This window comes from Psittacula echo (genome assembly GCF_963264785.1).
Source record: "Psittacula echo genome assembly, chromosome: 1".
NCBI classification, from domain to species: domain Eukaryota; kingdom Metazoa; phylum Chordata; class Aves; order Psittaciformes; family Psittacidae; genus Psittacula; species Psittacula echo.
This window is the reverse complement of record NC_137735.1, coordinates 39226144-39514501: the sequence shown is the minus strand read 5'-3', so window position 1 is coordinate 39514501 and position 288358 is coordinate 39226144. Positions and strand designations below refer to the sequence as shown.

General features: G+C 37.9%; 1 protein-coding gene across 1 annotated transcript; it reads right to left on the bottom strand.

Annotated features, from left to right (window-relative positions):
- Positions 1 to 124334: 124334 nt before the first annotated feature.
- GPM6A (glycoprotein M6A) lies at positions 124335 to 243621 on the bottom strand (the record flags this gene model as incomplete). Its single annotated transcript, XM_080624653.1, has 7 exons — positions 124335 to 124487; positions 128268 to 128333; positions 129615 to 129691; positions 131601 to 131754; positions 147012 to 147168; positions 161206 to 161398; positions 243585 to 243621. The coding sequence occupies 7 exons, from the start codon at positions 243619 to 243621 to the stop codon at positions 124335 to 124337; spliced, it is 837 nt and encodes a 278-aa protein (XP_080480779.1).
- Between the last annotated feature and the right edge of the window lie 44737 nt (positions 243622 to 288358).

Sequence of the window (288358 nt, the reverse complement as noted above, 5' to 3'; positions counted from 1 at the left end):
GGGTAAAAAAGCCAAATAAGTCAAAAGGTTATACTAAACAGCTAATATAACAGCCAAAAAAATCCCAAACCAGAATGATTGCTATAGCTGAAGCTTTTGTGACTTTCACTTATATATATTAATATTTTTCAGAGTGGTGGCATTTTAACAGTATGCTTTATGAGACACGATGGTTTAGAGAAAATTAAGGAGAGATGATCAAAGATTTCATTTGGTTACTATGCACAAAAGAACAGAGGTTAAAAGAAACCCTAAACAATTTCTGATGAGTGCCTAACTCATACCTTTACCACTAGATAATGTTACATCTTACTCAGAGCCTTCTAAAGGCATAAGAAGAGATATTGCTTACTATTTCTTTTATTATGTACATTATTTATTTAATAAAGATCAATAATAAGTTGAAATGTCCACGGGCCTATTTAGAAGTTCATGATCCTTTGTATTTTAAGTGTTTTCAAAATGTTGATTCTATGGCATAATTTTATAGGCTGAATTACATATTGGCTTTCCATATGACTTAGTCCACCTCAGTGGTCGTACTTTATTTATTTAGCTTTGTTGTACCAACTGCACTGCACACTTCAACTCATTCTATTCAAGATCAGTGCTCACTTGGCTCTCTCATCTAGTAAGATCTCCCATTTTCAGGTTCCAAGGAAAATTCACTGCCCCTGAAAAAGAATCACAAGGTCCTTGCTGTAGGAGAGTTTTCTTCCTTGATCATCTAAACCAGGCAGTTTTGTTTAAGTCTCAAATTCCCTATTTGTTTAGAACATATAAGACACAGTCCAAAGCAAGAAAGTAACTCAACACCATAAATTGCAAAGGACTTCTTCTAGCCTTTAGCGCTGTTTGAACTAGAAAAGCAGTATACTATTTATTAACTTGTCATTTTCAGTGTTTACTGCAACTGTAAAAACAGATAATTTGCACAACTAAAAAGAAAGATAAGAACATAACGTTGGTAAGCACAAAAATATATCACTGAAGATATTCAAACAGTACAGAGAAAAATGAAGAATGATGTAGCATAGCTACAGAAATAAAAGTTCACCTTTGTATTTTGCAAGTTTAAATGAGACCCTGGTTTAATAAATACAGGGTGCTTAAAGAAAGGAAGATAGCAACACAAATGAAGTAATCACTGGGATATCCACAACATTTCAATCAATTTTCTGCTAAGGTCAAAATTCAAGTAATAAGTGGTGTCACTTTCTGATGTGAAAGACATTTTCCCACTTTATTACAAATTTTGTTATTGAGAACTGTTAACACTACTGACTCCATAGAATTGTGTGCATGGAGTCTGAAAGAGATGACTGGTAATAGCAATTAGTTATTATGAATAGAATGAACTGCCTCTGACTCTAAACTCATCAATGCTACTCACCAGCAGTCAGTTACTGGTTATCAAAGAAATGCAGCTCTGGGAGATGAATAAAAACAATGTTGGGGTTAACAGAACAAAGAACAGTATGTAACACATATCACAGATAGCAAACGTAGATGTAACATGTAGGTTTGAACCAAGGAAGAAAGAGTAAGGTGTAATGTGTATTAGCAACGTGTAGAAATACTACCAAGTAAGTTCTCACATGTGGATGAAAAAACCATCAACATCATACTTCTGACAAAGAGAGATGCTTCTGACTTGCTACACCATTGCCCACTGCCAGCCCAAAGCCCAAATCTGAGGACTTGGGAGAGCAGTGGAAGGAAAATACTGTGTATAAATCAAAAAAACCCCAAACCAACAATTTAGAGAGATATTAAATATAGAGTGAGAGAAATTGAAAATATGTATATATGAGGAGTATAGACTAAATTTGCATTTTGTGAATCCTTATTTCTCATTGCCTTTGTTTCTGAGCTTTAACAAGGCTAGTAAGTATTAAAATGGCAACCCTAGAAACAGAGATCTCAGCCAGTGAATTATTTTCATTGTTATAACATGCTGATAGAATCACTGTACCGCAGAATGTATTTTTGAGTAAGATTTCTATTTAATATGGTTGTATAAACATTCCTGTTCCAGCATAAAGAGGAATCTCTGGAAGTTTTGCCAACCCACATCTGAACACCATGTAAAGGTTGTCCTCCTGTAGATGTAACTAGTGGCAGTAGTTAAGGGAGATATAACAGCTCCTTCAGAGATGACTTAGCCCAAATTTTTTAACAAAAGAAAAGAGCCAGAACACATTGTGCTTTTGCTTTGATTTTAAACTCAGGGACTTGGACAAGCAAGCAGTTGTAGCCTCTTCACTAGGACGTAAAGCCTGTACATATTTCAGTATAGTGAGTAGAAATGCTATCAGGCTACAAGATTACTTTATGCACAGAAGTTTCACTTTGTTTTCTGGCAAACACAGCAACAAGATGTACGGCTGTGTAAGTAAACGAATGAGCTTATAAAACTTTAACAATTAACTCGTGGACACCAGAGAAAATGCAGTAGACATAAGCTTATGTCAGCTAAGACTTAGTTGATATCCTATTTTAAACTTATAGACTAGGCATTTTTTTCTGATGTTCTTATTGCTGAAAGTTAGATTAGACCTTTAGAACAACTTTGAAACACTTCAGTAAAATAAACCAAGAAGACACCACTTGAGTGGCTCTAAGTGGACAAAGTAATCCAAGATGAAGGAAAAACTGACTAAATTTCTTGTTGACAGAGCCTTTGGGCTGCCAGCTGCAACATTACAGTAATTTAACCTGGATTTATATCAGAAAGTCAATTCTCATTTTCAAATAAGGAAGCCTAGGATTTTTTTAAATGTTGATAATTAGTAAATAGCAATATATTTTTACTTTCATTTCCATTTTGTTTCTGATTAATATCCTCTCCAGTCAGCTGTTTTCACAGCCCTTGCATGCACATTTGGAGAGAGTGACTCAGAAAAATAACAAAACCAACTGAAAAGCCAAGGAGCTCATTTATTTTAAGACAGCATTTTCCCTGAAGTAGTCACTTCAAATGTAGAGTTGTCTTTAATTTGGGTGGTCCTACAATAAATATTTACGATTCCCTAACTAACAGATTCCATTTCAAAAAAAGCATGTTTTTGCTTTCATCTGCATTTCATAGTCAAAGGCTTTATGGACAGTCAGCTTCAGGGGGTGAAAGTTATAGCCAATCCAAGGAAATTAAAATATGTTAATTCTAAAGCAGCTACTATTAACACCATTATTTGAATTTCTTTTTCCATTCAGTTTCATTTCCATTTAGGCTGCACTCAGATTGCTGAGTGCAACCACAATCAATCAGCTGTTTTGCACTCAGATATTACACCTGTAAGAAGAAAATGTTATATCATTCATTTCTTCTCATAAAGAAATTTATGATAATATTATGATATTATGTTAGTTTTCTTAAAACTATAATTTTTTATCTATGGTCTTTACCTTCTGTACTTTTTTTTAAGCTGAAGTAAAATAAAAAACACCCACTTCAAAATGTTGTCGATTTTGGTCACCAAATTTCTTATAATGCATCTACAAAACATCTGAGCTATCATGTCCACACTTTAGTATTAGATAGTTTGCTTATTCTGCCTACATCATATATAAATATAATATGTCGTATATTTTTAAATGTATGGCACAGAAAAGTCACAGTTGTTAGGAGGAATGGAACAGTCTGCAGAAAGTCCTAACTATAACTTATTGCATGACTTCAAGATTTAAACAAACTAATCTTCGTTTGGCTGGTAAACTGTTCAAAATTTTCTACAGGCCCTCTTCCAAAAATAAGCTGTCTCCTCTCTTTCAGAATTACCATTTAAAAACTATGCAGATGGCAAATGTTAATTCCATATATGCATTTGCCATATAAGATTTGCCAGTGTCTGGAAAATAGACATGGCAGCAATCCTGCTGATGTACAGTAGATGCAATGCCAGATCTAGCAATGCATGCACTCTGAAAAAGAGGAACATCTGTCTGCATCACTTTTGGTTCAGCATCTCTCCATTGGAACTGGGCTGTTGTAGCAGCCTGGTTGAAATTCTAGTCTCAGGTTACACAACAGTCTCTTCTAGGAATTATCGTGAGATGTGGTTATGACTGAGATTCCCTTACAAATAAGGGATACTTATTTATATTTAGGAAATCTAACTGTTTTAAAGAAGCTGTTAAATGTGCTGAAAGAATGAGGTAAGGTGAGTTTTGCTTATTTTGTTACAAGAAAGAGAGAACATCTATTGCCAAGAAAAGTGTTGCAGGTTGAAGATTGACAGACGCAGCATCTTCCTGGAGACATAAAGAAAACTACTTAGGAAAAAGACTAAGATCTGCTCTGTTTGCATATCAGGCACTCCCAGTAACTGGTGGTTTTATTTTAGACATCGCCTATGAGGGATTGAGAATAAGCAGGGTTTTTTAAATTCCTAACTGTTTGTAACCTCTGCATCTTTGTTTCTGCACTGAGTCCCAGAAATCCCAATTATTTTGTCTTTTAGACTCAGCTAGCTATGAGAATCTGAGTTTAAAAACGCAATTTCAGGGCACATAGTCTGACCCTGAAAAAAATCAAATTAAAATAAAGATAAGGATCAGAAATATATTCAATGACTAGCGGTTTATAGTTTTCCAAAGGCAGCTTCTTCTAAGAACAACTAAGAAATATATACTCCCCAGGTAATAAACCAAATCCTTAGTTGCATTAAAAGCAGCATTGAACATAGTTGCAGATTCATAGTCAAGTTTATGAGTTTTTCACAGTTTGCTTTTTAAATAAATCCATAGTTAGACTACCATTTCTCTTATATGCAAAACCAGCAATTACTCTTTTAATTACACCACTGTTACTGAAATACTTTCAAGCTTGAATTACATACATATACACAATCACACGTACAGGTTAAACATTTTGGGTACAATCCTGGTAACTTCATATATGGCAACATTGTTCCCCTTTCTGAGACTGAAGCAGAAATAAACCAAGAGAAATTATGTGGAGAACATAAAAAAGAATGAGCTGCTACTTGTTTTGCTTCTTCTGTTTCTCTGTTTCCTAGATTAAGGAAGCCACTGCTAATCCATCAATTTATAGTCACCAGATGAGGGTAACCATGAAGTATTCGTCACAATTTCCTGCTCGTTTGAACAATCTGTGACACTTGGTATCATTGCTGGTACCATTACACAGCAGAAAACTATCCTTGCAAACAAACAAGAGCGGTGGAGGAGAACAAGGATGGCAGCTTTATGTTGTATTAGCAATTTGAATCTACTGGAGGAGAGTTATGACAAACTCCAGAGCCAGTCAAAGGTAGTTGGTGAAAGTGTGCAACCTGGATGTTGTGACTTAACCCCACTAGCCAGTCAAATCCCACACAGCTGTTTGCTCACTCCCCTCTGTGAGATGAGGAGAGAATTGAAGGGATAAAAGTGTGAAAAAATAATGAGGTGCAATAAAGACAATTTTACAGGTACAGCAAAAACTGCACACAAAGAAAATCAGAAATTCAGTCACTACTTCCCACCAGCAGGCAGATATTTAGCCATCTGCAGGAAAGCAGAGGCCTGTTACACGTAACTGATACTTGGATAGACAGATGCCATAACTGGAAAATGATAAAGAGAAATCCAAAACATAATTTAAAGAAAATATTTCTAGATATTTGTATGTTTAGCAGTCTCAAAGATACAGACAGTTCATAGGAATGTGGTATTATTGCAAAATATAAGATCAGAAAGGAGAGTTGTCATTGGTACTTGCACAACAAAAGGAGAGCACGTGTATTTTTAATATCCAGATGTGAGCATTTCCATTGGTAGATCAAATTCCCTCTGCTTCAATATAACTATGAAACAACCTCTTTCATTGCATGTGATGGACACCACCATATAGAGACACCATTGACTGTAGATACTAGACTCAGTAATTTAATAAAAATGCAATGATTCTCTAACTAGATGGAAAATTTGCATGCTGATTCCATGCTACTGATTTGAAAAGAGGAGCAATAATTTATGTATGCGTATATATATAGTTTGTGTGTATATATTTACAATCAAATTCTTATCTCTTCTGGTTTGCTTAATTTTAGCAGAAAATTATTCTGGTATATGTAATCAAACCCACAAAACAGTGTGTACATATATTACATTATATATAGTGTAATATTTCAGGTAAGCCCTCTGTGTTTCCAGTAACAATAAGCAAGGCTATTTAAGATGAGAATACTGTTTGAAGTCTGTACTGAAGACAGGAGAATGGAGTTTGAAGTGTCAAAAAGGAATCATTTTTCCTGCTTGCTGAAAGATGCATCTGATGCTAAGGTTCATTTAAAAGTCTAACACTGGAAACAAGGAAATGTATGACATCGGATAACATAAATCAAAGTGTCTGTATATGATGCAGCCTATTTAGAGATAAGAAAGAAAAAACAATATGTCAGGCAACAGACTGTGCATGAGATAGTTTCATGGTTTTTACAAGCACGTATATAACAGTCACACTGTGTGAAAATTCACTCAGAGATTCTAACCAGACTCAAATATTATTTGCTCCAGCTAAGCACACTTTTCAAGGAAATATTACTGAGCAATCATTGTAAACAAGATGCCTTTGGAGACGTTGAGAGGGTGCTAAAGTGAATTTCCTGTTAGATCAGATACTGTTGAGAAATACATGCAGTTAGTAGAATGAGACTGCATTCAAAGCACGAATTTGTTGTCCTAATATAGAAATATAATGACAGTAGGAAAATGCATCAGCCTTCATTTCAGTTTGTAGCAACAAATATAACAGAATTCATTGCACAGTATCAAGAGTAAGAAAACTTGCAACATCTTACACTTGCTTTTCAAGCTCTTCTCTTTTTTCTTGCATTATGCTTCAGGTTGTTTCTTATCTGTCTTTGTCTTTCCAACCACATGAAACCCATCCCAACATTATATCGACAAACTATCATTCTGGGCATCAATTTTCTCAATCTCATGACTAGTTTATCTAGTCTTTTGAATTCATAGGTCTATCTACTTTCTAATTTTAAAAGTATTAATGTCAGAGCCATGAATTTATATTCATATAACTTAGTTGAAGACAATATTAAAAAAAAAAAAAACCCTCAGAAATTCAATTTTTATCTTCTTGTCCTCTGAGGAAGCACATTATTTTTTTCCTGCTTTATGGTCTATTTTACAGATGGATCCATGTATTAGACTTGAGGGTATATCTATCAGTAAGTAATTCCTGACTGAAAACTGAAATAAAGGCATTTTTCCAAAATATGTGTACAGATTTTGTCTGGCTTATTTGGGCTTTGTTGTAATTGAATGGCATCCAAGTAAACTAGTTGAATGGAATCCAGCAGATTCCGATGACATCCTTCAAGATTTTTGCTTGAACTTTTTGAAATGTGGAGCAAAATCACAGTTTCAGGGAGACCTTCTAAGCTTAATGATATTGGTTATTCCTTTAGCACAAATGACAAAAAAGTTACAGTATACCCTAACAATTACTCATCGGTAGTCAGCCTCTACCATTCATTCATTTAGTGCTGTGCTTTCAAGCAAGAAGGCACTGGAGCAGATCTAAACAACTCCCATATAAGACCTTGTACACAAGTGTTTGTCTCTGCAGGATCAGAATTTTTCTCCCATAAATTGACTATTGATATTTTCTGAAATTCAATTGTCATGATTTCTGTTGTGAGGGTTAGTTATTCCGCATTATAGACTGTAGAACTTATACTTCATTAATGGAAAATATGTAACCATTGGCACTTTTCAGCAAGATACATGAGTTATAATGCATTCTTTCCTTTTATATTTGTGTTTCTATGGGCTGTACAAGCAGAATCACAGTTCAAGAGTGACCATTCGTTTCATCTGTTTATCCGTAGTTATACTTTTTGAACATAATCAAATAATTATAGTAATAAAACCCCAATAAAATAAAAACATTATAAAATAAATTTTAAAAAGGATATGATTACATCTGGCTTATTAGGTAAACAAACAAAACAGCAAACAAAAAAAAATGCTTATTGAAAGTTAGAAACAATTACTCCATATCTCAATTAGCAAATTCCCAAGCTTATAAATCCTTCCTCAAATACTTCTCCTTTCATCACTTTGAGGGCTGTAAAGAATCCATATCTGATGCAACTTGTCGCTATGAATAAAAGATCAAACACTGTGGGTGGTGTTTTGCTGCTTTCATAGGCAGCTCACTAAATAATTTCTGTTTGTGTTTTCAAATACACAACAGTTACCAGATGTTATCTACTGGCACAATGAAGCTGATAATATTTTTCAAAAAAATATATATTTTAAGCTGACATGTTGTAACATACTCTTTCCATTCCTTTTAATATCACAACTGCATTCTAGAGTCATCTAAAAATAGTACCCTCTTACTAAAATCTTCATATCTTTGTTGATATTGTGAGTCATATATGATTGGCTAAAATAAGACTTTAAAATGTTTTAGTACTTTTCAAAGTACCAAAAAGCCACCTAAGGGTTGAAAAGTCCCCAGACACCTTACAATCAGATGCTAGGTAGTGCAGCAGATTTTTAATTTTGATCCTGAGTTAAAATCTGATTTAAGAGCCTGCTTTAAAATCTTTACACGCATGCATTTTGTTCACTGCTTGTAGATTAAGGCCAAAGGTAAATTTAAGATTTCCTAGCAAGTTTTATAGCAGCATGGAGCAGCCTATATATTCCTAAATAAGGATGTAAAGGAAATGGGTGTTCAGCACAGAACTGGGTGTTTTGTTTTTTGGTTTGTTTTTTTTTTTTCAATTTATGTATAAAAATTTTAATTATGGATATCAAAATATTCCATTGCACCCTATGAATGTAAGTAGATCAGAAAAAACTGTCAAGATTTAAATCTCCTGTTAGAAAATTCTCATTCTTTTTTGTAAAGTAAAACTGAATAAACTAAGCTGACAGATGAGGAGACAAAAATTGCCTCCTTACTTCGTTTTTTCAGGTCCTAGTTTGAAAGTTGGCAATGAGAAGCAACAAATACTAAAATTGACAGATTTGTCTCTTCAGAGGCAGAGGTGAAAAAAAAAGACTTCCTAGGGTATATTTCTAATTCTTATAGCTCTGTATTTTAAAAACCTCTAAGGCACCTAACATCTTATAACTCTATCAAGAAATATGAAACTGAGGAATTAAGATGATTAATAAAAAAGAAACCAAACAAAACAATTGCTTTTGCATGCTGTTAATGTGAGGTGGACAAAAGAAAACGAAAGAGGTAGTAAAATGTGCAGCACTAGGAAGGACAGGAAAGCAAGGCAAGAAATCAAGGAAGAGGCTCAAACTCCAAACCTGGATTGGCCCTGTACGTATTCCTTAAGAGTCGCTCATCAACTTGCATATTTTTTTTTTACACTAGACATAAATAATGTATCTCATCCATCAGACCTTTTTGTAAACACAACTGACATCTTTTAATTCAGTACCAAAATTATTTCAGAATTTCCTTAATTTTACAACCTGTTACAAATTGACTTTGAGCAGAGCATTGGACTAGAAGACTCCGTAACAGCCCCTCAAACCTAAATTCTCTTAGGTTTCTAAATTTTCTAATACACACTTCTGTGCTTTCTCTCTTACTGCTTCAACTAACCAATTGTTCTCCCTTTAATTCTGCTTACAGGTTTGTATACCTACAGAAACTCAGCATGTTTAGTCTGCATTGTACTGACACAATTATTTACATAGCTAACCAACACTGACTGCTCCCATGTCCTCTAGAGTATCTGATTTTCACATATCACCACTTAACAAACACTTAAGATTGCAAATTCCCTGAAGCTCTGTTTCCATACCGTTAGGCATAAAAGGCTCCAGCCAATAGCAAGAACTCCTGAACACTGTCAGGAGTTAATATGACAACATAAATAATAAAGAAAAAATTATTCACAGATTAAGTATGATCATTATCTTGAAACAAGCTTTATTTTCTCTTGACTATTTTTTCAATTCTACTAGTGTTTTTATTCTATTATAAACTTATGTTTTTATATTAATGGTTCTTTTTTAAATATAAGCAAACAACACTCCATCAACAATCTACTGTGCATTCACCACTGTACCAGGTCATGTGTTACCATATTAGTCTACCACAGATGAATTTTCATAGCTAACCCTCTGTGCACAGAGTTTCTTTCTATCACTGCAACATTGCAAATAATTTTTATACTTTATTATTTGTGTCCAAACATAGTTTCCAAGGTTTTCTTATTATAACCACATTGCAGAAATGAGATTTGTTGTGGGACCTGTCACACTATGTGAGGCATGTCTGAAAAGATCAGGTTTCATGACTGGGTGCAGTCTGCAATATCATAGTAGACCTTGGAGGAGTCCACAACCTATTAAAATTCTGGTACATACATCCCTTTAAAAACATCCCAAATGTCTCCAGTGACTGAGTTTGTAAGCCACCATTCTACAAGATGTTTTAAGACTCAATGTTCTGTCAAGATCCTTTTATTCTCCCTAGAATGAGTTATCTATGTAAATATAAAAATATTTCATCACAGTTTTCTTCAAAGGTAAGATCACAGTTCTTTTTTGCCATATGCTTTAAACCAAGTAATAGCATTTGTCATTTTGTTTCACATAGGGCACACTGTAGTTGCCAGCACCTATAAAGTTTGTCTTGCCAGAGAAGACAAATTATTAGCTTTGTATCTTCTACTAGGATCAAAAACTTTGAAAAATCTTCTTCACTGTAGGAGTTTAATATTCTTCATGTAAAAGTTAGACAGGAGTTTACTCTTCATTTTTCATTTCATAGGTAATAGGATTGTGAGATTTTTATCATCATAATCAATCTGAAATATCTCTATGTCATTGGGTATAGATTTATTATGAAAAATTCTTACATTAATAAGTGATTTCCATTGGTCCATTTCTTCCTAAGTTAGCATAGAATTTATTCTGAACAAATAGAATGCACTTCTTCATATGTAGTCCCATCACAAACAGTTTCCTGAATGAGTTCTGAAAGTCATAAATAAATAAAAATCTTTCACATTATTGGAAGACACCAGCCAACCAATTCAGCCTGCTTTTCACTGAAAAGTGGAATTCTGCTATGGTCAGTGAAAGCCTTGATGTGCTCTGTCTTATCTACAACAGTAATATTTGGACTCCTGCCTAAATATGTTCTGCAACCAATAGGAAGCATTTTCTAAAGCATCACTGGAATTTACAACAAGCTCTAACCAACCCAGGACTATTTGCACTCGTAAATTGCTTATGCACTTTTCTACTTCAAGCAATGAGCAAAATTATGTAAAATGACTTTTTATTAAAAAAATATATTTTCTTTGTCTTAAACAAAGTTTCTTTTTTTTTCATACAATGCTTTTCAGTGCTTTAACTAATTTTCTCTAAAGGAAAAGCATTTTTCATTTTAAATTATTGGAGTGGAAAATTGCATGTTTAAAAATTTATGAAAAAAATATGTAAGGGCCTGTGGTCTTATAAAATATGTATCATGTAGCACCATATTTATTCTACTTACTTGTTAAGTTTGCTTAAAGTGCCCACTGTGATTTGTTTGGCAGAATGTACCTTTTTTTCCTATAAAAGGCTGTTTTGTACCTTACATAATGTTATCTATTGTTTGAATTGTGCCAAGGAAAAAGAAAGCATAACACTTCTGACTATTTTTTCCTGTCCTTATTAACAGAGGTTAGCTTGTAGGGGTAGTTTAAGAGAGCACTTTCAAAACATTTAGGACAATTTAAAGATCACCTATTAAATATTATATCAATAAACACTATAGGTTTTGTAGTCAAATGATAGTTTGCATCAAGATATAGAAAGCTGGAAGGAAAATATGAGTTCTGTTTAGTAATAAGGTTATTTCTGATTATGTCTATTCAGTTACAAGGCTAAATATCAGATACTTGACTTGTAAAACAAAGTAAAAACCTTGTCAGTGAAATATCAATATAAAGTCATTCAATAGGGTGTAAGGGAAAAAAGTTACCCTTCCCTCCTGAACACATCAGGGTTTTTCTTTTCATGCCACTTTAATAATTTGTACACCACATATGCTAATTAGTTCAGTATTTATCACATTGATAATATTAATATTAATATTCATTGCTAAGAGCATAAGAATAGTCAAAGAAAGCAAAATAAACTTTTTAAAAATATCTTTCATTAAAAGAAATCACATCTACTTTCTAAATGTTGAAGCAATTACTGAGTTTAGTTTACAATAAACATGTCCATTTCTATTTATTATACAATACAATAAAATAAATACATTGAATGAGGCTTTGAAATACAAAGCATTGTTCTGTAAAGTGATAGAGTTAATTTCCTGAGCATTACAGAGAAACCACAGGAGAAGAGTCAAAATCTGATATTCTATTAAAAGGATCTTTGTTTCTGAAAGAAGCAGATGATTAATGTTTTTTTTTTCATTCAAGAAGCCGTAATGCAATAAATGCATTGCACCTCAAACATTTACTTCCCTCTAGGAAAATAGTACACTAATTTTTGTCTTGATTAGTATTTTGTATATTTAGTCATTCATCTGTGTTTTAGAGATTTACTTATAAATTGGCTTGGCAGCACTGTTGCAAGGTTGCTGCAACACTAACAGTTTAAACTGAGATTTAACAAATGGTGCAACTGTTCAGATGGGGAGATCTGCTGACAGATGAGGAGACCCTTTGCCACAAATCCACTTAAGAGAATCCAGGCCCTTGAAAATTCCTGAGAAAGAACCTTTGGCCTCTCTTCAAGATTCTCTTTTAATTTAAAACAGTTACAAGTGGTGGAGATTATTTTTTTTTTTCTTTGTGTAGCTTTGGTTTGCTTTGACCTGTGTATTGGTGATAATTACATGTAAAATTTCTTCAAGAAGAAAGGGGACTGTTCCCTCAAAATTCAACCCATTAGTGATTTGGAGAGAATATACCTTGTTTTCCTAATATTCTAATATGCTAAGCAGCAATTCAAGATATAGATATGAAATCCTATTATAAACCCTGCTATCAAAGGTTGCAATCAGTTGTATTTCAGAATATGTAAAATGATATTTAAAAAGATCTCCAGTCTACTTGTTTGCTGATAATCTGTATGATTAGCGATGGAAAATTTTGCAATGAATACTAACAGCCTAGGTTCAAGACAAAATCACTTTAGCAGTATTTTCTTCAAGAAAAATCAAATATATTTATCTCTGAACAAGCTTGTAACAACAGAAGAAAGTAAGCAACAAGTAAAATAAATCTATTATTTGAGGATGAAAGAGTCCATATATTTCTTCAAACTACTTCTGAAGTCCTAAAAGATGTGCACATAATTCTGTCTCATAGGTTTTCCTGTAATCTTTCCCGCCTTTAAAATTCCAGTGAATGTGCAAACATCAAGTTTCTTTTTAATTTCAAAATGTCACTGTATCACATGATCTTGGAGCATTTTCACCCTTTGATAAAAAGAAACTGAGTTTTTTTGTTTTTTGTTTATTTTGCAAAAAAGTCTTCAACAGAGAGTCTTGTCATATTGGCTTTCATTATTTTTATGTATTTATATTAAGAGAAACATACAGTGTACATATGCTTAGGTAGTCATTAGCCTGAAGCATAACACTTTTGATTTAACATTCAGTACATTAAGCACATGGTCAACTTACTAAATAAAAACTATTACAGAGTAGCTAGTTGTAATTTGCACAGCACGAATACTTAGTGATCTGAATAGGAATGCATCAGTCAAAAATATCAGCAATTTTTAAGTGTGTTCACACTGCACCCTTTGGATAAAGACTATAAATATTTCACAAATTGGATAGGGAATTTTTCTGGCTTTCATGAAAATAAATAATTCTAAAGTTAATAAAATCTTTGTGTAGCTCTTCAACCAGAGGCATGTTAGCTGAAATCTGTTGCTTTTTAATTGCTGACTACAGAAATACAGTCCATTCACTATGCCCATATCTCCCAGAACAAATGGATTTACCTGGCTGATTCCATCCATGCACTGGGATTTTCTCCCCAGACTGCATCTAGAAGGCTCTAAGTTACCCCACTCCTCCAGGTCTTTTACCTGTATAAAAATCCTTGCTGATTTCTGCCCATTAACTTTATTGCTAGAGATTGTTTGCCTCCCTGCAGTGTTTTCTACTAGGAATCCCCCAAAGCTTTCCCAAATCTTCCTCAAATCTTTTTAGGTCCAAAGGATAGTTTATGGGTCCCTGAGGCTACAAAGTCCTTCCACAAGAAGGCCTTTTAAAATAAGCTTCAAACATTTTTGTTTTAATCCCTCAGCACCGGGGGCTGCAGGATGCCATGCTTGATTGTCTTATACTCCAAAATAAATGTCTCCATCTCTGCATCCAGTGTGATAGTATTATCTAGAGCATTCAGCAAAAACCACTTTCAGGCAAATTACTGTAAATCAAGTGCTGGGGATAAAAAAAAAAAAAAAAAAGAGAAAATAAAAAAAAAGTGTCAGCTTTTTTTAAATACTAAAAATATGTTCATTTTTTTAATGATTAAATTGCTCCATTTGATGAGACATATTACTTTATGTTGACTTCACCTATAGAGATACTAAAATGATAGAAAAATAAAGTTAATGTTAGACTTTTAGAATTAGCTGATAATTTCACTTGTAGGTTTTGCTCACTCTATCATAGATGTTATTATGTTATCTAATCCTTTAAACAGATATATTAAAGATTAGATATGATTTTTTTTTTCACTTTCTTGCAACAATAATATCTAGCTTTCTTTTCCTTCTTATATTAAATTTTGTTTTGCACCAATTAAGAACAATTTTCACACTGTTTGGAACAGGTTCAATAAACAAAAATAGAGCATCATGCTGATATTAGATACTGTACTGTGAAATAAAAAATATCTTGACTCATTGCAAAACGTAATGCTTGTGCCACATATACTTAAGCTATCTATACTCATCCAGTGCCACTCTGAGGCACTTACACCTATATGCTCCCACTTATGAATATGAATACATTTGACTGCTTTGGGGTGACCATGGAAAGGATATATTGCTTTTCAAGGCATCCTTTAGAAATTATCCTTTTATATTGCTAGGACAAGCATTCTAGTTATTTCTAAATTCAGAAAAGAGTGCAACCTTCTGTTCTTGTTTCTAGATTATCAGACTGAGGAATTTACTGACGCACACCACTATCCCACTGCTCTCTATTCGTGCAGCTATTGCACCAGGACACAATAGCTGTGGTATAGATCCCATCCCAACACACAATCAGATGTGGTCAGAATTCATTCCAAGTTCCTCCAGTTTAGCCATATTCACAAAAGAAAAGATTATTTTGGTGGGAAATTTCCCTATTCACAAAGATCTTGATTTAACATTTAGCTTAGACATCTAACCTTTACTTTTCTTATGACAATCCTGCCTTCCTACCCTTGTGAGACTCATTTCAGTACGTTATTCCGACTTGTGCTATACATCAAAGCATGCATAATGAGGTGAACAATGCTTAGGTCTTAACAGTAATGTTTCTTGTTCAATTACATCAGATGTTTTTATCAAGACATGAGGTTAAATTAAAAGATAATGCAAAAAGATATGTCTCATATAGCAAAGCTAAGAAAATAATGCTGGTGATCAATATGAACACACAAACAAGATCATAGTGGTTTAATTACTTCTTTATTTGTCTTTAACCCTTTAAAATAGAGAAAGAGGATATAGGAAGGGGTGGCACTGAAACAATAAATAAGATCTCTACATTCATCAGAGCTAAGGAATTATTGAGCATTCTGAGACTGATGCACACAAAAGAAATATAAGTACCATTATCTTTTGTGTCAAAACTGAAACAAAGCAAATTATAGCTACTTTTAAATGTCAGTTACTCTTTCAGTGTAGTTAGGCTGCAGTAGATTTGCAGGAAGAAATCACAATTAATTAATCATAATGAAGACCCTTCCAATTAGGTGAAGTGGAATTTTATGCTGAAAATACAAATCTTTAATGTCCAAGAATGTCAAAATTCTCGAAGCAACTCTAAGCAACAATTTTAATTCAAAGGGTCATGTTAGTGAAACTGGGTAAGTAGAGTTCCAAAGAAAAGATACACCTTTTTAACATGTTGTTCTGGGAAAAAGTAAAACAAAACAAAACAAAACAAAACAAAACAAAAAAAACAAAAAAAACCAAAAAAACCAAAAAAAACCCCACAAACAAACAAAAAAAAACAACAAACAAAAAAAACCCCAAAACCAAAACAACCAAAAAGCCAAACTGTTTTATCCCAGTTTTATTTTATTTGGAATTATATAGGTGGCATCCTTAGGCTGCTCTTCATTCTTGATCACATTAAAAATGAATAAGAAAAAATATAGGAGATTACATGCAAAACTGAGTCCCTCTAAAAAACCAGATCGGCCAACTGATTATTGCTACCCGGAAGGTGTATTCTCCTCTCCTTAGAGATGCATTTCCTTATTTTTCCCCTCTTCTACCTAAAAAGAAATAAATAATATTTTTAATCATATAACCTTGAAAAGTTCTTCAGAACATCTTCTAGTTCAAGTACAGAACATGCTTGTATGTCCTTAAGCATGATGATTGAGCTCAAAACAAATGCACATCAGTTGAACAATAGGAGAAAAAAAAAAAAAAAGGATGGCCAGCAGGTTTTAAAATGTTTCTCAGTATGCACATATTTCCTCTGCTCCTTCTCAGTGATTTCTGTATCAATGTTTCTATCATTCCACTGTAGAAACAATTAACTTACAGCTGAATGGCCTTTACATCACTGACTTTCATAACTAACTCTCAAGGTACATTAGATACAGTACAGTTGATCATTTCAACTAGAAATGATTTTCCTCTGGTGAAGAGCCAGGAAGTTGCATATGTTAGTAGCAGCTAACTGCTATACCTAAAATGTAACACTTTCATAATCTTACTGCAAAACTCAGAGATATCAAACATCCTAATCATATTCTCTTTCCTGGCTCAAGATTTTACACTGTATTAATTGAGGAATAGTGAAGCTGTAAAGATTTAAAACAACACATCTTTTGAAAATATTAGAAGCACATTACGCTGTAAACAGATTATATTTTTGTTACAGCTTACTCCTGTTTGTAGATGATAACCCACTTTAAAAACCCAGTATGTAATAGAAATATTTTTATTCTCTTTGACTAAAGACATAAACAATTATTCCCATAGTAATTGTACCTTATTCTCTTTTATTATTAGAGTGTTTGTCATTGAAAAATATTTTTTCAGAAAAAAATATACTTCCACACTATTATGTCCTTCCATGAGTGACTTAACATGACTTAGAAAACTGTAAAGTGTCATGAGTTAAGGTCAATCTGCCAGCACGGCATTAGCAAAATTAGTAAACCAGGGAAAATCCATTTTTTGACAATGAACAGAGAAACTCAAAAAATATTCAGTAGTTTTTTCTAGTAAAAAAGGTAAATTAGAAGTCTGAAAAAATTTTCATATATATAAGCTGAAGGCAAAGTGAGGAGCTAACAGTTAAATTTATCAGTGTGAGTATCTGACCTCAAATTTGGTATATCTGTCCTTTCAAATTTATTTTTTTGTGAACTTGACTTCATGGAGGTTCCACATCCTGGAAGAACATATTCTTTAACCTCCTTCGCTTCTTTAAGAAATCAAAGCATATTATCCTCTGATATAATACTGCTAAACTTAATCTCATAAAAAGTTTTTAAAAGTCTCATAGAAAAACTTTCCAACTGGAAATTTATACATGAGCAGTTATGAACAGTAAGTGCTCCAGGTTTGTTTAACTTTATCTGTAGAATGTAAGATCAATCAAAACAAAAGATCCAGAAGGACCTAGAATACAAAATACTCACTGAAAGAAATACCACTGTTAGATATGCTTTTAAGCAGACAAGAGTAAACTTAGAGGCATTTGCACTATTGGCATAATCAGAAATGTTGAATTTCATATTTTTATGGCTCTTAAGTCAACTCTGATACTAGAGTCTCAAAGCATAATATCACATTCCAGCCTCTGAACTCTTTGGGATGTCAGTGTCTAAATAAGCTGCTCCTGAAGCAAACAACATGCTTTCCACATGAAGAACTATGGGAACTAATCTGTGTGGCATCAACTTTCATGAGAAGTATGCAGTAAGATGAGTCTTCATCTCACCTTAAAGTAGGAAAAATATTAGCATTTGACCACGCAAAATCTGTTTCACTTTACATTAATGCTAAAAACAAAAAAAGGGCTCTGACCAGAACTGTGATAAGGTTATAAACCACTGAAATATCTTGTGTGAATATTTTGATAAAATATATTCAAAGGAGGAAGGGCAGACAGAAAATAAGACCAAACTGATTACTAACGTGGTGAGAAGTATATTTTGTGTTAGATCACGTGTTCCAAACAAAGCTAAAAGCTTTGTAATGCATAAAGCTGCAATAAAGAAGTGTTACAAAAAACTCTATTTTCATTTACTTTACTCACTGTGAACCTAATCTAAACCTCTAAAAAGTGGCTGACAGTATTATGACCAGGCCCTCAAGATGCATGATTCTTTATAACCTTTACAAAGACATCATAAAGGAAGAGCTTTATTTCAATAAATAGGAGTTTAAGAAACAGCAAAGACCCCATGGTATCAAAAAGTGCAGGGAGGAATGGAGGAAAGAATAGAATTAGGAGGCACACAGTATTACAGATAGATAGAAAAAGAAACCTCACAACTGAATTATTATTCTCTTATTTTCTTGTAATCTAAAATGCTTCTGTAGTGGGAGGAAATTGATTTCTAATAAAATGTTATATAATATAGATTTTTTTAAAAAAATAAGTAGAAAGGTACTTAAAATGTAATTTTTTATTAAAAAACCCAGCATTTTTCTAAAAAAAAAAATAAAAAACCCACAAACAAAACAACCTCCAAAATTCTACCTTTCTATCTCTACTACATAGATTTCAAAAGTTGTATGACATTTTTAATTTGGATGATTTCATTTATTTAAATGTAAATTCAGAAGCTTTATAAATTTGAAGCAATCCGCTCAGAGTTCACACTACTAGGAGTTTAATTAAATTCCATTACCAGTAGTTTCTTTAAATATATTATATATTGTTTTCTACTATTACATTGATAATAATGCATGCTAAAATTTAAAGCTTTTTCCTATTTAACTAAAGTTGCAGCATAGGACTACTGAATAAAAACACAAACTATGCCCTGAAGTACTTTCTTCTGCCTTCTCCTGACAACTCGTGTCAGAAGACAAATAACTCTACATCTCTATTGCTTATATCCAATTCTCTCCACATTTTTAGTATTTAAAATTACTATTAAAGATTGTGTTATATAATGTATAAAAAATTTTCATCCCAGTAAGATTGCAACTGAAAATAAAAGAAAAAATTAATATACTTTATAAAAACATTAAATAGATGGATCTTGATTTTTCATTCCCATGAGCTTTATGCTCCATCTGTTGCTACAGCTTCACAGTACCTTGCATTTAGTATCAATATTTCCAGACAGGACACCAAAAGTAAACTCTACCTATCAATATTTGTTTAAAAAAAAAAGCATAGTAAAACATGATATTAAGTGGAACAGGGTGGTAGTAAAAAGTCCTTAGCGTACTGAAGAAGATAAGATTTTAGAGCAGGTGTGAAAGTCTTCACTTGTAAGATGCTTATATCATAGATTAATCTGCAGATGCTACACCATATGTTTGGTCACAAAAAGAAATTACCTTTAAAATTGATACACAGTCGCTTATGTGTATGAAAATGCAGCAACCAGAACTATGATCGCTATGCCTATGGAAGTAGAATATAACTTTTATTTTACTTATTTTGGAAGGAATTGCAGCAAAATTTCAAAAGTACAGATCACCAATCTCTGTGCAAAGAATTCCCCTAGGCATCAGTCAGTAACAGAATTTTGTTTTGTTAATCTAAATTAGGCAGATTGCAGCTGCTCTGGGCCTCAGTGCCTCCTATTTGTAATAAAGAGGTTGCTGTAAAATGGATTCAGTGAGACTCCTTTCCCTTTCTTATCACAGAAATATTATTCCTTATTCCTAGGAACAGGAAAAGTGAAAATAATATACGACAAATGGTATATATAAGAAAGTAGAAGAAAAATGTTTCAATAAGAAGGAAGAAACCTAAACAATTTGTACAAAAGACATTTAGTGATGATAAACACTGAATGTTTGAAGAACTGCTAGAGACAAATGGAAGAGCAGAGCCACTGTGTATTATTTTGATTTTATTTTTCAGCTGTATTAGGAGCTGCTAGCAATGAAAAGGCAAGGTTCACACATTGCCTAAGGTCCTTTATAACACAGACACAGACTAACTCTGCTTCTAGGGGAAGCATGCACCTCAGAGAAGTTCACTGGCTTTTCCAATTGCAAGAGCAGTGGTAACAGTGGAGCTAAAGCATGTGCTTCTAGAAAGCTTGAATCAAGACTAATGACCAAAAGGGAGTGGCACAGATAAAAAAATGGAAATAGTTTGTTTTCATGTAGCTTAAATAAAAAGTACTTTAATGTGTCTAATCATTCCAATCAATTACATTTCTGAAATCTAACAATTTAAATAAAGCTAAAATACATAACACATATTCAGAAAGCTATCTTTATTCAGAATCACCTAGCTTCTGAAAGAATATATGTGACCCTTCAGTGTTATTTTAATACTTTGTAATGTGCTTCTCAAAAAAAAGGGACAATGACGCAGCGAATTGGTAAATTTAAAAAAAGTTTTCTCTGCTGGAAAATAATTTCTGATACAGTGGTTAAAAAAAATGGAAGAAAATCCCCCCACATAATGAATGCTCTTAAATGTATTTTTTCAAGAATGTTTTTAGTGTGGAAGATTCACATCCACATTCATTCTGGAGCAGCCCCTGCATCAGATAGCAATTTCTAACATGACCATTTGAAAGCAATCCCCTTATACTTATTGAAAATTGGTAATTCTGAGGGATTTAGTTGAAACTGCTGTACTACAGTAATATGTCTAAGTCAACTAACAGTTTCAATGTCTAATCTTCATATGGCAGATAATAAAATTGATAAATTGTTTGACTTTCAACCATGGATTTCTATCAATCGTTAAAATGAAAACTCTCTCTTCTCAGTGTAAAATTCCTGTGCAATTTTGGAGATGACTTCCATTTACCTGCAGAAAATTTTAGTTTCATATTCTCTTAGTGGAGGGCAAAGAGCTATTTATTTCCTTTATTCACATTCTCTGACGCAACAAGTCCAGGCCCGTATGTGAGTGATACACTAGCACCAAGCAGGAAAACAAACATTTCGGAGTGATAAGATGAAAGTTTATGGAAACATTGTGAAGCTCAGTCTTAAGTCAATAAAATATTTTCCCAGATTTCTTTTAACAAAAGAAGTAGATAACATACATCTGTTATTAAAGTATTGTGTTATCTGCGTGAGAAAAAGAGCAGAACCAATTTAATATTCTGTGAAAACTTAAAGAATTATATCATTCTTGATTCTGACCTGTAAGTAGGTCTTTTGTCTATAAAAATAATGGAAAATATGTAACATTTACAGTTACTATAATCTCATTCTTTCAAACCGTAACACACAATCATGAAGACAACTGCTTAGATTGAGAGATATGAAGTAATTTATTCTTATTGCCACCATTTTACACATTGTTAGCAAATGTTAATGTAATTACATACATTTGTATCCAAATCTCTGAAATTGCATGTCTTCTCTGGATTTGAGTATATACTTTCTCTGACAATTTAATTCTCTACCCTGAAAGGCTTATTCATCTTGTCTCAACTTTTATCTTTGCTTCCATATCCTTTTATTAAAAAAAAAAAGAAACCAACAAAACAGAAAAAACCCCACATTCTGAGCAAGAATGAGGTTGTAAAAATAGCACAATATCAAAATCCTATCTGATGGCCCAGAAGTTAACTTTTTCACCCATATGAATTTATCTCAGCTTATATGCTAGAAACAAGATATTATCCTACATATGCAAAATATGTATATGTCTTAAGTACATTCACTGGCTTAAAGTCTTTTTATACACAAAATTCAGATCAAACCTGGGAACCTGTCACTATCTGTAACTTAAATTTACACTCCAGCATCATCCAGCATCTTCCATATATTTGTAAATATGTACCCATATATGTTTATATACTTGTGTTTATATATTTGTGATCATGTGTGTGTACCTACTCATACATATGCTCTCAAACATATCCTGCTCTATTTCAAATATTGAAAGTAGCTTAGGATTGACAAGGATAGCAAGAGGTGGGCTGGGTATCAGTCAGCAGGTAGTGAACAATTTTGTTGTGCATCATTTGTGGTTTTTTTTTTTCGTTTTCCCTTTCAGTTTTATATTCTCTCCCCTTGTTAATTCCGTTTTCATTATTATTATTACTACTAGTAGTATATTGTACTTCTGTTGTTAAGCTGTTCTTATCTCAGCCCAAGATTTTACTTTCCTTTGATTCTCCTCTCCATCCTGCCTGAAGTGAGGAAGGGTGTAGTGAGAGAGAGGCTACATGGTGCTGAGTTACTGGCTGGGTTTAAACAACGACATAGAGCATGAGTCACCCATATAAGATTCTGGATACATATCTGAAAGCATTAGGAGGTCAGAATTTTCTGATTAAATACAGATATATGGAAAAACACACAAATACTGACTGGTTTTCACAAATATTACTTTTGGTGAATCTTCATTTAGCTACTCTTTTAGTTACAGTCGGTGTACTTGATGGACTAATTACAGTTCTCATATTTATCCTTCTAAATGAAGCCTATATACAGATTGCCAGGCAGTCTTGGAAGTCCAGTCTCTAGTCAGGGCTTGGTCTTCATCTCTGCAGCAAGAAAACTGAAAATTTTTATTCTCTCAGACTCAGATGGATGTCTTGTGGCCTGTATAAACTAAATAATTATTCATGCTACCAACTAAGAGCCTTAAATTCTCTTTTCAGAAGAGAGAGTTGAAAATCCTGAAAAATCACATCTTAAGCAGAGGGAACACTCAGATATCTCTAATTCCCTGTGAAAGGGGTCAGAAAAAATATAACATTTCAAAATATCTCACGGAATGGAAACATCCAGACTCTACCAGCTCAGTTTGTATTTTCAAGTGGATTTTTTTGGGGGTCTGATGGATAGGAACAGTCCCTTAGGAAATGAATGTTACAGTTCTAAATATTCTCTTAGTTTAGGGAGTTAGGATTTCACCGCAAGATATGATCAAATTGAAATATTGATATTTATTTAATTAATAACAAACCTGTACATTTCAAGAATGCAGCAGTTATGATAATGGACAGCATTAAGAATTGAGCATAATGTAAAATAAGAATAGAATTTTTTTTAACATTAAAAAAAAGAAAAATACCAATAAAATTTAATCACATTTATTTCATTTAATGTATTAAAATGTCAAGTCTTTACTTAATGAAGATTTTTAATTTTTTTTTAACTTCAAAATGTCCCCATATATTGAAACAGTATTTTTGCAATGAAAAATAATTCTGACTGAAAAGTAAAGATAAGTTCTAGTATTTCTTAGAGTAAGAGAAATACTTCTTAATATAACAAAAGTAGTTCTGCTGTAGCACAATGAAAGATGATTATGAAAGAGGAAATACATGCAAGCCATAACCAAAAACTTCCTGATACTTACATACATTATTCATAACACTGATAGAAGCATTCAATCTAGCCTTGCTTTTGGTATGACTCAGGGTATCAGCTTTCCACCAGTTATATCATTATTGATCCAAATAACTCTTCTTTGGCTGAAATGAATCTTTGAAAAGTCAGAGAGTCATCTACCCTTGATAACAAAAAAGAGGGAAAATCTTCATTTAATTTTGTTGTTTCTCCAGAGACTAATTTCCCTCACTGTTAAAATTTATGTCTAATTTATACCTCAGATTTTGGACACTGCCTCTATAGTATAGGTATAGAGCATTTTGCCCAAATAAAAAGTATTAATTATCAAGTGATCTTTTAGGTTTATTTTAATAAAACAATCAGATATAGGTCTTCAAGAGTAAAGTTTTATCACTTGTTAAGAAATACTAACAAAGATATTCGAAAACCAAAAAAAAAACCCAACACGTAGCCGTGAGAAAATATTTTCTAAGGTCAAAACCAGTGACTGAGCTCCTTTGAAATGCAATAGATAGAGTTACGGGTGATCAAAAAGTTTTACAGGAAAAATTCATGTTTCCAGAGAAGATCACTAATCCCCTACCAGTTCACAATGAACTTTAAAAATTAAGTCTCTTCAGAGTGCTTTGGGTTAAGTATCTTGTAAATCCCCTGGATGGAAGCATTTCTTTTCCCTTCCACTGTTTGTATACACATTTCTGCCTGAAGAAATAGCCTCATACCACTTTATTCTCTTTTTTGCTGCCCACAAGAATCCAGCTTTTTGGTATAAGAAACCTACTGAATTGCTTTCTCCACCTCCTACAGCTTACTGTGTATCTAGAGTGGCAAGGAGGAGGATACAAAGAAGTAGGAAAGAATCCAAAAGGAAGCTTCAAAAGAGAATAGCTACATGCATTGCACTGACTTTTATTCCATCACACTGAGTTTTATTCCATGCATTATTTCACTGACTTTTATTTTATAAAAGAGCTGCAGATGCCATCTGTCTGTACTTCTGTAAGGCCTTTGGCATGGTCCTTCACAACATCCTGCTCTCTAAACTGGAGACATATGGATTTGTTGGGTGAACAATACAGAAGATGAGGAAGTGTTCAAGGCCAGACTGGATGGGCCTTTGAGCAACCTGGTCTAGTGGAAGGTGTCCTTGCCCAAGGCAGGGGGGTTTGAACTAGATTTTAAGGTCCCTTACCATCCAAACCATTCGATGATTTTCTTTTTTCCCAACAGCAAAGCTAATCTAAGACATTAACAAACTCTCACGTCTAAAATGCTTGTTTCTGCTTCTTAGCAAGAAACACTGTTGTAAACAGATTATTAAAAGAAAAAAAGATTAAAGTAGATTTTTTCTAAAGTTAATTATTTCAGTTTTTTTCCAATATTCATTTTTGTTTTCAGCAGCTATTGTAGTTATTAGCTGCAAAGAATACACCGGAACAATAAACGTAATCCTGATATGCATGTCATTTTAAATAATCCCTTTGTTATTTTATGGCTACTTCTATGTTTTGTAAAACACCAGTAACACTGACAACAGGGCATATCTTCACAGGTGGCATTCAGCTAAGATACCACTTCTGTGACAGATTCAGTTCTAGCCAGGGTGTGATTCACCACATCCTTCATAATCAAGCCAATGTTTTATATAATAAAAAACAGTATTTGGAGAGGCAGTATAGGGGACGTTTCATATGTTTTTTGTTTATCTCCTAGGACTTAAAACATTGATTAAAACATGAATCTAGGGACAAATATGTACACCAAACATATTTTTAATTATTCCAGATAATACATTTGCTTCTTTAATCTTGCTTAAAAATATACTGCATGACAAATCCACACTTAATACACTTCTGTTAAAGGCTTTATATGATACTGAAGATTAACTTAGTTACCAAATAAGTTAATAATAATAACCAAATAGTTAACAAATAAGAGTTACCACTTTATTTGTGAGTTACATGTAAATAATTATGAATATAAATGTGTCGTGGTTTAAGCCCAGGCCGTAAATCAGAACCACGCAGTCTACTTACACCCCCACCTTTCTTCCGTCCACTCCTGGAGGGACGGGGAGGAGAATTGAAAGAATGCAACTCCCACGGGTTGAGATAAGAACAGTTTGATAACTAAGGTATAACACAAATCACTACTGCTACCACTAATAGTAATAATGATAAAGGAAATAACAAGGGAAGAGAATGCAGCCGCTCACCGACCGGTACCTCGCCCCCACCCCGCAGTGATCCAGCCCTTCCGGGAACTCTCAGTTCTACATCCTGGGCATGACGTGCTGTGGTATGGAATACCTCTTTGGCTAGTTTGGGTCAGGTGTCCTGTCCCTGCTTCCTCCCACCTTCTCCTCCTCCCTGGCAGGGCATGAGACTCACAAAGTCCTTGGTCAGGGCAAACATTCTGACCAGCAACTGAAAACATCGGCTTTATCAGTATTATCCCCAGGCTGAAAGTCAAAACACAGCACTGCACCAGCTACTAAGAAGTACAAAAAAATAACTGCTACTGTTAAACCAGGACAAAATGGAAGATTGAGAAACGGGCAGCAAAGACCAATGATTTTAGCAGACTCCTTCAAAATTCCATTTACTGCAACGAAAAAAAAAAAAAAAAAGAACCCTGAGAAAGACAAAACTTTCCAAAACTGCAAATCAAAAGTTTGAGTGCTAAAATAACAAGTGGCCCTGTAGCCAAGAGGATCAATAATCTAATGAAAGTTTCTGATTGAATTAGCTTTCGGTTTTTATTTAAATTAATTCATAAGCAAACTAAAACTTTTACACATTCTGTGCAACTACTGCTATACTCTATGCAGAAGACACAACAATTTTAGGTTTAAGGTTGCTTAAGTACATTTTACCTCAAGATAATCACACACACACACACACATACACACAAACCCAACAAAAAACAAAACCCAAGAAAACAGTGATTTACATCACTCCTATTCCTGGTCCTTCCCTGCCACAGCATTCAAAATATTCAACCATAGCTGTTCCATAATTCTTTTTCAGTTCTTGGATATAATCCTAGTACTCATTGCTTACAGTCATTATCAAATATAGTACTTCATATCTGATCTAGACTAAAATTAATTTTCTGCTAATTCATTAATTCTACATAACACACTATGAAGCCAAATTACTCATTTGAAGACAGTCCTTGGAGAACTTGGCGCACCACCAGTAGGTGCTTTGCCAGTGGAACAGGGAAATTAATGAGCGAATTTTTCATGGTATTTGATGTAACAAGACACATGCATATGAGATTGGCAAGATGTTATTTTCCTGTTAACCAGAATTTTTCTATATTGACATTTATTACACTAACAGATATTACACCTGAGCTATTTTCATAACAAGTCAATTATATAGGAATTGTATGGGAGAGAGTTTGGCTTTGGTTTGTTTTTTTTTTTTTTTTTTTCTCTCCTCTAACAAGTTACTCTCCTCTGTCTGTGTTTTCTTTCCTGTGTTTCTGTGTTTCCTGTGAATCCTCAAAATGAGATGCTTGTTTTCCATCTTTTATTCCCCATTTCACTGTTGAAATTGGACTGCTTATTTTGAATCTAAATATTAGTTTAGTGATCTTGGTCTTGTCTTTGTCCACTGTTCTTAGCCACCATATAGTCAAAAGCAGAACCAGAGGATTCTCAATTTTGCAGTTATCTGTTTGCATCAGGCAGTACTATATATTCTATCCAAATCGTCAGCACAGGAACAATTTCACAACTGACTTAACATCTCAGCTGACTTGTGCTCCTCTTCCTGAACTGTGTTCAGGCAGAAACTAATTTACAAAAATTAGATTCTAGGAGGCTCTTTATGTATTATATTATCATAACATTGTTATTTAAATCCTTCCTTCTGACTATGGTTTAGCAAATTGGTTGGGTTTTAGTCACATTAGTTGCTAACACAGATTAAAGGCCTTATGGAAATAAGCTATCCCTGTCCTCAAGGATAGCAGCATGTTTTAGAACGCATGAATATGTGATGCCTCAACCACAGAGCATTTCTATAGTCTGCTTAGTTAAGGACAGCATTTCTACATTCTATGTGAGAGAGCATGAAAGACATATTTTGGGGATCTAATTCCACTTGGAGTTAATGCTGACTCAGCTGAAAGATTTACAGTCTAGAACCTTTAATGAAACTTTCAGGTTTTTATGCGTCTGACAACCATAAAATGCAATACTTGTTTCCACACCCTGTTGGAGCTCAAATGCAAAGTCAGAGTTAACAAATTAAGTTGTAAATGTAAAGTGGTAGAACAGAGCAATTTTCTTCACAATGTGTATTACTCAGCTCCCCGTTGCCAAGAACTGTGTCAGGGGGTGATATAAGCAGCTGCTGAAATTCAGGATTTCTACTGTGAGCAGTACAGTCACATTTTCCAAAGTGCAGGCAGCTTGCTTATTATCACACATGCTCGTGACAACTTACTTTTTCTGTCATTTTCTTAATAAATATGGAATAGCCGAAAAGATGGAAGTGATTAGTGGCAACTTAGGCAAAGAAAAATACTGGTCAAGAACTGAGATTCCTCTGCAACACAACCCCTAATGCTCTATTACAGCTCATTAAAGCACACAAGTTACCCAGGTTCTAGAGGATTTTTGATTCTTTTTCAAGTTTTGGGAGAGTTTTTTTAGATGCCCATGTGAACAGTTTTTTTCAGCACTGTCCATTTTTCATAATGTGTAGGCTTTTAAAATAGTCCAGTGAATCAGAGCAATACTTAGATAGACTGATACTGCAATAAAAGACACATTTATTATGCATTTCAGAAATAAGAATGATGAGAATTCATTCTGAATATTCAGTGGTGTTGTGAATGTTTAGTGAATGCTTAGCCAGTGTTGGTCGTTTTGACAAACATGAAAAATTTAGCTAAGCTTAATTTTTAATGAACATAATAGCAAATAGCAGAGAAAATATACCTGGTAATACCACCAGCTGATAAGGTTTTTGGGTGAGTAGTCTGTGTACTGTACCATACCAGAGACTTTGAAGGTAAGTTAAATGAATGTTTCAATAGTATTTCAACTTCAGCTGGCATTTTTCTGCAGCCAGAACATCATCGCACAAGCAGTATGGTTGTTGAGGACAATTAAGACTTTTCCTGAAAAGCATTACCAAATGTATATGCATTTTCTATATGATGACACTATGTTTATTCTTCCACAATATTTGTGTAAAAAGAAAGAAATTAAGGCAAAGCAATATCCTTTTCATAAACTAAATTTTATATTAAAATCCAAGTTTTGGTACGTTTAGAAGCAGCTATGATTAAACTGCAATAGCCCGTATCAGGCAGATACAAGCCAGCTCCAGTCCAAAAGCTGTACAGCTACAAGCAATAAATCACAAACCATGAAGAAAAATGAGGGATATTAACCCAAGAAAAATCAGTATGCAAGTATACATTTCAAGTATCCAAAGAGATAATATCTGTCCAAAGTAATTCCAAATTTTATTGCATGTCTGAGGAGGATGTCCAGGATGAATGGGGCTCTCTTGAAACTTAAATACTTTATGGAGCACAGAAAGAACTATATGTGATAAGTAGCGTAATGTACCATGTAACACATTTTTTTCCCATTAACTTTTTTCCAACTCTTAAGTACTCAGTTAACATATCCTGATATTGCCATCAAGCATTTACATGTTTCTTCTTTCTGACTAGTATTGATCTTAACATGGTGAAAAAAAATTGAGTCACGTGATCATAATTAGTTTGTAATGGAACTGAGCTCTGTAACATCTGGGCAACTGTAAAGAAGAACACAAATGATTTTTTTTCAAAATTGTCATAACATATTCATAGCCACATAAAAATATTTTGAAATTTTAGTCCCTTTACACTTTAAAGCTTTATTCTAAAGCTCACTTCTACAGAACAAGGTATGTGATTGTGCTTCTCCAGAGTGTGTTTTATCTGCACACAATGCTGCCGCTTATATTTTAGAATTAATTACATAAATAGGTAATCCAGGAGGTTCCTCGATTGTGTGGAAGACAACTTCCTTCTGCAAGTAATAGAGGAGCCGACAGGGAGAGGTGCCATGCTTGACCTCGTGCTCACCAACAGGGAAGAGCTGGTTGGAAATGTGACGCTCCAGGGCAGCCTTGGTTGCAGCGATCACGAGATGGTCGAATTCGAGATCCTCAGGACAGTGAGAAGAGCGTGCAGCAAGCTCACTGCCCTGGGCTTCAAGAGAGCAGACTTTGGCCTCTTCAGGAGCCTCCTTAGTAAGGTTCCATGGGACACAGCCCTAGAGGGCAGGGGGGCCAAAGACTGTTGGTTGTTATTCAAGGATCACCTGCTCCAAGCTCAGAAGTGTTGCATCCCAACTAGAAGGAAGTGCAGCAAGGAGGGCCAGGAGACCTCCTTGGATGGCCAAGGAGCTGCTCAGGAAAATTCAAAGGAAAAAAGAGGCTTATAGAAGGTGGAAGCAAGGACAGGCGGCCTGGGAAGAATACAGGGATGCTGTCTGAGAAGCTAGGGACAAGGTGAGGAAAGATAAGGCCCAGTTAGAACTGAACTTGGCTAGGGATGTTAAGGATAATAGGAAGGGATTCTATAGGTACGTAGCGAGTAAAAGACGGACTAGGGACAACGTAGGCCCCCTCTGGAAGATATTGGGAGAACTGGCTACCCAGGATTTGGAGAAGGCTGAGGTTCTTAATGACTTCTTTGCCTCGGTCTTCACTGGCAAAGGCTCTGACCGCACCACCCAAGTCTTGGAAGGCGAACGCAAGGACTGTGAGAATGAGGACCCAAGGCCCACTGTAGGAGAGGATCTGGCTCGAGATCATCTTAAAAACCTAAACGTACACAAGTCCATGGGACCTGACGAAATCCATCCGCAGGTCCTGAAGGAGCTGGCGAATGAAGTTGCTAAGCCACTGGCCATCATATTTGAAAAATCATGGCAGTCAGGTGAAGTTCCCAATGACTGGAAAAAGGAAAATATAACCCCCATTTTCAAGCAGGGGAAAATGGATGACCCAGGGAATTACAGACCAGTCAGTCTCACCTCTGTGCCTGGCAAACTCTTGGAGCAGATTCTCCTGGAAGGCATGCTAAGGCACATGGAAAAACAGCAAGATGGTTGGTGACAGCCAGCATGGCTTCACTAAGGGGAAATCCTGCCTGACCAATTTGGTGGCCTTCTATGATGGGGCTACGGAACTGATGGACAGGGGCAGAGCAGTTGATGTCATCTACCTGGACTTGTGCAAAGCGTTCGGCACTGTCCCACATGACATCCTTGTCTCTAAATTGGAGAGATATCAGTTTGATAGGTGGACCACTCGATGGATAAAGAACTGGCTGGATGGCCACACAAAGAGTTGTGGTCAATGGCTCAGTGTCCGGCTGGAGACCGGTAATGAGTGGTGTCCCTCAGGGATGGGTGTTGGGACCTGTCTTGTTCAACATCTTTGTCGGTGACATGGACAGTGGGATTGAGTGTGCCCTCAGCAAGTTTGCCGATGACACCAAGCTGTGTGGTTCATTGATACGCCGGAGGGAAGGGATGCCATCCAGAGGGACCTCGACACGCTTGTGAGGTGGGCTGATGCCAACCTTATGAAGTTTAACCATGCCAAGTGCAAGGTCCTACACCTGGGTCAGAGCAATCCCAGGCACAGCTACAAGTTGGGCAGAGAAGAGATTCAGAGCAGACCTGCAGAGAAGGACTTGGGGGTGTTGGTTGATGAGAAAATGAACATGAGCCGGCTTCAGTGTGCGCTCACAGCCCAGAAAGCCAACTGTATCCTGGGCTGTATCAAGAGAAGCGCGACCAGCAGGTCGAAGGAGGTGATCCTGCCCCTCTACTCTGCTCTTGTGAGACCTCACTTGCAGTATTGTGTACAGTTCTGGTGTCCTCAACATAAAAAGGACATGGAACTGTTGGAACAAGTCCAGAGGAGGGCCATGAGGATGATCAGGGGACAGGAACACCTCCCGTATGAAAACAGGCTGAGAGAGTTGGGGCTGTTCAGCCTGGAGAAGAGAAGGCTGCGTGGAGACCTCATAGCAGCCTTCCAGTATCTGAAGGGGGCCTACAAGGATGCTGGGGATGGACTATTCATCAGGGACTGTAGTGACAGGACAAGGGGTAACGGGTTCAAACTTAAACAGGGGAAGTTTAGATTGGATATAAGGAAGAAATTCTTTCCTGTGAGGGTGGTGAGGCACTGGAATGGGTTGCCCAGGGAGGGTTGTGAATGCTCCATCCTTGGCGGTGTTCAAGGCCAGGTTGGATGAGGCCTTGGGTGGCATGGTTTAGTGCGAAGTGTCCCTGCCCATGGCAGGGGGGTTGGAACTAGATGACCTTAAGGTCCTTTCCAACCCTAACTATTCTATGATTCTATGATTCTATGTAGAAAGCATGGTGCATTGGGTTTTTTCTTATTTTTTGGGGAAGTTGTGTGTTTCTTTCTACATTTTTATCTGTTTCTCTATGAAAAAGAAGAATTTCATGAAATCAGAAGCCAACCTTCCACATGCACATACACACGTACATACACATATACCAGTTAGTATATTCCTTCCCCACCTCTCACCCTTAAATGAAAGTTGAAGATTGCTGCAGTTCACTGTTTTCAGACATGCAGACCCATTGCTTATGCCTTACACATGCACTTGCAAGAAAAGAAGCTGTGCATGAAACACTGTAGGTGACTTTATGAAGTTATAAGTGATCAGGGGCACTTGAAATTATCTAGAGATATAAATCTCTTTCTACATTGTTTACCAACATATGGTTACTTTAGAATCTATGACAGATATTCAATACACAGACATTCACACTTTTAAATACCAAGCCCAAACATCAATATCAGGCCACACCAAGAGCACAAAACGAAAAGGTCAAATTAGAAACTCAGCATAACATATCTTTAATCTTGTGTCCATCTGTGTCTGCTACCAGACGTTTCAGAAGCACACACACAAAATCTAGAATTGGATTTAACTGTCACATCATATTAAAAGCCAGATATTAATTCCCAAATATAACTTCTTTTAGCCCTGAGAGACACAGGTTTCCGTCTCTTCTAGAGTGCTATTAATAGATGACACTTATAATTCTGGACACCTCCTGTTTGCTGGACAGAAATTCAACATCTTAAGAAATATTCTTGAATTCTTTTATACTAAGGTTAGGCAGATTTCAGGCATGTAAGGTAGAGATGAATATAGACTCTGATTCCCAAGTACAGTTAGGGAACGTATAAAAATATATTTTAATTATTTGTATACTTAGAAACAAAAAAAGAAATTCTTGTACAGTTAGAGTATTCAGGTAGTTAGGGTGCTGCATCAGGAAGTGCTAGTCTTAATTTCTAGAGCAAGTTAAAATCTCTCTTTTCTACTTTCTATCACATCAGTTAACCCTAACCTCACATTCTTGACAGTGCTAGTCTCCAGTTCTTCTGATGAAGCTGAACTAATATTTTAATAAAAAGTACTTGTTCATATGAGCAGAAAAATCTACAAAGAATAAAAATTTTTTAGGCATCAGAGAAAATAGGATTGTCTTGAGAAGAATGACTCTTAAATTCTGAACCAAGAAATACACTTGTTCAGTGTGTTTTTGTACTAAAGAATACCTGGGTAGGGTAGAGAAAAACCAGGTAAGTACTCTCACACTGTGATGATGGGCAAAGTCGCTAAACTTCCTTATTAGGTAGATCCTATACTGAACAACACAGCTGAAAACAGAGTTTAAGCCATTGAAGAGCTTAAACTGGAAGCCTGAACACATGGTGCAAATATGGCCTGCACAGTTTGATACAGTAGATAAAAATTCCTTTAGGTTATATGACAATTATACATTGTTTGTGCTGTCAGTCCTTTGTAAGTAACACTGATTTGCACTTATTTTTAGAAAATATACTGTCTTTTACATTCAGAGGAAAAGGGATGTTAATTTTTTACAGCTTCATCTAAATATAGATGTGTGCCTAGCTGCATCAAATTTAATACCCATCAAAGAAGAATGAGTCAATTTTGGAAATGACATGAACCACTGTGCCAGTATATAGTATGAAGTAAGAGGACACATTACTTGTAATGAAGAGATATGCATCAGAATGCACATAAAACTCAGAAAATTTGTGTTTCTCACGTATGAGACTTCTTAGTTTGCATTTTTAACATATAATGTCCCTGTTGAAGACTGGATATTTTTATTCTGTTTTGCACACTATTCTACAAGTGTTGTTTTCAAGAGCTGCTGTACTGGAGACAGTTCAAAACAGAAATTTATTATCATTAACTGCATCCTTTGGATGACAGGGAACTTGCATGAATCCCTAATTGTATTTAATAACTATAAAACTTTTCTAAAGAACAGCAACGAACTCATGGAAGCAGAGAAATGACAGCTTTCAGCAAAGTATCAGTAGACTTCATTTGTTTCTGGCCCACAGAGACATTTAGCTTAAGGCACTGCCTCAGGATTTTGGGTTTCTTAAATCTATCTCCTTGAGATTATTTACATTGCTTTTTACTTCCCGCTAAACAAACCTATCTTAATATTTCATCACCCTAGTGCAGTTCTGTGTTCTAAATTCAGGAAATACCTTTCTAGAAAGAAAAAATATAGAAAAAATAACTAGTATCCCACCTTTAAAACATAATGAGAGAGAATAAAAAATAAGGTAAGTTGTCAGTTATGTTTCATAACTGATAACATAGATAACACAACATAACATAGATACAGTAAATCTCAAGCTGTCCATTGACCTCAACATCAGGAAGAGGAATACAGAAAGTAGAAACTAGGTCAGCATCACAAAGATGAGCCTCCTTGTACTGAGCGTGCTGGAATTAAATCAAAAAGGCCAAAGCATAACAAAAAACTGATCTGGAGCAATGGAAAAATCCCTTCTTACATGCTCTGACCATCATAATGTGACCAAGGAGGAACTTCAATCTGCTGCTTAGTGCAGAGGGTAGGTTACTGACAAGTGACACCTACAAAGGAGAAAGTACCTAGAAACAGAAGATGCTTTCAGCTTGTCTGGATCTCATGGACTTTTCTGAGATACTTAAAAATAACCACTAGGTGATGTCTTGGAGAACTTGAGATGTTTTCAGATTAAGGGGAGGAGTCATGCTTATTTTAAAAACTGGATTGGGATTAAATGATTGATCCTGGAACCTATAGGCCAGGAAAATGAACTTTATTTCCTTATGGAATGACTGCTGAGACCAACTTCCTGCAAGCACCTGGGAAGTAACAGGAAAGAGGGGTTTGTCAAAACCAGGTTTTCTCAACCCAGTCTGATTGCCTCTTGTAACCTGCTGAGACCCTGTGAGTAAAGGAGAGGCGGATTTCATATTACTTCTTTTTACAAAGTCTTTGGATCATGTCTCCCATGGCATTATTTGAGAGATCAGAGTGCATTGGGATACATGTGGGAAGTGCTGGAGAGCATTCCAAGGGAGCTGCTTTTTAATGGTCCACATCAGAGCGAAAGAACATACCTACAGGTTTCCAATTTCTGAGGTCCTGTTCAGCATCTTCATTGGTAGATCATCTGATAAAGGAGACCATATCCTTATCATATCCTTATCAAATTCACAGGCTGTTCCAAGCAGCAAAGTAATCCAAGGACATGGGGGAATGGGGCAATTATTCAAAGTGCTCAAGACAAATTAGATAAATATTTGGAGGGAAATGAAACACCTTGAAATTCATATGCATAGCAGGAGAGCCCTGATGACATATCTAGTACTTATTCCCCTTCATCTTGCATTATCCACAGAGTTAACAAAGATCTGAGCAGTGGAATGGATCAGATAGAGACAGAGGTACCATGGAATCAGACCAGCCTGGGCAGCCATTAGAGGGCAGAGCACAAGACCCGTATTGTAGATATCAGCACTGATCTGAAAGTTACGGTGCCTAAAGCTATTGGTGTCTGGTGGTGATGTGATGCTGACTATGACAGTGGTGAATCCTATAGGCCACCATGGTGCAGTATTCAATGGCATCATGAAATGGCATTTTGGCATGAGCTTCCTCAAAGATTCAAATGCCATTCCCAACATCAACACCATTAGGCCCCCAGCTAGATTGGCAAGACCAGGTTTTGGCATCTTATGTAATAAAATGAGTCATCCAGAAGGAATCCAGGAGTGAGAGATCTCTGCTCTGAAGAACACAACTCTTGATGAACAACTGGATAAATGCATTACTTCTTAAAAGGAGACTGGAGACCTGGGCAGAGCCTTCACGTACACATGTGGATTCTGCTCTCTCTGCCCAGGCTGGATGAAACAACCATGTATTGAACTAAACAAGACTCAGTGCAGTTTGGGTTACACATTAGGAAGGTTTCTCTATCTTTCCAGGATATTGGAACAGTCCCTCTGGGCAGAGAGTGGTGTCTCCATTATGGGACATCATTTAGGTAAACCTAAGCATAATTTCTCTTTAGTTTGGTTGGGAAATGCATGGGATAACCTTTGAAGTCAGGCACATGTCTCTATCTCTAATCTTATGACTGAGTTTGCTGTTGATTTACTGTGTGCCTGAGATCAAATGACCCAGTGGTTTGGAAATGTTTTCCTCACACCACTAAGTCATGAAACTGAAACTTGCACAGTTACCCTGAAAATTATTAACTAGTGGAAATGTGCCCTGAAGCGAAAGACTCCACAATTGCCTGGTTAAACACCATCTGATAAGCTTCTTACCAACATCCTTGCTAAATGTTAAAAAGAGCACGATTAATCCCTGCTAGTTTCTTTCAGTTTAATGCCTTTGTAACTGCCACTGTAGGTTTGGTCTTTAGATGGTGGGACACTGGCACAGGGTGCCCAGAGAAGCTGTGGCTGCCCCATCCCTGGCAGTGTTCCAGGCCAGATTGGACACAGGGGCTTGGAGCAACCTGCTTTAGTGGAAGGTGTCCCCGCTTGTGGCAGGGGGTTGGAACTGGAGGAGCTGTAAGCTCCCTTTCAACATAAACCAGTCTGTGACTCTAAGCATGCCCCATCCCATTCATCAAAGATGTTTTATGGAGCTTAAGGGGCTTTGGATCCTGGTCCTTATGACCCACCACCTATCACACGGCAGTGCTCAACATCACTTCCTGTGCCCAGGGTACCTCAGTATTTGGAGCCCACTTTTCCTTGCCTGTAGCTCCTTGTCCTTCCATCACTTGGGGGCAGGCACCAGATGTGGAGGGAGCATCTCAAGATGCTTCCACATCCCCATGGCAACCCTGCAGCACCTCTGCTCGGTAGAGACACTCATTAATCATTACTCCTGGTGCCCACCCACCCCCACCCCAGCTTGCTCACCAGTGATCTATCTGCCTGTTCAGCCTGAGCCCCTGCCTTTTGTTCACCATTCCTGTATATTTATTCATCAGGAGACAACTTCCCTTTGCCACATAATCGATTGTTTCTGCCTCTACTGCATATTCTGCTTCATCCCTGCCATGTTTCAGAAACAGGGGCTTTCCAAGGAGGTTATTCATTGCCCTGTGGGTTTTTCTGCATGCTCAGTCCATCAGCTGCCCTGTCCCCTGCCCTTTGTGGCTGCTTCCCCACATGTACCCATTCCTCAGAGAGAACTGATTCACCATTGAGGTTTCATACTGGCTTCCAGCTGTTGCAGCTGCCTTGATCTGGTGTGTTCGCCTTTGCTCCACCTGTGTCTCCCTCCTCCTCATTTCCTCCTGCTGTTACTCCTGATCATATTCCTTCATCCTTTTCCCTTCCTTCTCCATGCAATGCTCAGCTGTTTTTAATGTGCCTCATCAATGATGAGCCCAAGACAAAGAGCAGCAGCAATAGGGGGAGGTTTTGCAAAGCAAAGGAAATATGGGGTGAGCAGGGCTTCAGGGCCATGTGCCACCAGCCTCTGGCTGTCAGGTTCAAGTTTAAGGGTTGCCATTAGGGTTCCAGGGTGAGCACGCAGGGCAGTGGGTTATAGCCCATCTTTAAGTGCTCACTCCTGGGTTACCACTCTATAATCTCCCTTCCCATTTTGATTCTCTCCCTTTGTCTCCTCTGTATTTGTAAAGCAGAGAAGTCAGTAGCTGTGATTTAACCAACCTGTCACTGCATCCACAAGGCCTCCTCGGTGCCAGTATAACTTTGACCATTGGGCTCAGATCCCCATTATACCCAAAGGAACTGCTGCCCGTGAGCTGATGAACCCAGTGCAGCCACAGAATCATGCACAGGGGGATATAGGCAGCTTGATGCCAACTGCATCACCTGAAGCTAAACTGTGGCTCTGTAAATCCCCAGCTCAGCTGCTGTTTAATCCCAGAAGCATCTCAGTGCTGCAGATGCCCTCGGGTGATGTTGCCCAGGCAGGAGGACATGTCCCAGGCAGTGCTGGAGAGATCCTCTCATCCCAATTGTCAGACCTTCCTGGATGTCCAAATTCATGCAGGGTCTCAGTAGAGGTGTTGTCACGCACGGAGGGAACACAGCACAATCAATATGATTGATAAGAGTGATCCGTTTATTGTGCTCAAATAATGGATATATATAGTGTCAAACTGCCACATACACACAGCTTCCCGTAGTGATTGGTTGGCATATACAGCATTGGGTACATTCCAGGTACATTTCTGTGGTTTCTTTTGTTTACATGTGCATCCTCTTTTCAAGGTCCTTGTTCCTGATTTAGAGACAATTTGTTATACTACAAGGCCAGCTTACCCTCTATCTCTGTTAGTTAATTTCCAGGGTTTTTCCACCGCTGGTGACTGTACACAGCTGGTGTTTTGCTCACTTTCACAGAATCTGTGCTTGATTAAGCTCAGACATGGGAACGTGACCTTTATTTGCTAACCATGCTTCCACAGTAGAGGGCTTAGTCATTTGGTTCTCTCCAGGTCACAGAAACCAAGGCCAGGACTGGGCTCCCTTGGCCATGGTACATGGTGTTGGGCAGAGGTTGACCCTCCTCACATTGAGCTCAGATTTACCCCTCTGGGAGACATTTCTCCAGCTTTTGGTTCATTCCTGGGTCTCTCTTTTGAAATCCTTCTTGTTTTCCAGCTTCTTTTTTGCAGTATGGACCCCATGCTCAGCATAGCATCCCTGGGCTTCTCTCAACACTCTCTCCCTGCCCTGTTTGACATTCACTCACACAAGCCCTCAGCTTGGGTCATGCTCGTGTGTTCCATTTGGATGACTACTGACCTAAGCCCGATGTGTTCTGGGGACTTCCCATTCCTCAGGTCCAGGTGCCAGCCCCACACCATGACACCCCATTAGTTATACAGCTCTGCAAAGCTCAGCTTCTCACATCAGGCAATTCACCTCACCCACACCCGTAATTTTCTCCTCCCATTTCACCCAGCAAACAGGATTCCAGTTCCCTCTGTGGCAGTAGGGAACAGCTGGGAGCACAGATCTGATCCCAAGGGCAGCCCCATTTGCAGTCACATTGGTGCTGTGCTGGGTCTAATGTGCCCGATGAGGATGTTTTCAGCCCCTTCATGAACATATCAGGGAGGGCTAAGCCAAACACCTTCTAAACCCTGAACATATCACAGCCCATGCCCCCACATGTGGAACCCTGTACGTATCAGCTGCACTACCACGGTTTGCTGTGGTCCAGCATCCCGTGCTACAAGACACAAATGCATCACCTCCTGCTCTCCCGAGTCAGCGCTGCCATGAACCTGCGCTGCTGGGTTCCGTCCACTAGGTTGCAGCATTAACATTCCTATTCCTATTCTGTCAAAGCCAGAAACTGGAGCCTCTTTGAACAGGCAGCTCGGCCTTGTCAGCTCTGTGCATCCTTACCGAAATCTGTGGGGTTCCTATGGGGTGACTTGGTGTGGGGTGGTTGGGGCTTCCCTTAGACTTGGTTCCTATTTGCATCCAGAAGTCCATCTTCATTATGATAATAGTTTAATAGAATAAGTCCAGTCAGCTGAATGGGACAGAAAAGGGAAATATTGTAATAATAATCATCATCATCATCATCAGCAGCAGCAGCAACAATGATTACGTTGTAAGCATGCAGCATGAAGGAAGGGGTCAGTGAGCTTCCTGCTACCTCTCCTTCCAGACACCTTCACTTGCTGATCTTAAAGGTCTTTTCCAACCTAGTTGATTCTGATTCTTCCATCTATAAGCTCTTTCCTTCCAATGTCAACGGTGAAATTGCTGCTGTTTTACAGCTTCATCCTCATTTCCCATCCTGATGCTTCACAAATCTTACTGAGGCTGCACCAAAGCGGGTCCAAACCAGGCAGGCCACAGCGACAGTGGGGATTTTGTGCTATGTGTGATGTGTTGGGGTTTAATCCAGCAGGCAGGGAAACACCTCAGGGGCACTTGCTCCCTCCCTGCAGAGGAATTGGGAAGAGAATTGAGGAAAGAAGGAAAACTTGTGGGAGGAGTGAAACAAAGTTTAGTAGGAGAGATAATAATAATAACAATAATAATAATAACAGTAACAATAGTAATAATAATAACGAACAAAAAAAGAGATGCCCAGTGTAATTGTTCACCACCCACCAAACAATGCCCAGCCAGTCCCTAGCCAGCGGCCCTCAGCAGCTTTCCCCCAGCTTTATAGGCTGAGTGTGACCCCATATGGTGTGGGATAACCCTTGGGACATTAGGGATCAGCTGTCCTGGCTGTGTCCCCCCACCAACCTCCTTGTGCATCCCTGGTCTGCTCCCTGGTGGGGTGAGGAGCAGAACAGGCCTTGACTCTGTGCAAGCTGCTCAGCAGTGACTAAAACATCCCTGTGCTATCACCAGTGTTCACATGAGGTGCTGGCACAGGGTGCCCAGAGAAGTTGTGGCTGCCCCATCCCTGGCAGTGTTCAAGGCCAGGTTGGACACAGGGGCTTGAAGCAACCTGCTCTAGTGGAAGATGTTCCTGCTCGTAGCAGGAGGCTGGAACTGGATGAGCTTTAAGGTCACTTCCAACACAAACCAGGCTGGGATCCCAAATCCGAACCACAGCACCACACCAGCCGCCAGGAAGAACATTGATTCTATCCCAGGTATAACCAGGACAGGTATCACTAGTGGAACATCAGAGGGGAGTCACTTGTGGTCCATCGCTGCTTGGCTACAACCACGCCAGTGGGTTGAACTGGAGACTGCCTGGATCTGATGTACCCCAGCAAACCTGTGTGTGAATGAACTGCAATGTAGGATGGTTGCTATAGAAGAGGAACAACATAAGTGGTGTTTCCAGCTCCTTCCCATGCCACAGCCCTATTGCCATCACCCCAAGCCCAACTCTAAGGGCAGGATATGATGCCTGGATGCTCTCTCCTGGGTCTACCAGGGTACCTGGGCTACAGTTGTTCCTTCCAGAGCTTTATCTCCCCATAATTCACCATTTCGGGGGTGTCTGCTCTGCAGAGTGGAGAAAGCTGCCATTTGGCCTCCTCCACATACACATAAAGCCACTAGCATGGGAAATGAGGCTGAGTCCATGGATGCTTGTGGTGGAGCGACTCATCTCCTGCAGCTGTGTGCATGGATGCTCATGGTTTTGGGAGGGCAGAGCAGGGTCTGAAAGGCAGTTCCTGTGCTTTTGCTATGAGCAAGTGATGTAATAGGGGGAAGAAAGCCCTACAAGGAGGCCGAGCTTAGAACTTTAATGTCCCATGGGTCAGCTTAGAACTTTAAGGCCCCTTTCAGCCCCAGTCTCCACATACACAAAAGGTGGTTGCAGAGACACAGCCAAACTCCTCCCCGTTGTGCCAAACTAACAAAAGGCATCAGCTGCAAACTGGGAAGCTGAGGTTGGATGCAGGAAAGGCTCTCACTGCGGGCTGCTGCTGCCCTGGGACAGTGTTGTGGTTTAAGCCAGTCGGCAAGTCAGCCACGCAGTTTCTACTCCCCCCACCTCCCCCCCCCCCCCCGGAGGGATGGGGAGGAGAATCGAAAGAATGTAACTCCCACGGGTTGAGATAAAAACAGTCCAGTAACTCAGGTATAACACAAATCACTACTGCTACCACCAACAATAATAATGATAAGAGAAATAACAAGGGAAGAGAATACAATACCACCCGCCGGAAATGAGCCCGACAGAGAAGGGAACGTGCTCTTCCAGGAAAATCCCAGTTACATCCCCGACATAACATGCTGTGTTATGGAATACCTCTTTGGTTAGTTTGGGTCAGGTGTCCTGTCCCTGCTTCCTCCCGGCTTCCCCTCCTCCCTGGCAGAGCATGAGACTCACAAAGTCCTTGGTCAGAGTAAACGTTCTGACCAGCAACTGAAAACATCGGCTTTATCAGTATTATTCCCAGGCCAAAAGTCAAACCACAGCACTGCACCAGCTACTAAGAAGGAGAAAAAGTGACTGCTGCTGCTGAACCCTGGACAGACAGACACTCCCGAGCTGATGCAACCTCCATCTTTAAGGGGTTTAGGACTTGGCCAAACCAAGGCATGAGTAACAGCCTGGCACAGTCCTGCTCTGGGTGGAAGGCTGGATCCCAGAGGTCCAATATTTCCATGTGAGTTTGATCTAAAATTACCATTTTCCTGGTTCCAAGTGCCCTCAAGCTGCTTTTGCATCATCTCCGCAGCCCCAAGTGCTCCTGTGTGCCTGCTTATGAAATAATGATGTTTCCAACAGCAATAGTGATGATGCAGAGCTGCAGAGGTGAAGGAGACAGCAAGGAGGAGCGGAGGAACCCTCTGCAGCAGCAGGAAAAGCTGGGACACGTGCGCAAGGCTCCATTCAGAGCCATGCAGGCATTGCTCCATCATTCCACAAGCTCTTCTCAGCTCCCTCTTATTCAACCCCACATCCCAGGAGGATTCTGAGGTCCCAGCTCACCCATTTCCTGTTCTCCACTTGAGATATATCCCTCGTGTGTTCACAAGGCAGACAAACAAATCCTCCCTGGTGCCAGGCTGGGACATCCTCATGCCATTGCATTCTTCAGCCCAAGCCGAATGCCAGCTCCTGAGGCTAGAGAGTGTTTTCAAATGTGGGACACAGGTTGTGGTCACCCAAAAGCTGCCTGGGAAGAGGACTCTGTGGGCAGAAATAAAAGGTGGATGTGCTGTCACGGGCAGCTCCTGTTTGGAGGAAGCCCAGGACATGTTGTGTCCTTGTGCGAAGGGATATGGATGTGCCTGGGCAGCTGAGAGCACACAGCGCTCAGCACTGCTTGTCCCCAAAGGCCCCAGGGGCTTGGTAACATCTCCTAAGTTGCACTGTGGCCTTGCCCTCAGGGTGTTCCTGGAATCCACCCAAATCCCACAGGTACCAGCTATTCCCAATGCAACAAATACACATGGTACGGCCGGTTTTCCTTTGCATTCCCATCTCTCCCGTGGCTCTGCTTCCACCTCCTCTACACACAGCTGAGCACCATGTGGAGGTTAAAAGCAGGTTTGCTATTAGAGATGCAGACTCTTTGTGCTGTCCTCGCTGCCTGATGGGTCCCATGGAAGTCACAGGGGGTAGGAGAGTTGAAGAGATCTCCACATCGCTCACGTCTATTCTGGCTTTAATGATGTCCTGTACTTTCCTCCCAGCCCTATGGCTTTTTAACTGTAGCGACCTTCCCTGACTCCTTGTTTACCTTGTAGCGAGAGGGAACAGAGTGCAGCTCAGCTGCAGCTTTTCAGCCATTGGAGCAAAACACTTGAAACCTCAAGAGAGCATCTGAATATACAAACCACAACGAGAGCACCCAAGGGGTGGGCTGGGAAAGGGCACGAAATGAAGCAGGGTGGGTGGAAGGAAACAAAGGCAGGCACAAGAGGAATCTGTGCTTGCGACATTGAGTCCCGAGTACCTTGCGCTCCCTACTTCAACCTGGGCACCTGACATTAATGGATTCTTTGACCTCCAACTCTCAGTGCTCTGGTTCCTGGTTTGTGAAGCAGGAATGGCAGCAGAGCTGCTCAAAAAGGAAACAAAATCAATGTCACGGCAGCAATTGCTTCAGCCAAAGCTCTTGGATGCTGCAGAGATGAGCACGAAGAAGGGAAGTAAAACCTGCTCCAACTGAGTACCAGCACCACGTGCATGGAGCAGGGCAGCATCCCATGGGAATAACTAACTTCCCATCATGTAATAAGGCCAGCATGACAGCACAGGCACCCACAGAGCTGCCCAAAGATGGGGGTCTCCTAACTTCTAAATGCTTCTTCAATATGCAATTTAGGCAGTGCTGCTCTGCTGTATTAACAGTGACTCTATATTGCAAACCACCCCCTCCCAGCAGAGTATTCCCCAACAAATTCCTGACATGTATTCCCCAACAAAGCAGTGAAGCTGTGAGCTCTGGTGTGTTGGGAATCATCACTGATCACATCATCATGGTACGTGGACCTCACTGACAATGTATTATTGAATTTGTTACAGAACCATGTAATTAACTGGGTTAGAAAAGACTTTGAAGTTCATAAAGTGAAACCTTTACCCCAGCACTGCCAAGGCCACCACTAACCCATGGCAGAGAGAGCCTCGTCTCAATGGTGTGAACACTTGCAGGGATGGTGACTCCAGCACTGCCCTGGGCAGCCTGTTCCAATGCCTAAGCACCCTTTGAGGAAGGAATTCTTCCTCATCTCCATCTAAACCTCCTCTGGTGCAGCTTGAGTCCATTTCCTCTTGTCCCATCCCTTGTTTCTTGGGAGAAGAGCCCAGCCCCCTCCTGGCTCCATCTTCTTGTCAGGCAGTTGTAGGTAGCGATAAGGTGCCCCCCTGAGCCTCCTCTTCTCCAGACTGAACCCCCCAGGTCCCTCAGCCATTCCCTATCACACTGTGCTCCAGGCCCTGCACCAGCTCCGTTGCTCTTCTCTGGCCCTGCTGCAGCACCTCAATGTCTCTCTTGTAGTGAGGGGCCAAGAGCTGAACACAGGATTCAGGGGCAACCGTGCTGCTGTGCTCGGATGTGAAGGAACGTTAAAATCCCTATGAGAGCATCATGCCTGGTTTGTGGAACTTTGCTACTTTAAACATATGTGGGAGGGAGGGAGGGCTGGTGAATCCTTGGACATTTTCCCTCTTGCCTCTGCTGGACTGGGCTGGAGCTTAGTCTGTTTTTTCGTCCCTTGTCATAGCTGCTGTTATAATGATTCATCCATCTGGTTTTCTGGGAAAAGAAACTGAGCTGGGAGACGTTTCTTCTTTTTTTCCCTCAGTTTTTGGCTGTTTCCTCAGTTACAACTCAGCATTTGCGGAGGGGATGGAGCTTTGCACATTGTGGCTGGAGCAGAGGAGTGACGAGATGCCCATTCCTCAAACCCAGACCATCGCAGTGATGTCCTTACCCATGATTCCAGGAGCAAAAAAGGATCTAGCAAAAGGATTCAGGCCACCTTCAGCGGGTGCACTGGACAAACCCCCATTCTGGTGCACTCCAGGGGACCATAATGGTCCCCTGCATCCAAAGGGATCCCCTCCATCCAAAAGGGTTCCCTGAGTTTCCTCTTTCACCTGGCTCTCTGCCTGCCTGAGCTCTCCAGCAATGCTGTGGGATGAACCACAGCTTGGGAAGAAATCCATGTGGAAAACTTTGGCACTAGAGGGTTTCTCATTGGGTTTAAACAGCTGCTCTCATAACTGGTGTATTTATCATGTATTAGGTAATAATAGAGGGGTGGGAAATACCCTCAGAGTTCACACTGGATGATATTTAATCCCACAGCACAAGAAGCAGCCACACTGGTTTTTTCTTGCTCATTTGTACTGGGCAAGGACCAATATTGCTTAGTTGGAGGCGATACACCCATCCAGATGGTAGCAGTGAGATAACCCACCTCTGGGGTAAGGGAAGTGCCAATGCAGCCTCTCTTTGCCTGCAGCCCTTAGAAACACTGATTCAAACAAGCCAGAGGAGATCTTTTTCTCCCTCCTTATTCCAGGAACGCATCTTCCTTGGTCCAAGTTTGGTCAGAGCATTGTCCACTGGCATCTTCTGTGTCCTTGAATGCAGACTTGCCATGGATTCACAGAGCAAATACCACCTCTAGGGTGCTCCAGGGCCTTAAATACCCCACATAACAGTTGTGAAAATGCCCCCGTGGTTTCCATGGAGATGTCTATGCCCTCACCAGTTCCAAACAGTCCCAGCTGGTCATGGGCAACTCCACAGCAACCACTGAAGCTTTGTGACAGCGGCAGCATTGTGCCCATGGATTTACAAACAAAAATAAAGTGTGTTCTTGGTTGAACAAGAGTATGAGTCTACTCTACAAAACTCTGCTCACAGGGATAACAGCACAGGCTTTTGTCAGTGTAACAATCATCAGTGATGTGTTTTTGACAAATCCTGTGAATAGAATTGGTTTTTGCTTACTTATTTTATGCAATTTAAGAGGTAAAATATGCAAGTAGAAAGAATTCCTTCAGCAAGTACAGTGGCTTCACACAGGGGCCCTGCCAGTGCAGTTAGAGTAGCCGAGGTCTGCAGTGTCATACACAGGGATCTGCAGATGATACAGAAATCCTTATCTTTTTTTAACCTGATTTGCACAGAATTTCCCATCATAAACTGTGAAATTCACTGAAAAAAAAAGAAAAAAAAAAACCAAAAAACCCCCAACTTGGTTAAACTTATTTGTAACACAATGCAAAGCTCATTCACCCACAATAGGTTGAGTCCTTTGTTACTTACACCACTTCAAAACTCTGAATGTGTTTCCAGTCCTTAAGCTAAATTTTCAACACTAGTAAATATTGAAGAATAAAATTTTGCTTTAAGGGAGTAAATGCCACTAAATCATAGAATCATAGAATTGCTAGGGTTGGAAAGGACCTTAAGGTCATCTAGCTCCAACCCCCCTGCCATGGGCAGGGATGCCTCACACTAGACCATGTTGCCCAAGGCTCTGTTTGACCTCGCCTTAAACACAGCCCAGGATGGAGCATTTACCACTGCTTTGGACAACCTATTCTACTGCCTCACCACCCTAACAGTAAAGAATTTCTTCCTTATATCTAACCCGAACTTCCTCTGTTTAAACCCATTCCCCCTTGCCCTATTTCTGCAGTCCCTGCTGAAGAGGACTATATAAAGCTTCCTTCTCTAATTTCAGAAAAATGTTCTTGCCCCAAGAGTTTTAAATATTCATTCAGCCCAGAGGTTTTTGGGGTTTTTTTTCTAATTTTTCTGGTAGCTTAAAACTTAACACTATTGTAATTAATCAAGATTTTAAATAAACAGAATGCAATACAATCAGCAATTGGGAAACTAATGAGGAATGTTTACTCAGCTATTATGACATTACAGAAGGCAAAATTTCTCATTCACATGTGCTGTGCTACTCACAAAGCATAGAAAAACTACTGCCTATAAATCCCTGTAAGACCTGCACAGGTATCTAAGACAGTATTTGTCTACTGAACTTCTTTTAATCATAGAGAACATTTAGAAGCTTCCTGGATATGCCCCAGGAAGACAAACTTGTGAAAAGCAAACCTGAAATCCATCTAAGTGTTTAAAAGCCTTTGACTCCTGCCTGGAGCTGACTCCCTTCACCAACATGCATCCGTGATCAGCATAATAAAAGACAACACTAAAAGACCTGGAAAACAAGCATCACCATTCTCAGAAATGCCAGGACATGCACAGGACCAGTCCTCCATTACATACTTTTTTCATCCTATAACAGGAGCTCTAGATTGTACAATCACGTAATAAAAGTCTAGACCGCCTACGCTGCCAGAATCAGAACCTGTGTCACCCTTTCGATGATAAACAGATCTAGCAGATAAATTCGAACACCTAGTGCAGCTGTTTTTTCTCTCAGCTCATTGTCACTGAAAGACAACATGCCCCCTCTCCTGGATTCTGTTCCTGATCATGCATTGCTTTGAAAAGCATCCCATTGATGAGCAATAATAAAGTACAATTACTTTTTTGGCACGCCTTCAACATTTAAAATAATTCAAATACTGTACAGAAGTGCTCTGTAAAGGGATTCAGAAGTGCTGAGTCCATGCGGACAAGTACTTACTTTACAGATAAGTATTCTGGTTAATATAGGCAGCACCTGGGAGACTGATGGGGAAGAATGCTAACCCTTAGATCCAGCTCTGCTTCATTTTCCTGAATACAGCAGGTGATGGTGAAAATCAGGCCTTTTCCATCATATGGTGGGAAATGGAAGGGAGAATAAGGAGGAAGAGGAAGACACAGGGAGGAACTGGAATCAGTGGAACAACATGAGAACACAAAAACTGCGAGCTAGGACACATGCCCACAGATGTTCTGCAATGTGCGTGTACCCAAAAAGAAATAGCCCTGTAATGCCTACATAAATAACAAAAAATTCTCAGCGCAGTCCCCATAAGTATCATTGATATCTGACTTTCTTCTGTTTAAAGAATATAATTTTACACAAAGTTAATGTTGTAATCAAAACAAATTATTTTGCCTCATTGCTATATATTTCATGAATTCAGTTAGAGTTTAATCCAAATAAAAAACCTCAAAAAACCAAAAGAAAACAAGTAAAACTCTCCTACATTTTATAGACATATACAGAAAATGTAGGCTGATTCACAGGGAGATTCTAATTTAGATTGTATAAATTATAAATTTTAAATTAATTGATATGGTATTAATCTCATAATTCTTTCTCCACAAATCCATTGTTTTACTGTTAAGGTGATCTTACTCTCATGGGAAATCTGTTCTTCCTGACAGATGCCTCCCACACAATCCCCTCTCGCACCACCTTCCCCCAGAAAACATCTGTAACAGAGCTGCTTTATTATTCTGGAAAATTTGTTTTCTTCCTGCAGCCTCCAGACTCACTACTCATTAAAAATGTTTAATTTTATTAGAGATAACACCTGCCTTAGAAGGGCTCCAAGGGCTCCTTGGGCAACATGTATGCCAATCTATTAAAGTTTTTGAATTTGTAACAATGATCACACAACTGATCTGCAAAAGCCACATAAATAGGCAGTTTAATCTGAATTTGCTCACTTGTATATTGTGTGAAAAAAAATGAAATGAAGGGGGTTCTTTTAAATAAATACATTGCTTGCATCCTTGCATTAGGATAAGCTACACTCCCCTACACTTTTGCTCATCATAGAGAAATCAGGAAACAAGTATAAGGTCCCCTGCGAGCTAAGCAAGAAGAGAGAAATGGAAATAAAAGTTCAGCTATTGAGGACCCACATTTCACTGGGCCCAAAAATTCATGGCAATCAGAAATATGAAATGAATATTTCCTCCTCCTCTAATCTCCCACCCCATGTCCTTGCTTCCCTGAACAAGGCTATAGCAAGCACAATTCTCATGGACCCGTCTCCTGGATGTCATGTTCTCAGGCCACAGAGCAGATTTTACGCAGTTGTTTCGTGTTGTATCCTTGTTCACATGATGTGAGTCTCAAAGGTTGAAGTGTGTGATGAATAGCAAAAGCCAGGCTCAGATGGGTCAACTTTGAACATTTAGAGTAAGTCTTTAATAATATACTGTATCCAAACCAGTTATTAGTACTGTTGCCTTCAAAACTACCAGCGATATCAGCTTTTTGTTTGAAAATCCATTTCTATGTGTTTTATTAATTTGCAAATCCTGGTAATTTTCACACTAGTATTATGTAACCTCATTTGCATAGTTTCTCAAGCTAATAGTGTCTCGTCTCACTTTATAGTTTCCAAACTTTGGTTTATTACTGTTCAAAGCCTTCTAAATCCATTTGTAATTTATATAGAAAATAAAAAATAAAAATCTGACTTGATATGATGCCGCAGTATCACCTCAACCAAGCTTCCAGTAGAAACAGAAAAAAAAGAAAACATTGTTTTCTTAGAAAATTCTTCAAAGGAAGAAGGGAAAAGAAATTTTAAAAGTAAATTAGAATGACATAATTTGACTTTGCAAAAAAGGCATTGCCTGTATTAAAAAGAAAAAAAATTACGAGCTACTACTGATATTATATGAAGTAGAAACAATGGGTCTCTAAGCTTCTGATAAGCTAATTTTTTTACTCACATGTCAGGGTAAATGATTGTTTTAAGAACCAAACCTAGCATCAAAGTAATAAGTTGTCCAACTGATTAGAATCTTTCTTCTCTACCTTCTCCAGTAAAATTCTCAAAACACCCTTAAGCAACAGGCAGATCCATAACCCTTTGGAACTATTTAAAGGTCAATTCAGCTACACACTATATCATCAAATTACTGCACTATCCAAGGGATACAACTCATTTTAATCCAAAAGTGAAGTAGATGTAATGAGACATGACCATGGGGCCTGAACGCTATATAAACAAATAGTTTACATGCATTCAGTCAGAAATTGATGTATTAGTGTATTCAAGAAAAAAAACAACCAAACAAATGAAAATACACCACTGATTCCAAAGTAAAATGGTTGGGGGCTCATGATTGCATGTTATTTTTTATTACACATATTACAGTGTTCTAAATACTTTATTTAACCAGAATATTTATGTTTTGCTGAAGACCTAAATCTTTATCAAGCATGCCATTCTGAGGAGCAAGAAGGCTGACAAAATGATAAGTGGGCAAATCTGTGCTACATACATGAAAATAAAGATGTGTAAAATATGAGAAATGTATGAGAAATTAGACACTGAAATTTAAACAAGTAAATTGAGATTTTATTTGTTAAATTTAAATTAGTTAGACATTAGAACTATGAAATAAAGCTTTTTTTGCTTTTGACACATTAAGCAAACAGTAACTATTTTAGTTAAAAATGAGAAATTGTTTAGTCCAAGTCTTCCTTACTACATGATACTTGACAATTTAAACAGTGACTAGAACAGTCACAACAGGCTACTGAAAGCAACCTTGTCAAATGCAAAGACTCATAGTAGTCTTCAAATTCCATAGTTGGTAAAATAGATACTTTAGTAAAAGGGATTACTTCCTTTACACTTGAAAGAAAGCAACATCTTTCAAAAAGGAGTAAAATAGTAATAAATAATATATAATCTTATAATAAAAATTGAATTCATAACTGTGCAATTATTCTAAGATTAAAAAGCATACCAATTCTTAATTAAAATATTTTTCTATTGGATACTTGGATTCCATACAAAATAGGAGTTGTTCAACTCTTGCTGTTTAATAATTTTTACCTTTCCTCATTTTTTTTAAGATCTAAGCTCAGGTTATATTTCAGAGAATAAAACAATGCCTTGCAATGATATCCAAGCTAGTTCTTATTTCATAAGCAGAAAGCATTTTAGAACTTAGACTCCCCATAGACTAATTATCAGCCCTGTTGTAGCAATTACATAGTATTTCAGTTAGGCTAGTTAACCTCGCTTCTGGGCATTAATGAGTATTACATTAATGTAACCATATAGGTGCTGTGTCAGCTTGTCTGTCCAGACATTGCAACACTCAGAGCTGCAAGTTTGAGAGCAACAAGAGTTTAAAACAGATTTAATTTGATGAGAGAAAAAGGCCAGGTTGGATAGAGCCTTGGGCAACATGGTCTAGGGTGAGGCATGGAAGGACAGGGAAGCTGGAACTAGGTGATTTTAAGGTCCTTTCCAACCCTAACCATTCTGTGATTCTCTAGGATGAGGAGGATTTGTCTTTGTTTCGTTACATGAAGGAAAATATGTTCAGCAACGACTGAGAGACTTAAAACTCCATGAATCCAGCAAGACAGCACAACAGCTTGAATAAACTGCATTTAAATAATCCTCAGACAAAGTAAAGAAACAAACCAGAATCTTTTGCAATCTGGTGCAATAACCACTGAACAATCATATGATTTATGATCAAAATTTCATAAAATCATCAAAAAAATCAAATCATAATCAAAGATTATGATCAAAGATTTATATGGGCATCCTTTCTTCCTTCAGCTCTCTTCAGCTCATATTTCTGTGATTCAGGGCTGACAAACACAATACCCAGATCTACAAAAGAGTGGCCCTTAAAGCCCCTGTCTTTTCAGAAGTTCCTGAACAGTTCTGCAGGTGTTGTGTGGGCAATAAAAATGCTTGATAAAGAATAGCAGTGACCAGAAGGTATGCAAAGAGTTAGCACTGCTGTTTAACTAGCTCATTTTCTTTTCAAGAGAATGTTTCTCTCAAAAAAAATTTGTCCCGCTATAATGAAAACTAACATTGATACAATTTCTTCCAAAACCAGCTGGAATGCACTCTGACTTATCATCTTCAGTGGGAAGGTTCTCATTGTTTCTTGCTCTGCAGAGCCTGTATGACAGCTTGGCCTGAAAGAGGTTTCAGGAATTTATTAATGACTGGATCACGTATGGGACATACTTTTATAATTTCTCTACAAATTTACTAATATAAAAGTACCTTGGGAGTAAAATATACAGAATCAGATTATGTTACAAAAATTGACATTTACAAAATACTACACGGCTGAAATCAGAGCTTATTCCATACCCTTCAGAAAAGTAGCAACGAGAAGTACACATAGTCCATTAAAAGAAAGTTGAATTACTACCAATTAATAAACACCTTAACTCTAAAAATAATAATCCACTTTATTAAAATTAAATTGCTCATATTGTGCCTAAGCATAAGCTTTACTAAAATATTCTTACTTAAAATACTTCTGCCACAAGTAACGATCATGATTTAAAACCTTGGATTAGTCTGGTCTAATACATGCGACTCTTTCCCCAAGCTACTGTTGGGTAATTCAGAATCTAGAATTGCATGTGAGCTATGGTTTCTAAAGGTTTACAATTTAAATGGCGACCTCCAAAAAAACTTCGAAAAATCTTTTGAGAATTTGCTGTTAGGATATACCCAAGGCAATTTGTGGTTTTAACTGGGTTTTCCTCACATAAATAATTTGCAAGATATATTCAGCCTCGTTGCCATTACTGTAATAGGGAACTGATACAAATCCCACTGAAATTTTAAGTAGGTGCATAAAGACCTTAAGGAAGATGAATGCAATGGGATGTTTAGATATAGGTCAAAGACAATAAATGTGATTTACACTGTTTTCACTGAGCTTGCATCAGCCTTGTGATAATTTGTATCAGCTACAATAACATTAATCACCTTAACAGCTTGTTTACCCTCTCTGTTTTATGAAAAAATGTCAAGTTATTGGTGCTTGTTAGTGAAACGGTATATTTACCTATATGCTATACTTTGTTTTATCAGTGGATAAATCAACACACTGTAGTTTTAGAGAAATACAGCTTTACAGGTTGCTTTCTGTCAAAATTCTACAAGATAGTTAAAAAGCAACATTCTGTGAAGTCTTTGACCATCATGAATATCAATAGCTCAACATTCAAATATTCTGTGAAATCTTCTCTACACCAGAAACTAATTTTGCATTAATAAGCACCTATTTCTCTCATTTTACTACAAAGAGCAGGAAGAAACAGGATAAATAAAAAGGAGAAAAAAAGCAATTTCATTTTAAAAGACAGTATTTATACACAGTTACATTATACACAAGAGAAATATTAATTGCATAAGCACAGATGAAAGCGAAAATTAAATTTAATTAAAGTAGCTAAAAATAAAGATCATTATTCATGAAATTTAAGAAAATTAAACAAACTTGTTGATTTGCCCATATCACCATCTGCATAGCCAAAAAAGGAAGAATGTTACTGTTAACAGTATGCTTTACCATTTTCTCCAGTAGCATGGTAGCTTCCAAGGGAGACATACTAAACATGAATAACTACCACCCTTAGGCACAAGTGAAAATCCTCACAGAAATATTCAAAGAATAGTCACGTCTAATAATGGCACAAGAATGAGGGTTAAGAGGTAGGTCATTGGCAGTAGCATTAGCTTTTTATGGGGAAAAAGTAAATCAGGTCGCTTTCGGCTTCTTTCTCTCTCCCATTACTCCAAAATAAATGCAAGAGATGAAATAGGCTATGAAGGCAAGATCTTTTGGAGCATTTCTCTTGGTCTAAAAATGGCAGTGTTAGAGTTTTGAATGAGCCTGGTTCTGGAAATTTAGCAAAAGTTTTAGAAGGTCTAAATTTACTCTCTTACAACAACCAGGCAGAGAAGGTGTAGAGTTTGACCCTCTCTGTACATATTCCTATTTTTGACAAGAACAGAAACATCAAGTGACTTACTTAATTTACCAGTGAATAGAGACTTGCAAATTGTAATCCTAAGAAGTTTACATAATTGATCTACGGTGCAAGAATTATTTGCTGGAGAAATCAATGAATTTTTATTAGTGAAGGAATTTAAGGTTATTGTATTTCAGGCAATTTCCAGATGGTGAAGGGGGAATATATTTATTGAACAAACTTTTCATCACTGCCTAGCTACAGAGCTTAATGTCAGACCTTGGAGATGATACTTGGCATCTTAACACTAAGAAAAGCTGCTGAAGTATTCTGATAAGAGGTCAGTGTATTTTTTTGTTCCCTGAAAAAAATCCACAATCTTGTTATTATTCAGTCTGTAGGCATCTTTATTTTTTCGCTAGAGGAGCATTAGGAAGCAACTTGAGAGACGTCCTGTTCTCTCTCACTACTTGGTCTCCAGGTGAAAGACAATTTTTTTTTCCTTTTAAAGCAGCTTTCTGAATCATTTTGGATACAATTGGAAAGAAGTAAGCTTTTTTCTTCTTGTGACATCCAGAGTTTGAAAACTGCTCACACACACACATGTATATGACAATTAATGCAGAAACAAGTGTGTGTTTATGCATATTTATATAGTCTAGTTGTTCCAAAGCTAAATTGTGCCTCACACTTCTATCTCCCAACTCAAACATTTAATACTTGCTTCTTTCCCTTTTTTTTAAATATTACTCTCTTAAGTCTTTCCATAATTTTATACAAAATGTCTGTACTGCTGTGAAGTTAAGCTGTTATTAATTAGTTAGACTCATGCTGCAGTGTAGTGTTAGTATCATCTCTGCTAAAACTTTCCATCACAAAGGAATTAACCAAACACTGGTCTACATTCATGACTGGTCTATATGTGCTGCAAATTATCCATGTCTCTGTTAGCACTGGGGAAATCATGAGCATAGCATCAGGTTTTTTGTCAGGTGTCTGTTTCATGAACAAAATAAGAAAAGCAATCAGTTCAAATACTGTTCCTAAGTAACTTATTTGTAAACATATACCTTTAGTTTTCTTAGCAGTGCTATGCCAACCAGCAGATAGCATTCACTGATGAATTAATGATCAGAAAATGCATTTTCCTTTGACACTGGAAAGGAATATTATATTAAGAAGAGAAGAGGACTCTTTAATCTTCACCTATCCTCTGACAGATAATCAGTCCCTAAACTGAATTTTCAATTTGAATCTCAGTCTAGAAATACTGAGATTCATAAATACTGGAAACTATTACAGGGGAATATGTCAAATGAGATTATATTCTCTCCTATAGATTAGAAGGGAAATACATGGATGTACACCAGAATGGGAGAGGGACAGAAAAAAGGACAGACCAGGATGGTGTAGGCATCATCTCCCTGGCACAAACATCTGAAGGGTGAATGGCTTTGGAAGCAGACAGAACACTTCTGTTGTAGTGTGGGGGTGGAGTATTAGGAAGAACTGAAAATATTTTCAAAGATGAGATGCGGGGACCAAACTAATTTTCCTTTCTCCCAAGTGAAGATTTTATTTCATGACAATTTCATTTGACCTCAAAAGTATAAAAGTCAAAATGTTCTGTGCATCATTTGAAGCAATAGAATGCTTATTGTCATTTCAGTGACAAAAACAGTTTCAGTTCCTGGAAATTCAATGTTCTGAAGAGAGTCTTGTATACTGCTGGCATTATTGTTGAGGCTGGGAGATAAAACAGATGCAGTATTCTTAAATATAGGCAATGCATCTCAGATAGTGAGTAGAGGTTAAAACCCCTCAGTTTTCAGAATATTCTCAGATTACATATCCCTTCCCCAGGTCTGTTGAGATATCACTTCTCCTTACAAACTTGCTTTGGTGAATGCTTAAAACCTAGATGCTTTTAATAGATGCCTGTTCTCTAGAGCATAATTGAAAGTAGACAGGGAGGTCACTGTACTGATTTTGTACCAGTGAAGGGTCCTCTCATATCACAGAATTTTCCTGAAGCAGAAAATGTTACTTTGTATGTAAAAATAGACCAATTTTCAAATTAAAAGAAAGTTGCGAAGTTCAAAGCCTACTTTTTTCTGTTAATGTCTATCTTTCTCATGTTTTCCTGCAGCTGAGTTCTGATGTATGTTTTCTACAGTTAAAATTCTGTTTTCTGCTTAAACTGCCTCTTTCACATTCCTCCCAAGTGTTTTGTTTTTAAATGTGTTTATGTAATAAAAATCAAATTTTCAGCTACAATTGTTATGAATTATTTTCAAAGAATAGCAGCCATCACTAACATGCAAAGTGACTAGTTTTGTGGTTACAGAACTTTGCATGACTGGACTCAGCAACCTTAAAGCACTTTAAAATTGTATGCTTTCAAGGGTAACAAAGACAGATGTGGATATAATTTACAACTCCTCAGCTGCAATAAGTATTTTAAAATTCAGCATCAGTTAGTAAAATATTCAGTCATAGAATAAAAATACCTAAGATGGTTTTAAATAAAGGTGTATATGCAGATAGTAAAAGAATCAAAAAAGTTCTGCAATTCCTGAGGTAAAATTACCACTCCAATGGAATCATTAAGAGACACTTTCAAATGGAAAGAAGTTGTGGGTGTTATGGTTGAGTTTTGTTGGACTTCTTCCAACCTCTAAGGAGATTAAAGATATCATAGGGATATTTTTATTAATTTTCACAACTATCACATGGTATGATAAGAAGAAGTTCTTTACCATGAGGGTAGTGAGGCACTGGAACAGGTTGCCCAAAGAAGTGCAAATGCTCCATCCCTGGCAGTGTTCAAAGCTAGGCTGGACTAAGCCTTGGGAGACATGATTCTGTATCAAAGAAGCTGTGTGATTTTCTCATTTTCCAGTGTTCATTCTGAACAAGTTGGTGATCATATTTTCTAGAAATGTCATGTATGTCCTTATGTCATGACATGACATAAATATTTATAGAAATACATATTTATAGCATACAATATAGAAATTCAGCAGGTATTGGGGCATCAATCTAACCACTCCTTTCAAAAGCATTTCATCATTACCTTCCTATTTCTCAAAATATTTTAAAAACACCGGAGGTTGGGAAGACAATAAATGAATAAATGATGAAATAATATTATAGTTTTATTTACTTTTACATCAGTAGCAGTTTCAATTAACATCTGGTGAACTCTGAAACAAATTGATTTAATCACTGTTTCAGAAGCTCAATTATTCACAGTGCCATTTTCAATTCTACTGGCAAAGCGCAGAATCAGTAGATTTTTCCAACAGAGCTGTCCCCTATAAGGCTGATGGTTTTATTTAATATCTATTTTACATAATTTGTGTTTAGAACTGAATTCCAGATTGCTTCTTCCATTTTTACCTCAAAAATTTGATAGGCATTGCTTATATGCTTACAGGGCCTTGTTCAACACTATCCAGCACCTTCAAAAGGAAAAAAATGTCCCTGGATCTGAGAGCAAAGCAACAGACAGTGCAGCTACTCCAGCTCCGAGCACAGCAGCTACACCACCCCAGCGACAAGTACAGCCGCTACTCAAACTTCGACTGCAACAGACAGTGCAGCTACCCCAGCGACAAGTACAGCGGCTGCACCACCCCCAGCGACAAGTACAGTTGCTACTCAAACCACAGTGATAATGACTGCAGCTAAATCAGAGGACCAATTTGTACCAATATTGATTGCCCCTGTACGCAAGAGAAAAAGCAAAAAAGAGGCAAGAAGGGTGAAGCAAGATGAAGAAACAATGTATTCACCACCCGGGCCACCATCTGATCAGGAGTCATCATCACATGACAAAGAAGAAGAAGAAGTAACTTCTCGACATTGGACCTCAACCGAGCTGTGGAATAAGCAAAAAGATTTTACCCATCAACCAGGGGAGCACATCATCACCTGGTTGCTACGATGCTGGGACAATAGGGCTAACAGTCATGAACTAGAAGGTAGGGAAGCCAAGAAGATGGGATCACTTGCTAGGGAAGGGGGAACTGAAAAAGTGATTGCAAAAGAGAAATGGTCCCTCAGCCTTTGGAGGAGGCTCTTGGCAGCTGTGGAAGAAAGGTCCCCATACAAGGATGATGTTATGAGTCACTCAGCCAAGTGGACTACTTTAGACAAAGGCATCCAGTCTCTGAGGGAATCAGCCATCGTAGAGATGATCTATCACATCAAGCCAAATAACAGGAATATACACATAGATCCAGGTGAAGTCAAACATACACGACCCATGTGGTGGAAATTTACATGGAATGCACTGTCATCATATGCCCATTCATTTGCAACAGTAACCTAGAATGACATAGTACCACTAACAGTGGATGAAATTATTCATAAACTCCGAGAGTTCGAAGACAATCTCACACCTTCCATCATCTCAGCTGTGGAAAAACTGTCCCAGGATGTCAAACAATTGAGAGATGATCTATCTGATTTATCCAGCTCCTCACATGTACCAACACAGGTCTCAGCTATTAACAAAAGGCATCCTACTGTTCGAGAGAGAAGATACAGAAGGTATACGCCACAGGCCACCCTGTCGTCTTATCTGGGGGATCTCGGAGAAGACATGACGAAGTGGGATGGAAAACCTACTTCAGCTTTGGAGGAACAGGTGCATGAATTGAAAATAGGAACAAGGGTCAAGACTAATCATCCCATGAGAGCTGCGGCTTCAGTCTCTGGTGAGCAGGTTCCCAGATGGAGTGGAAGAGCTGATTTTACTCCAGGTCCTGCGATAAAGAATAATGCCTGTCAACAAGACGGAAGTGACCAATGTGATGACTATTAGAGGGGCCCTGCCTCCAGCCAGGTGGAGGTAGGGGACAATTGGATTTACTGGACTGTGTGGATCAGATGGCCTGGCACATCAGTTCCACAAAAATATAGGGCTCTAGTAGATACCGGTGCACAGTGTACCCTGATGCCATCAAGCTGTCAAGGGGTGGAACCCATCTATATCTCTGGAGTGACAGGAGGATCCCAAGAGTTGACTGTACTGGAGGCTGAGATCAGCCTGACTGGAAGGAAATGGCAAAAGCACCCCATTGTGACTGGTCCAGAGGCTCCATGCATCCTCGGCATAGACTACCTCAGGAGAGGGTACTTCAAAGACCTAAAAGGGTACTGATGGGCTTTTGGTATTGCTGCTTTGGAGACAGAGGAAATTGAGCAGCTGTCCACCTTGCCTGGTCTTTCAGAGGATCCTTCTGTTGTGGGGTTGCTGAAGGTCGAAGAACAACAAGTGCCAATCGGGACCACAACAGTGCACCGGTGGCAATATTGCACCAACCGAGACTCCCTGATTCCCATCCATAAGATAATCTGTAGACTGGAGAGTCAAGGAGTGATCAGTAGGACCCACTCACCCTTTAATAGCCCCATATGGCCTGTGCAAAAGTCCAGTGGAGAGTAGAGACTAACCGTAGGCTATCGTGGCCTGAATGAAGTCACACCACCATTGAGTGCTGCTGTACCAGACATGCTAGAACTTCAGTATGAACTGAAGTCAAAGGCAGCCAAGTGGTATGCCGCAACTGATATTGCCAATGCATTTTCCTCAATTCCTTTGGCAGCAGAGTGGAGGCCACAGTTTGCTTTTACTTGGAGGGGGGGCGTCCAGTACACTTGGAACTGACTGCCCCAGGGGTGGAAACACAGCCCTACCATCTGCCATGGACTGATCCAGAATGCACTGGAACAGGGGCAAGCTCCAGAACACCTGCAATACATTGATGACATTATTGTGTGGAGTGATACAGCGGAAGAAGTCTTTGAGAAAGGGAGGGAAATAATCCAAACCCTGCTGAAAGCTGGTTTTGCCATAAAACGGAGTAAGGTCAAGGGACCTGCACAGGAGATTCAATTTTTGGGAATAAAATGGCAAGATGGACGTCGCCAGATCCCTACAGATGTGATCAACAAAATAACAGCAATGTCTCCATCAACTAATAAGAAAGAAACACAAGCTTTCTTGGGTGCTGTGGGGTTCTGGAGAATGCACATCCCAAATTACAGTGCAATTGTAAGCCCTCTCTATCATGTGACCCAGAAGAAGAATGATTTTAGATGGGGCCCTGAGCAACAACAAGCCTTTGAGCAAATTAAACGTGAGATAGTTCATGCAGTGGCCCTTGGACCAGTCCGGACTGGGCCAGATGTAAAAAATGTACTGTACAGAGCAGCTGGGGAGAATGGTCCTACCTGGAGTCTCTGGCAGAAAGCTCCAGGGGAGACTCGAGGTTGACCCCTCGGCTTTTGGAGTCGGGGATACAAAGGATCTGAGGCCAGCTAAACCCTAACTGAGAAAGAGATACTGGCAGCCTATGAAGGGATCCAGGCTGCTTCGGAAGTGATTGGCACTGAAGCACAGCTCCTCCTGGCACCCCGATTGCCTGTGCTGGGCTGGATGTTCAAAGGCAGGATCTCCTCTACACATCATGCAACCGATGCGACATGGAGTAAATGGGCTGCACTAATCACACAATGAGCTCGAATAGGAAATCCCAGTCATCCAGGCATCCTAGAATTCATCATGGACTGGCCAGAGGGCAAAGATTTTGGAATGTCACCAGAGGAGGAGGTGATGCGTGCTGAAGAGGCCCCACCATATAATAAACTGTCAGAAAGTGAAAAGCAGTATGCCTTGTTTACTGATGGGTCCTGCTGTATTGTGGGAAAGCATCGGAGATGGAAGGCAGCTGAATGGAGTCCTCAACGACAAGTTGCAGAAACTGCTGAAGGAGAGGGTGAATCGAGTCAGTTTGCCGAGGTGAAAGCCATCCAGCTGGCCCTGGACATTGCTGAACAAGAAAAGTGGCCAGTACTTTATCTCTATACTGACTCATGGATGGTGGCAAATTCCCTGTGGGGGTGGTTGCAGCAATGGGACCAGAGCAACTGGCTGGTGGGCCCATGACACTTCAGACCATCAGGGTAGAGATGAAACATACAGATGGGCTCATGATTGAGGGGTGGACTTAACAATGGACACTATTGCCCAGGTTATTCATGAGTGTGAAACATGTGCTGCAATTAAACAAGCCAAACGGTTAAAGCCTCTTTGGTATGGAGGACGATGGCTGAAGTATAAATATGGGGAGGCCTGGCAGATTGATTATATCACACTCCCACCAACCCGCCAAGGCAAGCGCCATGTGCTTACCATGGTGGAAGCAACCACCGGATGGCTGGAAACATTTGCTGTGCCCCACGCCACTGCCCGGAACATTATCCTGGGCCTTGAGAAACAGATTTTGTGGTGACATGGCACCCCAGAGAGAATTGAGTCAGACAATGGGACTCATTTCCAGAATAACCTTATAGACATTTGGGCCAAAGAGCATGGCATTGAGTGGGTATATTGCAGATAATTTTCTGGCAAAGAATGGCCACATACCCAGATCAGCAAGTGCCTACGTGGAGTTCGACATGAACCGAGGGGCAACTAAAGGTGAAGGAGGATGGGAGTGAGGCACTGGGAGTGAGAATCCCAGCAAGATAAGGAGCTGGAATTTACTGAGTTGCTAAATTGAGGACTGTTGGAAAACTTTGAAGGTCAGGTTCCCACACATGTGCTTAACGAATTATATGTTAGTTGTTAAGGGCCTTAAAGATATGTATGCAATCACAATGGGCCAAGTTAGTGTAAACAACTTTAAGAAATAGTATATAAAGAGTTAGTTTTCTATAATAAATGGCTTTTGTCTGATCACATTGATCTCCGACTGAGTCCATTCCGCGACAGTATATCACATCCCCTACCATGCACTAGCCTTTGGGAAAATCGAATGGTACAATGGGCTGTTTAAAACTACACTGAAAGCAATGGGTGGTGGGACTTTCAAACATTGGGATACACACTTACCAAAGGCCACCTGGTTGGTCAACACCAGAGGATCTGCCAACATGGCTGGCCCAGCCCAGTCAGAACTTTTGCATATTGTAGAGGGGGACAAAGTTCCTGTGGTGCACATAAAGAATTTACTGGGGCAGACAGTCTGGGTTATTCCTGCTTCAGGTAAAGGCAAACCCACTCGTGGGATTGGTTTTGCTGAGGGACCCAGATATACTTGGTGGGTAATGCAGGAAGATGGGGAAGTCCGATGTATACCTAAAGGGGATTTGATTTTAGGGGAAAACAGCCAATGGACTCAATTGTGTGCTGTTGCCTGCTATGTAGCACTTTTATAGCCCACCAACTAGATGTCTTCAGGTCACCAGCGACTGGCCCTGACTTCCCTCTGACCATTATCCCAACAGAGACTGAACTTTGATAGAACCAGACAAGTTCTGCGATAAAGAAATGATCAGCATCAGCAGGCAACGATCCAACACTGCACACAGCCTCTCCTGCCCCGAAAGACTGTTACAAGAGATGGAACCTATCATCATGGCCCGAATGGACTCAGCAGCTTTATTGGGTTTGGTCCATGCACTAAGGAATGATCTCTGTCTCTGTCTTTGTTAGTGTGTATGTATGTATATATGTGTGTGTATATATATATATATATATGAGTGATGGTATATTGAAAATGTGGGATCTGAGCATGACATGGATGGTATGGGATAAAGGGTGGATACTGTCCTGGATTCAGTAGTAGCAGTCATTTTTTCTCCTTGGTAGTAGCTGGTGCAGTGCTGTGTTTTTCGACTTTCAGCCTGAGAACAGCACTGATCACACTGATGTTTTTAGTTACTGCTCAAATGTTTAGTCTGACCAAGGACTTTGTGAGTCTCATGCTCTGCCAGGGAGGAGGGGAAGCCGGGAGGAAGCAGGGACAGGACACCTGACCCAAACTAGCCAAAGAGGTATTCCATACCACAGCATGTCATGCCCAGGATGTAAACTGAGTGTTACGTGGAAGGGCTAGTTCACTGCTCGGTCAGGCTGGGTATCTGTCGGCAGGTGGTGAGCGGTTGTATTCTCTTCCCTTGTTATTTCCCTTATCATTATTATTGGTGGTAGCACTAGCAGTTTGTGTTATACCTTAGTTACTGGACTGTTCTTATGTCAGCCTGTGGGAGTTACATTCTTTTGATTCTCCTCCCCATCCCTCCGGGAGAGGGGAAAGGAGCAAGGAGGGGGAGTGAGCGAGCAGGCTGCATGGATCTGAGTTACTGACTGCACTTAAACTACGACAAAAAGAAAAACAGAAGAAATAAGTAGGAAAAGTCTAAGAGGATGACTATATTGCAGCAGACTAGAAAACTCAGAATTCTTTTAAAATTTCAACAGCAAGTCTCAGAAATTCAAAATTTTCTGAATTTTAGATAATATATCCATTGAATTTTTACCTTATAAAGTAATAAAAAATAATATTAACTGACAAGTTATTTCAAAAAATTAAAGATATCAAAAGATTTATTCATAAACTACAAGCATGTTTTCACTCATTTTGTTTCAGTTTTGGAAGTCTCTGCCCAAAGTTGGTTCTTGACACTGATTCACAGACTAATTTGTTGTTGATGAAAATCTTTCTCTAGGAAAAAATTTTCAAGAAAATATTTTCACCAGTTCTGGTTAGTTTGTGAGACACATGGCACTTTCAGAACATTTGAACACATTTCAAGGTAAAACCTTTTCATACTGAATTGTTTTTATAGAATAAACACATCACAGACCATTTGTTCTCTGCTTCATGGGAAACAAGCAAAGACAACTCCTTCAATCATTAGGGAGTTTCTCTGAAATAAGTAAAACAGAAAATAGTCAGACTATTACCAGTTCTATTATAATTAATCTGCTGCACAGAAGACATTCTCCTGACAACCTGAAACATTCTTAATAGTTAATGCACCTGAGAATATAAGAACACTATTAAGCTTTTCTGAAGCTTAGTTAGTGCCAGTTTCTGTAGTTACTTTCATTCTCTGCCAGACTCGGTGGTATTTTAAACACATCAACCTATGTGAAGCCAGAATCCATATTCTCCTGCTGCCTCTAGATTGACCTAATTAGTTTGAAAAGCTTCACCATAATGTATCCCTTGACATTGCAGAATCTAAAGCTGCCACCACCATCACTGTATATGTACTCAGGAAGGCTGTTTGTTTTACAAGACTCCAAACTGCCATGATAAGCAGTTGTGCTGCTTTTTTTAATCTTTCAGGGAAAATGAAAACAGAAGACAGTATACTAGATGTCCTGGGAGGAAGAATGTCAAAGGCTTCTGCTTACACAAAGTTTCAACATCCACCAAAAGCCCACTGGTTCATGACATGGGAGAACATGGAGGGCAGCCATTTCTTTGTGAAATACTGGGGCACAGGGGCAACAAACTTCCCTTCAGGCTCATACTAGTGTTTCCCCTTCTTGGACAAGAGCAGCTGTTGGAGTCATACCCGATAACTTTAAGAGCTAAGAAGTAACTTGGGTTCTCATTTTTTTTTCCCAATTCAGATGCTCCCCATCCAACCCTGAGAACCCCTTTCACTACCTGTGAATCAAGGTACAGCTCTGGCCAGAGCACACCAGGAGAGACACTGGGTGTGGCAAGACAGGGTGGGAAATGGGGGAGAGAAGAAAGCTAGAAGCAGGACAAGGAAACTCTTGACATGAAGAAGCACTTGGAAGCTCACTGGGGACAAGGCAGATGAGTAAGGGAGTAAACGAGTGGCCATGAGTGTTCTGCCCTGCTGTCTCCTTCCCTCTCCATTGCTCTGAGGGCTCATGGCCACCATAACTGCTTCCTGCCTGTCCTCTCCAAAGGAACCTGGGCTGAGGAAATGGAGCAAGCTGAAAGGGAAAAGAAAGATCCAGAGAGCCCCAAAATACAAATGAAAAGGAATCACTAGAAATGGTACCGTGGAGTACCGAAGGGAAAGGAGCAGGCAGCAGGGGAATGATACAAGAGGAGCTGCGAGAGAAAGCACCATAGAAGTCAGCAGGTACCATGGCTTTGCTGTATACTCACCCAAATGCCCACTCCCGTTTCACACAACATAGACCCTATTGATTTAAATCATTTATTCATACATGTCAAGTGCAAGGTCCTACACCTGGGTCAGAGCAATCCCAGGCACAGCTACAGGTTGGGCAGAGAAGAGGTTCAGAGCAGCCCTGCAGAGAAGGACTTGGGGATGTTGGTTGATGAGAAAATGAACATGAGCCAACGGTGTGCGCTCGCAGCCCAGAAAGCCAACTGTATCCTGGGCTGCATCAAAAGGATCATGACCAGCAGGTCGAAGGAGGTGATCCTGCCCCTCAACTCTGCTCTCCTGAGACCTCCCTTGGAGTATTGTGTGCAGTTCTGGTGTCCTCAACATAAAAAGGACATGGAACTGTTGGAACAAGTCCAGAGGAGGGCCACGAGGATGATCAGGGGACTGGAGCACCTCCCGTATGAAGATAGGCTGAGAAAGCTGAGGCTGTTCAGCCTGGACAAGAGAAGGCTGCGTGGAGAAATCATAGCAGCCTTCCAGTATCTGAAGGGGGGCTACAGGGATGCTGGAGAGGGACTCTTCATTATGGACTGTGGTGATAGGACAAGGGGTAACGGGTTAAAAAACAGGGGAAGTTTAGATTGGATATAAGGAAGAAGTTCTTGACTGTAAAGGTGGTGAGGCATTGGAATGGGTTGCCCAGGGAGGTTGTGAATGCTCCATCCCTGGCAGTGTTCAAGGCCAGGTTGGACAGAGCCTTGGGTGTCATGGTTTAATGTGAGGTGTCCCTGCCCATGGCAGGGTGTCATGGTTTAAGCCCAGACGTCAACCCAGAACCATGCAGCTGCTCACTCATTCCCCCTTGCTTCCTCCCCCCACTCCCGGAGGGATGAGGAGGAGAACTGAATGAATGTAACTCCCACAGGTTGAGATAAGAGCAGTCCAGTGTCTAAGGTATAACACAAATCACTACTGCTACCACCAATAATAATAATGACAAGGGAAATAACAAGGGAAGAGAATACAACCACTCACCACTCACTGACCGATACCAAGCCCGACCCGAGCAGTGATCTAGCCCTTCCCGGTAACTGCCCCCAGTTTACATCCTGGGCATGACATGTTTTGGTATGGAATACCTCTTTGGCTAGTTTGGGTCAGGCGTCCTCTCTCTGCTTCCTCTCAGCTTCTGCTCCTCCCTGGCAAAGCCTGAGACTCATAAAGTCCTTGGTCAGAGTAAACATTTCTTAGCAACAACTAAAAACATTGGTGTTAACAGCGCTGTTCCCAGACTGAAAGTCGAAAACACAGCGCTGCACCAGCTACTAAGAAGTAGAAAAATGACTGCTACTGCTGAACTCAGGACACAGGGGGGTTGGAATTAGATGATCTTAAGTCCTTTCCAACCCTAACTATTCTATAATTCTGTGATTCATCCAAATCCCATCACATTGTATTAACTTGTTGCTCTTCTCATTTTGGAAACAAGGGGAAGAAAAGGTGAGACTTTTAAAATGTATTTCCTTCCACTCCCATCCTTCTAGCTGCCTTTGAAGCCAGGCATAAAATGATTTAGTTGTTTTAAAAGAAAACAAATACAAATGGTTTCCTTGCAACAGGAGTTGCAGTATTGGGCTCTGAGGAATCTCTCCTTGGTGTTTTTAAGGCTTCCTCCATTTACTAATATTTTTTAAAAAAAAAGTACTCACGTCATATTAGTGTGATTTCTTTAAGCAAGCAGAAGCTTTTATTGCTTTTCAGCGATGTAGAGGTGGCAAAGCATGCTGTTATAAGAATTCATATTCCTTGAAAAAAGCAAAGAATTTCAAAACTGAACAGAAACCTAGCATATCTTCAGCAGGGGCAAATAGCTTTATTTCACTTAATGGTACAGTGTATGATATCCCTCTGCAAACCTACCAAGCTCTATTTCAAAAAACAAACCTAGCAGTGCCTTGAATTGCATAACAGTTAATTATTCTAATATATGAAACTGCATTCCATGAACTAATACCCTTCAAATTATTTGGCAAAAAAAAGTAAAGATTGTCAGACTTGGACTGCCTGATGACTGATAACATATTAGGGCAGAGAAGTTAATTAAATACCAATATTTGACCTGTCTGAGATGCTTTAGGGCCTTCTGAATACAACAGATGTAAGCACATCAGGGAGACACATAATTCTTGTATTTGAAAAATAGTACTGTCTTGAGGAATTGTGAGCAGATGACACCAAAATGAAGTGTTTAGTAGTATTAAAATAAAATGAAGAGGATAAGATGTAGAGTTATATTAACCAAAGCAACAGAGATATGGTCCTAGGAAACTTTCTATCAGGAGTTGCAAAGAACATTTCAGAAATGGCCATTGTAGGACTTGGTTGCACACCCTACTGAAAAGCCTGTAATTTAAGCAGAATAACAAAATAAAGTGATCATTAATTTGCACCAGCATGAAAATACCTGTCATTTTATTTATTGGAACTAACTCGCAGACTAAGAATAGCTGTATTATTTTGGAAAAATGTTTTTTTTTATTCTGAAATTACTTTGAGAATAATTTTTAATGTTTGCAAAAGAGTCAAGAAGAATAATGAAACAAAACGTACACCTTCTATTTTAAGATCATCTTTGTTTGTCTAGGTTATGATTTTTGATTATCAAGATAGAGTAAACAAGTGCCAAACTTTCATTGAGGGGAAGCAAATAAATTCATTTATGCTAATGCCATTTCTATTGGCTCTATCTGAAAAAACAAGTACAAACTTATGAAAAGTTACCTGTAAGAAAATACATTACCAGAAAAAAAATAATTGTACATGTAAATAAATATGGGAGATAAGCAAAAAACACCCCAACAGATGCATGCTTTCTGCTGATGAAAATCAGTCTTAAAATAGTTGAACATTAAGATGTCCATGGACTAAATAACAAATAAAGTGGGAACAAGGAAGATGAGGAAACCATATCCTTCTATCTGCCCCAGCCTCCCCCCACAAGCTGCTGTTCTGACTCATGTTAGAACAAAGGTTCATGACTGCACTAGGAACCAGGCTGGGGAACTGATCTAACTGCAAGTAGAGGAAAGGGTTTGCTTTTCATCTTCATGTTTTTGGGGAAGTGTGGAGGGAGGGATGTCCAGTGAAATAGATTTGGTCGCCAAAACTCAAGAGCACACTTACAAAAGGAATAGGAAAAAGGAACAGATACTGCTTGTTGCCAAATATACTTTTATTGTGAAATTAAAGATACTAACCTATTTAGGAGAGATTCCAAGAAATCTCCCTGTAAATTTCATGTTTCTTCAAACAACCACATCTACCAGCCAGCTTGTTTTGGAAGAGTCCTCTTGATATCAAAGCATCCTTGCACATGTCAATAAAAACGTTCCAAGCAGACACGAATTTTGCTTGATCTAAAAATATAGAATTCTGTCTCTGTTAAAAAAAAAAGAAAAAAAAAAAAAAAAAAGCATCATAGGATATAGCTATTCAGAGAAAAATACAGTTTATAATTTCCTTTTTCAAAGCTGCCTAGATGTATAAAAAGACACTGTTCGTCAGTAGTAAAAGTGAATCTATCAAAAAAGGATAGAAATACTGCTTCGAAGGGGGATTGATTTTTTTCTTGATTTTATGTTTTCAAAGAGAAAGAGAAAAAAGATAAAATAGTGATGTCTCCCTTTGGATGAAGTACTCTGTTTTACCCAGATAGAGTGCTGCTTGAAACCCTGAGTGCTCTAGTTCTTCTTAGACCGAGGGCTAAATGTGAAACTGAATGACCTGGTAGAGTTCATTCCTTCTGCAATTGCAGAAGCTGATGGAGGAGGCTGGATAATGCAGTGAACATGCTGGGTATTGGTCTCCCATGTTAAAGGTGAAAAAAAAAAAAAGAACATTTTGATACAGGAAGACAATGCTTACCTGTTTTTAAGCAATTTTTATGGCCAGGAGCTCTAATTAAAGTACACTTAAAGAACACCAGGGAATATATACTATCATCTTGTTTATCAATAGAGTGTCTTTATACCAAGGAGCTCTACATAAGAAAACAGCTTTGGTACTTCTTATAGCTAATCTGCTTCAGAAAGAAGACTCTTGAGAGAGTGTGATAAGCCATCATTTATTTGGGGACTATAGTTGTGCAATTGTAACTTAGAGAAATACTTCTGTTTGCTTAGACTTTCATGTGATGTGAAATTAAATATCACACTCATCAGTACTGATGTAGACATGCACTGTGTCCTGACTGGATTCTGGGAAAGAAGGTACAAACACCATTGATCAATAAAAGAAGAGAGGAAAAAAGAAATAAAAGATACTTACACAACTATGAGACACTGACAGAAAAGCATGAACTTGTTTAGATTTTTAACAGGAAATACTAAATTCAATTTGATCATTTAACATATCTGCAACTTTCTGGAAGGATACACCAGTCCCAACCTTTTATAAAGCTAATACTTTATTGTCCTGGGTTCAGCAGTAGCGGTCAGTTTTTCTCCTTCTTGGTAGCTGTTGCAGCACTGTGTTTTTGACTTTCAGCCTCGGAACAGAGCTGATAACAGTGATGTTTAGACTGACCAAAGACTTTGTGAGTCTCATGCTCTGCCAGGGAGGAGGAGGGGCCGGGAGGAAGCAGGGACAGGACGCCTGACCCAAACTAGCCAAAGAGGTATTCCATACCACAGCACGTCATGCCCGGGGATGTAACTGGGAGCTACCCGGAAGGGCACGTCCTCTTTTCGGTCGGGCTCTTTTCCGGCGAGCGGTATCATATTTTCTTCCCTTGTTATTTCTCTTATCATTATTATTATTGGTGGCAGCAGTAGTGATTTGTGTTATACCTGAGTTACTGGGCTGTTCTTATCTCAACCCGTGGGAGTTACATTCTTTCGATTCTCCTCCCCATCCCTCTGGGGAGTGGGGGGGTGGAAGTAGACTGCGTGGTTCTAATTTACAGCTGGGGCTTAAACCACGACAGTTCTTTTTGGCGCCCAACGTGGGGCCCGAAGGGTTGAGATAACGACAGATCTGACCGGAGTGTGTCTAATCGTATTTGTGATAAGCATTCAGTGTTTTAGATTAATAGTCACTCGTCACAATGCTGATTTATTGGCTCTCAAAGTTGTTGTTTTTGATCTCACAGTCTCAATATGCCGTAGCTTACTTAGAGCCGGTATTTGCTGTGTTGGTGTTTTTCAAGTGTGGGGCTTGGGCTAAGGTTGTTGTCTCGTTGTATTTTGTGGCAATGACTTGTAATACAATAGAAGGATTGATCATGAAACTGATCTGGCTTGTGTTCCCAGTGTGTTCACCACCTTTATACTTTGGGAGGTATATAATACAAATGCTTAGCAACTATACATCTTTTTTCTCCTTCCTGGGTGGTCAACCTATGAAGGAGACATTCTTTTACCCTCCCAGTGCCCCTCCCAGACCGTTTACAGCATCGTTTGAGAGTTTTGAAATTTTTGAGTGGCCTTTTAATATTGTTGAGACCTGTTTGCTGATTGTGATGGGGGTCACCATGTTGGCACGCATACAGAGTGTGTTTTGTTCACAACCATTACGTCTGATCTCAAGAGTTAAGCAGAGTCGGGTTTGGGTCTTGTCTGGGGTTAGACGACAAAATAGGGGGACCGAGAGATTTTCCCCGAGGCTGGACAGCCATGAGTGGCAGGGTGTGTGGGATAGTATGGGCAAGTATCTAGGTCAGTGGACCCCTCCAGTGTTTTGGAATTTCACCACCGAACAAGTGCAAAATCCAGAAGAATTAGTAAAACACTTAAATGAGGTGTGCTGTCATCCTGGTCATACCAGAGAGGGACAAATCATGTCAACGTGCTGGGGCTTGGCCTATGCCTACCGGGCCTTGTTCAACGCTATCCAGCACCTTCAAAAGGGAAAAAATGTCCCTGGATCTGAGGGCGAAGCAACAGACAGCGCAGCTACTCCAGCTCCGAGCACAGCAGCTACACCACCCCCAGCGACAAGTACAGCCACTACTCAAACTTTGACTGCAACAGACAGTGCAGCTACCCCAGCGACAAGTACAGCCACTACTCAAACTTCAACTGCAACAGACAGCGAAGCTACCCCAGCTCCAACCACAGCAGCTACACCACCCCCAGCGACAAGTACTGTTGCTACTCAAACCACAGTGATGACTGCAGCTAAACCAGAGGACCAATTTGTACCAATATCGATTGCCCCTCTACGCAAGAGAAAAAGCAAAAAAGAGGCAAGAAGGGTGAAGCAAGATGAAGAAACAATGTATTCACCACTCAGGACAGCATCTGGTCAGGAGTCATCATCACATGACGAAGAAGAAGAAGAGGTGACTTCTTGACCTCGGACCTCAACCGAGCTATGGAATATGCGAAAAGATTTTACCCGTCAACCAGGGGAGCACATCATCACCTGGTTGCTACGATGCTGGGACAATGGGGCCGATGGTCACGAACTAGGAGGTACGGAAGCCAAGCAGCTGGGATCACTTGCTAGAGAAGGGGGAATTGACAAAGCAATTGCAAGAGAGAAAAAGTCCCTCAGTCTTTGGAGGCGGCTCTTGGCAGCTGTGAAAGAAAGGTTTCCATCCAAGGACGATGTTACGAGTCGTTCGGCCAAGTGGACTACTTTAGACAAAGGCATCCAGTCTCTGAGGGAATCAGCCATCGTAGAGATGATTTATCACATCAAACCGAATAACGGAGATATACCCATAGACCCAGATGAAGTCGAGTGTACACGACCCATGTGGCGAAAACTTACACGGAATGCACCGTCATCATATGCCCATTCATTGGCAACAGTAACCTGGGGTGACATAGTAACACCAACAGTGGATGAAATTATTCATAAACTCCGAGAGTTCGAAGACAATCTCACCCCTTCCATCATCTCAGCTGTGGAAAAACTGTCCCAGGATGTCAAACAATTGAGGGACGATCTATCTGATTTATCCAGCTCCTCACGTGTACCAACACAGGTCTCAGCTATTAACAAAAGACGTCCTATTGTTCGAGACAGAAGATATAGAAGGCAAACACCACGGGCCACCCTATGGTTTTACCTGCGGGATCATGGAGAAGACATGATGAAGTGGGATGGAAAACCTACTTCAGCTTTGGAGGAACGGGTACGTGAATTGAAAATAGGAACAAGGGTCAAGACTAATCATCCCATGAGAGCTGCGGCTTCAGTCTCTGGTGAGCAGGTTCCCAGATGGAGTGGAAGAGCTGATTTTACTCCAGGTCCTGCGATAAAGAATAATGCCTGTCAACAAGACGGAAGTGACCAATGTGATGACTGTTAGAGGGACCCTGCCTCCAGCCAGGTGGAGGTAGGGGATAATCGGATTTACTGGACTGTGTGGGTCAGATGGCCTGGCACATCAGTCCCACAGAAGTATAAAGCTCTCGTAGATACCGGTGCACAGTGTACCCTGATGCCGTCAAGCTGTCAAGGGGTGGAACCCATCTATATCTCTGGAGTGACAGGAGGATCCCAAGAGTTGACGGTACTGGAGGCTGAGATCAGCCTGACTGGAAGGAAATGGCAAAAGCACCCCATTGTGACTGGTCCAGAGGCTCCATGCATCCTCGGCATAGATTACCTCAGGAGAGGGTACTTCAAAGACCCAAAAGGGTACCGATGGGCTTTTGGTATTGCTGCTTTGGAGACTGAGGAAAATGAGCAGCTGTCCACCTTGCCTGGTCTTTCAGAGGATCCTTCTGTTGTGGGGTTGCTGAAGGTCGAAGAACAACAAGTGCCAATCGGGACCACAACAGTGCACCGGTGGCAATATCGCACCAATCGAGACTCCCTGATTCCCATCCATAAGCTGATCCGTAGTCTGGAGAGTCAGGGAGTGATCAGCAGGACCCGCTCACCCTTTAATAGCCCCATATGGCCAGTGCGAAAGTCTAACGGAGAGTGGAGACTAACAGTAGACTATCGTGGCCTGAATGAAGTCACACCACCATTGAGTGCTGCTGTACCAGACATGCTAGAACTTCAGTATGAACTGGAGTCAAAGGCAGCCAAGTGGTATGCCACGATTGATATTGCCAATGCATTCTTCTCAATTCCTTTGGCAGCAGAGTGTAGGCCACAGTTTGCTTTTACTTGGAGGGGGGGCGTCCAGTACACTTGGAACCGACTGCCCCAGGGGTGGAAACACAGCCCTACCATTTGCCATGGACTGATCCAGAATGCACTGGAACAGGGGCAAGCTCCAGAACACCTGCAATACATTGATGACATTATTGTGTGGGGTGATACAGCGGAAGAAGTCTTTGAGAAAGGGAGGGAAATAATCCAAACCCTGCTGAAAGCTGGTTTTGCCATAAAACGGAGTAAGGTCAAGGGACCTGCACAGGAGATTCAGTTTTTGGGAATAAAATGGCAAGATGGACGTCGCCAGATCCCTACAGATGTGATCAACAAAATAACAGCAATGTCTCCACCAACTAATAAGAAAGAAACACAAGCTTTCTTGGGTGCTGTGGGGTTCTGGAGAATGCACATCCCAAATTACAGTTCGATTGTAAGCCCTCTCTATCATGTGACCCGGAAGAAGAACGATTTTAAATGGGGCCCTGAGCAACAACAAGCCTTTGAGCAAATTAAACGTGAGATAGTTCATGCAGTGGCCCTTGGACCAGTCCGGACTGGGCCAGATGTAAAAAATGTACTGTACAGAGCAGCTGGGGAGAATGGTCCTACCTGGAGCCTCTGGCAGAAAGCTCCAGGGGACACTCGAGGTCGACCCCTCGCCTTTTGGAGTCGGGGATACAAAGGATCTGAGGCCAGCTAAACCCCAACTGAGAAAGAGATACTGGAAGCCTATGAAGGGGTTCGAGCTGCTTCGGAGGTGATTGGCACTGAAGCACAGCTCCTCCTGGCACCCAGGTTGCCCGTTCTGGGCTGGATGTTCAAAGGCAGGGTCTCCTCTACACATCATGCAACCGATGCGACATGGAGTAAATGGGCTGCACTAATTACACAACGAGCTCGAATAGGAAATCCCAGTCGTCCAGGCATTCTAGAAGTCATCATGGACTGGCCAGAGGGCAAAGATTTTGGAATGTCACCAGAGGAGGAGGTGATGCGTGCTGAAGAGGCCCCACCATATAGTAAACTGTCAGAAAGTGAAAAGCAGTATGCCTTGTTTACTGATGGGTCCTGCCGTATTGTGGGAAAGCATCGGAGATGGAAGGCAGCTGTATGGAGTCCTCAACGACAAGTTGCAGAAACTGCTGAAGGGGAGGGTGAATCGAGTCAGTTTGCCGAGGTGAAAGCCATCCAGCTGGCCTTGGACATTGCTGAACAAGAAAAGTGGCCAGTACTTTATCTCTATACTGACTCATGGATGGTGGCAAATGCCCTGTGGGGGTGGTTGCAGCAATGGAAGCAGAGCAACTGGCAACGCAGAGGTAAACCCATCTGGGCTGCTGCACTGTGGCAAGATATCGCTGCCCGGGTGCAGAAGCTGGTGGTGAAGGTACGCCATGTAGACGCCCATGTACCCAAGAGTCGGGCCACTGAGGAACACCAGAACAACCAACAAGTGGACAAAGCTGCTAAGATTGAAGTGGCTCAGATGGACTTAGATTGGCAACATAAAGGTGAATTATTTTTGGCTCGGTGGGCCCATGACACTTCAGGTCATCAGGGCAGAGATGCAACATACAGATGGGCCCGTGATCGAGGGGTGGACTTAACAATGGACACTATTGCCCAGGTTATTCATGAGTGTGAAACATGTGCTGCAATTAAACAAGCCAAACGGTTAAAGCCTCTTTGGTATGGAGGACGATGGCTGAAGTACAAATATGGGGAGGCCTGGCAGATTGATTATATCACACTCCCACCAACCCGCCACGGCAAGCGCCATGTGCTTACCATGGTGGAAGCAACCACCGGATGGCTGGAAACATACGCTGTGCCCCATGCCACTGCCCGGAACACTATCCTGGGCCTTGAGAACCAGATTTTGTGGCGACATGGCACCCCAGAAAGAATTGAATCAGACAATGGGACTCATTTCCGGAATAACCTTATAGACACTTGGGCCAAAGAGCATGGCATTGAGTGGGTATATCACATCCCCTACCATGCACCAGCCTCTGCGAAAATCGAACGGTACAATGGGCTGTTAAAAACTACACTGAGAGCAATGGGTGGGGGAACTTTCAAGCATTGGGATACACACTTACCAAAGGCCACCTGGTTGGTCAACACCAGAGGATCTGCAAACAGGGCTGGCCCAGCCCAGTCAGAACTTTTACATATTGTAGAGGGGGACAAAGTTCCTGTGTTGCACATGAAGAATTTGCTGGGGAAGACAGTCTGGGTTATTCCTGCTTCAGGTAAAGGCAAACCCACTCGTGGGATTGCTTTTGCTCAGGGACCTGGATATACTTGGTGGGTAATGCAGGAAGATGGGGAAGTCCGATGCGTACCTCAAAGGGATTTGATTTTAGGGGAAAACAGCCAATGGACTCAATTGTGTGCTGTTGCCTGCTATAGCCATCAACTAGAAGTCTGCAGGGCACCAGCGACTGGCCCTGACTTCCCTCCGACCATCATCCCAACAGAGAATGAACTTTGATAGAACCGGATGAGTTCTACAGTAAAGGAATGATCAGCATCAGCAGACAACGATCCAACACTGCACACAGCTTCTCCTGCTCTGAAAGACTGTTACAAGAGATGGAGCCCAACATCATGAACCGAACGGACTCAGTAGCTTTATAGGAATTGGTCCGTGCACTAAGATAACAGTGCACTGAAATGAGAGTGAGGGTATACGGAAAATGTGGGATTTGAGCATGACGTGAATGGTATGGAATAAGGGGTGGATACTGTCCTGGGTTCAGCAGTAGCAGTCAGTTTTTCTCCTTCTTGGTAGCTGTTGCAGCACTGTGTTTTTGACTTTCAGCCTCGGAACAGAGCTGATAACAGTGATGTTTAGACTGACCAAGGACTTTGTGAGTCTCATGCTCTGCCAGGGAGGAGGAGGGGCCGGGAGGAAGCAGGGACAGGACGCCTGACCCAAACTAGCCAAAGAGGTATTCCATACCACAGCACGTCATGCCCGGGGATGTAACTGGGAGCTACTCGGAAGGGCACGTCCTCTTTTCGGTCGGGCTCTTTTCCGGCGAGCGGTATCATATTTTCTTCCCTTGTTATTTCTCTTATCATTATTATTATTGGTGGCAGCAGTAGTGATTTGTGTTATACCTGAGTTACTGGACTGTTCTTATCTCAACCCGTGGGAGTTACATTCTTTCGATTCTCCTCCCCATCCCTCTGGGGAGTGGGGGGGGGGGAAGTAGACTGCGTGGTTCTAATTTACAGCCGGGGCTTAAACCACGACATTTATAAAGCTTATAAAGTTATAATTTAGGCTGTTCTGAGACAAACAATGACTTCAGCTGTATTTGTGACTAAAGGGGAAAGCCATTTGAAATCCAAAGCTGGGCAAATATACTGCATGAGGGCTGCATGAATACTATTAGTCATGAGGAAACACATACAGCAGTACTATGGATTTAATTTTGCTGGCATACCATAGATTTTATTAACCTAATTTGCTATCTTGTATTTAGTAGTATCTGACTCAGCCCAATATTATGGCTTCAATTCTCCTGTGATACTCTGCACATGTAAAAGATTTTGTGATGCAGAAGTGTGTCACAATTACCCATACCACTATCTGCTTTTAGTAGTAAGTCCAAATCCTAGAAGTCTTCACAGTATTTACTAGTTGCTAAAAAAAGTCACAGGATTTCCCTTGCAAATCTGTACCAACAAACTCCACAAAACCACTATATATTGCATTTAAAATCTTGGCTTGTTAATAAATGCAGTAGTCCAAACTATTCATATTCTGCAACAGCAGAAAATCTGACTGGAAAAAACAATGTGACATAATAGCTTCTTCTTGTATGAACAAAGTGTTTATACAACATTGTTTGTATACCAAAATGGCACATTTTCTGGTCAATGAGCATCCACTGAAAAGCTCCAATGTTATCTGGATTTTACAAATAATATAAATAATACAACTAACAGACAGTATATTACTATTACTTATATTACTTGCTAAAAGTAACAACGCCAGCAGCAAAAGTAGCATGAAATTTAATAAAAAAGACATATCAAAGCACTGTCATTCTAAAAATAAAATGTTTCCACATCATCCAGAACTAATTTACTGTAGTATAAGGTAAAATACTACAGTAGTCAATTCTTTATATAACTTGAGAATATGGTGCTTCTAAGCAATTTTCGTGTGGGCATTGCAGTAAAAAATCAAATGGATTATAAATTTGGCATCTTTTTATATTAGAAGTAGAAACACAAAAGTTTGCTTCACTTCAGTGTTGAAACAGCAAGAAAAAAGAAAAACTTAGGAATCGTAGCAAAAGAAACAGAGAACAAATCCATGGTGCAATCGTATGTTAAGTGTGAAGGTTTGATCCCATATTTCAAGAGATGCTACAAGAGAAGTATTATAGAATCATTTAGGTTGGAAAAGACCTGTAAGATTATCTAGTCTGATCATTAACCTAGCACTGCCGAGTCCACCACTAAACCACATCCCTAAGCACCATATCTACACATCTTTTAAATACCCCTAGGGATGATGACTGGGAAGCTTCTTGCAATGCTTGCTAACCCCTAGCACAATTTGGGGCTGTTACCTCTTGTCCTATTACTTGTTACTTTGGAGATGAGATCAAGATCCACCTTGCTACAACCTCCTTTCTGGTAGTTGCAGAGACCAACAGTCTCCCCTTTACTTCCTTTTCTCCAGACTATATGATCCAAGTTCCTTCAGCCACTTCTCATCAGACTTGTTCTCCAGACCCTTCACCAGCTTCATTGCCCTTCTCTGGACCTGCTCCAGCACCTCAATATCTTTCCTGTAGTGAGGGGCTGTCCTGGGTTCAGCAGTAGCAGTCATTTTTCTACTTCTTAGTAGCTGGTGCAGCGCTGTGTTTTTGACTTTCAGTCTGGGAACAGCGCTGATAACACCAATGTTTTTAGTTGCTGCTCAGTAATGTTTACTCTGACCAAGGACTTTATGAGTCTCAGGCTTTGCCAGGGAGGAGCAGAAGCTGAGAGGAAGCAGAGAGAGGACGCCTGACCCAAACTAGCCAAAGAGGTATTCCATACCAAAACATGTCATGCCCAGGATGTAAACTGGGGGCAGTTACCGGGAAGGGCTAGATCACTGCTCAGGTAGGCCTGGGTATCAGTCAGCGTGTGGTGAGTGGTTGTATTCTCTTCCCTTGTTATTTCCTTTATCATTATTATTATTGGTGGTAGCAGCAGTGGTTTGTGTTATACCTTAGTTACTGGACTGTTCTTATCTCAATCCCTGGGAGTTACATTCTTTCGATTCTCCTCCTCATCCCTCTGGGAGCAGAGGAAAGAAGCAGGGGGAATGAGCGAACGGCTACGTGGTTTTTCTGGGTTACCGGCTGGGCTTAAACCACAACAGGCGGGCCAGAATTGAACACAGTATTTGAGGTGTGACCTCACCAGTGCCAAGTATGGGGGATGAGTTAGTACTGCCGACTACACTATTTCTGATGCAAGCCAGGATGCTGTTGGCATTCTTGGCCACCTGGGTACACTGCTGGCTGATATTAATCTGGCTGTTGACCAATGCTCCCAGATCTTTTTTCACCAAGCAGCTTTCCAACCACTCTCCCCCAAGCCTGTAGTGTTACGTGGAGTTAAAATAGACAAGAGAATAATCAAAGGCATAAACCAATTTTCATATGAACAACAAGTAAGAAGATTCATCTTCTAACACACACCTCTTTAAGAAGGCTGTGTGTTTTATATAACAAGATGGAAAGGGCATTCTATCTCTCATGTTAAAAGGGTGGACTGCAAAAGTGTCTCTCACAGCTCTTATCATTCACACCAGCTTGAAGGCTCGAAGGTTCTCCTGGGTATTCAGGTGAAATCCATCCACCAGGAGAATTGCTCTGCTCACCTTCTGAGATATGAGCTTCTGAGACTCTTCTTCTCTGCAGCAATCTCTAAGCCACCTATTAATCTTTCTTGAGTTTCTTTACAGTTGCCCTGTATTTCAGACAGCAGAGTATTATAGACTTTCACAATAAGTTAAAGTACTTAAGAGTGTGTTGGGGGATCCCAAGCTGTTTTCAGTTAGCTGTTGTCAGTTACAAAGTCATTTAACCCAAATGAGAACTGCCAGAAGCAAGTATTTACCACCTGGCTGTAGCTGAATGTAATACCAAGTCTGAAGCTTGAAAAGGAAGACATCTTAGACAGTATGATGTTTAGGTATTCCCACCATCAAGTTGTCTAGAGGAATTGCTCTCATGGTTATGTTTTTCTAAATTACTGCTGTAGTTTTGTATATAACTTGATGGAATTTTAATTGCCCTGATTCAGCAAACAAAATGCTTTGCAACCAGTGTGGATCACATCTGTTGGTTGCTTCACCATCTAGTTAGCAAACTGTAAGTGATAGGGAGGTCCCAGAGTTTGTCTTTATTTTATGACTAAGAAACATGTCTGCCAAAGTCCAATGTTTTGTAAGACTGGGCCTGATTCAGCAACTAAAAGCTTATTAAATGAAATTAAAAGGGTTTGCCACTGGCAGCTATACCAGTCTGCCTGCTTTTCTAGAAAATCACAGTACTCTAGGCTGCTTTAATTATGTATTCACACTTCTTCTAACATTTGTTATAGAGGGAAAAAAAGTTCTTTGCTGGCCACAGTTAAATTGGCCATAAATTTTTATTCATGAGTCACAGAAATAACAAATTTTTCTCTGAAATGCTGCACATTAAAAACTCACGATGCAAATATGGCACATTTATGTATTTAGTTAAGTCTCTGTTCAGTCACTCTGGTGCATTTTCCAGTTCTCATCATTATAACTCACTGGCTCAGCTGCTGGCAATGAAACAAAACCAGCTTTGTTTAAACAGCATTACTATCATACTGGCAAATTGACACCTGGCATAGAAGGGTGTTATGCAGAAAGCTGACAGTTCATAGCACTGATCAAGTAGAAAATTGACTCAAAATTAAGAGAATGGCTTCTATGATCTTCTAAAAAAAAAAAAAAAAAGAAAAAACCCAAGCCAAAAAACCAAACCAGTTTGGTTTGAGAGGAGCTGTCTCTTATCCAAACCAACATTTCATTTCCTTTTTGATTTTTTAAAGTGTCTTTATATTAAATAGAGGATTTTTTCTTATTAAAAAAAATGCATCATGGAAAACTAATATCTTGCATTTTGTAAATATATAAATGGAATACTATTTCAAAAAAATTGTTGCCTTAGAGCAGGAAAGGAGGGAAATTTCACCTAAAAAAATTCAACGATTTCAACTCAAATTTGTAAATACTCCTACTCAACATGTGGGCACAGTTTTGGGGCTAATATTTAGAACAAAAACCATCTCATGTTATGTTGGGTATCATCACAATAGCAAATTCTTTGGTGATGTTTACTGATCATGTAAATGACTTGGTTTTTCTATTTGCAGGAAAGATTGATATGAAAGATTGAGTCATCTTTCATAGTTAATTAACTTTTAAATAGTCTGATGTAATTTTCATGAAATAAGGAAATAAAGCATTTTCTTAGAAAGTTCAGATTGTTTACATTTCTTATTGCTGTAGCACATAGATACCTATGACAAAATGAAGCCTGTATGCCTCTTTGAATTTCACTCTGTGCCTCTGTGAATAAAGGCACAGAGAGGTAAAATATATTACATGCTGAAAGCAAGACTAGATCTAGAATTATATGCCCTATGTTGTGCTGCTATGTGTATTTTATACTTGCAATTTGATTGCTTGAAGCACCATAGTGCACTGTTTTCAATTATATTTTTGAAGATCAGCCATCATTACTATTTTTGCAAAGTACTATACATCAGCAATATTGCTGTCTCTGAAGTCCTGCACATTGGTTATGCTTGCTAAATGGCATGTAAACTCAAAGGGACATGAAGTGAATGTTGATAGCAGCTCAGCTAACCAGAAAAGTAGAGTTGCTTCCAGTCATATATAAAGTCCTGCAAACCTTTGCTATATTTGAGTTGAAAAAATATTTGCAAGAGTTCTGAAGACTTGCATCTGTAACTACTTCTATGACTACTGCTGTGAGAACAACAATGTGACACTTATGGTTAGAGCTTCAGAGGAAGCCCTGCTGTGTTCAAGACTAGGCTTAAACTGCTACATATTTTCAGATTTCTTATTGTGCATTAATTAGCAAGTCATGGAAAAGACACACAAAGCTAGGAAAAACCTGCAGTAGTTTTAAAATAAGAAACACCATATTTTGTGGTAAATGTAAAATATTACTTCAAAATAGCAATAATTTCACATTATCCACTGCAAATTTTGAACTTACTACTGTGAGTGGTTTAGAAAGTAGGCAAAATGCATTCGTTCCCATATACAAATTTATCTAATGTATGTTTGCTGGTAATATATTGTGTTTGTGTTCGTTGGAATATATGGAACCTGGAAGAAGTAAATATTAAAAAATTTTGCTTTAGACACAAAAAAGCATATAGAGTGGAACCTACCTCACAATGCAACTTATTCTTTAGTGCTAAAAGATAAAATAACATTATAATGGACTTCAAAACTAAACAGTCTGAAAAAACTCTGGGCAAGCGTTTATACTGCTAGAAAAGGTGGAAAGCATTAAAGATGCAGGGGTTTATTATAATGGGTTTTTATTGATTTTCTTTATAAATATATAATTATTTATACGTACTTGTGTCTGGTAAAATAATATATTTAGCTAAGATTATAATTGGTTTCTATCAGTTACAGTTTATTATCACTGACTATATAAAATGATTCAACCGTTATAAACAGGCTGCTTTGCAGTAAGTCCCAGCAGTAATATTCCCACACATGATATTCAGACCAAAGTAATTGCATAACAGCCTACACATCCTATGAGGAAATACGCAGACCAGTACAAATGTGACTTACTATACCATTATTTTTGATCCCTATTTAAAAGCTGAGAAAAAAAACATGAAAGTTTTATATTGTCATGGGACATGGTTTTGTGCTAATATCTTGTTAGGGGCACATACTTTAACTCCTTATCAAAGGAAGCCTTTTGGAGATGTAATTTTGAAGGCCATAAAGCTTGTCAAGACTTTGCCATGAACCAACACTGTGATCATGCTTCATAAGGTGCAGTTCCTGCCTGAGTCTGGCAAGCACCTAGTTGTCTGACATTACAGTACTGATAACACTGGTGGTTTTACTACTCTGATTTTAGAAGGAATTCATTTGGAGTTCATGAACTCTACTATTCGTTTCGGCAGCTGTTGAGATAAAGACTGAGCACTTCTGGGAAGCCAAGCACTCTTGGGGACAACTGAGCACTTTCAAAACACCTTTCCTGCCCTTTTGTTTAGCATGGCTTGACAATGAATATAACAGTAATTTCATAGTTGTCGGCCTGTATTACATATTGCATTGCCACATTCAGTAATTCAACTTGAAACTGCACCTCCAAGGTGATCAGCTCACATACCCATTTTAGAGATGACTGAGCTATACTTACATGAAAAGCATTATGTGTTGTAATTAACAGATAGAGAGAAGAGTGTAGCATCAGGACTGTTAAAGTATCTCTACATAAAAGCACGTTACCATGACACTGAACAATTTTGATGTTTCTACAATAGCCTGTCAAGAAAACATATGAAATCAAATTAAAAAGTACAAATTGAGAGCAAATATTAATACATATATCTGGTAAAAATATCAGTTACATTTTTCTAAATCATCCTAATTGCATAGCTTTAATCAGGGGAATAATCTACTGTCCAGTATCCCATAAGATCAACGAAAAAGAAGTAAGGTCATAGACTTCAGCTATTTATATTATCAGTTGATCTCAGAATTGTAATATATGACATTTAATTATGGTTTTTAACTAAATATATCTTTAGAATTAACATCACTTAACATAAGGATTTTAAATGTATTCATTTAGTGACCATTTGCAAACTTTCAGAAAACAAGACTTTTAAGAACAAAAATCTCATAGGTTGTAAAACTTTTCCTAATTGATTTGAGTTTTATTGTGCTACTTCTCTTTATGCTGTAGAAAGTAAAAACTTAGTTAATAGTAGTGCATGTATATGCATACATATCAAATGCATGTCCATGTGTAATGACATACATGTATATAAATGTATATATGTATGTCATTATTTCATACATGGTCCATATAAACCACTTATGTATCCACGATATCTTTAATTTATGATAATTAAGTTATACAAAATATATTAAAATATATTATAGTCACCTAATCTAATATAAAAATTTACACTAGTACATATGATCAATTATCCAATACTAACTCTAAGCTGCTGATGAAATTTTCTCATGTCTTCTCTTGATACTTAACCCCTTACCAGACAACCACTAGGCTTTTAATGAAGAACAGTAGCTCACAACATACTTTTAGGAACTGTGGTTTAAATGTTATTTATGAAAAGCATGCTTAATAAATTTTGTTATTCAAGGAGAAAATATATAAAGCCAACATTTTATATAGTGGTGTGATTTGGCCTCAGCATACTCTTTTTCATTTGAACTGCTCATAGAGCAGAACTTCTTTTTATGGAATAGAATCACAGAATGATTAGAGTTGAAAGGAACCTAAAAGATCAATGAGTTCCAACCCCCTGCCATGGGCAGGGACACCTTCCACTAGACCAGGTTGCTCAAAGTCCCATCCGCCCTGGCCTCGAGCACTTCCAGGGATAAGGCATCCACAACATCTCTGTGCAACCAGTTCCAGTGTCTCACCATCCACATAGTGAAGAATTTCTTCCTAATATCTAATCTAAATCTCTCCTCTTAGTTTAAACACATTTCCCCTTGTCCTGTCACTGCATGCCCTTGTATAAAGTCCCTCTCCAGATCTTTTAGGCTCCCTTTAGGTACTAGAAGACTATTACAAGATCCCCTCTGAGCCTTCTGTTCTCCAGGCTGAACAAGACCAACTCTCTCAGTACTCCCAGAATTCCGAGTAACAAATAGGTCATTCAGCTATAGAGAATATATATGTTCCCCATTGCTAGCTGAAATTTTCTACCTCTGGCTTTTTTATTTTTATTAAATGCAGAAAAAATACATTTAAATTTAATCCTCTTTTCCCATATATACATATATGTAACAAATATGATATTTCTATATTGATATGATATATTTCTATATATCTCTATATTCTCTACATGAATATATATAAATACCAACTTATTATTTTAGCATTTTCTAAACTATAACTGCAGCCTGAAGAGCTCCTACTGAAAAGCACTGCACTTAAGTTGTCTTGATAAAAGGCAAGTTAAGCTGAGTTGAGCTATCCATTTTTGAAAGTAATTTACAAAGCCTCATATGGTTCTGTAGCAACCTGAATAATTTCCAGCATATACAGGAACTGATACTTGAGTGCTTCATTTCAGTGTGTCTTCTGTCCCTTCCTCTGTAGAAGCCACATTTCTCCTCAACATAGAAATGTATGTAGAGCTGAAGACAAACAATTATAATTTCTAAGTACTACTTTTCGTTTGATCACCATTTTCTGTATTCTGAATACCTTGTGTTACCCACAGAGTAGGGAAATGTACTGCATATATTACCTGAAGAAAATTGGTCATAGAATAGTTATTTTTTCAATAAAGTGCAAAAGGGTCATTTTCAAACTTTTTTTAAAAAAAGAAAAATCAACAATTTATTTGAACTGGTCTACAATTAACTATTCTATGATTCTATGATTTTGCCTGAAGCTATTACTGAAGACCATAGACAATTGCTGGAACAGTCCTTTAATGTCATTGCCACAGAATCTTTCTTACAATCAATTACAATAACTCTGTATTCTTCTGTTAACCATTTATAGTCTTGATTTGAATGGCTGTGTTGCATTAAATATAGTGCATTTTTTTAAATGATTTTTTGGAAAATGGCTTTGACCATTTACCATTATTTTCCTATGCTTAACTAAATGCAGTTAAAGAAGGAAGGTAGGGTTGTTTTTTGCACAGCTAGTTTAACTAAATTTCATGTAAAAATAATGATCCAGGAAATGCTTCCTTATAAAGTAAGAAACTTAGCAGCTTCCTGTACCCAAGGCTCCGCAAAAATGTCTATCATAACCCCACAAACTAAATTACTATAGAGTTAACAAAAATGGTTGAAGTTGTGTAAGAACTGGACTCCTTCCTATGTACTTTATCAAAGTCATTATTGTGGGTGGAATATTCCATGCCTCAACAAACAAAGCAATCACCAAACATCTTCAAATCAATTGCAGTACAAAGTAAACTTTTTAAAATGTGCAGAGATGGAGTGTAGAGACTGGGCTACCAAAGAGTGTCTACTTTTGAGCCCTGTGGAGTTGAAAAGTTGCTTCTAAATGAAATAGTCTGGATTTTTTTTCTTGTCTCTTCATTCAAATATTATACTGCAATGCAGTACACTTAGAACAAGAAAAAGAGGACATAAAGTATGGCTTTTGAGCATTCAACAGTTCTGTTTTAACATTTATTTGGTGTAGATTTTTGATGTCATTTCAAGGCACTGCATGCTTACTTCTTACTGTGTCAGTTACAAAACCAGAACTAGTCCTAATATTTATATTAAAGTACCTGACATCCAGTTATGCTAATTCACTCATAGTCAGTACTTGTGCCTACCTCATACAAGCAGATTATCTTCCAGCCTTCTAGACCATTCAGCAATTATGCTAAACATTTCAGGAATATTTACACAATGGCTGATATTACAGATTGCATTCCCTTCTCTGCTGCTGTATGACACACATATGCAACGAAGACACTGAAGAGCCTTCAGCTCTTTACAGACGAACTAAAGTCTTCACATTAAACTCAATAGACATGTTGATTCTTCTTCATTTTACTTTCCTGACACTTTGGTTTTTTGCCAGGAACACATGCAATCTATGCATTCCAGACAAAATTACAAGTGTCAAACGTAATGTGGAACAATAGATTAGCAAAGTCTTCCTAGATCTGAAAATTCATAAAGAAAAAAGACAAAACAAAAAAAAGAAGCATAAAGTAAATATCCTATGCCCTTGTATTGCTGGTGAATAGAATATTGAAATTATCTTTCAATGGCATATTATGACATTGTCATTTATCTTTTTACTGCAATATAGATAGAAAAATATACACTGTTCTAGAGAGGTGCAAACTTCTTTTTTTAACATGGGAAATCTCATGTTTTTAATGTAGAGTATTCAAACAAAAAAGAAGTGATAGAATAGCTGGAATAGTTAAGAGAACAAATAAGCTGCTTTTTATTTTTGCTAGGGTTGATACTATTTTGTTTGATAATAAGGTATCTAGCTTTTTTTTTTTTTTTTTTGGTTCACTTCAGACAGTTAAATTGCAACCACTTTCAAAGTTTTCATTAGATAGCCTATTATTCCCTTGAAAGAAATCACTGTCTATGCATTATTCATTAGAGAGAGCAACTGTTCACAACAGCCACACAGGCTGCAGTATTCAGTATCACAGAACTACTTAAAATTCTATGGGTTTTTCTCTATTTCTGCTGAATTTAGCTTTGGTCTAATCTCCATGTATAATGCAATATCTCTGGCTAATTCAGATATAGTAATGCTGAAGGAAATATGTATTCTTTCTTTGTTAGTGCTGAACAAAATACCCTCACTTTTATTCATCAAATACTTGTAGTTCACTTTGTAATAGTTTCCTCTTTTTTTTTTTTTTTTTTTTTTAACTTGGCTAGCGTATACATCCATATGGAGTGGAAGTCTAAATAGAATATTTTATTGATGCTCCCCCCTGCTTGCCTCCTAAAGTTATTTTTAACCAAGAATCTGGCTTATGTATACCTTAGTAGCTTTTTGTACTCGTTAAGGCTATTACTGTGTGCTTCCCTAGCAGTTTCCTACCACCAAATAAATTATACTTTAATGGAGGGGAAAAAAAATCAGTCCTTATTTCATACATATCAGATGTTGCCCATTTGACAAGCTGCATTGAACATGGTGTGGGCAGTTAACTAGGAAATAATTCAACTAGTTTTCTTGGGTCTTCTGTTTTTCTCTCTATCCTCTACATATTCCTTCTAAGCAACGTAATATAAGACAAGTCAGACTGTAGCTCAGCAGAAAGGCCACTGCACAGAGGCATGAACCTTCAGCCCGCTCATGACTCAGCCATTGACCTTCCATGAGCTGCTTCTATTTTCTGTTTCTCCCTCCACCCATACTTTTGCATGTCATTTCTGCTTAGTATATAGATAAGCAGACAAGGACTGTCATCAGATATACATATACTCAAGCGCTAGTAAAATCCCCATCACACTTGGAAAATCCAGAGGCTATAAAAACAATTTTTAAAAAATCATAAGGGGTTTTTTCAATTGCTAATTTTTACCTCATGTCATCACCTTATATCAGCTCAGCTACTGAGTTTATTCTTTGGTTCTCTCATGTTTATTGTCACTGTGTGTTTTCTGACTACTCTCAGTTCAGGTCTTTTTAAGTGTAGAGCTTTACAAATTAATTAGGAAGGAACTCATTCTGTTTCAGTCCAATATCTGCTGATTTGTACCTTTTCCACCTTTCAAAAGATTGTATCTTTGCTACAATAACTGCTGCTAGAGTACTGTGTATCCTTCCTTCCACTTTTGAAACCAAGTATGCTGCCATAGATGTCCCAAATGAGAAAGATCTTCTTCATCAGAACTAATTTTTGCTTAAGTTATGAGACACAGATTTTCACAATATCTCTACTTTTAACACTATCTTTTTTTTATTATTTATTTTTAGCTCTATTTGCACTGCTTACTGCTTGGTTTTCATAGAATCATAGAATCATAGAATAGTTAGGGTTGGAAACGACCTTAAGATCATCTAGTTCCAACCCAGGGACATCCCACACTAAACCATGTCACCCAAGGCCTCATCCAACCTGGCCTTGAACACCGCCAAGGATGGAGCATTCACAACCTCCCTGGGCAACCCATGCCAGTGCCTCACCACCCTCACAGTAAAGAATTTCTTCCTTATATCCAATCTAAACTTCCCCTGTTTAAGTTTGAACCCATTACCCCTTGTCCTGTCACTACAGCCCCTGAAGAATAGTGCATCCCCAGCATCCTTGTAGGCCCCCTTCAGATACTGGAAGGCTGCTAGGAGGTCTCCACGCAGCCTTCTCTTCTCCAGGCTGAACAGCCCCAACTTTCTCAGCCTGTTTTCATACGGGAGGTGCTCCAGTCCCCTGATCATCCTCGTGGCCCTCCTCTGGACTTGTTCCAACAGTTCCATGTCCTTTTTATGTTGAGGACACCAGAACTGCACACAATACTCCAAGTGAGGTCTCACAAGAGCAGAGGGGCAGGATCACCTCCTTCGACTTGCTGGTCACGCTCCTTTTGATGCAGCCCAGGATACGGTTGTCTTTCTGGGCTGTGAGCGCACACCGCCGGCTCATGTTCATTTTCTCATTGACCAACACCCCCAAGTCCTTCTCTGCAGGGCTGCTCTGAATCCCTTCTCTGCCCAACCTGTAGCTGTGCCTTCCCTCCGGCGTATCAACCGAACCACACAGCTTGATGTCATCGGCAAACTTGCTGAGGGCACACTCAATCCCACTGTCCATGTCACCCACAAAGATGTTGAACAAGACCGGTTCCAACACCCATCCCTGAGGGACACCACTCGTTACCGGTCTCCAGCTGGACATTGAGCCATTGACCACAACTCTTTGTGTGCGGCCATCCAGCCAGTTCTTTATCCACCGAGTGGTCCACCCATCAAATTGATGTCTCTCCAATTTAGAGACAAGGATGTTTTTAATTTAAAGAATTCAGATTCTAACTAGTATGAGAATGTAAAATAGAATACAAGACTTTCTTTTTATTTATATTTTCTTCAGAGAGATGGAAGACTATCTACAGCTTTGAGTATGGTACTGGAAGGCAAGGTCTTGAACTGAGACAAATGATTAGCATTCCTATTTTGCAGAAGATAAATTTTCATATTAAATATACAGACAGTCATGTATACTGAATGTCACTAGGGATTGGCATAATATTTCTATTAGTAACGCTAGCTTGTCTAACTGAGCAACAAAGTGTAGTCAAGAGCAAAGCACTGGAATGGTGAAAATTAGGTTTAAGTGTTTCTAGAATGGGTTAGAGAGAGAGAGTCACCCCTTCCACAGGCAATCATTTAACCTTAACCACCATATTTCCAACAAAAAAAGTCTCTGTCCTTATATAACTGATTGCCCTTCCTTTCTTCTATATTCCAGTAATTTCTCCCTTGCTCCATCATGCTGCTTACTCCAGACTCTTCACTAACTGAAATGTAGGAAACTAAAATTCTACCATGGAATTGGAAAACTGAAATCATTGCCTTGATACCTGACTGTAGAAATAGACCTTGTGCATGTCAGTTACACCTTTTTCAATGCTATGTAAATCCCAAATAATAAATACAGTATTTTTTGTTATTACGACTACTATTTGGTTTTGCTACTGCAACTGATCAATTAGGGAGAAATTCCTTTCTTAAATCCTACATTATTCATTCCATGTCCATCTTTTCCACAGGTGTTATAAATATGATTTTTCTCTCTCCACATAGATTTAACAGAAGGTGTCCCTGCTCTTTACATAAATATATGAATATTATATGAATAGTACAGATTAAGTTTACACAATGAATTGCATAAGGAGACCACCCTTGATGTTCTCTCGGAAGAGAGTTTTTGGGAAGATGCTGTGACTTTGATGAAAGTACAAAGAACTGTGACAAGTTTTCATTTGTAAGCAATTGGGTTTCCTTTGGAAACAACTTTCCACATGGAAGACCTGGTATTGCTTGCATATTTTTAAATATTTTAAATTTTACCTGACTGAATTTTATTTTTATTAAATCATATAGAGAAAAAACTAGGGTCTTGATAGAGCTTTGTACCCCTAGCTGAAGACAGTGGAGGCAGAATGGAGAACAGTGCCATATATTTTAAAATACTGATATTTATTTCACTGTTAGGATATATAATGCATATGCATATACAGAGAACTATATCACTGTTGATATGTATTCCAAATACAGTTATTAGTTTTCAAATTTGAGTTGAAATTAATTGCATTACCTTTAGATAAAAGTAATACTCATTAGTTAATGACAGGGAAACCCAAAACATGATAATTTAGGTGTCAGCAGTACCCATGAAAAAGCAATACTTTGTGACAAACCATAATGCATTGATTCAACATATAGGTCCCATTATACTTCCTGCACTTTACATGCTTTTATATCAAATCAGAGAGAGGGTAAACTGAAACGATATTTTAAATAATTCCCTCTAATTCTATGAACAATTCAGGGACATAGATTTAAATTGGTTTTTAAATCTACTGCAGCAAAATGTATCCAAACTGGTCTTCCTTGCTTTAGCAGCAATCAGTGATTAGAGCTGACAGAATACGAGAATTTCCATTCTGCACAAACTTGATGTGAAAGGGGGGAGAGAAATTTGTAGCAGAAAAGAATTTCGAAATTTTCTAACAATCAGGAATTTAATTTTATAAAATTGAGCTTCATTTGGAGTTTTCAAACAAAATTAGGCTTCAGTATTCCTGGGCTCCTAGTTTCTTACATATTCTTAACAGACTGTTAAGCAGCTAGAACTCAGAGCAGATCTTTCAACCCCCCAGCTCTGCAACAGGGAATATAAGGAGGATGTATGATCCAGGCAGTGGATGGAAGTGTACACCATGGAAATCCCCACCAAGGAACAGAAAGCATCTCACTTCCAACAGAAGGTTAGTCAACAATTGAACTGAATGTTTTATATATTATCATCAGCTTCGTCATGTGATGTCAGGTTAATGTCCTTCTACCCTCTAGCTTCCCTTTCCTTATTTTTATTTATTATTTCATTAAGACCTTGCCCAGCTAATGTCTACCATAACCCAGGCACCTTAGTGAAAAACTTTCATCTTTCTCACAATGGGAGTAATCCAAAACACGATTTATTGTGTGGCCCACCAAATCTTGCCTTCTTCAGCAGTCAAAAGAATATTCTTATTTTGGTAGTAGAAGGCCATTAGCAAACCTCATGAACAATTTATGTTCCTATCCCTATGTGATGGATGACCAGTCATAATCACTTGATATATTTTTCCCACAGAAATTTGTTCTCTTTCTTCCAGTATTGGTCTTTATGTTACCTGATGCATGGATTTTCACTTGGCATCAGCTCATTAAGCAGAAAAAAGCCATCTCTACTACTTGCTTTCCTTACCTTACCAGTGGTTCAGGGTCTCAGAAAGCTTTTTTCACTTTCCAGATTCCTTCATAGCAATTATTACTGACTAATCATGAGCTTTATACATTTTGTCTTCACGTAGAAACATTATTCATAGAAACATAGAATCAAATAGGTCAGAAAAGACCTTTAAGAGCATCAAGTCTAATCATTACTCCAGGACTGCCAAGACCACCGCTAAACCATGTCACTGAGGGCCTCACCTACACGGTTTTTGAACACTTCCAAGGATGGTGATCCCACCACTTCCATGAGAGCAGCCTGTTCCAATACTTGATCACCCTCTCAGTGAAGAAATTTTTCCTAATATCCAGTCTAAACCACCTCCGGTGCGGCTTGAGGCCATCTCCTCTTGTCCTATCGCTTGTTACTTTGGAGAAGAGACCGACCCTTACCTCACTACAACCTTCTTTCAGGTAGTTGTAGACAGCAATAAGGTCCCCCAGGAGCCTTCTCTTCTCCACACTAAACAACCCCTGTTCCATCAGCTGCTCCTCATAAGACTTGTTCTCCAGATCCTTCACCAGCTTTGTTGCCCTTTCAAAGACACTCTCTGCCTTTTTCATTCACGACAGGTTTTCCTATTGGAGAGGATTAAGCTGAGACAGTCTGTCGTCATAACAGTTCTCTCAACACTGCTTTGAACATCTCATTTGGCACAACATCAGTGTGTCTGTCACCATCCTATGTCTCATCATCTGAGCAATAGGAGCTCATACCACAACAATAGACTCTTTGAAGCTGTTATTTGAACATTTCTGCCCCTACAGTTTTCTCAGATATTTTTACTAAACAGTTTTACATAAAATCACTAGTCTCTGCTTATGACTTCATTATTCTTTTCTTACATTCTGAACCTGCATAGGTTTACAAATCTTTATCATCTAGCCCAAACTTAACAAGGATTTGGCTGTAAGTCCCCAGCTGTACTCCCACTGAAGTACAAATTTTCTGTTGATAAATTTAGATATAAACATAGAAACAAAATAGAAGGATAAAGGAAATAAGAATAATTTTTTCCTCTAAAGTCTAAAAGATGTCTAGGTAAAATTTAATAAAAATATGTATGATTACTTTCTGTTCCACACATCACCATAAAAAATTATATGTATCTTGCGTTCTAACTGCGAATATTAAGTTCCCTATGGCTATGGCTTTGAGCCGCATACTTTCTAATTTATTTTGCTTTGATCTATCACCAGATTACTACACATTAAATAAGAAAAGTGATATATATAATATCTGAGAATCATTAGCTTTTGCAAAATATTTGTCCACAAAGCATGAAACAACTCCTTATACTGAAACCAGAGATATTCTTTATTATAATGCTAAAACCATTTGTTGCTCTGTGGATAGCATTTCTATATTCAGGAACGAATAACAATAACCATATCTTAATCTTATCAGTACAATACACAAGGGAATTGTGTCATTGCAAGTAACAAAAAAAATTACTTATGTTTTTCCTTTCACAATAATATTTCTTTTTCATATGGCCAAAATAATTCTGTTTGAAGTTCATAAAATATCTCAGAGGTGCTGAACAAATATGTAATTATTTAATCAGGAAAAAGGGCTTATATTTAAAAGTAAGGGTCCTCTTTGAATTTTTTGCTAATTGTTGTACTGGGAGTCAGATCACAGAAACTAAGGATCATTCAATTACTGCAAATATCTTTAAGCTGTAATGGAAGCCCAGGTCATTAGTTAATGGAACATGGGCTAACTTAGGATAAACACCAAATTTTTCCTGGTCATGTACACTAATTAGATCAGAAAGGTCTGTGATATCAGAACAAAAAGGCAACCTTACGTTGCATTCATTTATTAATAAGAAAGGATGTAGTTTTCATCTTTCAGTAGTAAACTCTGAAATATCATAATTTTTCATAGAATCAAAATTCTTAGAAGAGCAGAATTCTCCAAAGAATTGATTTGCTGTTCCCCTATGCATCTCAGTTGTGCAGTTTGAGCACAGATCACTATAGGTCAATGTGCTGTTCAGGTTGCTTTTCTAAATGAATACAGTAAATGTAGACCCTGTAAGATGCTTTGGGTTAGTTGTTTTTCTGTTTTGTTTTCTTTTTGTATTTTTTTCCCGTCCATCATTAATTACATTGTATTTCTCAATAGCGAACTTCATTAGAATACTTTGGAGAATGCTAACCCACACTAATAGCTGTGAGGTTCAGAAGAGTGAAGGTACTTTGCAGAGTCATGGAATTGGCCCCTTCACTCTCTGCAAGGTGCAGGATCAAGTCAGACTTTCTTATTGGCATTTTATATGTGTTTCAGTGATTCATCATTTAGTGTGAAACCCTGAATCCCTACATACCTGCACTCTCAATCACAGTATGGGGTTCTTGAAAATTTTCTAACTCGTGAGATATCTAAATGTTAAAATTAAATATATAAATATATATAAACATATAAATTATAAAAATAATTTGTTTAAATATTTATAAATAAATTTATATAAATAGAAATATATAAATATACATTATATTATCACCTATTCAATATCCATCAAAGAGTCCAAGTTTCTCTTTATATCCTTTTGCTCCTAATTAAATTGATTTTGGGAACTCAGCTAGAAGCAATTAGGTCTGAAAATTTTATCTTATTCTGCCAAAAGTAATTTTAATTATATTTCTTAAAGTTCATATTTTGGGAGAAAATCACACATCAGTCATAAAATTTTGTCTTTATTACATCCTCATATTCATAAGGAACTCATGAGGAATATAAATCTCTGCTTTCAAGAACTGTGTACAATAAAAAACATATCTTCATTTTCATTATGCAGGAACCCTTTCAGAAAGAATAATTAAAATTCAAGACTGCATAAAAAAAATGTTTTAAAAATCCTAAGCATTCCTAGCCTTTCTTTGATTTTCTCTCTCTTTTTTTCCAGTTGTTTATTTATTTGGGTTTTTTTAACTCCTATAAGCATATGTTTCATCTCATCTAAAACAGCTGTTACCCCAGCAGCGAATGCTTTCTCAAATGCTGGCAGTGTTGAAAGGGCTGATATAAAAAACTCATGTATTTAAATTTTTTGTATTCCAAAGTGACCAAATAAAAACTATGGAAAATATCGCAAATATTTTTTCCAAATATATAACATAGTTCTTTGTATTTTCATTGCAGATTAATATGCAAAATAGAAAATCAGTTCTGGTTTCTAATTTATATTATTTGTTTGTATTTTTACAACCCTAACTGGTTATCTTAGCAGGCCCACAATGACATCTTGTGGCTATTCTGGGCCAATCTTTCAGTGGCTAACATGATGAAAATTTCTAGTGACTTTCCTAGAAATTTTTCCTGCATGAACAGAAAAGTTAACCTTGGTGAAGAGTCTGTATAAGACAGCTGCCTGTGTCAGCGGTGTCTGGTCTTTCTAACTCATGAGCAATCGTTCCAGTGGCTCCATTTTTCAGTCAGAGGGAGATTAACCAATTATACATATAAGCCCTTCTTCTGTGGAAGTGGCTACATTACACTAAGTGACACCTCAATGACTTCAAACTTTCAAAAGCTGATAGATGAGTATAAATCCACAACATTGGGAATATGGAAACTAAAACAAAGAGAGTGATTTACGAAGTTGGGTCCAAAATAAAACACTTCTGAGGAATCTTCTGAAAGTTCTTGTTCTTGCTGCTGTTTAGGATGGATGGTTGTTAGGTTGGTTGGCTAGTTGCATTTTTTGTTTTCCATCAGTCCTGAAATATTTTGATTAAGTATCCATTCTTATTCACTTCTCTTTCTGCAAATATGAATTACAATAAACTTCTTGAGACATGTATGTATATCGAGAACCATAGAACAAATGTTAATGTTACTATGACTGTTTCATTATCTGTCTACAAAATCTGTAGCTCTGACTTTTTACACACTTTTGATTCTGACTGTTTCTTCAGTTGCTTCTTAATTTCAGGTGAATTCTTTCAGTGACTGTTTTGGTTTTTTTCCTTAGATATTTCCCATGTCTCCTCCTCTCCTTTGTTAGCTCATAGTTTCTGAACTGAAAGTGCTTGATAAAAGTTGAGGATCCATCGCAAATGTTAATTTTAACAATTCTCTCAGATCTTAGACAGATATTTACATATTTGCAAGGCAGTTGTCTGCTTTCGGGTAGAACATCAGCTTTCTAATTTCACATTTTGCGGAGTTATGTGCCTTCACAAAAATAATAATATAATTTTCTCCATGACTCACTGCGGAGTTGTCAGCAGCATAACTCCATCTATTATTTGATTTCAGTGATTTTTGATTTTTTTTTAATGTTTGGAAGCTCATTGCATCAAATGATCATTACAATTTCATAAAAGTAATCCAGTGAGCAAGCCCTTTACCTTTGAGCCAGGTCACAGTGACCTATATATGTGTGTGTGTATATATATAAATAGACGCACATATTTATGCACATATATATATCTCCATAGACATATATATATTCACATATATGTATATATCTCCATATATACACTTGAAGTATATGTTCTTTAGGGAATTTATTGAAGACAAGAACATCGCCCATCCTTTATTAAATCTAAAATTTGTGTAGCTATGCTTGATTTTCCTGAATATAGCATGTGGTGAATCTCATGAAATGCTTATTACTGCTCTTCACTGAATACAGACAGCATTATACAAAGTCTTGGCTGAAGCATGGGTTATGTAAAACACAGAATTTTGGCTCAGGGGGAACAGAGGGGGAGGCATCAGCTGGCTGAGGGGTAGGAAACAGCATTATACCCCTTCCAGCAATACAATGGGAGGGTCAGAGGAGGAGCTGGAAGGATGGAGATCCAGATTTACTGATGGCTGAAAACTCTCACTGAAGAAGTCAACATCAGACTGAAGATATGATCATCAGTTGCATCAAGAATCAACAGCAGCATGAGGTGAACTCTGAGGCAGAAAAAAGGTTTTGTCAAAGGGAGGCTGAAAGGCTGCAGTACAGCAATAAACAGGAAAAAAAGTGAAGGCATGTTGAGAATTCCTTCCATGATTGCCAGTGAAAGTGGCCCAATATAGCTGTTACATACAAATGAGTGAGAATGAGTGGGAAGAATGGGGAACGCTCAATAGCTAAGCTTACCTCCCCCCCCAAAAAAAAGAAAAGAAATTATTGTGAGATTCAAGCTCTAGCTCTAAAATGGCATTGAATGTCATTCTTGGTAGGAAGTTGCAGTTTTTCAGCTGCTGCTAGTGTGGAGTTGATGGGCTGGCAATTGCCAAAATTAAGAATTACTTGTTACTGCCAACAGTATTACACTGCCTAGTGGTACGTTTTAAAGTGTGAACTACAGCTTTGAAAACCTTTGGCAAAAAAGAACTGCCTGTATTTGTTATGAATAATCTCATTTCTATTAGCTGCTTAATTGAGCTGATCAGTAGCATATGCAACAATGCTAGCAAATAGCAGCAAATCATAGAAACTGAATTAAATGTGTTGGAAAGAACCTCCGGAGGTCTTCTAGTCCAAGCTGCTGCTCAAAGAAGTCCAAGTTGAAGCAAGCTGATCAGAATATCTCCAGTGATGAAGATTCTACACCCTCTCTGGGAAATTTGTTCCAGAGTTTAACAATGTCTCCTCAGAGTAAAAAAATATTTCCCCACCCTTGAAGTTAACTTAAATTTCTTAATTTACTTTATCTTTGCTAAAATTTGGTAGCTTACAAGTTAATAAATAGAAAGTCTTACGTGTTTTTCATCAAGCTACAACTACAGTGTCATGTGTTCATTCACTTGAACTGGCATCCAAACCAGAATGCAGATAGAAAAGAAATTTATTTGACTTTACATTTGGAGATGTCTTAGACATCTGCTGGCAATCTTCACTAAAGCATGTTCCAGAAGGTGCCACTCTCCTGGCAAAGGTACAAATCCAGTTGCCTCAGGCACCTTAAAATTCAAAAAATAAGTGTTGCACCTTGGTTCCCTAAGGACACTGATTCAATATGCACTGACAGACAAAAAGAAATTCATTTGGAACTGACTAATTAGGCAGAAAAAGGCCACTCCTTTTGCAGAACAGCCTTATGCAGGGATCTCAAACCACCTGCGTGCAGCCAGCCTTATCCATGAACAGGCACAAGCACAGGGAGGTCTTGTTTGACAGTAATTGTGCATATGTTGCTTTGGTTTGCTGGACTGTCACTATCAGCTGACTGGCAGCCAATGTCAATCAAATAATGTGAAGCTCTTGGCTTTCTCATCCTAATAATTCATCAGGTCTGGTCAAAGAACACAAGCAGTCCTGGGTTTATGTTTATCCTCAGGGTTCCAGAATAAGACCAGGTGCATACTGTGTTGCTGAGGTGAAAAAAGTTAAAAGCAAGATGTAGATGAAGGCATGGTTTGGTGTCCCACTGCAAGAATGGGTTACCCAGGGACGTTGTGAATGCTCCATCCCTGATGGTGTTCAAGGCCGGATTGGACAGAGCCTTGGGTGGCATGGTTTAGTGTGAGGTGTCCCTGCCCATGGCAGGGGGGTTGGAACTAGATGGTCTTAAGGTCCTTTCCAACCCTAACTATTCTATGATTCTATGAAGAAAGTCAAGAATTACACGAGTGAGGTGGCAGGAAAGGCTATGGAAGTGGTTTACTGTTACTGTGAAAGAAGAGGACTAAGCAGCATATACACACACTCTGAGATAAATTGCATTTGCTCATCCAACCTTTTCCTCACAAACGAGTGAGTGAGTGAAAGGCTCAAGCTCACTTCCACACTTAAAAGTGTAAGGAGGGAAAAAGAAAAGGAAAAAGGAAGAAGGAAGAAGAGAAATAAAAGACGGGAGAAGGGAATAAAGGAGCATGTGATCATCCTAGACAGCAGGTCATTTATACAGCTTTCTACAGTGTGACCCATTCTTCCTGAGCTTCCTGTTGAATTTAGTGAAGAACATAACCAAGATTATGAGCACTGTAGACATAGGCATGATGCTATTTGCAGCTACAGCTTGTACTTCTGACATCTTTGACTTTTGCCCATTGTGAATGGCTTTTTGGTTTTGTGTTTTCTTCTAGTTAATAATAAAAGATACGAACTCAAGATTACAAGCAAACCACAGTTTCAGACCACCTCAGTTTCTTCTCCAACCTTTGAGGAGATTTTTTACAAAACATACAAATTTCTATGAGATTTTCAGAATTATTGCAGCCTACACAGGAGGCTTCCCTGTATTCTAGAATTCAAAGTCTCTCTCTAACCTGAAACGGAGAAGTCATTGGAAAACAATCCTATATCTATTCACTGTAATGCAGGTCCTAATCAGGTCACATCACTTTGTGTCACTCTTGTCTTCTACCAAAATCTTACTCAGCACACAGTGTTCCAAAAGGACAAGACATGAGTAGGTGTGAACCTGATGGAAGCAGTGGAATTTCATATCCTCACTAACCTTTCTTGTGATAAGGGAACCTGTGCCAAGCTTAATGTCAATACATGCAGAAGGAAAGCAAAACTGTTTGCCTATCTTTGATAAATTCAGAATTTCTTTTTTTGACTCTTCTTCATATAAACCTAATAAACCAGCAGTCAGATCTTATGCTGTATCACTAGTCAAAGAAAATTCTAGTTGAGGTTAATCTTGCTGGCTCACAGGCACCCTGAAGAATAGTTTCTTCTGAGACTCAAAATACTATCATCATAGAATCACATCTACATCACCCACATAAATCTGCTTATTTTCTATACTTTCATTCTAATCCCTGGAGTGCAAACTTTAAATGCACTCAAGGATTACTGACAGTGCCATATTAGGACAGAATGCTACCTCTCCCATTTGCTTCACACCCCAGATGCTTGATATCATAATGTAAAGTCAGCCTTGAAAAGGAAAGAATGAATAATAGAATTCATTAGACTTTATTGCTATTGTAAATTATCCTGTGGTGCACAAACCATCCTCTTGTTACTTTCTTCATTACAACAAAATTGCACTTGTCTGTTGTAACAAAGTTAATGATCCAATAGCATTAATGGAATGCTAACATCTAATAAAAGTGTTATTAAGTAATGTATGCAATTAAATAGCATCAATTAATGTATTTATGCCTTACTGATAATAAAAGTACTCTGTCATGTACAATGAATTTTCATCATGAGTAAGAATTGCAGAAACCATACTAACACATTTTTTAGTAAAAGAATTGTCTAGTATAGACCATGATTCTGAAGATCAAGAACAATACTTCTAAAGTCAAACATGTAAGATAAAGCACTGATACACAGGCCTGAGGAATGTGAATACTAGTCACTAGAGCCATGTTAAGGACTCAATCTTGAACATGCAATTTATAGCTTCAGAATAAACTACTGCAAAGAATGTTTAAGGGCTTAAAAAACAATGAAAAATATTCAGTAGACATTTGCAGTGTTACAACGGAGAAGAATATAAAACCAAATGTAATATGTAAATCTATATGGCCTCAATTAAACATTATAGGGTAACAGTTGGACTTGATGGTCTTACAGGTTTTTTCCAACCTAATTGATTCTGTGAATCTGTGATATTGTGTTGCTTATGACTGGAACTTGAGTGCATCCCTAGAAACCAGATAAAAGAATAAAACCAAGAAAATTGGCATGACAAAGACATAATGCATAATTAATAAATTCCAGACAAACAGATGAAAAGTTACGGATTTAGGATCCACAGCTATTGTGTGGCTGTAATTCATTGCCACTTTATAGGTTACCTGCACACATGCCAGTTGGTACACTTCCTACCTATTCATAGAATCATAGAATCATAGAATCATAGAATAGTTAGGGTTGGAAAGGACCTTGAGATCATCTAGTTCCAACCCCCCCTGCCATGGGCAGGGACACCTCACACTAAACCATGTCACCCAAGGCCTCATCCAACCTGGCCTTGAACACCGCCAAGGATGGAGCATTCACAACCCTCCCTGGGCAACCCATGCCAGTGCCTCACCACCCTCACAGGAAAGAATTTCTTCCTTATATCCAATCTAAACTTCCTCTGTTTAAGTTTGAACCCGTTACCCCTTGTCCTGTCACTACAGTCCCTCATGAATAGTCCATCCCCAGCATCCTTGTAGGCCCCCTTCAGATACTGGAAGGCTGCTAGGAGGTCTCCACGCAGCCTTCTCTTCTCCAGGCTGAACAGCCCCAACTTTCTCAGCCTGTCTTCATACAAGAGGTGCTCCAGTCCCCTGATCATCCTCGTGGCCCTCCCCTGGACTTGTTCCAACAGTTCCATGTCCTTTTAATGCCAAGGACACCAGCACTGCACACAATACTCCAAGTGAGGTCTCCTGAGAGCAGAGTAGAGGGGCAGGATCACCTCCTTCGACCTGCTGGTCACGCTTCTCTTGATACAGCCCAGGATACAGTTGGCTTTCTGGGCTGTGAGCGCATGCTGCCAACTCATGTTCATTTTCTTATCATCAACACCCCCAAGTCCTTCTCCGCAGGGCTGCTCTGAATCTCTTCTTTGCCTAACCCGTAGCTGTGCCTGGGATTGCTCCGACCCAGGACTTTCCATTAAATTACTGCAAAATAGTGGACAGTAACTCCGGTGTCAAGTGGAGTTTTGCTGATAAACCACTCTGATCCCACCAAAAGAGGTGTGAATGTCTTCCTGAGCTAGCCAGACCCTCGGGGGAAGCATACAATGGCTCAGCCTGACACAGACTATAAAATCTGAACAACCAACAAAATTACCTTAGAAGGTAGAGGACTTGAGCAAGCTTCAACTAACATATTCCTCCCAGCAACTCAGGAGGCCCAGCATCGTGACAGTGAGCATGCAGACATGAGTAATGGGAATCACATTAGTATTGCGATCCAACTGTATGTTGCAATTGTTATATTGTGCTTATTCTGTGATTTTGATACAATGCTGTGTCATGCTGCTAAATCAAAAACATATCTAGAGTCAAACATCTTCAAATAAGTAAATTTGGTATTAAAACATTAAACCTTTCCTATGTGGAATATCTAAATAAATCTGCTCAGAGAATATTGGACCCTGACATAACCTGTCACGCAGAATTCACCTAAACTGGAAAATTGTGTGATAGTTTGCAAACACATAAATGTTTGTTTCTTGATTTGATTGCAGCATATGTCTCTTCTTCCTGATTTGTTACATGCAGTATTTATTCCATTTCTATGTGGTGTGTAACACAACACAAGGTTAAACCAACATGGCTGATTAGCAGTCTGGTTCTAATACCATGAGTTTTCTGTTTCCTGTAACTCTTCATCAAGTTAATGTTTAATTTCCCCCTTAATAACCAAAAGTTTTTCAAATCTCTTTCAAACAAGCAAGTGGGTGAGCTCTGAAATAATTTGTGTCTCTTCTGAAATAAGAGTACTAGCCAAACTAGGCAAAACATTCTTGTAAATGAATTCATTAATACCGTGAATATGTAAACCCTTTTATTTCTATTACACTTAGTTCATAATTTCCTTAGATCTGATTTATATATATTATACTTTTTTTGCATCTATTTTTCTCTTATATTATTCTGCAACAACCATTCTTATTTGGATTCAGTGTTACAAGATGAAATTTTATGTTTATAAACCAGCATATTTTTTCATAGTTATAAAACTGGAATGTTGAAGTTCAAATACAGGGTAATAAAACATTGGGCAAATGAAGCATAGGTTTAATTTTAGATCAAACAAAGTGAAAAATATTGAATGGAACTCTCTCAGGACCAGTGCTTAATAACCCCTAGGATTATACTGTTCAAGTTATTAAAACAAGTCTAAATTGTATTGTGCATCACTCTGTGAGAAACTGTTGTGTTTTCATTAATATTTTATTTGAATCCCTGACTTATAAGATGAAATTTCACTTCTATAAACTTTTTAAAGGAGTACAAATGATAAACTAAGTCCTGTACAAAGCGAACTTCATGATATGAAACATCAACTCATCCCCACCTTGTGGAAATTTTCTGTATATACTATTACTTAGTTCAAAAACAAATTTGATGATTGAGATCGTTGCACTTGGTTCTTTACTCATAAAAAATACCATAGAATTATTTCAAAATGACTGTTAAGTTCTGTTTAAAAAGATATTTTTTCCTTCTATTTCCCATTAGAAAGCTGCTGCAGAAAATCTTTACATTAGTGGTCTGGAATCTATTTTTTTAATTTCCAGCTTAAAACTAAGACAGTTAACTTTTATGTATTTATTCTCATACTTTAGAATTGATTGAATAACTCCTTCTCTCATGTTCACTGTCATACAAGTCTTCTGTTTTAGTGAAAAACCATATCCCCTGAGCTTTGCTTTGCTTAGCTGAATATGTCAGTCTTTTTCATTTACCTGGTCATCTTTGAAACATTTCCATGCATTTTTGCTGGAGTCAAGTCCTTTGAACTACAGGCATTGTTTTAGCTAAGACCTTACACAAGCTCCTTCTGTTATCGTATTAAAGCATGTATTCCCAGGTAGCATGACAACAGTATCACAGTTCTGCAGAAACTCAGTCCACTCTGTCTGTGTTTGGTATGTTCAGAAGAGAATTATCTTTTTTTTCCTTGAATTCTTGTGTCTTCCTTTAGTCCATGGGTAAAACTTCTTTCTTAATGTGCAATAGAAGAGAAACAACCAGCAGTAGAATGAGAGAAGGGGGTTGCATATTAATTTTCAGCTAATAAAATACTGCATTTTAAATACTTTTTCCTAATTTTTGTTAAGCTTCAAATCCAATATATGTACTAATAAATGCTTACAAAAGGAAGATTTTGTAAACCAATAAACACAGAGAACAAGGCAAGGGACCAATAGCCAGACTTGAGCCTAAGAAGTACATGCTGGCCATATCCATACTGCATAGCTCTTGACAGTGTCTCTCTTCCAGCCTGCATAAGGCGTCTTTACAGCTCTATAAAATAAATGCCATTTTCTTTAATCAGTTAAAGTTCAGGGTGACACATATAAAAAGAAGGGTATATTATAGTCCATCAGAATGTTTTTACATGGGAAACTGAGTAAGGGTGTATAAATTTTATATGCAAGCATGGAAAAATAATGGAGAAAAACTTGCTGGATTACTGGTAAGGGACTTTGTAAGGTGACAGGCCAAACCTGGCACAATCTCATCCAATATCCCTACTGAACACCACTCCAAGAACCGTACCTTGGCGTTGGCATTGTCTGAAAATATACAATTTGACAAACTGAATTAGCAATTAAGCAAAATGAACAATCAGCTACATAGTGCTTGCGTTCACCTTTTGCCTTAATCAGAACATAATCTGCCTACATCTGCAGAAAATCTGAAAGGAGCTCTGAGAGAACTTTCTGAAACCAAATACAACCACAAGGACCAGTGATCTGGAAGGATCCACATTCCAGTCATTGAGTGATTATTTCTTGGCAGATAGGCAAATGCTGCTGGCACTCTTCTCTGTCTTACAGAGTTAGACAGAAGCCTCTTAGTTTTATTCTTCATTCACTAGATTTTCATTCACCCTGTGAGAGATTTGAAGCTTTTAGATTTCCTGCTAGGAAGCTGCACTATTTTCTTTAATAGAGCAGCTGTGCACATGCTTTTATGTGCTTATGTAAGCAAGAGATTTTGGGAGTGGCAGATATGTAAGTGTCTGTAGAGCAGAGAGCTAAACAGACTCCAGTTGACATTCCAGCACAACATCTAACCCCATAATTTTTTTTTTCCCATGCAAGCTTTTGCATAAGTAAAAGGACAATGCAATTCACAAGTTTTCATTTTTATGTCATTATTAAATTAGTCAGAAAGTCAGGGTGTGGTGTCCTCTTTCAATCTTACAAACAAAATCTCCAGTAGTTGCTGGGAAACTGAATCTTTTCTTCTTGTTTAAAGACTATTTAGAAAGTACAATATTACAAACCTAATACAGCCCTGTGGGTAACTTTTCCAGCCACTCTGTGTGACAACACTAGGTGGCAGCAAGAGAGATATATGGATTTAGCCTTCAGGAAAAAACTGGGTACAAAGCATTAATACAGTAGGTGAGAGTTATTTTCTACTGGAATGACTCATCTCATGAGTTTCCTCCAATTCAAACTGTTATTTGGGAAAGTGTTCCAAGATGTTGTTGGTTGAAACTGAAATAAAATATTTGGGTTGGTTTAGTTCTATCTAACTCTAAGCTACCTGACCTGTTTCATTTCAAACTGATGTTAAAAATCCTAAGACAATAAACTGTTTCCTTAGGGTAGTGCTTTAGGGAAGAGGTGATGTGAGGCTTTATAGTCTCCTCAGATGAGCTCCCTAATGCTCTGCAAGCAGCATGAGCATTTGCATTATGGGCCAACCAGCTCTGACAGCCAGGTCTGCATTGCACCATGTCAGTCCTGCAAGGAGCTAGTGGAGGCTTGAATTATCATTCATGTGAGGAAAAGCAAAATAATTTAACGACCAAATAAAATATTTCAATCTTAAGACATTCTGGAATAGAATGTAATAAAAATACATCAGGACATGTTTGCAAAATGCTGAATTCTGTATAATTTGGGGTTTTTTTTTTTGAAAATTTTTGAAATGTAAATTATTACATTTACACACACTGAAACAGTAATATTTCTGAATATCATTAATTTCTAGCTACCACATCTCTCTCTCTATTTTTGCATCCTCTAGCTAATCTGAACAAACCCTTACCAGAATGGACCAGAAACTAGGTAATCTTTCATAACTTTCATTTGTTGTGTATGTAATATTTGTATCCCATTGCATCCTCAGAACAGTACATTTTTGTGCTGTTTGCTACATAAACATAGGATAAAAAAGCGTTCCTGAGATCTGGACAACTATAGAAAAGAAGATGCAACAGACAAAAAGAAACTAGGAGATAACACTAGCTAACATGAAATGCTGTGAACAAGTCATCAAGGTATATAGCTATCAGGAGCCAGAGAACAGCCTCCTTTTGATCAAAACACTCCACATACAAGAGACTCAGCAGATAATTCCAAATGAAAAGTATAAAAGAGAGAGGCTGGTAAGGACAACTCGGATGATTGCAGTTGCCAGAAATATGAAAGTGTAACACTTTCTGAACCTAAAAGCAAACATTTGTGCTATGGTTAATTTAATTCATTTTGTTATGTCTTTTTCATTACTATTGTTATTTTCGTAATTAAAAAAAAAAATAAATAAATAAAAGTTACCAGCAAGTGGTACCAGCCTAATCACACAGGCTAGTGGTTTTCAGTGATACATTGATAGGCTTTCAAAATGTGAAGATTCAGTCACAATATAATAAGACATTTTCCATTTCCAAAGTCATGGAGAAAAGCAAACTACAGAAGACAAGGGAAACAGCAGTATAAATTACATTTACATTTTTATGGAAAGAAATTACCTTTGGGAATGCTTGTTTTACGTCTTTTAATTACGAGTTGTATAAATTCTTAATACTCTACATAACTTTTTCTAAAACACATCAGAGAAATCCGGTCAGATGTTTAAAATCTTTTTGCTGCTTGCTATAATTCTGCAGTGACTCACAGACTTACAGACAAAGATTTACCTTTCTTTTTGCTTTGTATTTCAGCCTTATTACAGGTGTTCCCAGTTGTCTTACTGTCAAGAGGCACTTAGTATAAGTGTCTCCTGGCAGTTCTTTCTATTATTATTTCAAGGTCCCACTGGGTTTGTAAATTGTCCACGACTACTTTCTCTCTGGACTAATTTCCAAAGAGAAAGTAGTCTCCAAATTTGGATCTCTAAATACTGCTAAATAGTTTTACATCTATGTATTTATCTATTCATTTTTTAATAATTTATTATACATTTATTATTGCCGTCTATTGGGGTGTGGATTTTTACAGTTCTTTCCCACTCATTCAAATCTGCCCTCTAGTCTCATATCAGATTGGGGACTGACTCCCCTTACAGTGGGTTTCCCACCCTGGCCCTTGTTCCCAACGTGACCTGTCTGTGCTGTTTCCACTCTCAGGGCTCCCTGCTACATTGCCTCAATTCTGATTCACCCCCATCCCCTGAAGGCCCTTAACTGCTGTTACACTGTCATCATTTTTTCTTGTCTCTTCTTTTTCTTATCACATAACTTTTACCTTATTAACAATACCCATTTGCCCAGTTTTCCATCAATTACTTTGTATGTCCACCCGTTTCATTGTCCACACCAGTTCATGGGAATAGTTTGCTCTTCTCTCTCAACTCCAGCTTTGAGATAGATATACACAAATTAGCAAAACGTGTAACAGTAGTAATGTGTACACATGTTGTTATGTGGTGGTTGTCATAAGCTTAAATACTAATATGTGGAAAATGTACTGCACCAAATAAAATGATTGGACAAGCATATTTTAAAACCACACGCTGACAGTCCCTTTGCCTGCATTTAGTACCAGAAGCCAAGTTCCAGGATTCTTTCCAAACTTCAGAGGCTGCAGAAATAATGATGAGTGCAGGAAGATATTTCACATATTTAAGGGCTGGGAGGGGGGAATGACAGTGAAGTCAGGCTTTGGCAGCTAATGCACTTTTAAATATGACTACAGATATTCTGACTTTGAATTTGTCTAGTCACTTATTTTAGTGTCTCATTCTTGACTTAGAGCCTGACCTTCTGTAAAGCCAGTTTTGAATTAGTTTGAAGAGAAAAGGTTTGTGAAGAAATCCATGTCTCAGTAACTTCAGAAAGGAAGTCCAGCATTCAGGAATCTGGTGAGAATGCCTTCTCAACTCAGATTCACTGGTTACCTCTCTCTAGAAACTCTTTCTGCTTTAACTGTAGAGACCCATGTCCCATACTGCAGTCCTCCTGCTCCAGGTGCTCACATCTCAGAACCTCTTTCTCATAATAGAGTACAGAGCTTCAGCTCTTTGTCTCTCCTTTTCACTTGTAGCCCTTGTTTCTTTGTCATTTACTACTCTTCCCTGTGTTCTGTGCTTGAAAAGTTTGTGATGGCATTTATCTTGAGTTCTGTATATTTCATACCACACCTTTCAGTTTAGCTTTAGCCCTTACACTTAATTTGGAAGCCTTAAAAACATAATCTGGGCATAACTGCTGGATGAACATCTGTCTGAGTCTGCAGTAAGGCAAAACAGGACTTCCAAGAGAGAAAACTGCTCTGGGCATTTCAGATCTACTGATACATTACCTTTCTGATATACAGTGAGGGATTCTCCAGTGGCAGAGCTATATCTTAGATATCAGAGCTGAGTCTCACTGTGTATCAAACCCCAGCTGCAATGGGAAAGGAGACCTGTACCCCAAGTCTTCTTGGTGATTAGATTTGTATTCTAATTAAATTAATTTTTATACTAATTAAAATGGAGTTCATAAGGTTGTACTTCTTGGTCTATATTGGGCTTATCACAAAAACCCCCTACAGTAATTACTGAACCCATTTTTCAATCATGGACCTCTGTACATTTTGGTCACGTTTATTTCCCAAATAACACTCCTACTTCTGGAAATTTCTGAAGTATCAGGATGCTTAAACACCCAAGTTTAGGTGTTTGTATGTAAGCAAAATGTGTAAGATCTCATTATAGCCAGTTTAGATCTTAGGTTCAACTCAGCCACCTGATTGCATGCAGTGCCTTCTGGGATGATACTTCCCTAGCATAACTGTGATATGTGCATGGAACTGGCTCTTGTCTCAATGGATCTGACATAAGAATTAGAGCAGACTTACGTTTGTCTGTACTGGCAACTGGAGGCCAAGTGGGATAGCCGACAACTTCTCAGTAAATACTTATGGCTGGCAATCGAATCCATAGTCAATGGAGCTTGGAGTGTTACTTGCTGGTAAGCTCCTGGGCATCATCTTTTGCTGGTCTGAATTGCTTTCTAGATTCCATGTGCTGGAAGAGGATCTGAGACACTAGACTAGATCACATACATGCATCATGCATGTGGATGCTTCTAGTTATCTTATTGTGGAGCTGAGTTCCCCTCTATTGTCTCACTCAATGGCAACACTCATCTGTGACCCCACATAGACAGGAGAAGGATCTTGTATCTTTTTCAGGAACACACCAGTCAAATCATACATTCAGCATGTTAATACATAAAAAAAAGAACTGCAACTTGTTTTCAATCATCACTATTGAAAAATTGAGAATAATAACTATACAATTTTGGAAACTGACGGGAAATATCAAAAGCCACTTCTCTAAAATAAAACTGTATTCCAAAGTGGTCCAAATGACTAATATTCTAGATAGCGTTTTTTTATGTGTGTTTAAAAAAACTTTAATAAATATATGTTTATGATTTTTCTATTGTATTTACAATTACTGTTATGTATACAATCCTTAAACAGTAACAATCACTGTGATTCCCAAAATAATAATTTTAATGTGAATAGTCTTTAAGGAAGGCATTGCTTCTTCTTCCTAACAATCTTTAAGAGAATGTTGTCCTTTATTGATTTTGGCAAAAATATTTGTTAACAAGTAATTAATTTTTAATTAAAATCAATATTTTATATTCAAATTAAGTTTTACATTAATGCACTTGTTATAATAAGGTAATTCTCTATAATTTTGCTGCATTATCCATTTATGTTTTCATATGGTAATGACATCAAATAATTAATCTGTTAGATCTTTACATTTTGTGCTGCAAGAGTTTGTATTACCGTATTAATTCTTTCTGGAAAATATAATTTTAAAAGTTATTAAAATGCCAAATTCTTCATTTTCTTTGATGTTAAACAAATCAAGACTTTACAGTAACAGAAAGCCATTTTCATTAGCAGTCAGGAACCTCTGGTAAGAGGTAATTGATGTTTTCCTCATGTACGCTAGACCAAATAATATTTGTGCTAACAGTTACCAACATTTCTTTCATGATGTTGAAAAATCATATGCAATACACATCTTCTTTTAACAAATCTTAAACAAACAAGCAACTAAAGTGAAGAATGTTGTTTTTTGGAACAACAGCTGCAGTAAAACTCATAGAGAAGCAAGGGTTTAGCTGAAGACTTCTATAGAAAACTGCAGTAAAGCCAAAAGTACAACATACTGAATTCAAATAAAATTAACCTGAATATCTGGGAAGTCTCAATGCATCAGGCTCCAACAACTAAGTTTTTTATGTTTCTTGGTTTGGGGGAGAAAACAAGTTTTTCTAAGGAATGTCTCCAGTTCAGCTTAACAATTGGTTCAACCAAAAAAGAAACCAACCTGTACTTAATGCCAACTTTCATCATTTAGACAAGACCTTTATGCAAGTAAGCTTAAAACTAAGCAGTTGCATGGGCATATTTGCCATACTTGAAAATATCACAATATGTTTTCACAGTTTTATTTATAGCACTATTTTTGTGTTAGCCTGCAAGTTTCTTTCTGGGAAGGGACTATTCATTGTCAAACTGAGCTAAGGAAGAGCTAACAAAATTACATGTTTGGGGAGGCATTAAACTCTTTTATTTTTTTTTCCCCAAAGGTTTTGCTAAAATCTTGTTTTGATAATGACTTAATTTCTAAGATTCCCTCATTTGAAAAAAAAACAGCTGAATATTGTTACTGCATTAATAAAAATATTTTTTAACATTAAAATAATTATTATTTTCCATTTCATTCACTAAATAAGTCAGCTCTATGAAGGCACCAGAACATGAAGGGTGAATGTTCTTATCTGTCTTGAGACATAATCCTTCCTATTTTCCTTATTAAATCAGATCTATATTTTAATTATCTGATAAGAGGAAATGCTATATCAATAGCAAGGCTACATGTGTGATGTGCAAGTTGTTCCTCCAGCTGGCATCCTCTGAGAGATGGAAAAGCCACAGATGGATATGCCTATGTTGTCTTCCCACCAAGGAACCCAGTCTGGAAGGCTGAGCTAGAGACAGCAGCAGCAGGGTTGGCTCTTCTGACTTCCTTGTGATGAGAAGCCTCAGGCAAAACACTGGAGATCAACAGATGTAAGACTCACTCACCTAACTCTAGTATCTTCAGTGTCATTGTGCATGTTTTAAGGGTCACAGGACTAATAGATGTGAGACATGTCATCTTCAACACCCCTTCTGGAGTAGTAGCTGAAGACCAGGAGAGATGTCCTAAGGCATTTTAAATGCCCATAAGTGTCATCCAGTCTATCCTCCCTTATGTTTTAGGCTCTAGTGATGACACAGCTTGCTGTTGAACAGCTGCTTGGCTAGCTAGATATCAAGGCAGCTTACTGTGAAACTTCCATGTCTACAGAGGTAACATCACTTACTGCAATCCTTACCAAGTTGAGCTGTCTTGTGGTTTCCTCATGATCCCTTTAGCTGTGCTTTAGAAACAAGCACAGCTCTCTTCACATCAATCTAGAGCTGTGCTGTTTCTTCAACTCTAAATAAGGTTTAGACACGGCTGGAAGCTGCTGTTGCTATCACTCATTAGTTTAATTATAGGTATGTTTAGTCTAGAAAGTGATAAAGTGCTTCTAAAAGGACAGCAGCCTTGATTTTCCACCAGGGAAAACAAGTAAGTAAGCATCATTAAAAAAAAAAATTTAAAAAAATCCCTTTTAGAATAATAAGGTAGGCCAAGAAGTCAGGCTCACCACTGAAATTCCTTAATTATTCACTTCCTGACTATTTACCAAATTCAACTAAGACTTAAGGGATGAATCTGCCTATATTTTTGTATAAAAACAGAACATTTAGATTTTTTTATTGTATGTTACAGAATAATTTCTAAATACACAGAACAGAAAAGAAACAGATTAGAATAATCTACTGAAAGTGATTATTTAAAATCATAATCTTTTAAAGGGACTACCCAATCAACCACATCTTTCTGTTCTAAGTAGTTTTACCACCAGATGTCGGTATTCTACAAATTTCAGTATGAGATTTACCACAGTCTTTCCCTTCAACCATTTTTCCTTATTGTCGTTAAAAGCCTCAAAATAATACCTTACATGGATGCTCTTTTTGTGCTGTGGGTTCTTTGTTTGTTTTTTTTTTTTTTTAATATGTAAAGTCATTTAAATGTAATGAGGAATAGTCATGAAAAGCAACATGCATCGTTTACCCACAGTAGTGTCTTGTGCTCCTGCTCTGGCAGGGGGATTGGACTAGATGATCTTTTGAGGTCCCTTCCAATCTCTAACATACTGTGATACTGTGATACTGTGATACACTGCTATGGTTGTAAAACTGAGCTCTCTTATATGGGCAGAAAAAAAAATACAAATTCCATAATAGTTTTACTGATGTTACGGTTTTCACCGCTGTTTAACTTACATTAAACAGGTTTGATGGGTCTGGTCATCAAGAAACAAACTGCCTGAATTTCATAGAAAGACAGTTCAGCCAGCACAGCACTCCACAGGCTATTTTGCAGCAAATGCTGACACGTAATTCAGGACAAAAAAATGTCTCTAATACACAATTTCAGTGTCACCACACCACTTTTACTTGATTATATCCTTTTTTTTTGTGTGACCCAAGGCACTTGGGTAGAAGAAAGATACGCTTTGAACTTCAGAGACCTTTTGAAATTTATAAAATTATAATGCTTTAAAAAAAAAAAGGATGAGTACATTTAGTTAGTTTGCTGACATTTCTTAGTCCAAACAAATTCTTAGAAAGAAATTTAGCTGAGATTATTATATTTTCAAAAATTCACACAGAAAAAAATATATAAACAATAAAAAAGGTAATATTGCCAAAAACTTCACCATCAGACAAATGGAATATTATTAACCTTCTCTCTACTTAAAACACAAAAGAAATTAAATTGTATTAGCTTTAAGTATATGAAGTCAGGACTGTAGCTGCCAAAATATAAACAAGGGTACATTTCTGCAGGCAAGTGAGAATTTTGACACAAGATTTTCAAGGCAACATATTCTGCTATACTGGTTGACCATAAACTATGCTTCATAATTGAGAAGATCAAATTGAAGTGTAACAGCAGGTTACATATTTGTTATCCCTGACTATCACTGAACGAAAAAACCACAAGCAGTAGCCAAAAAAAATGCTGGATCAAACACAGCTTTGTTTTCATTCAGAAAGGTCTCTATAATTTTGGGTTTGGTTTGGGTTTTGGTTTGGGTTTTGGTTTGTTCTTTTTTTTAGTCAGATAAAGCAAAACAAAACAATAGAATTACAAGAAGGACTATGACCCAAAAAAACCTGCAAATTATGCATTACTCAAAATGTCTGACTGCCTATTCATAAATACCTGTTCCACAGATCTGGCCTCTATACTAGTCTGGAATTGGATGTATTTTGTTCTCAAGAATTTAATCCAGTTAAAGACATTACTGCAGATAACAAACTCTTACTGCTCCCCATGGCACACAGAGAAAGCTTTGGTGTGAGGAGACAACTTTCACATATTGACAGCTTCTTCAGTGCACATGGAACTCTATTATATTTTAATGAAATTAAATAAAAATTAATATGAATCTGTGTATTGTCAAAGTGCAAAAATATCACACTGCACACAAATTACCAAAACATTAAAATGCATGTCATTCCTGAATACTGTTAGCCTGTAGTGTATTTTAAATAAGGAGATTATTTAGTTTCTTTGTTAATAAACTTCTTTCCGTGGGAAAAGAAATTAACATTTTTATAATTCACTTAATTATATCATATAATTTATGGCATGAACTCACATTCAATTTCACTTTCAATTTTTTTTTCATGAACTTAGTGGATTTGGGGTTTTTTTAGTATCAGCTGCTTTGCCCCAGATGAACACCCTTTCCCAGATTTAGGAAAATATTCTTTGTTTCTATAATTATCATGCTTTTGCTTGATTTTGAAGAGCAACAGCAATAAATCTTGAGTATCGGTTGAAAAGTATTGCATAACACAAATTTGCGTAGGATTTACGGTAACATGATATTGTATGTACAAAGTTTCTCCCATTCCTGTTTTTTTCTTATTTCTACACTAAAGATATTGAAGGATGGTAGAAATTTTTTTAAGGAGCTCAGATTTTTCTCCTTAATTAACGCCTTCATAGTCTTCACAGGGTACTCACGTTGCCATCTATTCCTCAAATTTGGATAATCAGGCTGAGAACATTCCAAGAGAAGGATGATGAATAACTGTGGCAGAGACTTAACTGTGTACCACTTCGAATTTGCTCAGTCAGGTCAGATTAATCCCAATGCCATTCTCAGCTGTGTGCAGCTGGAGCAGACCTGACTTGCAGAGATGAAGGTGGAAGCCGGGCACAGCAAAGGTTTGCCCGGGGCAGTTATGTGTTGGTAAAAGAGTTACGAGGAAAAGTGTTCAGGGAAAGCAACCATTAAGTTACAGCACCTGAGGTTACACTGCAGAGACTGTTCAGGGAGGAAAAGAGTAGCATTTGGCTTGTTAAAGAAAGAAAGGGGGGAAAAAATCTGCCATCACATGTAATTGAACATGTTAAATTCTGAGAAAAATCCTAAATACTGTTATGCTTAGCATTTTTGACAGAACAGTTGCAAGATCTGAAGTGAAAAAACTAATACCATGAAGGTCCAGAGGCCTGGTGTAAGCAGAAATCAAAACAAGCTGAATAGGCTCATGGAGGAAAGTCAAACTGCTATGATTCTCACAGAATATTTTATAATTTGGACAAGTATTTGATGAATATGGTAAAGTAAAATAAGTGCCATTTCTTGTAAGAAAAGAAGTTCCTCTAATAATTGAATTTCCTATTTTCCTTTAAGGGTGGCATTAATATTAGTGTAGCATGGAGATCTATTCTCTGACTATACAACTGTCACAGACCTTTAAGGAGAAGGGAATACACGTATTGTGTCCCGTACAGAGGATGCTGAGTAGCTAAAAAGAAGTATTGGGGCAACAGAAGTGGCAGCCCTTTTGGTGAGAAAACTGGTTGCTAGTCACCACCTACAACAGAAATGTTTTCCCCTGGGTCAAGAATGACTAAGATAAGGTGAATTCAAACAAGGAAAAGAGAGCTGTGTGCCTCAAAATACAAAGGAATCCAATATTACCATCCCTGTAAAATGCTGAAATGACCAGATACTCTGCCTGAGAGTGATGGAGGTGTCTGTACAGTCAGAACCACCCTCAAAGATTAGCTAGTGTAGAACCCAGAGTCCAAAACCAACCTTCCTCCAATGTAAGAACTGTCTTATTTATATCTGTTAACCAATTATTTACCAATACAAGCACTTGCCTATGGCTGGATTGATGGGCTGTGGCCAAGGGTATGAGGTTCAACAAGACAAAGAGACAGGACCTGCGTTTGGGCCTCAACAACCCCATGTAATGCTACAGGCTTGGGGAAGGGTGGCTGGAAAGCTGCCTAGTGGAAAGGGACGTGGGAGTGCTGATTGACAGCCACTGAACATGAACCAGCTTGTGCCCAGGCAGCCAAGAAAGCCAACAGCATCCTGGCCTGTATCAGAAACAGCATAGCCAGCAGGCCAGCAAAGTGATTGTTCCCCTGTACTGGACACTGGTCAGGCTGCATCTTGCATATTATGTTCTGTTCTGGCCCCATCACTACAAGAAGGGCATTGAGGTGCTATAGCGTGTCCAGAAAACGGCAACAAATCTGGTGAAGGATATGGAGAACAAATCTTATAAGGAGTGGCTGAAGGAACTGGGGTTGTTTAATCTGCTGAAGAAAAGCCTCAGGGAGTACCTTATAGCTCTCTACAATTATCTGAAAGGAGATTGCAGTGAGATGGAGGTCAGTCTCTTCTCCAAAGTAACAAGAGATAGGACAAAAGGTAACAGCCTCAAGCTGCACCAGGGGAGGTTTAGACTGAATATTAGGAAAAAATTCTTCACAGAGAGGGTAAACAAGTATTGGAACAGGCTGCCCAGGGAAGTGGTGGGATCACCATCCCTGGAAGTGTTCAAAAACCTGTAGATGAGGGCTTTAGTGACATGGTTTAGTGGTGGTCTTGATTATCTTAAAGGTCTTTTCCAACCTAGTTGATTCTATGATTCTATGACAAGAAACTATGCCAAAAGCCTTTTGGATGTTTAAATAAACTAGAAACGAAAGAGACTGCTGATAGCCGCATGGCTGCTGACACCCTCAAAAGACTCCAGTAGGTTTGTTAATAGACTTCCATTTGTAAAAGTCATGCTGTGTCTTCTCAAGTGTAGCTGATGTTTCCAGGTACCCATTAATTGTATTTTTTATGTTAGATTCTTAAAAAAGCACTGTTGAATAAATGTAATGGTCTTACAGGCCCACAGGACATCAAAATGCTATAAAAGTCTGCAGGACCTTAGCTGACTCTTCTAAGTCTGGAATGATTTCACAAAACAGAGCACTGACTAACTGTATATTTTATAAAAATCTGTTTTACCAGACTATATATTGTATGTCGTGTGTATTTAAAAGATACGCAAAATGCAATCAAACATTGCAAAAAAATCCTAACATGTATCACTTGGTTTTAAGCAAGACATACAAACAGCAGATCTTCCGCACGCCTCAACCTCAAATCCTGACTTGGTTCCGTTCTGTTAGTGAAATACAATCTTGCTTCAGTGGGGCCAGAATAGTGTTTGCAGCAGTGATCTTCTTCTGCATCACCCATCTGTTCCTTCAAGGAGAAATGTGGCTTTAGACTGCCCAAAATTGCTATGCTCCAGGCAGTATTTGCCCCTTGTACCTTGTCAGAAACTCTCACTATTCCTTGAGCCCCTGAGTCCTATGAAGCATACCTGCGTATAATTCTTTAATTGAGGTACGGGTCCTGAGCCCAGCTTGTTAGTTTGCAGATAGGGTTTACTAGGAAGAGAAAATCTTACCTTTCCTTGTCTTGCTCTTTTTTGCACTGTCCTCACCCTTGTTTCCAGCCACATAGTACACCACTCAGTGTACTGGTGAGATCTCCCCTTCTCAGCAGCTGCAAATTTTATGTTCCTTCAGTTTCACTTAAAATCACAGCACAAGGAAAAGCAAATAATGAAAAGAGAACACAGACATGAATGAAATACCTTACTGAGATATTCTTGCCTAACATTTTCACATTTCAAACAGTGGCATCGATATGAGGGGTTCAACATTGCCTTCTTGAGAAAGGTTTCAGTCTGCTTAATCAGCTCAGACCAGCCAGCTGATGAACATGACAACTTGCCTCTGTGTCTAACCATGTGATTTAGTTTATCATTCCAAAAGACCGAACCTGTGAGAGTGTGATTGTACATGCAAACTAAACAGGCTGAATCATAAAATTCCAGGAATTTATTTGCATGTTTTAACTGGGACTTGAACCTGTGGAGGATAAATTTGTTCCTGAATGAGATTCAGTCTTAAATTAATATTTATCCTCAAGAAGAAATACAGGTGAGTAAACCACTTTTTAAAAATGCAGGTCTTATTGTCTCAGAGAGAAAAATATTCTCTATTAACTATGGAAATGATTAATGCCTAAATACAATTTTTCCTGGACAGCTGTGGAGAGAAACTATTTAGAAACTGGAAAACCTGTCTCTTATCACTTTTCCAGACTATGCAGTATTTCTGGCTAGAGCAGTTCAACATGCAGAACCATCAAGTATTCATGCAAGCCTCTTGTTATTTTCTTCAAATGTTTTTTATTTAGTATGATTGGGATCTAGTGGAAAAATTTCAGTTGTTGCTGTGCTATTGCTACAGCTGTGGTAGCTGCTTTGAAATCAGCTTCTGTTTGACATTATCTCACCACTTCTAGAGAAGATACACTGCCCCCAAATCATCCCTTTCAGCCATGGGAAGTTCATCAATGCTAATTCACATAGCAACTAAAATGATCTTTTCTGAGGCTCGTTTTTATCTGGCCAGACTCCACTTGTCATGGGGAAAAGGTCCTCAACAGCTTACACAAGGTGGGCAGAGCCATTTTCTCGGGACAGCTGTGTTCCTGCAGAATATCTGCAAGCCTCCTGGCTGACGCTTAGACTTCTGTAAGCCACAGGTAATCCACACCTCTACTACTACCTAGCTCTCTCAATGTACCAGCAAAATCACTTACCTGTCACCAACATTGATAATAATTGTTAAATAGAGAGGTAACCCTCTGAAGTCTTGTAATCCTCCACAGATACCTGAAGGAACATAGAATCATAGAATCATAGAATAGTTAGGGTTGGAAAGGAACTTAAGATCATCTAGTTCCAACCCCCCTGCCAATGGCAGAGACACCTCACACTAAACCATGCCACCCAAGGCCTCATCCAACCTGACCTTGAACACCGCCAGGGATGGAGCATTCACAACCTCCCTGGGCAACCCATGCCAGTGCCTCACCACCCTCACAGTAAAGAATTTCTTCCTTATATCCAATCTAAACTTCCCCTGTTTAAGTTCTAATCCATTACCCCTTGTCCTGTCACTACAGTCCCTAATGAACAGTCCATCCCCAGCATCCTTGTAGGCCCCCTTCAGATACTGGAAGGCTGCTAGGAGGTCTCCACGCAGCCTTCTCTTCTCCAGGCTGAACAGCCTCAGCTTTCTCAGCCTATCTTCATACGGGAGGTGCTCCACTCCCCTGATCATCCTCGTGGCCCTCCTCTGGACTTGTTCCAACAGTTCCATGTCCTTTTTATGTTGAGGACACCAGAACTGTACACAATACTCCAAGTGAGGTCTCACAAGAGCAGAGTAGAGGGGCAGGATCACCTCCTTCAACCTGCTGGTCATGCTTGATACAGCCCAGGATACGGTTGGCTTTCTGGGCTGTGAGCGCACGCTGCCAACTCATGTTCATTTTCTCATCAACCAACACCCACAAGTCCTTCTCTGCAGGGCTGCTCTGAATCTCTTCTCTGCCCAACCTGTAGCTGTGCCTGGGATTGCTCCGACCCAGGTGTAGAACCTTGCACTTGGCATGGTTAAAATTCATAAGGTTGGCATCAGCCCACCTCACAAGCGTGTCGAGGTCCCTCTGGATGGCATCCCTTCCCTCCAGCGTATCAACCGAACCACACAGCTTGATGTCATCGGCAAACTTGCTGAGGGCACACTCAATCCCACTGTCCATGTCACCGGCAAAGATGTTGAACAAGACCGGCCCCAACACCCATCCCTGAGGGACACCACTCGTTACCGGTCTCCAGCTGGACATTGAGCCATTGGCCACAACTCTTTGCGTGTGGCCATCCAGCCAGTTTTTTATCCACCAAGTGGTTCACCCATCAAATTGATGTCTCTCCAATTTAGAGACAAGAATGTCATGTGGGACAGTGCCAAACGCTTCACACAAGTCCAGGTAGATAACATCAACTGCTCTGCCCCTGTCCATCAGTTCTTAGCCCCATCATAGAAGGCCACCAAATTGGTCATGCAGGATTTCCCCTTAGTGAAGCCATGCTGGCTGTCACCAACCATCTTGCTGTTTTTCCATGTGCCTTAGCATGCCTTCCAGGAGAATCTGCTCCAAGACTTTGCCAGGCACAGAGGTGAGACTGACTGGTCTGTAATTCCCCGGGTCATCCATTTTTCTCTTCTTAAAAATGGGGGTTTTATTTCCCTTTTTTCAGTGGTTGGGAACTTCACCTGACTGCCATGATTTTTCAAATATGATGGACAGTGGCTTAGCAACTTCATTTGCCAGCTCCTTCAGGACCTGCGGATGGATTTCATCAGGTCCCATGGTTTTGTGTACGTTTAGGTTTTTAAGATGGTCTCGAACCAGATCCTCTCCTACAGTGGGCCTTGGGTCCTCATTCTCACAGTCCCTGTGTTCGCCTTCCAAGACTTGGGTGGTACGGTCAGAGCCTTTGCCAGTGAAGACCGAGGCAAAGAAGTCATTAAGAACCTCAGCCTTCTCCAAATCCAGCGTAGCCAGTTCTCCCAATATCTTCCAGAGGGGGCCTACGTTGTCCCTAGTCTGTCTTTTATTCGCTATGTACCTATAGAATCCCTTCCTGTTATCCTTAACATCCCTAGCCAAGTTCAATTCTAACTGTGCCTTATCTTTCCTCACCTGGTCCCTAGCTTCCCAGACAGCATCCCTGTATTCTTCCCAGGCTGCCTGTCCCTGCTTCCACCTTCTATAAGCCTCTTTTTTCCTTTGAATTTTCCTGAGCAGCTCCTTATCCATCCAAGGAGGTCTCCTGGCCCTCCTGCTGCACTTCCTTCTAGTTGGGATGCAACACTCCTGAGCTTGGAGCAGGTGATCCTTGAATAACAACCAACAGTCTTGGGCCCCCCTGCCCTCTAGGGCTGTATCCCAGGGAAGCCTTACTAAGCAGGCTCCTGAAGAGGCCAAAGTCTGCTCTCTTGAAGTCCATTGCAGTGAGCTTGCTGCACGCTCTTCTCACTGTCCTGAGGATCTCGAATTCGACCATCTCGTGATTGCTGCAACCAAGGCTGCCCTGGAGCATCACATTTCCAACCAGCCCTTCTTTGTTGGTGAGCACGAGGTCAAGCATGGCACCTCTCCTTGTCGGCTCCTCTATTACTTGCAGAAGAAAGTTGTCTTCCACACAATCGAGGAACCTCCTGGATTGCTTGTGCCGGGCCGTACCTTCACTCCAACAGATGTCAGGGTAGTTGAAGTCTCCCATGAGAACAAGGGCCTGTGAGCGAGGCTGTTCCTATCTGCCTATAGAGCACTTCATCTGCAGATTCCTCTTGATCAGGTGGTCTGTAACAGATCCCCACAGTAATGTCCCCCATAGCTTTTTTCCCTTTAACCCTGACCCACAAACTCTCTGTTGACTGCTCACCCATCCCCAGACGGAGTTCCATAGAAGAAACTATAGTTGAAAATCTCAAACTTCAGAAACTGCTGGAGTTCCTTCCTCATAGAAAAGTCAGAACAACTCATGTGGGGCAGAAAGAGCTGTTAAATACATTGTTTTGAGCTTGTTCTCTTCAACTGATATCAATCCAAAGTGGAGGCAGTGCTGAAATGCAATATCACCTGGAGACATAAATTGTTTTCCTGCCTAACAGTATCTATTTGCAGGGTTTCTGTGCAACTCAATGGAAGTAAAATGTTGGGGTTTTTTAAGAGACAGCTTGTATAAACACCAACTTTCCCCTACTGGGATGAAATGCATTATAGTCTAGTCTTTAATGGCTTAGCTGAATTGAGCTGTGCTCTTCAGAAAACCAGCTGTCTTCATACTTATGGTAACCCAGAACTGAGTAATTGAAAGATGCATTGGATCTTAACAACAGAAAAACTCTATAAACTTTTGTCATTGATTGTTATAGGTGTACAGTACAGGAATGTTCTGTCTTAATATCTACTAAACCAACTGAAGGTGAATTACAGTCATGGTTGTGTTCAACAAATACTTATGACCAACACATATATGTTGCAATTTAAATAAATGCATTAAGTCAAGATTAATAATTGCATATTTTATTACAATATAATTTGTAAATATAATTCCAATTATAGCATAAAACGTCTTGCTTAATTTTAGCTCCTGTGGGGGAAAAAAATCATCAATATTTAGGAACATGAAATTAGCTAATCATTTCAGTGCCTCCTGCTTTTAACACAACACACTACTATACAATACATTTGCCTCAGGAATGAGGCTGGCTTAAAAATTCCCTTTCCTCTCTCTTCACCCCTACTTGTAGCCTCTCATCCCCACAACTGCAGTGCACTTCACTGTTGCTTAAATCATACTGATTGAATGGTTTATGTGATTGTGCTGACTACAGAAACACTAACACCATCTCTCTGAGGGATAAAATAACATTGTGCAAAAAAAGAAAAAAAAGAGGAGATGTGGGTAGGGGAAAATGGGTGGGAAGGATTAGTAACCCAAGCAACTTTTAGATCTGTTTCATGACATGCTATTAGTACTATTGATGAGGCACAGTAAACTGTAAAGAAAATGCAAAACTGAGGATGTAAGGATGGAAATTTCTTAAATTTAAATTTTCATTTAACTACATGCTCCCACTTGTGCAGCAAATAAAAGGCACTGCATTGATTCACCTGCAATTGATTTTCTTGTTTCTGAAGACAGGATAGTCACAAGTTTAGACTAAGCACAGAAGAGTCTGTAGAAATTAACATCCATAAAACCTACCTTAGGAAGAAGTAGTATAGGCTGTCAATAAAAAGTATGGAATAAAACAAATATGCACAGAGTTTGAAGTGAATTGGTTACTACTGATGTGCTGTGGGAAGCTCATCTGCTTCCTTGGCTTGTGCTACTCACGAAAAACTGCTATTATGGCAGGTGTTCTCATCAAGAGCACACAAAGAGCAGTGTAATAGGTAGTTAACTGAGAAACAAACACATTGTGAAGTTGTATTTTGATTAATTTTCCTTAGTGAAATCATGTTAATTGGTACTGTTATCAATTTCACTTAAATTACTTTGCATCCACATAAGTAAGGTAGTATTGTTATCAAGGTTTTAAAGCATTAGCTACTGTAGCATCTAGGTATCAGTATCCTTAAGAACATTCAAACAGACATCAGACTAGCTTCTGCTGGGCTGTTCCAAACAACACTGCAGTAATGTGAATTCACCCAGCTCTTCTCTTGACTGATATGTTAAAAGTATTACAGGTATGGCTTATGCTACCTGGCTCTTTTTTAACTATGAAATTCTGATCTTAGAAATTATTTTACTCTCTTATTCTGAAAAGTAAATTTTATATAAAATTCGGATATATTATATATATAATTATTTCTCTATATATAAAATGTTATACATATAAAATTATTTCTATATATAAAAATATTTTTTTCTATATATATATAAATTATATAACATTAGGATATATTGTTTCTGACACTAAACACTGAGTAAGAGACATATTTGAAGCAATCCGCAAAAGAGCAATGACCAGGAGTCGTAATACAGTGGAAAAAACTACCCAAAACTGAAGCATAATTTCTAACCATTGAAAGGCTGCACACTGTACTTTTACCTATGTTCGATTTGTAAAGGTACAGGCCAGGGGGAACTACGTCACGGAAAGGGATAAAAATATCACTCTTTAGAGCTTGGATTTTTTTTTTTTTTTAATTATTCATGTCAATCAGACTTTTCCTTTTCGTCAAAGATTTGACAAAGACAGATTCTCTAATTAATATAACATTTCCAGACTATTTGTTTTTAAATCTTACTCTTTGTTTTCATTATTCCTGCTGAGGGAACTATCTTCTTGAACATTTAAATGTAGATTGTACAAAATTGTGTAATACTGAGAACAGTCCACCAGTAGCAAGGACAACAGAGGGAACAAGCTTCTTCCATTTCAGGTTATAATGATTTGTCCAGTATGGGCAAAGAAAAACTATGTGACACAAACAATTAATAAGTACACAAAGTACACAAGTGTGTTTATTACATTTTTGCAAGCACTTTGTTCTACACTTCAAAAACGCCACCATCAAGCTGTTGGCACATTTATGTACAAAACAGATTAATTGTAATGCCTGCTACAAAGCATTCTTTGTGAAAATACAAACTCTAATACCAGAGAAGAGCCAAAAGCATTAACATCATTACATGAGTTTAAAAGACATTTTTTAAAATCAGCACAAACGTTTTAAGACACAAAACTGAAACACTACAATATAGAATCCAAAAAGAAGTTCCTAATACTTTTTGCAGAACTGTTATACTGGTACTGCACATTATCAGAAAACTGTTGACCCTGTAGGACAGCCTAAGTGTAAAAAAAAGAAAACAAAACCCCAAACAAAGCCCCAAATAAAAAAAAATTCCAAACAAGCAAAAGAAAATAACAAAAAAAAAAATTCAATTAATACTACTACTTAATGCATTATCATGCCACAAGTAACTATAGTATCACCCTCTACTTACTACAAGAATTGTTAAAAATTACTGATGATGCATGACTAGTAATAGTACAAAGAAGAGATTTACTCAAGAAATTTTATTAGAAATGCACTTACACTGAGAGAGAATTCACAATGGTCCAATAAGTGCACAAAACTACCTAAGATTTTTAACACTGACAAAAATGTCTTGTCAGGCTACATCACTTTAAAAGACACTTTACAGCATTCTTGTAGCATTAGAAATAGGCAAAAAAAAAAAAAAAAAAAAAAAAAAAAAAGAAGAAAAGAAACAAAAAGGAATCCCAGCAAATTCGGTCCGATAATACTGACTTTTCTTACATAAGAGTTTTTGCTTTGTTTTTGGTACAGGTAATTCTTTCAAATTAAGACGACTTACCTTTCTGATAACATTTTCCTATCAAAATAAAGGATCAAATATATTACTATACTTTCAAATAATATCTTTAGTGGTCTTTCACCTTACTTCAACGTAATACAGGAAAACCAATATGTGTAGGAAAGCTAGAAGCCAAGCTATAACATTTATGGAAGTCTTGTTTAATATATCTTTTACAGTTCAGACAGGTGCAATCCATTTAAATATTGAAAGCAGGTAAAAAGACATCTGACTCCTATTGTCACTGTATTTTTGATATATTACTTTCATAAATGTAGCTAAGCAGTAATTTCTTACATCATCACATGAAAAGCTCCAATTTAGCATAACCATCATTGAATTAAAGAGAGATCATTCTGTAAAAAACTATGGATAACTATATCACTAAATTAACAATCATTATATACCATAACTCTTTAACAGGTAGCCGTGGTATTGAATTCCTTCAAAAGGCAAGTGGCCATGCATTGTTAGCACCACGGTCTGCATGCTCACAATACAAACAGGAATTATCACCCATGGAACTTGGAACAAGAGAATATTCTTTAAAAACATCAATAATAATACAATGTTAACAAAGATAAGAAGCACTTTTTTTCCTTTTTTTTAATTTTTTTAACATTTTTCTCTTTTTTTTTCTTTTTTATTTACCCACTACAAATTTAGAAATTGCACCCTTGATTGTTTAAAACGTTAGTAGGACCTTCATTCAACTGGATCAGGGTCCATCTAGCAAGATTTCCAAATATAAAGGAAAGTCATCAGAATGTTTTCTTACTATATTGTACATCAGGTACAATGGTCCCTTTGAAGTATACCTGTAGTTAAAGTAGTTACTGAACTCAAAACTAAAAAGTATAAAAAGCTACCTTTTTTTTTTTCAAAAACATATAAGAAACAATGCAAAAGGTGTTATGCATAACACATACAAAGTGATTAAAAAAATCAAACACATATTTGCATTTGACAATAGTTTAGTATCCTTGATCTAGCAGAGCTAATTAGCTTAAGAGAATTCAGGAAAGGCTATTTAGGAGCTTTGTGGTACAGAATGGTCACACAAAGTAAGAACTAATTAAGAAACCAAGTGCTAGACAACCAAGAATTGTACATGGGTGATATGTAAGTCACCCAAACAATCTTTTGTGAGAAGCACTTTCAATTGTTTTTAAAATGGTTGGATGGCCTTTAGTTAAACAACAAAGCATTCTCATGGTAAAAAGTAAGACAAGATTTCTTTTATGTGTAAGCATTAAGCCGCTCTTTAGAGCGAGTAGAATGAATATCATGAAGCTCTTGTTCCTCCTTTGATTTAATATCCTCATACTTTTGCATTCTGCAAGCATCTTTCACATAGGCCCAGTTGGCAGACAAGACCATGAGATAATGAACCTATAAGAGAAGTCACAGGAAGTTAGGAACCAAGAGAACTAATCATAATAGAGCAACTTCAAACTTGAGAACTATATGATATTGATGGTAGCTCTTTTATCAAAAGGAGCTAAACATGGTTAAGTCAAGAAGTAGAACAGCAACCTGACACAAAGTTCAAGCTTAAGCTGAATTGAAGAACTGAAAAACCAACAAAGCATCCCTGCTTTACTACTTCAGCTACTCCACACATCTTCGTGGAAAAATTAGATTTCAAATAAAAGAATATAATTTGAACCTTGAACAGATTGAAGACACGAGAATCCTAGAAGTGGGAAGCATTTGAGCAGTGTACTCATATCTTCCTGACCTTTTAAAATACATGTGCCAGAAAAGCTTTTAACTGAAGAATACATGATGAAAATGGGAACACATAGACATATTTCTTATCCTCACCAAAGTTATGATAACAACCCAGTAAAAGCCAAATTTAAACCTAATGTATTGCAGTTTCACTTGTCATTTTTCTTCTACTGAAAAAAAAGAAGACAAACTATTCTGAAGGTACATTGGCCTCAGTCTTCCCTTCGTTAAACTCCCATTCTTTGCTCATCCCTTCCTTAAAATTTTACAAAACCAAACTTCTAGAACTCTTAGAGTTCACACTCACTATAGGTAGGATGACTTGCCTGGAAATAACTACTTTAGTTTATATAATCTCAAATAAATATCCATGTTATATAATGACATATATGTTTAATAGTCCCACCACCTTTGTTTTTTTTGTTTAACACAGAGTTCCTAGATAACATTGTCACACTAAGGAGGTCATCTCTAACTGTCTGTCTAATTGAATTTCACACTTCCATGACTTGAATAGCCTGAAGCCAGGGGGGCTCCGTCAAGGCTTATTCAATTTGAAGCAGGGCAGCTTCCACAGTCTGCCTCAGGATGTTTTAATTACAGACATATGCAAGACAGCACATGGTCTTTGCATATTGAAACATTCTGTCCTGGTTTTGGTTGGGATAGAGTTAATTTTCTTCCTAATAGCTGTCGAAGTGCTGTGATTTGGCTTTCATCTGAGAATAATGCTGGTAACACATTGATGTTTCAGTTGTTCCTAACTGGTGCTTACCCTGATCAAGGACTTTTCAGTCTCTCATGCTCTGCCGGTGAGGAGGTGCATAAGAAGCCTGGAGGAAGCACAGCCAGGACACCTGACCCAAACTAGCCACAGGGGTATTCCATATCACAGAACATCATGCTTGATGTACAAAGTGGTGGGAGTTAGCCAGAAGTGTCTGACTGCTGCTCGGGACAGGCTGAGCATTGGACAGGGATTGTGCTGTACATAATTTTTATTAGTTTTTTCTTCTTTTTTTTTTTTTTTTTTATTTATTTTTTTTTTTTTTCGTTTTAGATCTCTCTCTCCTGTTATCTCCTTTTTCATTAATGTTAGTAGTAGTACTATACTTTACTCTGTTAAACTGTTTCATTTCAACCCATTGTTTTTAACTTTTTCCAGTTCTCCTCCTCATCCTACCAGGGTGGTTGCCAGCTGGGGTTAAATCACAACACATTCCTGCTTATATTTCTTTATGAGGTGAAAGTATGCTTCAACCTTTCGGGACTGTAGAATTTCATCTAGGCTAGGGAGGGTTTTGGTTTTACTTTGTCTTTCCTTTCCTTTTGGGACATGTCATTATATTAGGAGGGCAGAAGTCTAAATAACTTTTTCTTCCCCTTATATGCATCCAATATCCTGCAGAAAAGTACAATCATACGGGGAGACAGGGACCAGACCATTTATACATTTCCCTTGTTTCAGGAGAATTGATTGCACCTCCATCTTGCAGGACATAACCTCTGTGGAAGTTGAAGAGTACATCTCACATGGTAACTCCTGAGAAGGGAAACTGTCTTATAATTCAGTTTTGCTGTAGTGGTTTTAGGAAAACATCACAGGCAGAATGCTTGCTAGCTTTAGAATCAACCCTTTGGGATGGTAGAATTTACATTTAAACAACTTCATGTCTTCTGTTTCTATCTGACACAACTTCAACAACAGTAAAATATACATTACTTCAACAATAATTTCTGTATTTGTTTGTTACCTATACAGACAGGAGAAAGAATAGCAATGTTTAGAATCATACATAGTCCAAATGAATTATGATTCAAAATCCTGGCTATTTTTTTTCTGTGCATTTGAACGCTGCAGAAATTACTAGCACTTAGATCCTTAATTTACATTTCTGTTGAAACAGCCGGCGCTCTCATGCTTCCTCTATGCAGTCATAGAATCCAATAAAAAGCATACTTGTGTGTGGGTAACCCTTCAAAAATAAACGTGAGCCATCAAAGTGAATTCCTAGTGGATTAGTGCCTGGTGTAACACATCTATGGCATCTTTGATATGGTACTGTGACCTATAAAGGGGTTTTTTTAAACTTCATTGAAAGTATCATGTATTTACACTATGTGGCTCTATGTACCTATGTAATTGGCTTCCACTGAAGATGTGTTTCTTTTCACTAAAAATCTTCCACTGAATATGTGCTTCTTTTCACTAAAAATCTTTCAATGGCTATTCCTATTCAAAACTCTTCTTTGAAATGCAGAATTGTTATCTGAACAAATTAGCATTTGATAACTACTACTGAATATACTTTAAACTAATAATGCGCTGGAGAACTAATGGTCTCTTGGATATAGTTTCCTGACACTAATATACATATATATTATAATTATTGTTATTTGGTCACCATTTTTCCAACTGGAAACATAAAAATCTCATTTTGGAAAATCAAATAAATTATTAATATAAGTTATATTCTACTATTATTATTTGTGGTCTTGAAACAAAAATTACGTCGAAAATAAATTTCTTCCATCTGGCTGTCTCTGCTAAGTGATGCCCTCTCGGCAGGGTGTCACAAAATACCGAAAAAATGGCAGAGAAGAAAAAAAATAAATCACTAATGCAACAGGAATGCTAGGTTAATTGAATATTCTCTGAGTGTCCTTTTTTATAAATGCAATTCTAAGGAGAATGAAATATCTATGACCTTAGGATTCAATGAAAAATTACCAGTAGCAGTTATAATAGTAATAAACATCACTAACACTTTTCTTATGGAATGCGTAAATACTGAGTAACAGCCATTTTTCATTTCTCATTTCAGTGTGTATTATGCAAACCTACATTGAAACAGAATCCCCATTCTAAAATTATTGTTATGTTTAAGCAGAGAGAGCAGACAACAGCCGAAGAACAGGGCACTAGCTCATGCGCCCTTTTCTCAGTGGAACATTTTCTTTGGAAAAATGGGATCAAATTCAAAATAATCATTATTTAAAAAAAGCAAAAATTTGTCCTGACAGAAAAACTGATGCACTCACATATATACACAAAACTGACAAAAAGAATCTGCTCCTAAAATAGCAGCATGGCAAACCTGTGAATACCCAAAAAGACATAAATCATAAAAGTATATTACTACGGTCATGAAACAGACATGAGAGTTCACACACTTGCCTGAAGAGAGCAAGTGAACAGTAAAAATTCTAAGCATGTACTTAAAGGTGAGGTTTTATTCAAAAAAGCAATCACGATGTTCTACTTTAAAAGGAATCCACCAACATATTTTAAATAGAGATGAGAGAGTACTGAATTACAGATTTATACTTTAGTAACAGCATTGAGTGATAGTATGGAAATTGAATAACTGATACTAAGTAACAACCAGAATGAATTAGCAATTCAGATGATGAAGTACGGAATGCTGGGTAGCTTACCATAGCAATAACTGCTGCTCCAGCTCCAGCAAGTGCCACAATGAACAAGTGGAATGTCATGTTTAACTGCAAAAGGGGACAAAGAAAGTGACTTTCATGATGGCACACTAAACAGAAACCAAACAAAAAGTAAGAATAACGTAGAGCAAATAATTTCCTTCCTGGTACCACCCCTCTACCAACTAATGATTACTGATACTTTTTCCAAAAGACTGAGATCTCTACATGACATTATGCTTGTACTTGTTCTGTCACAATACTCACAGCAGGGATAAAGCATAATTCTATTTTAAAATATTATATTTAAATCATAAAATATTAAGCAAACTTATTATTTAAAAATAAACAGTCCTGCACTTTTTTTTTTTCCCCCCAGTTACAATAATACCTTACGAGATCTATAAATGTTTGTGGTAGTTTCAATAGTGGCAGAGACAGCCTAAGGAAACCCTGTTTCCCTTCATTAGGTGTAGCTTTCCATCCTCGTATACTGATTTTCTTCCCTTCCAAATTTCTCAATAAAATTTAACCATAGTCATATAATATAAAACAGGTTTCTTAAATAATCCAAGTTAACTACCTTCCTTTCCCCACTCCAAACAAAATGACTACATTTGTTTTAATTTCAGTGATCAGGTTTACCAGCATAGACTGTTGACTGCACAGCAAGGGTTGCGTTTTCTTAGATGGTTTTGTTACAAAGGCAGATCATGTACGTTCACTCTAAGAAGATTTATTCAAACACAGTAAGACCCAATGAAGAATTATTAAAGCATTCTCTGACTTCAGAGTGATCAGATTTTAGACTTTCTTTTTATGTGGATAGATGTAATTTTGTTTGTCCTTCGTCCCTGATCATTTAAAAACCCAGAAACCTCAGCTGGACTGAAATAGATGGCCTTTGCCTAAGTTAAAAACTGCAAAGAAAACTGTACTAGGAGATATTATCCTAACACACTGCAAAATTTGGTCAAATCCATTTGAAATCTTTACTTTCCTGTCACAACAGTAATCATAAGATCTTCAGTGATTTATTGTATAGACCTATTCGTTGTGCAGCAGATGCATTAGCTTTCAAAAACATCTCAGTAAAAAATATGCATAACAATGGAATTCATAAAAAAGAAATAAAAAATACTAACATTTTAGAAAACAAAAAGCTGTAGAAATTGCATTCGTGGTAAAAGACTGAGGAAAGTACCTGCTGACTGTATTTTCCACTGGGATTTTATTGCATCACCATAGCTATTAGTATTAGTATTAGAACATTAAGAGCAAGAAAACACACATCAGTTACTTTCTACTATAACATATATTATGATTTGCCAAAAATATCGCATTATTCACCTCATTAGAGTCACACATCTTGATGAAACTTTCTGAAGAGGTGCAAACCTTCTTTTCCTCTCCAATAGTTACAATACCTGGGAGCACAATAAATATTCACAATATTTAATATTCTTTTCATATAGAAGCTTACTTCATATGAGCTAAGAAATACAAATTCTTGATTGCCTTGCAGAACTTTAACAAAAGTCATTTTTTTGTTGATGATTGGGGCTGGAAAACCTCCCCTACTAAGAAAGGCTGAAAGAGTTGGGGTTGTTCAGCACAGAGAAAAGAAGACTTGGGGGAGACCTTATATTGGAAGGTGAGGCCTTCCAATACCTAAAAGGGCCTACGAGAAATCTGGAGAGGGACTTTTTACTAGAGCATGCAGTGATGGGACAAGGGGAAATGACTTTAAACTGAAAGAGAGGAGATTTAGATCGGATATAAGGAAGAAATTCTCTACTGAAAGTGGTGAGGCACTGAAACATGCTGCCCAGAGAAGCTGTGGCTGCCTCATCCCTGGCAGTGTTCAAAGCCAGGTTGGACAGAGCCTTTGGCAACCTTGTCTAGTGGAAGGTGTCCCTGCCTGTGGTAGGAGGGGCTGGAACTAGACGATTTTTAAGGTCCCTTCTAACCCAAACCATGCTGTGATCTATGATACTAGTTAATTTCAGCCATCACAAAACTAACACAAAATGTATTTAGTAAAAGCCCTATTAGGAAACATGCAGGTAATAATTTTTCAGCCATTTCTGAAAGTATCTTCATCCCTGATTTTGATCAACACACTAATCAAAACAACAGAAATTTATTTGCAACCACTACATATACTCATCATATTGTTCACAAACATTCTCTATTCTCATGTGAAGAAATGTGCTGCATATTGTTTTCAAAAGTTGATCTGGTACAAAGCTTCATTCATTAGTTATAAAAAAGCATTACCCAAACATTGACTTTATTGTAATAGCAGTTTCTCTATCAACAAAAATAACTAGAATCTGATACATTGTTTCCTTTAGATAATGTCTAGACGATAAATCAAAGACTAGCTTGAAGAGAACTGTTATAACTTTGTTATCATGAAAAATGGTACTGTTCTTTCCTATCAGTAATCAATGTTTTTTACACTGAATTTACAGGAACTAGGTATGTTCAAAGAATATACATTTTGTACGTTAATGTTACATGCACATTTTAAATAGAATTAATGACAAAAAGTAGCCATGAGTATTAGTAAAATGAAAAGAATTAATACTCTTGAGATTTGTATGGATAATTGCTTTCTCAACTCACTTCTCAAGCTGGGGGGAATCAATAAATTAAAAAAGATTTTTTTTTTCCCCAAGTGAAAATCTAATGTGAAATATTTCTTTGACATATCACCACCAACACAAGAATTCTCAAACTTTTTACAATTCCAAATCCCCTTTTGTCCAGATTTCCCATCCCATCAGAATACAAGTACGTGCGTATCCCAATTTTATTCTAACCTTCACAGTTCGGGCTTTAGCCCTACTCTTTCTTCACCAGACTCTTAAAGTGTTACTGTTTATATTGTCACTCCTCATCAAAATTTTTGCAAGCAATCAATCTTGTCCTGTCCTGGTTCACCTCTGCAGATAGAAATGATAGCCTAGGATCCACATCTGCAAATCAGTGCCCTACCACGAGATTAAAGAGTCATTCTTGAGATAAATGACTAATTAAGCGTTTCAGACAAGTTCCAGCAATTTCAAAAGAAGAGACTAAACAGAAGCCCCAAGCCAAATTTTCAGTGCTCTGGGAAGATCGACAATACTGATTAAATTTTGTCAGGCCCAGAAATGCAGTGCATTTTTAATAAATGCACTTGACTATTGTGCAAAAGGAAAGAAAGAGATGCTTAACAATTGTTTCAGAAACACTGAAACAGTTCATTTGAGATACATGAAAACAAAGGAATGTGATGTTTTCTTTTGTGAAATCTTGGTTTATATTTAGTGCTGTTCATTCACATACCATACTGGCGAAGATCCAAGCAGAGATTAGCTCCATCCACTATGGTGGCATTTCGGCAAATGGTCCACAGATTGAAGTACATGTAAACAGGCAGAGATGTAAAAGCTGTAACTCCAAGCCAGGCCAACATAAAGATGTATGTCAGCATAATAAACTGCAGAAAAAGAAGAGAAAACCAAAACCAGTGGTATGTCAGAATTTAACTGATACTCCTTTGCAAAAAAGGGAACAGAAATGTGACACACGCATTTCTGACTGGATTTGTCTGTATCTGCCCTTAGTTAAATTATGTTTTTGGTCTGATGATCAATTAATAATCTGGTCAAAGTGACTTATGGAGCTTCTTATGACTTATGTTTCTTCGTATGAAGAAACAGCAGTTATGCTTCAAGAAGTACAAGCTTATTCCACATTCTTGTCACTCTTGGGCCTACAATTGATGCAAAGCACCACATCTGAAGTACAGACAGCTGCATGCTTTGTGAAGCCTGCCTCTCCCTCTCATCACCAGTACTCCATAGTTAAGACAAGAGGCCACATGGTTGGGTTTTTTCCACATCAATCATGATGCAAAATCTTAGAATGAAATACCATAGGCTTTGCTTGCTTTTGCTTTTAAAATCTGAGTCTTAATAAAACCAATACATTATCCATGGCTGTGCCAGAATCTCATTGGCAAATCCATTCTGAATTGAACCAATGAGACAACATATTTGTCATTTTATTACTATATTTAAACATATTTGGGGTCTACATAAAGGGAATTCATCATTCAGAACAATTTAAGGTGTTTACTTCTGTTAAGAAGTGTATTAAATTATGTGCTTTGCAACATGTGTTCTCCAAAGGCTATACATTTTCTTTTTTTAGCAAAGAGTATAGAAATCTGCTTGTAGGAGGCATTGAATTCTACTTGCCGTCAGGGCTGCTAGTTACATTAACACACCCAGCTTCTGTACATACCTAAGCATGCTACATTACTACTCTCTGCTAACTTGAGACAATTAGTAGACACATTCATCAATAACAATTACCTTTTGATTTTATGCTGTGGAAAAGATATGAAGATGCTACATGATTAAATGTGGAAGTAAATCAGCCCCAAGATTTGATGGCTTCAGAAATGCTGACAAATATAAACACATTACTGAATCAAAAAACTTTCAGCACACTAGTACTTCTTTGGCTGCTTACCATAGAAAAACACTGACTCTGAGAATAAGAAATAAGAGCTATTTTTGAAAGCTGAGTAAGATGGTCCATAATCTGCTTAAAATTAAACCTTAACGACTAAGTAAGGGGAAAATAGAAGATATCTTCTAATTCTTTTTTAATGTAAGTTCTCTCACATCAGATAATAAAGGCAAAAGCCTAATATAAACACAGGTTTTAGCTCTGGAAATCAAACAAGGTCATACTCAAAAAGGTTGTAAATAGTAGTAAGAATTGTTAGAGGGGTGGCTTGTCCATGTGGACGTGATCAGAAAAAGCAATCCAAAACAACAAAGGGATTGAATTTTAGGTATGGCAGTTTTATTACTTTGAAGTTATGGGATGGACATTCTTAAGCAATATTAGAGGCCTTAATTTCATTTAATTTAGCTCTCTTCCAAAGATTATTAAATAAAAACCATTTAAATTCTGAGGAAGTGTATTTACATAGGGATTTAATGTAGTTTAATTACTCCAGTTTAAAATTCAATTCAGATTAATTTTCCTGATTGTCCCTAGATAGATGCGTCTTTTGCCAGTAGTTTGAAAAGTTAGAGAATTTATAGCTCTAAAAATAATTAGCAGAAGGATGCAGGAATGTTAAAGCAGAACAAATAGAAGTATTCCATGTACTTGATATCTTCTTTCTATCCTTTATTTAGTACTCAACACTTTAGCTTTACCTGCCAGTTGGTAAGTTATGAACCATTTTAACTTTAACATCAAAGTAGTTTAAGTATTTTTAAAATGTGTTCATGAAGATAATGGAGGTCTTCCTTTCCAACTTTTCCCAAAACCATACTTACCAGAAAATCAACTGATAAAGTGAAAACAAAGTCTATAAAAAAAGTATATAATAAATCTATTACTTTAATGTTGCAGAAGACTTTTCTGCCTGTCAGTTGCTTTATATAATGGAATACTATTCTAAATATTGACGGGAAAATCATCCATGCAAGTAAATAGTGTTCTGCACACACTCATTTATTTATTTTTATTACTGCTCCTTTATTTTTTTTCTCATATTTTTTTCTTTCCATGCTACTGTGGTAAGGCTAATGAGACAACATCTGGTTCAACCCCAGGCACACATTTACAAATAATTACTTGGAAAATTACTTAGAAATGTAGATTCACTTCAGGTCTGTGAATTCCCAACTAAAATGCTATGTCTGATCTTAATTTATTATCAAGCTAAATAGTTGTACTCAATTTTTCTAAAGTGGGAGCGAGACATAAGAAAGAAGGCTTTCTCTTCTCAGAATCACCTTTAAATTCTCAGTTTACTATATTCTAGAAGTATTTTAAAAGTAAAATCAGCCTCCTATGAGTTTACTAAAACTAGGTAAGTCTGAGACCTTATTTTTGAACCTTCTAGAATATCTAAACTACACAATATTTCGTAAATTTAGTTCATCTTTCAAAGTAGTACATGTATAATAATTTAATGGACAACTAAATATTTGATATTAGTTACATTACTGAACTGTGGTAACTGTTTTTAAGATTGGCCTCCTCACAGATTCAGAAATCTTCCTCCTCTCTGATTAAAACAGAATAGAGAAAAAATGTCAGCCTTATTATGAGCATTACTATCCTTTCTTAATATCATTTTATTTTCTGAGCTGCAGTATGGATGAAATTCTCTGTAGTCTTGCTTGCTTAAGAAGCTTGCTTAAATATCTGTGCTGAGATAATAATTGGTGTAGCGAAGAGGGGAAAAACAGAGCTTATTATACTCTAAAAAAAAAAAAAATCTGCCTTGGGCATAGAATAAGAGCAGGAGAAATCTGTCAGATGATAGCTGATGGGAGTCACATGAACTGCTTTCTTAGAGAGAATTGCATTCTTGTTTGTGGAAGGAATTCTCTTTTAAAAAGACGAGTCTGTTTAATTGAGTGTCTTAGAAAAATGAATCAAACGCTGACAATTTTAAAAAACTTATTTTAGAAAAGGAAGAACTTCATTTTTCCTCTCTCAGTCACTTTTGACTGAATAGCCAATGGCCAATAATATGCCCAAATTCGTGTCATGACACCAAAACAACTGGAGGGAAAAAATTAGAGAAATTTCTTTTGTTTCATGTAAGCATAACTAAAATGTAAAATTTCAGATTCAATCACTTGGTAGTTATGAGTTATCCTTGGAAGCTACTATCACTGATGTCAGTGAAGCAAAACATAAAAATGTGATCTGGGTAATACTACACATTGTGCTTCAGGGGCAGTAAGAAGCAAAAGGTTAACCTTGTACAAGAAGTTAGCAGTTTCTAGCAATAGAAGGTGCTAGCTGGTAAATTTTCATTATAATGAGTGAAATTGTAAATTTATTTTTTCCTTAAACTACAGGTGAAAAACTACAGTACTTTTTTAGGTAATTTTCTCTGTTATTAGAATCTTCCCTCTTCACTCTTGAGACTTTACAAGAAATTCTTAAGGAGCCTGTTCACTCCAGGAATTAAATTCAGAACTCAGTCTCCTGAGAGTCAAAGGCATCTTTCTGCTTTGAAGTAGCATTCATGATACGTGACAAGCCAAAGATTTATGAAATAACACTACAGAATCTTAAAGAGGTATCACAGAGGCTCTTTAGTGTGCTATGTACTGCACTGGCAGTGAAAATTGCTTTTTCTGATCTGTAAGAAGCCAAACATATAAACACAAAACAAACTATAAATGATAGTAAAATTCATCTACCAAATCATGAAGATTAAAGTTCACTAATTTATACTCAGTTCATTGGGAAAGAAAAGCTAAAGTAAATAATTATTTGAACAAAACAATTCTTTAACCTTTTTAGAGGTTAATTTTTCATACCAAACACAATGGCTGGTAAAACCCTCTTGTCAGATTTAATAAAATTTTTGTTGACAGTAATGGCTTTCCTGAATCCCAGATTATCAAAGCCAGCAAATCATCAACCCTTCTGGAAAGATATTTTCTTATAAAATCTGTTGTGCAAATCAATGTCAGGAAGTAGAAATTTCAGAGCATGTTCTGAAATGGTATGTATACTGCACAACAGCTTTCCTGGTGGTCATAGCTGCTTGAAATCCTGTTTCCACTGAAAACATTACCTAAATCTTATCTATTTTAATAAGACCTAGATTTCAGTTACCACTTTCTTTTTAAAATTTACGGCTGCTTGTGCCTTGAAAAGTATGTTCATTGAATTTCGAATACTGTTCTTAGTTTAATTTGTTATACATATTTTAAGACCTGAAGAAATATTAGATGATTGCTTCAGTGACCCTAGTGACAGACTGTGACATCATATCTAAAAGGTACTGTTACTACACAGAGATGAATTGAAATAGAAACAAAGTAAACTCCAGTCACTTTATTGTATGAGAACACTGCTGCTTACTATAAAAAAAAAATAACAAAAACAAACATAGCAACATAGCAACAAATTCAGAAGTGCTTGAATAAAATTTAACTCCAGAAACCTCATGTCGCTGTATAATTTTGTCTTTGTACTAAACCACTCAGTACTTGCATGTTCACTTCCTCTCAATTTAGTCATATGCTTCTTGTGAACTCTCTGACATGAGCTTTCAACCCAGACAGATGTAAGATGCACACCTTAGTATCATAGAATCATAGAATAGTTAGGGTTGGAAACGACCTTAAGATCATCTAGTTCCAACCCTCCTGCCATTAAACCTCACATTAAACCATGCCACCCAAGGCTCTGTCCAGCCTGGCCTTCGACGTCATCAGGGATGAAGCATTCACAACTTCCCTGGGCAACCCATTCCAGTGCCTCACCACCCTCTCAGTAAAGAATTTCTTCCTTATATCCAATTAAACTTCCCCTGTTTAAGTTCTAATCCATTACCCCTTGTCCTGTCACTACAGTCCCTAATGAACAGTCCATCCCCAGCATCCTTGTAGGCCCCCTTCAGATACTGGAAGGCTGCTAGGAGGTCTCCACGCAGCCTTCTCTTCTCCAGGCTGAACAGCCCCAACTCTCTCAGCCTGTTTTCATACAAGAGGTCCTCCAGTCCCCTGATCATCCTCGTGGTCCTCCTCTGGACTTGTTCCAACAGTTCCATGTCCTTTTTATGTTGAGGACACCAGAACTGCACACAATACTGCAAGTGAGGTCTCACTAGATCAGAGTAGAGGGGCAGCATCACCTCCTTCAACCTGCTGGTCACGCTCCTCTTGATACAGCCCAGGATACAGTTGGCTTTCTGGGCTGCGAGCGCACACTGCTGGCTCATGTTCATTTTCTCATCAACCAACACCCCCAAGTCCTTCTTCTCAGGGCTGCTCTGAATCTCTTCTCTACCCAACCTGTAGCTGTGCCTGGGATTGCTCTGACCCAGGTGTAGGACCTTGCACTTGGCACGGTTAAACTTCATAAGGCTGGCATCAGCCCACCTCACAAGTGTGTCAAGGTCCCTCTGGATGGCATCCCTTCCCTCTGCCGTATCAACCGAACCACACAGCTTGATGTCATTGGCAAGAAGACCGATGAACAAGACCAGTCCCAATACAGATCCCTGAGGGACAGCATTCATTACTCTTCTGAGGCTGGACATTGAGCCATTGACCACAACTCTTTGTGTGTGGCCATCCAGCCAGTTCATTATCCACTGAGTGGTCATCTATCAAACTGACGTCTCTCCAATTTAGAGACAAGGATGTCATGTGGGACAGTGTCAAACGCTTTGCACAAGTACCTTGATGTGTCTATATCCATTTAGATTTTTTATCCTATGACACCCACAAAAAACTTCATTTGCTTTCAGCTTGATGATCTAAGAAGTTCCTTCCAAGCCTTCACAGGCTCAGAAATTGTCTTTGACAGCTTTTGCCAGAGGTCAGAACTGTACCTACAGAGATCACGTACGTCCATCCTGCCAAAAGCCTATTATGCTTCACTATGAAACCCTGTCTGTGCAGGACATCACCTGAAAATAAGACCAGGGTGACCCTGGCTATTTCTAACTGAAACAATAGGAAGCATCTGACCTCTGCAGTGCATTGTGTAGCCCTGGTTCTGGTGCAGTTTCTCCATTGCACATCAGAATAAGGCCCTATGTATCATTTGGTGGCAAATCAGAAGCATGAAGGGGAATAACTTTTCAATTTCTTCCTGATTTAACATCTCTCTAACGTCACATTCATTTTCGTTCATCTATAGATTTCATTTCAATACTAATAAAAACTTATTTAGCTTTAGCACTTTGCCCAGCCTTAAAATTCATAAATTATTTTTGGCTTGCAGGCATTTTGCCTCAGTCTTGTCCATTTTTCCTATGAGAAGTTCCTGAGTTAATACTACTGTTTCCTTACCGTGTGCATATTCTGCATAAATACATTTACATATTCTTTTTTAAATTAGTTATTACAGTTGCCAAGTATTTTCTCAAATGCTGAACTTCGTCCTAAGTTGTACTGATAGAGTGCACAGTTCTTCTTGCAGTTTATAAGAAGTCAGAATTTAAAGTACTATATGTGTTCCTACCTCAGATTTATTGTTTACTTGCATTCAATTATCCATAATGCTGGGTTCTGCCGACTACCTTTTATCTACCGTCCTGAATCAGTACCTTTTTTGATCAATAGACTTTTCTCATAAATTAGTGTAAATATTAGATGTTTTGTTCTTGTTGACAATCTGTATTTTTACGCAATAGGTGTTTAGTTCTTTTTAATTTTTGGAGGTCCAGAATTCATTCAAACAGAATTTTGCAATTTTTACACTTTTAAATAAGAATCTATACATAAATACTTCAACTTCTTCCCAAAGTTTTTTACAACAGTATCTTAAATGTATTGTTCTCCATGTGGAAATATGACAGAGAGCAAGGGAAAAACTGGATCAGTTCCTTTGGAAAGGACTTTAACATTGCCAAAGCTAAAACAGCCTTTGCTGCTTAAATAAGAACGTCAGGTTGTCTAGAACTAACAATACTGGTTTTATTTAGTTAAATCTAAATAAATCAGAAATTGAAAAACTATACAGATGTCTTTAAACTTACTGATATACCAATGCTTAATAAGTTACAGATCATCCTTTGCCACCCTAGACAACATCTCTTGGCATTCATTCATCCTCTTCTTACACACACTATGAAATCTGAGTATGTTTAAGGATCGTTAAGTATCTCATAACCAAACAGCCTCCTCTAACATTCCCATTTCTGCACTAACTAGCATCTCCTAAATTAATCCCTCATTTCTCAGCAGAAGTAAAAGATGAAGCAAAAGTATTTCAGCTTATTTTACATATAATGCTGCTGGAATACAGACACTAATGTTCTGATATTAATACTAAATGTGCTATAAATCACAGAAAATGCACACTTACAAAATCTTTTCTGCTTGGTCTAAATTATCATTCTCATCGCTAACAATCACTCGTTGGACACTTATTATTGCCAGTACAAAACATGTTCCTCCTGTCTCTCTCTCTGACATGTTATATTCCCAGGCACAGCTCCAAGAGTCTTGTTGAAACATGGATACATTTCATGCTATGCTATTACTGTCATGTGGTTGATTCTTCTTGGCTTACATTCAAGTCAAATGCTTCAACACAAAAAAAAAAAAAAGAAAAGCCAATGTTGGTCCAAATTTCTTTTCACAGTGGGACAGACTTTAAGCATCCATTTTATGGATGTGTTTTGCTTAAGGTTTTTTAAACATTTTTCTTCTACAGACATTTTTTGTGGATGACAACCTGATTTTGACAAAATTAAAAGCAATTTTTCCTGTTAATTTCTGCCTTTCATCTGCACATACATTTTCCTAAAATTTCCTTTTAATGTATATTTCAAGGTTGAAATAGTTTCTGCATGATGTTTATTGCTTTGCAACTATTAAGATGCTTATATAAAGCTGGTTTACTTTCTGATTTACTCTGAATTTATTTACTGGTAGCAATGGGTGAGGAGATTTCCACAGCTGCATCAGTAATACAAAAAGAAGGTTCTTTAACAAACTGATCAATTTTCTGAAACCTTGCTTTGTAAACAAATCTACTAACAGAGCATATAAAGAAGAAATCTTTATGATGCAAGACTAGGTTTCCACTGGAGATTTATCTTTTCAATACTTCCTTATAAAACAATTATACTTATTTTAATTGATTTTTTTTTTTTTTTATTTCTGATTCTTCTTTAGTATATTGATGGTTTTGTAGCATTGTGCTGCTTAAAGTTGTTTGCATTAGTTGTTTTATACGTCCTTCAGGCAAGATTATATTTTTTTCATTCCAACAGGCTTCTGAAGTCCTGCAGAGAGCATGGGATCTTATCTGCTATTTAACAGCTACTGAATTTCCTATTTAATTTTACAATCTTCCAGATAGGAATTACTTTTTCTCAAAATGTATACACTTATATTTTCACATTCTCAAAGTTTTCCTCCTCCTCTTGTTTTAGTTTTTGGTGGTGTTTCTAACACTTTGGGTACTCTTTGGGAAAGCTATTTCTTTTGTGTTTAAATGTAATTACAGATAAATAAAACAGTTAAAACTGCTTAAAAAAAAATAGTGGAGTAGAGATCTTATTAAATTCTGCTTCTTTATGGGTTCTTCAGGCTGTGTTCATACCAAATAACCAATTCAAAGACGTAGAATAAGAAAAACAATCAGTTCCATCATAACCCACTCCCTCTCAATACAGGCAGGTCCTTGTAGGAAATTTTCCGGATATTTTGCTTCCAAATTGCTGATAAACCTATTTATATATCTGATACATACTCTAATGGTTTTCAGTGATGCCAAGTTTCTTTACACAGAATAAGATAACACCCAGCTGGGAAAAGACCGCACTACGCAGAGTGTTTACCTTTTTCACGCTGCCAAGACTGTAATTTTTGGTCAGGAATTTTGCATGGTCTATACTTGGGAACAAGACAGTGAAGCTTAAACTAGAAAGTAGAAATAATACTCTTACAACTTCTCTAAACAGATGTGTGGCTGAAAGTGAATGCTTGGCTGTCAAAAATAGGAACATGTATTCTTTCCTGATTTGTTCTTAGTGGGGCTTCAGAAGCCTCTGAGAGAATCAAGGGGTATGGACCTTAATTTCTCATTTGCTGTTTTGCCAAGAAATGAAAGTTAATAACATGACTTTTAATCAGCCATGGGATTCTGAAAATGTGATCCTAAACCTTAAAGCTCTTCAACTGAAAGAAATATTGATAAAAATACTCTGGTTTGCTAAGTCTAACCAGGTAATGCAAATGTTAATCATCATATGTAATAAAGGCGTACAAGCAATGAGGGGATAAATTTACAAGTTCTCCTCCTTCTTCCTTGGCAAGCTATACCAAAAAAACCCAAAAAATATTTAGAATGGTTACTATGAATTTATAAGACATTAATAAGAATATGTAGTTGATCTGAAGGAAAATAGATGCATATGGTTTCTGTGGATTTTGGAGATAATAACTTTAAGTGGGAGAATTGAAAAATGAGCAGGCTAGAAACCATTGGAAGTATATAAGGGACACATCTTTGACCATAAATTTGTGATGACGCCACTGACATTCACAAGTTTGAATAACTACAAAAAGAGTAAGATATGTAGATGCAGTGAAAAAGAATGAGACAGCCAGGGTAGAACAAAGTTCAGGCAAAACTGATCATCCGATGAAGTGTTTCAGTTAAAACTGAGAAGGATTATCAGAACCGAAGGGAAATGATCTTGAACAATTTATGATGGTTCATAATAGGACGGTAAAGCCCATGGAGAAAGTGTAACAGCTCCCACAGTTGAACACACCTTGGAAATGTATGAGAGCACTTCTCAGAAAACTGTTTAATTAAAGAAACTAATTATTGCCTGAGCATACATGGTAAGGAAAAATTCTGTCCTTGATGTGAAAGACACACTTACAGCACAATCTGAAGCAAAAATATTTTGTCCGGTTTATCATCAGTAACAAAATTTCTGTCAGTGGGCAGCCAGAGCAAGAGAAGTTACTGGCAAGGCATATTACAATGTCTGGCACACTCTATTAAGGGAAGCAAAGATCCCTGCAGTCAACAAAAAGGCTGTGTATAAAACACATGGTAAGTTATGTGAGAACAGGAATGATTAGATGAAAGAGTTACTCAATAAGTGTGATATCCCTGAGTGAGAAAATTCTCAGTATAAAATAGAAATAACCCAACAAAGCAACCTGGCCAGATTACAGGAATAAGACAGTCAGCATCTAAAAATAGATATATAAAAAAATCTCTGAGCTCACTGCAGAAGACTTCTTAAAGTATAACAAGTAAAGAAATTTTAAAAAAGTAATAACTTGCAGTATTCTTTATTTTTAAGAAATAGTGTAGTTGGGAATATTAGCATTGGAGAAAAAGTGTAGTTGGGAGTATTGGCATAAAGATGAGAGATTCTTTTAACCACTCATCTGAGTTCTGAAGTATTGCTGGAGCTAATCCTTCCTATTTCAAGAACAAGAACAGATTACAAGGAATCTAGCCCTCTAAAGAAATTCTAATACCAGTCTAGTATCCAGAGATCTGATGAATCTCAGAAACCTATAAAATTGTTAATATGTTTTATTTTATTTACTAACTCCAGTAGTGTTTAAATAGCAAACGTTATTCACCTAAAGTCTAGTAAAAGGAGCCAAGCAGGAAACATCCTACCAAATTTAGATAGCTGACTGAAATGTTTAATAAAAAAGACCTGACTTAAAACACTAGAGGGTTTTTTTTTTTTTTGCAGAAAATAGGACAGTCTTGGAAAAAATCAGCTCATCTGAGAAAGTCTCTCTAATCCTCTTATCTCTCCTTTAACTACTGAAGGAGCGTTGGCCCTTCTTTTGTCAACCTTAGCAACATTACTAGTTAGGTGAGATACATCTGTGTCACAACACATTCCCTCTGAAACTAACTTCTCCATTAGCTTCTGAGTTATTGTGGCAATAATTCACGATTCTGGTTTTTAACCATGCAGTGTGAAAGGTCATACCACCATATGAATCTCAACTTCCCTATATCCCATGTCAGTGCCTGAAACTACTTATGGCATTTGTTGCTTACCATGTATGCGGACAAAAGTTTTGTTAGACTTTCCATATTTCAGATTGTATTAAAGGATTCTAGACTTATAAGTACATCTGATGTCTTAGAGAGAAGGTGCTTCTCATAAATGAAGAAGCAGTGGTATGAAGCATTTTGCATTCTTCAGATAAAGAAGTATTCAATCAGAAGGAAAGCCTCTCTGTCTGTCAGCTCAGCAATTTGCCACCAGGATATGCAGATACAGTATCTGATTTTCAGAAATGAGAGCTTCATTTCTAGCATTCAGAACTGATGCATCTGTTCTGGGTAGGAAAGACAGCTGAGCCTGCACTGAACTCTGCTCCTTCTGTTACACAGAGAATCAAATGTCAACATGATGCAGTTTCATTGCCTCTAGAATAACTGGTCTGGTAAGGGCAAGATGAAGTGACAATTTCATGTCACTTACACATTTTTTTCAAAACATTTGTGAAGCTTCTATAACTTTTCTTGCAAGATAAATTCTGGAAATACTTTGCAAAGTTCAAGTTTTATTTTAAGCACTCAAGAAGCATGGGTCAAATAGTACATAGTATTCAGGTAGCCAAAATAATTTTAAAAGGCAAAAAAATCCCTTTCATTCATTAAAAGAAAAGGTTCCTAAATACTAAAGATAATGAAGATATATCAGTCAGTGCAACTTCAAATATAAAACATCCTTCTCTAAAGCCTTAACATGTTTCTTTTAAAAGGTAAGATACAAAGAAATAGAAATACAATTGGCAGGATGAAATCTTTATCCACTGTTTTCTGATCAGATAAAAAGATCTGCTTCCCCATTTCCTAGCATAGAATGAAGAAAAAAAGCTTAATCTGTGTTGCTTTCTTCATTTTTTAACTGACTCTGTAAGCAGGCATTCTAAAATAAGGTGTAAATGAGGCTTTCCATGATCAAGCTAGCTTAATATAAATAGGAAGGGTATTAAATCACAAATATACAGTGACACATTTGGCTTCAGGCGTGTCTCTCATTCTTCATTAATCATCCTGCAGCATAATTATATATAGCTGTTTATTTAATTCTCTAATAGCATGCTCAGACATAGAAAAATTAAGACTAAACCATAGCCTTCCCTTCTCAAATGTGACTGGCTTTGTTACGCTACTTTTGTTTTACTTGTCATAGGAAATGAATTCTGAAAACGTTGCCAATGAGGCTCTTCACTGTCACTTTCACAGGCCCTCTCTCAGATCTGAGACGATACACTCCACAGTAGCACTGGCATGACTTGGATGCTAACACTCTGAGTACTCTTATTAATCAACTATATAATCCCTGGAAATGTTAGGTTGAGCTATTTCTTTTTCCATTATTTCAGGCAAAAAAAAATTCCTTTTGTTGTGCAGAACTTGAAAGTGGGCTATTCACAGTGAGGAGAATCAGAAAGGGTACATGAAAAGTTTTGTAGATGTTGGCTTTCAGTTTTCTTAAAGTCTGTTTTTCAAAAACTATGTTGCTAAAGAAGAAAAAGAATGTTACTTTTCAGATTTCCTGTGAGAAATATAGCTTTTCCATACAAAGTTAAAACAAGCTTTACCTCCTTAGAATTTGTTGATTTTTGTCCTCCCTTTTCCTAGTAGATTTGGTCACAGGCATAAGAAACATGCTCATTAATATTTTGCAATCTATTATGCAAATTATTAATGAGAAGTGATTGGTGACAATGGTAAAGCAGAAGGACCTAATTTTCAGAATTTAAAATACTAACCTGTTATTTAGAAATACATCAGCAAATTTGATGAGAAATCATAGAATCAGTCACAACTGGATTTTTAAAAAGGTGGTTTTGATGTGGAGCCATTTTATCATTTTAATTCTTCAAAACAACAAATATTCAGTGTGCACATTCCTGTTAGTATTAGGGTATTGACCAACTGTTTAGTCTTTGGAAGTTTATATTTTTATATTTATAAAATTATTATCTCAATATTTTATAAAAGGAAGCTTTCTTGCAATATGTAGTATCTGCCAATCCTCTTCAATAGCATTAGCTCATTTTGGCAACTGTACATAACAAAATTTATTACAGCAAATTTGCATAGCAAAACACCAGCCTGGGCTTGACACACAAGGGTACTGATTAGGTTCGATTTACGTCTCCAGTCATCTTTTTGTTGGTTATAGAACTTATTTCTTCATATCATTGCATGATTTAAGGAACTGAATAAATTACAAGCATATCACTGCCAGACTGAAATATTTTCTAATTCCAAATGTTTTTTAAAATGTAATCTGTTATTTGCCCCTTTAGAATTTTAAATACAAGATAATCAAAATAAACCTAGTCAAAAACAGTATCAAGTTTTAATTGACAAAAATGCTGTACATACTATTTTACTCCCTAACCTCTAGAACACAGAAGCAAAAGCCAGAATAATAACCTAAAATAGCTCCAGACATTTGCATAGCAATCTTACTAATAGCATCATCAGAATAAGACAAGCAATCAAATTGCAGATTTTATTTTTTTAGTTTTCCAGGAAAAGAAAGAACTTCCAATCATTGCAAGAATAATAACAAGAATGTATTTAACTCAAAATAATTGATGTCTTATTTTAATTGCAGTCATAAATAATATACAGCTTTAGCCTTAGCTACATAATATATATCAACCCAAGGTTTCTGAAAGTAAACCAAAAACATTACAAATTACTGATGAGGCAAGTAAAATGCTAGAGGAACCAATTTAATGAATCATTAACAATAATAGCAATATTAACCATAGAATTGATGCTTAACTGTTAATTTCTTCTAGACCTGTGCTACAGAATTACAGCTTATACTGTGAGGGAAAAAAAACCTGCAAGGGCATCATTGCTCTGCTGCAATACTGAGGACAAGCATTTTGGGAGCTGTGAAGAAAAAATAATGTTCTGAAAAAACTGCTACTCTGCACAGAATTTGAACTAGCTTAGTAGGTTCTCAGTGAATATAAATTAGAGACTTCTTTCCAGGAGATAAAAGCAGTGTTGGTATAAGCAATGATTGCTCTTTATTTAAAATGGTCCCAGTCTTTATATATTTATTTAAAGGTTTTACAACAATTCTGATTCAAAGTGTTAAAATCATACCATGACATTGGGCAGGTGAAAAATTAAAAAACAGCAGCGTTACTATGGAGCATGTTACATCTATGTAGGGATGGCATACGTGCCCTATTCTTCAATTTCCAGTGTCTAGATTATCCGTGTTCAGCTTAACTTTAAATGTCAGGATATCCAAAATAATAATTTTGATAGTCTTTAATGTGGCTGGAAGATATTCCCTATTACCTATATTAGATCTTAGTGTGTATTCCAATTTAATAAGTTTTGAGATTTGAACCCTAACCCTCCTCTGGCTATATTTTATATATAAGTTGTTGGTAATATAGTACAACATTAAGTGTACCTTAACGCCCAGATATACTTGTCAATATTTAATCATTTATTTTTCATCAGAAAATATGATTTAAATATTATTTGTTGACACTGATGGTGTTTGTAGAGATATCCAACTCCAACAGTTACCAAGTGCCCAGGCCTCTTACCTTAGATGCAGAAGAGTCAAATACCAGCAACGTTGGTTGGTTACCTGATATTGAACAAAGATCTTAAAATAATCCTAGTTCAAACAGCAATTTCAGTATGACAAACCTCCATTGAAGCCCCAATACAAACCAGAATTTTGTGAATCTGGGTTTTCCAGGGTCATAAGTGAATGGTCTCACCAAATCAGTGACAAAACAGGAGCAAATAATGGCCTGTTTGCCATTTAATATCAAAACAAAACATGATGACAGGTCTCAACTTGTCCCAAATCGGAACAGGCAAGATTTCTTAAAAAACAGTGAAAATATTAGTAAGAGAAATATTTCTTTGCTAGTAGACCTGAAGGCATAACATGCTTTTAGTCCTGTCCCAAACGGCTTATGTTGCCAAGAGAACAAGGTTTCCCATTTGATTAGCAGAATTAATTGTTCCTAAGTAGCAAGAGTTACTTAGTGACTAACCAATATAGAGAACATTTCTAACGCTCTATTCAGCTTTGCTATAACTTTTTTTCCTAAACAAGAAAAGATTAAAGAAACAAAAAAATAAACAACCAAAAAAGAAACATCACAAGGCACACAAAACATGTTGAAATTCTCATTAAGTACAAAAGCATTCATATCCACTTACCCAAGCACTGACACATCTGCCGCAAGTGGTGATTTTGAAATCCCCATAGAGATCCTTGATGGCACCAGTTGTAAAGAATCCCTCCACCATCAGCAAAATGCCATATACAAAGAATGCAGCTGCTACACCGTATATCACATACTTGAAGATGTCAATCCTGTATAAAAACAGCAAAAATTTTTTAGCTGCATAAATATTTAAAGATGACTGAAATTTCAGGGTGAGATAATAGGACCGACTAAGCCTCAAAATTTCTATGCTGGAGTCATCTGAAGTGCTGATGTGCTATAATGATAGCTGAAGCTGAGGACAGGAGTGAACTTTGGAATAAAACAGCATTGATACAGGAAACAATGGGCCATTTAATTTAATAATATGTAAAAATGGATCTGTGTAGGTAAGACAGCATAATTTGTCAGAATAATTTAAAATTCAGTTAATTTTTATTTTATTTGCTCTCTAAAGTTGCAAAGAAAAAAAAAAGGAAACAAGCATCTGATACATCTCCTGAGTAACACATTGTATTCAGCAGTGCATCCAGCACATTGCATCCAGTTATAGAAAAGATATTTTGTCACAATCTTCAATAAATCTTTCTACATACACAAGTAGTTATCAAGCTGTAATGTCAATCTTCTCATCATTATTATTTTTCCACTTATATTCCAATGAAAAAAGTGTCTGATGCAGGATAATAGTCATCAAGAGAGATCCCTAGCTTTAAACCAGAAACATGTTATTATGAAAGTCATAAGGTCAGATCATGTGGCATTATTTTATAATCGAGCTTCAAAAGCATCATTTCACAGACCCAAAGCTCAAGAAATAGAAAGATGACTTACAGTGTAACATGCAGAGGCTCAAGTTATTACATAGAATATTAACTGGGATATGTGGCTGTCCTGGGTGGCTATGTGGGCTGCATCCACTGTCTAGAAGCCCAACAGTGGCTTAAGGAGTGCCTGCCTCCCAGATGTTATCTGATAACCAGGGTTTATGAAAAGATGTTTGAAAGAGCCTCTCTGCTCTGTTTTGTCTAAACATAGAAACATTCCTAGTGAACATTGTCTGGAGTCAGCAGGTTTCAATGTTTCTTTCTTGGATTTCCTTTAAAAACTAGCAGCAGTAAACTTCGAGTTTATCAATATGACACTGCAGAAGTCATGAAACTCCTTAGAAAATGGTAAGTAATTTGCAGTTTTAAGATGTTAGTAAGTTCCAGTCACATTGTCCAGATCAAGATAGCAACAGCTCCTAATAAAGTAGGACAAAAATGTAAGCCAGAGACCCATTAGCATCTACAAGAAGAATTTTGACATGCACCAAACAACTACTCAAACTGGATATTACTCAAGAAAAAAAAAAAATGTTATGAAAAGAAATATTTGATGACAATATTTATTTAGGCTTACCTTTTTCATCACCACCCAAAAGGCAACTCTCAATACGTTTTATACATACAATCCAGTAAAAAAGCTCAAAACCCCATTAAAATGTCTTTGAGTTTGAATGGCTTTCAAGCATTTCACATTAGAGTTTACAGCTGATATTTCAGATGTATGACTGTGTCTACAACTTAACCGAATGTATCTTAAGTTTTCATAAGTCTCTTAAAAACACAGTTAAACTTATGACCTGATTGGGAGTGGAAGAATTATTATAAAGAAATGCTTTGGGCACCTATTGTAGCATTTTTTTCATAAGGGTGTAACTGAAGGGTTCTGGGAATGAGACAGGATATGATTTTTCCCAGCATTTCACTGACAAAGTCCGCTCAGGTTTTCTTTACATCACTTTTTATTTCATATTCAAGTCAAAATGAGGATAAGTTGGTATCTGTGTAGAATAGATGCGTGAATATTCAAAGTGGTGAAGCAAATTTAACACTGTAGCAGTACTAGATAATGCAAAGATGAAATTTATTTTAATGCATAAAACATTGTAAAAATCCTATTTCTCTAATTTTATAGTAATTCAGCCAGTGTAACACTGTTTTAATAGGAAAATGGTGGTCTGAGCCTATCTTGTAGTTACTGAAGAAAATAAATTTACAATAAGCAGGCAGCAACTTTGTGACTATTCCGTAAGATCTCTTCCAATTCCTACATTATATCTTACAAAATTGTGACCTCCACCAACGGCTGAAGGGTGGGACTTCCGCCAGCAGCAACTCCTCACAGACCTCTGTGTGCTCAGTGCTGTAGAAATTACAAGCTACCATTGCCTTAAAGAGATTAAGACTTTGGGAAAATCCAGAGACTATTTCAGCCCTTGCAACAGCCCTTTAAACCATCTGTCCTGAGCCTCCCACTGAGCTGCTTGTACCAAAAAGTGTATTGAAAGATCTCTGCTTTTTCTTCCGCCTTATGTGTAACCAAAGGCATACCTTTTCCTTAAACCTTCCTTTCAAAAGGAAAAATATATATAGCTACACACTTGTCAAATATAGAAATCATTTTCTTCCTCATACACACTCTACAGAGAAAAGTGGTAAAATCTCTGCTGATCAGACTACATGAGATGAAATAGCCAGACTTACTCCAAGGAGAAATGGTATTGTACAACGCAAAGAGTAAAAATAAAAATTGTGAAACAATCATTCAACTGCCTCTTTAAAAGTCAGAATGTTATTGAAATATAACTACTTTTAGTGTGTGCTAAAGAGAATATACTACAACAGTAATATTTTTTAATATATGTATATAGTTTTGAAGATAGTGGTGGCATTAAATTATTCTGCAACATCTAATAAATTTCACATAAACTTTGATTTTCCAATAAAATCATAATAAAATATAAGTCTTGTAAATTGGAAATTGCCTTTCTTTAAAATAAAGTTTGATTCTTCCTGGATAAAACCAGGGCAATTAACTGCCATCTGTGTTTCAGCAAATTCTCAAATGCTGCAGACAGTGTATGAGAGCATGAGACTGAAGGGAAAGACAGAAGGGATGATGAACATGAGCCAATGGTTGAGATGGATAAGGACAAAGAAAAGGGACAAGCAAGGCTTACATATGTGTAGGCTGGAATGGAAGGAAAAGGGTGGGCAAGAAGCAAAGGAAAAAGAGACAAAATTATAAAGATAAATTTTGTACTGTTGACAGGATTGGAAAAAGATCTAGTAGATGAAGATTAAAGTTACACTAAATGAGAAGAACAAAAAGAAATCTTGAGTGCTTATTCAGTAAATGTAGTACTTTTATTAAGATTATATGATACCTACAGTGATATAATTAAAGCCATGGAACATTTCTATTAAAAGGCAATCAATGAAGATTGTGAAGATCTCAACAAATTTGCATTGATCATGCAATTTTCACATAAAATAAGTTGCTGGGTAGCATAAGCTGAATGATTATATAATTCCCAATTTAATTGTGAAAATCACATCTTGAAATTAGTAACACACTTTTTTTTTTTAATAGAATAATCTCAAACACAATTTCCATACTGTCTTAATCTTGTAGATGCTCCCCATGTTCCAGATTTACTTTTTCTCACCACACTGTGTTCAGAAATGTTAGAAAAATAAACATCACTGTTTTCAATTTGTGACTTAAATCAAGCTGATCTTTCAATTTTTAGCATTTTTCTGCTGCTGTGTCACTAATTATTCCATATTAAGCAGACTTCCTAATTCATTCATCAGAATCTGGATTCTGTCCAACAAGACAAATATTAAAATAGCCTTAAAAAAAACACTTTCTTCTACTGGCAGAAGTTACTGATGGAAACAGTCAATGCTAGCGTCTCAATGAACAGGTTGTAGTTGAATAGTGAGTAGACTATTCCAGCAGAGAAAAGTTAGAGCTGAATACAAACATTCTCAGTGAGTCAGGTCAATGTTGCAGACTTCCTACCGTGTATTTTATTGGTTGACATAGTTTAGTGTGAGGTGCCCCTGGCCATGGCAGGAGGGGTGGAACTAGATGATCTTAATGTCCTTTCCAACCCTAACTATTCTATGATTCTATGATTTTCACAGTACTTTGGCAAATGCAAGGATTAAAAAATAAAATAAATCAGCAAGCAATAAGATTAATTGTGGAATGACCAGTTCTACATGTAACAGGCTTTTGTCAAAAACGTGTTATAACAAATTAAGTTATTTTGCTGTTATTAAGACTCCTTCAATTATCTGAGATCATAATTATTACAGCCTGTTTTGAAATTATTTCAATATACATAATTAGTTCCTGTTAACTGCATCTAGAAGTAATAATGTTTTAGTCTTGTGGAAGAAGCAACTTCACCGGAATAAAACTTTACTGTTCCAGCATAATAAATGTATCTACTACCCCAACATAGAAGCCAAGAAGAGCTGTTAACATTGGCCCGTTATATTCTACTGTGTCTTAAAAGGACACGCAAACTGTAAGAACCTTGAAGCATTACACTAGTCAGTCTAATCATGGTACACTTTCTACCCTCAAGTTTAAAGGTTGGTACTTAGCTAATATACACTGACATATTTTTTGATCAAAACTACTTGACATTTCTCTGGAGCAATCTACATACTAGCTACGGATATTTCTAATTTAGTTAACATAAAAATGCATTGCATACCTTTGTTGGCACGTTAACAGCAGCAAACCCCACCATATTAGTTTGCCTTGTGACAGGTGATTCTCATGTTGTCCAGAAAACCTTTTTATACAATTAGAGTATGTGTAGGCTTCAGCCTGAACAAGTAATATAATCCTAATATTACAGAGATTTTGTTTGGCCTAGCCAGAGTAATAACTATTACTGTGGAACTAGTTTTCCAGCACTTATAATTCTGCCTCACATTTATTTTCCTGAATTTATAACTTCTCCAATATAGATATGGACATTCAGAAACTACAGGTGTTAAATAGCAGATAATTGCCAGTAAGTGTACCTATACTCTCTGAATGCAAGTAGATTAAGGCAATTCTACATATTTTCAAGAAAAAAAACCCCACAAAACCCAAACAAAAAAATCACACATAAAATAAGGAAAATAAAATAGTTAAGCTATCAAAGTACTAAAAAAGTTTGTTATATTATTATTGTACAACTCCTAATTAAGAATTGTCTTTTTTTATGGCTGGCATAGACAATTTAGAAACATGACAAATGCACTTAATTACTACCATTGGGGTAGGTCAGTTTTTCCAGTTTGGGGGTTTATTTTTGTTGGTTTTTTTTATTTCTTTAAATAGTTGATGTTCACATCTAGAGTGCACAATAATCTTCATTACTCTGTAAAACAACAATGCTGGCCTTCATGCTGATCCTCTTGCCCCCTGAAGGATCCTGAGAGGCTGCTGAGAGGCTGCTAAGAGGCTGAGATAGCAGCCTGCTCCCTCAAGCTATCTCAGCCTTGCAGAAGCAGTTCTGCAAATATGTTTTCTGAAGAGAGACAGGATATAAGGGGACGTTTGCAAATAAGAAGGTTTGTTTAGGATATGCAGAAGCCATGCCTCATGGAAGTGTTTAAAAACAGTGTTTAGGGTCTCCTACAAACCAGCTGGGAACAATTTCTTGGTGTAAGTTCATGACACATCCACTTAAACAGCTTGAGCAAAGATGGTAGTTGGTACCATGAAGCATAGAGGAATTGTTAGCAAAGGGAGGAGACAGGCAAAGACAAACCTCAGAAGGCAAACACACAGCCAGCAAGGAGAAAGAAGGATTTATTAATAATTGCCTGCTACCTGCAAAGTAAGTCCAAAAAAACTCTAGGTAACATAAGGAGGTAAAAGAAACTGAAATATCCTCACTATGGAGAAAGTGGAAATGAAACCAGTAACAAAATGTAAGCATTCTGTACATGAGGGATTTTTCTGAGATTGGGTTAATACAGAGTCTAAACTTCTGAATTTCAGGTGGAGAGAAAAACAAAACTGGAGTACAGAATGCTCAATTAAAGTTTGTCAGGACATGCTAACAGGAGAAAGAATTAACAGTAGACAAAGCATAAGAGCAACAAAGACCTAAAAGTAGAAATAAAACATTATAAAAAGATAACAGAATTTCTGATTCTGTATTTCTGAAAGAATTTTTGTACGTAATGGTATAAATAATTTGTTCAAAACTAAAGCCAGATTAGGATTATATAAATAAAAGATTATCATACTATAATATGGAAAATACACTCACATTCTGCAAGGGACAGATTGAGTTATTTTATTCTAAACAGAATATGATATCATTGATTTTAACATTGATTTGTGGTGTACAACTTTCTATGGGCAAGCAGAATACAACCCTAAATCATCATTCTGTAGAAGTTTGATGGTTGCTTCCTTCCTAGGAACGGGACAGTTGAGCCAAGATGTCATGGAGCAGCTCTAAAAGCAGCAAAGAATTAACAAGCTAAAGGAAAAGGAGCAATACTAGTGTAAACCCCATTTTTGCCCAATGAACCTTGTTACTTTCTTGAAACAGGAAAGGATCTAGTTTACGAATTTAAATAATCATGAAAAATTTTAGTCCAAACCACAAAATTCTGACTATGACATATGGACAAGGCTCTTCTCAAAGTTATTTCTGAAAATCCAGGTTTGTTCTGTCTGCTCACCTCTAGCAAAACTACTTTCTTAGAAACATTTTTAAAGATGCTAATTACAGAAGAAATCTGGAGCCCTCTTTGCCTGAAGAAAGATAAAAAAGATTGAAATTAGTGCACAGTAATATGCAGACTTATAGCAGAATTACATGATGTTGTACACTATAGGTACTCAATTCCCAGGCAACCTCCTGTAGCAGCAGTGTAAAAAGATGTGGCAAAAGCACATCACAAGTTTTCTGAGTATTTTGTTATTACTAATGTAAACTTGGAGTCATACTCAGTACGTACTGATAGCTTCAGATTAACAACTTTATACTAAAACTCCAGATTGTGATGGTAATACTTAATTTTACCATTTTCAGATCTTCTGTAGAAAGGCCAGTCATCTTAGTTTTGCACAGCTCATGAAGCAAGACTTAGCAAAATGTATATTACATAGGAATTTATGCTTTCCATTTTACATGTTTATAAAGTAAACTAAGACTAAAAGGAAATGAAGGCATCTAAAAGAGAAGAAGATATTTCCTATGAAGATGAACCACCTGCTGAGAAAGGTCTATTGCAAATGCTTTGAGTCACAGGCACACAGTGGTTATAGGCAATCTAAAATTCCAGCCAACCAAGAAAGAGAGCTGCTTAAGACAGTATTCAATTATACAGCTGTTTGGCTAAAAGTAATGGATTGTATTTGCATAGATGAAGGGAAGAAGGACAAATACTTCTTTATGTAATATTATTCTGCTGTTATTGAAATGCTCTCCTATGAATTTCCTTCTTCAAGCATTTCATAAAATTAGGATCACACTTTTGCAGGTACCTCCTACATCCTAAATTTTACTTACATAGTTTCTTGCTGGTTTTACTTTTAACAGAATACAGAACACCAGGCTACATACTACAGCTGAGTAGGTAGTAAATGTGACATTTCAGCACTGTATCATCTTGAAAAGGTCATATTCTCAGGTACTGGCATGTTTTTCCAGATTTGATGCATCTAACAATTGATACCAGATCTAAAATGCCATGTTCTGCATCTAATCTTTAATATGCTGTATTTGTCCATTGATATTTTCTGTGTGTGACTGAACCATTTCCATGAGTTAGAAACTGTTTTCCTTAAGTAAACTGCATATTTTTTTTTATATAAAAAATGCATCCTTTGATGACATTGTACTCTCTCTGGTTGTTCCTGTCAAATTATTATACACAAACAAGACATATGGGCCAAAGTTAGGCCTTCCTTGAAGAGATAACTTCATTCTTCTTCACATAATCAGAATCCAGGTACAAGAACTCAGAGTGTTACTAGTGGGAACTCTCATTAGTCGAGTTAGAAGTCTTTTTATCATTAAGCTCAGTGAATGAGCCTTTAACTTTACAGCAGTAGAGATTATGGGTACATTGCCATTAGCATTTTGGGTCAAGAATATACTATGGGGGAGGGGTTAAGCCAGTCTTGCAGCTGTCCCTGCTTATTGAAATATGGTTTGCATCATGTTTTTCAGAGGGCACAACATGGCTTCCTTTCCATTTAAAGCTAAATGGTAAGTATGCTTAAGGAGTGCTCCTACTGCACTCCAGCCACTCATGAATATTCAATTTTATCAGGCAAGACTGAGCCCAAAATATGCCCCTGAAATCCATACTGTATGAAAAGCACATTATTAAAACCAAGTATTTAGGTCTACCAATAGTTTCTATCATGTTAACACTGCTTTCTAATATGTATGCAGCCATACGACTTCTCCACTTAACTCTGGACCACATCTTTAGAGATTACATCTCCAAAATACCAAAAAGACAGATTCTGCATAGTCATCAAAAAAGGGTTTGAATAACGCAATTCTCAGCCCACTGTTGTCCATTTTACATAGTGCAAGATTGTCCGCCTGTGCAGCAAATACAGTAGGCACACAGTATTACATATCAAGTAGGATTTCTACAGTACTTCAGTGAAATGAGATTAATTAAAAATTATTTGCTGTCACAGAAGAAACTACACTTCACATGCATTAATATAGTAATATTCAGGGATTTTAAGAATAGTTTCCAAGTATTGCCTTTGCAAAATATTTTGTAATAAAAAATCTTTGCTGATATTTACAACTTTTTTCAGATAATTTAGAGATATTGAATTGAACTAATGGAACAATAAAATCTATTTTCTAAAACCAAACATACTTGTAAAAAGGCATACTTTTAAAATAATTATTTTTTATATAAAACTCTCATTTTATAAGAACCTTTTAATGCTAATTTTACACATGTGAAGCTAGAAACTTCAGATCATGCTCCCTACATAATATATTATTATATACAGGAAAAATAAGCTACTGTTTAAAAAACTGTTTCGATACTATTACATATTCAGAAATGTGAAAATAATCCTTACCAAAAGGGAGTATACACCTCCAAAAAAAGCAATATGCATCTCAGACAAATAATTGTACAGTCATCGTACTAGTTTGGCAACCCTCTTATACACATCCACTTCTTTCCTGTCTCTTCCTCTTCATAGGCTCAGATAACTGAATTGGTGCCCAGATGGATATTCTTACAGAACCAATAAGGTCATCTACAGGGACTCCTTTGGGTGGTTGCCGTTTCCAAACATACTATGACACAGCCATGTGTAAATCATCAATTGCTTGTCCTGATACAGATCCTTAGATGTTTTCCTTCCCATAATACAAATAGTGTTTAAAACATAATTTATGTTCAAGTGCAGAACACCTAACTTTTGTAATAGAACGACATGTATAGGGATGTATAGGGAAAAACAGGTTAGTCCTATGCTGTACCAAGTAGATGACTAAACCAGAACCACCACATGGTCTAATGCAAATGTATTATAAATATCATACTTTATATCAGCTAGCCTTTATTACGGGTCTCATTGTAATATCTTTTGCAGCATTCCATTAATATTAACATAATAATATTGATAACAACAATATTTTCAGTGGTACCAATATTTAAGTTGTGATGATTGCAAAGCCAACAGAATGAAAGAACAGCAGAAGATCAGAATATCATCCATCTATCTATCTACCTCTCAAAATACTGGTTTCAAACACCAAAATGTAGGATAGAAAAGCTTCTACATATGCTCTTTTGTTTTTCCTTCAAATGAAAACAGTTTCATATACATATGTATATTACCAAATAATATCCTTATCATAAACAATGACTATCCACTGACAGAAAGGTTACCAGCAAGCATCAAACTTGGACACAACAGCACCTGAAACAGAGGCTTTCATATTTTGAAAGGAAAGAAACTTTCAGCTGTAAAAGCGTGCCTTCATTAGTGTCTGTGGCACTTCCAGTAGAGAAGATAGTAACAACAGATTTATAGACTGTAACTTCATTTAGTTTACTATTTGGTTTCACACCTTTAAAAGGAAGTGAATTTACAACAACCTGAATTCTCTCTGACTGTAGTAGGAAAATGTTAATGTTTCTATCAGGAAGATTTCTTTATTTTGCACTCTAAGAGCGTGATTCCCTTGTTTTGCGGCCTATATATCACAAACATGTGACAGATGGCACTAGCTGGCCTTGCATACCAAAGAGAAAGAACTGTGAAAAGATGCTGTTGGGAAATAACACCAAACATGCCTTGTGCTGCTGATTTCTTACAAGATATCTTCTGGAATTTGTTCAAAACACCAGAAAAATATAAAAATCCAGTTTGTACAATACACAGTTGATAATCATACATCTATTCCTGCTGACTTTTGAATCTTGTCAAAATCAGTGATTAAGGGAATATAGTTATACCCAGTACTTTGCAGATATACACTACAATTTATTAAGTTATTAGAAGAATGACTGTATATCACATCCTTCTTAAGCAGATTACTAGTTTCAGTGGTCTACAGAGCTGTGAAACTGACAAAGCAGGTAACATAAACCTTTCACCTCTTACATTTAAAATATCATAAAGGCAATTTTTAGAATAATTTAAACCACCATATTTATTTTCTTAAGATCTCTTTGAATCATAAGGAACTAAAATAACTACTCTACACACATTGAAATAGTCCACATCCCAAACAACAGCTTATGACAGCAATTTCCATTTCAATATGTATAGTTTTAAGAAGGTACTGCACTGTTTGTTTCTACTTACTTATTTTTTCTTTCTGCTTTTTGACCTTTCAAAGCAATATAATTACCACAAAGTTTTTGTACCACTAACTGTTAATCACTAGTTGTGACAAATTATGAAGTATTTCTTCCCCTACAATATTATTTTTAAAAGCAAAGTAATATATACTTAAACAGGTAGAAAATTAACGGTACAAGTTTCTTGAGAATTACACAGTTTACCCAGTTAAAAGCAATGGCTCATCTCCTTTTAGTCAAATATTTCCTCCTCCTCTTTCCTTTAAGACATAACTTTAGAGACATATTTCACAACTGAATAAACTAAAATTTTTATTCCATTAGGTCTGCCAAGTAAAGAACTGGGTTTGGTATAACTTTAAGTAATCAAAAAACCCAAATACATCAAAAAGCTACCAGTTAAGCCTAACAATTAAATGCCAAAAAAAAATCCAAACAACCCAGACCATAAAAGCCCAGTTTTTTACAGTTCCTTAATTATTTCCAATTATTTGGAAGCATTTGGTTTCACACACAGTTTTATATGCATTTGAACTATGTCTCCAGATTGATATTTTCATTTAAGCATTTGACAGAGGGAAGCTGGAAAACTTTCTATGAAGAGAAAGCATCGATTTGTGGCTGTTCTGCACTAATGGCTTCCCAGGGACTAATAAAATAAGTTAGAGCTAATAAAATGACAGATCTTTCACTCAGGTTAACAATGAACCTTAGCTGCTAAGTCAAGTCAGACCCATCATTCCAAATGCCAAGCCAAAAAGGCAAGGCAGAAGTCACATACTTCCTATCTACTCCATATGTTATTATACAAGAACATCCTAAATTCCTCAGTCCTAAGAAATCTGGATATGGCATGGCAGTGACATCTTTACTTGGTACATTGTCCCCTCTACTGATTCCTCAGACAATACAGTTAAACATTCACAGAGGAACTGTCCTGGGTTCAGCTGTAGCAACCATTTTTTCTCCTTCTTAGTAGATGGTACAGTGCTGTGTTTTCAACTTTACTTAACAACAGTGCTGATAACACCGATGTTTTCAGTTGTTGCTAAGTAATGTTTACTCTAATCAACTACTTTTCAGTCTCATGTTCTGCCAGGAAGGAAGGGAAGCAGGGAGGAAGCAGAGACACGACACCTGACCCAAACTAGCCAAAGAGGTATTCCATACCACAGCACGTCATGCCAAATATATAAACTGGGGCGAGTCACCCTGAAGGGCTAGATCACTGCTCGTGTCGGGCTGGGTATCAGTCTGAGGGTGGTGAGTGGTAGTATTCTCTTCCCTTGTTATTTCCCTTATCATTATCATTATTAGTGGTAGCAGTAGTAGTTTTGTATTGTACCTTAGTTACTGGACTGTTCTTATCTCAACCCATTGGAGTTACACTCTTCCAATTCTCCTCCCCATCCCTCCAGAAGTGGAGAGGATGAAAAAAGGAGGACAAACGAGCAAGTGGCTGCATGGTTCTGTGTTACCTGCTGGGCTTAGACCACAACAGAAGCTTTGGGAAGCATGTTGATAATATAGCTCTACACAAGCTGAGATTTAAGATTCAGTCTCCAGCTATCATGAAAACGTGATACCAAGTCAGGTCAAATGCATATCTTGTCCATTTTCCTATCTCAAACAATGAACATAAAAAAGTAAAATCAGGCAAGTTGACAGAATAACACCCAATGTTATTATAGCTGTCGTGGTTTAAGCCCAAGCTGTAAATCAGAACCACGCAGTCTACTGCCCCCCCCCCCCCCCCCCCTTTCTTCCCTCCGCTTCTGGAGGGACGGGGAGGAGAATCAAAAGCATGCAGCTCCCACGGGTTGAGATAAAGACAGTCCAGCAACTAAGGTATAACACAAATCACCACTGCCGTCACCAACAATAACGACGACAAGAGAAATAACAAGGGAAGAGAATACGATACCGCCCGCTGGACAAGACAGCCCGATCGAAAAGGGGCCGTGCCCTTCCGGGTAGCTCCCAGTTACCTCCCCTGGCATGACGTGCTGTGGTATGGAACACCTCCTTGGCCAGTCTGGGTCAGGTGTCCTGTCCCCGCTTCCTCCCGGCCCCTCCTCCTCCCTGGCAGAGCATGAGACTCACAAAGTCCTTGGTCAGTCTAAACATCAGTGTTATCAGTTTTTTGTTCCCAGGCCAAAAGTCAAAAACACAGTGCTGCAACAGCTACTAAGAAGGAGAAAAAAACTGACTGCCACTGCTGAACCCAGGGCAATAGCCTTTGAAACTTCCTGAGCTGGGTGAATCTGTATATCATTAGAAACCATCATCTTGTTTCCAAGATTATCTGGGGTTTTATCTGGAAGATTTCAGCATCTATAGCATGCAACTAGCTTCACAGGTCTGCTATACAACAATTGAAGAACCATCACTTCATAACTACCATGAACTTCATGACTACTAGTTTCCTCCGAAACCTCAATTTTCTTGTACTAGAAGAGAAAGACAATCTAACCTTGTGCACCTTATTCATAATGTTGTGCATTTATAGACCTCTAACCCAACATCTCTTAATCATCCTCTTTCTAGATTAAAGAGTTCTACTATATTCGATTTTTAATGACATAGCTTCTAATCATCCTTTTTTTTTTTTTTGTTTATTTAGAGCACCAATGTTGTACACAGTATTAATGATATCGATGAAAGATGGATTTATACAATGTTGTAAGTATTTTATCTGTTTCTCTATGATTTCCCTATTAGTTCCTGGTACTTGGTTTGTTTTTTGACCACTGCTAAGCACTGAGCTGCCTTTATCATGGAACTATACAACACAACAGGTAATTGTTTTGATGGATGATCAAATCACTTCTCAAAAAAATATTAAGGAAAGAAAAGGTTTAAAAAATTGGGGATAATATTCAGCTTTAGTTACAACCATTAGCAACCAAATAAGAATTTGGATTTCAAATATCTAGGATCATGTTTTAAAGAGACAACATTAAAGAGATTAGCAAATACATAATTTCAGATCACAGTAAATTACTTTATTAAATGAAATTAATTTGCCAAAAGTAAGGAGATACTCAACAAAACAAATAGGTTTCAGAAGTAGCAAAACATGAAACCTTCAAAACAGATGAAATCTAGGAAAACCAGAGGCAATAAAACTCATTTATTGTATTTTTTCCTGGAACTAATCTGTTACTTGTTACAGACTCCTGCTTTATCTATGTCGATGTTTTAATTATTTACACTTTTCAGCAAAGAATAATCCAGGATAAAAAGGATAAAAGCAAATATGAATAGAACAGATTCATCAGTATTACATGAAGTAATGTTTAGTAATAAATTAAATTATAACTATGGGAACTTAAAGAGTGTTGCAAATTTCTTTTAAATAGTAAAAATATCGCCTCTGTCAAAAGTCCATCACCTGAGCTTATCCAAATCATTCTTTCTATGATTTTCATTGCAATACATTTTCTTGACTCAAATTTATATCCCCTGTGGAAAACTTCAGGAGTTTTAAAAAGAAATAATTAAAAGAAACTAGTAACTTACATGGTAAAGACATCAATAACATCTCCTGCAGCTCTTGTCATCTCAAAGTAGGTTTGCAGAATGTTGACGGTTCCTGAAAGTGCTTCATGTCCACAACCACAGAATAGTGCAACTCCAGCATACAGGAGGATAGTAGCAATCAAAGATGCATAGGGAATACCTCCCAGGCATTTGATGCAGCACTCGAAGCACCCTACAAGAAAATAAAATTGTCTGTTACTGTATTGTATGAGAAAGCAGAAAGAAGGTTTTTACTGTAGAGAAATGCTATTGAAAATTAAAGACTTCAGGCCAAAGAGAGATGAGGTCAAATATAAGAACCCATAATGTCAGAAAATCTGTGAAACAGCACAGATTAATTCAACTTCAGAATTTTCTCAGTTACTACTTGACCTATTAAATGTAGACATGCCATCTGATTATCATGAAACATTAAGCAGTTAATTCCTTGTGCAGCTTCCGGGTTTTATTCAGAGCCGGTTACAATGTCAATCCTAGGTTATACCTATATTCACAATTCTTGTTGCTAACTTACTGGATTACTGAGGAGAAGCCTCAACAACAGGAAAACCATAGAAAGAGCATATCCAGTTCAATTCCTTCCATCATCATAGCTTTATTCATTTTTCTCATCTATGCAGTGCTGACAAAAGAATTGCTCCTGCCTACAGCATCATTTCTTCGTGCATCACTCAAATACCTCACAAGCATAAATGAAGATATCCACTAAAAGGTACAGAATTAGAAACAATTATAGAAGTTAAATTTTCTCTCAATATATTTTACTCTGTGTAATGTTTCTTAAGTGAGGACGATTGCTCCTGTGTTATACAAGGCCAGCCTTTTGTCCAACCATCAGTGTCTAAAACAGTGCCTAGTATCACAGCAAACCCTTTCCCCAGCAAGGATGCTCAAGTTTCCAAAACTACCTTGCCTAGTTTGTCAAGTAGTTTCATGAATGCAACATCTCTGACTCCCAAATCTCATCATTCCCATATGGACTTTACTGACCTGTAGAGCCCTTCCTATTGCCTTGTGGAAGGGCAGGGAAGGCATGAAACACTGACTGAGGGAAGGCAAACATCCACATGCCAGAAGTTTTCTTTTTGAGTAAGCATTACCAGCTAATGCCAGAAAGGATTTGGGACAGAAATCAAGGTGATGCCCATAAACTTGAAATGCTTATACACACAATAGCCAATTAAAAGTTACTTATAAAACATTCAACAGTGTGAGTCACTATATTTCAATGTGCTCTAAAAGCTTTACACTGTGCAAAATGACAAGCATACCAGAGATATATTAAAAGAAAAAAAACAATAAAACCAAAAAAATCCACAAATAAAACCCCTAAAACAATACAAAAAAAAAAAAAAAAAAAAACAAAACAAAAAAAAACCCAAACCACAAAAAAGCCAATATCTTTAAAGAAACTGTATCTTCTTTTCTCAAAGCAGATGTAGCCTCTACATGTAATTTTGTATTCTGTCCTTTAGGTTAATAAGTTCTTATTTCCTCTAGCTTGGATAACCAAAGAAGTAATTTCCTCTCTCTGTTTGAACATTTTCTGCTTTTAATGAACAAATAACAATCTATCTCAAATATATATATGTATATGTTTAGCAGCTACTTATACACAAGGTTCCCTGGAGATAGCAATTTAAGCAATTTTCAAATATACATGCAGTATAGAAACCTGTATTGATATTTTGTAAATATATGTACTTCAAAAGGCATTATTAAAATTGCTGGATAATTCCTGTAAGAAAAATTGAAATGAATATACTAAATATGTACAAGAAATCAGACTTCAAACGTCAGGGTAATTCCCAATTATGTGTGCTAGCTGTATAAAAATAAAAGGATATATCTTGAGACTACTTCTGCTTAAGGACAAATCACTATATCACAGCCAACTGTAAAATACTCAAATGCAAATTGTACTTATTCAGGTATTTAAATTGCTTCGAACGTCTTACTGAGGAACCAGTTGTACAAATCACCCACCTACAGCAGCAATCACACACCTGCACAGTTGTAATAGATGCTTTTGGAGTAGCTAATTCTTCATGCAAATAAACACAGGAAATTTCCTAAAATTAGTTCAACCCTGTTTTCTAAGATTATTGTTAACAATAACTATAGTTAATTCCTCAGTGTTTAAAAGCCTACACAAACACTTGAAAAGGATTTTTCACTGAACAATCTACTGTCTAAAGGCATAAAACCTAGAAATATGCATTGAAAATAATACATTCAACAAGGACTGCAGGGAAATACATAGTTGTGTGATATCAGAGTTCATCACAAAATGCCCATTGCCATTTTTCAGTACAGCATAATAGCAGAAAAAGCCTCAGGAAACTAGTAACACTCTTGACCTGTCAGCATTATATGAAAAAGTAAAAAGAGAGGAAAAGATGACAGTAGAGTGATAAACGGTTTGATGTATGAGGGCCTGTAAAGTCAAAGATAAAAAAATAAGGTAGACCTAAATATTTACAGGGACACATGGACTATAGGAAGAGTGTTTCTTGATATTGCAATAGCTTAGGGCAGGGAGGTGAAAGAGAGACTTTTCTAAAGATATCTTTTTCACTTTCTGAGACAGGTGAAATGGAAGAAAGTTAAAGACATAATAACACAGGAACAAAAATAGCTACTAGTCTGAACTAGAATAAATTTCATTAAGGTCAAACTCACATACAACTGCTGTATTTAATAGTCTGAGTGTCAGTATCTGGAAACATCTGGCTGTGCACTACCTCCTGAAGCTGCTCTACAATGACAGATGAGCATGCACTCAGATATCACCAACCTAAATAAATATCCAGGGTCAGTAATATTACTTTAGCTTTATTATAATGAAATAGTGTAATACAGTAAAACAGCATAGCAGTAAAAACAGTATGATAAAGTGATAACAGATAAAATTGGGTGCAACCAATGAAACTTTTCACCAGGAACAAATCCCTTTTTTTCCCCAGTTATTTCCAAATTTGAAAAATAACTGAAACATATTTATAATTTTTGAATAAAAAGTGTTTCTGTTCCTCTCTCACAATAAAAATGTTCATGCTTATAAGGCTTTGAGGGAAGATTTCGATAGCAGTATATTTTAGCAGTTGAACACTTTTTCACTATCACAAAAAATTACTGAAAAGATTCCTCCAACCACACAAAATTTTCTAATAATCAGGTATTCTTGAGGAAGGTCTTGCTCATTTTTCCAGCTTTTCCATAAGCTTACTACCTTTCTCACTACTTACTTCATGAGCAACTCTAGAGTTATCACTGTTGTCAAATCAACTCAAAACTAAAGAAAATCAGTGAATCAGGGCTAAGATTTTAAAATGGGTAACACACATCATTCATACACCACAGAAGATAATGCAGTGCACGTAACATTTACTCCGATTCTTTTCTTTCAGCTGTTCACAATGTGAAAATAACTGTGTGAGAACAATAGAAATTTGATTTTAACTTGCACAATGATATTGTACTACCAGTGCAGAATGTGACTCAGATGTGCAATCTGTGTATACATCTGTGAGAGACAGGCAGTCAGTCACAACTCTGAACACCATCTTCACAAGACAGTTAAATATACAGCCACAGAAATAATTACTAGGAAAGATAAAAAAAGATTACATGCTCCTTTGATGTTTGTTTTCATCTGCAAATACAGGTTTCATTACTTTTCAAACAGTTCACTCTGCACAATAAGCCTGCACAACAACCGTATGCAATAGAATTCAGCATTTATTGTTCTTATTTTGCTTAGGTTTACCAATATTTTCCCTTAGATAAAAATCTAGATCTGCTGGGAAGATGTATTTTTATATAAACCATAGGAAGTAATCCAAACCATTATACTTTTTATGTAGCTTTCAACATTAAGAATTCTACTGTTATTATTTTATATCATAAATCATTTCACAGAAAAAACAATAACGAAATACATAGAAGATGACAAGACAAGGAATGTTCTTTTACATGGATAAAATATATCTCAAAGTACTGGCTATACTCAATTATCTAAATAGTGCACATGAATGATGCACTACACATGTTCACTTTCAGTCAGCAAAGATCTGGTAGGCATAAAAATACCACTCAGTATAATTATTACTGGTTTTATCAGAAATAGTCTTGATATAGATATATGAACTTTCTGCTTTGAAAGGCACATGAAGTGTTCCTTATACAGGCTATCTGCACACACCTCTCCTAGTTCATGCTGTGATTTGGGTTCAAGATTGTTAATATATCTCCAAGTGCACCAGCCAAACATAACTTGACCTTTTTATGTGATTTCTCCTCTGCATCAAGAAGCCAAAAGATTTATACCTTGAGCAGAAGCAGAAATTGTCCTTATGATATACACGCTAATTATGCACACAAATTGCACTGCCACAGTAATTTCTTTGTCTGTGTGTTAGTAATTATGTGAGCACTTTCTCCTCAGTGCAGATCAAGATATATAAATGACAAATAAAACATCCAATCCATTTCAGGTCAGTGCATTTAAAAACATTAAGCTATCTCTCTTGCCACATAAGTCTTTGAAAGTGAAATTTTAGCTTAGGGTAGTCAAATGTGAATTCGAATGTCTCATGCAGTGCAAAGTGGTTTTTTTTTTTTAAGTTAGCAAATCCTCCTTGGAACAACATTAATATTCGTTAAAATAGAAAACCATGCAGTCAATTGGAATGGGAAAACTACTATGACCCTTAAAGACCTGCTTGCCAAATTAATTTACAAATACCTATTTATTCTTAGTGCATAAATAAATTGTAAAGTTCTTTCTCTCAATGATAATTATAATTCAAAATACAGGTATACTTATTATATGGCACTGTAATATATGGCACGTATGTAAATACAATACATGACACAATATCCCTCCCTCTTTCTCATATTGATACTCTCCTTTTCTGACTAATGGATAACAATAACATTTAAACCTGAACAAGGGCAACAGAATTTTTAGGTTTTGTACACTGCTTAAAATTAAATACAATTTCACCTAGAACTGTCCCTAGTTTTTACTAAGCACTTAAAACTCCAGTTCAGATTGTAATGTTTAAAAAGTTACATTTACAGAAATAAAACTTAAATCAGCAAGTTCATTAATAATCCATCATGGTACTTTCTATATCAGAAATATAATTTAGATATACATTTTCATCATATGCATTTTCTTCAGTTATATTCAAGGCAATTAAATCTCAATACATCTCAAATGCATAGTGCACAGAGGTAGTAACATGAAATATGTTAGTCAGTCAATGAGAAGAAATATGATTTCAAGAAACCTGCAACAGAATAACACTGAGCTATTAAAAAAACTATTTAGCAAATTCACCTGGCAGAGATATTTACAATTTCTGTGTTACCATCACCTAGTATAACAAATTTTTAAAAGCTAAATTAAAGATGTGGTTTATATCTGAGCTAAATTATATTAAAACTTTATAATTCTATTTATTTATATATTTATTATTATAAAACTTTATAATAATATTTATAATTAAAAATATCAACTCAGTTTTCAACTAAGCTTAAAGATACATCTAAAATAAATAAACATGGTTTTAATTCTCATCAAAGGACACAAAACAACAATTTAAACAGCAAGCAAGGAGGTTCTCTCTTTCTCCTAGATTTGGAGTCGCAAGTATGTACTTACTTATCCCACAGATAACAAACATGCTTCTGTTTTGTTCCATCCTTCTTAACTGCACTGAAATCTAGAGGATTAAAAAAAAGGCTACCTACTGCTTCTATTCCTGGGTGACTGAAGCACAGCTGGATATAGATAAATACACATATTTATCTACACAGGCAATATACTAGAAATGTGTGTATACATTCTGTATACAATGTATACACACATTTCTATTATAACATCCAGCATGGAACAGAATTAAATAAAAAAATTATGCATTGAGTGTAACTAAAAAAAATAAATCTGAATTAATTAGCACATATAATAATTTCCTCCTGTCTTCCATTTGTCATATTGTCATACTTCAGCAATACTCAGTGGTGGGAGTGCAAAAAATTCAACTTCTGTCATACTGGATCAATGATCAAATACTTTACTGGCTTCCTCTGTTGCACTAAAGAAGTGCAAAAGTATTAGGAGACTTGCTAGATATCATATATTAGTAAGACGGCAGTGTGCAGCAATCCACCTGAATAGTACCTTTTGGCAGAATGCAGATCTAAGATCTAAGCTATTGTGACAGCAGAGAATCAGTGCTTTGGCAGTGAAGGCTCATCATGAATCATGATCAAAGGTCTAAATTTCATGCAATGAAGACACATTCCAAGCTTTGGCAGAGGCTGCACAACATCCCAAATAGTTATTCTGTATCTCCTTTCTACTCCATAATGTAGGGATTGGTGCATGGACGGGAAGCTGCTAGGAGGGACAGGAACCAGCTGACCCTGGGGAGGTGCTTGAGCGGCAAATATAAGGAATTCTAACTGCACAATTAATCGTTGATGACCCGCATTCCGTGAATGCTCTATGTCTCAGCCTTAGTTCGGAGGGAACTAGTGCTTCTGTCCCTCACCACACGAGTAGCGAGAAACTACACATAACTCTGGACAACACAGGAGAGATATCTTTGATTGACCAAACCTACATTATTTTAGGAAAAAATGTCTTGTTCTCTTTGCCAGTCACACAGGAAGATAGCATTTGCACCAAGATAGTTTTTTTCATCTTCTTCCTTGATGGACAGGTAGATGTTCAACATCTTTGTCGGTGACATGGACAGTGGGATTGAGTGTGCCCTCAGCATGTTTGCGATGGCACCAAGGTGTGTTGTTCAGTTGGTATGCTGGAGGGAAGGGATGCCATCCAGAGGGACCTCGACACACTTGTGAGGTGGGCTGATGCCAACCTTATGAAGTTTAACCATGCCAAGTGCAAGGTCCTACACCTGGGTCAGAGCAATCCTAGGCACAGCTACAGGTTGGGCAGAGAAGAGATTCAGAGCAGCCCTGTGGAGAAGGACTTGGGGGTGTTGGTCAATGAAAAAATGAACATGAGCCGGCAGCATGCACTCCCAGCCCAGAAAGCCAACCGTATCCTGGGCTGCATCAAAAGGAGCGTGACCAGCAGGTTGAAGGAGGTGATCCTGCCCCTCTACTCTGCTCTCGGGAGACCTCACTTGGAGTATTGTGTACAGTTCTGGTGTCCTCAACATAAAAAGGACATGGAACTGTTGGAACAAGTCCAGAGGAGGGCCACGAGGATGATCAGGGGACTGGAGCACTTCCCGTATGAAGATAGGCTGAGAGAGTTGGGGCTGTTCAGCCTGGAGAAGAGAAGGCTGCGTGGAGACCTCCTAGCAGCCTTCCAGTATCTGAAAGGGGCCTACAAGGATGCTGGGGAGGGACTGTTCATTAGGGACTGTAGTGACAGGACAAGGACTAATGGGTTAAAACTTAAACAGGGGAAATTTAGATTGGATATAAGGAACAAATTCTTTACTGAGAGGGTGTTGAGGCACTGGAACGGGTTGCCCAAGGAAGTTGTGAATGCTCCATCCCTGGCAGTGTTCAAGGTCAGATTGGATAGAGCCTTGGGTGGCATGGTTTAGTGTGAGGTGTCCCTGCCCATGGCAGGGGGCTGGAATTTGATGATCTTAAGGTCGTTTCCAACCCTAACTATTCTATGATTCTATGATCATTATACATGCTAGATGCTTCCTTTGAGGTATCACTGTCACCTTTCCCAGGCCTGTCAATTGCAATTCTAAGAACTAATTTAAGCAAAAACTCTTGGCTGCACGTATCACAGCTTGTCAAAGAAGTTGACTCAGTTACTACACAAGTCTTCATTTAATAAGGTATTGAGCATGTGCTTGTCTCATCAATTTAAATCAAATTAAAAGTGTAGCTTCAATAAAATATACAGAATATGAGGCAGACAGCCAGAAATAGGTGACATCACACCACAACTATTTCCTAATAGTGCAGCCTCACTTTATACCTGAATTCATTATTTTCTTAGGTAAGCATGTATGAAAACTTTTAAGTTTCATTAATAAAAATGAGAGGAAGCTTTAGCAGTTTAGGGATGGTTTCAGGCCAAAATTTTTTTTAATTACTTTTTTTTTTTTTTTACTAGTTCTATCAAGCATGTTGTCAAACACTTTCCATCCTCTTGCCCTTTTGTCTCTAACAGCCACCATCCTTGCTGTTGTTCCTGAGGCCTGCTCATAGTTTGACAGTTGTATTGTAGAAGTAGATGGAAAACCTAGTAAAATCAGACCCTAGATGGCTGAAATAATTATAAAAATTGACACAACATGGCTTAGACTTTTATTACGAAATTTGAGACACGGTACATGACACTGTTGCACATCTGTATAAAAAACTTTGCATATGTGATATTTATAAATGTCCATGCTGGTTTTGTTTATTTGTGTCCAAATGGGTAATGCTGTCAGTGAGAGATGGACCAATTATTAAAGAAAATCATTGGAAGGGGAATCTGTACACATTTGAGAAGAGTCTCTCTTTTTATAGGTACTGTTGTAGCTTGCAATGTAAACTACTGCAACTTTTCCAGACAAAGTATTAATTAAAATATTTTACGTATGTACTTGCAAAAACTTCTACAGTCACACCTTTGAAAGACATATGAATACAAGTGAATACTCCTATTTGTAAGACACTGTTGATTATGACAATGTACAGAAAACTGTGTTCTGACTAGCTGTTATAGACTCTTCAGTACATTAGGTTTATTGCTGTTTAATGAGACAAATCTTAATCTAGCAGTTAATAAGTATTAAAGTTACTGACACAGAGCAGTCAGTTCCTGAAATACTAATCTGTCAGGCATAACACAGTTAATCTTGTAATCTTAAAAAAACCTGATAGCTGATTTAACACAGACAACGTTTGTCAGCTTCAAAATCACTAAAACTAAAGGGACAGGAATGAAACAAACTAGCTACAGAAATGTGAAAGAAATAGAAGAATCTGGTCAATGGTTTGCCCATTACATGCATTTTATGTATCATGTATATAAGATTTGTTCATAAAATAAATTAGCAATTCATTATTGCTAATAAATAGGTTATAAAAATGTGATAGGTATCAATAATGCATGAACTATTATATTCATATCAATAATTGAAACTATTATAGATGTTTATAATAATGTTTTTGATCTGCTGGAAAGAATAACAGTTTATAAGAACACTAATTCTATGCAACATTTAGTACTCTCATTATAAAGCAAATTACAATGCTATGGACCATAAAACTAGAAAATAAGTATCCTTTTCATCCCATTCACCTAGAGTTCATAGTGTCAATCACTCAATCCTTCTCTTCAGACTTGAATTGAACTATTTCTCCCAAATTGAAAACTACTACAAAGCATGTATTGAAACATAATTCAGCAATATTTTTTCCTCATTCACAAATAGACTGAGTTACACTGGGTTTTAAGATACATCTTTTTTCTTTATTTAGTGCATTGTCCAAACCTTACAACCTCAGAGGGCATTCCTCCATGATTTTTCTGTGTACTCACCTGTGTAATTACAATATTCCACAATGCTTTTATATGTTTAAAAGGTATTTTTTTGTTTTAAACATCCAAAAATGTTATATTGTTTACCAAGCAAACATTTTGATTTATTATTAAATCAATCAAAAAATGATTTTAGAGAAGGCAACATCCTCCTTTTTTTTTTGGTGGTGGAACAGAGGAACATACAGGGTATTTGGCAAGTGACTTCAGTTTGGTACTCAGAACATTAATATGCTTTCTCAGAATACTTACATTTATATAGCTCTTTATATACTCAAAATACTTACTGTGGTCATTTCCAGTTGTGTGTGCTTAACAGTCAGAAATAAAATACAGTTAGAGGTAAGTTGTGAATACTTGGTTCTCAGGAAATTTTCTGGCAGCTGTGCAGGACATAGAGGCAAGAAGTATATGAATAAAATGACAAATATTCAGCTGTCTTGAATGATCTCTTTTGCTTTACAAATCTTTCCACTGCTGAAGCAAATAGGGTGTGTAAGTTGTACAGCTGTTAGCTGGTGGAAGTGGAATTCTAGAACTCAAATATCCTGGGTTCTTGGTACTGTACCAATTAAAACTTTCTTTTACTTGGCATTACATAGACATCACTCTTTATACCTTATCATATGTAACTTCTGATCCTTTTATCTTAAAAGCCTTTCTTTGGCTTCATCTTCTTTCTTTACCCTCAGGCTGTCTTCATCCTGGCCACTCTTACTCCTTTGAACACCTACTTTCCTGAGGAACAACCAAAGCAGGTAATCTTGCTCATTCTCTTCTTTCTTTTCAAAGCTGGGAGAGACCAAGCTCATGTGCTTTGGGGGATAAGAAGTGGGAACACAGCTTTGTCTCCATCTTCTCCCTATCATGGTTTTAGGCACCTAACTCCACCAACCCTCTCCAAGGCACTGAAATACTCCTCAATGAAACAAGTTGTCACATGTATTTATTATACAAACGGCCAGAATAACTCCAACTAAAGCAGAAAAAAACTCCAAAACCAATTATAGAAAGTTTCAGTCTGAAGTCTTTGGATATCATGAATATTTCTGTCTGGAAATAAAACCATAGTCTTTTAATGGCAGCGTTAGATAACATTGTGCATATGACCATCACTTCAACACCTCAGAGAGAAGAATAGACAAAGCAATAGATGCTGATGGGGCAGATAGTTGTCATCCTTCTGAATGATCTGAATAAACCAGTCATGATTCGATTACTTATGAGGAAGATTGTTCCATGAAACTAAATAATGTCATCTTGTACATTTTTCAAAACACATATATGTGAATATGTACAACACTTTAAAATGCACTGTTTAGATTCCTATATATATAAATTAACCCCTTAATCCTATTTAAAAACACAAACCGATGGAATTATCTATAAGCAGTTTTCTACCAAGATCTCAAGTTAAGTTATGTATTTCTTTTGAACCGAAACATCTGCAGTAGCCAGCTTCTATGGGCTTCAAAAAGACCATGCATTTAAAACCTAAGTCATCTCCCACTAGAGTTAAATGGCATTCCTTACTGACTCCGACAGGAACAAAAATCTCAGCAAGTATTCAGTGAAGTGACAATTTTTAAAGTAAAGGAATGAATAACTGCATCAAGGAAAATAGCTCTCAACTAGACAGATTAGGATCTAGTGAAAGATCAATCTGCATTAAGCATGCATTTAATTTTCACTCTCTACATAAACTGGAAAAAACATTTATTCTTGTATATTAAACTACTAAAAACCACTCACAACTAGTATATGAAAAGTAGACAAGAAAATTCCATTTCAAGAACACTCTGAAGTCATGATTCATATTACTTTTATTCAACCGCTTCTTTGCCATGAGACTCTTTTCTGTCTAGTTTCAGAAAGGTTCATCTGTAAGGTAATTAGATATAATTATATTCATTAAATTTGATAGGTTAGTCAAAACTCAATCTAGATAGAATGCTGAAAGTCACTAATAAATCTTAATATTTTTTCTATTTAGATACTCTGCCCCCTTTTGTAGGTGTTTTATTCAATGAAAAAAAAAATATTTTTTTGAAGGATGATGGCTGCACAAAATTAGAATGTTCTACTAATTCTGTGCTTTCTTGAATTTTTTGAGCTAAAAGCAAGGCATGTTTTCTTAGCTAAGATTAATTGAAGGATCGGAAGGTAATAGATAACATTGCAGAGTTCTTCAAGAACACAGAACATGAAACATGATTAATATGCATCACATCCTTTTCTTAATCCTAGAAATCCAAGGTTAGAGAACTATTTTTAAAACAGGCATATGGAAAAGCAAGAAAACATCTCGGAAAGAGCCAAAGCAATAAAAGGTGGGAAACTTGCTGAAAAGTAAAACTAAAACTGCTATTTAACACTTTTATCCAAATAGTGATAGAAACTTACAAATGATTTTTTTTTTTAAATTATATATTATGAGACCAAGCTGCAAAAAGCCAATATACTTCCCATACAATCTAATCCTTACCTAAAAGTACACTAAGACTGTAACTTACAACTGAATTGCCTTTTAGAAAGAAATAAAGTATTAATTTATGGATTTCAAATGACACGGAATGAAACACGAAGGACATTGATCTATTGGAGTGAGTCCAGAAGAGGGCCACAAAGATGATCAGAAGGCTGGAGCAACTCTCCTAGGAAGAGCTGGATGAGGCCTTGGGTGGCATGGTTTAGTGTGGGGTGTCCCTGCCCATGGCAGGGGGGTTGGAACTAGATGATCTCATGGTCCTTTCCAACCCTAACTATTCTATGATTCTAAGACAGGCTGTAAGAGAGTTGTGCTTCTTCTTGAATTGCTGAGGTGAGTAGCTCAAGAGAGGACGCCTTCGACACCGGAGCAGGGAGGAGACCAGCGTCCAGGAGCCTCAACTCAGAGCGGCCAGAGCCACCGAGGGAGCCTTGGGTCCTCCACAGGCCTTGCTCAGGAGCCGGCAGCTCAGCTGACGCAAGCAGCTGACTCACAGGGGGCGGAGCCAGGAGGAGCGGCACCAGCCCTGATCGGTTAAAAACCTGCCCCTGGGAGCACAGCAAACAGGGCGGGCAAACAGGACGGGTCGAGGCAGTTTGCGCGGCAGTTCGCGCGGGCAGGCGAGCGGGATGGTGAGTACTCGCCGTATGACCAGGGCCCGGTCTGGGAGCTCTGCTCTGACTGCCCCGGCAGTGGCCAGCGTAGGCACCCAGACAGAGCCAATGAGAGGGGAGGCTGCAGTGCAATGCTCAGAGTGTAGTGAGTTTCTGCACTGGTCTCCTGAGGGAACGGTGCCAAATGGGCCGGGCTGTACTCGGTGCTCCCTGGTGGAGGTCCTCCTGCAGCAGGGGCTGAGCTGCGGGATGCTGTTAATAGGCTGCGAGATGTCAGGGAAGCTGAGAGGAAGCAGGGCTGCTTGCTCCAGGCCCAAACTGTGCAGGGGCCTCAGGCATCCCCTGAAGCTCATGGAGGAGTGGAGGAGGCTGTCAACCCAGGAAGCTGGGAAATAGTAACAACAAAAAAAAAGAGGAAGAGGACAATTATAAACAAGGGGCTTCCTCCTAAAGCTGTTGTCCCCACCCAGAACCGCTTTGCTGTCCTGCAGGGTGCTAAGAAGGAAGGGCACTTGCACCAGAAACAACCGGCTGGTGCACCGGTAAAGAAGACCACTACTGGTGCTGCCAGGAAAAAGAGACAGGTCATAGTGATAGGGGACTCTACTTTGGAAGGGACAGAGGCACTCATCTGTCGGCCTGACCCTGTCTCGAGGGAGGTGTGTTGCCTACCTGGGGCACGGATCAGGGATGTTGCAGAGAGGCTGCCTGCTCTAGTGAGTCCCACGGACTATTACCCACTTCTGGTGATCCATGTGGGTGCTAGTGATGTTGATAGCAGCAGGCTGGAGAACATAAAGAAGGACTACAGAGCCCTGGGAGAGGTGGTTAGGGGCTCTGATGTTCAGATTATCTTTTCATCAATTCTCCAGGATACAGGGGGAGACCTTAAAAAAGCTAGGAGGATTGGCCAAGTTAATAAATGGTTAAACGGATGGTGCCATAGTCAGGGGTTTGGGTGTTTTGAATACGGGACCCAAGTTAGTAGGCCAGGTCTACTGGGGGCTGGTAGAGCAGTTCTGACAAAGAAGAGGAAGAGTGGTTTTGGTAGGAGGCTTGCCAGGCTGGTCAAGGTTTCTTTAAACTAGATGTGTTGGGGGAGCGGGACATCATTCCATCCCAACACACCCAGTCAGTTGCCAGCACCTACAGTAAATGCTCGGAGCGATGCAGAGATATTCCAGCCGCTCCAGCCAATGAGCCGGCTTCATTTGGAGCTCGGCGCAGATGCCTCTATGCAAACGCCCGTAGCATGGGAAACAAACGAGAGGAATTAGAGATGTGTGCATGACTACGGGAGTATGATATAGTAGGCATCACAGAAACATAGTGGGATGGCTCCTGTGACTGAAGTGTTGGAATGGAAGGTTACAGGCTCTTTAGAAAAGACAGGCCTGGCAGGCGGGGAGGGGGAGTTGCTATTTATGTTAGGGGTAGGCTGGAGCGTATGGAACTCTGTCTGGGGATGGGTGAGCAGTCGACAGAGAGTTTGTGGGTCAAGGTTAAAGGGAGAGCAGTGATGGGGGACATTACTGTGGGGATCTGTTACAGACTGCCTGATCAAGAGGAATCTGCGGATGAAGTGCTCTATAGGCAGATAGGAACAGCCTCACGCTCACAGGCCCTTGTTCTCATGGGAGACTTCAACTACCCTGACATGGGTTGGAGTGAAGGTACGGCCCGGCACAAGCAATCCAGGAGGTTCCTCGATTGTGTGGAAGACAACTTTTTTCTGCAAGTAATAGAGGAGCCGACAAGGAGAGGTGCCATGCTTGACCTCGTGCTCACCAACAAAGAAGGGCTGGTTAGAAATGTGATGCTCCAGGGCAGCCTTGGTTGCAATGACCATGAGATGGTCGAATTCGAGATCCTCAGGACAGTGAGAAGAGCGTGCAGCAAGCTCACTGCCTTGGCCTTCAAGACAGCAGACTTTGGCCTCTTCAGAAGCCTGCTTAGTAAGGTTCCATGGGATACAGCCCTAGAGGGCAGGGGGGCCCAAGACTGTTGGTTGTTATTCAAGGATCACCTGCTCCAAGCTCAGGAGTGTTGCATCCCAACTAGAAGGAAGTGCAGCAGGAGGGCCAGGAGACCTCCTTGGATGGATAAGGAGCTGCTCAGGAAAATTCAAAGGAAAAAAGAGGCTTATAGAAGGTGGAAGCAGGGACAGGCAGCCTGGGAAGAATACAGGGATGCTGTCTGGGAAGCTAGGGACCAGGTGAGGAAGGCTAAGGCCCAGTTAGAATTGAACTTGGCTAGGGGTGTTAAGGATAATAGGAAGGGATTCTATAGGTACGTAGTGAGTAAAAGACAGACTAGGGACAACATAGGCCCCCTTCGGAAGATATTGGGAGAACTGGCTACCCTGGATTTGGAGAAAGCTGAGGTTCTTAATGACTTCTTTGCCTCGGTCTTCACTGGCAAAGGCTCTGACCGCACCACCCAAGTCTTGGAAGGCGAACACAGGGACTGTGAGAATGAAGACCCTAGGCCACTGTAGGAGAGGATCTGGTTCAAGACCATCTTAAAAACCTAAACGTACACAAGTCCATGGGACCTGACAGCATCCATCCGCGGGTCCTGAAGGAGCTGGCGGATGAAGTTGCTAAGCCACTGTCCATCATATTTGAAAAATCATGGCAGTCAGGTGAAGTTACCGATGACTGGAAAAAGGGAAATATAACCCCCATTTTCAAGAAGAGGAAAATGGATGACCCAGGGAATTACAGACCAGTCAGTCTCGCCTCTGTGCCTCGCAAACTCTTGGAGCAGATTCTCCTGGAAGGCATGCTAAGGCACATGGAAAAACAGCAAGATGGTTGGTGACAGCCAGCATGGCTTCACTAAGGGGAAATGCTGCCTGACCAATTTGGTGGCCTTCTATGATGGGGCTAAGAACTGATGGACAGGGGCAGAGCAGTTGATGTTATCTACCTGGACTTGTGTGAAGCGTTTGGCACTGTCCCACATGACATTCTTGTCTCTAAATTGGAGAGACATCAATTTGATGGGTGAACCACTTGGTGGATAAAAAACTGGCTGGATGGCCACACACAAAGAGTTGTGGTCAATGGCTCGATATCCGGCTGGAGACCGGTAACGAGTGGTGTCCCTCAGGGATGGGTGTTGGGGCCGGTCTTGTTCAATGTCTCTGTCAGTGACATGGACAGTGGGATTGAGTGTGCCCTCAGCAAGTGTGCCGATGACACCAAGCTGTGTGGTTCGGTTGATACGCCGGAGGGAAAGGATGCCATCCAGAGGGACCTTGACATGCTTGTGAGGTGGGCTGATGCCAACCTTATGAAGTTTAACCATGGCAAGTGCAAGGTCCTACACCTGGGTCAGAGCAATCCTAGGCACGGCTACAGGTTGGGCAGAGAAGAGATTCAGAGCAGCCCTGCAGAGAAGGACTTGGGGGTGTTGGTTGATGAGAAAATGAACATGAGTTGGCAGCGTGCGCTCACAGCCCGGAAAGCCAACTGTATCTTGGGCTGTATCAAGAGAAGCATGACCAGGAGGTCAAAGGAGGTGATCCTGCCCCTCTTCTCTGCTCTCGGGAGACCTCACTTGGAGTATTGTGTACAGTTCTGGTGTCCTCAACATAAAAAGGACATGGAACTGTTGGAACAAGTCCAGAGGAGGACCACGAGGATGATCAGGGGACTGGAGCACCTCCCATATGAAAACAGGCTGAGAGAGTTGGGGCTGTTCAGCCTGGAGAAGAGAAGGCTGCGTGGAGATCTCCTAGCAGTCTTCCAGTATCTGAAGGGGCCTACAAGGATGCTGGGGATGGACTGTTTATCAGCGACTGTAGTGACAGGACAAGGGGTAATGGGTTCAAACTTAAACAGGGGAAGTTTAGATTGGATATAAGGAAGAAATTATTTTCTGAGAGGGTGGTGAGGCACTAGAATGAGTTGCCCATGGAGGTTGTGAATGCTCCATCCTTGGTGGTGTTCAAGACCAGGTTGGATGAGGCCTTGGGTGGCATGGTTTAGTGTGAGGTGTCTCTGCCATTGGCAGTGGGGTTGGAACTAGGTGATCTTAAGTTCCTTTCCAACCCTAACTATTCTATGATTCTATGATTCGATTCTGTGGCAGGAGAGTTCTCTAGTTCTCCACAGTTACATCACTGTGATGGGCTGCTCTCTAATCTCACATTTCACAGCCAGAAATATCCACCTTCCTGTAAATATTTCACTGAAGCAGTTTCAGAAAAAGAAGTCAAACAACAAACCAAATATCAAGAAGCCAGTATATCATATGTAGAAAAAAGCATAGATACAATAAAAACAGCTCAAAAGAAAATTTCACGAAATTATAAGGACTTCTTCAGTAATAACAGTCTTTAAAATTAATTCTGAATATGTAAAACTGCTATTGGATTTCCTGTATTTAAAATATTTGTAGTTACTTTACTATGGTTAAACAAAGAAAATTTCCAGGTAGTGTTGAAGTCTGACTTTGAGACACAGATGATTTCTCATATTCTCAAAAAGTCTAAGCATAAAAGCTTTCTAATGTAATATATTATCTTATCAAATATACTGGTGATTTAAAGCAAGGTCACTACAGAAAGTGTACAGCATCTGCTTTAAGAACACATGATGGTATTACCATTAAATAACAGCCATAATTATTTTTTTACAGTAATGATTTTTTCCTAATATTGCTGTTATAAGGCCCTTGATGATGATGGCCAAATAGTACTTGGTGAATGTTAAATTTGTTTTCATTTTAGTACCTCAGTTTATAACTCTGGTTCTGGTTTCAGCTGCAATAGAGTTAATTTTCTTCCTAGTAGCTACCGCAGTGTTGTGTTTTGGCTTTAGTCTGTGGATAATGGTGATAACACACTGATGTTTTAGTTGATGCTAAATAGCAACCATGAACTAAACAGCAATAACTCCTATTTGATAAAGCAGTTACCATTATATCTAACTATATTAAAAAACCCCACAACTTTATCTTTTTTTTAAAGAAAATCAAAATATGTGATTTTTTTCACTAAAATTAAAGTAACAACAGCTGCAAACTACTGTTTTTTTTAAACTTGAAGGTGTCAGAATTAATCCATTGCAGCGTCCGTGCACTAATTTAAATAGGTTAGCACAGTTATCTGCAGAAGGTAGCTTTTCATATTTAGGAAAGCTCATAGTCTGGAAGTCTTACTGAGCTCCTGTACAGTCTCCTCATTCTACCACTGTGCTAAGAATGATATCTTTTACTCCTGGGAAATAAAAAAAATACAAAAGTGAAAAGAAATTTTTGAGACAAAATATCAAAACAAAGACAAACACATTAGAAGAAGAAAAAAAAGTTTAAAGGTATATATCTGTAAGTATCTGTACCATACTTATTCATAAGTAATTATATAAATTAATTTAGGTTAAGATCTGGTTGGGGTTTTTTTTATTATTTTTCCACTGTATCAATTTTTATGTCTATGGTAGTTATGTCTAGGTTTAGGAATGCAAAGATGAGTCCTTCTGTCTGGGATCTCATGTATGCCTTTACAATATCATTACTCCCAGCACACAGCATCACCCACATTTACATGGGAAACTCCTCACTTACATATGAGAAGAAAGCTGTGTTGCACTCAACAGCTGCTGTAGTATGATAAGAGGCTATGGTCAGGATACTCACAATTGCAATGTAGATACAATTTTGAAAATTGAAGAATCAGCCATTCTTGTGACCTAATGTCATCTGTATGAACTGCAAATAGAGAAGCCATTTATTTTGACTATCACTAGACTACTTTTTGAGATAGTGGAAGCACTGCACAGAGCTACACAGTCTGGCAAGAAGGAATTCTGACTATCTTCAGAGGTACTCTAAGCAATGCTTTCATCTCCTCTGCCCCAAACCTGTCAGAAAATGTTGTTCATTAGAAATGATCTATTAGAAAGAAAACCACAATTTCAACAGATCTTTTCAAAGATTTGTTTGTTTATTTTTCATGTTGCCTGAATTTCAGTACTTTTCCTTAAAAATATTCTTATATTTAAATCAGGAGATTTAAATCAAACCAAAATTAAAATAAAATAAACACATAAAAGTTTTTGATAAAACCAAGTGATTTCTATGAATTAACAATTCACAAATGAGACTGAGATTTCAATACTTCAGCTGTTTCAGGATAGAAGCGTTGAATACAGAGCGTCCAACTTATGCTCCTTATACTTTACCTCTTGCATTACCTATTCTCCCTGGGCATACTCAAAGAGTACTAACCTTTTCATTTATAATTACATGTATTAGCTGGATCCCAGACTAGCTTATTCTGATTCACTTGCCAAGTATGTGGACTACCTCTTCTCTAAATGTTCAACACAGAAAAGAAACTGAGAATCCTAAACATCATATAGTTGCTTTTCAATCGTGGATTAATTGTAATCAAGCTAGGTTACAGCCACTAGTACAAGGAACAAAAATACAACTGCCTCCAGGGGTTTCATCTGCTTGGCCTCGCAGAATTCATCCAAAGAGATGATAGGAGGGAAAAAAAAAACAAAACAATTTGCAGTAAATGATTCCCTTGTGCAGCTCACAAAACTCACTGAACACAAATGAGTAGCTAACTAGTTTATGGTGGACAAATCTCAGTCTGCCTGCAAGAACACATGGTCTGTGTTAATAAGCTGTGCACTTATTGAGTATATTAAGGTGTAAATATTTAGGGTACCAGCAAAGCTACAAGATTACCTTAAATATAATACCCAAAGACTCCAAACAAACATTACCAACTAACTCCCATATTGAGCACACAAAAACGCATAGAACTAGAGGCAACATCTTTGTTTTATACTCTTTCTTTCATACTCTTTATTTCATAATCTTTGTTTCATGGTCTTTTACAGTTTAGATTCTCATACGCCTTTGCATATGAGAATCCTTGTTTCATCCTTATTTCAACATCATACACTAAAAATTTATGTAACCAAAAATATATATTAAGAAAATAAATAAAAAAGGAAATAATTATTCTTATTTGCTTTTCTGCATAGGAAACACTAATGGACACTACTTTTTTCTTTTTAAGGCATCATCTGCTAGTAATTTTTGAGACTACAAATATTTCTAATGCAACATAATAGACTAACTTGATAAACACTTTAAAGGTATAAAATCAGAATATAAAAATAACTTGGTTGATTATTGTTTGTAAAAAGAGATTCAGAAGAAGGATGATGTGTGCAAAAGGAGAAAAAAACACATTCCAGAAATTAGAGAATTACATTCCTGCAGTACTACAAGATGCTGAAGGAAAGTAGGCAACGGCCTTCTGAATAAACTAAAGCAAACATTGCCTACAGTCATACAAAGTGGCCTCCAGAAGCTCAGTATTACACTCAGTAGACTCACAACTGGATTTTTTGGAAGCTGGCCTATATTTGGATTCTGAGCCCTGGAAGAATGGCATATATGTAGTAAAAAGCAATTTGTATGATATAAGTAATTGTATAGCTTCATGAGAATGAATTAAAGAGCAGTTCTTCTCGGGGAGATAAGGAAGTTAAAAAGGTTCCAGTTTCCAGAAATTGCAAAACATGATGTACAGAAACTTATACAGTATAGAAAATTTCCACTTCTTTCTAAACATTTACTTCTAATTTAACAGACAAGTTGCTCTGCTTGCATCCACAAAAAAATTAAATTTCATATGCCTGAAATGCTGACAAGAGAAGGTCAGCAAAGCAGGATCAAATCAGCATGATTTTCATCAGATCCTCAAACCAAAGAAACTTTTCTGCAGCTTAGGAAAACACAAAAACATTTTGCCAACAAGCTCTAGTAAGCTAAGCAAAAAAAAATCTAATGAATCTGTAATCATAATTCCTCTAAAGAGAAAACTGCTCATGTTGGCAAGCACAAATGACAATAATATTTATATGAGCTCATCCAAATGACCTGAAAAGACTTTCTTCTGTTTTCTCGAATAGCATCTTCTGAGGAAAATCACTCTAAAAAGAGATGAAAAGGTCAATATAATATCTTAGATGATGATGATAAGGAACTTAGGGGTTCTTCTAAATCTTAGGCATACCTTCAGACAGCAAGTATACCTTTCAGACCCACTCAAACATGTAAGAGTAAGTTACAGACTTTGGAAAGTATTTAATGTGGTAGGGCAAGTACAACAGAGGAAAACTGCAGAGCACGCAGCAGGGTGCATCTTCAGCAAAATGTGCTGCATTCTAGTAAAAATCCATTTTTTTGGAGAGCAGATGGTATTTCAGCATGGAACAATCTGCAGCTTTGGTGATGGAAAGGTTTTGTGGTTTTTTTTGTTGTTTTGGTGGGCTTTTTTATTTTAAACCTTACTACAGCTTCACAGACTCTTACCAACAGGCTTCTGAAGAACTGTGCTGGCCCAGTGTGCTTGAAAATTAAGCTAAAAAAAGAAGACAGCTCATTTTCTACATGACACCCACTCCCACACACCTAAAGTTAGGATAGCTAAGTATCACCAAAACATTTGTTCACATTCTGCTCATATATGCAGGTTTTGCCAGAGTAAACAGCCAGAGTAAACAGAGTAAACCTGGAGTCTGGTACAATATTTATGTGTGTATGACAGCATTAAGGTGTGCTGTCACACATATGGACTCCCAGCCTAAAAGGCTTCTCATGGCCATTATCCTGACATCCACTGAATACGTCTCAGTTAACTTTTTCTGAAATAAAATTTTATTCACATCATTTTTTTTTCAAATAAGAGGAGGATTATAGTTCCTCATTAAAAATATATACATTTTATTCTCCTGGTCACACAAAAAAAGGCTAATAAATATTTCTGGTTTCTTTTCTGGAGACACCTAGGTATGTTTTGTGAGAGATAAAGAAAATCTTCAGCTGACTACTATCCATTAGAGACTGTATATTTTAAAGGTCATCAACAGCACACTACAGGTCCTTATGAGAAGACTACTATTTCTTCAGTCATCAGTGCATTAATGTTACAAAGAAAAGTCACATGTGAATTCAGAAGTTACGTAAAAAGATCAGTAAAACAATGACACCAGCTGGAACAAGCACAAAACTAACTTGTCTTAAGTCATAGCTCAGACTAGAACAGTGATGAAATTGCAGAACCATTATTATTATTGATATTTAAAATAATGTTTCAAAATAAATTCTGTTTTTAAGAGGTTCCAAATATTAATCAGAGCAATTAAGAGAAGCTAATGTGCTGTGACCACTTCTAGGTAGAATATAAAAAGTTTAGAGATTCTTCTAGCAAAAGAAGACACACATCATTGTCTCAGTACATGAAAACCAAACTTTCGGCAGTACTGGCCACAAAATTTGAACTTATCACTTGTCAAAATAATTTAAAATGCTAGAACCCATTTCTATTCTGCAATTTGCATTTCCAAATCTATACTTTTGTCTTTCACTGTGCTGTGTTTTAGCCATAGGCATTTGTGTGACAACTTTAGGTAAAAAAGAGATGCACAGTACTGAAAGTCTCAAGAAAATTCATAATCTAAATAGGTTTTGTCTTCAGTAGTACTCAGTTTTATTGTGAAACTGTAGTACTTTATACAACTGTAGGAACACGTTTGCAGATAAGATTACTTTAAAAAAGATCCTAAAAGAGAAACACGAGCTAGATAGGTCACAATCACTTTCACTATTAAAATGCAAATACAAGTTTTAGTGACTTATGCTATGAAAAAAGAAAAAAATATCACCAAAAGCAGAATTACTTGTTAATACCTCTATCTATCAGTGGTAGGATAAAGACAGTAATAGTGCATTTTGATCATAGACTGCTGTCAGATACTCTTCTCTTTACCTCCTCCTACCCTCAGATGTTTTTCAGTTAGGATCCCCTGCTTTCCTCTCGAGATCCCTCATAACTAGATTTGCATTGTCCAGCTTCTCCAGTATCCCTCATTAACTTTCCTAGCTACACAAGTGTTTTCTATGGATTATGCATATCTGGAAACAATGTCCTACGGAAAGAAAATAAAAGGGCTGTGAGGAAAGTAAGAGGTAGCAAGGGATGCAGGGAAAACCACCTGCACTTACACAAGAGGGATGTGTAACGGACAAAACCAAGACAATGTAAGTTAAGCTCCTTAGGCCACTTCTGTTTAATTAAACTCTGTGCTTAAGACCTCATAAGGTTGTATATCTTGCCTTAGACTGAGGAAGAAAAAAGTTTTAACAAGAAAACAAAACACAGGAAAAATCATGGAAAGGAAGACTCAGAAGATATTTGCAATACCAAGGAATGCATATACTTTTAATATGCATTGCACAAAACTTGGGTAGAGTATCTCAAACATAATTCCAAATTCTTCCCTGAAAAAATTTTGTGCCAAGGCCAGTAACTAAATTCAGGCAGGTTAAAGATCCAATAGAGATTCTTTAGTCCTCTTTTATTTCAAAATATAATTTGCATATTTTGAGTACTTAATATGTTTTTTGTTTCTGTAATATTTCATTCCCTGCATTACACACATCTTTACATTGTGATATAAAGGCATTTTAGAAATTATTTTTTTTAATTATGCTATTTTAACCTACAGCATGATAAGGCAAATTAAGTCAGTCCAAAATATGTAATAACCCAGCATCTTTTTCTACTGCTTTGCAGATCAAGGGAAAAAAAGAGTCCAGAATGCAGGAGAAAAAGTATGGCACTGTCATGTCAGTGTTAGTGTGATGCTGACAACTATAACTACACATTCTTTTCTTGAACCATTAAAGAGAAGCTTACAGGATTACTGAAAATCTAAAAATAATTGGGTTTTTTTCTTCAGTAAGTATTATGCTGATCAGTAATATTTTGCTTCAAAAAGTCATTCCGAAGAAGCTAGTTCAATGGGAATTAAAAATTTTTAGGAACTTATCTGTTTTGATTAGATTTTCTTTACAAAATTTTATTCTGTCATTTCTAGATGAATATCTACTCAAAAATATGGCAGAAACGTGGAGAACTGCTTTGTGGTTACATTTAAATTAGAGATATAAATTATTCCAGAAGATACATGTTTTCTTCTCACAAACTATACTAATTTTTCATGTTTTTATGAACCTGACTTTTACTTTGATTAAAAAAAATTCTGAGACCTAAATTCTAGAGAGCAGAAAGCCTGTTTTCTGCTCAGATATTCTAAAAAAAGTAACTATTCAACATGTCCCTCATAGTAAGACTAATGAAGTATTTGCAGCTCAAGTTCATAGTTGGAAATTACTATAACAGACTAATTCCTGGAATCCTAAATTATACAGGTATACACTGCAGTAAGTTCAGGTATGGTCAGCAAAACAGTTGTGTCATTACATGGCAACACCAGCTCCATAATCCACCTGAAGATTGTTGGCCTACATTATTTCCAATGTACACTCCTGAGAATACCTAAGGATTTTTTTATGGATGAAGCAAGATCAGAGATGTCTCCAAGAGTTGCAGTCATATTTTATCTTCTTATTTCTTCCTGTCTGTAAAAGTTCCATCAGTTTACAATGGGTACTCTGGACACATCTAGTTAGCTCTTGTGTTGTTGTGACAAGAAGATTCTGAATCATTGTAGAGAGTCTTCAGTCCACAGAGCAAGTGGGTCAGGTAGATGGTTTAAATTTTACTTTATAGATGTACACTTTAGCTTTTATAGTAAGCTTATTTTCTCTTTCAGCAGTCTTAATAATTTGCAATTGTTTATTTTTCTCACATAAGCTTGATAAACAGTTTTTAAATATTTACACTGGCCAAGGGATAAATGAAGCAATGCATAAGACAAAAATGTTTACTGCAGTTAGTTTAATTTGTGTTGGCCTATGCAAATGTGAAGGAATACTTTAAAGATAAAATACATCTACTATTTTTAAAGCAAGGAAACAGTGATGATGGAAAAGTATATAGAAAGTAGAGCTTACTACAGTGTGAAAGTCATCAAACATTTATCTCCCTTAAGTGTACAATATCCATGCAAATGCATAGGCTGACAATATTTTTCCTTCTTGACATGGGGGTTTTTGTACACCTTAGGTTTTCAAGCTGGGTTTTGCTATCAGATCTCATGCATGTAAGCTATGTTTTGCACTAATAACAAATGTTGATGGTTTACATTGCATGTAATTAAAACAATGTTGATAAAGTCAAGATATTCAAAGTAGAGACACAATAAAATTTATTTTAAAAAATAAGAAAACTATTGTAATCAAATGGCAATTACTGTAATCAAATGGTAAGTATAAATCTTCAATATCCCTAAGGATGGAAGAATGGTTGTACCAGTATGTAAATTACTTAGAAAATAAATAATTGTATAGGCAAAGCATTATCATATTCCTTGGAAAAGTGTAGGATCTAGACAAGTTAATGACGTAATATGTTCAGGTATAATTTGCCATCCTTCCCTATTTACACCCAGCTACATGGCAATTTCACACACTTCTTCCTCTTTCTGGATTTTCTACTTCAGGCTCCAAGCTTTAGAATTTATTTTCTATGGAGCTTGATCAACAAGCTCTTTTTTCCACTAGTTCTGAATTTTATCTCATCTGCCAAGTTTGCAGAATGATGTGGAATAAATGAACACCTGCTCTTGAAAAGGAAGCTATATGAAATGCCAGGCTTTGGCAAGATCAATATAGAATATGCATGTCACCCAGAAAATCTGTTACAATGGACATTTGCCAAGGCATTTGTTCCTAGTGAAGCACAGGTTAAAACTGCTGTCAATAATATTGCTTTAGAAGACAAAGAATCAAGTAGAATCCAGACAAAGAATCAAGTAGAATACAGACAAAGAATCCTCTGCCTCCCAACATTCATAAACCATACATCTGAAAAAATTTGCAAAGAAAAAGGTTTGAGATCCTTCATTCCTACTACTTCTAAACAGCTAGAAATAGCTCATTGATTCATTGAATAATGATTCAGTTATAACTGAGTCATCAGTTCATTATTCTCCTTGTGGAGAAAAAATTGGTCAACATACTTGTAACAAACTGATTTCGATGGCAATAATCTGGTACAAAACTTCCCTTAAATACCTGTATTTTGTAGTGAAGTTACAAATATTCATATGTGTACCCAAAGAAGTTTTGACTAATTTATTCTGTTCTGATCATAAGATATACAGGTTTCCTTGTCTATTCTAATAGATTTACTGCATGTTAAGTAGCACAGGACTGGAAATTAATAAGATAAGCTGTAAGGAAGCTTTGAAAATCTTAATTCAGGAAAAAATCACTAGATAATCATATATTTTAAGTTGTGAAATTCTCAAAAATTCCAAAATCATTCTTTAGGAGCGAAAGTATTGTGAGAATCAACAGCAGAAATGTGATGATACACGTTTTGATGTGTGTTAACCTTCCACAAGTTCTAGATGATCCATAAATAACAAGCATTTGAAAACTGAATAAAAATGTCCAGAAAACTTAGGAGAATTTGCTATTCGTTCTTACATATACTCTCATTTACATATGTCCCTATACAAGCCTGGCATTCCCCCTTTAACAAGGAATTAATGATCTGACCCAGTAGGACAAAAAATCCTAGAGAGGAAAAAAAAAAGTGAAACTTTGTATCAGAAAAAAATAGAGATGAACTTCAGAAGCAGTAACCTACAACTACATTTCCATTCTCCAAAAGATTTAAAAATACCCCAACTTGCTTGGGAGTAATTTACTTATGATACACATGTAACTCACACATAGACCATTACAAAATCGTAAATACATTCACATAGCAGCATTTCATCCTTTTGAGGAGCTGTAAGCTATAAATAATATAAAGGAAGTTAAACACTTTTGTTTAATCTGAATGTCAGCACACAAAGAGTTGAATAATCCTAAATAACTGTATGTTTGATGACTGCAAAGACAGATCATTGCAGATTTTAAAGAGACCACAAAGTTTTGTACAAGTTAGTAAGAAAAGAATGTGAATGAGAGGCTATCTCCATAATTTTAGTTTGGTGAGGTTTTTTGTCCTCCTAAATATAACGGCATTTACTAAAATTGTTATTCTTCATAAGATTTGTTTGCCTTATTGATTGACCTATTTTATTTGCTTTTTTGAATGTCAAGTGTCCAAGTCCTAAGGTGAAGCTAAAAGTGGGACTGTGGGACTGACTATCCAGCCAAGAAGAAAATTCTAGGAAACAACTGGGATGCTTTACAGACTATCCTGCTCTGACTTCAAAATATATAGCGTTCTTAGATAAAAGCATAGGGCTTGAGAGAGATCTAATTATATTCTTGATAACTTTGGGAAGGAAATGCCAGAGGGTTTATTGTTTTTAAGTAAAGGCTTCCCCTAGTCTTGTAAACATACTATTTGCTTTTGGCCGATTAATTACACATGTCCTTCACTACAGAAAGTAGAATACTAAATTTCTCAGTAACCATGAGAAGTCAATAGGGTAGATGTCAATTTCAAAGATAATGGCCTAAAGACATTGTAGGGTTTATAACTAGGCAATTAGCTCAAATTTCAGCTTGTATGGATTTCTAATTATAGCAACCTTGACCCTGCCTCGTAGCTGTTACAGTACCATTTTATCAAACTGTACATTTGAAGAATTGTTTTGGGGTTTTTTTCCAAAGGACTTAACAAACTACTGATCAAACCAGTTCTACTGGTCATAACATGGCCTACACAGCTGTAGAAATTTATGTTTTTCTTTCCCAGACATAGCAACTATAAATGCAAAGAGGCTTCTGGCACCTCACAAACTGAAGAGCAGACTTTGTGGTAAATTCTTCCTTCTTTTCATGCAAATAAAAGGAACACAGTGACCTACCAAACTAGCACAACATATGGGTTATTTCCAGCACTAGCTTACCAATGACACTGAGTTGTAATGTTCTACTAGATGTCATAAGCCAAGTATAGAAGAGATAATATATACTGAGTTTTCCCCCTCTCTCTTTATTCTTTTGTTTGTTTTTTAACCCAGAAGAGAACAGCAGACCTGTCTGGAACACCTATACTGAGTATAGCATATTTAAGATGTGGAGATTTTAATTTCTATCATTTGATATAATATGAGAAAGAAAAGGCCTCCAAGAACCATCTAGGCCATTTCCTCCCATCACAGAGAAACCAACCATACCTAATGCACTTATATCAACCTTCTGGTAAGTTGACCTTGAAACCACTTTCTAATGGATATTCTGCTACTTCCCTTTAAAAACAATTGATTTGGATTAGCTTTTCAGTACATCTAACAGCCAACAAAGGTATATCCTTTCTTCTTATTTCCAATTCAAGACAATAAAAGAAGAGAGAGAAAAGTCTCCAAAGGTGGAGAAGCCTCTGGAAATAAATCAGGAATACTTACTTATTCCTCATTTCTTGTTAAATAGGAAAAATACTTTAAAAGCCCTGGTTAAAATCTCTGTCCTACCTCTTTACTGTTGAAAAAAAATCAAAAGTGATAGAATATCATGAGTTATATGAAATTTAAGACATATCCAACATACTATGCAGCAACAAATTTAAAGATGAAATAATCCTGTAGCATGAAAAACTCATCAGAAAGATAAAATCAAAGCTAGGGAGACAACGTAGATCGTTCTCCCACTTCATAAACCATAATTTCATCACTAGCTATTTGCTAAGAGTAAATGAGGCACTAAAGGTTTTAGGTTTAAAACATTTCTGTAAATAAGTAAATATTTACAGTTACCAGCATTTCTATATCCGTTGGTTGAGGACATTACTGGCATGAAAAATTGGGTGTCCAAGGTCTTAGAAATCAACAATAAACCACAATGTTCTGGGTAACTAATCTAATCAAAACCATACTCCTTGAAATTCAGGAAAAAAACCCCAACATATTAATGATTTCATCATGGATTCAAACTTAAACAGGAGAAATTTAGGTTAGATATAAGGAAGAAGTTCTTTACTGTAAGGGTGGTGAGGCACTGGAATGGGTTGCCCAAGTTGTGAGTGCTCCATCCCTGGCGGTGTTCAAGGCCAGGTTGGACAGAGCCTTGGGTGACATCGTTTAGTGGGAGGTGTTGGAACCAGATGATCTTAAGGTCCTTTCCAACCCTAACTATTCTATGATTCTATGATTTTATATTTTGATGGACAATTATAGACACACAGACAAAGTAGTTAAGTAACCGATTTTACAGCACAGTTGAACATAACCATGAACATAATATAGCTGTGCTGTAGAATAATATAGCAATACAGCTTTCCTGATATTAAAATGCTAAAGAATGCTCTGTAGGAATAAAATTTCTTCTCAGTTAAGCAAGAATTATAATGCTTGAGAGGTCATTGCTCTTCTGTTATTCTTTATTTTTAAAACATTGCTGCAATAAAACAAGGAAAAAAAGAAAAGAAACAAAACCAGAAAAATTCTAATCTTCATAATTTTCCTTACAATTATGACAGAATGTTATTTGAGGTATCAAATGTTCCTCCACATTGATGGTGCAAATATCTGAAAGCCTTGAAAGTCCTTTGAAGAGGACTGGAAAGTGGAAATCTCTTGAGATTTCCATAGCTGAAGTGTCATAAATAAACAGCTTCCTGACACCTGACTCTTGATGTGTCAAAGCTCTCTTTCTGAATCAGCTGCCCCATAAGACAGGATTAGAGGTATAAACTGAAAGAGACAAGAAAGCATCCATCTTCACTTCCTAATGATCTGCCACTAATTTCTTTAGTCATTAATTCCAGCATTAATTTATTGCATCCAGTGATGTAGCACAGATAAAAGCAAGATGGTTCTCTGATCTGATTGGTAAATTTAGTTTACTTTGATATCCAAATCTTAGCAATATCTTGGCTATCAGAACTGGGAGAGGTCCTCACAATGGCCTGCTAAGTGTACAGACCTGGTGTAAAAAAAAAGGAAAAAAAAGAAAAAATAGTTTAAAAAAAAAAAATAATCATGACTTTATTGTCCCAAGGTAGGCATATTTTAAAAGAGAAGATCAAAGGTGGTATAAGCCTCTAATGTTTCCTAAAAGACTCATAATGTGCCAACTGAAACTTTAGCAATAATTTTTGTTTGCAAAAACTACACATTAAATGCACGGCAAGATTTGGCACCTATAATAATTTCCAGGGGAATTTTTCAAGTCACAGGTTGAGAAAATTTCAGTTGCACAGTCCAAGGAAATGGTCCAATGGAAGAGCTTCTCTATTAAGCTCTCTCTACAGCTGCAACCTAGAAAAAGGCTTCAATACAAAGGAGAATTCTTTTCCAGCTGTAATCTCATTTTTACTGGGAAATCTTCTGGCAGAAAAATGCAAAAAAAATGTTGAAAAATGCTGAATGAGGACAAAACCTAAGCATCTATTGTTTTAATAGAAGAGGAAAAGCCACAGTCCTGCAAGAGGAAGGAAAAGCATGGGCTGAGTTTTTGCAAGTTGGTAATAAACACAACTCAGCAATGAACAGATCTTTCTAGGAGGTTTAGAACTGTGTCAAAACCATGATAGTACACAACCAGTATGGATTTGTACAGGCTGATTTATACTTCAGGGTATTAAACAAAGTTCTTTAACAAGATGAATACATGCCAGAAGAAAGTTAGCATATGTATATTTCTTGAGGCTGAAGAATTCAGGCTTCACTCTGTAAAATATAATAAACCACACTACCTTCTTTATAGCAAATACTCAAAGGGACTTAAGAAAACAGGTCCTGAATAGTCAGAAAAAAACCTCTGTGTATTTCATCATCTGTAGAAACACAGTAATACTTTGGAACATTTTAGCCTGAGGATTTTGAAAAACTTCTTTTTCTCCAAAGCCATTCAGTTAACATCAAACCCCTCCATTTACTACCCCATTCATATCTACATAAACTCACATGATGCAGACCGGAGTTACAGCGCCAATTTTACATGAATATTTTTATACTATAAAGTGCCTAGTGAATGATGAAATGCTCTTTCCCTTAACTGAAAGTTGTAGCTATGGGAAAGAATCTCATATTGCACGCTCATAACTCAGTGCCATTTTCTTTCAGAAATTTTGAAAAGAAACCTCAGGGCAACAATGGGATTAAGCTCTCTCTAAATACTGAGAAACAGAGAATAAAGTCCAGTGAAACCAGAAAATTTTGCTATTTCAATTCCACATGTATTTGGCATCATTGCACTTCTGCAACAAATTTTTTTAATGGAAATAGAGCTTTAAAGAAGCTTCAGAGAATATCAGGTAATAATTCCAGATAAAAAGGAGCATGACCAGCAGGTTGAAGGAGGTAATCCTGCCCCTCTACTCTGATCTTGTGAGACCTCATTTGGAGTATTGTGTACAGTTTTGGTGTCCTCAACATGAAAAGGACATGGAACTGTCAGAACAAGTCCAGAGGAGGGCCATGAAGATGATCAGGGGACTGGAGCACTTCCCATATGAAGAAAGGCTGAGAAAGTTGGGGCTGTTCAGCCTGGAGAAGAGAAGGCTGCGTGGAGACCTCATAGCAGCCTCCCAGTATCTGAAGGGGGGCTACAGGGATGCTGGGGATGGACTATTCTTCAGGGACTGTAGTGATAGGACAAGGGGTAACGGGTTCAAACTTAAACAGGGGAAGTTTAGATTGGATATAAGGAAGAAATTCTTTACTGTGAGGGTGGTGAGGCACTGTAACGGGTTGCCCAAGGAAGTTGTGAGTGCTCCATCCCTGGGGGTGTTGAAGGCCAGGTTGGACAGAGCCTTGGGTGGCATGGTTTAGTGTGAGGTGTCCCTGCCCATGGCAGTGGGGTTGGAATTTGATCATCTTAAGGTCCTTTCCAACCCTAACTATTATATGATTCTATGATTCTATACTGTCAACACAATTTCTCCTAAATATGCTTGCTCCCTGCTTATGTCTTACTGACATGTGGCATATCATGCAATGAAATCTGTAGGAAAGCAAAATGAAACAAAATATGTCACACCAAAACAAACCTTCCACAGAGTTTGTAAATATTTGTGTTCACCAGGGACTACCACAAACAATGGCGCTGAGGAAGAATAAAACTGTCATCAGTAAACTTGGGGATTATTTTGGGGTTTATTTAGTGTTCAGGAATTTCCCCAGTGATGATTTAGTATCCCATATAAATAGATATGAACAGTCATGATGTTTATAGAAATTACTCATAATCATATTCACTTAACTGCCTTTGCAATACCAAGTTATGATGGAAACTGAAAATATAGAATGCCTTTTATATCTAGCATTAATAAAAAGAAACATTAGAAAAATATTTCTGTACTATATTGAAATAGTAATTAATTTACGAAATAGAAATTCAATTAAAAAAACATTTAAGTTCTTTTACTCATATTAATAAAGATAGAAGACAATGCAAGTTAAACATCAGTCTTTCAGTCAGTGAACACCAACCTAACATATTGGGACAAATTCTGGATCATTGTTAAAATGTATAAATTTTTACTCATTTTTGGTGCTCATTTATTCAAATACATCCTCCAATACTTGACTGCTTGATATATAAAAATTCAGAAGCAGTAGTTACTACCCTTTATATTCAATTTCTTAATGACTAAATTCATAGACAAGCTGCAAGTAGCACGGCTTTGTGCCTGAAATCATTTGACTGAGTTCACTTCAGCTGTTACTGGGGATATGACCAGAATACTAATTCTCTTTAACACAACCTACTTGTACTAGCTCATCCTGCAAGAGTATCTTTTCTCGAAATTTAGAATTCAGGAGTGTGTGATAGTACAGTAGTAAAAAAACCGCAACCAACCAACCAAAAAAACCAAACCAAGCAAACAACCAAAATCTGCTTATGAATAAATAGGAAATTCCTAATGAAGTACTGACTGCCAAAAATACTGGCAAAGATCTTACACACTTGACATCAGTGGGTTCTTCTGTATAATTCTTTGAATATAAGCTATCTTTGTAATGCATCAAAGCATCTATAAATGCACATTATAAATGCTCATTGTCAAACACACAAGCATGTGCAGTTATAAAAGTCACAAAGGATGTCTGTACCCATATAAAGACTTCATCTGAAATAAATGAAGATTGCTTACTTTAAGTCAATAAAAAACATTAACATAAACCCAGCTTTTTATTAAATATTTTTCACATAATATGAAAAAAGAAATCCCAATATTTTACTTACAAGATTTTTACATCTTAAAGAAACTAGGAGAAAAGAGGTTTGGCTTTGATTATGCTTACAAAATATGTAAGTGTCTTTGTTTCATCAACTATGGCTTCACATGATGAAAGAAGGGAAAAAAGAAAATTATAGTTTGATAATACTGTGAGCTATCTTAGTTGTACTTTCTAGGCCAAACATGTGAACATTTGCATTTATTCACTGAAGTTCTTCAGAGCCTCAAGATAAGAGAAGTTACATGACGTTATCAATGAGATTGCTGATGAGAATTAGTTTCTGCACAGTCCTCTAGCAAGGACCAAAATTTTCTTCATCTTTCACACACAGTTATGGAAAGTCTGATATCATCACCTGCTTTTAAAACACATCTCACCTTTAGGCCAAAGCTCAAAAGAACTTAAAGACGTCTTTTCCTCTCTACTGACCCTACCCACACCATCCAGCTTTAGGGAACGGCAGAGCTGCAGCAAACAGTTTAGGATTGGGTCAGTCTGCAGGAGGTACAATTGCAGATTATCTTAGGTGTCAGCACCTGTCATAAGCAAAAAAACTCTTCAGTCTTAAACTGAGATCACTAATAGGTGGCAGATAATTGGGTGTATGTGTGTAGGAAGGTTGAATGTCAGTAACTGAATTGTTGAACAATCAAGCAGAAGTTTGCAATTCTTCAGCTGCAATAAGTACTGTCTGCTTGTAAATTTTTGTAACAGCTGGTTTAAAAATGGCACATCCCAAATCTTCCAATTTTTAGAGACATAAGACAGAACTGCAAATTAGAATGCTGATCACACACCGTGATTCTGCACACTGGCTGCTTAAATTAGGAAGTCTGGGACCTTGCAGTTCTGGAAAAGGACAAAAAGAAGGGAGCTTGGAGAAAAGGTGGTGAAGATCTTGGCTGGACAAAAGATCCTGGAAGTGGGAGAAGATACAACAGATCAGCCAACTGGATGGAGACAAATGTTATGGTCACCCAGGGTCCTTGACTAACAATGTCCAATACAGGTAAGTACAAGCAGCGCAAGAACTAGTGCAACTGGGCCAGCAGAAATCTCTATGCAGTGAAATTGTGAACTACTGCATATTGAGTAGAGGAGAGAGACACAAATGGGACAATATGAGTGATGTGTGAGATAATAAGTAAGGGAAAAGCTCTAGTAGAGCTGTTTTTTAAACAAATCCTGGTCTAAAATCAACTACGGGTTGTTTAGAGTGTCTCACTTCCGAGAACAGCTGAAAAATTAGGCACCATATATATTCTAATTACGGTATCAGTAGTATATCTGTATAGCACTTTCAAGTAAAATGAATGTTTTTTTTTTAAATGCAAGTGATTTTAATCACACAAAGCATATATTTTGATGTGAATTACAAATGGACACAACTAGAATTTTTAAATTATTGAAAAAAAAGTCCCCTGTTTCTTCTGCCTTGAAAACAAGAGAATTCGCCTGAAGTAAATATTGAGCTGTATTTTAGTCCTATGGTGCAGTAATAAATTTCTCCTTACCAGTTTTACCTTTATGTACACATTTCAACATGAAACAAGAGAGCAACAAGAGGACTTTGGGGGAAAATTCTCATTAGGGTTCTGCTGAAGTACAATGAATGTTGCTCTGCTCTCCTGTTCCTGATTTTCAGATTTTCCCAGCTATACTAGTGTCGTGGTTTAAGCCCAGGCCGTAAATCAGAACCATGCAGTCCACTAATAGTAATAATGATAAAGGAAATAACAAGGAAGAGAATACAACCGCTCACCAACCGGTACCTCACCCCCACCCTGCAGTGATCTCGCCCTTCCGGGAACTCTCAATTCTACATCCTGGGCATGATGTGCTGTGGTATGGAATACCTCTTTGGCTAGTTTGGGTCAGGTGTCCTGTCCCTGCTTCCTCCCGGCTTCTCCTCCTCCCTGGCAGAGCATGAGACTCACAAAGTCCTTGGTCAGTCTAAACATTGGTGTAATCAGCTTTGTTCCCAGGCTGAAAGTCAAAAACACAGTGCTGCAACAGCTACTAAGAAGGAGGAAAAATGACTGCTACTGCTGAACCCAGGACAACTAGTTTAGAAGAGCACAGCAATCTGCAATGTACTGCCAGAATATATTGAGAGCCTTCTGGAAAGAACTGGCGTGGGCTTCCTGAGATCATGGTTAAGTAAGACGTTTTTTTTCCAGTGATTCTGGCTACTGGAAGGGTAGACTGTCCACTTTCTGCTACAACAATCAATAGTCATCACTTCCAAGGCTGCTGATTGTGGGCATTCAAAAATCTCTGCATGAATGGCTTCTGCAAAATCTTCAGACAGCAATATCTACATCTCAGATGGCCATTTGTCTTACTACTGCATCCCTGTAGGTGCTCCAAAACCTCTCTAAACAGAAGTAACACAGAAACTCATACTAATTTATTTCCTTTGGGGAATACTATTAATGAATAGGCCAGGGAAAAAAATGAATGACAGCTAAGAGATCTGGTAGATATCAGTCTGTTCATTTCACCTTTATTCTGATCAGTCACCAGCAGCAAATTTAATACAGAGCTATAACCACAGATTATAGGTGCTGACCCTTTCAATTGTTTCTTGAAAAACGTAACAAATATCACATCCAAAACCATAGAGAGAGACAGGTATTGCTCAAATACAGAACTTAAAGAGCAAAGATACAAGATTTAAATAAAGTTCTGAGGTTGCATCATGGGTAATACTATATAAACTTTTAGAGAAAAGAATCTCGTTTCAGTCCTTAAAAAGGACTTCACTTTCAATACATATCACAATTTGTGAAATCCAGGATATACTAGGTTTTTAATATAATTTGAGTGATGCTTGCTCTGCAATCGAATGAATTTTCTCATAGCTTTTAGAGATCAGATGAATTATCTTTTAAATTTAGATTTAGATGGGGCAAACATCCCATTTAAGATAACAAAAGACTATGAACATCATCTAAACATGCACATAGGGTTTTGGTAAATATCCAGTTTATAAACTCTGACCTTAAATCCTGGGCCAACGTTAAATTTGCTTAGATTTGCCTGCATACACAAAACCCAAAGCTTTTGGTAAACTCCATGCTGTGAGCCTCTACCAAAATACACAAACCAGTTCCTTTGCTCATTTGGAATGAATTCACCTCAGAAAACAGAGAGACAAATTTTCAGAGACAAAGGTTTTATTTCTGGGACTCACATTGAGGTTCTGCCCAATCAATAATGTGATATGGGGCATCATATCCTGCAGAATTTTTCAAAAATCCAGTTTTGTTCTGAGTGTACCCCTGCGGCTGGCACTTGGTTTCCATCTCATTCTGAGCAAGCTCTGACTGCCTACAAATCTGCTGGCAGATATTGCAAACATTTTGGGAAGGATCCAGGGCACTCCTTTGTCAATGTCAACCTTGTGAGGCTGGTGGCATAGATTTCCCAGATGTATCTGCATGGTGGAGAATGTATCAAATCCATTAAAATGAGACCTATTTTGGAGAGAAACTTCAATCAAGTTAGCAGAGAGCCAATTCAGCATGAACTTTCAAGGACAGACATTACAGAAAGACAACTGTTTTGTCCTTGAGGCTTCCCTGATGGCTTCCCTGCATGCTAGCGGTGTATGCTAGCCAAGGGAGAGTGTCAATGCATTCAGAAGAAATCACACTATGGTGTGACACCATGTCCTTGAAAGATGGCAGCCATGTAATTAAGAGAATCAACAATGATGCATCATGTGGTTGGAATAAACTGGAAATTCATTCTGCCTTACATTAATCTTATATAAATGTAAGTTGCAAGATTTTACTTTTTTGTCTGGAAAACCACCTGCAACCATTAGTAGTCTGAAGCAGCACTTTGGCATGTCGGAACTTTAAGCTATTAGGCATACACATGACAAAACCCACCTAAGGTTTCCTGCATCATCCATATACAGCTATCTTAGGCCTGGGTTTGTTCCTATCAAGTTACTCCATGAGAAATTATTAGAATCTGGTGGAAACTTAGCTCATCTTTAAGGCCTGCAGTATGTAACACACAAAACATTAGTGGAATATATAGGTATCTTTGACTCTCCCATTCAGTGACTGATCTCTCTCAGAGATTAATTGTTTTCTATAAATTGCCAAGTGAATTTACAACAGATGGAAAAAAGTAACAAATATTCATATAGTATCTTATGATCCTTATATGGTTATAAGATAAGCAAGAAAGTCAGGTAAAAACCCTTTCCTGAGATATCTTTTAATACTTCTAAAACAAACAAAAATGATGGGCATCAATTATAAATACTTTTTAAGCCAAATATCTCTGACTAGTGAGCAACCCAGAAAATAATAGCAGGGATTTGTGGCATTTGTAGTTCTACTACCCCAAATTCTTCTCCTGACACCTCTAATCAGCACACAGCAATCTATCATGCACACAAAATGAATACTTCTTTACATATCTGGGGGGCAATAGTTAGCCTTGTGAAAGCAACGTGACTATTATCACTATATTTTTTACCTGAGTAGCACTACCTACAGATGTGTATGCTTCCAAAGACCCATGCCAAAAAATACTTCCAGAAACTAGAAGACATACCACAGAGAAAGTTACAAAAACTACATTTTTTGTAACTATTATATATTATTCTTAGATATATTATACTATATATAATCTATATAATTATATATAAACATATATAAGAATATATATTTATACTTTATATATAATATATAGTATATAAATAAACATATTTCTTATTATCTATTACATATTATCTTATATATATTTATATAGAATTTATAATATATATTTATGTTTTATATATAATATATTATATAAATAAATATATTACTGGTTAACCAGAAGGATGAAGCTGTTCTGTACTACTAGCAAATCTAGCCATTTAAGGGAAGGAAAGAAAACATGTAAATGAGGCAGTGGCGTAAAGTCTATCAGAACGATGTCTTAGCAAGTACTAATAACCTTTCTTTAGTATGTTTAACTCACTGCATGTCATCTTGTATTTTAATTTACACATTTAAAAATCTTTATTTTATTAATATTAAAATATATAATGCATGTGATCATACTATCCATCTGTGTGTAAAGTCAAGATCTTACCTACCACATAATGCAATGTACAGCCGTATGTCCAAGCACCAGGAATTTCTCTTAGTCAGCAAGGCCACAGACCAATGACTGGGCATCCAGCCAGCTATGCACAACATTCACACGTGACTTGTATGATGCCCATAGCGGTCTAAAGACTGCTGGTGCTTTGTGGGGACATACCAAAACAAGGAGTGAATACAGCATAGAGAAATGAGTATGAGTGACTGAAAATCCCCTACTTTGACAATACTACTGGCAGTAAGGTTTTCAGTAAAGGTAGGTGGTTTTCACCAAAGAAAGAACTTGGGGAAAGCCATTCAAATGTGTTGTCATGCCAAACGACAACTGTCTCCTGCTGAAGGAAACAAATGAAGGAATTTCAGGAAAAAGATTAAATCAGTCAAGATCCCTGAGAAGACTTGAAACAGCAGATTGACAATAAAATCTAAATACAAAATAAAAAGGCATGAAAAAAATGCTGAGATGATTGCTACCATGAAAAAGAAACAGTAAGAAGAAAGAAGCCTTATCATACTACACCTATATTAATATACTAAGAGCCATTCTTGTTAAAATTCTAAGTATTTCATAATAATTTATAAACATATTGCCTGATTTAAGTAATATAAATAAATGCTTATGCTTGCATTATTCATTAGTTTGGTTCAAGTTAAATATGACTTCAGGGAATAGATAATAGCAAGGAAATCCTCACAACAAAAGCATGGAGAATTCATAATTTTTAAGGCCTTGGGAAGCCTTAACAATATCACCAGCACATTCTCTGCTGGCACGGCCTTCCACCTGGCACAGCACAGGCCAGATGAAAGCAGGGGGCAGGAGAAGCAGAAGTGATTTGAGTAAGGCTTGAGATACTCTCTGGCCTTCAGTAAAATATTGGGATATCTGCTTCAGTCCAAGTGCCATAGAGACAGAATGCAGGTAATTGAAGAGTAAGGGGTCCACACCACAAATCACCACAGTGAGTTGAACACACAAGGTGACTATGACAGATCATTCAGCAGGGAATTTAGAAAACATACACTTAGTCTTCAGGAAGCCTGTATGCCGTATATAGTATAAGAGAAAGCATACTGTAAAATAATTATGAACCCACCAACAACAAACAAACTTTGTGCAAGTTGTTTCTGCAACACCTTCCTCTCTTATGTTTCTAGTGCTTTCCAGTGGTTTGGAACTAGAAAGGTGAATATTAGCATAACAAAAGAGAAATCATGGCATTTTCTCACAGCCACTCTTGGAAAATAAATAAATAAATAGATAAATAAATAAATAAATTAATAAACCTACCATATAAAGCTGAGGTAAGGTATCTCACATAAGTGTTAAGAAAAGCTGATCTCAAACATGCATGGCAACAAACTTTTAGAGCCATTTGCCCAAAAAACATCTCAAGAAACAAGCTGTGGAAAATGAAACCCCATTGTTTCCATAAAGCCCACACACACACCCTATTTTTTTTCCCTTTTTTAAACTTTTAGGAGCCATCATCCGTGTGGGAGTTAGTGGAGAAAAGAAAAGGGAAACTTGAAAATCAAGACTCAATTTTGTTTCAATTTTCAAAAAGAAAGAAATAATTAAAAAAAGAATTATTTAAACCTTAGGATTTGGAGTTAGTTAATATTGGTTCTACTTTTTCTTTATTCCAAAAGCATTTCATATGCCCCCTTACCTTTTTACTTAAATGAATAACTTTTCCTTTTATATTCTTCTTATTCTCTTTTTTCCTTTGCAGTTTAACTAATGCTGACGTTATTTTTATTGTTACTTGGTTGCTTCCTTTTTCTTTTGGGAGTTATTTTTTTTCTCAGCCTTACATCTTTAACTGTGTCATGAAGGCTCATGGATTTTTTCCTGTTTCTTTCATTCTGTTCACTTGGAGATGTGATCAGTCATGCCTTAACCGGTGTGCTTTTTAAGACTGCTGGACTGTGTTTCATTTTGGCATATTTTTTTTTCTCGTTTTTCACTTTATTAACTACATTTCTCAATGCCTTGCAAATTTGCTTTTCCAGATTCTAAAATTCCTGTGTGGCTATATGCTATTAGAACTATTGCTTCTAAGTTAAATTCAGTGAGGCTGCAAACACAGATATCAGATGTCCTAATTTCATACAATTGCAAGTAGTTCATAACTGGGTGGTGTTTTTGATAATTTTCAATAATAACCTTCCTGTTATTTACAATTTATCTTAATAAAATTTTCCTGTGGCATTTAAATCCCCCAAAGTATTGTACCTTAGGAAAAACAAACGCTCTGTTATACTACAGATACTCAATTATACTGCATATCTTGAAAACATGATAGAAACTAATAATTCAATGTAAATATATTTTAACAAAAATAACCATTAGAAAGTATGCAAATAAAGGAAAGTATAACGTATATACACACTTTTAAAAATATAAGCAAAGAAGGAATTAAATTTCTAATTGTTTCACAAGATATTTTTAGAGTTTACATAGTTACAGAGTTATTTTTCAGCATACCATTGTTATGCTTGGCACTCCACAGATGTCTTTGAAAATGAGGTCACTGCCTTGAAAAGCTTATAATTAAAACTCCTGTGAATTATATACTACGTGAAGATAGTACATCTATCTGCCTGTGAGCTATACAGACAACATTATTCAGTGTTACATATTACATATTTATATTACTTTGTGTTCCAGTTTGTATGTTATCTGACATGAAAATGAAAACAAGTAAATGGTGGAAGATTAAAGAAACAATTCTAGCCAGATTACTGTTTTCTCATCTGCTTTTTCATGGATGTAAGCAAAGTGAATGCGTTACCAAGACAACCATTTCATAAAATCAGATTGTCAAAACCTGTTAGGAAACAAGTAGTCTATAAAATGAGCTTTTTGCTAAATGAAGTCAGCTGATAAAATTACCTCAGAATTTCAATTAAAGAAAGTTGCACCTGTCTGATCTGTGAATGTTGACCATTATCACAGCCCACAATTGTCATTCTCCAAATTATTAGCACTGAAAATAAATAGTCTAAAGTCTAGGGAACCACAGCAGTTCCACTGTGCCTTTCCCTTTCCCTGTTCTTCAATACTCATTTTCATTGTGCTGATCACCACAAGTGAAAACATGCTTTCGTAGACTTAGCAAAAAGAAAGGTTAAAATTTTCCCAGAAAGAAAGCTGAACTGAAGAGATTGTTTAGTATTCATAATATCACTTCTTATTCTTCTTTGCTCTGCCTAGGCAACTAGGGAGTTAGATCCTGTGTATATAAACCAAAGAGAACAGTGTGAGAAGAATAAAGGGTTTGAAATTTCCATTTTTGCCACTCCATCTTTGCTTCTCTTTTTCAAGTTCTCATGCCTAAAATCAGCACAAAGTTTTCAGTTGCCAATACTACGAACTTATGATCACTATTACTATAACATGAATTATGTGCATGACAAACAATTTCCCAGGGAGTATATATCACTTTTGTGACACTAGTCCTGAATCTGACCTCTTTACAACTCAGGGTAGAGGGAGGGGAAAAGTAATATATATGCATTTTACATGTATATATATATATAAAAATATATATTAGACTACAAAAATACACACACATCATAAAAATGATGCACTGCTTATTTCACAATACTCAAAGGAACCTTTCCTTTAGAAAATACTTAAGCTTAACTATAGCTTCTGGAACATTCTGAAATTTCTTTCAGTAGAATTTACGGAATCTCTGGAAAACACTAAGAGCTCCAGATGGAAGAATTTTTTTAAAAGCTTGAATCAAAAGACTTCTGAATTTTGGCAGATAAATGCTGCATATGTTGTGTGGAGGTGATCTCCTGTGGGGGACAGGAAGATGATCTCTTAATGCACATTCACCAACTGTCATAAGGCTGAGAAGAATATGCATCTATTGTATAAAGATACTTATTAAAATTTCTAACCCCTGTTTTTCAGTGCAAAAGCTGAAAGAAATCCTAAAAGTGAACTGTCATGTTCTTCAGGGGATGAATTAAACATGCTCTCAAGTGTATACACCACTGGGAAAAAATGTGGTGCTTTTTAAATGCTATTTATATAATTCTCTTTAAAAAATACACTTGCTTTATTGGGGGAGGGGGGGGAAGGGAGGAACCAACCTAAAAGCTAAACATGCTAGCATTATATGCAACAATCCAATTGATATTTTCAGCCTGAAGGTACAATTCTAAAAAAAAAGTAAAATAACCAGACAAAACTAAATAATGAGCTAGGACAAAAGTTAATTCTGCTTAAATAGTGGCAGTAGGCTTATTTAAGCTCCACTTCAGTGATTTATTGATTTAGATATCTGTAATGCTTTAAAAAGATTTACAGACTTGTGTCCTAAACATGTAAAAAAATACAGAAAGAAAATGAATTTGCCATTTCCTGTGGGACTTTTCCATGGCAAAGGAACACAGAGCTCCCACTGGGAAAAAACCAGGTTTCAAATTCATTCAGTTGTCCCATTTGTTGATGATGATGCACATAAAGTTCCTTCTTCACTCATTAGTTCAAACCTCTATACCAGGATGCAGTGGCATAGTGCATAAGTCTGTTTTGGAGAATATTAATAATAGTGGTTTTCCTTAGAAGCTAATGAATGCTTTTACTGGATGGGGAAGAAATAGGACCCCTATGGCAAATAGGGATCTCAGTGCTCACAAGGAATTATTATTAGTCCCCAGATGGCCACCTAAGAACTATTAGAGGTTATAAAACTTATGTTCTATAACCTCTTTCAGCACAGTCATCAAGTCTTTCCCTGTCCTGCAAAGCCCCACATAAGATTGACAAGTAGCTTGAAACACTAAAAGCATTAACATTCGACAAAGAAAACCCTACCATACAAATCACCAACCCCACCATAAAAATGGCTTTGACAAAATGGCTTATGTCCCCCAGAAAGACTAAACACTGACACCTCCCTCAGGCTATTAAGTGATGCTTATACCATACTATTCTTTCTTAGCAAGATGACTTACACTCACAACACAGAACCAAACCATAAAAAAGTTAGAGAGTTCTCATACAGCAACCAAGGCCCCATGAACTAATTTCCAGAGAAATACAGAAACTAATTAATGCAAACAACCTCAGTGTTTTCTTTGCATATAATTGCTTTACTGAATGGAAAACAGGCAGCAAAAGCAGCTTTCACGGTCAATCATTCATCTAAAAGAATGTATTCAGAACTTCTAAATTGCAAATAATATAAATTATTGATAAACTGACATGATTCATGCATACACTGTATCTCCTACAAATGTGAAGAGAGCAGAAAATTTAATAAAGGGTACCTGTCACGAGAACTGCCCTTGAGATTCTGTGAAGTTAATGCAAGCAAAGAAATCTCATAGGGGAGGGTCCTTACTGTATTCGTACATTTTGTACATTTGAAAATTAATTATGCAAGTTTTAGGTGATGTCTTAGATTATTCTTCACAGATCATAAAGAAAATGTTATTGTTACAATAGTAAACTGAATTATTCTTAGAAAAATTCCCCAAATTCAGAATAAGCATTTTTTTCAGAAATTAATTTTATGTTGAGATACATCAGAAAAAAGAATTATCAGCAAAAAACCAAAGAGAACATAACAAAACATAAAACGTGAACATAGGGATAAGACAAGGATAAAAGGCTTTAAACAAAAAAAAAGGGTAGATTTATGTTAGATATTAGGAAGAAAATCTTCACTATGAGGGTGGAGAGGCATTGGCACAGGTTGCCAGAGAACTTCTGGGTACCCCCATCCCTGGAAATGTCCAATACCAGGATGGGTGGGGTTTGAAAAACCTGGTCTAGAAGAAGGTGTCCATGTCCATGGCAGGGGGGTTGGAACTAGATGGTCTTTAAGGTCTCTTCCAACCCAAACTATTCTATGATTCTATGAAAATCAAAATCATTTGACAATTAGGTATATGACAACTTTAGTAAATATAGAATAGGTATTTTTCCCTGAATCTTAATTCCCTTATATACATGAATAGTAAGGCATACCCTATTTACTTTTTGAGTGATAATCATGTACTTTAAAAATTATTTGAAGGAAATCAAGATAATTTCCTTAAAGGACAAAAGCAAAGATTATTTTTCAAAGGTCAAACGCCTTTTATTAAATCATTTAGTAATCAAATGTTGTTGATATGCAGTTTGGTCTTTTTATACATTTTTTATTATAAACATGAGTTATATCTCAATTATAGATTATTTTAAAATTATGAAAAGAGAAATTGAAATTAATTCTCTTACCCAGAATCCATTATATTGAAACAGCCGCATATTTCCACATATTGTCTTGTACAATTAAATATTATCAAATTGCTTCGTAATAACATACATATCTAATTCATTATTTTAGAGAAAATGTTAAACAGAGGTTGAGTAAAAAGACTTTTTTGATGGTTCACATTTTTTTTGAAATTGCACTGAAAGCATTGGGCAATAAGGCTCACAGACATGCACTAGTAGTTCTATTCCTGATTATACTGGAATTTCACGTTGACATCCGTGCTTTTTGAACATTTCAGTTTACTATATAGAATGTTGAAACCTCCAGTACAGGGAGGTTTTTTTACTCAGAAGAAAAAAAAATTAGTCTGAGCCACACCTTCAAAATAAGATATAAAACTACATAGATATTATTCATCTGCTAAGTGCTGGCAAATATTCCTTTCTCAATAATGAACACATTTTAGTTCAGAAAGAAACTGTTTCACATGAGTTGAAAATGCAGCCTTCATTAAGCAATTCTCGCAGCCTTGGGCTCCTGACATATTATCTAGCAATGGCCTTTTTTTTTTTCTTAACTTAGAAGGTGATGGTTTTCTAACAGATACAGACATTCATTCAAAAAAAAAAAAAAACTGCAGCAGTAACGAAACCATAAAGTAGACAAGGTGGAATCGAATTATATTGTTACCCAAGTCACAAGGAAAGAAAAAAACACAAAGAATTACAAGTGCTTGATAATGGAGAGGTGAACATTTCTCAGAGAACATGTATGTCATGTAGTCTCAACAGCATTGTCAAAATAACTATTACAGGAACACTGTGCACAGGAATGTGGTTTATCAAGAACTCTTGCTTGACGCTTTTAAAGACATTCTACTTTGGTTGCTTTAAAAGCTTAGAAAGCTTTTCTGAATTTATACCTACTGGCCAGTTTTACTTGTGGGAGGAAGAGACAACTAAAGAAAATACTCCAAAAATAATCTTCAAACAAATTAAAAAGAAAACTTCAAAGTGGAAAAAACTGGCAAACCTGTTAAACAACATTTTTTCACCATAACCACAGGGTAGAAAATGCCTACCAAAGGAAAAATTAAGCATGGAGAACACCATAACAAGTTCTAAATTCAATGATAAATAAATGAGGATACAAAAAAAAAACCAAAACCCAAACAAAACCTAAACCAAAACTACGTATAGACCATGAATAAAGACACAATAAAACTTACTAGAGTCAATTAAAAAATAAATGATAATCAAAGTACACATTAATAACTATCAGATGGTTCTGAAGCATTTTCAAAAGTTTGATTTATTTGCCAAGGTATTCACATTTATGGTAATGAATTGGGGTTGACCATATGAACTAGTCAGAGAAACACGGTGCATTGTATCTTTGTACATGAAAGCTTAGAAATACATAGCTTAGATTTGTGTGTCTAGATTATTTAATCATTCAGAAGAAATTTCATTTCAAATTCAGTTAAGCAGAAACACAGAAGAAACTATAGTTTTCAGTCAAATCAAATTTTTACTTGTTGATATCATGAATCTGGTTGTCTCTGGCCTCTTTGAAGATGGACAAAATACGAGCAAGTTTTTCTGTTTGTACTCCCTAAAAAGAATCCAGAAAGAGGTACAGGCATGTTGCCTCCTGGTATGTCACCAAGCAGTGAAATTCCATATCACCTATTCCTATTTATTTTAGGAAAAACTTACATGCTCATAAGACATAAAACCAAACAGTTTCTCATTTAAGAGAGAGTACTTAAGTTGCAATAAAACTTTGAATAGATTTACTTGAAAAATTAAAAAAAAGATATATAAAACTAACTTTGAAGCTGTCCTGGGTCCAGCAGTAGCAGTCATTGTTTTCTACTTCTTAGTAGCTGGTGCAGTGCTGTGTTTTTGACTTTCGGCCTGTGGATAATACTGATAAAACCAATGTTTTCAGTTGCTGGTCAGAATGTTTACCCTGACCAAGGACTTTGTGAGTCTCATGCTCTGCCAGGGAGGAGAGGAAGCCGTGAGGAAACAGAGACAGGACACCTGACCCAAACTAGCCAAAGAGGTATTCCATACCACAGCACATCATGCCCAGGATGTAGAACTGAGAGTTCCTGGAAGGGCTGGATCACGGCTGGGTGGGGGCGAGGTACCGGTCGGTGAGCAGTTGTATTCTCTTCCCTTGTTATTTCCTTTATCATTATTATTGGTGGTAGCAGTAGTGATTTGTGTTATACCTTAGTTATTAAACTGTTCTTATCTCAACCTGTGGGAGTTGCATTCTTTCGATTCTCCTCCCTATCCCTCCAGGAGCAGAGGGAAGAAAGGTGGGGGGGGAATAGACTGCGTGATTCTAATTTACGGCCTGGGCTTAAACCACAACAGTTCTTTTTGGCGCCCAACGTGGGGCTTGAAGGGTTGAGATAACAACAGATCTGACCAAGGCACAATGCTGATTTATTGGCTCTCAAAGTTGTTTCTCTTGATGTCACAGTTTCAGTATGCTGTAGCTTACTTAGAGCCGGTATTTGCTGTGTTAGTGTTTATCAAGTGTGGGCCTTGGGCTAAGGTTCTTGTTTCATTGTATTTTATGGTAATGGCTTGTAATACGGGGGAGCTCCGGCAGTGGGGCGGGATGGACGTGGCCATGGACTTGTACCTGGCCGTCCCGCTGCTCTTCACTGTCCTGGCCCTCGTCCTCGCGTCCATGTTCGTGAGGCTGCGGGGAGCCGAGGGGGAACGGCCCCAGGAGCCAGTGGTGGCAGAAGCGGCCCGGGAGAGGGGCCCCGGGGACCAAGCGGCGGCGGGAGTGGGGCCGGAGGATGGGAAGGAAGCAGCTGCCGAGCAGCAGAATGTGGTGGAGGAGCCGAGCCCCGTGGCCGAGCCCAGCCCTGCGGCGGCCGAGAGCATTCCCCAGCAGCCTCCCGCCGAGCCCCGTGAGCCTGAGCCCCAGGAGGATGCAGGAGACCCCACAGCACTTTCCAGCAAGGCAGAGGAGGAAGATCTGGACTCAGAAAAAGGGAAGCTGGTGGTGAGAGAGCCAGCAAGCACAGCAGCATCATTTGAGAGTTCTGAAGGTTTTGAATGGCCTTTGGGTACCTTTGGGACCTGCCTGCTGATTGTGATGGGGATCACCATGTTGGCACACACACAGAGTGTGTTCTACCCACTGCCATTTTGTCTGATCTTGAAAGTTAAGCAAAGTCAGGTTTGGGTCTTGTCTTGGGTTAGACAATGATATAGGGGGACCAAGAGGTTTTCCCCAAGGCTGGACAGTCATGAGTGGCACGGCGTGTGGGACAGTATGCTCGAGTATCTGGTCCACTGGGCCCCTCCAGTGCTTTGGAAGCATCGGAGATGGAAGGCAGCTGTGTGGAGTCCCCAACAACAAGTTGCAGCAACTGCTGAAGGGGAGGGTGGATTATTTTGGGCCTGGTGGGCCCATGACACCTCAGGCCATCAGGGCAGAAATGCAACATAGAGATGGACTCATGACTGAGGGGAGGACTTAGCAATAGACACTATCACCCAGGTTATTCATGAGTGTGAACACTGCACACAGCCTCTCCTGCTATGAAAGGCTGTTGCAAGAGATGGAGCCCAACATCATGGACTGAATGGACTCAGCAGCTTTATAGGGATTGGTCTGTGCACTAAGAGCGCACTGAGATGAGAGTGAGGGTATATGGAAAATGTGTGATCTGAGCATGACGTGTATGGTATGGAATAAGGGGTGGATACTGTCTTGGGTTTAACAGTAGCAGTCATTGTTTTCTACTTCTTAGTAGCTGGTGCAGTGCTGTGGTTTGACATTCGGCCTGTGGATAATACTGATAAAACCAATGTTTTCAGTTACTGGTCAGAATGTTTACCCTGACCAAGGACTTTGTGAGTCTCATGCTCTGCCAGGGAGGAGGGGAAGCCGGGAGGAAGCAGGGACAGGACACCTGACCCAAACTAGCCAAAGAGGTATTCCATACCACAGCACGTCATGCCCAGGATGTAGAACTGAGAGTTCCCGGAAGGGCTGGATCATGGCAGGGTGGGGGTGAGGTATCGGTTGGTGAGCGGTTGTATTCTCTTCCCTTGTTATTTCCTTTATCATTATTATTATTGGTGGTAGCAGTAGTGATTTGTGTTATACCTTAGTTATTAAACTGTTCTTATCTCAACCCATGGGAGCTGCATTCTTTCGATTCTCCTCCCCATCCCTCCAGGTGCGGGGGAAAGAAAGGCGGTGGGGGAGGAGACTGCGTGGTTCTGATATACGGCCTGGGCTTAAACCACGACAGAAGCAACAAGAAACACATTTAAGTCTTTGTTTTAAAAGACTAAAGATTCAAAAAAAAAAAAAAAGAGTTTATATGTCAGTATTTTAACAAAACATAAATCCGGCTATCCTTTGTGTATTTTGGTGCATTCATGCTACACCATACTGTGCAAGTTGATATGGAAAAGAAGTGATAAAATCATGTCACACCTTTTTAATGCAACTCAAACTAGGTATTTATCATGACACTTGGCACACAAACTGACTCAGATAGTTAGGAACACAAAGGGGTTGAATCCAGATGGGGTAGAAAAGAGATAGAATGATTGAACTAATCAGCACAGTTCAGAAAACTAAAATATGGACTGGTTAAAAAAAAGGTCAGATGTGCAAAACATTTATGCAATGATCTGATTTAGTCTCTGTGTAACTTATACAGATACTGATGCTGGAAACATTATAAGAATAGGCTTTAAAAAAACAAACAAAGAAAGCACAAACCAATAAAAACAAACAAATAATCAACTCACAAATCAAACAGTCCTCCCCCCCCCAAAAAAAAACAAAACAACAAAACAACACAACCAAAAAAAAACCCCAACCAACAAACAAACAAAAACGAAACCGAAAACATCCATGTCCTTTAATAAATTATCCACTCTATTATACTCCAAGGGTGAAGGATGAATAAGCTAACTGTTCTTCCTATTGCTTTTCACCCTAAAATCTGCAAAATGGACATCAGCGTATTGCTACTATAAGATACTGCTAGAAGATTAGTACTACTATTCAGATATTCAGATGCAATTTTGTGTTTTCACATTTAGATAAGAGCTATATACATGATTTAACATCTGAAGCCTTAGTATGGCAGCTGAGTTAGTTGCTGAAATGCACAGCTCTCATCTGGGAAGTTACGTGTAGGCTTTTATCCTCTTCACAATATATTTAGACCCATGTTTTAATTAATGTTGAGGGCAGCAACTTTACCATACTCTTTATTCTGGTCACTCAGTTACCACTGCCACACCATCCCATCAGAACACAACAGTGTTTCGTTAATATAATATTCATAAAATCATAGAATCAATAAAAGCTGAATCTAGCAGATAACTGTCAGCGAGTACTGTATTTTTAAAAAGCAGCCCCCCACTGATCAGGAATGTTAAATGTTAAAACTTTATGCACACAAACTTAAATAGCCAAGACTGGACTTATATAGCACCAAATGGTAGTATTTGCAGAGACAAGTAATCTTGATGGGTCTCAGAAGTATCACTGCAAGGATTATTGACATGAAGAGAATATGAGGAGGTAGCTTTTAAAGAAGAAGCCATAAATGCAAATTGGTTTTCTCTTGAATGACCTGCTGCCCATATGAAGCTGAAATATATGCAAAATAGTAGCTTTCCCATATGCTAATACAGGTAGAATATCTGACATACTAATGCAGGAGAAAACCAAACTAGTACTTAACTTTACAGTTCAAATTAAATAAACAGGATTTAAGATAATTAGATCACAAGTACCTTGTACATATAGAATGCCTTCAAAAACGTCAGTGTGAAGCCACTTTCATATGAGAAACATTCCATTTTACTAGTAAGCCCTGAAAAGCTGATACAGATAAATATGCCAGGCATGTCAAATATCAACAAATTTAGCATCCACGCACTGAGCAGCTTTGTGTTACTTCTAAAGTTTTTAATAAGGGCAAAGCCACATACCTACAAATTTAATACGAAGCATTTTGAAAGGGTTAAGTACATTACTGTGTACTCTAGAAAGCTACTAAATATATACTAAACCACAATTCATGTAAATGCAAGATTTGATTATGAGATTGATCAATGTCCACAAAACACCAGTACCTGATCAATGGAATGAATGACTGCCTGTCTCTCAATCAGAAGCTGCAATACATATTTAACAATAGAATAAATACATTGAATTTAATAGTGATTAACAGGGCAGGCTGATAGGCTCATCACTCAATGTTTCACAACACTGTGTTACCTAGAAGATATCTAGGAGGAAGACAGTGGATAAACAGAAGGTAATTGTGAAAGTATTAGGTATCTGTAACAATATTTTCATACATGCTATTTTGCACCTATGAATCTCTTCTGCCTCACATCCAGCATGCGTGTATTCTTTGCCTTCATCATCAGATTATTTCCTCCAAGTGATTTGTAGGACATACATGTATCTTTTTCTGTGATCGTAACGCTTGATACTCCTGCTAAGCAGAGGAGTACCACCTGTCTTAGGAAACAGATGACCAGCTATGTACACCACAGCGTGGAAAAGCCAAGGCTACCGCAGTCTGACATACAACTCTGTGTCTGGTTAGACAGCTTGCTAGCAGCTCAAGGCTCAGAGATCTATATTCTTCCTCAGTATATGCAAATTGCTAAACAAAAACAAGGCTGAGAGATTTTTCAAGTCTTACTTGCCTAGACTGATTACCTTATTTTTCACATTTAAAACTATGGCAAAATGTAACTGTGCAAGTAGAAGGGATACCTAGAAGCATGTGCGGGAGTCTCAGATGACTGCATTCACTGACAGAATACTGGAGGCTTCCCTAGCCATCAAGAGAGAACAGAGAGAAGAGTCATTAACCACATCATGCAAATACTGCATATACACCTTAAGATACACCAGAAAAACCTCTTTTTACATATTACTGATGCATTTAAAACTATTTTTTTCAGTTACAGAGTAACACAAGTTTTGAATTTCCACTGAATTCAGCAAATGATATTGGCATTGGCTGAAAAGGGCAGTAATGGCCTTTTAAACTGACTAATATTTGCATATGAAAGTGTCACCTATGTACTTTATCTTCATATTTCATTTACAATAATCACTGTGCTTTAATAATATCTGAAAAATATACCCATTGAGATCCAGAATTCAGTGTCCAATGTATAATAATGGTACACAAAAGACTGAAAAAAAAGTGTGTGGGCTAAATTGAAAGACTCTGAAGATTTTAAAAGACCAACAACCATAGAAGCTGGGCATCAAAGTATTAGCTGTACTTTTAGAGGACTTTGCATTTATTATATTCCATTTGCAAAAACAGCCAATAATCAGGACACATTTCTTATGATACATACTAGTGGCTATTCCTACAACCTTGGTATCACACTGGTATTGCAGCGTACGAAAATCCTTTGCAAGATGGGTAGTTTCCCTACCCAGGACAAGGACAATAACTACATGTGTCAGAAATGAAATTGGGATAGCTGAGCACGATAAGCAAACTTTCAAATTCTCATTTCAATAATTTATTTAGTAACAGCTTATTTAAAATATGCATGCAAACACTAGGCTTCATCATCATGCTCTCTTTACTGTTCCCATTTTTTTCTCCTTCTATCCTCTGTATATTCTACTGAATATATAATTATTTTCAGTAAAATCCAACAGTTTCAGGAGAGAGGGAATAGCCACCATTTCAACCTGACCTAGGGTTTGGTTGTTAGAATATACCCAGGGACACACGAAACGTGTGTGAGGAAGGAATCAATCTCAAACATGTTCTGTAACAACTAACTTAGCACTCTCCAGCTCTGATGTATTTTTAGATCACACTTGACAAGATGATACCTGCAAGTGAACATAGGCGAGGCAACACTCTGCACGTATTTGAACTGCACAAAGATGTGAATGTCAGTAAGCCAGTTATTGGCAGCTCCACTTCCAGGATGCCTGTAATATAACTTACATATTATGGTACATACACATTTTAGAAGTCACCAGGATTACGCATAACCTTATGAGGATTAGTGAGGATCAGATTAAAATGTGCATACCTAACCTCTAACTCCCTTTTGGATGGGTCATAAATCTTCCACTCCTTTCATATGGACAACTGCAAGAGATTCAGGCTAGTAACCTGAAAAGACAGTGCTACGGCCCATCACAGCCCACATGGAACTACTGTCATGGACTTCAGGAAGCCCTCCTATCAGTTTAGACCCAAAGCTGCTCTGCGGGGACAAGCACCTAGGAATCTCTGGGGGAGGGTAGGAAGGAAACTACAGAACCAAACAGTATGATGAGATTCTTTTAGATCTTGTTGTTATTACATAGCTTGTGTTCCCACACTTGCTTTTCTGAGAAGTAGAGCTAGCTTTTCTTTATTTTAAAACACAGATATGCTTTAAAATAAGCCTCTTTGGAAGTTCATGATGTAACACTTGATGCAAAAACCTGAGAAGGATTGTTGACTATCTTGTGGCAGAAACATCAAAATGCACAGCTAACATATCTGTGATTTAAGGTTCCATGCATGTTGAAATAGAGTAAATGTAACAAACTCTAACAAAATTATGGTCAAGTCCCAACATTTCTACTGCAGAAGGATATCACAAGAAGAAAAACTGCTTTTCCTCCCATTCCCTTCATATTTTTCAGCTGCAGCTTTTATTCTTTCCCAGTACACATAATGAAACTCAAATAAAAGACAACCATGGGTTGCATTACAATAGCACTCCTGACTATGTAAATAAGAAAGGTGGAGAGAGATGCTTTAGTGGCATTCCATTAACTCCACAAGATCTTAAAATACAGAAAAATGTAAACGGTCTCTGTGATGCTGCGATCTATTAAGGTATGCGCTATTTCCCGAAGAATGCAGTGGAAGTTATATCTGACACTTTCAAAACCACCAAAGAAACATAATTGGAAAAGACTCTGTAGGAAGTCTAGCCTTGCCACATATCAGGCAAAAGAAAGATCTTCCCCACATCTCTCTGCAGCATTTTAAATATCTCTGGTTTACCTTTCACATCTAGTAGGCTATTCACAAAGACATGACAACCAGACCAAGAAAAAGGTGTACCAGTCATCTTGACTTATCGGTAAAATATTTAATCAAATTCATTTCAATGTGAAAATACATTTCTGCTCTTTCTGGAAAAAAAACCCAAACTGTATGTAATTTTATTTCATTATGCAGTAAATTACTTGTAAAAAATGAAAGTGGTAGGATTTTTAGGCTTATTTGGCTTGGGCAACCTGGGCATTTTTGGTGTTGGAGAAAGTTATTTTTCTTTAACCTCTTAAAGATATCCTTAGCTGTGACACACTTTGCTGACTGTGAGTTGGCTGACTGCTCACTGCAGTCCATCTGTTAAAACAGATATCCAGTGAGTATTTAAGATATGCTTTCTACAGGTACTAGCTATCTCCAAATATAGTTTCTAAGGGAGAAAAAGTAGCTGAATAAAATTGAATTCCCAATTCTTCTGACAATCAAAAGTTCATTTTGGAAAATTTGCATCACACAGTGAAAATTAAAGTGCTACAAACAGGAAATAAAAGCAAGGGAAGTTGAGAGATTTAAGGCTGTGCCATATGTCCTCCATTGTCTTGTGCATCCACTTGAAAATAAGCTCCTTAAGCACAGCCTCTAGTCACTCCTGCAAATGGCTGAAGTTGTAGAAGATTTTATTTACTGTTCCTGGTTTTCTATAGCTTTGTTGCTCACATCCTTTAACATGTTCCAACGAAATATGATGTATTTATTCCTGGACCTGAAGAAATTTAAAGCACTGCAGATTCAGATAATTTAAGATCTGACTATAACGCAGTGAAATCTGTGCAGTTTTATCATTAATTTCCATAAAAGCAGCATTGAGCCCTTAGCCACAAAGACAAAAGAGTTAGAATCACAGGGCTACATGAGTCAAACTGAACAGCAGTATGTCCAGCTATTTCCAAACTGCATTTTTTGTGCTACTTTTGAACCATCTGCAGGCCTGAAACACAAACCGTGAAGTGTTTACCACGCAGTGCGAGTTTATCCTTCAGCAGAAGCAATTGGTTTTGATTAGTTGATGAGGATGGGAAGCATAGAAGTTCTGAAGACGACAAGAGTTACAAGCTGTATGAAGTTCAGGTGTCCAACACTACAACGCTGGCATTCCTAGTTTGTTTGGTTTTTTTTAATAACTGAGACCTATGTGAAAGATACAAGGAAATCTGGCTCCTTACGGTAGGTTAGCATGGATAGGAAAACAGAGCTGGCTGTTGCTACTGTAACCAACTCCATGGCAGCTGCTTTGAGAAAATAATTGTGGGAATTCTTACCTGAATACATTTTTTAGCTACAGAACACAGTATGACTCTCAACTCTGTAGAGTGCTTTTATTTTACAAAAAAGAGATGGTTTTACCAATGAATTATTTTATTATGAACTTGTGAATGTTCGAATTCAAGTTTCCCCTGTGCATGGACTACTTTTCAGAAACTGGTCAGAATGTTAACTATCAACATCTTTTGAATGTTGGGTGTCTAGTTTAAAGTAACCTATGGTAAAGATCAAGATAAAATGGCAGTTCTTTCTACTCCAGATTTTTCTGTCTAAACCAAAATATTTAACTTCTAGTAACAATATAGATGCTAATAACTATTGAACTCAAGCAAGTAAATAGAAAGTGCTGCAGTTTATTTTACCTTTTTAGAAATTTGGAAAATTCTACCCATTTGAAAAAAGCTACTAAAACAACCATGAAGGACCCTGCTAACTCCCATCTCCTTTACTTGCAAATGAAGTTTCCTAACTTATCTCTCCGTAAGCATCTGCGTACAGGATTTCCCTCAAATTTCTACTTATTTAGTTCAGAACAGTATTGCTTCAAGAGATTCTGACAATAATGAAAATTCTGTACTTTAAAAGAATGGAAACTATTTTACCAACTATATGTCTGAAGCCTTCAACTAATTTCACATAACTTTTTCCCCCACACATTCAAATATCTTGATTGGAGAGAGCAGAATTCCTTTTCAATAAGACACAATGGATTTTCTGTCTCCTTGTTTGAAATTTTTGTGTAGGCACAAAATCCAAGTTTATTTCACTTGAGTAAAAAATCACATAGCTCCTCTTGCTTTTTAAGTTTCATTGTTATTAATTATACAGACATGTAGAATCAATTTTGTGGGAACTGTAAATCAAGCTGGTTTTGCACAGGTGGTTTTTACTTAACTGGAGTTTTAATTGGTGTCTGTAAGGATAGCAAAAATATGCCAGTGAAGAAGAGACTTTAATCCCAGCTGTATGACTCACTTTAGCTTCACTTTCCAATACTATTATAATATCTGTATATATTGAAGTAAGAAAATTTGCAAAATACCTACAGGAGACACATCTACATCATGCCTTCTTGAGAACATACTTTCACATTACTATATCCTGCTATAACTACTACTTATTACTGTGATATTACTAATATTGCTACTGTTATATTATTACTTGCACTAACTACTATTACCATACTCTAGTACAGAATAGTATCCTATGCTAACACCTTTATCCACACACAAAAAAAATTTAAACTATTGGACTAATTTATTTTCAGTTCCTTATTTTCTCATCACTTACAAACTCTAGGTTTGAAAAGATTTTTAAGCCAATGAGGAGGTGATATAATCCATCAAAAACAATGCCCATGAGAATGACACCCCTGGAAATGAAGAATTCATTGCTTGCACAAGAGTTTGTATTCATTTTCTTATGCCATTGTGTGATTTGTCACAGTCTAGATCAGACTGAACAAAAAAGCAGAAGAATTTGCAGAGTTTCTTTAGCTTGGAAAAAAATACCGTTCTCTTTTTTCAAGCATTTGGTATGCTTCTAGATAAAACTATCTCCAAACTGCTTCTTTCAAACAGCCCAAGGAAACGTAAAAAAAAAAAAAAGAATACACAATGGACAGTGAAACTGAGTCTGCATGGATTTTATCTCCTTTTTTGTGCCCTTCCCAAATATGCCCTCCCCCCCAAAAAAAAACACCAAAAAACTGTCAATGAAGAGTGTCAACTAGTACCATAAATAAGAATTCAAAAAAGTGTGGAATTATGTTATGTTTATATATTCATGGAATACAGCACTTTATCAGTGTTGTTTATATCAGTTGCTTCTCTATAGGGAGTTGGGGGCGGGGGGGAAGGAAAACCCAAGCAAGATCTAAAGGAGTTGTGAAATATTTATCTTTCTTCTGTCATACATTAGAACAACTAGATCAGACTGATGTATAATGTATCCAATCCCTGCACACTAAAATAATATCCAAAGACTTAAGAACAAAGCCATAATCTATAGGTTCAGTTGCAGCACACTGCGTCATTTTATTTGTAAGTCTGAATTTCTATCCCCATGCCTCCACCAATGAAAGACAATGCACACATTAAAAAAATTGGGAAGAATCCGCTGCCTGTTCCAGCATCCAAGGGGTTTTTCTTCCCTGCCCTCCAGTGACACCTTTTGAGAGAGGCAGGCCGGGAGCCCACTCTGCGCATGTTTCCTGGACTACTGTGGTTGCCTTGCCAACGAGCAGGGAGAACTCAGAGCTTACATCGGGCATCTCAATGCAGTGACCCAATTACTGTCTGTCAACAAATTCACTGGGACAATAGCAAGTGTAACACATTAGAGAGATTAAATCCCAGAGACTGAACTACAAAGATGTCTGGAACAAAATCTTAGTCAGTTTGAAAGGCCAGAACACCATAAACAGAGTTAGCTGCGATATGTTTTAATCCTCCAATGTATTTGTTGCTTTAAAGGAGACGTTTCTACCATAATAATCTGCATTCATTATTTGTATATTTATTTTTTTAACTATGTTCAGAAACCTACGCCAATGCTGCAGTAAGAGCAATGGAAATTAAATATCTTTCGTATATTGCATCCTTGGCAAGAATTGGTCAGAATTAAAACCTAAATATGTTCTTCCAAGCTATAAAAAAAGTAATTTAGAATGTATTTGTACACGTGGATACCATAGGAGCAAATAATAATAATAATAAAAAAAACCCAAAACCACAGTGATTTCTGAAAGATAGTTAGATCATGGGTTTGTATTTATAAATGAACTCTATGCAGGTTAGTTACAGGTTTCCCATGCTATTCTACCCCTTCACACAGTATCACAGCCATGCTCAAAAAGCTTCTGCCCTTTCTATTCCCTGCAAATAGGTTATTCCAATATAAATAATTTGCCAGAAGAGAATACCAACTGTCAGGAGAACTAAATATATATTATGGCATATTACCAAATGCAAAAATATATATTTAATGTACATCCTGTAGTTTCCTAGCAATATTACCCTGTCACTTTAAATGAAAGTCAACAATTTTTTTAAAGGCATGTGTCACCAGTTACCAAATGGCATTATCTGAGGAGCCATGCAGAGAGCAAAAAATAGCTGCAGCCTTCTGCAGTATCTGTAGAACAGGCTATTTTTTAAACCATGGTGGGTTTATTTATTTGTTTACTCCTAATATTTTCTATATGTGTATTAGTTGCCTGGCTATAAGAATCCATACTGCAGCAATCTGATATTACCAAAATCCTGGGACTGCTTCTGTACTTCCTGCCTCCATCAGAAATACCTTTCTGATTAACACTTAAGAGCATCACTTCACAGTTTGAAACTGATGTTTCCAAACCTGACATGGCTTGCAGACACCCATAGTGTCCATATAACATGATTTTTTAATTTTTTAAAAATTACGGGAAGTGGTGGGAGGAGGAATGAAAACGTTCCTTATGTTTGCCTGAGATCATGGATATCACTCAAACTTTAAGAGGACTTTAATGTAGGAAATTCAGCATCAGTAAGTGGTAAAAACTGCAATTCTAGATTACAGATAATATCTCTGCAGTATTGTCTAATAGTTCCTATAGCTTACAGAGATGGTGAATGGCACGCAGCCCTTTCGCATGCACATTTTTTATATCCATGCTAATAAGCCCTCAGTCCTTCCTATGGGCACTTCTAGCTTTTTTTTCCCCAAAATTAAATCCTAAGTCTGTCATATTTTTTAAGTGCTCCCTAGGCCACTGTGCTACTGTGCCACACAGAAGTAACACAGGGGCTCTCCTTTCTATCTCCCAGGAGGATTATCTTCACTTATTCTCTTGTCATGTTCCCTACACAGCAAATTAATCTCTATACTTGCCGTTAAAAATACCAGAATATTATAAAATTACATACATTATTAATACTTCACATAATACATTTTTTATCAAAGCCATAATCACTCATTATTCACAGATACTACACCTGTTATACACCTGTGCTAATTTGCTGTTTCCACTCTTTTCCCCTCTTCCTTACAATCAGCTTCCTCCAGATGCAGGGTTTTCCCTCATTATTTCAATATTTTCCAACATAAAACACTGGGGTTTTTTCTATTTTTTCAAAATCAACTATTAAGCATGAAATTGGCTATGCATGGTTTCCCTCTGGGCTGTAATCTTAAAAGTTACGGCCAAAAAATCTCCCACTATTGCAAAGAGTGAAGTCAAAGGATGATTTGCCCTCAGGTTGGGAAACCTAGCAAGCTTTTCTTTGAACCACTTTAGGATGTCTTAGGCTTCACAGGAAGGACTTGAAAATGGCGATGAGATGTGTATAGTCTCAGAGATGTGCTACTTGAAACACTTCCCAAAATTCCCTCAGATTTGGTCCAGGAAATCTGTGGCACCCACACACACACTCTGCAGAGATTTGTTGTGTCTGTGAAACAAATGCTGTCAGAAGTTCAGTCCATGTCAGTTGGAGCACAGGACAGCTTCTCCTGCATCTCTGCAAAATAGGATATCAGAAGAATTATCCTGTACTCACTGCATCATGTGCAAAGCCTATGGTGCTCTGTTGAAGGGGGAGTATCTGCTGGTTTATCAAATCCTCACCATGATTTCAAATTCTCGGCAATTCTCTAAGAATTTGCACAGCTCTGTCTGCTGTCCTTGACTGCAGGACATAAAAAGCCTCCAGTTTTCCCTCCCCAGGATCATCTGCTTTGCATCTGCCAGTGACTACAAGTTGCAGTCTTCCAGTACCTAAAAAGGGACTACAGGAAAGCTGGAGAAAGACTTTTTACAAGGGCATGCAGGGATAGAACAAGGGGGGAAATGGCTTTAAGTTGAAAGAGGGTAAATTTAGATTAGACATTAGGAAGAAATTCTTTACTAAGAACAGTGAAACACTGGAACAGGTTGCCAAGAGAAAATGTGAATGACCCATCCCTGGAAGTATTCATTGCCAGGGTGGATGGGGCTTTGAACAACCTGTTCTAGTGGAGGGTGTCTCTGCCCATGGAAGGGGGACCAGAATTAGATGATCTTTAAGGTCCCTTCCAACCCAAACCTTTCTGTGATTCTATGATTTTCAACACATCCTTAAATACGAATCAGTGGGAGATAATGATTTCATAATTTTTGTCTCCATGGAAGCTTTCCAAATATAATTTAGCATCTATGTCCACAGGAGCACTTTAGAAGGGAAGAAAGCACTACTTCAGCTTTCTCTCCACTTCTCAAACTACATCTGGAAGGGAAAAATCAGACTTTACTGTATGCTCTCACTGTTAGGCAGTTAGGTATCCCTTGCCTCCCCTACACAAGCCTGAACTCTTTTCCTAGTTAGCAGGAAAACTCCCAGCAGATCCCAGTCCAGTGCCTGTTATTTCCATGAGAAATAGTGTAATATACTTTTAACAGTACAAATGCTTCCTAACACTGTGCTGCATTTCTCAAAGCCAAAGACTGAGGGCAGTAAACATGAAAGAATTCACTGTAGTACGAAAAAGGAACATTTTATGATTGATTGCACATGCTGCAATCAGCTTTCGGCAAGTATCACCAAAGAACAGCTTTAGCACTGGACTATACTTAAGTTACTGCTCAAAGCAAAGCAATGCTTTGCTAAAAATTAATGTGGCCATCCTACGCAGCACTGTCAGGTAGCTAGTGATAGAGGGCTAAGAGTTCGTGGGAACTTTTCTGCTAGAAGCAGACACAGCATTTTCTGTCTCTTTTCTGTTGTTGCCTGGGGGAAATGCTGAAGTCCTCAAGGCTTCCACTCTGGCTGTAGTCTCAGTGCCAGGGCCGCCCCCAACAGCTTTGCACAGATCCATCGTGACTGTTACAGAAACGCCTTCTAGCTGAAAAGTGCTTCCCATTTTAATTTGCTCAGCCTCTTGCTTTGATAGCAAATAGCAGAAGTATCATGTAGATACCACACCACATCCCTGCTAAGATGGAGACCATCCTGTCTTAACAGCTCCCTTTCTACACTAAACACCCCCAATCCACCTAGTTACCTCATTTGCCAGCCACTGGCAATGCCAACAGCTATTCACTCTCCCACTCCATGTAAATCCATACAGCCCTGACAGTCTCTGACACATCAGACATACTTCACTGTCCAGTTACTGCAAATGCAGGTCTTCACTGAGCGGATATAATGACCTAACGTTAGACACTTTCTCTCTACCAACCCGCTGCATTTTACATCACCTCTAGACACAAAGCCTCCAACTTCATATTCTGAACAGCCCAGTTATTACCTGGTCTAGGAGCCAGAAAACACAGGATTCATGTGAAAGGAACAGCTAAAGGACAGCTCTTACCCAAGCAGCAGCTGCAGTGGGGTCACAAGCCTGGTATCTCAAAATAATTAACTCTATAAGACTGTATTAATTGCTATGAACTGTAAAACAGGAAAATCAGGCCCATACACCTCTTAGAATAGTTTGGGGTCTTTTGGTTTTTTTGTTGTGGGGTTTTTTTTTTGAGGGGTGTTGGGGGGGTGGGAAAAAACAAGACGGTGTTAAAGGTTTTTCTATTCTTTCATTTGTTTTTTGGTTCCTGAACCTATAGAATACATCCACCTCACATTTTCAACATGTTTCGTTCATTTCTGACATTAAGACTGATATTTTCATTGAATCCCTATTACTTAGTCCTCGGAAATTTTGAAAATGTGAGCAGACTTGCTATATATTTCCAGGCAGCAGCCACCCTGTGTACTGCATAGCTGCTCTAAATTCCCTCATGATTAAAATCCTCTTCATTCTTCTGCTGGTCTTTTGTTCTCCAGTGGTAATGAATAACAGGAATCATTTGTTTCTTCCAGACTAGTTCACCCCCAGACCTATTTGGCTTTGCTGAACACTGAAGCATGAGAAAGCTGCTATCACTTTCCATTTTCCTCTCTCCTAATTTCACTTGGCAAGGAATACCAACATACAACTGTGCTCTACTCATGCTGCTAGCACAGGAAGCCTCATTGGTCTGTTTTATATCATGACTCCAAAATGCTATAGCCAAATGCTTGCTCTACAACAAAGGCAGATATTCTACAAAATGCATTTTTTCCACGAATTATTTTCTTGAAGCTCTATTCTTCATCATTTACAGGACATAGTTTTTCCACAGTACTGAGAAAACTGTTCTGTGAAATGGTATACACACTGCTTTTATGGCAACTACAATACAGTTATATTCAGAAAGTACAATAGTTATTGCACAGCTAGTGCAACCTGCCACATGCAGTACCCCAAGAGTGCAAGCTCACACGATACATTCATCTTCTGAGTACCTTTTACTACTACTTCACCTGCCTCTACTCAAGATTCAGAAAAGCACTTTTCATGACTAAACCAATCTGTGCATTATACACTGCCACTTCCAGAAATATATCTGTCTCCCAGGAATAGCAGTGTTTACTCATGGCCAAACAGTTTTCTATGCATGTCAAAATATAAAGAAAGCACTACACTTATGTATTGAAAATAAATAAATAAATAAACCCAGGACAAACCTTCCCAAGAAAATGTTATGAGATCAGAGAGAATTTTGAAAAAAATAAACTTTTCTTTTTTTTTTTAATTAATAAATGCAATTTCCCAGGCTTGTATCAAATTTGTACAAAGTTAATTCAAAGCTTTCTTTTGAATACTACTTGCTTGAAAAGGTTGAAATAATTTCAAATATGTGACTTTCCTTTTCCTTCTTTTCCCACACCCTTCACACACACTGACCCCATTCCTAGCAGAATCAAGTACTCAGTTGTACAACATTTCAGGATAGTGACATTAAAAAGCCATTGCAATCTGTGGGTATGAAAACTCTTTTGGCTGCTTTAAAGAAATTTTTACATTGTCTTTATCCTCTTAAGATGTTGAAAATATAGCCATAAATTGTATTGTTTTGAGGGGTTTTTAAAAAGACAGCTGACTTCGTAGAGCTAAAACTTGTTTTACAGGAAAACACTCCCAATAAAAAAAAAAATCCCCCCAAATACCAGTAAAATATTCCTTTTTGAATGCTCAATGCAACGTACATAGTATAACTGGTTGATGAATATCATGTCATTCCTGAAAGTCATCTAATGTGACCTGATAACTTACATGTGGTTCCACTGTTTGTGAGCAATGAACCATTCCAAGTTCCATTCCAATGAACCAAAGCAATGACACCTTTTTCTTGCTATTGGTAATCTATCTTTGAGTCACAGGAGCTTCTTAGCTTTTTCTGAGTACATACAAGATGTAAACAGGCCTGATCCTTCTGCAGTCACCATGGTACTAATTCAAAGAGCTCATCCAAAAGTGATTGGATCAAATGTCAGATAATCATTCCAAGAAGTGACTAATGCACTGACATAGTATGCAGTGTAGTATAACGTAGTATGAATACTCTATATTTCATGTTAGATTATAATAAAAACTGAGCCATTCAGGTTTTTGGGGTGAGGTTTGCTGGGTTTTTTTCTGCCCGTCATGCAAGGAAACAAAGGCTTATGGTCTAAATTAAAAAAATTAAAAAATACAAAGCAAAGAAAATTTACACTCTTAACATAGCAGTAGGAGAGAAATCCCAATTCCTTTGCTGAAGGTCTGGGGAATTCACTTCCTACAGATACTCTTTGAGACAAATAACAGCCTTAGAAACAAAGCCATGCAGCTGTCTGTATACAACTATACATCTCCCCTGAGATGCACCTTTTAAAAGTATTTTTTTTCTCCAAAGCATAGTGGAATAATAAGAGTTGTGACAGGACTCACACATACAATGTGAAAACCACATTTCTTCAGGGATGTGACACATGGGTCGGTGCTCAATGGACTGACTTCTTAGCATTTTCATTAATCCCCAGCAAGCTTACCCCGCTATTATAATTCTTGACTGGATGCTGAAGATAAAGTTCCACCCATTTTTCCTCGACCCATGTACTAGGCAGCCTAACTTCAGAGACCTTCATGTCTTGCACTTTGTCTGTCTCATTTGTAATAAATCCTTCTTTTTTACTTTTATATTTAGGGAAGTTTCTAATAGTTGACATTGCTTTCAGTCATTCTAATCTTGACATTTGTTGTCTGCAGTCAGACCCCAAGGAAGGCAGAACTACTCTTCATTGTCATTCTCACATTAGTGGCAAAAGCTCAGTACATCATGTTCTTTGACACAAAACCTAAAATATCAAAGGCTTAGGGCTACTCTTTTTACCATAGAAAAGGAAAAAACAAAAACCAAACAACAACCACCAAACACAAAACAAAATGAAACAAAACAAAAAAACCCTCAGCATTTCAAGTTATTTGGAAGCATGCAAGGGAATATGAGGACAGGGCATATGCATGCTGAAAGTCTCACCAGCACTGACAGAGCCTTCACATAACCCATATCCTGCTGATAAAACTCATTATATATGTAATTTGAAGAAACGTTTTCACTGAAGTCATGAAGACCAGAAATTTGCTTTTGTAATTCAGCTACTGAGATTTTGTTCCTATCACATCATTTCAGGAGCCGCTATTTTAGAGGACTTCAAACTTGCAATGAAGTGAGGGTTATTCAGAAGGTTGCCTATTTCAACAATTAATCTAAGCATATTTCGTGTTAGCAAAGAGCGTGAAAGAAAGATCTATAAACAACATTCAAACAAGATAGCTCAAGTAGCAGAAATAAATCTACCTGTATGTGCAGAGCTCACCACAGTATATTCTTTCTACTAAGACAAATTAGTTTGCAGTGGTCCTTACAGTTCTGGGTAGAGACTGGGTACAGTGTGACATGATGGGACTACATCCCATGCACCACTGGGGAAGACACTGAGAGCCTTTTTTTGTGTGGGCAGTACACCAACTGTATTCGAGGAAGGCAGATACATTTAAGAAACAGTCTTCTGAGTATATTTCTATTAAGAGTTAGGTTTTCTAATCTTATTCTATTCCTCAATTTTGAATTTTCTTTGTATTTGGGTTCCATTCCATCATGTCCATGTTTTCTGCTACCAAAGACAGAACAAATTTTTTCATCATTTCATTAGCTCAAAACATTATAGTCACCTACCCAAAATAAAATGTCCAATCATCTGAAGAAAAGGCTTTTTTTTTTTTTTTTTAACAAACAAGCAAGCAGAAGCAGGCCAATTTGTCACTGTTGTGTATCACTTCTGTAAAATGAGTAAAAAGAGACAGTGATCCCTAGTAGAATCATATCAGTCCTGAACTTTGCATGTCACAGTTCTATTATTACTAAGAAATCCAGTTCTTTGAAAGGGCTGAATTTAACAACTCTCTGAACTGTTCCTTCCTTTGGCATACTGCACAGACATCCACCATATGTATATCACAGCATTCCGCCTTAGATTATGTCACTGCTAAAAATCAAAGGTCTGTCACTCTTCATTTTAACAACACATATGCCATATGCATAAGGATTGCAACTCCTTTAGTTTTGCTCATTTAAATAAAATATTTGGTTAGAAACTAAAATGGGACGGACAAGAAACTTCAATCACCTTGTATTCCATCTTTAATAGCAAAAAACACTTACTGGCTGCAATCCATTTTTCTATTTATTTACTTATTCACAAATCAGTAAGTATTCCCTGGCATACTTCCTCTTTCTTTAGTATCTAGAGGCCTCAATTATGATGAGATTTCCACTGGAGAAATGTAAAGACTAGAAACTTACTAAAGCAATAAACATGGGTGGAAGACACGAAAGCATATGCATGTCCTGTATGGCTTTTCACAGATGGGAAATAATGACGCAGTGAGTAAATGATGCAGATAATCAATTTCAGATCTTTGGTATCTCAATTCAGAATCTTAAATGATATCCTAATAATTTTCACAAAACGTTATTTCTAAGCCAGTATCTGATAAATTACTGGTTAAAAGAAAAGCTTTCTTTTTAATCCAATAATACAACTTTTGATACCTTCATTATTTCATAACAATTTCATTCCTTAGAATTACCAAGCATGATGTAAATTATTGCTATGACACATTTCCTTTTTTTAGCTGTGTATTCTTACCAAAAATTCATATACTAGACAAAGGTCCAACATTTGTACCTACTGAAGCTGCTTGTTTCCAGAACTACTTTGGGAAGGTCTTTGATGGGATCTCTGATTTGTTGGTTTTATTTGTTGAAAGGCAATTGTTGATATTTGGTAAAGTTATTACAGTAAAACAGTTGCATTTACAATCATCAGTTTATCCAAGCAAGTGTACTGCCTCATGAAGCCAGGGAATGGTATATGTTCATTAATAAAATTATTCCATATCTCCCACAGATTTGCTTCACTCAAATGAACATTTTTATACTTCTGTTTCATGAGTTTCATGACCCAGTTTCACAAACTAAAAAATGTGCTGCTTTCTTTAACTGGTAAAACAGATTAAGATGAGCTGGGAGAGCTCACTAAAATGAATATAATCTCATGAATTTTGGCTGCTTATTCCAGCTCTCATTTACAAGAAGTGAGAAGGTCTCCCAAGTATATACTGGACACTAATGATCCAACTGCTTACTTTCATTACACATTACAGTTACAACTGCAAACATTTTTGCTATCTACCCACCTTATTACCTCATATATAACAAACAACTAAATAAAAGCACATTGTTCTCTCAGGTATACAGCGGAATGTTTACTTTTCTTTTTTTTTTCCATATCCTTTTGATATTTTCTTGAATATCCCTATAATTGTATGATTTTTGAAGCTTGTTTTCTCTCATATCTAAATAGAAAACTCCGAAATATCACAGTATTGTTGCTTACCTAACAGCAACATCAGCTATAATTAAAGTTGTAAGACAGCAATCGGAAAATTTTGCCAGAGCTTAGCTGTATTAATAGATGCTACAAAGATTGCAAACTTAATGCAAAATCATTAAAACATGCAGCATTCCAAATCTTCTCTGTCTTGATAATATGTTATGTCTTTGAATTGGACAAAAAATTAGACTCATCATTCAGCTTTCTGACTGCAACAAATTATTCAGATAAACCAAATCTGCTGTGGTCCTCAATGCACTAACTATGAAAAAGGTGGCCCCAACAGGAAGAAAAAATTACTATAAACTAGGGAGAAGGAAAATAAAGAGCAATTAAGCATGCAGAATGATGTTCTGGGGTAAAGCTGAGCTGATAAACTTTGAACCAATGTCAGGAGCAGAGAGCTTACTAGGGTATGTCATTGGTATTCTGGCCCACAGGATGCTTTCTCCTTCTGCAGAGAAACAGGGTGGATTTCATTCATTTTCAAGCTGTGCAGTTCACCAACATGGAAACACAAGAGTGGAAGGGAAATAATAAGAAAAAAGGCAGCATTTCACTAGCTGATAGCTCAGAAGAAATGAAAGCAGAGCTGAGAGCAACAAAATAAACAAGGGCTATGCCTCTGCACTACCCTGATACTGAGGAACTGATGACGTTTTGTTTAAAGCTCTTTTTCTTTTATATTTGTCCTTAAATAAGAATAGAAAGAGAATAAATAATGTTTTCAAATTTAAAGAAACTGTGCCAAGGTGTTATATTTTTCCAGTACGAAAAACAGCTCCAGAACTATAGACTGTTAAGAGTTATGGTTATTACTACTTTGAATATTCATACTTATTTTTTAAATTCTCTGCACTGCTAATAAGGAAGACCTGCTGAATACAGATGGAAACTGTGTAACTGAGATACGCAGCACTTATTACACCATTGCCATTGAGGATGTAAAGACAACTAATACCAGCTCCGCATACATATTACATAAACAGCTTGATAAGATGCCTTTAAAAAATTTCTAAAACATCAGACATTAGAGCAGATATTTATCCCCTACATACACATAAAAACCCAATTCTACCTTGACTACCTCAGATTTACAATAGCTTTGCTGGAATGTACAAGAAACATAGCACTGAATAACAAAAGTGTGGGTACTTTATTAGCTATAGGCATAAAATTGTACACTGACATAAATATTTGCTAAGCATTATGTCATAGAGAAACCTAGTTTCAGTTTTAAAGCAAACGATTGCATATTCTGCAATAAGAGCAGCATGAATTAGTCATTTCCATTAAAACTATGAAGCAGAATTGCCTAGCAACCAAGAAAATTAATTCAGAGATTAAAATAAACACTGTGACACTGACAGAGCGACTCCTGTTCTATCCCAGCAACCATAAAGACACTTAGAAAAGAGGATAGTGTTTCCTTCATATTTCTTAACAAAGGAAAAACAAACAATTTCATAACATAAGTCATGATGGACAAAGAATAAAAACAGTCAAAGCAATTGCATAAAGCAAACGCAAATAATTGCCCTCTTTTTTCATAACACGATTAAAATGAAAAACATCCGAAGTTTTTTTCATATTCTGACAATAGTGAACAAATTGCTGTGGAAGTTCCTACCATGTGTTCCCACTCACAAACAGCAAATTTGTTTCATTGCATTTATTCCATGCAATTATTCCATATTTCTGTACTTAGTAGCTTGATTTCTTACACAATTTATGATCTTGCCTACCTGAAAAAATTCTGCAGTGCTATCACCCAGTACTACCCTGGTCATATTACTCCTAATCACGTTTCTGTGGGGAAGCTTTTCATTGGTACATTTTATCACACTGAGGTTGTTATGAAATAAAAACATTACAGATTAAGGACAGCAAGGATGACTGCAGTAATTTTGTTTAATGACTGATACTCTTATATTGCTTGTTACATCTGAGCCATTGTGTAATTCATTGTCCCTGAAGGACTATGAAAATCCTAGTAAAATCATCCCTTTAGAAATAAAACAACCACATTTTGTAACAACATTGAAGTCTACTGACTTGTCAGGGTGTTAAAGGAATGATTACAGACCAGCGAGTCCTGAGTAGTGGTACTTTCAGACTTCTAGTAATAGACAGTTCAAGTTTCCAGCTTGAGGTACAGAGCTTGTATGCACTCAAAAAGAGATCTGGAATTATGAGAGGATGAACCACCAAAGGAGAAAAGTGAGATCCCAGAGGCTATCACAAGGTGTAGCAACTGCAGCAGCTGCACCAAATCTAGTTGAGTCTCCATTAAAAGATAATAATAAAAATAAAACAATATGAAAAATAAATCAAGACAGACAAGAAGGAATAACTGTTCTTTAGAAGGTAATTCCCCTGGCATGGACATAACTCTACTGTTCAATCAGCAAACAAAAGTGTATCTCAGCTCTGGTTGTGTATGACATTCACAAAACACACCTACCCTAGCTACAGGCATTTTGAAGTCTTGAAATCTGCACATTCCAATGACATTCAAGAAAGGCAGAGGAGCTTGAACTAGGTTTTAGAAGCTAAGGCTGTCAATTAATATGTAATAAAGTCCATGTTTCCATCTTCCAGAAGGGGATGAGACAGGTAATAATGGAGAGTATCTGCTGGAAGCACAGACACTACAGATGGCATGGACATGGGTAACCAATCAAAACGAAGAAAATATTAATATTAAAAGTCCCCCATGTGCAAACACGTTCATAAAGCCGATAAAAGACCCCAGATGCCCATAAGAAGTTTTCTTGTGTCTTAAATATTTGATGACTGTACCAGATGGGGAGGGGTAAAAAAAAATGCCTTGTGTGACCCATTACCATAAACACAGCTGACCTAAAAGACCTACTGACCGCTAGGTAATAATTACTCCAGCGTTTTCACTAGTGAACAGTGTTCATAAATCTAGAATAATTTTGAAAGATGACATCTTTGAGAAATAGTAGACTGCATATGCTGTTGAAGAGCTGAAATAAATTTACTTTATGTTTTATGGCCTTTGTGCAACATGCCATGGATGTTTTTGTAGTATTCATTTCTTACTAAACTCAGGATAGTCATAGTGATAACCACCTTATTTGATTAATTTTATCTGCATGATAGAATGGTATTATAAAACTAGAAGATACTCCTGCCAACTCTACAGATAGCTGACAACGCTATCTTTTTTCCCCTTCAGGATTTTAAACAGCAGAGTTTATAGGGCAAAAATCTCAGAAAGAAACACCCATTTTCTATGTTCACACTAGATACTGTCAGAGTCCAGAACCTTTTAATAACAGAAAGTTTTGTAATAGAACCCCAGTTCAGAAAGATTTATCAAATATCTACTCCACTCCATCCCATAAAACGCAGGTGACTAACTAACACACTGCTTCAGACTTGCATTAAAAGACCAAAAGTCTCAAATATAGTTCATTACTAAAGGACAAGGAGAAGGATAACTCCAGTACTAGCCCTTGCACTTGCAGCACAAATTTAACAAAATTAAACTCCCAGAGAATCTTAGAAAGCAGATCATGACCATGTTGTAGAGAAAAGGTAACAAGGTCACTAGTAGCCTGCCTTGGGAAAAATTCCATCTGCACAGCAAATTTGATAATCAGCTTTGCTAAAACATATGAAAAAGACACACTAGCAAAATATTTCAATACCCCTAGAAGGTCCAGTATAACCTGCCCAAGAGTGAATCCAAATTCTAGTAATTCAAAGGAACAATACAAACAAAAACTCTTAAAAATTAAAACACCTAGAAAAGAATAATAATTTCTTGGAACCTGTTAACAGCCACAAGATACCTGAAAGCATATCAATATACTGTAATACCATGCAAAACAAAACAAAAGCAACCAAAGAAGAAACAGAACCCCAAACAACAAAATCCCCAAAACAAACAAACAAACCAGCTGATTAAAAAAACCCCTCCATTCAAATTTCCTTCCAATCTCCTCTCAGATCCTATTGAATTGCATTGTCATACCCTCTCACAGATTTCCTGCCAAAACCTGACAGCTACATGCAAATTACTCTACAGCATTGTTAGGTCTTAATCTTAAAAAATGTGCATGTGCTTCATTTTTGCTTATGTGAATACCTGGCATAAAGCCAGTGGGATTGCTCACAGTGCATGACATCAAAGATGTTATAAGTCTTTGCAGGATGAAAGCCTTGGTCACTGATTTTCCAGATTCTGAAGTTACTTACATGTACAGTTTTGAAGCATTACACTCCGCTAAAATCAAGGGTAATCTATGCATTTAAAGCAAATCCTGCTCATTTCTACAGCATTGGTGTGAATGAGAGTGGTCCTTACTTTACTAGGACTGTAAATTTTCCAGCAAAAGGGAAGTATTATGTAGCTAACACCGTTAAGACTAAAGAGAAGAAAAGTTTTATGGCTCAGAGAAGTAGATGTCAAGTTATGAAACCTTGGAAAACAAGGTACTGTTTAGTTTTGATCGTGTTCAGCCATCTAGCTAATTAACATGGTAATCACATGCTTTTGAATAGCATGAGAACCACAAAGAGAATTTGCAGATGTTCATAAAGAACTACAACCTAGTACTAAGAGGAAAGGCAAGGGGGAAAGCATGGTTATGCTTATTTATAATGTTAAAAGTGTATGTTGATCAGAAGTAGTGGTCAGCTTTTCAGTAAGAAATTAGAAGGCTGAGAAAGTCTCTGAAGACAATTGTACTGCTACGGTAAAGTATCACAAAAAATAGTAAAAGCATTTTATACAGCTAACAGACTATTTCATGAGAAAGTAAATCACTGTATTTGTGTCTTTCAGCTGCAAATGTAGGTTTCTTTCCTATATAGGAGTGTTTTATCAACAAGTCAAGAGAGGTCCTCCTCCCCCTCTACTCTGCTTTGGTGAGGCCGCATCTGGAATATTGTGTCCAGTTCTGGGCCCCTCAGTTCAAGAAGGACAGGGAATTGCTTGAAAGAGTCCAGCGCAGAGCCACAAAGATGATTAAGGGAGTGGAACATCTCCTTTATGAGGAGAGACTGAGGGAGCTGGGTCTCTTTAGCTTGGAGAAGAGGAGACTGAGGGGTGACCTCATCAATGTTTACAAATATGTAAAGGGTGAGTGTCAGGATGATGGAGCTAGGTTTTTCTCAGTGATGTCCAGTGACAGGACAAGGGGTAATGGGTGTAAACTGGAGCATCAGAGGTTCCATGTGAACATCAGGAAAAACTTCTTTACTGTGAGAGTGACAGAGGACTGGAACAGGTTGCCCAGGGGGGTTGCGGAGTCTCCTACGTTGGAGATACTCAAGGCCTGGCTGGACAAGTTCCTGTGTGATGTATTCTAGGTTACCCTGCTCTTGCAGGGGGGTTGGACTAGATGATCTTTTGAGGTCCCTTCCAACCCTTGGGATTCTGTGATTCTGTGAAAGGCAAACCATGTTAAGTGGGAAGCATTTCATGCTAAAGCTACTCAGTTCAAAAGTCAATAATACAACATTCAATAATGTAATTGAATATGTTTATAAACAACACAGTGGCCAGTAGTCAATGGTCCCTTTCTCAAGGCAATTTCAGACATTTACTTTCATATTCAGTTATGCATATTGAGTTACTATTTACAATGACTTAGCAACCTACAACCCCCATAAGTTCATGTATTGGTATACAACCTTTATGAAAAATAATATTCTTTGAAAGTTTATAAGTTTTTTATGCTATATGCAGAATTCAAAATGTTATTGGTTTTACCATTATTATTGTCAGTAAAAATAAAAATCTCATCATAGACATCTGCTCAATTAAGGTTTTTCAGAATGGACTAATCCAACAGCCAGAGAGGTTGAATTTGGGCTCACTGCACGCAGTAGCACCTACTACATCTCCTTTCTTCTAATGCAGCTGCCTGACCGGTTTAACATTGTACTCAGGTAGGGCACAGAAGCATTTTTCTGCTTCAAGTGGCAGCAGCACCTTCTGCTCAGTTGTTACCTTTCTCCTTCTCCATTGAAAAGGGAGTATATCAAATGTAAGCTTCCCAGAGACCAGGTCCAGCCTCCAAATTGTGCCATGAGCATGGTAAATAAATGATGCAGAAAAACATTGTTGGAAAGAAGGATCTCAACAGGCTGGAGGGATGGACAGAGAGGAACATTTTGAAATTCAACAAAGGCAAGTGCAGGATCCTGCACCTGGAAAGGAACAACCCCTGGCACCAATACAGGCTGAGGTCTGGCCTTCTGGAAAGTACCTCTGCTGGGAAGGACCTGGGGGTCCTGGTGAACAGTAAAAGTTGTCCATGAACTAACAGTGTACCCTTTTGGCCAAGAAGTCAAATGGTATCCTGGCTGTTTTAGGAAGAACATTGCCAGCAAGCCAAGGGAGGCAATGCTCCCTCTATACTTAGCCCTGGTGAGGCCTCATTTGAAGTGCTGTGTCCGTTCTGGGCTCCCCAGTACAAGAGAGACATGGAGCAAGTCCAGCCTTTTTGACCCTATGGGTCAAAATGTACACCTTTGTTTTTCCTAAAAGACCAAGAACATGACCAGGTAAAACCCAAAATATAAGAGCAACAAAGAGACTGTCTACAAGTTTCTTTGGGGCTTTACATGCCACCATAATATCTAGAGTCTGGACATTTTTTTTTTTTCCCCTCAAAACATATCAGAAAGAAAACCACCCAGATTGCAACTGTTTACTAATGTGAAAGGTTAAAAAACAGTCTTAAGATGCAGGATTTATTTACTGATACAACAGGAACAAAAGAACTAGCAGCAGTGCTAACTTTGACATGTTTTCCAGCTCTAGTGCAGACTTGGAGAGTTCACTTTTGGCACCTTCACAGTATTTTGTACATCACAGTCCATGTTCTTCTTGTCATACTAGAAAAACTTAGCACAGCATCAACTTCTGCATACAGATTATAACTTGTCAGGCCCAAAGTATTCAAGATACTACTACTAGCAACTTGCACTTTGTCAGAGCAGAAGGTTTTGAAAGGTTGAGGGTTGTTTGGGGTGAGATGTGTAATAGGAGAGTAAGAGATGGGGAACAAACACTTCGGAAGATGGAAGCAAAGCACGATGAGACGTATGTCTCGGCTTTCTTTTGGAGAGGTAAGTGTCAGACCTCTGTGCTATCCAAGTGTAGAGATGAGCACCTGGCTTGGATAGGTTTCCTCGTCTACCCCTGAGATACCAATCAAAACCATGACACCAGAATCTCAGGATCTACTCCTATATAAAAATACAGAATCCTAAACACTTACTATGGATGAATGTGTCCTCACTTGAGAGCTTCAAAGAGACACCCCAAGATTTTCCCATGGTTGTTTTTTGAGGGCTTTTAAACTAATTCAAAATTACGCCAGCTGCTTACTGTTGCATACAGTTTAATAGACAAGATTTGGTGGGAAATCGGGGTGGCAGGCTTTGATGACTTACATAAAGAAAGCTAAGCTGATTCAGCAATAGTAGAGGGTGCCACTACACTGTGGAGCCTCCCACACTGGCTACATCACCTTGCTAAGCAAAGGTAAGCAGTACCAGCTTCCTTCACCAGAGAAACTAGGCCAACAGATCAACCATGATAACTCTTTTCCATGAACATGAAGTGATATACTTTCCTTTTCCAAGAGAATCTTTCCTGTCTCTCATTACTTCAACATAAAACCAGACTTGCTCTCCCTCTTTCTATCATCTATGTGTACCTTCAAAATAGCTAGAAACTGATCACAGTTATAATATTCCCATACTAATATTACAATAGTACCACAGAAGCCACGAACATAGAATGGCTGCTGTTTTACTTGTGGGAAAAAAATGTGTTTAACTTACATGTTCACTATTTCAAAAAAAATAATCTGAATTTATGTTCCTAATAACTTTTCCTGTAAAGATTTTCAAATATTTATTTACTAACATTAATCTCCAAATATCAATCCAGCACTATTCTGTTCAGATTACATGTGCTTTGCTTAGGGTTTATTTTAAGTTTAAAGTTATTGAAATTTGTATCATTATATCAATACCATAAGAGGTTTTTGGTTTTGTTTTGGTTTTTGTTTTTGGTTTTTTTTTTTGGGGGGGGGGTGTTCTTTTTTTTTTTCTTGAAAGACTAAAATATAAAGATTTGGAAGCAATTTAAAAACATTCCACCTTAAAACACATTTTATATTTTAAGAAACTCCTAAAATTTTCATCAAGGCCCTCCATAGGTCTTCTCTGAAAGACCAAATTTTAGTACCTCTCATTCTTTTAATTCTAATATTGCCTTCCACTATTTCCATACCAATTTCAAACTTCTAAACACTGCCAAATGTATTTCAAATTATAGCTCTTGTTCCTTTCTTCTTTTTATCATATTGCTTTCCTTCAACCTCTACCAACACACTCATCTCTACTTTTTTCCCCACTGTGCCTTAATACAAAGCAATCCATGCTTAAGCACTTCACTATGCTTCAACGCTCTCTTCAAATTCCTCCTTAATGTCCACTTTTACCTATATGAAACAATCCTACTGCAGTTTGAGAAGCAGAATGTGATCAGTTATGACTTAATTAATATACATGCAGCATGTGTCATCTTATATTACAGAAGAAATTTAAAAACGTTGCAGAATTTTATTTCCATGCCTTCCAGGTGCCAAAAAAAGTGCTTCCACAGAAAATTGAAAAGCAGGACAGAAGTTACAATGAGCTACATTTTACAAAACACACACTTAGAGTACAAATGGCAGGAAACTGACAAGCAAGGAATGCTCACTGGAACTCCAAATACTATATTTTATTTGAACTTTATTTGTAGTAGCACCTGACTGCAAAGCTTATATGTCAAATGTGCAGCAAATTCACCTTGTGATGAAATTTAGTTTTATACAAGAACTGCAGCAAATCCACTGCTTCCTCACACCACATTAAAAAGATAGATTTTTATTTTAAATCGATACTAAACTTATTGTGATATCTATTTGCTGTACAAAGATATATATATTGGTGTCATTCCTTGGGAAAAAAAAACTTTCAATATGTGAACCAAATAAAAATTATTCAGAAACTGTCAAAGTGTCCATTATCAGGGATATTATAAATGTAAAGAGAAGAGTAATCCTTACAATTAGTAGTAGTTGGTGATATTTTAGCAACTGTTATTTGGAACAATGTTATTCCAGATGGTTGTAATATAAACTTTGAGAGGACTACTGAAGTCCTACGTGACGACAAGTAAGAAGGAGATAAAAATATTAGGGAAAGGGGGAGAAAAGAGAAGATTTAGCCTTCTTGAGACTAACGTATTGTAGAATAAGTTGGCATGGACAAGCTAACAGAATACTTAAGCCATTTTTTGTGTCAATGCCCTTGCTTCATGAGGCCTTAGAGCATATGTGTGCAAAAAATTCATAGTTCTGATAGTTAATCCCTATTTGATATTTATCTTTGACTCTCCCAATTTTGATGCTCTGAGTCTGATCTCTCTGCAGCTGAGAAAATGGCAAGACTTATTTCACATTCCTTCCACACTGGAGCCGAAAACTTTCTCATTCCTCGCCTCTCCCTCCCCAAGCAAAAGATTTGTGACAACACATCAATGTGGACTTGCTGGCCTGTGTCAGGAATCAATCATGTGGTAAGATATCAGCAGCAATTATGCATTTCAGTTGCACGACTTATCTGAAAATTCTCAAAGAGATTCGTCAATGGAATATTAACTGAAAAAATATTTTATATAAGAGCAATATTACACCTTTGCCTTTTTTACATTCTGATTTTCAATGGCCATCAGGTGATTATGTGTTTTATGGTTTTACAAAGCCATGCACGGTGTCTATAATCTGAAGCAGAACAGCCCAAAAATGTGTTTTGTTTTAGTTTTTTCTTCTTATTTTCTACTTAACTCTCCATATAGAACTATTAGGAGGAAAAAAACCATATTCGCATCTGTTTATATAGGAAGAATTACCAGTTCAGAACTACTGTTTCAAGAAAGCAAATGTTGTTACGTAAGGACAACAGTATTCCATCCATTCTTCTGTCTTGAATTTTAGTGCATGATAAGCAATTCAAACAGGTTAAAAATTGCATTTACAAAATTGTTTAAGGTGCTTATCTAAAATGAATGCATATCTATAATATAAAAGGAATACATTTTTAGATATTAATCAATCTGTCAATCTTTGTCCAAACGAAACCTAAGCATTAAGCTGAATCATATTTATTTTTGCTATATCTGTAGTACTGTTTTGTCGTTACCAAATTTATTTTTCCAGAGTAATTAGAAACTGCAAAATACTTCTTTTCCCCTAAAGTGAGCCATTACATTCACAAACTGTAGCAAAAGCTTTTCATAAATTTATATTGTTAGTTTGATATAGTATTTTTTCAAGAATTAGCATAAATTAATAATGTAAAATATATCCAACACTTTTTTCTAAGCATTCACATCTCTTATTAGTATCTTATTTCTAAAATAGTTTATTTATGAAACTGACATACAAGTGTCAAAATATCATGAAGACTTGAATTCTTACACATTAAATTGAGGATTCCATCTGCCTTAGGGGAGCAGTAATACTTTTTACGCTGTGAGAATGTATATAAAAGTATAATTAGGTCCTATTAATCCTGGATTTTCATGGCTCTGACTAGTATGATATTAAGCCTGTAAGAAACACAAAGTTTTCTACTTTTCCCAGAGACACCTCAATGTTAAAGATTAAATAAGCAAGAAAGACTGAATTTATTTACATCATTATCTGTGATTAAAAGCCTAACGTATTGAATAATAAAATATGTTCAAATTACAGCTCTGGAACTCACTGCTCCTAATATAAAAATATTAAATAAGGTAGTCTAATGTTACTACATAAAGGAGAATATCTCTTACAATATTGGAACAATTAACTTCAATTTTATATTTAATGTTATTACATTTTTCTTTAATAAACCTTATTGATTAACTACTAAGGAGCATTAAACAGGAAATATAGTGATGTATTTTGCCATATGCTAAAATTTGCTTCCATATTTGACATAGATCAAGAAGAAAAATTATTTACCTTGATAGGGACTTTTTGGTGGTCAAGTGAGTATTTTATCTGACACACACTTTTAAGAACAGGCAAAATTAAACATGATGAAAGTTAAGAGCATCCTACTCTGAAGGAATCTGTAGAAATCCAATCCGAACACAGAAATCCAATCTTGGGAACTAAAAGTGGAATTTAAAATACATTTCCAAAGGAAATAGAGATTGACCTCTGATCACCATGTTTTCTTTAAGAATCAAATGTTGCAAATCCAGGTTTTCTATGAAGAACATCAGCCATCAAATGTTTGCTACTTCCTACTTATAAGGCTAAATTTAAAAACCGTTTCCAAATTACTCACCAAACTGATTGTAGCTCAGGGGTCCTATAAAACTAGGTAGAATACTGACAATGTGAAAAAAATCTAACTGAAGATACAACCATGGCTCACAGTTAGCATGGCATTTACATTAAGGAAGAAAATAACTTCTTGGCTTTATTTACAAGTATAGTTATCCAAGAAATTTAATACAAGAAATTTAATACAAGTAAAGTTATCCAAAAAAGTAAAAGTAAAAGTAAAAGTAAAAGTAAAAAGTAAAGTTATCCAAGACTTGCTCTTTTTTATTTTAACCAACTTTCTAAAAATAGTCAATAAGAAACTGGACAACTGTTCTCTCTTAGACGTAAATAAAAAGATTTAGAAGACTAACTTGCAAAAGATGCCAGCAGTGCTTTGACTACTGGCTGAAGGCCTATATCTTAATATAAAATAAAAATCTTCCCTTTCATCTAGTCTATAGTATCCTACTAACTCAGACTCTGCCATTTTCCAAAAAGCACTGACACAAGAGGAAGCAATTAAAGCAGAGACTCTATGTACATACTACTGATAACATCCTAAACTCCTTATGAGTTTCTTCTAAAACTCTGCTTAAAGTTCTCCTTTGCTGGCATGCCGTGGAACAAACAAAAAAAGCTTTGATAATAGGCCACAAAACCACTTAATTCATTAGTGCAGATCAAATACACACTCATTATTTATTTTCTAGTAGTCAAACATTTCTTTTCACAATAAGTTGGGTTTTGTTTGTTTTTTTTTTTTGCTATCCTGACAGTGGAACCTTATCTTTTTTTGTTAGGTTTACTACAGCCAAGAGAGCCTTGGAAAATTTAGCTCTTCCTCATGTTTGCTAGTGTACAAACACAGATGCTCAATCCACTCCAGTGAGTTTATTTCATAAAGGAATTCAGAACACAAAATGAAGTTATGGATGAACCATAAACCCACACATTTATCTTCAATTTAGTGCAAATAGTATGTCTTGCTGTGCTACAGAATGTTTCTTTTTTCTGAAATAGATATGTAGTGAGAATGAATAATCCCATACTTCACTGTACCAAGCCCCACACAATGCAAAAAATTACATTGCCTGCCCTCTGAGAAGTTTTCTATTGGAATGAAGGACTGGGGTTGGGGACATCATCACAATCTTATTTCTTTCTCAGAAGGAAGACCTGTTCTGCAGGAACTGCACTGATACCTTTCTCCACATAGCAAAGCAAACAGTTTGACATCATTGTCCTTCAAATACTAGCAGCTGAGACCGACCACTGACACATGCAAATTTATACATGAAGTTTTCAAAATTAGTATGCATCCCTAAAGACATCAGTGAAACTTTTGCTTTTAAATGGAGCTGATAATTTTTTAAAAAATAAACCAAATAAATTACAAGCTTTAGTTATCCTGGGTTTTCCAGACAGCAAATTTGCAGTCAAAGCTCTTATTATGTTACAGTTCTAGGCTTGTAACATAACGTCAGTATTATGGAAATTGTGAACAGCTTGATATTTCTAGGATGTTATGACTTTTTATTTTATTACAATATATTCTAGTGTTCACACACACCTTATATTCCAGCCAGACTTTCTATACACTTTCAGTTCTTGGACAGCTACAGTCAGCTATATAGCAAATATCTTTGAAACCTCTTCCTCAAACTCTACTGGCTTGCAAGTGAAGGTAATGTGGTATCAAGTGAAAAAAAAAAAAAGAAGATAACAAGTCTTCTAATACTTTAAAACAGAAAATTAATGAATACATTTATTTTTGGCTAAATTTTTTACAGCTTTATATATGAAAACTGCTGGACAGCAGCATTATCTCAGTTTACCATATGATCCTAAGAATAAACAACAATTTCCAAGACCAATAGAAAGAAAAGGGGAAGGGGAGTGGAATGTCCATGTCTGTTTCCCAATCATTATCACAATTGATACAGTTTCTAGTAAATCAGTATCTTCAGGAAACAAATATATTTACCTACTGACAATTTTCCAAGATACAGCCATTAACAAATCATAAGTGTTAAACACTAGAACGTACAGAGATTGTGTAGGGCAGAAGATCGTTATTTGGAGCCACTATGGTAAGAATTACGTTTGCATTTATCAGTATCTTACTGCATAAAATTATCTAAAATAACAGGATTTCCAAATCTGCAAGCCTCTTATTAGAGCTATCTTTACAGTACTTATGAAATGCATCAATATGAAACTATTCACTTCCATCATGGCTGATAAGAAGACGTAATGCTGTTCAGTGGGAGGTTCAAAGCATCTGCTGTGAAGAGCATAGGAGTTGATAAGCAGTGACAATTTATACTCCCATTGATTTTGCAGAAAGCAGAGGAGAAAGAAACAGTTCCAGTCAAGATGGCAGGAGGACAAAAACTGGAATATATGAATTACGATTGAACTTGTTGGGATGCTACGGTTAGAAAAGCTAGTCCAGATGACCTGGAACTATACTACGGTTATCAAGTAAACACATAATGTATAGATCATGCTAAATTAAAGCAAAAAAATCCCCAGAAACTACAAAACATAAGTATGAATTCATATTAATAGCAGTCAATATTTTTCAAGTGCAAAGTGCAAACCTTGAAGAAATCCATGATTTCATAATCATTTCTATACTTCACTATAATTCCAAAAACTGCATTCAAGCACCCCAAAAAATTCAAAAATTAAAATATTTTTTAATTCTCTTCCTTAATTGTGAATAATTTTATTCAAAATTTAAATACATTTTAAAAGTTGGCATAATCTGAGCATGACATGTTGACATGATCAGTTGTCAGGTATGGTCATAGGAACTAAGCAACATTCCCTTCCACACCAACAAGGAAAAATATACATAATTTGTGAGCTCTTAACATTCTCCTGTCACTGTCTGTGATGACAGCTGGGTACCACTAAAGGGAAAAAAGGCTGAACACATGGCATTGTAAATGGGAGGTGGGGGATAAGTAGTGTTAGCTGTTGTAATCACACTATCAATCACACAATTTTGAGTGGCTATTGGTCATTCAGATGCTTATCATATGAACAATGATGATACAGTTTATCAATAACAACATGTTCTTTTAATACACAGAACTTCACTTTTTTCTCTGCTTTTTTTTTTCTCTTTAATAAAAAATTAAGGATTTTGAATTTCACACTTTTTTTTCAGTGCCATTCAGTAACAATAGAAGCATTTTATTCCATGGTCAAACAGTTCAATTCACCCTCTTTCAGAGGGGAAAAAATGCATTCAAACTTTAAAAACAAAAAGCAAGTCTCCAATTCATAAATGTAAAGCACAATAGATAATTTGAACCATACAAGATTATTGATTTTACCTTCAGAAACAAACAAAACCAAAATAAAACCCCACTGAACTGCCTTGTACTTTCCCTTATTTCTGCCACTTGCAAGTAATAAAATTCAATCAGAGAAACTGCTGAAATCACCAACTGTATACTAATCTATTAATTTCTAAATACAAGTATGCCCCACACAGAGAAGGGGTGCATATATCTTTCTTCAGTCTTATTATGACTATCTAATGTGCATCTATATCAAGTCAAGACCATAAACAATTCAAAGCTGCATCTGTCTAAATGGGTCACTTATAATGAGAAAGCATGACATTTACATATAAAAAGCAGATTGATCAGGGAGCAGAAAAACAGAATATGGCATCAGTGAAGAAAAATATGCCTTTACTGGCAATTTATATCAAATGAATGTGAGTTCTTAAATCCTCCTTAAAAATAGAAGTGAATTAAAAATAAATGGAAAAATGAAAAGTATACATGATTTAATGTAGCCAACAGTCACTAAGGTTGCCTTTTGTGATTGCAGTAAACTAAAATAAAAAAAAACCCTTGGTTCCTTTCACTACTGTAATGTCACTTGCATAGTATAACGCTTAAGTGAAAAGACTAAACCCTCTATATTTCTCAGAGATTCACAAATTAATAAACAGTCTGCAACAATTTTAAATTTCACTTTTAAGTGTTAACACATCCAATAACATTAAGCTATTTTCAACTTAACCGGAAACAGTGGAACAGAAATGCTCTGAACATGCTGCTTACATCTTGCTAGAGGAATTTCAATTGCAACATGCAAAATGGATTTCAGCAAAAATGCAAATACACACCATACAAATATTAGAACTATAGCAAGGCTGTTTCAACACACCACAAAACAGCAATGGAAAAAAGACAGAGGGAAATTTCAATACTGCCTAAATATATTCAAAATATACCCAATGTCTTTGTTCAGTCTGGACTCTCATTTAAGATACAAATACTGGTTACATTGTTAGATATCAACTGCAACTGGCTCCAAATATTGTGTGAGTAGCTCTCTCATAGTTCACACTAGTCTCCCTTGACCCAGCTAGACAAGCGTGAAAACACGAAATAAATGAAGGTTAACAAAGACTGGTCTGGGAAGCAGGTTGCATTAAATGCTTTCTGTGATTCTCTGAATATTATTAGCATAGATGTAAAATTCACCATTTAGATTGTTTAATACTAAATATCACATAACAGTCACCATATTAATGCTAAATGCTATTGCAGAGAGGCAAATGAAGTAAACGGTATGAAAAACAGGAAAAAAATAAATAAAAAAATCTTTCCCCATCTGCCACAAAGATATTCACAAACCTTACATCATGCTGCAAAAGCAAATAAAGAACTGCAAAATAATCATCTCCCTGCAAAGAGAAAACAATTTTAGCACAATACCTTTCTGTGTTTGTCCCTCTTCCATATTCTCTTCCATGGCTACCTTTCTTCACTAGAAACAGCTACAGAGAATTAATCAAAAGCTTCAGTCAGATGTAGGAAAAAGTGTGGATTTTTTTTTTCCCTGGGAAGCTCCAACAGCAGAGGCTTAGGCAAGTCCTCAGAGCTTAGCTAAGGCTCCCTCACTCTCCTTGTTTGCTTGGAGACAGGCTGTCAAGTGTAATTTCATTCAAATTACTCTTCCGTGAAGATTATCAATTTTTCTTCTCAAAGCTGCCCATTGTGTACCACTGTAAGCAGGTATTCAAATGAACAGCCAGTGAATTTTGGGGGGAAATTTGGTCTGAGCCCTTATGGCAGCAACACCGATTCATAAGCCTCACTTAGCATATAAAATGGAGAAAAGAAATTGAGGTTTGTATTAAATCTGTGTTTTAAATTGGAAGCTGGCTGGTCTGAAAACAGATGGAGGGGTGTCCTCCTAACGGGAAGCAGACCACCAACCCATAATTCCCCCTATTTGCTACTGAAGTGGGAAAGCCCAGATGCCTGTGGGTTCTTTATGCTGTATTACTTCACTCTCTCTCTCCCACCCACCCACACCTCCCCCCCCCCCCAGCTCCTCCTTCTGTATCAGCACATTTAAGAATAATATGACTCTTCATTTCCCTCCATCTCATATATCTGTATCATCTGGAACTAACAACAAATATACACTATTACCTTATAATATTCTAGCAAACATCTTTATAACTACCATTTTGTATGCAACTGTGTTTATACACACATACAAGCACAATTTAATGCATACCACTAACCGCTGCAAATTATATGCACCCTACACATTATCTGTCAGTGTCACAGTAAACAGGAATTTAGGGGCAGTTCAGAGATTTAAAACAGTCCTTGCATCAATTTTTTTCCTGATTGCTAATATCCAAAATTAGCTGTATGCTTCAAATCACTATTAAAAAACCTGGACCTTCTTAAAATGATGCAGCACCCAATGTGGATATATATGTGAGGAAGCACATACAAACACACTGTTATGAATTTACTCAGGAAAAGCATAGGTTAAATACACTGTGAGGGCACCTACTAATTTGGGGAGCTCTGCAGTCTGATTTGGAATGCAAATTGGACGCTGCAGTCTAGCAATAAATTAGCATTTTTTTACCTAAGTCTACAGAGTAATGTAACATCATTTTAAGACATTCATTATTTTACCAAGACTGCAATTAGAACACAAGTCCAATTTTTCTTTACAGTTTTTACTTCTCATCTTCTGGGAAAAAACTGACTAAAACTTACCCCCCAGAAAACCTGCTAAGGTGGAAAATCCATATTTACATATAAATGATAAATAGCTCACCCATTACTTTGTGCTATCTAAATAGATTGACTTAGTGTTATCTTCCAAGTCACACAAAAAAACAAAACAAAAAACCCACACCAAAAGAAACACAAAGTTTTTTTGGTTGCTTGGTTGGGATATTTGCTTGTTGTTTTTTATTTCATTTCATTCTTGTTTGGGTTTTTTTACACTGTATATAAATCTGTTCAAATCTGGTTCATAACAGAATATATGTTTTATAAATAAATTTAATTATAATTAAATAGCAGAATGTGTGTTTATTTTGTTACCCTATGCATTTCCATCTCGGTTTTTCTTTTTTAATTCACCTTTCTAGGGTTCTGTTTTCTAACTGAAGAACAATGATTAGTTGTCTTAGTTCTCAGATCATAGAATCATATAATAGTTAGGTCTGGAAAGGACCTTAAGACTATCTGGTTTCAACCCCCCTACTGTGGGCAGGGACACCTCACACTAGACCATGTCACACAAGGCTTGTCCAGTCCGGCCTTCAACACTGCCAGGATCCAACTGATCATTTCAAAATCAACACATTGACACTGCCAATATAAATGGGAATGCAGCAACACCACAGCATTTAAGTACCTTCCATCTTTCTAGGAATTATTCTTTCATTTAGATTTAAAACAAAAAAAAGGCATTTTTCCTCTAAACCTGAAGATCTCCTGTGCAAGTCTCCCCTGATATATTTTCCTTTCAAAGTATTTTCTTACATATATATTAATATATCTTCATATTTTAAAAAGTGTCTGGCAAATATTTCGCTTAGGGTGGCGATCACTTCTAAGCTTTGTTTCTTATTACCAAATAATTAGGCAACCTCTTTAGCAGTGATGTTTGCAACAGAGAAATCTATACATTGTTTATGAAACCAAATGACCTTTTTCCTTCAAACAATCATACAAGCTTTGTTTTGAATATAAAAAGCATTTTAAAAAATTGCTGTAAAAAAATAACTGGCATAGGATACAATAAATACTGTACAACATGAGTGTCTTAGAATAAAATCAGAAACAATAAAGAGAGAAAGCTGCAAAGAAAGCAGGCTCAGAAGAAAACCAAGGTATAGTACACAACATGTACGAAAGTACACAACATGCAGTTAAACTGTAGAACTTGCATAGTAGGGAACTTGTAGTTAAGCAGGGTCTTGAACAGGGAGAAAAAAACAAAAGAGCGAGGAGAATCTGAATCACAAAGATTGATGGATATGAAGATGCAGCTCTGGACTCTGAGCTGCAAATTATTGGAGAGTAGAAGACTATTTTATGAAAAAGTTTTATCTTTTTCTTATACTACTTCCTAGACAGTCTGCTTTTGGACACAAACATATGAGAACTTGGGCTGAGTAAGTGCTTGATCTAGTCCCCACTATGGTCATTTTCACATCAGGTTCACACAAACCTTAATTTTAATGATAGGGTTTTTAACTTCCTAAAAAGCCTACGCTATGTCAGAGGTTAAGATGAAATCACAGTAACTGGTGAAGCAAAGTACAGCGTTGCCAAACAGCTTTGAGCTCTTCCCCCACCCCTTGCAATAATCTATTTTTCTGTGCGGATATTATTGCCATAAAGGTACTAATACCTCCTCCTGTTAAACATCAACTCCTCCAAACTACATAAGTGTCAAAGCTCCTTCTTAAGAGGACTTTCTTGATTAGTTTCAGAGAGAGAAAGAGAGAGAACCTGAATTTTATTACGATATTAATGTTAAAACAGAAAACTACCTCCTAGATGTTTCTTTAAAAAGTATTCCCAGGACCTTACAAAATAAAATTATGAATAGGTGTTAATCCTAAAACTCAAAAAACAGGAAAAGCTCTGCAACTGTTAAGAGCAACAAAGTAAACCAGAAAACGTAAACTTCATATGATTTTCTAATCAGCAAACACAGAGACTTTTTTCTTCAGCACCCTGTGAAATGTTTTCCACCAACGATATACAAGCTACTTTAAAAGCATACCCAGAAATTACCCAAGCTGCTAATCTTTTTTTTCTCAGCACAGTTCTGCGCAGAAGGAAACTATTCTAGTAGTAACTACATACTTTACTACATTTAGACAGAACTCTAAAATTCCTTCTTAACGTGAGCTGAGGTAATTTGTGCAAGTGATCATTGGACAGCCATGCCAATTGTAAATGGCAAGGCAAGACAGAACATCCAACTGTATAATGAGACTAAACAGCTAATCAAGAGAATAACTGGAAACTGATGACATTAACAGATCCCCTGGTATCCCTTATGATATTATGAAATGTAGTTTAGCACTTGCAGCTTTGAGCAGCATGACAAGACACCTGACTTTACTCCCAGTTTTGTATGTTCTTCAAATCAGTTTATCAGTTTACAATGTTATTTATGTTGCCAAAACTACTACCTCTATAACTGAGCAAGAAAAATCAAGAGTCAGCTCAAATTACCTTAGCTATGTTGCAACAATTTGCTTAGGACTGTATGAACAAGTTGTGATAGATCTGTGGAGTGAAGCGATACCCATTCTTTATGTTTCAGGGGGATTCATTTTGGACTAATGCCAGTCAGGTCCCACAGACTGGCAGCATAAAATGAAATCCTGGAAAGTATGTTCTGGTTTTGTTATATGAAAAATAACTTACATTCTTAGAGAATATTCTGTGATGAAACCAAAATGTAGCAGGTGGGAAAAATTTGGACATTCACTTCAAAAGCTCACTTCTAAACTGACCGAAACAATAACATTGATGTACAGGTAGCAATTAGTTTACAAAAATTAGGCATCAGATTATGGAAATCTGTGAATGGCTCACAAAAAAAAAATAAAATGAGATGATAAAATTTGATATTTAGAGCTCTCCACAATTAATATCTATCTTTTATGTTCAAAATAGAAGTATAACTATAAAATCGTGTCAAAAGAAACTTAAGCTTTGGAATATCCCAGTAGACTAAGGTTAGAGGAAGTATTGAGAAGCTTTATGACTTCCAAGATGCATCTAATGGCCTGTTCTAAGATGTGTATTTCTTATTTACAGCTTCACAAAATATTTATCAAAATAAACAGGGCACTTGGTCCGTCCTAGAGTTTAACTCATGCCAGACATTCACACAAGTGTCCAGGGAAAGGAGAAATGCTTAATGACCTGAAAAATTATCAGAATTAATGGGGAAATGGAATGTTAAGAGAGAAAGGAAGGAAGCCAAAGGTAAAATGTAACACTGGTAGAATATTGTTGCTTATCCAAATGATGGGATTGTGTATAGTCCTACTAATACCCCACGGTTATTTTTCTGAGGAAATTGCACTACCTAGAGGAACAAAGTACCTGTTTAAAACAGGCAGTTGTCAAAGAAATAGCAGGATAATCATAGAATGTGAAGACATTTCAGAACAGGCCTCCACCTGACAAAAGTAAGTCTTACTAATTAAAAGAAATAATTGCATTCTTACTAATAATATCAATAATTGTTTGCTAAACCATTGAGAAAAAAAGTTCTATACAAACACAGAATACTAAAACAGAGGTTTGAGAGGTTATTACAATCCTATCTGTGTTCAAGTCCAGATATTATATTTGACAGAGGTGTGATAGACATCCTTTCTTTAACAACCTTAATTTATTCTCATTCCTTTCTACATCCTTCTATAATCTAACACTTCTAGCAACAGGAATTTTATTGAACAGGAGACTGTGAAGGGGACCTCTGCTTGCAGCTTCATTATGTTCTACACTAATAACCACTAACATCATCATCATCATGTTCAGGAAATTAATCCCTTCGCAGAATTATCATCTGGTTGAAAAAACTGAGAAAATCTTTCACTGCTGCATATATCCAGCCTTAAAACACAAGAGATAAGAATTTGTTCCTTTCAGTACTCAAATATATATTTAATATATGCTGTATCAATCAAGAGGAGAAAGATAACACAAACTTGATTAATAGGACCTCTGGTTCAGAATACCAATATTAGTATACTTCCAGACTATTATCTGTAGCTATTTTAAGTATTACCAGCAAGTTAAAACTTTCAGTTTGACTGGATGTGTTTCATGATTATTATCAGTGAAGTTTTTCTTTTGAAAATAAATTATAATTTCCAGATTTAAGAGAGTTAACACTACCAATACTCTCCTTCTAAAATTCTGAAGAACTTTTATCATTTTTGTAGCACATACACACACACAATTCTAGTTGACTCTGCTTTTACCAGGGGACTTGGACTACCCTATCTCCAGGGTTCTTCTCCACCCTCAAACACACTGTGACTGTATTCTGAGATTCCTTACTGGTATAACTAATATTGAAATATTCTATACATTTTCTGGTGCCATCAATGAAAGATGCAGCTGAAAACTGGAGGTACTTCAAAAAATAGCCATGGTTATTTGACATGGTATCAGACATGGTTATGAAAAACCATAAGATGCTTATGAAAAACATCCTTTCAATTTAAAAAATTCAAAGTAATTAGTCTGATAAATTTAACAAAAATGTTAAGAAGCATCTACATCACAAAGTACTTACAAGAAAAGAGATCCAATTGAGAGGTTGTTCAAGTCAAGTCAATATTGTTGGAATTTGAAACTATTCCAGTTCAGCACAAAATATATCCAATTTTTTTTTCAAAACACTATAGAAGTTGGTCAAGATTGGATTCTTGAAAACACACACACAAAAATCAAAAGCATGATCTGATATTTTCCTAGTTATGTTTTAATTAGATCATAGGAATTCTCTGATTAATTTCTATATCATGCAGGAGTTTGGACTAGATGACCACATTAGTCCCTTCTGGTTTTTTAATCACTTAATTAAAGGTGTAATTATGTTTGCTGAGCGATTTCATATCTTAATGTGCTCTGAGATTCCCTTGACTCCTGTGGTCTTTGTACACCAAAGTGTTCATGCAAATAGCATCAAAATTTAGAGGCCCAGTATATGTGAAAATTACATACAGATAACACCATTGTTTTTTCTTCCCTCCACATTGTCTTTTGGAGTAAGTTGCTGACACACTGCTATTAAAGACATTATTTGCCCCACATGCAACACCAGTATGTGTATCTCCCCGTGTGTCTCTGTTCCAGTAGTGATATCAGTCTATTAAAGCATTCAAGTTTCTCTTTGTTTCTGTAAAGTCTCTCTCTTGTGTTCAGAGTTTGAGAAATTTCTGAAAGCACCTTCTGATAATTTCAAAAAGTCATACTTGGTCTAACTCTTTGTTTTGACAAGGACTACCTTTAGCTCCCTGTTAGGAACTAAGGCAGCAGTTAGGCACAGAACAGTATGCGATGCATGCACAACATACAGTTAAAGTAACAAGAAAAATAAACATAACTATATGGGAGGTATATAAAAATGCGCAGACAAGAATGATCCTTTTTTCCACATGGTTCCCACTACTGCCGTATCTTGTTTCTCCTTATCAGAGAGAGAGTTTTGACTATTCCTACTGGGAAACAGCAGCTTCCCATACAAGATACTGCTTCACAGGGAAAGAAAGCATCATATTTTTATAACTGAACTCACACTCCCTCACTTCCATCACAGTTCAGTGTTTGCAAGTGTGACAAAATTCAAGGCAGCATTAAAACACAATTACCCTTTAAATCTTATCTCAAGGCTCAGTATTTGTTACCTACACTCTGCCTACAAGATTCAGATGGAGGAGCTGATTTACCCTTAGAGATAGGGAATCTCTATAAACTCATCCATTTTTTCGGCTTTCCACTTCAGGTTCTACAATTTCTCCACATGAATCACAACACAGAAGAAATAACCAAGTTGCTGATCATGCACAGCACACAAAGCACAGAACCATAGAATCATAGAATAGTTAGGGTTGGAAAGGACCTTAAGATCATCAAGTTCCAACCCCCCTGCCATGGGCAGGGACACCCCACACTAAACCATGCCACCCAAGGCCTCATCCAACCTGGTCTTGAACACCGCCAGGGATGGAGCATTCACAGCCTCCCTGGGCAACCCATTCCACTGCCTCAACACCCTTACAGCAAAGAATTTCTTCCTTATATCCAATCTAAACTTCCCCTGTTCAAGTTTGAACCCGTTACCCCTTGTCCTATCTCTACAGTCCCTAATGAACAGTCCATCCCCAGCATCCTTGTAGTCCCCCTGCAGATACTGGAAGACTGCTAGGAGGTCTCCACGCAGCCTTCTCTTCTCCAGGCTGAACAGCCCCATCTTTCTCAGCCTATCTTCATACAGGAGGTGCTCCAGCCCCCTGATCATCCTCGTGGTCCTCCTCTGGACTTGTTCCAACAGTTCCATGTCTTTCTTATGTTGAGGACACCAGAACTGCACACAATACTGCAAGTGAGGTCTCACTAGATCAGAGTAGAGGGGCAGGATCACCTCCTTCAACCTCCTGGTCACGCTCCTCTTGATGCAGCCCAGGATACGGTTGGCTTTCTGGGCTGCGAGCGCACACTGCCGGCTCATGTTCATTTTCTCATTGACCAACACCCCCAAGTCCTTCTCTGCAGGGCTGCTCTGAATCTCTTCTCTGCCCAACCTGTAGCTGTGCCTGGGATTGCTCCGACCCAGGTGTAGGACCTTGCACTTGGCATGGTTAAACTCCATAAGGCTGGCATTAGCCCACCTCACAAGCGTGTCGAGGTCCCTCTGGATGGCATCCCTTCCCTCCGGCGTATCAATCGAACCACACAACTTGGTGTCATCGGCAAACTTGCTGAGGGCGCACTCATTCCCACTGTCCATGTCACTGACAAAGATGTTGAACAAGACCAGTCCCAACACCCATCCCTGAGGGACACCACTCGTTACTGGTCTCCAGCCGGACATTGAGCCATTGACCACAACTCTTTGTTTGCGGCCATCCAGCCAGTTCTTTATCCACCAAGTGGTCCACTTATCAAATTGATGTCTCTCCAATTTAGAGACAAGGGTGTCATGTGGGACAGTGCTGAACGCTTTGCACAAGTCCAGGTAGATGACATCAACTGCTCTGCCCCTGTCCATCAGTTCCGTAGCCCCATCATAGAAGGCCACCAAATTGGTCAGGCAGGATTTCCCCTTTGTCGTGGTTTAAGCCCCGGCTGTAAATCAGAACCACGAAGTCCACTTCCCCCCCCACCTTTCTTCCCTCCGCTCCTGGAGGGACGGGGAGGAGAATCAAAAGAATGCAACTCCCACGGGTTGAGATAAGAACAGTTTAATAACTAAGGTATAACACAAATCACTACTGCTACCACTAATAATAATAAAGGAAATAACAAGGAAGAGAATACAACCGCTCACCAACCGGTACCTCACCCCCACCCTGCCATGATCCAGCCCTTCCGGGAACTCTCAGTTCTACATCCTGGGCATGACGTGCTGTGGTATGGAATACCTCTTTGGCTAGTTTGGGTCAGGTGTCCTGTCCCTGCTTCCTCCCGGCTTCTCCTCCTCCCTGGCAGAGCATGAGACTCACAAAGTCCTTGGTCAGGATAAACATTCTGACCAGCAACTGAAAACATCGGCTTTATCAATATTTTCCCAGGCCGAAAGTCAAAACCACAGCACTGCACTAAGTACTAAGAAGAAGAAAAACTGACTGCTGCTGCTGAACCCAGGACAGTATCCACCCCTTATTCCATACCATTCACATCATGCTCAGATCCCACATTTTCAATATACCATCACTTTCATCTCAGTGCACTCTTATCTTAGTGCACGGACCAATCCCTATAAAGCTGCTGAGTCCATTCGGTCCATTATGGTGGGCTCCATCTCTTGTAACAGCCTTTCAGAGCAGGAGAGGCCCATTGCAAAGTCCCCCCCTCAATCATGAGTCCATCTCTATGTTGCATCTCTGCCCTGATGGCCTGAAGTGTCATGGGCCCATCAGGCTCAAAATAATTCACCCTCCCCTCCAGCAGTCTCTGCAACTTGTCGTCGGGGACTCCACACAGCTGCCTTCCATCTCCGACGCTTCCAAAGCACTGGAGGGGCCCAGTGGATTAGATACTCGCCCATACTGTCCCACACACCGTGACACTCATGACTGTCCAGCCTTGGGGAAAACCTCTTGGTCCCCCTGTATTGTCTAAACCCAGACAAGACCCAAACCTGACTCTGCTTAACTCTCGGGATCAGACAAAATGGCCGTGGGTAAAACACACTCTGTGTGTGTGCCAACATGGTGATCCCCATCACAATCAGCAGGCAGGTCCCAAGGGTACCCAGAGGCCATTCAAACCCTTCAGAACTCTCAAATGATGCTGCTGTGCTTGAAGGCTCTCTCACCACCAGCTTCTCTTTTTCTGAGTCCAGATCTTCCTCCTCTGCCTTGCTGGAAAGTGCTGCGGGGCCTCCTGCATCCTCCTGCGGCTCAGGCTCACGAGGCTCGGCAGACGGCTGCTGGGGGATGCTCTCGGCCGCCGCGGGGCTGGGCTCGGCCGTGGGGCTCGGCTCCTCCGCCGCCTCCTCCCGCTGCTCGGCAGCCGCCTCCTTCCCCTCCTCGGCAGCCGCCTCCGTCCCGGCCTCTGGCCCCGCTCCCGCCGCCGCTTGGTCCCCGGGGCCGCTCTCCTGGGCCGCTTCGGCCGCCGCCGACTCCCGGGGCCGCTCCCCCTCAGCTCCCCGCAGCCTCACACAGACGGACGCGAGGACGAGGGCCAGGACAGTGAAGAGCAGCGGGACGGCCAGGTACAAGTCCACGGCCACGTCCATCCCGCCCTGCTGCCGGAGCCCGCCCGCATTACAAGCCATTACCATAAAGTGCAATGAAACAAGAACCTTAGCCCAAGGCCCACACTTGATAAACACTAACACAGCAAATACCGGCTCTAAGTAAGCTGCAGCACACTGAAACTGTGACATCAAGAGAAACAACTTTGAGAGCCAATAAATCAGCATTGTGCCTTGGTCAGATCTGTTGTTATCTCAACCCTTCGTGCCCCACGTTGGGCGCCAAAAAGAACTGTCGTGGTTTAAGCCCCGGCTGTAAATCAGAACCACGAAGTCCACTTCCCCCCCCACCTTTCTTCCCTCCGCTCCTGGAGGGACGGGGAGGAGAATCAAAAGAATGCAGCTCCCACGGGTTGAGATAAGAACAGTTTAATAACTAAGGTATAACACAAATCACTACTGCTACCACCAATAATAATAAAGGAAATAACAAGGAAGAGAATACAACCGCTCACCAACCGGTACCTCACCCCCACCCTGCCATGATCCAGCCCTTCCGGGAACTCTCAGTTCTACATCCTGGGCATGACGTGCTGTGGTATGGAATACCTCTTTGGCTAGTTTGGGTCAGGTGTCCTGTCCCTGCTTCCTCCCGGCTTCTCCTCCTCCCTGGCAGAGCATGGGACTCACAAAGTCCTTGGTCAGGATAAACATTCTGACCAGCAACTGAAAACATCGGCTTTATCAATATTTTCCCAGGCCGAAAGTCAAAACCACAGCACTGCACTAAGTACTAAGAAGAAGAAAAACTGACTGCTGCTGCTGAACCCAGGACACCCTTAGTGAAGCCATGCTGGCTGTCTCCAACCACCTCCTTGTTTTTCATGTGCCTTAGCATGCCTTCCAGGAGAATCTGCTCCAAGACTTTGCCAGGCACAGAGGTGAGACTGACTGGTCTGTAGTTCCCCGGGTCATCCATTTTCCCCTTCTTGAAAATGGGGGTTATATTTCCCTTTTTTCAGTCATCAGGAACTTCACCTGACTGCCATGATTTTTCGAATATGATGGACAGTGTCTTAGCAACATCATTTGCCAGCTCCTTCAGGACCCGTGGATGGATTTTATGGACTTATGCACAGGTCCCATGGACTTGTTCACATTCAGGTTCTTAAGATGGTCTCAGACCAGATCCTCTCCTACAGTGGGCCTAGGGTCTTCATTCTCACAGTCCCTGCATCTGCCTTCCAAGACTTGGGTGGTGCAGTCAAAGCATTTGCCAGTGAAGGCTGAGGCAAAGAAGTCATTAGGCTCTTCCCCTTCGTTGTCAGAACAACTCCACCAGCCCCCAGTAGACCTGGCCTACTAAATTGATTCCCATGTTCTAAATACCCAAACCCCTATTTATTAACTATTAATCCCAAACCATTTATTAACCTGGCCAATCCTCCTAGCCTTTTTAAGGTCCTCTCCTTTATCCTGGAGAATTGATGAAAAGACAATCTGAGCTCCAGAGTCCCTAACCACCTCTCCCAGGGCTCTGTAGTCCTTCTTTATGTTCTCCGGGCTACCGCTATCTATATCACTAGCACTCACAAGGATCACTAGAAGTGGGTAATAGTCCATGTGACTTACTAGAGCAGGCAGCCTCTCTGCAACATCCTTGATCCGTGCTCCAGGTAGGCAACACACCTCCCTCGAGACTGGGTCAGGCTGACAGATGAGTGCCTCTGTTCCTTTCAAAGTAGAGTCCCTTATTACTATGACCCACCGCTTTTTCCTGGCAGCGCCAGTAGTGGTCTTCTTTACCAGTGCATCAGCTGGTTGTTCATGATGTGAGTGTGTTTCCTCATTAGCCACCTGCAGGACAGCAAAGCGGTTCTGAGTGGGGACAACAGATTTAGGAGAAAGCCCCTTGCTTTTAATTGTCCTCTTCCTCTTTCGTTGGTGTTTTTTGGTTTTGTGGTTTTGTTTTTTTTTACTGTTTCCCAGCTTTCTGGGTTGATGGCCTCCTTCTCTCCATGAGGTACAGCGGACGCTTGAGGCCCCTGCACAGTTTGGGCCTGGAGCAAGCAGCCCTGCTTCCTCTAAGCTTCCCTGACGTCTCTCAGCCTATTGACAGCATCCCGCAGCTCAGGCACCTGCTGCAGGAGGAAACATCATGTCAGCAAGATACCCAATTGACTATCTGCAATACCCTTCTCTCTCCATTATCGTACAAGTTATATTTAGACATTGTCTTTGTTCACACACTATTTGACACAGAATAGCCTTTGCAGTTAAAACTCTTGGACATCACAAGACATACGAATAACAATCAGGAATTACTAATGCACGGCTTTCCACACTGTGGAGTCAAAAGTCATGTGAAATAAAATGAATGAAAAAATAACTGTATGAATGATACACATAAGACTTTTTAAGTCCATAGCAAAAATTCTAATGAATTTACATAGAGCTGAAGGTGTTATTTACTCTCAATAGCAACTCAGAAAACACAGACATGAAAAGTGTCCTGATTTTTTTACTGTTGATTTCTAGAACTGTAAAATTAATATATTAATATATACATTTGAAAAGAAAGAATGCAGTTGATTATGAGACTGTCCAATTTATAGCAATGATTTTTTCATGAGAAAAGCAGCACATTATAGTTTCTCTTTAACTGCTTGAAAACATTAATGAAAATTCTGCATCTAAGACCGTCAGAAAGTGCATGAGAGAAACATGTAGGAGGTGATCATGCTTCAGAGACTTTTCATGTCAGCTCAGAATGTTATGGAAGATTCAGCTGAGCTTTATGGAATATAAGAAGATAGAAAATAAAAAATAAATAATAAAAAAAAAGGAACAAACAATGTCCTTGCAATGGCAGTAAGCGTTTGGTTGCTAACGAGTTCAGATGCCCCACTGCGGAGTCTTTTCTTCAAGGCCTGGTTAAGGAGCAGCTACAGTAGATTCTTTGTGTACATGCCAGCTATGTTTTTGCTACCACTGGACTTTTCTTCAACTGCATTCATTTCATCAAAGCTCTGAAGGGAATAAGTAAGGAAAAACAAGCCAAAAAAAGGGAGATTAGCAGTAGAGTAAAAAAAAAAATAAACAAATGCTGCTGGGTGGGTCCTCCTCTCCGCTAGAAGAAAGTTCTAAAAATTAACCGCACCTGTACATATATATGTGTGTGTGTGCTTTACATAAGTATATATGTGTGTGTGTGTGTCTTCACATGTAGATGTATTCATATAACAGACACACATACTCCTATGCAGTTCTATTCAGTTGCAAAATATTCAACAAATGAGACCTTTCCACAGTATGCATTCCCAGCAACAGGCATGTAAATCATGCCTTAACAAAACATACACTAAGTGCTGTACTGCATCCCCCACCCCATCCCTTCATCCTTCCTAGAAAACCAAAGAAAAAGATTTTAAAACCATAAATTACAGGCTACAAGAGAACATTTTATAAATATCCTCCATGAGCACTGGTTTAACAATGCTGGTTCAGCAAACTCCCTGGATCCTGTCAACCCTTTTTACCCTCTGCTGCACACTTAGTGCTTCTGAAATGATCAAAGTAGCATACAAAATCCTGATTATAGAGAAATGTTATAGCAGGTCAGGTTGGGGGAAACAGAGATATAAAGATTAACCTTTCTTTTTTATTATTTTATTTTAAAGTTTCTCATTTTGGATGGCATTCAAGCCAAGATCCCTTTACAAATGCTAACTGCAATTTCTTAGTAACAACATGATTAGAAGATCTTCCTACTCTGTAGAACTAAATCTGCATTGCAGATCAGTTTTCAGATAACAAAATAAAAAGTGTTTAACAACAGTAGAAATTTTACTAAAGTATCACAAAATATTTTTCCACCAATCCATGGACAGCATTTGACGCTGTCTCACATGACATCCTTGTCTCTAATTTGCAGAGACATCAATTTGACGGGTGGACCACTTGGTGGATAAAGAACTGGCTGGATGGCCGCACACAAAGAGTTGTGGTCAATGGCTCAATGTCCGGCTGGAGACCGGTAACGAGTGGTGTCCCTTAGGGATGGGTGTTGGGACCGATCTTGTTCAACATCTTTGTCAGTGACATGGACAGTGGGATTGAGTGCGCCCTCAGCAAGTTCGCCGATGACACCAAGTTGTGTGGTTCGATTGATACGCCGGAGGGAAGGGATGCCATCCAGAGGGACCTTGACACGCTTGTGAGGTGGGCTGATGCCAACCTTATGAAGTTTAACCATGCTAAGTGCAAGGTCCTACACTTGGGTCGCAGCAATCCCAGGCACAGCTACAGGTTGGGCAGAGAAGAGATTCAGAGCAGCCCTGCAGAGAAGGACTTGGGGGTGTTGGTCGATGAGAAAATGAACATGACCCAGCTTCAGTGTGCGCTTGCAGCCCAGAAAGCCAACCGTATCCTGGGCTGCATCAAGAGGAGCGTGACCAGGAGGTTGAAGGAGGAGATCCTGCCCCTCTACTCTGTTCTAGTGAGACCTCACTTGCAGTATTGTGTGCAGTTCTGGTGTCCTCAACATAAGAAAGACATGGAACTGTTGGAACAAGTCCAGAGGAGGACCACGAGGATGATCAGGGGGCTGGAGCACCTCCTGTATGAAGATAGGCTGAGAAAGATGGGGCTGTTCAGCCTGGAGAAGAGAAGGCTGCGTGGAGACATCCTAGCAGTCTTCCAGTATCTGAAGGGGCCTACAAGGATGCTGGGGATGGACTATTCATCAGAGACTGTAGTGACAGGACAAGGGGTAACGGGTTCAAACTTAAACAGGGGAAGTTTAGATTGGATATAAGGAAGAAATTCTTTGCTGTAAGGGTGTTGAGGCAGTGGAATGGGTTGCCCAGGGAGGTTGTGAATGCTCCATCCTTGGTGGTCTTCAAGGCCAGGCTGCATGAGGCCTTGGGTGGCATGGTTTAGTGTGAGGTGTCCCTGCCCATGGCAGGGGGGTTGGAACTAGATGATCTTAAGGTCCTTTCCAACCCTAACTATTCTGTGATTCTATGATTCTAATATAAAAACTTTAAAGACAGCATTTACTCTGATAAGAGATTCTAGACAAGTTTGCTTGTCTTTCTGTCAAACTATGGTCCAAAGCATAATTATAATGGAAAATTCTGTCTGAAAAAAAAAAAAAAGGGGATTTTTTTAATGGTATTATGTTTATGATACTCATCCTATTAACACAAACATATATATATATATTTTAACATTAAGAATTCAGGTGTGGGCAACAGTAACTTAAACATTCTTTCCTTATTTGTGTAATGAATTATACACATACTTGAAGATTCTTTATGTCTTCCTGAATCCATCTGCTAACATTGTAGATCATAAGAATTAATATAACTTTCAAAAACTGTTTTCAACAACTTCAAAAGTATTTTGTGTACTTATCATACAATACCTAAAAGAAGTAATCTGAGATATTCAGGTGTAAAATAATTACCTGCATACATTTTTTAAAGGACAAGTTTAACAATATACTAACTTACTAATGTGCTCTTTTAATTACCCTGCACTAACAAGGTATTTTATTAATTTCTTAAACAATTATTTATGGTACCTCTAATAATAATAGGGATTGAAATATTGTACCTTTGAGTGTTTTGAGTATCTTTGAGTGAATGTTTAAAGACAGTGATTTACACATAATCAAATGTAAATATAGTTTTGCCCTGTCTGAAGACACTGATGAAGTACATAAGTATGAAATGAAAACAATCAGTGCAACTCCATCATGCTAGATTTCAAAATATACAGCAACACACAGAAAAATCTATGACAAAAAAAAGAGAATAAGAACAAAGAATATCAACCATTTTTTTACTAAAGTTAAAATGGAGGACATGTAAGAATAAGGAAACTTTTTAAAAAGAAATAAACAGAATGGATTAAAAAATTAACTTCACAGAAGGCATAAAGACTCTTGAAATTCACAATATTGGAAGCACAACATGTACTTCATAGAAAGAAATAGGAAAGGGCAGAAGCTGGCATGGATAAACATAGGTTTTGCTATGACTAGTAGATTTTTCCCCATCTTTTTTGACATGCTATAGCTTTTTATAATTTCAAGTTTGCAAGATCTACCTTTTAGGAATTCAGCTGCATTTGTCGTTCACTATTATACATATTTCATTATAATGTGAACTTTGGAAGGAAGGATGAAATACTGTATCAGAGCAAAAACAGCAGTGGATGGAATAGGAAGAGTCTCCCATGAAAAAAGAGATATTCTATAGTTTGCTTGTAAAGTATGATATTTTTTAACCTTTCCCCGTTTTCTCAGTAGCAAGTAAAACATACATTCAGAGTAGAGGCTCAAATTATGCAGTATGAATCATGCTTTCTGAATCACCACAAAAAAGTTTATTTGTATATTTTTACAGATACCACTTGCTTACAATGCTTCTGCTCATTAGAACATACACGTACAGAAAAACTACTACAGTGAGAATTATGACTGAAGACACAATGAGAAATTAGCTGTTACCCATATGGCAGCCTAAGTGGCCACTGAATGAAGCAACACTGTGTCCCGCCACACTTGCTTGCAGGTGCAACAATGTACAGATGTTACAGGAGGATGTGCAGACAGTCCTATCTGATGTTGTAATACATATGACCTGTCCTTCATGTGCATTTCACACTCTTTAGATGACAAACATTACTTAATGAGTTTATTGTCAGGAAAAAAAGACCATCTTTAACAGATAATGGTGAGGAAGAAGACTACAAAAGCATGGCAGGTGGTGAGTTATGCTGAACCTTACCATGAATGGGAATTCCATGCAGCGTGTCATGGACACCTTAAAGAGATCTGTCTGACACACCTCAGGGGTTCCCAGCATCACAAGTGGCGTCGGATCAACTCATTAATTATTTAGTTATATAATAAAAAAAAATCATTTAACCACATATATGTTTGAGTCATTTTTCTTACCAAGAACCAGGAAAAACAAGTATGAAAGAACAGGAAATGGCTTTTTTAACAGTGAATCTCCTGTTCAGTCAATAACCGAGAACAGATGCTGTGAGATCTGAACTATTTTCGTAACCTTTATCAGTAATTTAACTTTGAAGTTTACCTGTGCATGAAAACGTAAGTGCTAACAATATCTATGTTGGGTCCAGTGCAATTTTTAACTTTATTAATACATTCTTCCTTACAACAATTCCTCTTTTTTCCTGCCAGACTGAGGCCAACTGTTTCTGTATGAAGTACATGCCTGCTGTCTTCATATCTGCCAATATTTGTTCCTTCCTCAGCCTTTTAGACATCAAATTCTAATGGATGTAAAAGAGAAATAAAAGGATGATAAAGGAAGTATGGCTGTTCTTTCATGAAGTATAACACTGCCAGTAAAAAACTGAACTCACAAATGGAGGACTATAAAAGGCAAAAGATAAACAAATAAACCTACTTGAAGAAACCCCCCCAATTCCCTGACAACGGGAACACATCATTAAGGGCCAGTATAATTCAGAAGAACATTTTTCTCTAACAGTACACTAACTGCATTTTTACAATATTTTTGCTTTTTAACAGAAAAAGCTCTTTCTCCAGAGTCTTCCTGTAAACAAACTGAGAACACAAGACAAATGGTTTTCTTTGATATGTAAGCAAGAAAACCTCACTGCACATACTTAAAGAAACATAGTTATTGTGAGCAATACTGAACTCATTAATCTCTCAGAAGTAAGCCATGGAGTATTTATGAAACTAGAGAAATGCTAGAAAATTCTTGCATATTCTATGTGGTTTTAAGAAGTTCCCATAAGAAAAAAAAATTCATACATTTTTGCTATTAAGAGACTGTTCTACATTTTTATTTATAGATATGCATTCCTTTCCTTTCTGCTCATCATACATAAGCAGCCACCATCTTTTCATGGCAGCTCCAATGTTGTACTTATTTAAGGGTAGTATACCAGCCTAGCCTTCTTATATCATTATGGCCATATCTATACCATTCTTTTACTGAGATCCCTCTTGTGAATAAAAAATATCATTTTAGCTTCAGTTATTGAACCGCATAATGTATTTCTTTACCCTATTGAAAAACAAAGCAAACAACCCCCCTCAAAAAAAAAAAAAAAAAAACCAACAAAAAACCCCCCTTCTTGCTAATGTTATTTCCACCTTGCTATTACGCCCAGTTTCTTCCAGCCTAACAAAATTCCAGAATTCCAGGTTCATTAGCTGGACAACATCATTTGCTGGTACCAAGCTTTCTGCTGTATCTTGCTAGCACCACAACGTCAGGACCTATTTCAAATTCACCATTGTCAGTACCTCTTTTCATCTTATCAATGTCACCCACAAAAAAATCTCATCTCACTTCATAGCTTTTTTATTTCTTGCTCTGTTATTTTCTAGCATATTGGTTAGTATTGCTGGAACTAATTTCTATCTCTGCTGTATGAGCACTTTAAATCTTTCCCCCTTTCTTTGATTTTGTCCCATTTTAAAAAATAAAATATACTACTTCAACTACTCTAAAATACTGACATATGGTTATGAAATGCAGGTGTTTTAAAAAAATCCTGGGTAAGTATGCTGCTAAACTTGAAAAACAATTTTGTCTAGGTCAGATTTACCATCCTCCATTTGAACAGGTGATCAACTACTTGAAACATGACAACGTTCAGAAACAAAACATCTTATTGCTACATTCTTAAAATATATCTTTATGCTATTATATTAAAAATGCTGTATTCTGAAACGTGTGACCATCAGCAGTTAGATTACCCACCTCCACCGTTTGTCACTACTTACGCTACAAACTTCATGAAGTAGCAGTAGTGCCTCTGCTGTGTTCAGTACCATGGCAAACATCAATGATTAAACAAATAGAAATAAACTGACCGACACACATATGCATAACTTAGAAACTATCCACTTTAAAACTGCAGATGTTTCTAAACCTTGAATGGTATCCTTGCAATATGATGAGATATATATATATATATATTTCATTGATCGTGTTAACTATAATGATGGAGGAGAATTACCATCTACTAAGGCATATATTTAAACTTATCTGGAGAATGAGAAGGGCATGAACTACATCTCTGGACCACAGAAACCACTTCAGCAATAACAAGAAATGCTGGGATCGGACATAGCTGGAAAAAAAAACAGAACTGGAGAGTTATTCAAACATTATTTAAATTAAATAATTAGGTGTGTAACTTCGGATGACTAGCAGTTGCTACATTCTGTCCAGTCATTGGTAAGATTTTCAAACTTTTGAGTGTACACATCTTTCTGAGACTGCACAAAGTATGTTATGAAGACAGGCTGAGAGACCTGAGATTGTTCAGCCTGGAGAGGAAAAGGCTCAGGGGAGATCTTAGAGCAGTCGTCCAGTACTTAAAGGGGACCTGCAAGAAATCTGGAGTGGGACTTTTTACAAGGTCATGTAGTGACAGGACAAGGAAGAATGGCTTTAAACTGAAAGAGAGGAGATTAGATATTAGGAGGAAATTCTTCACTGTGAGGGTGGTGAGGCACTGGAATAGGTTGCCCAGAGGAGGTGTGGATGCCCCATCCCTGGAAGTGCTCAAGGCCAGGTTGGATGGGGCTTTGAGCAACCAAGAGTATAGTAGAAGGCATCCCTGCTCATCGCAGAAGGTTTTGGTCCCTTCCAACTCCAACCATTCTATGATTCTATAATTCCATGAAAGGTTGCTCAGGAATTGGATCATCAACCAAAAAAGCTGGGCATCTCACAACAGCTAGAATTGATGGTATGAAAATTACTTCTACAGCTAATGTAACATACAGATATATAAAGGCTTTTATAACTATTTAGATATGATAAACTTTGCAGAGTTCTATTTAGATTTTTTTTTAGTCAGTGATTTTACTAATTCTACATTTTACCTCATTCTTTTATTGTATGTATATGGCTTTTATTTTTTTTTACAAGTATGCAAACAGACAGTTTAAAAACCAAGCCTAAAGAAAATACAAACCTCCTTCTTTATTCTCCCCTATTTAAAGTTTTTGTGTGAGTGAGTTATGAGGGTATCTTCAGGCTATTTTTGTTTCTTCACATTTGTATGTACAGTCCAATGTCTGCTTCCCTTTCTATATTTTCTTCCAAAACACAGTCCCAATTTCCTTGACTGACTAGCACAGTGCCCACAGCTATCTTTACTGAACAATTGTCAAAACAAGCTATAATCTGGTGACTCTGAAAAGCCTTTTTCTAATGCAGTATTTTGTGAAATGTTCACAGCGGTATGATTTTAGTGGCAAACTTGAGCACTGGTACCCAGCAAAGCAGGCCTTTCCCTGCATGCTCAACATCCAGAGCTCTGCTGTTTCTAAGCATTTGTTCATTCTGAATAATCTCCTGTTGGATAGCACCAACTTCATTTATCTGTTCACCACTTGCTATCTGTAAACTGTATTTGCAAGTATGGCTGAGTTGCAGAGGAAGTGCTATTTGCTTTGTGTTTGTTGCTGCTAACAGGGACAAATGCAGACCTTGGGAGGTCCACCCGCAGGAAATGGGGAAGGCAATGAGGCAGCTTAAGGATAAGGGGAGAAATGGGACCAAAAAACCCACACAACTGTAGAAGGAATATTTTCAAGACAAATATTTCTGTTTGGGTTTCTTAGCAAGTGTCAAACGAAATAAAGATTTCAAATACACTGTATAAGAATTCTTTCAGTTCTTAAATTATAATGCTTTACCATATTTGGGGACAATTCTACTACTAATAGCTTAATACTATACATTTTCCTTGAAGCTGACATTAAAGGGAATAGCAAAAAAAAAAAAAAAAAAAAAAAAAAAAGAAGTTTTGGCTCCATCAATACTTGAGATGACCAAATAGGAGAAAAAAGGACTGCCAGGGTGGATGACCATCTCCCACAGTCCTGCCATTGCCTCGCTATTTCATTACAGTGATATCTTACAGTAGGATAGTCACATTTTCCATTATACTTCCACCATGAAGGGAAAAATGTCATTACAATATAACCGCTTGAAAATACACTGAAAGGTAATAGCTGAAGTCTGACTATTGTTACTTTAAAAAGAAATGTGACCCTGAATACCTGTGTTTGGGAGCATTGCTGTGAGATATTAATAAACATCTTTTCACTCCTTCCCTCTGACATCAAGCAGAAATAAGAAAGAGAAGTAGACAGAGGTCACACACTAACGTGAACAGTTCTGTAGAAACAACTCTAGATTTTAATCTGGACTGACAGCTATCCTATTCTTCACCACTGTTACATATAATGGACACATAACTCTTGCTTCAAAGTCAGAATAACCTGCTATCTAACTCTGAAAGACAGAATCACCAGGGCTCATTCCAGCATCCTGAACCAAACTACATATGAATCAACTATTTATTCAGGCATACAGTACTCCAAGAAAATATCACAGTATCACAGTATGTTAGAGATTGGAAGGGACCTCAAAAGATCATCTGGTCCAATCCCCCTGCCGGAGCAGGAACACCTAGGTAAGGTTACACAGGAATGTGTCCAGGCGGGTTTTGAATGTCTCCAGAGAAGGAGACTCCCACAACCCCCCTGGGCAGTCTGTTCCAGTGTTCTGTCACCCTCACTGAGAAGAAGTTTCTTCTCAAGTTTCAGTGGAACCTCTTGTGTTCCAGTTTGCACCCATTACCCCTTGTCCTATCATTGTTTGCCACTGAGAAGAGCCTGGCTTCATCCTCGTGACACTCCCCCTTTATATATTTATATACACTAATAAGGTCACCCCTCAGTCTCCTCTTCTCCAAACTATAGAGACCCAGCTCCCTCAGCCTTTCCTCATAAGGGAGATGCTCCACTCCCTTAATCATCTTAGTTGCCCTGCGCTGGACTCTCTCCAGCAGGTCCCTGTCCTTGAACTGAGGGGCCCAGAACTGGACACAATATTCCAGGTGCGGTCTCACCAGGGCAGAGTAGAGGGGAAGGAGGACCTCTCTCGACCTACTGACCACCCCCCTTCTAATACACCCCAGGATGCCATTGGCCTTCTTGGCCACAAGGGCACAGTGTTGGCTCATGGTCATCCTGCCGTCCACTAGGACCCCCAGGTCCCTCTTCCCTACACTGCTCTCTAACAGGTCGTTCCCCAACCTATACTGGAACCTGGGGTTGTTCCTGCCCAGATGCAGAACTCTACATTTTCCCTTGTTATATTTCATCAAGTTTCTCCCTGCCCAACTCTCCAGCCTGTCCAGGTCTCGCTGGATGGCAGCACAGCCTTCTGGCGTGTCAGCCACTCCTCCCAGCTTAGTGTCATCAGCAAACTTGCTGACAGTACACTCAATTCTCTCATCTAAATCATTGATGAATATATTAAATAATACTGGTCCCAGTACTGACCCTTGAGGCACTCCACTAGATACAGGCCTCCAACTAGACTCCGCCCCATAGACTACAACTCTCTGACTTCTCTCCTTCAGCCAGTTCACAGTCCACCTCACCACCTGATCATTCAGACCACACTTCCTCAGTTTAGCTATGAGGATGCTGTGGGAGACTGTGTCAAATGCTTTGCTGAAGTCAAGGTAGACCACATCCACCGCTCTGCCATCATCCATCCACAATGTTATTTCCTCATAAAAGGCTATGAGGTTGGTCAAGCATGACTTCCCCTTGGTAAAGCCATGTTGACTGCCCCTCATGACCCTCTTATCCTTGACATGCCTTAAGATGGCACCAAGGATAAGGTGTTCCATCACTTTCCCAGGGATGGAGGTGAGGCTGACCGGTCTATAGTTACCCGGGTCCTCCTTCTTGCCCTTTTTGAAGACTGGAGTGACATTTGCTTTCCTCAAGTCCTCAGGCACCTCTCACATTTCCCAAGACTTGGTAAAGATGATGGAGAGTGGTCTAGCAATGACTTCCGCCAGTTCCCTCAGCACCCGCGGGTGCATCCCATCTGGACCCATGGATTTATGGATGTCCAGATTGCTCAACTGGTCTCTAACCCATTCCTCATCGACTAAGGCAAACTGCTCCATTGACCTGACTTCATCTGAGGTCTCAGGAGTACAGGGCTCTTCAGGACTGCCTCCGGCAGAGTAGACAGAGACAAAGAAGGCATTCAATAACTCTGCCATCTCTGTATCTTCTGTCACCAGGGTACCCATCCTGTTCACCAGTGGGCCAACCTTGCCTCTGGTGTTAGTTTTATCAGCCATGTATCTGAAAAAGCTCTTTCTGTTGTCCTTGACCCCTCTGGCCAGATTTAATTCTAAGGAAGCCTTAGCCATCCTAGCTGCCTTCCTACATCCTCTAGCAGCAGCCTTATATTCCTCCCAAGTGGCCAGCCCCTCCTTCCATGATCTGTAAACTCTCCTCTTCCATTTGAGCATACCCAGCAGTTCCTTATTTAGCTACGCAGGTCTCCTGGCCCTCTTCCTTGACTTCCTACATGTCAGGATGCTCTGATCTTGAGCTCGGAATAAGCAATTCTTGAATGTCAACCAACTATCTTGGGTCCCTTTACCTTCAAGCAGCCTTGCCCATGGGATTTCCCCTAGCAATTGCTTGAAAAGGCCAAAGTTTGCCCTGCTGAAGTCCAGGGTTGCAATTCTACTTGCTATTGTACTGGTCCTACCACACAAGATCCTGAATTCCACCATCTCGTGGTCGCTGCAACCAAGGCAGCCCTCAACCTTTACTGCTTCGACCAGACCCTCCTTGTTAGTGAGGATGAGATCCAGCAGCGCTCCTCTCCTGGTTGGCTCATCCACCATTTGCATGAGGAAGTTATCATCCATACACTGGAGGAACCTCCTGGACTGTGGCTGGGTTGCTGAGTAGTCCTTCCAGCAAACATCAGGGAAGTTAAAATCCCCCACAACAACCACGTCCTGTGACTGTGAGGCCGCTCTCAGCTGCCTGTAGAAGGCCTCATCAACTTCCTCACCCTGATCTGGTGGCCTGTAACAGACACCCACAACAGTATCGCCCCTGCCAGCCTGCCCCTTAATTCTCACCCACAGACTCTCAACTCGCTCATCCCCTGTTCCTGGACAGAGCTCAGTACATTGCAGCTGCTCTCGCACATAAAGAGCAACCCCACCACCCCGCCTGGCTGGCCTGTCTTTCCTGAAAAGGACATAGCCCTCCATGAGTATATTCCAGTCATGCGAGCTGTCCCACCATGTCTCTGTAATTGCCACCAGATCATAATCTCCTGACTTAACACAGGTCTCCAACTCCTCCTGCTTATTTCCCATGCTGCATGCATTGGTGTACAGGCATTTCAAGGAGGGAATATACTTAAAAAAAAAATAAATAAAAAACTCCCCAAAGTACATTGGTTTTTTAAGCCACTCCTAAGAGAATTAGCAGTTCTATTATCTGTATGACCTTAAAGAAACGATGAATGTTAACTTTATTGCATAAATTCAAGTTGTTGAGACATTGGAATATATGGATCACAAAGAAAGGGAGTGCAACCTTTCTCCAAGTGGAAAAATTGCTTTCTACAGATGTTTCATTGGCTTGGATATATAATTTAACTGTATTTGATAAAATCACCGATTTACTTCCACAGTATCAATTACATGTGTTTATCTGTTTCTAAATCTTTTTTTTTTTCACTGCCTTTTCAGTTGCAAAATTGCATAGGTATTAATAGCATTTATCCATACCGCCCCCCAGTTTAGCGTACATGTCAGATCTCAAGGTTAATTCCTCTAACAGAAATTTGCACCTAATTTTTTATCTAAGTAACATTCACACAATGCTGCAGAGCCTTTACAATGAATAGAAAAAACATTGTGTCCTCTTGGGTCTCAGAACAAGATAGCTTTCAAGACGCTTCCCTCACTACAGCTGATGAAATTGGTGACAAAAATGGTCCTTCTGGAGGAACAACAGAGAGATCAATAGAAAAGGGACAATTCACCTCTGAGAAATATCTTTGACAGATTTTGAATTTCCATACAGTCTCTTTTCAACAGCTACTGAAGATTTGCAGAATAATGCATCCGAGGACAGTACTATTCTTGTCAACACTCTGCTGGTATTGTAGACAAAGCTATTGAAAGACAAAACACATTGCTCAGAGACAACAGTGTTGCAGAGCTGGACAGTTTACGCCTTAAAGCCCCACAGGTTTTACATTTTGAGTTTTTGGATTTTCAGCCGTATATATGAAGGACTCTCCATCTCATGCAACTCACCTATGCATCTTACAGCTTGCATTCCTAGTCTAGATATCTCCCTAGCCATGGTAACATCCCCAAAACTCTCAGAGAAGATCAGATCTCAGATTCAAATTTCTTCAAAATTAGCTACTAAATGCCCAACACAGTAGATATTCTTGAACTGTATCTCACTCAGTGTTTGCTTTCCAGTAACTAATATGAGACAAACTGCCAAGGAAAACAAAACAGAACAAAACAAAACAAATAAAACCAACAAACCACCACTACCAACAACAACCTGAAGACAGCCCACTTACTCTCTAAAGCTTCTGTATGACACATTTGTCTCAGCTCCCATATATGTTTCTTGACAATTTTTTCTTCTGCTAATTTCTAATCTCTCTAGTGGAGAAGAAGTGATTTAAAGCAAGTGTAGATAATACACTATTCTATTCAAAGACTGAAAAGAATAAAAATCACTTCCTTGAGTAGCAGGACTCACCATAATTAAATACTGATAGCTGCTTCTAAAGTAATATGACGATAACGAGAGAGTAATAACCCCATCTTGCAGGATTTCAATTTTCCTAGTTCTGAGTTCCATCAAACATGGATAATCTGACTAGCTACATGATACAGCTGGAATCTATTTAACAGTATTTTACAGAATTAGAATGTAGGTTTTTCATTACATGCCACTGGAAAAGACAAAACAGTTCAGGTAAGTGCATTCATGTACCTATTAGAAATGTGGTTAGAGATGCAGAAGACTTTCTTTTCCTTTCTTCTATCTATCTATAAATCAGAAGTAACTTAGAGTTTCGTGGACATGAACTGTTAGGGGTTCAGACTCAAAACTGCTGCTGCAAATTAGCATTAAGTGAAGAAAAGAGGATTGTCTAGGAGCAAAATTAGTGTCTTAAATCAGAACGAATCTGCACACTTTAAAGTGAGTTTACAACAACCTTGTTCACCTCACTCTTATAACCCTTCTCTTTATAATAATGGTTTGTCATAAAACAAAGTCTTTGATTCCTTCAATGAGATGTTTCTGTCATTCATATCATATAATTAAAGCATACGTGCTGTAGAATAACAATGAAGTTTTTGTCTTTTCTCTCTTCCCTATAAGCAGGAGATGACCTTAAGTCAATAAGGTCAATTGAGCATTAGACAGTCATTATTTCTGATGTATTAAGGTGTTGTTGCAAGGAATTGCTAAGCAAATTGAAAATTTGTTCTATAGTCTGAAAATGTTAATCATTGTGGTAAATATTCAGTTCTTTCTCTGAAAGGAATTATTTTCATAGCTTAAAATCTCAAACAAAACACTGGAAAAATACCTATAAAAGCATTTCCAAAAACATATGGATTTTGCCTTCAGCAGTTACAATAAACTCCGGGATTTCAGTTCAAGGAAAAAAAATGGACTAACCAAGCTATCTAACATAAATTGTGCCAGAAATTTAACCTAGGTAGCCTACAAAATTGACTAGATTAACCCCATAGTGCTTGGTATATCAAAGTTTTTAAACTATTTGGGAAAAATATATTCAGAATTCAGCAAGCATTATCACTGCTGCTATGAGTTACTTGAAAATTTATGTTCATAGACACTTTGATACTTTGGTCTTAGAAAGTTATTAGCTGCAATGAATAGCTAGAAAATTGAATAAAATGGTAATAATACTCCAAATGCTAAAGACTCCTAGAACTTTCCTTTTCATTCCTCAGAATTTTCAGTTTTAGAATACAGGTGTAAAAGTGTTACATTTAGAAAATAAAAGAACATTATAATAGAGGAAGAGAGAGGAAAGTGTAAGAAAAGTAGTTCTTTTCTTTGCAAGTCTTTTATGCCAGAATAGACATAGTAAGAGAAAGTGAATCATGGTTCTTACAGAATTGTGAAAAATTTTGTGACAGAATTAATAACGCAATAAATTATGTTCTTGCTAATCCTATTTATTTTTTTAAAATCACATACTTCCAGAGTTATCTATAACAGTAAACTCTAACTAAAAAACACAGTTCTTAGAAAGAAATTCATTTTATAAATCATTGCTCTTATAAACCTGGGGGGGTTGAATTAAATTTCAAAAGCAGATATACACTATTGCATATTTCCACAATCAAAATTACATACTAAACCACAGAATAACAGAAAGTGTTCTTTCTGAAGGCAGTCCGACAATATTATTCACCTGACTCTGCCTCAAAGAAGAAAGACTGAAAGTAATAGTAACATGAAGAAAATTAAATTCCCACCACTGAGCACTGAAGCCACACATTTGACTCAGCAAAAATTATGGGTGATGATATCTGCTAAAAATTAAGATATTATGAATAGAAACACTATGAAAGTTGCATTTCTTTAAGTGTTACAGTGTTATTTTAACCTAATATATTAGCATGTTTTTAAAATAACATGCTAAGAAGCCCTGTGATTAATATGAGCGTTCTGCTAACTGAGCTCTTAATTAGGCTAACAATTTAGAAGACACAGGAAATAAGGGAGTTAATTTAGGCAGTTTGTACATGAAAAGAATTAAAAGTTAATGCTAATCATGCACAGAATAAAAGTGAAGCCAGAACCTGTGAAAAGAAGAGACTCAAAATTTTCATTTTCTTGAAACTGTAATGTGAGCAGCATCTTGCCTACTAATTAGCAGAACTTGATGATCCCATTTTCAGTATATGTAACATATGTACTTGAGCATATGTACAACTTTCCATAATAAATATTGATAGAGATACCATACTATTTATTTGATCTTTTTTCCTGAAAGTCCTTATACAGCATTTGAAGAAGTATATATATGAATGTTAAATTTCTATTCAACCAAGAATGTTAATTGCATGGAAAGCAGAAGAGAGCCATGTTTTTCTAGTGATACTGTGGTACCGCGTAGAAATTCAGTGAAGTAACACAGACCAGCAGTGCCATGCACTGTGAAGAGAAAATCAGAGACAATGGCCATGCCCCAAAAAACTTTTATTTCAACTATCACAAAAAGGAGCAAAACAGCAAGCCATTTACGTTTCCCCTGAAACAGTTCTAAAAATAAAAGACTAAGTGGGGGAGGGTGTGGGCTCCAGTGCAAGAGAGGGATAAGAAGGGCAGAAGGATTAGAAGAAATGTCTGAGGATCAGGAGCAGAGGTTTGATATTCATAATTTTAATGTGATACTTAAATACTCTGTGAGCTCTTAGACTTCAAAACACGTTGGCACTATAACACAAAACTTGGTGCAAGACCAAACCTCAGTCATTTGCATCTCTGTTTTCAAGATAAATTACTGCGCCTAATCACTTTAGAATTACTGCCTGTCTAAATCCTCATTTCTCATCTTCCACACCTTCTGTAAGCATGAAGTAAATTATCTGGACTTAAACACCTGCTGTGGTGTTAATTGGTGTTGTTACACCTCCAGCTACACTCATTTGTGACTTGGTGACTAACTTGGTTAGCTACTGCAAAAATAACACTGAAATTACAGGCTTACAATCCATGCCTCCTTAAATCTCTATACTAAATAGAATTATCTGACGATTTTTCTCATTATAAATTATGGCAAGAATTACATGTCAACTGAATAGATTTTTGTCATTCTATTGCCTCTCCTAAGTGACATGTCCATAATACTGATTGTTTATGTGGTTGGACAATAATTTACAATAACAAGTTGCAGCCAAAAAATTTCAGTTGGAATCAAAAATCACACACCAGTGATGTAGACGGTTGGACTGCATCTGTAGTAAGGAGAGGTACTAGTTATAACGTTTTTTGTGTTAATGTTGCAATGAACACAAGCCCTTAGTGCTATTGCAGAAAATTTACAAAGATACAAACATTTGGGCATTTCTTTCACTCTCTATCCCTAAAATTTCTGCTAGCTGTACCATAAGCCAAGTTTCCAAAAAAAAAAAAAAAAAAAAGGAATTTTCTTCAAAATGTATATAATTAGGTTTCAACTTCACTATTTCTAAAAATCACAACCACTATGCAACAAGTATCTTCATGCACTGAACCCTCTACTTCAGTAACTACAAGTTTTCCCATTTCTCAAACCTGAAGAGACTATCCACTTGATTTACAACATTACAAAAGCCTAACAACCAAACAAATCAAGATCTAGAGGTTTAATTAGTGACACCAAACTTCAGTTCGAAAATAAATCCTCATGTTAAAGGTGCATGTCAGCAAACCACAGCATAGGAGGCAGATTAATCCACATCATCTTTGTAATGAGGATATCTGATTTATTCTCTCTAATTCAGATCTAAAGAGACAATAAGCCAATGAATCAAGATAAATTATGTCTGCAATGTGAATTGTAGCTTTTTGCAGTTTGCTAATTCCTCTGTCACTTCATCCGTTTGGCAAGTTTAAGAACAAAAACAAACCAAACCAAAAAAAAAAAACCCCACCAAAACACAACAACCAAAAAAATACACCACCAAAAATACCCCAAACCAACCAACCAACTTTTCACAAGAGTCAAAGAAAGCTGTAAAACAAAAAAAATATGGTCATCCTTCTAACAACCGATCTGAACCCTAAGTAGCCACATCTTTATTTAGTTATTATTGAAGAAGTTACCCCTACTAATATAGCATGGGTTATTGTGTTAGCTTTGAAGATGAAGTGCCACTGAATGTGTATATACTAGCTGACACAGAAAAGCTGATTTATTTTCATTTGTTTTGTGACATTAGTTGGTTTTCTGTTAATTGTTATTTTAATTCACCTATTATTTAGACAGTTTATTAGACTATTAGTGTAGTAATGCTTGTTTTGGTGAATATCTGAAAACAGCATTTTACTGTTAATCTCCAAGTTAAGTTAGATGTTTTAACTTAAGTGTGTATCTACTGGAACCACTTCCATTCCTCTTTATCAGTACTGAGAAAAACAATCAGTTCACATTCCAATCTCAATTATATACATTATATCTCAACATTCTGGAAACCAAATGAAGGAGAAAGCCTTTAACCCACAGTAGCAGTCTTACTATGTTTTAAGACAACATCATTACTAGCTGTCATTTGCCAATCCAGAAGTTAACAGGTAAACTTTTCTGGCAAAATTATGGTAACTCCCAGGATCTTAAGGTACACTCATTTTTGCAACACTCAGTGATTTTAAGATGTTTAAGATAATTAGTTATATGGGACAGAGATCTTAAATTATGATGTCAGACTGAACCTGGAATTATGACATATACCATTTGTATATGCATCTTGATGCATCTTCAACTATTCAGTCTCCAACTTGGATAGTCATTCCAGTTTCTAGATTTCTCATGAAAGTGATCAGCAGTTAACAAACCCCCCAACTCAATAGTACTGAGATCTTATTAACTTTGCTAAATACAAAACAAAATCTAACTTAGCATCTACCATGCTATCGGACAAAAAGATAATAGTGAAAACTATAACGGCCATGTCTTTACTCATATTATTATACTAAGATTTTCAGCAAACATCAGTACTTCAAGGACATCAATCTCGAGGGCCCAAAACAATTAATTGTATTGCTGTAATTACCCATAAGATAGAACACAGTAACTAGAAAAGAGAAATGGAGGTAATAAATGAAAAATTGGAAGCAGAATTGTAAAGATGAGATGTAGCAAGCAAAATAGCACATTTTAAAATCTTGAAAAAATAGATAATTATTTTATTCAAATGCATGTATTTGGGTTTATATAAATCTTTATCATACAGATACAGGCACTCCTGTATATATATCCTCCAGGTAGGTGTGCATACAGCCAATGTCAATTCTTTTATATATCACTTATAAATATGTCTGGTAATATAATTGAGAGCAAACAGTAAACCAGTCCTTGGAACCATAAACACAGCTTTCAGAAAGCACTAAAGGAACTGAGTAAGAACAGAAGCATACGCTTTAGGATTTTAATTTTCATTAAGACATTCTCTGCCAAAGAAAACAGCTGAATGGTTCCAGAAGGCAGAAATATTTTCAAGGTCTATTAATAACTAGATGAATGTTATTCATCTAACTAATGTTATTCAACTAATGTTCATTCAACCTGTCACCTAAAGTGTAAAAAAAAAAAGTACAAGCCAAAATGGCATGCAATAATTAATCAGATGCATTCATCTTTGGCAAAGTATCCTATCTTACACAACAGGGCATGCCTTAAATATTGATAATGCAGCTAGTATCTATCAATTTTGTGAAAGTAAAGTGGATTATAGTGCATTTCAGGATGCTCCATGTGATAACACAAGGTATTATATTTGTGTAAGATTTCTGTGATTTTTTTTATTTGTGTTAGTGTTGAACTAAAACACATATAATGCTACCAGATTACACATCCAGTGACACTTGAAAAATTAAGTATAGCAGATCACTTCAGATAGGGACAGTATTAGAAAGAGAGGGTATTTTATTTCTTCAGCTGTACAACAGTTGCTTTCTGGATTCAACTTCTGTGAGATTACAAGAAGTTATATCTAGGTTTTAAGTCAGAGTGTAGGTACATATTCTTAGCTTGCCAAACTTGCAATGAAAATGAAGCTATTCTGAGGTCTTTAGAGATCACTTAGTCTGCCCTTGTGCAATATGGCTGAGTGAACAGATCTAGATGTTTATTACAGCACCTTATCTTCTCAGCAACACAGATCTACCAAGGAGCAGCAGCTCATGTTTTCTCCAGCTACAGTACCTACCTATGGCAATCCAGACTGACACTACTATCCTCCACCACCAGTCTTCTGCCCAAACTGGATATGTAGCAAAACAAACCAGCTATACAGGGGAATTTCACATTTGCAGAAGTTGGATTTAGAAAAGATCCATGTAAGAGCACTGGAACACAAAAGAGGGCTTCTTGCTGTCTTTTGGGGATCGTCCCTTCTATCTAGAAAGTTATCACCAACACACACAGAGAAAATGTAATGAAATCCAAAGGGGGAGGAGAGACTGGGGGGAGGGGACCAAAAATAAAAAAGAAAGCTTTAAATACTAGCCAGGTAAGTGCAGAGCATTTTTGAAACTCCTAGTTTCTTTAAATCTTTAAAATGCAAATCTCATCTCTTTCATGGAAAGACTGGACTGGCTTTAGCCCCAACTGTCATGCAAGGATTAAGGTTTAATCCTTATTCCACAGTTGAGCTAAGTAACAGTTGCTTTGACTGCCTCTTTAGCTGAAGTGGACAGAATCAACTGCAGACTAAGTTGGCAGGTATGTGATAAAAAGACACTAGGAAAGAAAAAAACACTTGCTGCACAACCCAGACTAGCTGAGAAAGTGAATAACATGAGGAGTGAGAAGATCCCCAACGTAAATCAAACATTCACCTGAAAGAGCTTCTGCTTCTGTAATCTCTTCTTCAGACTCTTCTGTAATGCCCCCTTCTGTAAAAGAGGAACTCAAAGAAAAAAGTAACAAAAATAATCAGAGAAGCAAATGAGAAAAGAATAACTATCTTGAAAGGAAACTCAGGAAAGACAGCTTTTATAAACAGAAATTCCCCACTCATATTACCTTTCAAATATACTAGGGGGAAATATGTCTGATCTAATGTCTTTACTAGCATATTAGCAGATGCAGCTAGATTATTTCAATTTGAGATATCGATTGATCCAGATTATTTCAATTTGAGATCAGTTTACTTCATAAAATTTTTAAAAAATTATTTAAGTTTCATTATAGCTAAAAGGGTTTTCATGTTACTTGTTTTATTATGCTACAGCAAAGTCCCTAAGGAACCGGAGCAGAAGACTGTTATTCTGTTTACTGATATGATACATATAATGGTTTTAGAAAGAAATTAAAAGATTGTACATATATGTGACATAGTGGTTTATTGGTTTTGTTCTTCATTTATGTTATGTGCCTTTACTAGACCATTTAGCTCAGGTTAGCATCCCTTGGAAAAAAAAATGGGAATGGATTGCAGGGGAAGACTGCTTTTTCCACAAGGAGCAGCTGCACACGCTCTTGGTAGAGATACTTTTAAGGGGATAGCAGGCAAAGGAGTAAGAGAGTCACATCAATGAACTTCAAGAGACAGTTTAAGCAAAGATAATATCACTGCTGAGCAGCATGTGAAGCAGACAACCAAGTCTCAGGAAGAAAACATCCCACACAGCCGGAAGGAGTCCACAGAATTTCCTGTAGGTCAGAAAGTCACTGAAATAAGTAAGACCCCACATGCCAGGGCATGGTGGGCAGATGTTTATAAGTCCCCTTTTCATTCTCTGCTCTCCATGACATAATCACTTTGAGTTTTCTATATTTATGAAGGTAATTATTCTAGGTTTAGTCTTATAACTCCTGGATTTTGCGGGTTAGAAAGAATAAAACCCCAAAACCAAGCCAAAACAACCAACAACAAACACACAAAAAAACAACCACCAAATACAAAAAATCAAAAAACCCCAGAACTTTTTCTTCTCTAGAGACTCACAATAGAAGAATATTTAGACAAATTCAGGTTCCTGTTACAATATCCAGTACTGTCACAATCTCATATCCAGTATCATGGCACCACATCTACATAGTATTAAATGAGTATTATAGGTAAGATCTGAAATAAGTTCTTAAACAAGAAACTGATGGCAAGTTGAAAACTTATGAGTACTCCATCAATAGCAGATAGTCAAACTTTCCTGACTAAACATTGCCATGCAAAATTAATCTGGCTCTTTGTTAATAATCCATATTTAAAACAAGTTAGGTAGTAAAATTCTCTATTCTTACAGTTGATGTTGCACTTCTTATTCAAGTTTTCTTCCCACAGAATGCAAAAGAAGTTTATTAAAATAACATAACAGAAGTTGCACCCTTTCTGTCCACCATAAAGTGTCTGAATTTTCAAATTATTAATACAAATATGGATTTTTTATCATAACATAGGTGTCAAATTATTAAATACTAGTCTATTAATAAGTAGAATAAATTCCTATATTTCACTAGTTTCTTTTGTTATTAGAAGCCTAATGTAACATCATGTCTACTGAAAAGAAGAATTCTTCGCACTGAAAACATTCTTGTATCAATTTCAATTATACTTGGAGCAGAACAGACAAATTCAATTAGAGAAGTGAATAGATATATATAATGCCCCATCCCTGGAAGTGTTCAAGGCCAGGTTGGACAGGGCTTTGAGCAACCTCATCTAGTAGAAGGTGTCCCTGCTTATGGGAGGGGGTTGGAACTAGCTGATCTTTAAGGTCCCTTCCAACCCAAACTATATTACGATTCTCTTACTTCTGTGCAAGATACTTGTCCTATATTCTGAAATCACGATTTTTTCTACCTGATTTCATCTAACCTTGCACTGATCATCCTCAGCCAACATGCAAATATAGTTTTAAGTTAAATCCATTTTATAATGGAAACAGTATTTTAAATAATCACATTAAATGATAAAATTTCAGAGGATAGATCATTATAGAAATTTGACCAAAAAATGTAGCAAGTCTTTTTGATGCAAAAATCACAGTACAGTTGAGGTAAAATACATACAACTTTACTTTGAACAGACATGACTCTTTCATGTGGATGTTTTTCTAATTCTATAATTCATAACATCTTCTGCAGATTTTTCTTGCCTCCTGAGACTTAATGTTTATAACATGGTGAGAGGGAGGTGACTTGGAGAAAACCTTATTACAATAATTGCTCTAATAAAATATACTTTATTTCTCCATTACTCTCCTTTTTCTCTCTTTTGAAAGGACTGAAGGAACAAGTTTTCTAAGTCTTTCTATCCAAACATCTTATTATTAATTTCCCCTTCCTTTTAAGCCTCATCATTTTGTGTAAATTACTCCATCATAGCAATGGCCAAAACTTGACAAATACCACCTTATACAGTATCTGGAACTTTAAAGAGAAATAAGAACATTCAGGATCTTCATGCGATGCTTTCTTCAATATCTCCCAGTATTAAGATTTGTCTTTTCTGTGGCAGCTTCATCTATTCTGCTATTCTTATTTGCATTTCTCTCTCAAGTGCAAAACCTCGTACATATTGATCCTGTATTTCAGATGTTGATTTTGGATATCTTCTCCAATTTATCAGATCATTTTGTGTATTAATTGTACCTATTTTGAATAAAACTATTTGAATATTTGTGCACTGATCTTATGGATAGATGAATCTTCCTTAATTCCTCTCTCTACTTTGCTAAAATGAGACACTGTTAATAAACATTTTCAGTGCACTGTTTCCTCTCTGTGCAATAGCCAAATCATCCTTACAAATAAAATAGAGTCTGTTCCACACAGGAAGAATTAGACTGGCACACCTGACATTTCAAAATTGCATACTGTGTTTTTCCTCTTGTTGGCTTCAACCGTCCTTCTCAAACTGTCCATTTGTTTGGAGAGCGCATCTGTTCACCCAGTAATTATTCTATTGCCTTGCAAACTTGAACGTCTTCAGTCTCAGGTTTCCTACATCAGACAGTTTTGCCAGCTGCTTTTTAAAAATAAGCAACTGAGAAATAATCTTGTTTGAGAAGGCTGAATCTTTAAATGCCTTCTACATACTAGTCAGATATATTTTTTTGCTGTTATTATTTTATATATTTTTTAAAGTCCTTTTCTGTTTCTCAGTTGTAATTCATTTGGTACCTTGACCTTTTCAACCTTATCCTTTTCATGTTTTTCCTGTAGCTTCAAACTCTTTGTCTTTGTCCCACAAGATCTTCTGGGGTTTCTTGTGCAATCTTTCTGATCTATCATTACTTTCCTGTCATTTCAGGAGTTGCAGCTAACATTTACTTTAACATCAGCAAGAACTTCTCCATTATTGTTTTCTTGCAGATGGCCTTCACATAAGCTCAAGTTAGCTTAACTCTACTTTTTGACATGCATTCATCCCTTTTTTTTTTTTTATGAATCATGAATTTGACTTATGTTCATTTCAATCAAATTCTCACTCAGTTTTCCGGTTCAAGAAAGTCCTCCTTTCCACTAGTCAGAGTCAAATCTAAGCTATTTCTATAATTAGTTTTCCACTTCATAGGATCATAGAATCATAGAACAGTTAGGGTTGGAAAGGACCTTAAGATCATCAAGTTCCAACCCCCCTGCCATGGGCAGGGACACCCCACACTAAACCATGTCACCCAAGGCTCTGTCCAACCTGGCCTTCAACACCCACAGGGAAAAAGCATTCACAACCTCCCTGGGCAACCCATTCCAATGCCTCAACACCCTTACAGTAAAAAACTTGCTCGTTATATTCAATCCAAACTTCCCCTGTTTAAGTTCTAATCCATTACCCCTTGTCCTGTCACTACAGTCCCTAAAGAACAGTCCATCCCCAGCATCCTTATAGTCCCCCTGCAGATACTGGAAGACTGCTATAAGGTCTCCACACAGCCTTCTCTTCTCCAGGCTGAACAGCCCCAACTTTCTCAGCCTCTCTTCATACGGGAGGTGCTCCAGTCCCCTGATCATCCTCGTGGCCCTCCTCTGGACTTGTTCCAACAGTTCCATGTCCTTTTTATGTTGAGGACACCAGAACTGCACACAATACTCCAAGTGGGGTCTCACGAGAGCAGAGAAGAGGGGCAGGATCACCTCCTTCAACCTCCTGGTCACGCTTCTTTAGGTGCAGCCCAGGATACGGTTGGCTTTCTGGGCTGCAAGCGCACACTGAAGCTGGCTCATGTTCAGATTTTCATCAACCAACACCCCTAAGTCCTTCTCCACAGGGCTGCTCTGAATCTCTGCCCAACCTGTAGCTGTGCCTGGGATTGCTCTGACCCAGGTGTAGGACCTTGCACTTGGTATGGTTAAACTTCATAAGGTTGGCATCAGCCCACCTCACAAGCGTGTCAAGGTCCCTCTGGATGGCATCCCTTCCCTCCGGCGTATCAACCGAACCACACAGCTTGGTGTCATCAGCAAACTTGCTGAGGGCGCACTCAATCCCACTGTCCATGTCACCCACAAAGATGTTGAACAAGACCAGTCCCAACACCCATCCCTGAGGCACACCACTCGTTACCGGTCTCCAGCCGGACACTGAGCCATTGACCACAACTTTTTGTGTGTGGCCATCCAGCCAGTTCTTTTTCCACCAAGTGGTCCACCCATCAAATTGATGTCTCTCCAATTTAGAGACAAGGATGTCATGTGAGACAGCGTCAAATGCTTTGCACAAGTCCAGGTAGATGACATCAACTGCTCTGCCCCTGTCCATCAGTTCCATAGTCCCATCATAGAAGGCCACCAAATTGGTCAGGCAGGATTTTCCTTTAGTGAAGCCATGCTGGCTGTCACCAAGCACCTCCTTGTTTTTCATGTGCCTTAGCATGCCTTCCAGGAGAATCTGCTCCAAGACTTTGCCAGGCACAGAGGTGAGACTGACTGATCTGTAGTTCCCCGGGTCATCCATTTTCCCCTTCTTGAAAACGGGGGTTATATTTCCCTTTTTCCAGTCATTGGGAACCTTACCTGACGGCCATGATTTTTCAAATATGATGGACAGTGGCTTACAGAAAGTTCCGATTCTGAAGAAATTTCCTACAGATGTTCTAGCTACATCCCCTGTAAATCTCAAGTCAATCCTCTGGATACTCCCAGTATTTAAGTAAAATTTCATCAAGATGTATTTATTGTCTCTTACCACCTCCATAACATTTGAGAATCACTTTGCCATTAGGTCTGAGATTTTGGTTCAAGTCAAGCAGTCCATCTGCCAGAATGGTAAGTCAGTCTCCTAATATTTTTTTTTTTTAATTATTATTAGTGGTAGAGAAGGTGGGTGGAGATGCTTTACAAGTTTTATTATAGCTGGCTCTTTCTTCTCCAAACTCCCAGCTTCCCACAGATTTTTGCAATACACTATATGCTTATCATGCTTGCCAGATGTCTGGAAGAAAGAGGTAACATGCACTTTGGGTTGCCAGAAGCCAGCCTTCTTATGGAAAGGAGAAGTTGTTCTGCTTTCTTCCTTTCCAGCACAAAAGTCTCTCCAGATTTCTAGAAATCTCCCAACAACAACTTTCACGTTTTTCTTTGCCTGTTATACCCAAACCCTTTCACACAAGCTGGCTGTCCTGGGTTTAGCAGTAGCAGTCACTTTTTCTCCTTCTTAGTAGCTGGTGCAGTGCTGTGGTTTTGACTTTTGGCTTGGGAATAATACTGATAAAGCCGATGTTTTCAGTTGCTGGTCAGAATGTTTACCCTGACCAAGGACTTTGTGAGTCTCATGCTTTGCCAGGGAGGAGGAGAAGCCAGGAGGAAGCAGGCACAGGACACCTGACCCAAACTAGCCAAAGAGGTATTCCATACCACAGCACGTCATGCCCAGGGATGTAACTGGGAGCTACCCGGAAGGGCACGTCCTCTTTTGGGTCGGGCTCTTTTCCGGCGGGCGGTATCGTATTCTCTTCCTTTGTTATTTCACTTATCATTATTATTATTATTGGTGGCAGCAGTAGTGATTTGTGTTATACCTTAGTTACTGGACTGATTTTATCTCAACCTGAGGGAGTTACATTCTTTCGATTCTCCTCCCCATCCCCCTGGGGGGGGGGAGTAGAAACTGCATGGTTCTGATTTACAGCTTGGGCTTAAACCACAACAGTTCTTTTTGGCATGAAGGGTTGAGATAACGACAGATCTGACCGGAGTGTGCCTAATCGTATTTGTGATAAGCATTCAGTGTTTTGGATTAATAGTCACTCGTCACAATGCTGATTTATTGGCTCTCAAAGTTGTTGTTTTTGATCTCACAGTCTCAATATGCCGTAGCTTACTTAGAGCCGGTATTTGCTGTGTTGGTGTTTTTCAAGTGTGGGGCTTGGGCTAAGGTTGTTGTCTCGTTGTATTTTATGGTAATGACTTGTAATACAATAGAAAAATTGATCATGAAACTGATCTGGCTTGTGTTCCCAGTGTGGTCACCACCTTTATACTTTGGGAGGTATATAATACAAATGCTTAGCAACTATACATCTTTTTTCTCCTTCCTGGGTGGTCAACCTATGAAGGAGACATTCTTTTACCCTCCCAGTGCCCCTCCCAGACCTTTTACAGCATCGTTTGAGAGTTTTGAAGTTTTTGAATGGCCTTTTAATATTGTTGAGACCTGTTTGCTGATTGTGATGAGGGTCACCATGTTGGCACGCATACAGAGTGTGTTTTACCCACAACCATTACGTCTGATCTCAAGAGTTAAGCAGAGTCGGGTTTGGGCCTTGTCTGGGGTTAGACGACAAAATAGGGGGACCGAGAGATTTTCCCCGAGGCTGGACAGCCATGAGTGACAGGGTGTGTGGGACAGTATGGGCGAGTATCTAGGCCAGTGGACCCCTCCAGTGTTTTGGAATTTCACCACCGAACAAGTGCAAAATCCAGAAGAATTAGTAAAACACTTAAATGAGGTGTGTTGTCATCCTGGTCATACCAGAGAGGGACAAATCATGTCAACGTGCTGGGGCTTGGCCTATGCTTACCGGGCCTTGTTCAACGCTATCCAGCACCTTTAAAAGGAAAAAAATGTCCCTGGATCTGAGGGTGAAGCAACAGACAGCGCAGCTACTCCAGCTCCAAACACAGCAGCTACACCACCCCTAGCGACAAGTACAGCCACTACTCAAACTTCGACTGCAACAGACAGTGCAGCTACCCCAGCGACAAGTACAGCCACTACTCAAACTTCAACTGCAACAGACAGCGAAACTAACCCAGCTCCAAGCACAGCAGCTACACCACCCCCAGTGACAAGTACTGTTGCTACTCAAAGCACAGTGATAATGATTGCAGCTAAACCAGAGGACCAATTTGTACCAACATCGATTGCCCCTGTACGCAAGAGAAAAAGCAAAAAAGAGGCAAGAAGGGTGAAGCAAGATGAAGAAACAACGTATTCACCACCCGGGCCACCATCTGATCAGGAGTCATCATCCCATGACGAAGAAGAAGAAGAAGAGGTGACTTCTCGACCTCGGACCTCAACTGAGCTACGGAAATATGCTAAAAGATTTTACCCGTCAGCCAGGGGAGCACATCATCACCTGGTTGCTCCGATGCTGGGACAATGGGGCCGATGGTCACAAACTAGGAGGTACGGAAGACAAGCAGCTGGGATCACTTGCTAGAGAAGGGGGAATTGACAAAGCAATTGCAAGAGAGAAAAAGTCTCTCAGTCTTTGGAGGCGGCTCTTGGCAGCTGTGAAAGAAAGGTTTCCATACAAGGACGATGTTACGAGTCGTTCGGCCAAGTGGACTACTTTAGACAAAGGCATCCAGTCTCTGAGGGAATCAGCCATCGTAGAGATGATCTATCACACCAAACCGAATAACGGAGATATACCCATAGACCCAGATGAAGTCGAATGTACACGACCCATGTGGCGAAAACTTACACGGAATGCACCCTCATCATATGCCCATTCATTGGCAACAGTAACATGGAATGATGTAGCACCACCAACAGTGGATGAAATGATTCATCAACTCTGAGAGTTCGAAGACAATCTCACCCCTTCCATCATCTCAGCTGTGGAAAAACTGTCCCAGGATGTCAAACAATTGAGGGACGATCTATCTGATTTATCCAGCTCCTCACGTGTACCAACACACGTCTCAGCTGTTAACAAAAGACGTCCTATTGTTCAAGACAGAAGATATAGAAGGCATACACCACGGGCCACCCTATGGTTTTACCTGCGGGATCATGGAGAAGACATGACGAAGTGGGATGGAAAACCTACTTCAGCTTTGGAGGAACGGGTACGTGAATTGAAAATAGGAACAAGGGTCAAGGCTGATAATCCCATGAGAGCTGCGGCTTCAGTCTCTGGTGAGCAGGTTCCCAGATGGAGCGGAAGAGCTGATTATACTCCAGCTCCTATGATAACGAAGAATAATCCCTTTCAACACGACTTAGGTGTCCAACGTTGTGATGACTGTTAGAGGGACCCTGCCTCCAGCCAGGTGGAGGTAGGGACAATCGGATTTACTGGACTGTGTGGGTCAGATGGCCTGGCACATCAGTCCCACAGAAGTATAAAGCTCTAGTAGATACCGGTGCACAGTGTACCCTGATGCCGTCAAGCTGTCAAGGGGTGGAACCCATCTATATCTCTGGAGTGACAGGAGGATCCCAAGAGTTGACTGTACTGGAGGCTGAGATCAGCCTTACTGGGAAGAAATGGCAAAAGCACCCCATTGTGACTGGTCCAGAGGCTCCATGCATCCTCGGCATAGATTACCTCAGGAGAGGGTACTTCAAAGACCCAAAAGGGTACCGATGGGCTTTTGGTATTGCTGCTTTGGAGACTGAGGAAATTGAGCAGCTGTCCACCTTACCTGGTCTCTCAGAGGATCCTTCTGTTGTGGGGTTGCTGAAGGTCGAAGAACAACAAGTGCCAATCGCGACCGCAACAGTGCACCGGCGGCAATATCGCACCAACCAAGGCTCCCTGATTCCCATCCATAAGCTGATCCGTAGACTGGAGAGTCAGGGAGTGATCAGCAGGACCCGCTCACCCTTTAATAGCCGCATATGGCCAGTGCGAAAGTCTAACGGAGAGTGGAGACTAACAGTAGACTATCGTGGCCTGAATGAAGTCACACCACCATTGAGTGCTGCCGTACCGGACATGCTAGAACTTCAGTATGAACTGGAGTCAAAGGCAGCCAAGTGGTATGCCACAACTGATATTGCCAATGCATTCTTCTCAATTCCTTTGGCAGCAGAATGCAGGCCACAGTTTGCTTTTACTTGAATGGGGGGGCGTCCAGTACACTTGGAACCGACTGCGCCAGGGGTGGAAACACAGCCCTACCATCTGCCATGGACTGATCCAGACTGCACTGGAAGAGGGGCAAGCTCCAGAACACCTGCAATACATTGATGACATTATCGTGTGGGGTGATACAGTGGAAGAAGTCTTTGAGAAAGGGAAGAAAATAATCCAAACCCTGCTGAAAGCTGGTTTTGCCATAAAACGGAGTAAGGTCAAGGGACCTGCACAGGAGATTCAATTTTTGGGAATAAAATGGCAAGATGGACGTCGTCAGATCCCCACAGATGTGATCAACAAAATAATAGCAATGTCTCCACCAACTAATAAGAAAGAAACACAAGGTTTCTTGGGTGCTGTGGGGTTCTGGAGAATGCACATCCCAAATTACAGTTCGATTGTAAGCCCTCTCTATCATGTAACCCGGAAGAAGAATGATTTTAGATGAGGCCCTGAGCAACAACAAGCCTTTGAGCAAATTAAACGTGAGATAGTTCATGCAGTAGCCCTTGGACCAGTCCAGACTGGGCCAGATGTAGAAAATGTACTGTACAGAGCAGCTGGGGAGAATGGTCCTACCTGGAGCCTCTGGCAGAAAGCTCCAGGGGAGACTCGAGGTCGACCCCTCGGCTTTTGGAGTCGGGGATACAAAGGATCTGAGGCCAGCTATACCCCAACTGAGAAAGAGATACTGGCAGCCTATGAAGGGGTTCGAGCTGCTTCGGAGGTGATTGGCACTGAAGCACAGCTCCTCCTGGCACCCTGATTGCCCGTGCTGGGCTGGATGTTCAAAGGCAGGGTCTCCTCTACACATCATGCAACCGATGCGACATGGAGTAAATGGGCTGCACTAATTACACAACGAGCTCGAATAGGAAATCCCAGTCGTCCAGGCATCCTAGAATTCATCATGGACTGGCCAGAGGACAAAGATTTTGGAATGTCACCAGAGGAGGAGGTGGTGCGTGCTGAAGAGGCCCCACCATATAATAAACTGTCAGAAAGTGAAAAGCAGTATGCCTTGTTTACTGATGGGTCCTGCCGTATTGTGGGAAAGCATCGGAGATGGAAAGCAGCCGTATGGAGTCCTCAATGACAAGTTGCAGAAACTGCTGAAGGAGAGGGTGAATCGAGTCAGTTTGCCGAGGTGAAAGCCATCCAGCTGGCCCTGGACATTGCTGAACGAGAAAAGTGGCCAGTACTTTATCTCTATACTGACTCATGGATGGTGGCAAATGCCCTGTGGGGGTGGTTGCAGCAATGGAAGCAGAGCAACTGGCAACGCAGAGGTAAACCCATCTGGGCTGCTGCACTGTGGCAAGATATCGCTGCCCGGGTGCAGAACCTGGTGGTGAAGGTACGACATGTAGATGCCCATGTACCCAAGAGTCGGGCCACTGAGGAACACCAGAACAACCAACAAGTGGACAAAGCTGCTAAGATTGAAGTGGCTCAGATGGACTTAGATTGGCAACATAAAGGTGAATTATTTTTGGCCTGATGGGCCCATGACACTTCAGGTCATCAGGGCAGAGATGCAACATATAGATGGGCCCGTGATCAAGGGGTGGACTTAACAATGGACACTATTGCCCAGGTTATTCATGAGTGTGAAACATGTGCTGCAATTAAAACAAGCCAAACGGTTAAAGCCTCTTTGGTATGAAGGACAATGGCTGAAGTATAAATATGGGGAGGCCTGGCAGATTGATTATATCACACTCCCACCAACCCGCCAAGGCAAGCGCCATGTGCTTACCATGGTGGAAGCAACCACCGGATGGCTGGAAACATACGCTGTGCCCCATGCCACTGCCCGGAACACTATCCTGGGCCTTGAGAACCAGATTTTGTGGCGACATGGCACCCCAGAAAGAATTGAATCAGACAATGGGACTCATTTCCAGAATAACCTTATAGACACTTGGGCCAAAGAGCATGGCATTGAGTGGGTATATCACATCCCCTACCACGCACCAGCCTCTGGGAAAATCGAACGGTACAATGGGCTGTTAAAAACTACACTGAGAGCAATGGGTGGGGGAACTTTCAAGCATTGGGATACACACTTACCAAAGGCCACCTGGTTGGTCAACACCAGAGGATCTACCAACAGGGCTGGCCCAGCACAGTCAGAACTTTTACATATTGTAGAGGGGGACAAAGTTCCTGTGTTGCACATGAAGAATTCGCTGGGGAAGACAGTCTGGGTTATTCCTGCTTCAGGTAAAGGCAAACCCACTCGTGGGATTGCTTTTGCTCAGGGACCTGGATATACTTGGTGGGTAATGCGGGAAGATGGGGAAGTCCGATGCATACCTCAAGGGGATTTGATTTTAGGGGAAAACAGACAATGAACTCAATTGTACGCTGTTGCCTGCTATAGCCATCAACTAGAAGTCTGCAGGGCACCAGCGACTGGCCCTGACTTCCCTCCAACCATCATCCCAACAGAGAATGAACTCTGATAGAACCAGACGAGTTCTACAGTAAAGGAACGATCAGCATCAGCAGACAACGATCCAACACTGCACACAGCCTCTCCTGCCCTGAAAGACTGTTATAAGAGTTGGAGCCCTGTAATTTCTCGCTACTCGTGTGGTGAGGGACGGAAGCACTAGTTCCCTCCGAACTAGGGCTGAGACATAGAGCATTCACGGAATGTGGTTCATCAACAATTTATTGCGCAGTTAGAATTCCTTATATCTGCTGCCTAAGCACCTCCCCAGGGTCAGCTGGTTCCTGTCCCTCCTGGCAACCTCCCGTCCATGCACCAATCCCTACATCTCCCCCGCCTCAAGACTAGAAAACTCAGGGTTTTAACAGCTATTCCAGATAACA